At 37.3% G+C, this 223,609-nt stretch overlaps 8 protein-coding genes across 11 annotated transcripts; 2 read left to right on the top strand and 6 right to left on the bottom strand.

Moving 5' to 3' along the window:
* Positions 1-7,097: 7,097 nt before the first annotated feature.
* On the bottom strand, positions 7,098-13,552 carry LOC306846973 (proline-rich transmembrane protein 1-like; the record flags this gene model as incomplete). Its single annotated transcript, XM_079380702.1, has 4 exons — positions 7,098-8,165; positions 9,709-9,900; positions 10,820-11,178; positions 13,534-13,552. 4 exons carry the CDS (start codon positions 13,550-13,552, stop codon positions 7,989-7,991), a joined length of 747 nt encoding a protein of 248 aa, XP_079236828.1. The 3' UTR covers positions 7,098-7,988.
* A 784-nt stretch (positions 13,553-14,336) lies between these two features.
* Positions 14,337-42,132, bottom strand: LOC306846974 (superkiller complex protein 2-like). Its single transcript, XM_079380703.1, has 29 exons — positions 42,055-42,132; positions 41,694-41,815; positions 41,482-41,603; positions 41,253-41,370; positions 40,438-40,552; positions 40,280-40,354; positions 40,132-40,185; positions 39,723-39,877; positions 39,446-39,616; positions 39,179-39,324; positions 32,049-32,195; positions 31,872-31,956; positions 31,680-31,786; positions 31,440-31,586; positions 30,979-31,078; positions 30,646-30,858; positions 29,441-29,551; positions 28,157-28,268; positions 26,641-26,759; positions 23,435-23,566; positions 23,126-23,263; positions 22,328-22,432; positions 21,244-21,379; positions 20,954-21,080; positions 20,667-20,877; positions 19,197-19,307; positions 17,244-17,462; positions 15,460-15,600; positions 14,337-15,216 (listed from the first exon to the last, which is right to left on the bottom strand). The coding sequence occupies exons 1-29, from the start codon at positions 42,065-42,067 to the stop codon at positions 15,016-15,018; spliced, it is 3,753 nt and encodes a 1,250-aa protein (XP_079236829.1). The 5' UTR covers positions 42,068-42,132; the 3' UTR covers positions 14,337-15,015.
* Positions 42,133-42,283: 151 nt separating this feature from the next.
* Positions 42,284-46,687, top strand: LOC306847003 (negative elongation factor E-like). Its single transcript, XM_079380737.1, has 11 exons — positions 42,284-42,359; positions 42,536-42,620; positions 42,939-43,008; positions 43,111-43,256; positions 43,354-43,428; positions 43,819-43,856; positions 43,932-44,197; positions 44,374-44,518; positions 44,799-44,853; positions 46,184-46,286; positions 46,410-46,687. The coding sequence occupies exons 2-11, from the start codon at positions 42,546-42,548 to the stop codon at positions 46,487-46,489; spliced, it is 1,053 nt and encodes a 350-aa protein (XP_079236863.1). The 5' UTR covers positions 42,284-42,359; positions 42,536-42,545; the 3' UTR covers positions 46,490-46,687.
* A 2,083-nt stretch (positions 46,688-48,770) lies between these two features.
* Positions 48,771-53,003, bottom strand: LOC306846907 (uncharacterized protein). 3 transcript variants are annotated; one of them, XM_079380600.1, is made up of 5 exons: positions 52,346-53,003; positions 51,877-52,005; positions 51,509-51,725; positions 50,516-50,785; positions 48,771-50,091 (listed from the first exon to the last, which is right to left on the bottom strand). In XM_079380600.1, the coding sequence occupies exons 3-5, from the start codon at positions 51,716-51,718 to the stop codon at positions 49,063-49,065; spliced, it is 1,509 nt and encodes a 502-aa protein (XP_079236726.1). In that variant the 5' UTR covers positions 51,719-51,725; positions 51,877-52,005; positions 52,346-53,003; the 3' UTR covers positions 48,771-49,062. The 3 variants fall into 3 exon arrangements, with proteins under 3 accessions (XP_079236726.1, XP_079236727.1, XP_079236725.1); XM_079380601.1 differs by having other exon boundaries at positions 51,846-52,005; positions 52,346-52,718; XM_079380599.1 differs by having other exon boundaries at positions 50,516-50,788; positions 52,346-52,716.
* A 2,480-nt stretch (positions 53,004-55,483) lies between these two features.
* On the bottom strand, positions 55,484-65,129 carry LOC306846934 (zinc finger and BTB domain-containing protein 6-like). Of its 2 annotated transcripts, XM_079380642.1 has the most exons (5): positions 64,825-65,129; positions 64,205-64,421; positions 62,147-62,341; positions 58,540-58,731; positions 55,484-58,163 (listed from the first exon to the last, which is right to left on the bottom strand). In XM_079380642.1, exons 2-5 carry the CDS (start codon positions 64,412-64,414, stop codon positions 57,150-57,152), a joined length of 1,611 nt encoding a protein of 536 aa, XP_079236768.1. In that variant the 5' UTR covers positions 64,415-64,421; positions 64,825-65,129; the 3' UTR covers positions 55,484-57,149. The 2 variants fall into 2 exon arrangements, with proteins under 2 accessions (XP_079236768.1, XP_079236769.1); XM_079380643.1 differs by lacking the exon at positions 58,540-58,731 and having other exon boundaries at positions 55,490-58,163; positions 64,825-65,067.
* Positions 65,130-66,797: 1,668 nt separating this feature from the next.
* Positions 66,798-82,966, bottom strand: LOC306847222 (phosphatidylinositol-3-phosphatase SAC1-A). Its single transcript, XM_079381053.1, has 20 exons — positions 82,908-82,966; positions 80,256-80,353; positions 78,642-78,716; positions 78,409-78,536; positions 75,068-75,217; positions 74,506-74,565; positions 74,392-74,425; positions 74,048-74,149; positions 73,883-73,968; positions 73,689-73,775; positions 73,490-73,558; positions 73,324-73,403; positions 72,070-72,168; positions 71,833-71,971; positions 71,485-71,554; positions 71,314-71,386; positions 71,144-71,237; positions 70,976-71,068; positions 70,725-70,782; positions 66,798-69,055 (listed from the first exon to the last, which is right to left on the bottom strand). Exons 1-20 carry the CDS (start codon positions 82,934-82,936, stop codon positions 68,919-68,921), a joined length of 1,761 nt encoding a protein of 586 aa, XP_079237179.1. The 5' UTR covers positions 82,937-82,966; the 3' UTR covers positions 66,798-68,918.
* A 5,531-nt stretch (positions 82,967-88,497) lies between these two features.
* On the top strand, positions 88,498-91,132 carry LOC306846805 (tumor necrosis factor-like). Its single transcript, XM_079380427.1, has 4 exons — positions 88,498-88,825; positions 88,935-88,962; positions 89,076-89,147; positions 90,109-91,132. The coding sequence occupies exons 1-4, from the start codon at positions 88,652-88,654 to the stop codon at positions 90,546-90,548; spliced, it is 714 nt and encodes a 237-aa protein (XP_079236553.1). The 5' UTR covers positions 88,498-88,651; the 3' UTR covers positions 90,549-91,132.
* A 5,674-nt stretch (positions 91,133-96,806) lies between these two features.
* LOC306846965 (gamma-aminobutyric acid type B receptor subunit 1-like) lies at positions 96,807-178,489 on the bottom strand. The gene is made up of 22 exons (XM_079380696.1): positions 178,430-178,489; positions 177,662-177,800; positions 172,713-172,898; positions 172,588-172,605; positions 152,767-152,927; positions 148,154-148,288; positions 144,976-145,146; positions 140,606-140,707; positions 137,777-137,842; positions 137,449-137,640; positions 133,308-133,553; positions 132,464-132,527; positions 121,642-121,719; positions 113,786-113,936; positions 111,560-111,692; positions 110,685-110,801; positions 107,687-107,797; positions 107,464-107,560; positions 104,024-104,151; positions 100,772-100,900; positions 99,556-99,699; positions 96,807-97,871 (listed from the first exon to the last, which is right to left on the bottom strand). Exons 5-22 carry the CDS (start codon positions 152,890-152,892, stop codon positions 97,587-97,589), a joined length of 2,475 nt encoding a protein of 824 aa, XP_079236822.1. The 5' UTR covers positions 152,893-152,927; positions 172,588-172,605; positions 172,713-172,898; positions 177,662-177,800; positions 178,430-178,489; the 3' UTR covers positions 96,807-97,586.
* Positions 178,490-223,609: the final 45,120 nt, after the last annotated feature.

A 223,609-nucleotide genomic window follows, 5' to 3' on the forward strand; every position in this document is an offset into this window, starting at 1 on the left:
TTGTTTAGAACAGTTTGGACTGTTTTTTCTTTGTAAATGTTTTTTGATCTGTGCATATTTCTCTCCTGATTCAGTTGAAATGACTTTTTTTCACTGGAGAAACCAATTTTATGGATAGAGGACGTGTATTTTAGCTGGAAGCAATAGTTTGAAGTTAAAAATGTCTTGGACTGGAGTGGTGTGGATTACTTGTGGATTATTATGATGTTTTTATCAGCTGTTTAGACTCTCATTCTGACGGCACCCATTCAATGTAGAGGATCCATTGGTGAGCAAGTGATGCAATTCTCCAAATCTATTCCCATGAATACATTCCCATTTCCTGAAGGTGGGTGAACTATTATTTTAATGTTACTTAATGAACTAGCTAATGTTAACTAATATGACCTTATTGTAAAGTGTTACCATTTTATTGGAAGGAAATTGATTGGATAGTGAAAAGTGTCTCTATATACAAAGTAGTTGGAGGGTCGGAGCTAAAAAATTAGAGGGACTGATAATGTCAGCCAAATAGGAAAGTTGTTTAAGAGGCGAAGAAAGTTATTTACATGTTGATGAAAAAGTTTTGCTTTGTTTGGAAGAATGTGCACTGATGAATCATTCACAAAATGACCAAGAGCATGTTTTAAAATAAAGGTCAGTTTTGATTTGTTATCTTAATTTGTGGTGAGCACAAGCCGTTTTTAAATATGAAATATGTGATTTTGTTGCTGGAAACTTGTCGTGTCTAGTTAGGACACTGTGTAAAGCGCGGGTCTTACATAAGTCTGGTGAGGGGAGGACAGTGCAGGGAGAGCGGAGAGATAGGAAATGACAGTAAGGGTGTCAACATGAATCAAGCAGCGAGTCAGTGAATCTACACTGCACTGCTCAAAGCTTGGCACAAATAGCACTTGGGTATGCATTAGCCAACCGAGCACAGAACGGCTCCAAACAGCACTGCGCCGTGAGGGATGTGTACACCAGATGTAGCCGACCAACACAGGTTGTTAATCAGCCTTGATGGAGCTGTGGAGGTGATTGGTGGGTGAGTACATGGGCGCAGTATGGGCAACATAACACTTGGCGTGAGGGTCAGAGCAGAAGAGACAAAACTGTGTGGAGGAAGACGGCAGGCCTGCGGTGTTAAATGATTACTGAAACGATGGGTCTCTTTGGGAGGCTAAACGACCATCTGTGATCCTACTGACACAGTCTGTCCTGCTTCCTTCTTCTAACTGCATTCATCTCTCTTCTCTCTCACCACTTTGCATTTTGAATGAAACTCACAAAATCTGTCAAGAACACGTCTGGGTCATATTTCCCCAAAATCAAAGAGAGCAGTTTTATTTTAGTATTACAATATTTATTTGTAGTAGTAGTATTAGTATTTATACATTATAATAGTATTTATTTCCCTCCAATATGTTTAAATTCGTGAAACATGCATCCAGTGACCACCGTTTAATGCACAAATCAAATCACAAATAAAAATGCACTAGATATTACAATTATGGTAGCCTAAAACGTTACAATAAATTTCAGAATAAGGATAATGAACAGCACTATATTATTATATTTAATAACATAAGTTTAATATTAATTTTAGTATTTGAATTTTTTTTTCTAATATTTTAGGTTTACTTGCAATTAATTTCAGCTTTATTTCAATTAACGGAATCTATTTTAATTGTTCTAGTTTTGATGATCAACATTAACGCTTTTTTTCAGAACCATTGTGAAATACAAGCTGCAACAACCCCCCCCCCCCCCCCCCAAAAAAACACTGCATTACAATAAATGTTTTATGTAATACAATGACTATAATTTAGAATCTATATCCATTAGACTATCTAATGAGAATCGTATTTTAAGAATAAAAACAATTAAAATTACAGAAACAAATCATGGTAATAAAATTTGCTTACAACACAGAACAAAATATGATCATAAATATTTTCTCATTTTACTACTAAATAAATGAATAGTTTAAAACATATAAAGTAACAGGAGATGAAGACACACATTACTAACATAATACCACTCACTTTTTCTCTGTAACCCATCTTCTATTGCACACTCTCACTAATCAAATAAATGAATCCTGAATCATAACTTTCTGCAAAAAGTGCATTTTTTCTGTCCTGTGCAGCCAGGCACGGTCATGCCGATGCTTTCTAATAGCTATCTTCACTCGCTCACTGTGATGGCCGAGCATCATATTGAATTTGAGCCACAGAGCGACAGATGCCTTCACAGACTGAGAAGAGCTGCAGGCCCTGGGCAATTACTGTACACCACGTAATTGATACAATATGTAAATGAGAGGATTTTAAGAAGCACTGGCGCCCTCCTATCAGTTTATCAGTTATGTGATGTGGAGATACACTAGCTCCAGTGACACAAGGGAAAAAGATTCAGAGATGGAGAGGAAAAAAACAGGGCAACTATAAATAGCACCTCTGAGACAAAGAGAAAGGCCAAACGCGAGAGAGAAGCAGAGAATACGCAACACAATCGATTCTTGCACAACCAGGTATTTCTCTTTAATTCAAATCACTGGATTCATACACAGCAAACCAATGCTTGGTCTCATTAAGAGATCAAATCTCACAAAAAAAATATCTTGAGTTGCAATTCAAATTCAAAATCAAAGGAAATAAAAATTCATTCATTTCTGAATAAAGAAAATGAAGCCTTTTTGACAAACACTCATGTCTGAAATGCATCAGGATGTTTTACTCTTCTGAGAAATTATCATTGGATTTGCATTACGATAAAAAATATTGTTGTTTTTTTTAATGGGAAAAATGTTTAATTGCAATCAAATTTATGCAAAAAATAATAACAGTCCTTAAATAAGTTTAATTTGATTTAAATATAACTTTATATTTCTTTCTACTGACTTTAGATGGAATATGTTCTTCACAGGTTTTTGTGAGATTCAGCTCAGAATAAACCTCTAAAAGCACACAAACACAAGGGAGCTTGCGGCTTTTTGAATAAACCTGCATTTACAAGCTTAGTAGACAAACCGTGTGCAGTAACTATAGGCAATCAGATCTCAGTGGCCATGTTTATAACAATAAAGCATTTGCTTTATATCACAACTGTGTGAAAAAGCATATTGCTGGGCTAATTCTAAACAGGAGCTAGGTTCACATCAGCTGTACAGCGTTTGCACAACTTTAAAACACCAAAATAAAATGTATCGGACAAGCTTGTCTTATTAACAGACAGGATTTCTTTTGAAACTGCTCTCTTAGTTAGAAAATGAGGGTCATATTTGTAGACGTAGCCCATGTGCAATCACACCTCTTAACAGGTATAAACGATACATCAGAAGTCATTCAACATACAGTTCAGCGAAACACTTGCAATATGCTGCAAGTCATTTGTTCAAAAATAGACCATACTAGAAATCGATTAAAGAGAGCAGGAAAAGAACGATATGACGCAGTTCAAATTACACAAGCAAAATAAATACTTAAAATTGAGTGACATGGCAGAAGAGGACAGAAAGTAAGCGCTCAAAATGAATGCAAAAGATGATTTTCTCCCGTCTTTCACATTTGGACACTTGTTTATCAAAATTGGCCGTTCTCTTTCAAGTATTTCACTGAAACAATGAAGCTTATTTTACTCTCGGCGCGACTGTCAAGCCTGAAATGTAGAAATCGTAAAGCTTTATACATAAATGAAAAGATAATCCACTGAATCAATCCAAAAATGAAAATTCTGGCATTACTTTTATTTCCATGTTGTTCAAAACCTTTATGACTTTCTTTCTTTCATGGAACGCAACATATAGCAGATTCAGGCTGGTGTTTTACAATGAAAGTAAATGGGGTAAAATCAAATCAATTTTGGGCACTATATTACAAATCTTGTTAAAGTCAAATAATATATTTGACTTCATTTTTTAAACAATGTTTTTGGTCATTTTTGGAGTTCAACGGCCTCGGATTATGGAATAATCAACATTTTGGTCTATTTCTCCTTTTATGCTCCATAGAAGAATGAAAGTCATAAAGGTTTTTGGACTGTTATGAGGGTGAGTAAATGACAGACTTTGAATTTTTGGGTGAACTCTAGTTTGAAAACAAAGAGTTTTACAGATTATACAGTCAGCGAATGGCACAAATGGATGCATTTTTTAAAGCAGTAAGAGATTAATTCACATACTGGAGTCCTAAAAGAAAAATCTAAAACATTGCATCCATGTTTCAGTACAATATATATATATATATATATATGTAGGACCACTCTAGGATTGTTTGATTCTTTTCATTCAACCAAACCATTGTGCTAAATGCGTTTACCTAACAAACTACAGCTAACTGACAGCAGCATGTGAGAAGTTTCAATGAGGTCAGAACTTGAAGCAAGCTACTTGCTTACTGAGCATAAAAGTGCATATTATCACATGCGTCATCAAAATATGCCAGCCGAGCAATCATCTGTGATGACTGACTGTTATCAAACCAAATATTTCAGCACAACAGTTAGACCTATGATTACACATTTAATAAATATAGAAGTATCAATTTAATACACAAATGAATAATTTAGTGTTTAAACAATAAATAATACACTAGTTCACAACACACAAATCTCATGTGTTCCTTCAATGAATAGCCAATTTACAATAGTCAGTAATGAAGTAATAATTTCACCCTAGAATACATTCTTTCAACACCTCTGAACTGGATTGATTCAAGACAGGTTTGCAAACAAGATACTTGGGAACACTTAGGCCCAAGACATACACTACGCAAGTACATGAACACAAATGCTTTCACTTTTATATTGCTATACATTAGTTTAAATTGTCTTCTTCTGGGGTCAGTTTACTGTCACGGTAGAGTAACAGTTTAGAGGATCCTGCTGAGCTAGTTAAAGCTGGTTAAACTCATGATTTTTATAGTCAGCTACTACAATAAAGGTGAGGGGATTCACATTCAGACAGAATGGGATCTTGTGATTAACATTGGGGCAAAAATAAAGTCATTTTAAAATATGTAAACAACAAATACGGTTTTGTGGCTCTTTAATTTGTCGTGACAGATCGATGTAACGCCTCAGTTCAAGCAGCATGTGAACCAACTGTATTTTCATATTTGCTTAAAGCATGAAATAAACATGAATGAACATCAGAAGGTATTTTAATTCAACCGTGGAAAGATGTCAATAACTCATTAAGTCACCGATGTTAATTTGCTCTCCTGTCTGTTGTTTGTCGGACAAAATAGTGGATTCTTCATTATGATTGGTCAGATCACCTGCCAATCAAACCCCCTGCGAAGGGTCAATTGCGTCACTAGTACTGCAAAAATTGAACATGTAATTAAACTAGTGCTGTCAAACGATTAATCACGATTAATCGCATCCAAAATAAAACAAATTGTTCACATGATATATGTTTACTGAGTATATTTATAATGTATATATAAATACACACGCATGTATATATTTAAGAAAAATATGTTGTTTATATATTTTTATATATAATATAAATTATATGAATATAAATATATATATGTAGATACATTAAAAATATTTTCAAAATATATATTGTATGTGTTTGTATTTCTATATACATAATAAATACACACAGAACACACTCATATATTATTTAAACAAAAACTTTTATTTTGGATGCGATTAATCACGATTAATCGTTTGACAGCACTAAATTAAACTAAATGTTCAAAAGACTGTTGACTGTGTCAGTGTCTATTTTGTGTATAAGATGCAACAGACAAACAGGTAAACCAAAAATGATGCTAAAGTAGCAAAATGAAAAATTTGTTCAATTAAAATATCACGAGGAGGCATGTTACTGAAGACCTTTATTATGCCTGGCTTATTATCTACTGTATGAACACCAGTACCACCGCTCCATATACGTAGAGTACACAGCTTGCATAGGGCTTCAACTCCCAGGGGGGCACCATCCCAAGTTGCTAAAAAAAAATATATATATACTTTCGCTCATATATATATATATATATATATATATATATATATATATATATTATAAAAAATGAATTTTACGGTGAACGCAGTAGGCTTACACGCGATGCGCCATTCCCGCATCCGCGTCTGCGCCCGCCCTCACCTCATGTTTGCGGCTGACTGCAAATGATCATATTTGATGGACAACTATGCCTGGGAAAAGACATCAGCAGTCCGACGCAGAGAAAAAAATAAAAAAGCCCAAGATGAAGCCCGTGCATTTAGGTAGGCCTACGTTACATTCGTAATACTGTGAAACTTTTTTGATTGTTGACGTTAATAACGTGTTTTAATGTCAGTAATAATTTTACCACCACCAACGCGTCTGCCTTAATATTCTAATAAAGTCCATGTTCCCTTACGAAAATTAACCATGGTTTTACTACGAATAAAACCAGAAAGTCATGGTTCTTTTAGCCATGCATTTACATTTACATTTACATTTATGCATTTAGCAGACGCTTTTATCCAAAGCGACTTACATTGCATTCAAGTTACAGTTTTTACATTTGATCAGCCCATGCAACCACAAATTAACCGCGGTTTAGTTACATCAAATAATAATTTACAAAAAAGTATTCAAATAATATTTTTTGTGGTAATAAAAACAGACCTACGCGAACAACAGCCTTTAAAATGACTTAAAATGCATTGAATAAAAACAATGAGGCAATAATGATTGGTTAATTAATAAAACTGTTAAAATACAAAATGTAATACAAAATAAACAATTTATGTACATTACATATTATTACAAATACATATTATAATTGCTGTTGTTACACTTACGATCAGATCCTTGTTTAATATCGACCAAACAATTAATTCAAATATCCGCTTAATCTTTCATTTTTGGCCACCTTTTTGCAATAGAAATGCATCATCAAAACATCACAACCCTTACAAAAATGAACCATGGTTTTATCGTAGTAAAACTGCTTAATTGTCTTTTGAGTGATTTCTGAATGCTTGAGACTAAACTCAATCAGACAACTGTCAGCTGCAACTTGTCATTTTTAAATTATACCATTTAATTACAATGTATTCATTTACTTTTATATTTCATTAAAGTTCTATTTTGACCCCAATATGTTTTTTTTAACTTCCATAAAATTTGGGGGAGGGGGCACAACAATACAATTCTGCTTAGGGCTCCCATTTGGCCAGCAGCGGCCCTGATGAACGCAACACCCTGAATAACATACAGAGTTGAAACACCCAAATGCCAAGCATTTGCATCTGTGTTTGTGTACTGCGTAGAGTAGACTTCTGGCTTTGGCTTTCAGAAAAGAAACCACTGAGTAATCAATACTGATATACACTCTTCAACCACACAACAGACGTTCTTTAGGTGAAATCCCAGTTCTACTATATTGAAACTTATTTCAATAATCTATTAGTCTTTTGACTTAATACATTGTTACACTTTTCAATAATTAGCGTATAGAAAACACAATTTATCCACACTTTCAGTTACTAAATTTGTCAGTTTATCCTGCAAAGAAATATATGACCTTTCTAAACAGATAAATGGCACAACTAATAGATGGAATGTTTTGAACATCAAAAAACACAAATTATGTTCTTGTAATACTTGTGTGTTTCTTTTAAAAAGTCATATTTTTGGCAAATTTCAAGAGCAACACACCTGACCTGACTCAAGTCTTTAGTACGCTGTTTCTAACTACTGATCTAGCACAGGCTTTTGTTTAGGAGAAACAGGAAGTGTTCAGGTAGGTTAATGTGAGTGTGAGCGTACACCGCTTACGAGATGGTAGATGCGCTGTGTTCCCCACGCTCGGATTTACCATACCGTCAAACTATTTTGTAACTAATACATGGGCAATTGGCTGTAAAAGCGTATTTTAGACTGCAGATTAGGATGTGGTGGCTTGAGCGTCAGAACTGTGCTGTGTGAGAGAAAAAGCAGAATACCGACTGGAATGATGGCCTGGGGTCAGGATGGGGAGGTGCGTCCTGCGCTGGGCTCTCTAGGGCTCCCAGTCGTCATCGTGGTGCTGCGAGGCGATGATGACCACAACGGTGAGTATGGTGCAGAGCACGATGGAGGCGATTCCCACCGCCAGACTGATGAAGGAGAAGTTACGTGCCTCACGCGAGGCGATCTCTGCTGTAACCATATCGCCTCGAGCCACAGCGGTACGCACCTGAACAAAGAGATTCTATTTAATAGATATCTAGATAAATACCTGTTCACACCAAATCTGAAATTATTATATTAAATTCAGTTAAATTGTTTGATGCTGAGAAAAACCCTAATTGGACAGAATTCGGTTTAAAAATCATTGTAAACTTAGATAATAAAATGTCACACTGAAATGCAGCCACTAGACAAAAAATATCCTATTACTAGAATAAAGCGATAAAATTCCTGTTCACACTAAGTCTGAAATTCAATTTAAATCATTAAATTAAACTGATGTAATTCAATTCAATTTCATGTCTGAAATTGTATTATTAAATAAAATTAACTTTAACAAATTGAACCAGATTTTGTGTAAATTGTTTGTAAATTTAGACATTTAAGGATTGCAATTTACGAAATGTAACCACTAAACAAATGACAAATAATCCTATTGTGTATATTTCTAAAAAGAAAAAAATAGATAAAATACCTGTTCATGCCAAGTCTGACATTAAATAAAATTATGAACTTGTTTGATGTTAAAAAACCCATAACTGAACAAAATTGTGTGAATCGTTTGTCACCTTGAAATGTAACCACTAAACACATATCACATAAAAATCCTATTTAGTAAATATCTAGAAAAAAATCAATAAAAATAAAATGCCTGTTCAAAGCAAGTGTGAAATTAAATGAGTACATTAAATTAAGTTGTTTGATGTCAAAACAACCAAACTGAATGGAATTCTGTGTAAATTATTTACAAACATCCACTAAAATAATATGTGACCCTGAACCACAAAACCAGTCATAAGGGTAAATTTTTCGAAATTGAGATTTATATATCACCTGAAAGCTGAATAAATAAGCTTTCCATTGGTGTATGGTTTGTTAGGATAGGATAATATTTGGCCGAGATACAAGTATTTGAAAATCTGGACTCTGAAGGTGCAAAAAAATCTAAATATTGAAAAAAATCGCCTTTAAAATTGTCCAAATGGAATTCTTAGCAATGCATATTACGAATCAAAAATTAAGTTTTGCTATATTTACAGTAGGAAATTTACAAAATATCCTCATGGAACAAGATCTTTACCTAATGTCCAACTGATTTTTGGCATAATAAAAAATCTATAATTTTGACCCATACAATGTATTTTTGGCTATTGCTACAAATATACCCGTGCTACTGATGACTGGATTTGTGGTCCAGGGTCACATATGACAAAAAATGTTTTGGTAAAAATCTAGAAAAAGTATATAAAGTCTGAAACTGAAATTAAATTAATTTTTTTATTTAAATCAAATTAAATTAAAACAAAAAATGTAACTAAATTAACTTTGTTTGATGTAAAAAGTCGAATTGTGTATAAATCATTTGTAAATATAGTTAATATTCCAGACTTAAATGCAACCATTTACCTAATGGTTTTATGAACGTGTTTAGTTCTTAGTAGTTCACTTGTGTGAACAGCCAGCATGAAACAGAAATGATATCCATGAGCTGATTCATATCTCAGCCCTGCTGGCATCAGAGCATCAGAGCTCTGTCTGGGCTCAATTACCTGCACGGCTTTGATGATGGCGATTATTCCTGTTGGCCAGAAACAGCAGACAGTGGTCAGGACGGCGATGGGCAGGTAGTCGTGAGGAGGACGACGAGACTCCATCAGAGCAATGCCATTTGGCATATGCATGGCCATCTGGCCAGGGGCAACACCTGGATGAGGTGCACCGTTGGGCATGTAAGGCTGTGCCTGAGGAAAAGAAGCACACAAGAAAGGCCATTTCAGAAACTGGTGCATAATTTCTATATTTTTATTGTGCATGACATTATTACACTGGACAGGCATTATTTCCTTGAAAATGTGAAAATTCCTGAAATTTTTGACAATGACAATTTTTGTTTATCTTCTTTAACAGCACAGGAACTGAAATAGGGCTGCACAATCAATCGAAATCAAATCAAATCATGACGCACCTTAGTGCAATTATCAAATCAATTGTGATTAAATACTATGGATTTATCATGTATGCCAGTTCAATTTATTTTCGCATAATTATCAATATTTTTGAGGAAAGAAGTTTTCAGCCTTTTACAAGATTTGAATGAGAATGAGAAACCTTTCTAATGCTGTCTACACCAGTTTTCCACCAAAATTAAAGCCTGAAATGCAGCCCTAATCTTAAATAATTTATTTGGAGATGAACTAGTTTTTGCTATGGTACAAAAGTTGGTACCAAGAACAATGAAATTTGACTGGTATCTAAATCTAAAGAAAATATCTATTCAACATTTACTTTTTCAGGTTTTACTAATACATTTTCAAAATGTACAAATATTTTGCAGATAAAAGTTATATTCTGGACATGTCATTCACATATTCTCCACTGGTATATTTCCAACTTGGAAAGGTATTTGTCCTCCAGGGATGGACAGGAGTCACATCACATTTCACATACTCTTTTAAGCATAAGATAATCTGTTTATTCTATTTAAAGACCTATGGCTATTAAAATAACACACACAAAAAAACATAAAAATACATACTGTTAACAGAACCATTCATCTCCCTATGTTTAACTACTGTAGTATGTTTTATCCCGCTCTCACTCTATATACACCTGGATTATCCTGAGCAGTTTAAACACCTTCTGAAATGAATCCTCACTCACCCCTGTGCCTATGGGATAGACGGGCACATAGGCCGTGCAAGGCTGCAGCTGGAGGGGGTATCCTGTATGTAAATAGCCCACTGGGGGATGAGGGACGGTGCCCACTGGTCCGTGCGTCTGCACCGGGTATCCGTTCGGAGCTCCCTGGGGCCCGAGGGTGCCGCAGTGGAACTGGGTTTCCTGCAGGTACCCCTCTGATCCAGGAGGAGGAGGAGGAGGGGGGTAATTGGGCTGCGGGGCACAGCCGGGTGGAGGAGGATGCGGGGGCATGTTGGGGTCCTGGGTGGGGAGATATGGAGGCGGAGCCATCTGCATCATCGGCTGAGACATGGACTGTCTTCCCGCTGCCTCCTCCAATCCTGAGCCGTGACACAAACACAGTCATACACCACAAATATTTATAAGAGCAATGGCCCATTCACACCAAGGACGATAAGCATAAGAGAAGCTGCATATTTGATTTAAATAGCCAGCCTATAACCATAAAGTTCTAATTCTATGAAAATAGGGAAGTTTACACGACCGTTATAACGATAACAACACAGATGAACAATACCGTTTTCAGGATGATTTTTTCAAGTTGATGAACAATCAGAATCCATCTGACTTTAAAAATCTCAAACATTTAAAGTGGTAGGTAACAAATCTGCAGCTGGTGCTTAAAAGTAACATAACGTTTTTGGTGGTGTGACGCTAATACACTTACAGTTACAGTTATAGTTATCTTCTTATTCGTGTTTAGTATTGAGAAACAGTGTGTGTGTTCATGATGGTGATATTAGTTCAAATTGTTCCGCCATTAGATGGTGACAAGAGACTGTATTTACAAGTCAGCAGTAAAAACTTTTATATTGGAAAAATAAATGCTGTAACGGAAGCTATTTTTACTTTCAACAACAGCTTGTATGCAGCCAACAAATGCACTGAGTAGCGCTGTCATCGGAAATCACCCTTAACAGATGAAAGGATAGTACAAGACTATCGGACATTGTTTTATTGTGAATATGAGATTGATCTGAAGAATGAATGCTGGATCAGATGCAGGTAATCACACTCGCTCTGTCAATTTCTCTCTCACAATACACTGATTTTACTACAGTAATACAACATTCATCATTCCTTCGTTACTCTAAAGTGACGTTTCGGAATTAGTAACGGAGGCTTGGGCTCAGCTGTTAAACTGTCCGTGGCGGAAGGAAGTAGTTCTGCACAAAAGAGGGCTTTTAAAGACACTCCGTTGTTGTATTTGCCATTGAACTGTTGAGTAAAAGCAATATCACTCGTAGACGTGAGATATGGCTGTATATCGGCACGCGGCGATTACCTACGGCCGAATCACAGCCATTATGTGTATTATGAGAGCTTCCCTGAAGAAATATTTTGGTGTGATTTGCTCACTCTCTGATTGGTGGAATTTTTTAGACTTGTGGGAAAAGTAGTTTTTCAGCAGGAATTTTGCTTTTAAACCCAGTCTTTAAAAATAAGTTCAAATAATAACTGATGGTCTCAACTAAAGCATATAACATTGATTAACAACCTCAGAGAGTGTGGCAGTTAAGATCAGTTTCCTACGGAGAAAATGAATGGATTTTTAACCCGACCAATGCATTCTATCATTTAGACAATAAACTATTCCTTAACTTGTTTTCAACCTTGAATATTCCTTTACAATAAAGATTTAATGTCAGTGTGTTTTATGTGTACTGTAAACGATTATGTAATCCTTCACAATGTCAGCAGCATATATAGAGTTGGTATGGGGGGGGGGGGGGGGGGGGGGGGGGGGGGGTTCAGGCACTGCGATTCATATTTAATTACTGTAGTTTTAAGGGGGGGGGGGTTATACATATTTAATGCATCATTTTCTTAGCATATTTAAATAATCTTGTCTGTGTCCTCTTCTCTTAGGTATATTAAATTATAAAATATAAATTATTAATATACTTTAATTCTTTGTCTATAGGTTGACAAAGAGATGAGGTGGATGTACTGTAGAGATTGCAAGACATTGACTCATTACACTGAAATATTTTTTTTCATAAGAAAGATTAATGATAGGCTAATCCAAGAGATTCTTATATGTAAACCATATCTGCGTTATTGCAGAAAATCACGTTACAGCTTCAAGTGATTTAGGGCCCTCAATCACGGACCCAAGGGACCTCATGCCTGAAATAGGGCCTCATACAACACCCTTTAAACCACATACTGCTATGTACACATTTAATGAAACTCCACACAGCCGTTTCTAATGTAGCCAATGTGTTCAACCCGACACTACCGGAGAGAAATACGGACACGACGGCTGTGTCTCAAATGCTAGCGAGCTGCCTACACAAACAGCGTTTATGGGGATCATCTGCTAGTTTTATTTTTTTTCGAAAGGCACATATGATGCCCAAACTGCGCAGTATATTAGATTATACACGCAAAACTGCAGCACGCGACTATAGACATTAGGCTACGCGCTGATTTTGATGCCTAGATAGGCAGCTCACTAGGATTTGACACACAGCCTAAATATGACTATATATAGATGAAATAAGGATGAACAATGAAAAAGGGGGGAAAAAAGATTAACAACAATATTCATGAATGGTCGTATAATAGCGTATTAAAATGACATTTTATAATTTGATTTAAATGAGTCGTCCAGCTGCATGAACTGATTTAATTAGCTGTGATATGACCAAATACAAAATAGACATTTTTACCGTGTTTTTCCGACGACATCGCGTTTATTTATCCGTTTCGACGATTGTCCCTCAGTTATAAAAACCCAAATCCAACCAGTACGTGTCTTTTGTGTCAGATCACAACAGACGATGCTGATGATTTCTCCAGGCTAATTATAACGCATCTTCAGATGGTAATCCTGATGTATGCTGTGTAAAGCCTGGGTTATCTGTGTGTAAAAGCGACTGGATGTCTGTTGCTGCTTTTTTCCACGGTCACACTGCAACATCCACAGCATCAGCAGCAGCAGCAGAAAACAGGTTTCAACTAACGCATCGAGTTACACTGAATTAACCAGAGCGTCTTAAAGAGACAGTAACACCACACTACAGCACATATCATCACGTTAATATGATGAATGTACAAATACTAAAACTAATCGTGTATTTACAACAAGAGACAGACATTTAAAACTGAAAAAGAAATTAAGTGTTGTTACCATGGTAACTAGTTTCCTATAAACTACCATCGTATTACAATAAACTGTGGAAACTTGGCATTAGCTAAAATTGACATTAAAATATTATAATCACACATTGTTTTAAGAAGATATTCAATATTTATGATGGTTTTACAATATAATATCTGTAACTGTAGTATTGTACTTTCGGTTGTATGCAGCTTTAAATATTTTCAAGTAAATCTAAAAATCAAATCTGATTCAAAATATTTTCTGAAATTAGACCTGGACTAACAAAAAAATGTTTTATTAATATGAAAAGTGGGCCTATATTGACTGCTAGTCACAATAGAGATGTATTTGTAAAATATTCATATGGCTCTATTATAAACTGTTTATTTATTGAAAGCAGAATAATACTAAAGTTGATATAAAATTCTTGAGATACTGTCAAATATTCAGAACTGGGAAGAACAAATGTACAACTTAAAGAATACTACATTTAAAAAACATATGATCGCTTGCCGTATCTGAAAATAGTTTCATCCTAAATGATATGGTTACAGTCCTGATTGATCTGAGGACTAATTTATGAACTATATTTAATGTTAAAAAGTGGGTGCAGAGGGTTAAGAGAAAGCAAAAATGCAGTGCAACCAGAATAAAGAAACGTCCCTCATGACAAAAGTAAAATAATAAATAATAATAATAAAAAATGACAGCAAATGTGAGAATAGCAATGATATCGACACACAATCATAAAAGAAAGCACCGCTGCGGTTCTCATTAAAATGCTCACAATGCAAAAAAAAAGTTTTTCTGACAATATGGATGAAACCAGTGTTCCACATACAGCTCATTTTATTGCTGTACATTTTATATTGAGATCACATCTTTGGTCAGGTATGAGGAGTGAATTACTCCTTCACTCGCACATGCAAACTCAACTCAATGTAAACATGCACTCAGTAATTCAAGTAGTTTCTCAGGTCCATATTCTGTACGCTCTATTTTGTATCCAAATCAACACGCAAACACATTCTGCCTCTTGCTCTCTCTTTCAGTGTGTGTAGAGCGAGGCGGTGAACACAATGTCTCTGCGTATGGCCAGTGAGGCTTTTTCCATCTTGCTGCCCAGGACGGAGTCGCCCACAATGCGCGCAGCCTGTCTCACTTCCTTCAGGACCTCGTCCAGCCTCTGGATGCAGCGTACGATCGTCCCCTCTTGCACATCCGTCAGCTGGGCAATCTCAGAAAACGGCTACCAAACACAAAAACACAAAGTCATTATCCCAATAAGGTCCTATTTTGAAAATGATTTTACAAAGAAGAATATAGTATAGTGACTTTAATATCATAGCATTACAAGAATATGAATATTTGTGCAAAGTGCTATTATTAGAGAAGCTACATTTAAGATAGATAGATAGATGTGAACTAAATGAGCACCATAATAAGGCCGCTGTGATGGTTGGATGATTTGTGTTTTAAGGTCAGTGCTCACCATGCCTCTTGCCCAGCAGTATACAACCTCAGTCAGGCCAAACTTGAACTGGGCCACAAAGTCTTCAGCAGTCTGAGCTATCCCACAATCCCTCTGCAGCTCACCAATACGCTGTGCCACATTAAGCACTTGATTGATGCCCTACAAAAGCAAGAGAATGGAAAAATTATTTATAATTGTGTAACATATACATATACATACATACATATATATATACACACACACACACGTACACGTATTATATGTATATATAATCTAAATTATATGTATAAATTATGAAAAGCTTGGGATCAGTAATTTTTTAAAAGAAATGAATACTTTTATTCAGCATGAACACATTAAATGTATCAAAACAGACAGTAAAGATATTTATAATGTTACAAAAAATATAATTTCAAATGTTTCTTTAGTAGCAAATCAGCATATTAGAATGATTTCTGAAGGATCATGTGACACTGAAGACTGGAGTAATGATGCTGAAAATACAGCTTCGCATCACAGGAATAATTACATTTTGAAATATTATATATATATATATATATATATATATATATATATATATATATATATATATATATATATATATATATATATATATATATATATATATATATGTGTATATATATATATATATATATATATATGGATTTACATTTTATAGTAATGTGCTTGAGTAAAATGTAATTTTTGTTATATTCTGTAAACTACTGATGACATTTCTACCATATTTTAAATAAAACTTCCGACATGTTTATATTCATGTTTAGACGACAAACAATACCAATTTTTAACTTCAGAAGAGTTAAGAAATCAATATTTGGTGGAATAACCCTGATTTTCAATCACAACAAATGAAAACATTTATTTTGATCAATTGTCATTTTCTAAATTTTATTTGAAATTTGGAAGAAATGTTATCAGACCTTTATAGAATAAAACAAATATGAACATTTTGCTCAAACCCATACCTAGTAAATCCAGAGAAACTAAGGATTTTCAAGTGGTCTCTTAAGTTTTTTCCATAGCTGTATATGCATTGTATAATATTAATTATTTACTCATCATTTAATATAAAGTTTTATCTTCAATTAAAGTTATTGTTATATGTGACATATGTGTTATATGTGATTAATTCAATTAATTAAGTGGCATCTTGTGTAATTAATTAAATTAGATGTATAGATTTACAGATTAATCACAATGAGATCTCTTAGCACAGCGCTGCGTCAGTTTCTTTTGTCCTGTGCTCCACTCTTGTCTCCAACTGCTGTCTAAGTGCTTACGCAACTAGAGCAAGGCAGGCAATGTAGTCATGCAGTCAAACTGCAGCTACATTATCTGTACGCCCTCACCTCGCAGCGTTTGAACAGCAAGGGCTTTTTCACATTGGTCTACGAGCCTCTGTGAACTATATAACTCTTGTGTGTCATGACTTATTCACGGTCCCTTTAAAGCAATTCCATGTTTCTGGGCTGTTTGACAACACACACCTACATATTCGTGTGCAACTGCATCCTTTGCTAAAGGCATAAAGCTAAGCTCCCAGGCCACATCCACTACATTCTTATGAACATCTCTTGGGTGTTGAGATCAGAGAGCCGTATAAATTCACATCCATCCATAACCATGACGACAAGAGTATCTGATGCTTTATATTCTAATGGCTGTGGGCTCGAATAAAATGCTTGTTGTTTTTTCAGATGGGCATAATGTATTAGCATGTGTAATTCATAGGATTTCCTCATCTTTTAATCTTCGGCGGTTGTGAGAATATGCTGCATTACCTCCTGTAGCGTGTTGGTGATGTGCGGGTCTATCTGGGTGTTTTGCGTGAAGATGAGGCAGGACAGCAGGGCGGCGCTCTCCTCAGGTGCAAGAGGACTCAGTGTGTTCTCAAACAGGAGTTCAGTCAGCAGCAGCTCATGACTGCTGATCTGACACGCCACACGACCCTTCAGCTGAACCGCCCCAGTGCTGTCCACATACTGCAGTGCTTCCAACACCTGCGAATACAGCACTATACTGTTAGCACTGACTGTGGTTATAACATCTGTGACATTAGCAAACATTTAATGTTAAACAAAGCATAGCACAAAATTTTAATGACTGATGCACAAAATATCAGCCGCTGTATCAGTATTGGCCAGTATTAACATTTTAAATGATTAATTCTGGTCTGATTAAGAATGTTGGAAGCAAATAATATTAGGTATTTTTTTTCCATAATTAGAACAGTTTATTTGCTAAAAATTTACTCAACCTCAGGCCATTTAAGATATTTATGAGTTTGTTTCTTCATCAGAACAGATTTAAAGAAATTAAATCACCCATTCACTGCATCACTCTGCAGTGAATGGGTGCCGTCAGAATGAGAGTCTAAACAACTGATAAAAACATCACAATAATCCCCAAGTAATCCACACATGACTCCAGTCCATCAGTTAACGAGCATCGCTTCTGTCCAAAATATGAGCGTATAATCCATAATGATGTTTTCTCCAGTGAAAAAGTCCATCTCCCGATGTTCTCTCATATCAATATCCATTGACATATTTGTTTAGAACTGTTTTGGCTTGTAAATGGTGCTGGATCTGTGCACATTTCTCTCCTGATTAAGACAAGACGACCTTTTCACTGGATAGAGGACTTTATTTTAGCTGGATTTAAGTTAAAATTATGGATTTGTTTCTTACAAATACGTAGCTATTTGCTTCACAAGACATTAATTGATGGACTGGAGTGGTTTGGATTACTTGTGAATTATTGCGATGTTTTTATCAGCTGTTTGGACTCTCATTCTGACGGCACCCATTCACTGCAGTGGATTCATTGGTGAGCAAGTGATGTAATGCTAAATTTCTCCAAATCTGTTCCAATGAAGAAACAAACTCATCTACATATTGGAAGGCCTGAGGGGGAGTAAATTGTCCCATTGACAGTTCTGTTGTTGTTGTTTATTTACTCAGCTTCTCTTATTCACACATAAACATTGATCAAAGCACATATATAGAGCACAACATTATATGTGAATAAAAGCCTAAATTAAATACAACATGAAAATTTGGTCATTAATTACTTGTCTGAATTATACAGGTTATTGGCAGCAGGCCCACATATAATTAATTGACGCTAATATCTATATCTATATTTATATATATATATATATATATATATATATATATATATATATATATATATATATATATATATATATATATATATATATATATATATACACACACATACATGTATGAACAGTATCTCACAGAAGTGAGTACACCCCTAACATTTTTGTAAATATTTTATTATATCTTTTCATGTGACAACACTGAAGAAATGACACTTTGCTACAATGTAAAGTAGTGAGTGTACAGCTTGTATAACAGTGGAAGTTTGCTGTCCCCTAAAAATAACTCAACACACAGTCATTAATGTCTAAACCGCTGGCCACAAAAGTGAGTACACCCTGAGTGAAAATGTCCATCAAGGATCAAAACCTTTCATCAAAGTTGTCCTAAAACCTAAAAGCGTTCTTGTCTTAGGACAACTTTAATGAACTTTTTTGATCCACTTCAAATGTTGACTATTGTTTATACACACACACAAACACACGTTTATATACAAAACTCTTGTTGTTATTCATTTCATGACTGCATCTCAAAGAACATATTACTGTGCTATGAAATATATATCCATCTATAACGTGGACATGCAGCAGAATGAGTAGATGGACTGACCTTGATTCTCTGATGGTAGTCAGGCAGCAGTGTCAATGACTGATCTGACACCAGGAACAGAAGCTTGTCAAGCTCTTCCTGTACACTCATCCTCTCCTGCACACGTGCAAACTGAGCAAGATATTCACACAGAGAGAGAATATGAAAATGACAGTGAGAGAGAGCGAGTTTATCACTCTACTCCATCAGCGCACTGCAGAAGGTGAAGGCTGGAAGTGATTACTGAGAGCTAATGAGACACATCCTTATTCCTCCCTGCCACTGTCACACTCAATAAATGAGAGTCTGTGCACGTGGGAGAGTTACTGTGCCAAATTACTAAATATGCATGAGAAAATACAGGATACATTTAGATTAGAAATGACTTTTTTTTCCCTTTTGTCTGCACAGTGGATTTGGACAACAGAAGGAAAAACACTACCAATCAAAAGTTTGGGGTCGGTAAGTTTTTTTGTTTTTGAAAGAAGTGTCTTACTCTATACTAGTAATATTGTGAAATAGTATTACAGTCTAAAACAACCGTTTTCTCTTTGACAGGGTTTCTGCAAGCTTTTTGAAGACAAATTTAAGCCTTTTTAGAACCAAGTAAAAAACTTTAAGAAATAAATTGAATAGAACACAATACATATGGAACACATTACAATATGGTCTGTAAATGTCTTGTATTAGCAATGCTTCGAAGTATAAAAATTAGCGCTGTCAAACGATTCATTGAGATTAATCGCATCCAAAATAAAAGGTTTTGTTCACATAGTATGTGTGTGTACTGTGTATATTTATTATGTATATATAAATACACACCCAAGCATGTATATATATATATATTTTTTTTTTAAAGTTATGTTTATATATAAAATATATTTATATATTATATAAATTCTATGAATATAAATATATACATGTAAATATTTTCAAAATATATACTGCATGTGTGTGTGTCTATTTATATATACATAAATATACACAGTACACACAGATATATTATGTAAATAAAAACATTTATTTTGGATGCGATTAATCGTTTGACAACACTAATAAAAATACAACTTCCAACAGATCTAGAGTAAAAAAATAAGAAAAAAGTAAATGTCTAAAGATTCTTAAATCAAAATACATTTACTTGAAAAGCAAAAACACATCAAATGAGAAATTGATCAAAATTACAATCAAGAACAAATATCTTCCAAAAGGCTTAGAAAAATCTATTTAATTCAAAGGGAAAACATGTTGAGAACAAATTTGCTGCTTAATATTTTTGCGGAAATGTTATAATTTTTTTATGTTTTGTTTATTTTTTGATGAATAAAAGGTTCAAAAGACCAGCATTTATCTGAAATATAAATATTTTTGTAACATGTCACTTTTGCTCCACTTAATTCATCCTTGCTGAATAAAATTATTAATTTCTTAAAAAAACAATCTTACTGGCCACAAACTTTTGAATGTGACACATGAATATAATAAACAGACCTGTTCAGTGAAGGTGGGCGAGTGGATGCAGTGGAAGTCTTTCAGACAGTCCTGTAACACTCGTTGCCTCATCACTCCCTCCACCACATCCATACCCTTCAAGTGCAGGTCATTCACAGGGTCAAGGGTCGTAATGCCATTTGGATTGGCCTCAGCCAATCGCAGGAGCTCCTGAGTTGCTGTAGAAATAGCCTGACCTGGTGGATCCAGTCTAGGAAGGGAAGTTTATTTATTATCAGTACCACAGTTCAACTAATGCAAAACAATCGAGATGAGCACATACACACCTGAAGCGTGGCTGCTGTCTTTTATTGTAATTGTCGATGATTCTCTCTGGAATGACCTTGAGGGTTTTGATTGTGATGGCAGAGATGTCCTGCAACTTCAGTTTCTGCACCGTATGACTGCAGGGTCCTACACACACAGTCACACTGTAATGACACTTTAACAACAAAAGAAGCTGTAGAAGTAGGTGTGAGGTACATGGCGACAAGCTAACCGGTGGTGATTTACTGTGTGGGCAGGTAAGATTTGGGGGTGGATGTGATGCTGTGTGTGTGTGTACATGTCTGCTCACCCTCTGGAATAAACAGTGAAGTGCTGTAGATGGGATGTAAGACATTATTAGACTGATCATCACCCGCCGCCTCCTCATTACCCTTCTCACAGATAATGAGCGCGGTGAAAGTGCGATTTACTGCATCGTTGGACACCTGTGGGAGGAGATGATGGGAAAGAGAGAGAGGAAAACAAATAGGGGAGAGTGAGCTAAGCTGTGAAACTTTCTACTTAAGTTGTCCTCTGGGAAATACACTACTGTTTAAAAGTTCATTAAGATTTTTAAAGAAATTAAACGCATTAAATTGAACAGTATAGTTACAGAATATTTCTATTTCAAATAAAATATGTTCTTTTGAATTTTATATTTATCCTTGAACCTATACTTGAAAAAATGCATCATGGTTTCCTCAAAAATATGAAGCAGCTGTTTTCAACACTGAAAATAATCAGAAATGCTTCATGAGCAGCAAATCGTCATATTAGAATGATTTCTGAAGGATCATGTGACACTGAAAACTGGAGGAATGGTGAAAATTCAGCTTTGCGTGATGGGAATAAATTATATTCAAATAGAAATCAGCTCTTTTAAGTTGTAATAATATTTCACAATATTACTGTTTTTAATCACATACAGTAAATGCAGCCTTGTTGAACAAAACTTCTTACAAAAACATTAGAAATCACAAACTTTTGAAAACTTTAGTGAAACTATTAAAGTATAATACTATACCTAATCATATTAAAGGTTGTCTGCTATACACTCAAATTAGAAGAAAACATCCTTGATATACAGCCACAGAAATATGACTTTAAATAAAAACCGATCCAGTGACACAGCTAAGGCTAACTGTGTAATGAACCATAAGGAATACAAAAATAACTTACATTCAAATAAAATTATAAACACATAAGTAAAACAACTAATGCACATTTCAAACTATTTTGTAATAGCATCTGTTTAGTGGATTAAGTGGTGGTGCATCTTACCTCACTTTCCCCAAATGAATATGTGACAGTCTCAATGGTCATTGCTGCAGATGTGTTTATGGTTAGAGGAGGAGAAGATGACAGTAAAATGTGTTCATTACTCAGTCACACACCTGTAGAATGACTCCCAGGGCGTTGTGATGCTGGCCGTTGTTCACTATTAACACCCTCCCCACAGACAGAGCTTTGAGTCCATTCATTGACTCCAGCATAGCTCGCTGCCACACACATACACATTACTATAAAAATATAATGCAATTTATATATGTATATATTTTTTAAATGTTATATAGAAATAAAAATCTACAAAAAAGGATATATATAAACTAGCTAAATGTTATCATAATGACTATGTTGTTTTATTTAATTAAGAAGAAACTGTCATTTTGCTCATGTCTTTGGTGTTATATCACCTGTTATAATAACAACACAGAATTGTAAATATTTTACCAATTCAAATCACATCAGTGTTATTTTAGTATTCATTTCATTGAAATACTAGAATAATTTTTTATAACATTTAATTAGTTTTTGTTTTTATATTTTTTGTTTATTATATTTGTATATTTCATTTTTTAATTAATTTTTAAGTATTTTTTTTTTACTTGGCAACTAGTTGAAATAAGTTTTTTTTATTCATCTTAGTTCAGTTAAACTTTTTTTGAAGTAACATTTTTTTTTATGGTTTTAGTTTTTGTTCAGTAACCCTGAATAAAATTTAAAATCAAGATAATTCTTTTTTTAATTTGATTAATTAAATTCTGTCATTTAATCTGAAATCAACTGTCCAAGTTTTTTTTTAGCTGGTTTGTAACTGAGTATAATTGCTCAAATGCTGTGAATCGAGTGTACAGCTCTGTGATAGTGCTCACTATGCTCATATAAATGTGTGTGTGTGTGTGTGTGTGTACCTGCAGGGTCTCTGTGGTGATGCGCAGCTCTGTGATGGTGTGGTAATATGACAGTATATCAGATAACTGCCCCTCCGTGTCCAGCGGAGGGAGAGAGGAGAGTGTGTTTCTCAGTTCACTTATTCTCTTCTCATGAGCCTGAGCAACACAAAGACAGAAATGATTTGGCTAAGCGAAAGGGTTTCATAACATTTCATCACATATTTCTGCCTTTTGCAAGATTGAATTACCGAGGCAGTTACTGGGGCATGCAAACCCCACAGACATTTCAGCGTCACCCAGGGGCTGCTGGGAAATGAGGCCGTTTACCTGCGTATCCCTGTGGTTCTCAGAAAAGCTCCTCTTCATCATGTCGGTGACCCTCAGGGCCTCCACACGCAGCAGATTCAGGATCATGGCGTAGGTCAGTCTGAACTGAGACTGCAGGACTGTCGGCTTCCCCTGACACAGAGAGAAACGCCACACATTAACACCATCTCTCTCTGCTCTTGCATATTTAACTCCATTTCATTTAAAGGTGACATAGCACAGACTTTTTCCGTGTTTAAGTGCTATAAGGGGAAGTCGTGGCCTAATGGTTAGAGAGTCGGACTCGTAATCCAAAGGTTGCGGGTTCGAGTCTCGGGCCGGCAGGGATTGTAGGTGGGGGGAGTGAATGTCCAGCGCTCTCTCCACCCTCAATACCACGACTGAGGTGCCCTTGAGCAAGGCACCGAACCCCCAACTGCTCCCCGGGCGCCGCAGCATAAATGGCTGCCCACCGCTCCGGGTGTGTGTTCACGGTGTGTGTGTGTTCACTGCTGTGTGTGTGCACGATGGATGGGTTAAATGCAGAGCATGAATTCCGAGTATGGGTCACCATACTTGGCAGTATGTCACTTCATAATTGGGTCTCCAGTGTATCTACCAACGCAGAAAATGTGAAAAAGAACAACCTTGTAACTTTGTTTTGGTAAGCCTTCCTCTGCAAGCTTGTGGACAAAGAGCCACTCAGATTTCCCCGTGACGTATAAAGGGGATCTTATTATTATATTACCGTCCCTTAATCTGCAAGTTTCCACCCACGGCGCCGCCATTGTGTTTTTGCAAACATTGTACCAGTTCTAATGCCATGGCGAAAGTTTGAGCAATGCTTGCTAACTGTTCTGTCTTTGGCTGCACAGACAAGCACAGAACACTATTTAGAATCCCAGCCTCAGAGGACACAAGAGAGCAGTGGATTTAGTGATTTATTTACTGTATATTACTGTAATCATTACGTTTATGATTTCTTTCCCAGCTGTTTACCTTCACAGACATAACCGACTGTTTTTGTAACTCATGTGTTTTTAACATAAACTTGCATATATTTGACAGTTTAAGCGCAATAAGACATAAAAGAGAGCTTATTTTGTTACTCACATGCAGTATGCGCGTGCTTCGGATGTGTGCGTTCAGAAAACCGTATATCAGACGTTTAAACTAATATGGCTTTAAAACATGATAATCAAAACCAAACAGATGATTTTTAGCAGAGTATCTGAGGTACAAGCTGTAAAGGCACTATTCTGGAAAAGGGGGCGGGGGCAGCAGCTCATTTGCATTTAAAGAGGCATGCACAAAAAATCCACTCAAAATAGGCATTTTCAAAATGATATAATAAATGATCTGCAGGGTATTTTGAGCTGAAACTTCAGACACATTCTGGGGACACCTGAGACTTATATTACATATTGTAAAAAAGGGATATAGTAGGTCTCCTTTAAATCATTCATTTATTGATTGCCAATATTTGAGCTAAGACTATGGTGTACAGACAAATACAATAACAAATTGGCTTCAAACCATGAAAATAATAACATGAGGACACAATGTAAGGATGTGTGTATCATGATTCTCATTGTGCTCATCCAGGGTAATTAGAGTGGGGAAATGGAGTTGACATACAGTGGAGATCCAATCACACAGCGGCCCTTGACAACACACTGTGCGTTATTACAGCATCAGCTGCTGTTGCCATGACGTCCATGACATGGAGCTGATCAGCACACAGATTACTGTGCCATTTGAAAAAAAATGCATCCCGCATGGACTGGGTCAAACTCATCAGCAGCTCAAATGGATAATGGAATTCAAATGTTTCATGCTCTTTTCAAAACAGTAAGGAAATTACTCGTAAAACTAACTATATCATTACATTTTCTGAGGATCTGTCTGTGGAAAACTCGCCACCATGATGCTAGGGGTTGTGGGAGATTGCCAGGATATTGCTATGCATTTGCAAACATGTCAGAGTATTTTAAACATATCAATGAGGTGGTTTCTGACTGGTCCAATTCAAAAGAGCCCAGGTCTCTATGTAACAGATATTCTGGCCTCTGAAAATGAATTTGCAATTAAATTAATAATTGCCTCTTCAGTGCAAGTCTATGGGATTTATTTATTTTATTTAAACTATTAAAAACCATTTTTGTTAACTCAAATAAAGCTGAAATAAAATAAAACTGAATTATTAGATGCAATACTTAACAAAAACATCAGCTAACTGAAATAACAACATACACTAAGTATTCATAGTGTATGTTGTAATCCATTATATCTTTCCATAAATGATTGTAACCACAGTTAAAATGCATTATAATTTTGGGAGATTTGTCTGATGTTTTAATGCGTTATACTTTCTAAAGGTGTAACAATGAATAGATAAGTATTATAATGTATTATGACTGTGGTTCCAATCATACAATGCATTATAAGGCATAATTACTGCATTAAAACTACTTTCATGATGCATTATATATAAAGGCTTTAAGTAAACTGTTAATATTTTATATTATATATAGAATATCAAACAAAGTGTAGTATATTACATATTTATATGTATGTTTAAAAAGCATTAAAATGTCAAAAGTACATAAAAACAAACTAAAATTAAAACAAAATATTAAAGGTAATTAAAAATATTAATATTAATAGTATAGTATAAAATAACACTGATTCACTAACACTAATAACACTCAAAATCAGCCCTCACGGCTGTGGATTCTGGTATGTGCGATGTGAAGAGCACTAGTGAATGCTGGAGAATTTTATGCAGGAATAGCAGTGTATGCGGTCAGGGAATCAGGGACAGGGTTAATTGACTGAACAGCTGTGATGTGAAACAATGAGAGGTTAAAACAGCTCCAGCACGCTGGACACTTTAATGAAGAGGAGCCCATTCACCCACACTCCATCCACAAGAGGAGGACAGAGGTGCACTCACATGCTCATGACTCTAAAAAAAGACCAGCAGCATTTGTATTTGTCTCCAGATTAAACAATCAGGCTGTGATTTACAAAGAGGAGATTGCTACAGAGAGTGCTACAGTAATGGTCGTAAAAATGGAGGACTTCACTAATCATGTCCAATTTGGGCTCTTTTTTTTCCGTTTCTGTGTTTTAGTCATCCTGAGGAGAATCATCAGCAGTGAGGCATCAGGCCTGACCTTAGGTGAGAGATGTAGGTGTTTAACACATACTGCTGCAGTACTGACCAGCATCATAGCGTGGAGGTCTCCCATATCATGAACTCCAGCCTTACAGAGGATGATAACCGTCCCTGTAGCATCCAAACCTCTTCTGCCTGCACGGCCCGCCATCTGTATGTACTCACCTACACACACACACACACAGTTTAGTACTATGATACTCTTGATCAACATCAGACTAAACCAAAAAAATTGTATACATTTACATATATTAAACAACAACACTGAGCTTTTTTTTTTACCATTTGAGGCCATTAAGATTTTTTGGCATTGTGATTTCATTATTATTTAATTATTCAGGGGGGGGGGGGGGGGGGGGGGGGGGTCTGTGAATTTTATTTTAGATTAAAATAATCATAAATTTAGTACAGAAAATATTACCATGATAGTATCATTTAAAGGTTTGGAATCAGTAAGATTTAAATTAATTAAAAGTGTCAGTAAATACATAAATATTTCTAATAAAATCTCAAATAAATGCTGCTATTTTCAACAGTTTGGACAAAAATATTAAGCAGCACAACTGTTTTTAACATTGAGAATAATAAGAAATGCTTCTTGAGCAAATAAAAATACATTAAAATAAAAAATATAAAAGAATATTTCACAATATTACTGTTCTTAGTGTATCTTTGATCAAATTTTAAAACATTAAGAAATGCTAAACTTTTGAATGGTAGTATATACTTAGAATTATCTTTCACTATAATTTTAATTATAGTATTTTTTTCCATTATAGTAGATTACTGAGAGAGAGTTTAATTGTGTTTGTCATAAAAATCACATGAAAAATGTTCCTGACATGGGTTTCATTTTCTTAATTTTTTTTATTTTAATTTTAGTCAAATGTATAATTGTCTTAAAAATTTAAAATAATAATTGATAATTTTTCTTTATTTTGATTTCAGGGGTGAAACATGACCCAGACACACTTTTGATATGTATAGTCACATTTATCCAAATGTTTTATGAATATCTATTTTGTCTGTCTTGTGTACTTTAGGCAACATGCAAAATGCTTTCGACGCAATGCATAAAACAGAGTCATCTACACTCAAACGTGTGCTGCATCTTTAAAAGCGGCCAGCTATACTCTCTCCCTCTCCCCTTTTTCCATAAACACTATTATTAGAAGAAAAATAGACTGAAGCATACTCAAGCATCTCTCTCACATACACACATCAAAGGCCTCCTGCTGTCTTCCCCCAGTCTGACTGCAGTCCAGTCACATGTGCACAAACATCTGCACTACTCCAGCATAATTAATCTGCTCATTCATTAGAGATGGCTAATTCATCAAACACCTGGCCATCAGCAGCGTCTGTCTGCCTGTAGCGCCTCCGCCAACAAGTATCTGACAGCTTCTTAGAATTTCTATTCTTATGATAATACAAATCAATTATCATTTTAAATGAGAATACCTGCAACAGGTGTGCTTAAGAGATGCAAGTCAGGATATGTTTGGACAAAACAGGCATTTCGTTGTTTGTAATGCAAGACAGCAAAGGAGCTGAGTTTTTACCAGGCAGCAGGTTTCTGAAACCCGTGCCGTCATGTTTGCGGATGCTGTCGAACACGACAGTTCTGGCAGGCATGTTCACACCCATGGCAAACGTCTCTGTAGCAAACAGCACCTGAAAGAGAGAAAGATTGTACGTCATCAACTTTTTTTTTGTCTTTAATCAAATATGCAGTTGTGCTCTTAAGTTTACATACCCCTTGCAGAATGTGCAAAATGTTAATATAATAAAAATAATAACTGAATTTATAAAAATGACCCCATTCAAAAGTTTACATACTCTTGAATCTTAATACTACGTGTCATTTTCTGGATGATCCATGGCTGTTTTTATATTTTCTGAGTCCCTTGTTGGTCCCGAGCAGTCAGAAAAACCCTCCAGCTCCTGCACATTCTTTGGTTTTCCAGCATCTCCTGCATATTTAAACCCTTTCCAAAAATGACTGTCTGATTTTGAGATCCATATTTTCACCCTGAGGTCAACTGAGGGACTCATACACAGCTATTACAAATGCTGAAAACATTTACTGATGCTCAAGAAGGCAACACAATACATTAAGAGCCAGAGGGTGTAAACTTTTGAACAGGATGAAGATATGAACATTTTTCTTATTTTGTTAAAAGATCATATATTTTTTCATTTGGTACTGCACTTAAGAAGCTACATAAATACTTAAATGTTTCCCAGAAGACAAAATAAGTACAATTTACCCTGATCATCCAATTCAAAAAGTTTACACCCCCAGCTCTTAATGCATTGTGTTGTCTTCTTGAGCATCAGTAAATATTTTCACCTTATATAATAGTTATGTATGAGTCCCCCAGTTGTCCTCCATGTGAAAAGATGGATCTCAAAATCATACATTCACTGTTGGAAAGGGATCAAATGTGCAGAAAATGTTGGAAAACCAAAGAATGTGCAGGAGCTGGAGGATTTTTCTGAAGAACAGTAGACAAGGGTTTCATGAACAACTATCACAAAACAGAAAGACATCGTGGATCATCCAGGAAACAACACACAGTATTAAGATTCAAGGGGATGTAAACTTTTGAACGGGGTCATATTTATAAATTAGTTATTATTTTGTCTTGTGGAGAATATTTAAGCATGTGTTATGTGAAATCGCTTATTCAGGACAGTATTAAATTAAAAAAATAACATGCAAAATGATTAACATTTTCCATATTCTGAAAGGGATATGTAAACTTATGAGCACAACTGTAGCTATAAATTTAGCTTTTGGCTATTCATATATTGCTTGTACAAAACAAGTCCATAAGACAAACCTTTACTAAACCTCTGGAGAAGAGCATCTCAATAATCTCCTTCAGAATTGGCAGGATGCCGCTGTGGTGAACACCAATCCCTCTCTTCAGCAAATCACGCATCGACAGGATCTGTGGTTAAAAAACAATGCTGATAAACACCATAACTCTATTAAACTGACTTTTAAAAGGTGAACATTGACCAGGCTAATTAATCAACAAATATACTGCAATTCTGAACCTAATGCAACCAATTTGTTTTTAAATTCATTACAAATTTTGTAAAAGGATAATGCATATCTTTGGTTTTCACATATGTTTTTTAAAATATATTCAAATAGAAAACAGCTTTAATATTTCACAATTAGAGATTTAACTGTATTTTTGGTCATATAGTCACAGCCTTGGTGAGCATAATAGACTTCCGGTAACTTTACTTTGCTTAATTTTACTTAAAGCCATTATGCATAATGCATTATAAAGGTATTCATAATGTACTCCGCAATGCATTATATCTTTTAATAAGCAATTGTAAGCAAAATTTAAATGCATTATAATATTTGCAAATTCATTGTTACATCTGATATTGGTCATTTTCATGTGTTTTTATACATTACACTTTCTAAAAATGTAGCTATGAAAAGATAATTGCTATAATGTACAATAACATTCATAGGATCATAAGATGCATTACAAGGCATAATTAATGCATTAAAGATACTTTTATAATGCATTTACATATAAAGGCTTTAAGTAAAGTGTTACCAGTCTTCTTTCAAAAACATTAAAAAAAAGCAGTGAACAGCAGTGTATATTTAAAATTGTTTAAAAATTAAATAATGCATTTTCTTTTATTGCATTACAGTAGTAATTATTCTTTTACATTACAGGAGGTTAACTGTATTTAACTGTCATTAACCTACTGTCATGTTAAAAAACAAAACATTATTTACTATTGTAATGCAAAAAAAAAGTAAAGACAACTCGAAGTATACGCTACTATTTAGTATACACTAAATAACTTATGACAGTTCAACAGTGCAAAACATCTTAAAGTCCTAAAAATAGCCTTAAAGTAATTATTACCTTTTTTTTACTTTTTCAGTTATCATTAAAGTGAGTTTGCAGTCTGTAATTTTGTATAAGGTATAATTTATCCTTGTTTTCCAGATATCAGAATCAGGCAATGAAAAACCAGTTGGACACTGGAGCCAAATCTCATGTACCTGCGGTAACTGCCGATCGCCTCCTCTCAGCCTGGTCAGGCTCTTCTGCAGGAAGGAGTGGATCTCGCTCTTCTCTATGGAGCTGGTGAGGTCCAGAGAGGTCAAAGAGCGGGCGTTTTCATCACAGCGTGTCCGAGAGAAGGTGAACGCCACCACTGGAGTCTGCTGCCTCTGAGACAGATAGTTCAGCAGCGTCTGCCACACGGCTCGATCCTGGGGGAGCACAACGAGGATGAAGACAACACCGTAAAAACACTGCAGCTGTTAGAAATAAAGACCTGCTATGTTATATAGCCTGTTTAAAAAGAAATGATGAGAGGTTCAGACGCTGACCTGACTGGCTGTTGTGTTGTGCTGCGATACGTTCTTTGTGCCGAAAGACTGTGCATGTTTACTGGTGCGTTCCTTCTTGGCTTCTACTGCAGCATAGTAGCTGTAAAACAAAAGGTTTATTCAATTTGAAAGCCCTTTTCTATATCTTTGAAAACCTCTTCTAAAGTCCATTTACATTGTTAGTCGAAATATGTTAATCAAAGCTTTTTTTGTGTAAATGTAGTTTTATACACCACTTTCAACCCTTTTCTGGCACTTATCTACTAAATAAATTCTAGTTCTGCCTGACAAACGATTAATTGCATCCAAAATAAGAGTTTTAAATTGTAATAATATTTCATAATTTGATCAAATAAATGCAGCCTTTTTAAGCATAGTTATTTAACAAATATTTGAAAACAGTAGACATCTTGAACATCTTGAATAAATCTGAAATGCACCATCTGTGACATAATCTGTACCCTTTAGTAAGGAAGTTTCCAGTGGAGTCCAGTAACAGGAAGAGCTCTTTCTGAGTCTTGGTGCTGTTGCCGGTATACAGATAGTGCTCTAGAGGAACAGGCCTTTTAATTGTGCTGATCACATAGATGGGCCGCTTCTTGATACGCCTGGGGACAGACAAAGCACAGTAAAACCGTATGAGCCACACAGTCTACATAGAGCAGGATAAAATCTGGTTTCATGGCTTTGATAATACACACCCGATCCATTCACTGAACTCCACTGCGTTTGGCACTGTGGCACTCAGCAGGATGATGCTAACATGCTCCGGCAACATGATGAGCACTTCCTCCCACACCACTCCCCTCTGACAAACAACAACATCATATGAGATCTGAATGCAGTAAAGAGAAAAGCATAACTGAACTAGATTTTTGAACTGAAACCATCACCTCTGCATCATTGATATAGTGAACCTCATCAAAAATGACCCATTCCAGATCTCGAATGACCTCGGACCCGTTATAGAGCATAGATCTGTTAGGAGGAAGACATATTGATGAACGACGATTGTAAGAAAATGATGAATTATGAGTAACTGACATGAAGGCCTGCTATTGGATAATCACCTCAAGATCTCAGTGGTCATGATGAGACACGAGGATTCAGGGCTCAGCTGGACATCTCCAGTCAAAAGTCCCACATCACTGAACGTGTTCTTGAAATCTCGGAACTTCTGATTGGACAAGGCCTTAATGGGGGACGTGTAAATGGTCCTGTCAGGAGAAACAGTGACATTAGTGTGAGCCATACATCTAATGTCACAGTAAGGAAAGATAAGTTTACTTATTTGGCATATTTCACACACAATGGCAATTCAAAGTGCTTTACATTTATGCTTTTAACACAGTTTAAAAAAGATCACCAAAATTGCAATTACATTTTTTTAAATACCTAATATTCAAATGTTTGTAAGATTTATTATTATTTTTTTAATCAGCAAGCATGCATTTTTTTTTTTAAGTGACGATAAAGCAGTGTTATTTTTGTATATTTTTTTTTATTTGATTTTATACTTTCTACTTTCACTTTCATTAGGGCCCAAGCCAGTAAGGCGCAGGGCCCTATTGTTCTTCTAAGGATTATTATTTAGGGCCCAAGCCAGTAAGGCGCAGGGCCCTATTGTTCTTCTAAGGATTATTATTTTTTTTTTTTTTTTTTTTTTTTTATTTTTTTTATTTCAATCATCCGGGCACTTTTGGGGGCCTTAACGTGCCCGAAAACTCTCGAAAATTGGCACGCACATTGGAACCTGCGGCCATTAGGACGCCGCTGAGGCTGGGACCCGGGCGTGGCACAGGGGCTCTACGGCGCCCCCTGGAAAATTGTCAGAAAACTTGATGTATAGCTCACACATACTTGCACGTATTCATATGAAACTCGGTACACATATAGAACTCATTGAGCTGAACAACTTTCACGCAGCATGTCTTAGGCTCCGCCCAACAGGAAGTCGGCTATTCAGGGCTGTTTAAAAAGCGCATGCTCTGGAATTTGATATACTCCTCTGAGGATTTCCATACGATTGCCACCAAACTCGGTGAACATGATCTCAGGACATTGGGGACGCTAAATTGCGAAGATATTTTTGATATGTCGAACGGTTTGCCCGTGGCGAGGCGATGAAGTTATGGCGAAAAATGAGACCCAGGAAATGCCTAATAACGTCCACATACATTGTATGATGTAGATCAAACTTCAGAGATTTGTTCGTTGTATGATGCCGATCGGATAGATGTGACTATTATGACTGAAAGTTATAGCGCCACCAACTGGCTGCAGGAAGTGTGTCGTTTTCAAAATGCTTTGAATTCAGCATCTTATTTTTACTCGATTTGCTTCAAACTTCACCAGAATAATGTCAAAACACGGCCGATGTAAAACTGTGAAGGGAAGATTGATATCTAAAATTATGTTGCCATGGCAACGTGTCAAAGTTGAAAATTCGTTTCTGGTGATTTTGAGGCAGATAACATGTTTAGAATGTCATGAAACTCAACACACATATGAGTATTAATGATAGTTAGACACTGGAAAAAGCTCATATACGGGCGTGGAAGAGGCACTCTATAGCGCCACCTTTTGTCAAAAATGAGGGGGTTAGTTTTAGCTACAGACCCCAAACTCGGTACATAAATTGTTCTAATTAATCCGGACAACTTTCTAATTTACAGTCATTAGCTACGACCAACAGGAAGTCGGCTATATTTATTTTAATGTGGGTTTTTTTTAAAAACGGGCTGTAAACAAATTAATACTCCTCCAAGCAGAAACACAGAAATCACACCAAACATTTTTTATCATGATGCCAAAATACTGAAGATGCTAAATTGCGGACGGATTTAGGATATCTTGAACGATGATTTAATGGCAATTTATTAAAGTTACAGTAAAAAAGATCATTTCTTTTTTTTTTTTATCTTTTAAGAGCAGCTTCCAAACACTTCATAAAAAATTACATACACAGAACAATACAGTCTGAGGATATGTGATTAATTTTATGAATTTACAATACACTATGCAGAGGAGAAAATTTGAAAACTATCAGAGAGTTAGACTTAGACTGCTTCTGAGTGAGAGATCCCTGTCAGCCTGCAGCTGAGTGAGGGGTGGGGGTGGGGTGGGGTGTGAGTGACTGTGTGAGTGACTGTGTGGATTGAGCCAGTGGGTGAGAGAGAGAAAGAGAGAGAGAGGGTCTGTTTTTTTAAATCTTTAAAAAATGCTTATAAATCATTAAAGATTTTGATAACACTTTATAATAAGGTCTCAATTCTTAACATTAGGAAATGCATTAATTAACGTGAACTAACAATGAAAAATATATTTTTACAGCATGTTAATTTTTCCATGATAGTATGAACTAACAAAGAACAATTTTTTTAAAGCATTTATTAATCTTTTTAATGTTAGAAAATTAGTCATGTTCAAAAGATAAACTTTAAAATGTAATAATATATAAACACATTTTGGAATTAATATTGATCAACATTAAATGGTATATAATTATTAATGATTATATATATATATATATATATATATATATATATAATGATAGCTACAGACACCAAACTCGGTACATAAATTGTTCTTATTAATCCGGACAACTTTCTAATTTACAGTCATTAGCTACGACCAACAGGAAATCGGCTATTTTTTTTTTTTATGTGTTTTTTTTTTTTTTAAACGGGCTGTAAACAAATTCATACTCCTTCAAGCAGAAACCAAAAATTCACACCAAACATTTTTTCACATGCTTCCAAGATACTGAAGATGCTACATTGCGGACTGATTTAGGATATCTTGAACGGTGATTTAATGGCAATTTATTAAAGTTACAGTAAAAAAGAACACTTTTTTTTTTTATCTTTAAAGAGCAGCTTCCAAACACTTCATAAAAAATTACATACACAGAACAAGACAGTCTGAGATATGTGATTAATTTCATGAATTTACAATACACTATGGAGAGCAGAAAATTAAAACTATCAGAGTTCTCCTGTCTCTGTGCTTCTAATGTTTGCGGTGGGTGACTGGGTGGGTGACTGACTGTGTGAGTTCAGTGAGTGTGGAGGGGGAGAGAGAGAGAGAGAGGGTCTGTTTAAACTTCTCAATAAAATCCTTAAAAAATGCTTATAAAGCATTAAAGGTTTTGATAACACTTTATAATTAAGTCTCTTTTGTTAACAGTAGGGAATGCATTAATTAACATGAACTAACAATGAAAAATATATATTTTACAGCATGTTAATTCTTCATTGATAGTATGAACTTACAATGAACTTACAATGAACAAAATATTTTTAATATTAGAAAAATAGTCATGTTCAAAAGATAAAACTTTAAAATGTAATAATATATTAACACATTTTGGAATTGATTTTGATAAACATTAAATGGTATATATTTATTAATGATGTAAATTAACAACAGTTAAATAATGTTGTTTTTAACATTGGTTAATTCACAAATAACATTAAATATTAACAATATATGTTTTACTTTATTCATTTGTGTTAGAATAAATTATTCATGTTAGTTAATGGAAAAATAAATCATTAAAAAATGCTTATAAATCATTAAAACCTTTGGTAACTATAATAATTTCTCATTTGTTAGCATTAGTAAATGCATTAACTAACATCAACTACCAATGAAAAATATATTTTCACAGAATTTAAAGTTTTATATGTTGTTCTGTGTGTGTGTGTTTCACAGAGTTGATGGTTTGGAATAACCCTTTAATTGCCGTATCCCTTAAAACCAAACTGCCAGAGGGTTACTGTAATGTGTGTGCTCGCTGGGCACCGTTTTATCGATGCCACCGGGATGGCGTATGCTGACGGCTTGGGCCCGTCATCGCTGCTCGCAGCTATATTTTTTATTTTTTTTTTATTTTTTATTTCAATCATCCGGGCACTTTTGGGGGCCTTAACGTGCCCGAAAACTCTCGAAAATTGGCACGCACGTTGGAACCTGCGGCCATTAGGACGCCGCTGAGGCTGGGACCCGGGCGTGGCACAGGGGCTCTACGGCGCCCCCTGGAAAATTGTCAGAAAGCTTGATGTATAGCTCACACATACTTGCACGTATTCATATGAAACTCGGTACACATATAGAACTCATTGAGCTGAACAACTTTCACGCTGCATGTCTTAGGCTCCGCCCAACAGGAAGTCGGCTATTCAGGGCTGTTTAAAAAGCGCATGCTCTGGAATTTGATATACTCCTCTGAGGATTTCCATACGATTACCACCAAACTCGGTGAACATGATCTCAAGACATTGGGGACGCTAAATTGCGAAGATATTTTTGATATGTCGAACGGTTTGCCCGTGGCGAGGCGATGAAGTTATGGCGAAAAATGAGACCCAGGAAATGCCTAATAACGTCCACATACATTGTATGATGTAGATCAAACTCCAGTGGTTTGTTCGTTGTATGATGCCGATCGGATAGATGTGACTATTATGACTGAAAGTTATAGCGCCACCAACTGGCTGCAGGAAGTGTGTCGTTTTCAAAATGATTTGAATTCAGCATCTTATTTTTACTCGATTTGCTTCAAACTTCACCAGAATAATGTCAAAACACGGCCGATGTAAAACTGTGAAGGGAATATTGATATCTAAAATTATGTTGCCATGGCAACGTGTCAAAGTTGAAAATTCGTTTCTGGTGATTTTGAGGCAGATAACATGTTTAGAATGTCATGAAACTCAACACACATATGAGTATTAATGATAGTTAGACACTGGAAAAAGCTCATAAACGGGCGTGGAAGAGGCACTCTATAGCGCCACCTTTTGTCAAAAATGGGGGGGTTAGTTTTAGCTACAGACACCAAACTCGGTACATAAATTGTTCTTATTAATCCGGACAACTTTCTAATTTACAGTCATTAGCTACGACCAACAGGACATCGGCTATATTTATTTTAATGTGGGTTTTTTTTTTAAACGGGCTGTAAACAAATTCATACTCCTCAAAGCAGAAACACGTAAATCACACCAAACATTTTTTCTCATGATGCCAAAATACTGAAGATGCTAAATTGCGGACGGATTTAGGATATCTTGAACGATGATTTAATGGCAATTTATTAAAGTTACAGTAAAAAATAGATTTTTTTTTTTTTTTTTATCTTTTAAGAGCAGCTTCCAAACACTTCATAAAAAATTACATACACAGAACAATACAGTCTGACGATATGTGATTAATTTCATGAATTTACAATACACTATGCAGAGGAGAAAATTTTAAAACTATCAGACAGTTGTTACAATGCTTCAATGAGTGAGAGTTCCCTGTCAGCCTGCAGCTGAGTGAGGGGGTGGGGGTGGGGTGGGGTGTGAGTGACTGTGTGGATTGAGGAGCTGGGTGAGAGAGAGAAAGAGAGAGAGGGTCTGTTTTTTTTAAATCTTTAAAAAATGCTTATAAAGCATTAAAGGTTTTCATAACACTTTATAATTAAGTCTCATTTGTTAACAGTAGGGAATGCATTAATTAACATGAACTAACAATGAAAAATATAATTTTTTACAGCATGTTAATTCTTCATTGATAGTATGAACTTACAATGAACTAACAATGAACAAAATATTTTTAATGTTAGAAAAATAGTCATGTTCAAAAGAGAAACTTTAAAATTTAATAATATATTAACACATTTTGGAATTAATATTGATCAACATTAAATGGAATATAATTATTAATGATTATATATATATATAATGATAGCTACAGACACCAAACTTGGTACATAAATTGTTCACATTAAGCCGGACAACTTTCTAATTTACAGACATTAGCTACGACCAACAGGAAGTCGGCTTTTTTTTTTTATGTGTTTTTTTTTTTCAAAACGGGCTGTAAACAAATTCATACACCTCCAAGCAGAAACCACAAATTCACACCAAACACAGAACAAGACAGTCTGAGGATATGTGATTAATTCCATGAATTTACAGTACACTATGGCGAGAAGAAAATTTTAAAACTTATCAGAGATATCCTGTCACTGTGCTTCTAATGTGTGCGGTAGGTGACTGGGTGAGTGACTGACTGTGTGAGTTCAGTGAGTGTGGAGGGGGAGAGAGAGAGAGAGGGAGACAGAGAGAGAGAGAGAGGGAGACAGAGAGAGAGAGAGAGAGAGAGAAAGAGAGAGAGAGAGAGAGAGAGTCTGTTTAAACTTCTCAATAAAATCCTTAAAAAATGCTTATAAAGCATTAAAGGTTTTGATAACACTTTATAATTGAGTCTCATTTGTTAACAGTAGGGAATGCATTAATTAACATGAACTAACAATGAAAAATATATTTTTTAAAGCATGTTAATTCTTCATTGATAGTATGAACTTACAATGAACTAACAATGAACAAAATATTTTTAATATTAGAAAAATAGTCATGTTCAAAAGATAAAACTTTAAAATTTAATATTTAATATATTAACACATTTTGGAATTGATTTTAAACATTAAAACATTGATTTCAACATTAAATGGTATATATTTATTAATGATGTAAATTAACAACAGTTAAATAATGTTGTTTTTTAACATTGGTTAATTCACAAATAACATTAAATATTAACAATATATTTTTTACTTTATTAATTTGTGTTAGAAAAAATTATTCATTTTAGTTAATGGAAAAATAAATCATTAAAAAATGCTTATAAATCATTAAAAGCTTTGGTAACTATAATAATTTCTCATTTGTTAGCATTAGTAAATGCATTAACTAACATCAACTACCAATGAAAAATATATTTTCACAGAATTTAAAGTTTTATATGTTGTTCTGTGTGTGTGTGTTTCACAGAGTTGATGGTTTGGATTAACCCTTTAATTGCCGTATCCCTTAAAACCAAACTGCCAGAGGGTTACTGTGATGCTTGTGCTCGCTGGGCACCGTTTTATCGATGCCACCGGGGTGGCGTATGCTGACGGCTTGGGCCCGTCATCGCTGCTCGCAGCTATATTTTTAATTAAAGTTTTAGGAATTTTGTTGTTTTTTATTTTAAATGTTTTCATATAGTTTTTATTGATTTGTATTATTGGTTTTAGTTTATTTATCTTTTGATGTCTGATCTTTTAGTTTATTTATCCTCCAAATCTTTTGAATGGCAGTGTATTAAAAAGAAAAGAACAAATAACTAAAATGAAGGAATCAGTTGACAATGGGTCTCACATACACACCTGGTCATGTGTTTCTGGGAAAGTGCAATTGCGTATTCAGCCACCACAGTCTTGCCAGCAGATGTGTGAGCCGCGACAAACACCGAGTCATGAGCTTCCAGTTGGAGAATAGCCTGCTTCTGAAACACATCCAGCTCGAAGGGATACTGAGGGAAGAGAAAAAAAACAACCCAAACCTTTATTTTAGCAAACTCACAAAAACCACGTGCATTATAGCAGCTTTGCACTTAAACATAACAAAACGATGAACATATAGTGAGTTCTGACCTTGAAGGCTGGATCAGGGATACGCTTGTAGAAGTCTTTACAGGGTGAGCTGATGTCCACAGGAACAGCCCATTTTTTATGGTCTCCCTTGTCTTCTTGCTGCAGTTTCTTCTTTTGCTCACTCAGACCTACTGTGTTCGCTGAAGGCTGAGAAGGAGAGTTGCCTGAATCCTGAGGAGTACATGTGGTTAAGAAGAACATATTTTGAAAATTATAAAACAAACACTAATGTTGGGTAAATAAACAAATGAGAATTCGTTCTAAAAATTGAACACACTTTAATTCCCAGGTCCTCCAGGCTGTTCGTTCTGGGAAGTTTAGCAGTCTCCTCTTTTTGTGAAATGCCCTCTTTCTCCTCAGGTTGAGCGTCAATGGCATCCTCAAAGGTCGACAGGAGGGACAGCAGGTTCACCTCACTCTTCGTGGTTTTGGCTTATAAAGGCATTAAAGAGATGAATTAAATCCTGTTATCATTTACTTATCCTCATGTCGCTCCAAGCCTCTAAAACTTTCTTTCTTCGGCAGAGTTTTAGAGACTAAAGATCTTATGTGTTCTGCTGAAGAAAGAAAGTCATACAAGTTTGGAAAGTAATTGATGATAGTTTTTTTATTGTTGGATAATAATGCACAACTTAAAGTGGGATTATAACATGTCATATATGCAGAGAGCAATAATGAAATCCAACCTTTGTCACTTAAGTCCATACCAGCCTTCAGCCCAGGAGGAACCGTCAACAAATCTAAGGCAAGAAACAAACTGTCACAGTTTCTTTTTCTCTCTCACACACTCACAAAGTATTGTTCACTACCGACAAAACAAAACAGACCACCAACCTTTCTCAAAGTCAATATCTTCTTCCAGCTCTGACTTTTTCTTAATCTGCTCTAACGTCAGTTCTTCCATTCCACCTATACGAGGACAGCAGAATTTAAAAACTGGATCATTTTTAAACTCAATTATGAGAAATGTATCTAAATATGAATTACTGAACCTGGCAGGAATGGATAGTTTGTGTTACTCCCTCTTAGGCTCTCTGATGGGGGTCCAGGCTGTCTTTGTAACGAGAGAGAATTTTTGGCAGACAATCCCGTGTCCTCTAATAACACCTGACATAAGAAAAAACAATGTTATATTCATTATAAAAATACATTATATTTTAAAGAACATTTACTGTGGTTTCCTTGTCCACATTTAAAAAAAATGAATTTTAATTTAAAGATGAAGAGCATATTTTAGGCAACACTACTGGTAGCAACTGAACTGCAAAATAATGACTGTTTCCAAACAGATTTCCATTGGCTGGGCAAGCAGATAGTCTGACTCAAACTAACCCTTGGTTGAGTTGAAAGATGAAATATTTGGGTTGTTCAAATAAACAAAGCAATATTTTTATGAATCACAGCTTTTACATTCTTCCAGAAATCAGCCTATTATGTTCATTATTGTTTTAAATAAGCTTTTATTTGCAGTTTTCATTTTAATTTTACTTTAGGTTTTTGTAATTTGTGCTTTTGTACTTTTTTTTTTATTATTAGTTTTTGTCTGTATTTAAATATTTATATTTAATTGATTTTTATTTTAGTTTCAGTAATTAATTGTAATACTTTAACTATTTCAACTACCAATTTTAATTAGTTGCCAAGGCAGGTTTTTATATTACATCTAATTTAATTTCAATTAACATTTTTTTTTAATAGTTTTAGGTAACAATAACAACACTGCATCTATCTTTGAAGATAAAAATGGAATAAGTAAACAAAATGTAAGATCAGCAAACAGAATGTAGTAAATGTTTTCCAGTGTTACCTCAGTGAAATCCAGCAGCATACCGGTGGTGGGATCTCTGACCACAGACAGACCAGAGTGCAGTGGAGACAGCGAGCAGTGCAGGAGTGAGTCCAGCTCTTTGTCTCGCGTACTTATCCTAAAGGACACATTTGCAATAGACAAAACTGAGTAAATATATAATATATACATATATATATATATATATATATTGCAAAGACAAGCACTATGTTCTGCATGTGTCTCATACTTAAGGAACTTGTGGAAGGCATCATCTACATCGTGTACCGGAAGCCAAGCAGGGTCTCGGAGAAAACGCTTTTCTACCTCTGTTTTTAGATCCAGACAAGTAGGAGGGAGCCCATGGGGAAGCTAAAGAGAGTAAGAATGTACCATAGAATATAAAGGATTGGCTTACACAAATGAATCCCACTGTTATTTTAGTACTATTAAATGACTAACCGTGCTGTGTGGAGGCAGGGGTTTGTTTTTGGGCAGTGGGTGTGTGATGAGCTCAAATCTCCCCGAGCAGCCCATCTCCAGCAGAGACAGGGGCAAATCATCAGCACCCAATGGGGGCAAATCTACACACAGAAGAAAACAGCAGTTCAACAGTAGCACTGTAACTACAGGCAAATACAAAGAGTGACACCAAAATACTCATAAAACCCATTCAGATGCAGTTTGGCTGTCATAGGAGCGAATTATGACACAAATCAGCTAAATCCTAAACTGGCTGCTAACCATATTATTACACCACACCAGGTAAACACGCAGAATTACAAATTCCAAATAAAATAAACTACTACTATATTTTTCATACCTATTTTGTCCATGTCACTGCAGTTCTTCAGTGTCAATAAAGTATCAGTCCAGCAGGAAGCTACGCAGAACTAAAGGGACGGAAGGTTTTTTTATTATTATTATTTTTGTTTCGTTTACAGCATAATGTTATGTGTGTGTGTGTGATCTAAAATAAATTTACGTTTTTAATATACTTCAGCAAATTATAAAATAAAATCAACTATTTTGTTTGAGCTGGTTCTGCGGATGACAACAGATTACGTCATAATTGTGCGCCGAGTGAGGGATTATTTCGGACGCTTATTCTCATTTTCTGAATTTAAGGTAATTTCATATGAAGTCCTGTCTTTTATGCAGTTTGCATTTGTTTAAAAAAAGAAAACTGATCGTTGTTAAAAGCCATCTGTAACGGAGACATCGATAACGTTAATATGGCGATGCATTGATTGGAAAAGATTCAGGGCATTGGCTCAAACATTGCTGTTGTTTTTTCCCTTGAGATCCACCAAAATGGCAATATTTCCCAGCTCACTAACAGAAGAGGAGGAAGCACTGCAGAAGAAATATGCTAAACTAAAGAAAAAGGTGAAAATATAATAGGTTTTCTAAGGCTGCATTAAAAAAGCACTATAATATTTTAAAAAGTAAAGTCTTATTTAAATTGATAAATAAATGTATATGCTTTATACAATACAGATAATAATAATAATAAACAGGAAAAATAATGTTGTCTTAATGTTCCAAAATTCATTAATTATGAAACTGTAAAGCAGCTCAATGTTGATTCAATTATACATTAACTGTATTTGAAGCCCCAGCTGCCAAAGGTGAAAAAGACACATATATGCATATATACAATCCTTTTGACATGTAGTGTTATCTACTTTCACATCCATCATGTAGAAAAAGGCCCTAATGGCTCTGAAGAAACAGAGCTCCACCAATCAGACGAGTCAGACAGGACTCAAGCGCAGTAAGTCAATTTATGGATTTCTAAACTTTCCAGATGCTCCTGAAATAAGTTTTGCATGAAATCTGTGATCTTCAAATGATCTCTCTGGCTGTCTCTGTTAAGCTTTGTCAGATCAGCCGGTGGTGGACACAGCGACTGCAACAGAGCAGGCCAAAATGCTGATCAAGTCTGGAGCGATCAGTGCCATCAAATCAGAGAACAAGAACTCAGGCTTCAAGCGCTCCAGGACACTTGAGGGGAAACTGAAAGTAAGAGACGTTTTCACCTCATTAATGGCAAGGCAACATGCATTTGATTTGTTTATTTTTCATACAAAGCTAATAATGGATTTTCTTTGTATCTCAGGATCCTGAGAAAGGTTCTGCCCCAGCATTCCTGCCATTTCAAAGGAGCGTCTCTACAGATGAGGAGCCTCCTGATGTAATGCTGTTTTACACTATAGAAATGATCCACTCAAGGATGCGTTTATTTGATCAAAAATACAGCAAAACAGAAAATACAGAAAAAACATTTTTCAGCATCATTACTCCAGTTTTCAGTGTCAAATGATCCAGTGAAATACAGAAAAACAGTAATATTTTGAAATATGATTTAAATTTAAAATAGCTGCTTTCTGTTTGAATATGTAATTTATTTCTGTGATCAAAGCTGACTTTTCAGCATCATTACTCCAGTCTTCAGTGTCACATGATCCTTCAGAAATCATTCTAATAAAGTGTGAATGTATGTTATATGTAAATAGGTCTGTTGAGTATATTAAATATTGTCAGTAGACTTGACTTTACACCATGTTGTTTTTTCTTGCTGTAGTCTGCTAAACGAGTCCATAGGAAATCATTGTATGAGAGGTGAGACTCATAATCTAATACCTTCATAGAAACAGTACTGCAGTCAAATTTAAAGCTGTTTTCTTTTACCTATAGTTTTGTTCCTGGCGATCGATCTCGTGATGATGAGGGAGGAATGTCGAGTCGAGATTCTGAGCGTGATCGGGAACGAGAGATGGACTGGGAGAGAGATCGAGAAAGAGACCGAGACCGGGACAGAGAGAGGGACCATGAAAGAGGCAGGGAGAGAGAACAGGATCGTGAACATGATCGGGACCGGAGCCGGGATAGAGACAGGGAAAGAGACCGGGACAGAGAACGAGATCGAGAAAGAGACAGAGAGCGGGACGGACCCTACAGACGTAAGTGAATCTGTGCAAAAGTAAATCACTTCACGGTCAGTGTTCATGTTGTGGCATTACAGTGTTTGTAAACAACTGAGAATATTTCATGCATTTGCCTTTTCTATAATCACTGATAATAAGCGTTGTTCTGTTGGAAATCTGAACGTCTAATAATCGTCTCTAATGTTGTTCAGGGTCAGACTCGTATCCAGAGCGCAGAGGTGTGCGCAAAGGAAACACTGTGTATGTATACGGCACAGGTTTAGTGGAAGACAGTTTGCGCTTGGCCTTCGCACCGCATGGAAACATAATCGACCTTTCGATGGACTCACCACGCAAGTAAGATTGTTTTCTGTTTCTTTTGGGCACAAGAAACCTCATTATTATCCATGTTCAAAACAGTTGTTCTGCTTCATATTTTTGTGAAAATCGTGATATATTTTTTTCAAAATATAAATCTTTTGTAACATTGTAAATGTCTTTACTGTCACCTTTGATCAATCTAATGCAGCCTTGCTAATTAAAAGTGATCTTTAATCTTGGTTCCTTCTTTTGAATTGAGAAATGTCTGAGAAAACACAAAATATTTAACCCATTTTTGCCCTCTGTCTCTTACTAGTTGTGCTTTTGTCACCTTTGAGAAGATTGAATCAGCAGACCAGGCTGTGGCAGAGGTCAGTAGTCCATTTAACGAGCCACTTTCCACACTTTTGTATTGTTATATTTTCATACTTTATACTTCCTCTCTGTACCTTTAAGAATTCTATATATCAATGACCTCAGTTCACTTCACATGTAATTTGCATGCATATATATATATATATATATAATGTATGTGTGTGTATATATACAGTTGAAGTCAAATGTTTACACCCCCCTTTCAGAATCTGCAAAATGTTAATTATTTTACCAAAATAAGAGGGATCATACAAAATGCATGTTATGGTTTATTTAGGATTCAATTCAATTCAACTATTATTTTCTCTTGTGGACTATATGTAAACATCTTTTATGTGAAATATCTTATTCAGGTCAGTCCTAAATAAACATTAACATGCATTTTGTATGATCCCTCTAATTTTTGTCAAATAATTAACATTTTGCAGATTCTGAAAGGAGGGTGTAAACATTTGACCTCAACTGTATATGCGTAGTTGACGTATCAATGTGTCCTATGGTGTGAATATATAAATGTCTATATATATATATATATAAAATCATAAGTGGTGAATAAATACTAGTCGTGATCCATATTTGTTTTAGTAAATTATACTTGATTCTATATTTGCCTTATACAAGGCCATAGCAGCAGAATAATTTGTCTATCCAAACTGTGTCCTTGCACAATATTAACTTGTACAGTAAAATGATTTATGCTAAAAATGAGAATAAAGTAAAACTTGAGCAGTTTGCATTCACAAAGTATATCAATGTTAAGTATTATTTAGATACCAATATTGTATTTAATTTTTATTATAGTTTAAGATTTAGAAATGTTATGCGCTTTTGTCATTTTAAATAGTTTTATAGTATAAGTTTAGTTTTTTTATATTTTATTTCAGTTTTAGTAATTCTAGTATTCAACTTGCACTTATTTCAGTTGAAGTTGTTTTATTTGATACTATTTCAGGTATATAGAAAACTGTTCTAGATAGTTCTGGTACACTAAAAGCCAACCACACAAGTGATCTGAGAACCCACCGACTACTTTTATGGACAGTCATACAAGCTCTAGTGGCCATGTGTGAATGAGCTCATGGTTCTGACATCAATACCATGTCTATTTCTGATGTTTTGTAGCTTTACATCCATAAATAGTCTATTGTGGACTGTAGAGTTTTTGTACTGTGTATATTTAAGCTTGTCTGCATTGCATGTTAACACTCCAGCATTACAAATGCACAAAAAGAAATCTGTTTTCTGTGACAGGACCCTGTGTCAGTATTTAACAAATCTTTATTTACTGTAAGAAAACCCTGTTTTTAAACTATTTCTGTCTCTCAGCTGAATGGCACTACTGTGGGTGACGTCAACATCAAAGTCAGCATTGCCAGGAAGCAACCCATGCTTGATGCTGCCACAGGGAAATCTGTCTGGGCTTCTCTTGGTAAATAAAGACATTTCACAGGGGGGGAAAAAAACTGTCAAGCAGGTTGAGTGTTGCACACTTGACTAACCCATTTCTATTTCTGTCTTCTTTTCTTGCTCCTGCTTTTTTCGTCCTTCACAGCTGTGCAGAACAGTGCCAAGGGCTCGTACAGAGACAAACGGAGCCAGGTCGTCTACGCTGACGATTTTTTAAAACAGTAATTTAGCATTTGTTCAACTTGTAAAAAGGTCCAGCATTCGATTTTGTCTACATACAGCAGACACTTTGTTTTAAAAAAAAAAAATCGGTTACTTTTCTGTCATTTAATTAGCAGCGTTTACTGCTCAGTGTTTCTGGACATTTAACTCAGTCGTGGATTATGTCACTGTGTTCAATAATCAATAAACATTTCCATCAGCATGCCTGGGTTGACTTCATAATATGGGTTAACTATAAAACCGTTACCTCAATGAAACATCTATACAGTGCATCTTCAGAGATAGACAGGCAGAAACTATAAGCCTGTTGAGTTTTTAGCTGTGACATCAAGCAAATCTGAGCTTTGTATAATGGGTTTGTGTATGAATAATAACTGATTTACTGTGTGGAACAAGCCTTCCCCCGCAACAGTTCACAACATTAGGTGGTATTGATGAAATGAGCTCCAGTTCAGACCTTCCAGTGCTCTTTTTGCCTAAAGGGAAACAGAATACTGAGAACACAAATACAGAGGCATGCGCTGTTATATAAACTCTCTGCATACTAAAGAGTAACATATCAGATTTAATGGGAAACACTTAACTTTTCTTTTTTTAAAGAAAGATATACAACATTACGCACATGAATATGGGGAAAATATCAAAACAAACATTTTTTTAAACAAATTGAGAAACTGCAACTCTCAATATGACAAGTAATAATAGTGTAAAAAAACAAGTAAATAGTGATTTTAAGATCTTTCCCAGTTGCTCATTCAAGTATGTAAAAGCTGTGACTATAAAACTCTTCCTATATGTCTCAGCGCAAGTCAGTTGTTAGATTAGGATTTGTGCAAAATCATACATTTACATAATGGTGGATACATTGTGGAATGGTGGAAACCAAGCTTAACATGTTTAATCTAGCTGTTTATAAAGAATGCATAGGTAGACTCAGTAAAACAATAGGTAGGAAGAGTTGCCTGAAGGTTCTGGGTGGAAGAGAGGAGATACTCCAGCTGGTGAAAGATGAAGCTTGCAAACAGACGAGCAAGAGGAGGAGAGTCTGAAGATATTATGAGATATGCGAATAAGGGGTAGGTTAGCAGTATTGAGGGCATCAGTGAGAATGCAAGAGCAGAGAAAAGGAACGAGCACAAGAGGGAGTTGTTTAGTTTGCAATGCATCTACTGGAAGAAAAAGGAGTGGTGACCTATGGAGGGTGATGGCTTTATATCTAAGGAACAGGAATCCACTAACATCACTCATTTTCAAGTATTGAATTTTTAGGGGAAGATTTTCTTTTCGGTGATAACAGGAAGAATGTCTGGTTAGGAGGTCAGAGACACAAGCTTTCCTGGGTTTGTAGAACATGCATTGATGATATGGGAGCAGATCTAGACTGCCAAGAAGGTCAAGAAAGACCTCTTCTGGCTAGACTTGGCAAATGCTTATGGGTCAGTTTCACACCAGCCTGTTGGCTTTTCACTAGAGTTGCTTTATTTACTAATTTAGAATGTATTAGGACCTTGGTCTTTCAAGCTTACTCCTTTATTTCCAACCTGCTTCAGCTCACCTGGCCTGTGTCTTTTCAAGTGATCCTAAAGACCCTGCTATCCTTCATTGTGGAGGGGAAAAGAATCCCAGTGCTGGTAGAGCAGCCACCTCAAAGCTAAGAGAGTCTAGACTCTAGAGTGGTGACTGAAGTAACTACGATGAAAGAAGAAGGGTATCTTGATTAGAGTGGTAAACCAGAAGCAGAATGAATGTTGGAGGTTACATCTGACAAAGCTGTAGGCTGGTGGACGTGTGGTAGGTGCCCCAGGCTAGGATAAGATTTTTAATAAGATCTGGCTGACTGATTGCAAGATCGCCTTGGTGCAGGGATGGTGTAGATGGTGATATAATCAGGTTCTGCATAAGTTGGCAGACATGTTTCAGATGTATATAAAGGCAAACAAAAGCACCCCTGCCTCACAAAGGCAGTTCATAAAATTTGTGAAAATGGGAGGGCTTTGCCAAGTCTTGCCCAGAGGGAACCAAATCAAAAATAATTGTTGAATAAAGTCACACAAAAAGTATTCTCGTAGCTCCATTAAATTATGATTGAACCACTTATGTCACATGGACTATTTAAATTATGTCCTTACTACCTTTCTGGGCCTTGAATGTAGGTGAACTATCCCTTTAATGGGGCAAAATATCTAAGAAAGACCGCAGCTGGACCAAAGGCACTGACAGAGATGCAGCATGCAGTAATTCCCAACAGGTACCTGTATATGTAACAGTGGAGTCACTATTGTTTGGACCCTTTTGATTTTTATTGTACGGACAAAAAACTGTTAAAGATATTATTTTGTGTTCAACAGAAGAAAGTCAAAGGAGAAAATCACAGGTTTGACAACATTAGATTGAATAAATCATGGCAGAATTTTTATTTTTAGGCAAACTTTAACTGAATAATTCATTCACTCCATGCTATAGAGCTCAAATGCATAGTAGTTACTTATCGATTTCAAAGACATTTTCATGGCTGTGCAAAGTAAAAATAGAGAAGTGTATAATGAAAAAACAGAATTTTCATTATAACACCTACTTTACCTATTCAAATATGACTTAAACCCTAGCCCAACACCACCCTCATTGTTTTGCTGCATCTCCATGTGGTTTTGGGGCATGGTCTTTCCGTGTTGCTCCATCAGGTGACGGCGCAGAGCAGACTTGTGGGCAAAGCTGACGTGGCAGTACGCACACACATACGGCCGCTCCCCACTGTGCACATTCATGTGGTCATACAGTGTTGACTTCTGAGTGAAGGTCTTGTGGCACAGGGGGCAACAGTGGAGCTTGGAAACTCCACGGTGGACGATCATGTGGCGGTTGAGGATATTAAAGTGGCTGAAGTGTTTCCCGCAGCATGGACACACGTACAGCCGGTGTGTTGACAGGGAATGCATGGCTAAGTCCTGCAATGAGGAAACCGCTAGTCCGCACTGCTCGCACACCACTGGTCCCGCTACGCAGGACGTGGATCCCACCACTGCCACGGACTCATCAGCAGCTCCATGTTCATTTGTATGTCTCCCAACTTCCCCACTGGAAGCTTCCACACCAAAGTGTGCAGGACCTCCATCAGAGCCAATCTCTTCTCCTTGTCCCTCTCCAGGCCTGTACTCAATGCAGATGGTGCCGTCTGCGAGATTCTGATTGGACTTGTAATCAGCCTGAAAGTCCGCTCCAAAATTATCCACTGTCTCATCTGGCGTCGGAAGGTGCTCCTGATAATCCTGATAGTTACCCAAGAGCTTGGGGTCTTTGAATATGTACCGCTTCCTGTGTTTAAAGCCTCTTCCTCTGCCTCCCCTGTGCTCTCCGTGCCGTCGTCTCCAAATGCGACCTGCTCCTCTGATGCCGTTGCCTTCGGCTCGCCCTTCCATATTGGGCTCCTCTATACCTGCGTCCAGCAGACCTTGGTCATCCAACACAACAACAGCTTCTCTGTCTTCCTCCTCAGCACCAGAGGTCTTCTCTGGGTCTTGATGTTCATCGTTGATCTGCACCCGAATGATGTCACTCTCAGGCCTGTCTTCTCCCACGAATTGGCCAGATGCATCTGATCCTCTGACCTGTTATGGTAAAAACATAAATTAGTAAACCACAACCAAGCAAACTACCACACTAAGAGCTGATCTAATCCTTTCGGGTGTTCAGATTGGTAGAGATTTACACCAACATAGAAATCAGAAGTCGATTTGATGCATGACTGTTGTTGGTGATGGGTCTTTTTGTAAAATGAAAATCATCTGTGCTGCAAGGGAAACCCATTAAGGTTGGATGATATATTGAATATTCATGATTTGCAATGATTCCACTGGTGGTATTGTGAATGTTAAAATTATTCTAATGAAATGTTTCCAAAAGAGCATTATACAAATTTCCAGATCCTTCATTGTCTCAAAACATTGTCTCTGTGAGCATTATTAGCATCTGAAGCAAATCCAACACAGATTTACATGGATGTTGAAGAGATCCCAATGAATGAGTGCTTACACTGACAATCACAGGCATAGACTGATAGTCGTCTGATTTCACAGTCTGAATAGACTTGTTTGAGGTTGAGACATTCACAGCTGGGCTGCAGCTCTGGGGCTGCATGTACTGGCTCAGGGCTCCTCTGCATTTCTCCACCACATGCTCCATCTGCAGGTAGCTGGCTGCAGTCAGGTAGTTCACGATCTCTTTGGCACTGAACTGCAGCATCCCTGTGTAACAGGACTGGAGGAGCTCACATACCACCGCTGAGCTGTGCAACATTGACACCTGCTGGATAGAGAGAGCATTTGTTGACAGAATCAAAACTGTTGATATAAAAATAAAATAAAAAATAATCATGTCCATCTAGAAAAAGTACGCTCTAATTTTTTAAGCAACACCAAACAGAACTGCATAAATTCAAACAACAAATACCAAAGGTCCATTCACACCAAGAAAAATAACTATACGGTTAAATATATTTGTGTCCACACCAATGCACGACAACATTCTGTATAATATAATCACGTGCTGCACTTATGTTGTCTGCCACTTTATATGCTCAACCTCTTTAAAGTTGGAAAGAATTTAATTGCCTGTCAATGTCTTATTGTTCATCGGCTAGAAAACAAAATCACTCTGAAAATTATTCCAATGATACTTGTTCCATATTCTCATAAAAATGTACATTTTTATTTTAAAATTATTTAAATTTTTTCATTAATGTCCCTTAAAATCAAGTGCCACCAAGCCATATCTAAAACATTTAAGAGATAATGAGGTTACTTAAAATAGTTCAAATGAAAATGTATATCAACATTTTTGCATGATTTTAAGGGATGGGTTCATCTAAAATCAATGAAACAAAAACTGATGTGCATCAAAAGCTGTTATTACTTCAGGCTGTCCAGATGTTATTAGATTTAACCTTATACATAAAAAATAAGATGCACCAAAGTAACACTAATCATACAGAAGATTTCACAAGAACTTGACAACAAATGGCTTTACCTGTAGCTCTGATGAGGGGTTCATGAGAAACTGGTCCCTGAGAAAAACAGAGCAAGCAGCCAGAACGACCTTGTGACCCCTGAACATGCGCCTGCCTCCCGCCACGATGGTAACATCACAGAAGTGCTGCTGTGTCCGCAGGAAGTTCATGTTACTCAGGGCGGTGTCTCCATGCCCAGGCAAACGGAAACTCACTACATCCACTTCCATGTTTTCACTACAGGAAGCAAAAAATATATATATATTTTTACTATTTGGAATATTTCATATGAATGCCAACAAAACAAATATCTGCACTTAAAAATAACCAAGTTACTGTTACTACAATAGTTCATACCTTTATTTTAATAGTTCATAAGTTTACACACCCCTAGCTCTTAATGAAATGGGTTGCCTTCTTGAGCATCAATGACTGTTTGCAGCTTTGGATCTCAAAAACATACAGTCACTGCTGGAAAGAGCTGGAAGATGCTGGAAATCCAAACAATATGCAGGACCTGGAGAATATTTATGAAGAACAGTGGGCTGTTTGACTGCTCAGGGCTGCTTTTCCAAAAGCATCGTCAGACTATATAGATCGTAAAAACCATTGCCACCAATGGTCTCTATGATGCTCTTGAGAAACACAGCCCAGGACTCATGAACAACTATCACAACACAGCTGTAGATTAATAACAACACACAGTATTAACAATTAAACATACATTTTGTTTAGTTATAAATATATTGAGTTATTAAATACATTGTTCAAGGCAGTACTAAACTCGTTTGTGCTCCGTGTGTTTTAAAACAATTACGGCTAAGAATCGCAGAAAGAAATGAAGTCATGAAACTCACCAAGAAATCATGAATATGAAAGATGAATTTCAGAATAAAAGCCCCCTTTGGCCAACAATAAGCCTGGGTTTCGGGACCCCCGGGGGTCTCAAAGCGGTAGGAAGGGGTCGTGGGAAAAATGTTAATTTTGAACGAGTGTACTTGCCTAATGGCCCCATCTACCGACGAAATTATATAAAGTTTAATAAATTGAAAGCGTTACTGGTTGACATGGCAACCGCGATGGCTCAGAAAATTCATTTGTATCAACTTTGTAAAGTAAAAAAAAATAATCCTATTCATAGAAAGGCCATTGATTCATATTACATCGAGATAGAGGCGGAGAGATGAGGATCACGTGTTCCTTAATAACAATCACATTACAGCCTTGTGCGACACACAGTCGCCGTTTACGGATCCCATAGGAATGAATGGGAAGAGCCGTAAACTGAATCCCACCTGTCGCAAAAAGTCGGTGACTTCTCTTATAATACGGCATTTTTTCCGTGGTAAATTCTAAAAATAGTTCAATCCAAAAGTATTTTTTAGTGTAAAACATGTTGAAGATTAGCGCACAGGCTGTCGATTCATTAAATGATGAGCTGTTTCCTCAAAAAAGCTGTTTATTCAGCGTAGTGAAGCCTCTCCTCCATTGACATCCATTTAAAAAATCGGTCTCTGGTCTCTCTTTTTTTAAACAAATAACATTCACAGGGGATACAGTCAAAGTAAAAAAATACATACACAATCAGAATACAAAACAGTAATTACCTGAATTAAAGTAGTAACAAAAAAAAAAAGAAATATAAGAAAAACTAAATAAATAATAGTTACTATAAACATTTTAAAATAAATAATTTATAGAAAAATTAAAATAAACTATAACTAAAATGAAAAATTACACATAAAATGTCAACTTCAAGAAATACTCAGGAGGTAATCCTTACAACAAAGTAATAATTTTTTCCATCAATACAGTTGTTTTAACAGCTTTCTTATTAAGTGATGAGCAGAGGGATTCATAAAATAATTTCAAATCAATACAAAAAATCCTAAAATTAGGCATACAATCAGTAACTTTAGATTTATGAAGATGAAATAGGCCACAAAGAGTTAAGAATTTTAACAGATCATCCAGCTTCCCAAAACTAAAACAGTTGACAGAGGTCAGTTATGAATCATTGGTAATTCACATTTTTTAAGATTTAATTTTAATCCAGATGCCCTTGAGAAAAACTCTATGGTTTGGAGAATTTTTGGAATTTGGTCAATGTTGAATGAATATGGTTGTGTCATCTGCCAATTGGCTGATGACTAACTGTTTGTCAAATACGGTCAATTTTTCAAAATCAGAATTTTTTATAAGAATGGAGAGCATTTGCGCTACAGCAATAAAGAGCAGGGGAGAGAACAAGGGCAACCTTGTTTGATTCCTTTGTCAATTGAGAATCTTGGAGACATGCCATGTGGTAATATAACGGTGATATTCGTGTCTTTATAAATTAATTTAACTAGATCAACAACATTTTCTCCAAAACCAAATAATTCTAAAGTACGAAACATAAATGTGTTCGATCATAAGCTTTAAAAAAGTCTAGAAATAAAATGAAACCATCTTCAATTAAATACTTATGATCCAGTAAATCAAGCACAAGTCTTATATTAATGTGAATTGAGCGGCCTTTTATAAAACCGGACTGTCTCTCTGAAATTATCTGCGAAACTCTGGTTTTTAACCTGTTGGCATAAATATAGATTTTATAGTCATTATTAAGCAGGGTCATGGGCCTGAGATTGTCTATTAACTTATCTTTTCCAGGTTTGGGATGAGAGTGATGATTCCTTGCTCATAGTACTTGGAAGAATATGGGATTCAGATATTTCTTTTAACATGAATAACAAGGTCTTTAATATATTTCCAAAAACGCCTATAGAAGTTACTCGTTAATCCATCTGAACCAGGCGATTTGTCTAATGAGAAACAATTCTCTTTATAAAGATATTCTCTAAATACATTCAAGAACTGTCCTAAATGATACATCAGTCAGTTTTATATGGGCCCCAGCACATATAGGAATAAAGGGAAATGAAGAAGTGGATAAATGAGCAAAACAAGCATTACAGAGAGAAACAATAGAGATACAAGTGCCACTAAATCAGAGATTAAGGTTTTAATCTGGAATAAAGAATGGCAAGTTAAGGGAGCAATGGGGAAAAGGGTAGATTCCTTTATAGTTTAATAAATAAACCAAAATATAAAGTGTATAGGAAAGTCAAGGAAAGAGGAGCTCATCTATAACAGAATATTATTAGGGCACTCAAATTTAAATAATAGAGAAACATCCAAATGGATTATGTGAATACTGTAATGTTGAAGAAACAATACCTCATGTATTTATTGAATGTAGGAGAACAAGAAAGAGGAAAAATGACAGAAGAATTAAGGAAAAATGGAATTCAGGATCTAAATTTGAAGGTTTTAATAAAATGGTCAAGTGAAGTAAATAATAAAGCCTTCTATGATTTTATTAGAGACGGGATTGATAAATAGAGTATAAACTCTGTTCCACACAGAAGGTGGAGGTAATGCATCTATTTACGTTGGTTGCCAGCCGCCGATAAAAAAACAAGAAAACAAAATGACTAGCATGTAACCGTTAAAAGATTTACAAAAACTAAGAATAGACGATAAAGTTCAATTATTATCAATCATTTCTTTTTTTAACCTTGCCTTATACACAGAGGCACTGTCATGTCAGACTAGAAAAGGGCTCTGTCCAAACAATAAAATTAGAAGCACACAATTCCCTAGAATATCATTATATGCTTTAACATTAAGATGTGTACTCATGGAAATGACTAAAGTAGTCAAACCTGTTCATTAGAAGGGGGTGACCCAATACTTTTAGACTTTTCCATCACCTATTTTTTGGTCATTTGCAGCCACCCTCTGCTCCAGCCTGGCCCCCCCATTTAGCATATGCTGCATCGGCCGCATACAAATTATGTCGGGATCCAGTCTTTTCTGTGAGGGTGTTACTTTTCTTCATTACAGTGTCCTGACCATCCTGTTATGTGTATTGCTTGACCAAATTGATTTTTGTGTGTTTTCAGTTGCAATGTCCTGGCAATGTAATATTAATTCACAACAAGAAAATTACAGTTGGGACAAAATCTTTTTAATACGGCTTTGTTGAATTAGTAACATACGGACACTAAAATTGCACTACAATAAAAATGACAAACATGTTTTCTTACTTTCCTCATCCCGCCACAGTACTAATTCATGAACATGTTTTGTTTGTATTAACATTAATCACTCTTAAAAGCCATAGATATGCTAGACCTTCACTTGGCATTATTGTCTGCTCGCGTGTAGTAAAAGACTTTTAACCTGTAAAGAAAAACAGAAAACTGTAGTGTTTGTGCTTTTATGTGGTATAAAGAGGGAAAACTCTGTCATCTTTACAAATGAAGATGTTTTGAAGAGCGCTGATGTTTTTAACAACATCATTAACCGCTTTCCACTGTCAGGTTGAATGGTTCTAAGAACAGTAAGGAATGGTTAGTTAGATTTCCACTTGAGCCGAACAGTGCTGGTAGAATGAGTGCAGTGACGTCGCCACTCAGGATGGGTCACTTGTTTGTTGTCTGATTCTGGCTGCTAGTTTCCATCTGTAGCTGGTCAAGCACACTATTTGAGTGAAGCAAAAGGAAATATCTGATCATCCTCCATAACAGTCGTATCTATCTCATACCGCATGTAAACACTTGCATTACCAAGGCAATGACTGACACGTTTGCATTACGAGCTCTATTGTCAGGCCCACAGTGGAAAATGAAACCATATCTTTACCGGCTGGGCCAGATCAGCATGGAATGAAATGGTTCGGCCCGACGAAAAAAAAAAAAAAAAAAAAGCGCACACTGACTTGAATGGAGAATTCAGACAAAAAAAATTCATATCTTGTTTTGTTTCACAGAAAAAATTAAATTAATCATAGAGGTTTGAAATGACACGAGGATGAGAAAATTAAGCCCAGTTTAGACTACACAATTTTTTTTGGCGTTACGACCAGATTACACGATTTTGACTCTAAAATCTTGTTGTGTCGTGACCAAGAAACATGTCAGACTACATGTTTCTACCCGAAAACTACTTAAGAAAACATCATAAATACAAGAGTATTATTGCCATAGCTCCACGAACATTTCCTCCATTGTAAAATTACACCTAGGACGACTGATATTGTGCTCTCTTTTGTTTTGGCATGTTTGAAAGCATGTACGAAGGCGCTTCTGTGCTCCTATTGGCCTGTGTCGGAACTTGTCGTGGACGACAGAAAAAAAAAATTCAACATGCTTGACTTTGTGTTGATGTTGTGAAGCGTCGCAAACATGGCATCGGCTGTCGTGCACTATGACACACTACATGAGAAAAAAACGATTGAATCTTGCATCCTGACGCCCATTGTCGTATACGAATCCCCACAACACCCTTGGTCAAGCAAATCGTGCCAAAATCGGTCTAAAATTGTGTAGTCTGAATGGGGCTTATAGAATTTTCATTATTGGATGAACTGTTGCTATGAGAGAGTATGAAGTTATTCATTCTCTCCAGGCTCAAATGCTTTGGCAGTATTCGGCCTGCACATTGACAATTCTGAACAATTCTGAAGCAACGATACGGTTATTACATACTGTTTACAAAGACGTACATTTTTACCTAATGTGCACTGATAAATTGTGCACAGTAAACCTATAAATGTGTATTAAGAAAGTAAATAGGGTTAATTCTGATTTCATTAACACATTTAAATGTGATCTAAACCCCATCCCCAGCACCACCCTCATTGTTTCGCTGCATTTCCAGATAATTTTGGGCCGTGGTTCTTCCGTGTTGCTCCTTCAGGTGGCGGCGTAGAGCAGGCTTGTGGGCAAAGCTGACGTGGCAGTACGCACACACATGCGGGCGCTCTCCACTGTGCAGGTTCATGTGGTCGCACAGTGTTGACTTCTGAGTGAAGGTCTTGTGGCACAGGGGGCAGCAGTGGAGCTTGGAAACTCCACGGTGGACGATCATGTGGCGATTGAGGTTACTGGAGTGGCTAAAGTGCTTCCCGCAGCATGGACACACGTATAGCCGGTGTGTTGACAGGGAATGCATGGCTAAATCCTGTGTTGAGGAAAACGCTAGTCCGCACTGCTCGCACACCACTGGTCCCGCTACGCAGGACGTGGATCCCACCACTGCCACGGACTCATCAGCAGCTCCATGTTCATTTGTATGTGTCCCGACTCCCATTCCCTCTTCCCCACTGGAAGCTTCCACACCAAAGTGTGCAGGACCTCCATCAGAGCCAATCTCTTCTCCTTGTCCCTCTCCAGGCCTGTACTCAATGCGGATGGTGCCGTCTGCGAGATGCTGATTGGACAGGTAATCAGCCCCAAAGTCTGCTCCAAAATTGCCCATGATCTCATCAGGGGTCGGGAACCGCCAAGCCTCCTGATAGTTACCTAAGAGCTTGCGATCCTTGTAAGTGTATCGCTTCCTGTGTTTAAAGCCTCTGCCTCCCCTGTGCTCTCCGTGCCGTCGTCTCCAAATGCGACCTGCTCCTCTGATGCCGTTGCCTTTGGCTCGCCCTTCCATATTGGGCTCCTCTATACCTGCGTCCAGCAGACCTTGGTCATCCAACACAACAACAGCTTCTCTGTCTTCCTCCTCAGCACCAGAGGTCTTCTCTGGGTCTTGATGTTCATCGTTGATCTGCACCTGAAAGACATCACTCTCAGGCCCGTCCTCTCCCTCGAAATGACAAGATGCATCGGATCCTTTAATCTGTTATGGTGAAAACATAAATTAGTAAACCACAACTGAGCAAACTACCAAATTAAGTGCTGATATGACCCTCTTTGATTTAGGACTGCCAGCAATACGCAGTAATATAGCAACCATGTTTGATTTTGCTAGCAAATATCGCAATAATTTTAATGCAGTTTGCATTTAGCTATTAAATTTCCAGAAGACCATTTTTAAAAATTCTCAGACCCTTCTCCCTCGTCTCAAAACCAGCAATTATGCTAACAATGTGAAATATTTTAATAGTGTCCTTTTATAAACTTCAGTTGCAAAAACAGTTAGCTTGAGAGTTTGAATGTTAAAGTTACATCTTTTGTCACTGTTAGCATATGCGGCAAATCCAACAGATATTTACATGGTGCATGGTCAAATCGCTGTCATCTTTGTGAGGGATGTTGGAGAGTTCGGCATCGGCAGCCTGGAGCTCCTTTCCTGAACTATGAGGATGCAGTGACGCGGTATCAGAAGGGGAAGAAATGGATCCCAATGAATGGGTACTTCCACTGACAATCACTGGCATAGACTGAGGGTCTTCTGATTTCACAGTCTGAATAATTAATGAGAGAAACAGAGAGAGGAGGACAAACATAATGCAAGTAAGAATTGTACGGTTAAACTACATTTTTTGCTTTATACTACTTTTTATAGGTACAGTTCATCCAAAAATAAATATTCCGTCGTCATCTATGTGCATATTAAAGTGCCTTTTTTTACTAAAATGAATTAAACAATCAGCATAGGTTGTCAAGCCCCAGCAAATACCAAAAGAGCCATTGTCACAAAACAATATTATGTCTTAAGACAATTTGGAATGCAAATCTCTGATCACATGGACCCCTTTTACGGTGTTTTTCAGTGTTGTCTACTTGTCTTTTTTTGAAGCATGGCACTATGATTTTGAGAGGCATTCTGTCTCTCAGAGTGAACAGTAGCTGTAGTGGGCCTTTGAATATAATCTACAATGCGCTAGCATGCCTGGTCTTCAATCAGCCAAAGAGGACTCCTGATCTCAGTCCACTAGCTAACTCAGAGCGACTTTTATTTTGAAATCGCGATGTAGAACAAATCGCATGTTTAGAAATATGTTGATGTATTCTCCTGTGTTGGCATAGATTTGTAAATGATTTACATTACAAATCTACACAGATAGATTTGTAATGGTAAAATCACTCTGGACCCCTCACATCCAGCACACTCCCTCTTTGAACTGTTACCGTCTGGTCGACGTTACAGAGCTCTGTGCACCAGAACGACCAGACACAGGAACAGTTTCTTCCCTCAGGCTATCCATCTCATCAACACTCAACAATAAACGTGGAACACACAACTAATACACTATCCATTCACCACACTCACTTATTTTATTTTTATTTTCTCATTTCTAATTTGCACATACTTGACCTGTACATACATAGTTGTCTATATTATATATTGTGTTTTTGCTGCTTTGTACATTGCCTATTTGGTCATTTGTATATTATTCTTTTATTATCTGTGTCCTGTCCTGTTACTGTCTTTCTGTTGCATTGTGGAGCTTCTGTCACTACAACAAATTCCTTGTATGTGTAAACATTCTTGGCAATAAAGCTCATTCTGATTCTGATTCTGAGATAACACACACCGTTTTCCCAGATGAACGTTAAGCAACCCAAACTCCAGCATATGCTGAGCTGCAGACGCATTTCACGCTTGTAAATTAAAACAGTGCAACACAAAGCACGTCAGACTTTATATGCGTTCCCAAATTAAACTCAAACGAACAGCACATGCAATAAAAGACCGAGCAATATAATGCAAGCTGAAATACCGCGAGATCTCGTGCGCTCCCAAAAGCCAGGAGAAATGGTAATAATTAACACACGCAGCATTGTTAATTTTGCGTGAACATATTGTTTTTTATCAAAAACTAATATGAACACTAATTTCATGTATACTGCCTTTTAAAATTTCAAGTACCTTTTCATAAATATGGCTGTTTTCAAGGGTTTTCCAGGACTTAAATTTCAAAAAGTCAAAATCCAGTACTTCAAGCACTTTAAGCACCTTGTACGACCCTGGTTTATTGTAGGAGCTAGACGACGTATGATTACGTGTTACGGTATAGTAGTGGTGTCCCAATTCTTAGAGGAATATTTTCACCCCTACCCCTTGCCACTCTGTTTCAAGGGACGAGGGGAAGGGATAGGCATCTCCCATTATTTGCATTAACCCTTTTTCGCACAGTCAAAAACCACCTAAAGCGAGCATAAAAACCTTTTTGCAAATTAAGGGATTTCTTTTCGAAATTTGGCATTTCCATCACTTGTTTCTGATGCGATACTTCAAAATGTCCAAACCTTCACCCCTCCTTGCTCCTCTTTGATGGAATGAGCTATCAACCTCCTCCCAAACTGCTGAGATCAGGGGTGAACAGCTTTGGTCCCCCACAGTCCTGCAATTGGTGTATTTCCACTGCATGGTACCGCAAGGTACGGTTCAGTATGACTCACTTTTGGGGGATTTTCCACTGGGTACAGTACCTAGTACTTTTTTTTTTAATACCACCTCAGCCTAGGTTCCAAGCGAACCGTACCGTTACCAAAATGTGACGTGTAAACTCTGCTGATCACTGATTGGCCGGAGAAAATCATCACTGCCTGCGTCGCAGAACTTGGGGCACGAGACACAACAGATCCGCTAGATTTAAATCAGCACAGCCAGCGAAGGGTCGAACGCAAATATTTTGAATGAGCGCACCTTTCTTTTAACAACCAAAAAATGGCTGTTTCGTGGTCTGCTGTTCCTCAGATGTTCCTCTGTGGATCCAGCGAGAGCTTGATGGAGCGATGTGGAATGAAAAAGTTTTTCAGGAGTCACAGCAGTACAGGCAGCGCAACTATAACGACACGTGAATAATCCCGCCCTACTCTAAAGCGGTACTAAACTGCAGTGGAAACACAAAGCCGAACTGAGCCGTGCTGAACCGTACCGAGCAGAGTCGTAACACGCAGTGGAAAAACGCCAAATGTTTTGCTCCAACCCTAATCAAACACACCTGAACAAGCTAATCAGGGTCAAAGGGTTACAAAAGCTGCGGGTGCGTCTCAATCAGCTCCCTTGTTCAGTAGTCAGGGCACTGATCAGGGAGTTGGCCATTTTAAGGGCTGTCTCAATCACGAAATCCTTCCAGTGCACTGGAACATTCGCTCCCTGAAAAATCCCACAATGCAACGCAAAAACTAGGAAGCATCGGCGCTCACTATGCTCCATTAACGGAAATTTCTGAAGCGCAAAAACAAACCACACGAGCCAGCTCGATAAATAATGACATGTGATAGAAGATTTGAAGAGACAGACCGGATTTAGCATATTTCAACATAAAAACACATAGCTAGACAGGCGATGATCATTTATTTAATATTTATAATTAAAATTCGGCTGAAATGTTGTTAAGAACATGTAACAGAACGATGTGTTTAAAGAGAATACAAAATAATATCAAAAAGAGATCGGTCCTGCCTGTCGTTTATTAATTTAAGCGGTGACGTTCTACAATGTTGTCCATTGACGCTGTACGTAGTCATGCCACTGGAATTCAAGCGATCACTGTCCCAACGTGCAGAGAGTCAAGGAACTTACCAGTGACCGAATTCATGTACACGATCTACTGATTCACGAGCTCGGGAGCTGATTGAGACGCACCCTGTGTTCCACTTAGCTTTTAGACACACACTCGCAAACTTCCCCAAACACTTCCCCCGGAGGAATCCTCACCACCATTTTGATCATTTTTCCATTTCATGAAGTGGATGAGGGAAGTTTATATGGACAGGGTCTTGACCCCTCAGTTTTGAACGAGGGAGTTAGTCTACTTTTTTTGTACATTTCAGGCAGCTCCATAGACCACAATAGACCACAATGCAACATGATTATGACATTACTTCACATCATGTTTGACAAGTGTTTGAGGTTGGGATACTCACAATGGGGCTGCGACTCCGGGGCTGCATGTACTGGCTCAGGGCTCCTCTGCATTTCTCCACCACATGCTCCATCTGCAGGTAGCTGGCTGCAGTCAGGTAGTTCACAATCTCTTTGGCACTGAACTGCAGCATCCCTGTGTAACAGGACTGGAGGAGCTCACATACCACCGCTGAGCTGTGCAACATTGACACCTGCTGGATAGACAAATTATTTGTTGACAATCAAAGCAACAATTGATTTTCAAATTTAAAGTTGCAGTGAAATGGAAGTAGCAACAGATCTTCCATGTTGTGATGTATATCAGAGTGGAACTGATTATTGAAGCAAGAAGAAAAACGTAGGGTGGGGCCTTGGCTTTAAACATTGATTGCTGATTGGAATTTTCATTTTTGGGTGAACTAACCCTTTAGTGGGTGTAATGGTTTTTATACTGACCGAGCCAGTAACTGATTACATGTAATCTGGATGACGTAATCAGATTACATAAATTAAGTACTAGTAATTAAATGAAATTACATTTGAAAATACTTATAATCAGACTGCAGTTACTTTTTCATGGATTACACAATTACATATTTACACAATAGTAATAATAACAATAATTTATTGATTTTCCCTAATTTCTCTTTTTCCTCTTTTAAATGTTCATTTCTAAAATACCCTACAAGCTTATATACACTCAGAAAGTCTTCCAGTTTTGTGGACATTCACACAGATCAGTTTTTAGTCAGGTGGCTGCACAGCATTTGACCACTGGATTTAGAAAAATCATTTCAGGTTTAAGAAGTGTTTCAACATTGCATCAACTACTGATGAACACATTCAATTTTATTTGAATTACCAATCAGGTGGTTATTTTACCATAATCACACATTAAAATGCACAAATTCACCAACTTTTGTCAGATGACCCTCTTTCACTGAATATATTTTTATTTGAAGTACCCTGAGATTTTAAAATAATAATTTTAATAATGAAGTATAACATTAGCATGTTCACAGTTCTCAGACGGTGTTTTATGGTCACATGACATGCAGGTAAACAAATAAAATATTCATTTTTTTCAGTAAGTTTTTATATGATTGATTTTGAAATTTGTTTTAATTTGACATTTTTATGATTTAATTATTAGCTTTTTATTAAACTAATAAACCCTCTCCATTTCCTTCACAAGCTCCAGTTTGGGAAACCTTGATGTAACAATGTTTAATGCACTTCATGTTGTTGATAACAACGAACAGAATATATTTTCTGACTTTGTATTTTTATATCAATATGGTACAAGATTATACTATTTAAATCAATGTGATAAACAAATTAGGACAAAAGTAATCTAAAAGTAATCTGATTATATTACCTGAAACGTGTAATGTAATGGATTACATTACTAACTACAATTTTTGTCATGTAACTTGGAATCAGTAACGGATTACAATTAGCAAATAATCTACCCAGCTCTGCGAGCAAATTATATTTTCTATTCCCCTAACCCCAACACAAAACATAACCATCACACAAAAAAAACTTTAATATGCTTTTAAGTCATTTGGTTCACAGACTGTTTATGTTGTAATACACAAGCACACACATTTTAGCTTCACAATGACCCACCTTTAAGCTAAATCCAAAAAAACAACACAATTTTAGCTTTAGAATAACCCAAGAAGTCCGTAAACATGGACATGGATTTCTACACACCTTAAAGAAATAAATAGCAGTGAGGTCTTTCTGGACATTTTATATTTAGAGAGGAGTGTGTCGTTGAATGGGCCGGTGGTGGAGCTTATTTGTAACTACATTGTCTTACTTTCTCAATTTATGCATAAGGTCTAGTTTATGAACCACTACAGTTTATAATTTTTTTATTTTAGGATAAAATAAAATCTGAAATCACTAACACAAATAATAGAAAATGTGAAGTTTAATGCAATATCTTCAGGGTGTTTGTGACACTATTTATTAGCGTTCATCCACTAATACAGACCACAGCAGGTCAAATGGTTTGCTTCTGATGTTGCTGTAACATAGTGACTCTGATAGCATGAGAAGCCCCTCACCTGTAGCTCTGATGATGGGTTCAGAAGAAACTGGTCCCTGAGAAATGCAGAGCAAGCAGCCAGAACGACCTTGTGACCCCTGAACATGCGCCTGCCTCCCGCCACGATGGTAACATCACAGAAGTGCTGCTGTGTCCGCAGGAAGTTCATGTTACTCAGGGCGGTGTCTCCATGCCCAGGCAAACGGAAACTCACCACACTCACATCCATGGTTTTACTACACATAAAACAAACAACAACAACAAAACACCTATTTATTTGATATATGAATAAAAACTTATATCTACACTTAAACACATAATGGAGTTTGTTACTCTTAATTTCTGAACAGTAAAAAACCTTGAATATTTCAGTTATTGTTGTTATATGGAAATTGCATATTAACATATGCCCATGAATATTCTCATAACGCCTTAAATTCACATTTAGAAGAAATAAGAGGCATAACAGTCCATTATATGAGTTCTGTATGATTATTGTCATGGTATGTTTAACGTTACATCGGTGTTTAGCTAAAGTAACGTTAGCTCACACTAGCGTCTTTTGTTTCAGACTGTTTAACACACTGTCCTCAATACAATACAAACACTTCACCGATCTGATAAACAACATGAACTTACTTGAATAATTTATTGAGGAGAAATCAATAATCCTAAAGAAAACACACGAATTTATCACATTTATAACGTCTAGAGATCAATCCAGCTCCATCCACAACCCTGGACGAACTAAAACACTCGCGTTGATCTCGTTTACAGTAGTCTGCTGTCTTTATGTGTCTGTTTTCGGTCATTCCTACTATACATTTTCTGTAGTGGTCCGTGTGTTTTAAAACAATTACAGCTAAAATTCGTAGAATGAAATGAAGTAAGAAAAGTTAAAAGGAAATTTCGAATCCGAAAGATGGTTTTCAAAATAAAAGTCCCGTCTAGACAACATCTACTGTTCACAAGAGCCAGTCGCCTGTTTGTTTACTATACAACGCGCTTGCGTATTAGCAAAACAGTTTATTCGGTTAAACACGATTATAAATAATAATAATAATAATAATGAAATGATGCGGACTGATGCTTCTAAAAAAACATATACCATCGATTAATGATTAGCACACATTTTTTAAAAATCAGTTTATGGATAAAATGACTGTTCGATTGCATTTGATCACTTATAGATTTTGTAATTTTAAAATTTAGATTGTCTCGGAGTTTAAACATCTTTAGAGTGTCAAAAAGCCTTTTTTTTTTTGCTTACATGATAATTTGTATCCAGCAGATAACCACGTGGTGGCGCTGTGAATTCAGAATTGGCCTCCAATAAAATAAATAATTTGCAAACTGATACAGAGAGAAAAATTAAGGTGACTGGAACATGAAAAAGATGAGACATATGCCGAAGCCCCAACTCGAGTAGGCCTACTGACTCTTGCATTTGGTGTAACATACATTTCCAAGTGCTTTGATGGTTGACAATTTTAAAAGAGATAAAATATGAACCTTCAGCAAAATGGCCCACGATAATGTAATTAATCTAATACACTTACCTTGTCTTATGCCCTCAGGAAGGCCTGGCATCTCACAACATGTTAATATAATTCTTAATATCATTGATTACATTTATGTTACTACATGGCGTAACACTTTTTGACACTGATTGAAGACTATACATACACTGATCAGCCACAACATTAAAACCACCTGCCTAATATTGTGTAGGTTCCTCTCATGCAGCCAAAACAGCTCTGATGCACTGAGGCATGGATTTCACAAGAGCTCTGAACATGTTCTGTGGTCTCTGGCACCAAGACATTAGCAGAATATCCTAGACGTTATGAGGTGGGATTGGATTTGTGGGTCCAGCACTTCCTATAGATGCTCAATCGAATTGAGATCTGGGAAATATGGAGGCCAAAGAAAGCGCTTCAACTCTGTCATGTTCCTCAAAACATTCCTGAATAATTTCTGCAGTGCGGCACGAGCATTATCCACTGCCATCAGGGAACAAACATTATTGCCATAAAGAGATCTATGTGGTCTGCAACGATCATTAGGTAGGGGGTACATGTCAAAGTAACATCCACATGTGTGCAGGACCAAAGGTATCCCAGCAGAACACTACAAACACATCCGCTGGCCTGCCTTCTTCCCATAGTGCATCCTGCTGCAAGCATTTTCCCATGTAAACAATACACATGCACCTGGCCATCCACATGATCTAAAAGAAAATGTGATTTATTAGACCAGGTAACCTTCTTCCATTTCTCCAAGGTCCAGTTCAGACACAGATGCCCATTGTAGCCACTTTCAGTGATGGACAGGGGTCAAGTTGTCCTTTGCACCACTTTTGGTAGGTACCATTCAAAATGGCAAGTCTTGTGGGGAAACATCCCCACAAGATGTGCCATTTTGGAGATGCTCTGACTGGTGCCATTGTAACGATATAATCAATGTTATTCACTTCACCTATCAGTGGTTTTTAATGTTGTGGCTGATCAGCGTAAACCATAGAACCATTTTAACCAACTCCGATCTAATTTTGTCCATTTGTGTTTCAGCCCTGTTAACAGCCTTTGCATCAGTAAGAAGCGGGACAAGTTGCATTTTATTGGTAGAATTTATTAAACATGATTTCATCAAGAAACCATCAGTTACAGTGATTGAAATGTCTTTTAAAATGTATTAAATGACACCTCAATGATCAAAACCAAACAATACCTAGATTATGAGCAATAGTCTCAATGTGGTTTTCATCAGAACGGTAGAGGTTCGAGACTGATAGACTACTAAAGACAGCTGATGTTTCATAAACTATTCCCTTGAACTCATAGGTGAGTACTGAATACTTCTGAATGAGCACAGTAATCAGAAATGCAACTAATGTGGAGGTATATAGTCTCTTAATCAAACAAGACGAGAGAGAAGGTTAAACGGGATTTAAAACAGTCAGGATCAAGTCCAAAAACACAATTAATATTGATAATATATCATTTAACACACTTCAATCCGAGTGCACCCTGGAAATACAATGATGCGGTTCATAATCTAGGGTATAATGAAAGCCATATTCATCAAGCCCTGTGATGGAAGAATGTGATCAGTAACATCACTTTGTATATATATGTGTCATTGTAATCATTAACTGTACAGTGTAGTTTATAACAACATAGCTTTAGCACTTTCCGCTTGATATATATATATATTTATACATTCTCTTAATTTCTTTCCAACGTACAGTTTACACATCAGATTTATACAGGTAAACATCAAACATACAGGACTCAATTATCAGTGTTCTGTTTCCATCCATTCATTTTAATTCCAAGTTGTACTGCATATTCTCTTGATCTTTGCACACAAAGAAAATCAATCTCCTGTTGAGATGTGTCCAATATGACTGTGTTACTGCAGCTTGCATTATCATTTGCAGATGACTACAAAACACACATATAAAGGCATCAAAATCTACATTCTCTGTCAACATTAAACCAAACCGATGAGCATTCAGTTCTAAAGGTAGTAATGAGTTCAAAAGCAAGACCTAAAGTAATTAATTTATCAGTGTCCACTCCCAATCCCAAAAACACCTTGCTAAACGTGTCAAAATGAAAAGAAATTGGTGGGTTAAAGGTAAGGCATTTTGAAATGCACCATTATACAAGTGAATATCAATAAAACAGGCATTTTTTCTGCTATATGACATTCTTGAAAACCACTTGTCAACATAATTTAATTAAAAGCGAATGCTTTCTGAATTGTCAGTATAGTTTAAGGGAATTCAATTAAAAGTGTGAGTCAATTTGACAGGTATTCTGAAGTCTATTTCCGTCTAATGAACTGCCACGGAATTGGTAACGTTGAAGAGAAGTGCAGTCGAAGAGCCATTAAAGAGCGATTTTATACCATATCTGTTAGTGTTCATTGGTCCTCTAAGAGACATAAAGAAGTTACACAGGAAAAGTGCTGTTCATATTTTTCTGTAAACTCATAAAGAAACAGTGCTTAATACCACTCTCTCCCCCAGTGCGTCCCACAGCTGTCTAATTTCATCATTTATGAAAAACACAAACCCATAAATATGCTGGAAGAACAAAAGGAAACCACATTAAAACCCAAACTGCCATTGCAAAGAACAACTGAAAATAAAACGGAGGCATGAGGCTGATTTCAGCACAGATTCGAAAGGACAGAAATGGAAATAACCAAGGGCTGAGCCACTGATACATCATGCAATGTTCCCTTGTGCAACAATCTAATTACAATAGACCTTCATTGATCTGTCAACCCATAGACTGGGCCAATGGGCACACGCTTGGTGTCTAATACCATAAAGCAGAAGCTCTAGAGCCAAAACAATAACTCTAATTTCACAATGGGTCAATTTATATCGATCGCCAAACTGTTACAACGCAACAGCCTTTAAAGTAAGATGCAATGTCCACAATGCACTTACAGGCTGGGGATGTTGTGCAACCTATGTGAAATTCTATTATGCAAGTTTTATTGTTAAGGAAATTTTGTGACGTTTGGACACCATGTTTCCATGATTCAAAGGAAATTTGAAGTAACATGTGAAATGATATGGTAATATGCTCCATCTATGGGAGCAGAAAACAGGGATGCTTGCTTTGCTTAAGTTTAAGGACAGTGTGGAGAGCAGGTCAGTATTGGAGGAAAATAAAGAAGAAACAAAGAGAACAGAAGGAAGGTGGTCTCGATATTCAATCCATCTTCTCTTTTTGGACCAGTTTCGGTGCGTCAACAAACTCCCGTCCATTGACCACGATGACAGCAGCCGTAAGAGCACTGGCCATTCCCCAGAACAACACATATGCCAGGGTCTCCGTCCAAGTGTCACCTGACAGAGAGTACCAGATCCATTATTATTCACAAACTAAATACACTATGTACATTTTCCAAAAAAGCAACAGTAATGGAACCATATAATGATTAAAATCATTGTAACGCACATCTCTTGTGGGTCAATGACATATAATGGTAAATAAAGTAAAGGAAAACATATTTTACAAAATAAAGTTTAAAACAAGTCAAGTCATTAATGTATTTTTTGTATTCATGTTGGTTCCATTTAAATGTAATGACTCATGGATTAAACCATGTGATGTAATATTAAAAGTAACATTTTCTTTACACATTCAATACATGTGAATGCACTTAATCATTATTTAAAAAATTATTTCAAAGACATGCATATTTAATTTTTTTCGACAAATCTTATTAATTCATAAATATCAAGCATTAATTATTAATAAATCATTAATAAAATAAAGTGAAAGTGAAATATAATTCAGAAATTAAAACCATTGTTTTTTTAAATCACTGCATATATGAATTCCATTTTTATTAAATAAATAAATAGATATTAGTCAGGGTAGCACCATATTTAATTCTTGTCAGGAGACGTACAGTGCGTTCAATGTTCAGCTGATGAAACAGCTTTCCAAAAAAAGGTTAGACAAAAACTCTCTGAAACTAAATTGTGAAAATAAAGTGATCTAGAACCTTTGTCTGCCATTGTAAAGACTGTAAATCTATCCCTCACTGCATAGTTTTCATCAGTGTTAAAGGGGTCTTCGGATGCCCATTTTACACAAGTTGATATGACTCTTTAGGGTCTTAATTAAAGTCTATAACATACTTTGGTTAAAATTTCTTAATGGTAGTGTAAAAAAAACACCTTTTTTACCATGTCAAAGTAAGCTGTTTTTAGCAAGCCGTTTTAGTCCATGTTGCTTTAAATGCTAATGAGCTCTGCTGACCCCGCTCCTCTCTTCCGTGGGGTGACGAGCGGTACTGTTTACTTTAGCCGCGAAACTGGCTAACTAGCATATTATTATGAAAGGCGATTTGCAAAGCATCAAAAAACCCTCATACTCACTTCTTCTGTAGATGAAGCTGGATCACGAATGATTCGCGAGAACATAGACACATTTAGACAGATTGGGGATCGGCGCATTCCCTTCAAAGCGAAAGTAACGTTAATCCTCTGCATCTTCAGCAGCTCAGATATCGGGAGTAAATGACGACTTCTATATTCATGATTACATCCAACAACAAACACCTCAATTCATTTAATCTGAGACATCTTGTCTTCCCCTGCACCGGAGCTGACACAATGGCGGTCGGACTGTTTACAGCTCACTCAGGGCGGGCAAGCTAAGACGGCCCTGTCAATCAACTGTCATGGGAGGGGCCTGTACAGAACTAGTTCATTCTGACAGGAATCTCAGAACGGCCTTATTTGAGAAAGGGGATTTTAAAATAGGGATTTAAAAAAAAAAAAAAAAACACTGGGTGGATTTGTATAATTATAGGATGGATGTGTACACACACTTCCAACACACATTTATGTTCAAACAACTTGAAAAGTGAATTCTGCATCCGATTACCCCTTTAAATTCATTCTGGCGTCTAACCTGACTAAGGTCTATAGATTTGGACAAAAATGTGTCATGTTATTGACCCTATTGATTTATTTCATGTTGTGTTATAATGCCAGACCTTACCAGCCATTAGGAGACAGATGATGCACATGGAGAAGGCCACCACCATAATAACAGGAAGCTGTAGAAGAAATTACAGAGATTTATGAATATAAAATAAGCAGGGAATGACCAGCAGCTGGTGTTGTTGAATTATAAATGTTAAGACTGCATGAAGCAGCTTGGAGTAAATTTCTCTTTTTTATTCGTCATAGTAATGACCTCTTTTAATTTGGATTCTCTCTTACAACAAGCAGTATAGGAAAAGCACTGACCAAGAGGAACTTCCAGTCCTTCAGCATGTGCAGAGGTGTCAAGCCATCAGTTTCATCTACTGTATAGTTTCCGAGGAAAAGATCGATGGAGTCCTGTGGGCAAAGTCAGCTACTTAAAATTCAATGCAGTCTGATTGAAAGACATAAAGACGAAGAATTCATACGCACTTGTCTGAACCCGTCTGAGAAATTGTTCTTGTAGTAACGGATCATTGAGTTCCAGCCGTCCATTACCAATCCCCAGTGAGTCCTCTTCCCGGTTCTGAGGTCAAAGGTGAAGGTTACAGCAGTGGACGCACACAACTGCACATATTCTGAAAGGAGTCTGGGATGAATACCTGGTGAAGTCGGTTTTCAATGCTCCGGTTCCTGCGTACTGTTTAGCACAAGCATTGGCATTGTCTGCCCACGCTGAGAGAAAAAGAAAATAATGAGGTTTCTTGCTTTATTTACAGTCCCTAACAAGAGAATTGTGTCTAGTAAGGGAATTTCTAGCAAAACAAACACACCGTTCTTATAAATCTTCTCAAAATCAGCCTGTTCCTCAATTTTCTGGCCTACGTGGAGGACACCCATCCTCTGAAATGAAAGACAGCTCAAGGTGATGACACATCATTATTTAACCACATTATTAATCCATATAGCTGATTTCTCAATGTCTCCAAGCAATCATGACCACATAAAAGAGTTTTACACTTCCTAAGAAATCATGATGCATCAAGTTTCAAGTAAGTGGCCCTAACTGACAGAAAAGCCACAGTATTACAGCCAGTCAGCTTTCTCTAGTTCGTAGTGTCCTCAATTGCATCACACCTAGTTAGGATGCATCAGACATGCTATTTGTGATGTGGCGTCACCTGTAGCTGGCTCTGTAGGGAGCGTCTGGCCAGCAGGCTCTGAATGACGTTGGTACGGTCCAGACAGTCCATACAGTTACTGCGGAAGGTTCCAGACTGCTCGGATGTCACCTTCCCGTCTGAGCTCACCATGAAATACCTGCAGAATCAGCGTTCAAGAACCAGATCAAAGTGAATCAGTGACAGCATCAGAGACCACAGTCTTTCCTATAGAAATGTACAGAGATGAATACAAACCCAAACTCTTCTTGCATGTCAGAAACAGCATCAACGAGAATCTGGAGGCGATGCCATCTCATCTTACTGCATTCTTTGTGAAAGTCAAAAGCGATGTACCTCAAAAGAGATGCAAGAGTCACCACACAGCAATACACGAGTAGCAGATAGTTTTTTCAACATTGATAATAATAATAAATGTTTCTTGAGTAGCATATTAGCAAATCAGATTTTTGATTTCTGAAGGATCATGTGACACTGAAGACTGGAGTAATGATGCTGAAAATTCAGCTTTGACATCACAGGAATAAATTACATTTTAAAACAATTTAAATAGAAAACAGTTATTTTAAACTGTAATATTTAACAATATTACCGTTTTTACTTTTTTGATCTATTAAATGCTTTGGTGAAAGAAAGCCCACACTTTTAAAGTCTGATCACTCTGAATACTTAGAAAAGTAACACCACACTTCTCTTTAATAAACTGCAAGGTTTGAGGCATTATTATGTCTGTAGCACAAATGGTATAGGATGAGTTATGTGACACAAATTAATTCTTAGTCTTAAAGGGATAGTTCACCCAAAAATGAAGATTCTGTCATTAATTACTCGCCTTCATGTCGTTCCAAACCCGCAATACCTTCATTCATCTTCAGAACACAAATAAAGATTTTTTTGATGAAATCCGAGAGCTTTCTGACTCTGCATAGACAGCAACGCAGCTAAGGTAGTTCAAGACACAAAAAGGTAGTAAAGACATCGTTAAAAAGTCCATGTGATATCAGTGGCTCAACCTTATTTTAATTAAGCTATGAGAATACTTTTTGTGTGCAAAGAAATAAAAATAACGACTTCAGCAATTTCTTCTCTTCATTTCAGTCTTCGACGTGCCTTCATGAGAGTACCACAGTGCATGCAAATATTCTTATAGCTTCATTAAAATAAGGTTGAAGCACTGATGTCACATGGACTATTGTAAGAATGTCCTTACCACGTTTTTGTGTCTTCAACATATTAGTTGTGTTTCTGTCTATGCAGGGTCAGAAAGCTCTCGGATTTCAACAAAAAAACCTTTATTTGTGTTCAGAAGATGAACAAAGGTCTTACGGGTTTGGAACAACATGAGGGAGAATAATTAATAATATAATTTTTGGGTGAACTATCCCTTTAAGGGTCTGTTCAAAGTATATTCCTAGAATGAGCAATAGTAATTGCCTTAGCAAAAACCACAAAAATGCCTCTGTAGGAATTAAAAGAAACTGCATTAAGTACTTGATGGGTCCGTTCTCCATGCCATTGACCATTTTGGCGAAAGCCTGTTCAAGAGGCAATTCAGATCCTTTCTGATTCACCTGCAGATAAAGCAATTATCTTCAACTATTTGACCAATTACAATCAACTATAATTTTCTGGAGGTGGTTTAAAAGATTGCACTCACCAAATTTAGAATGACTTGTTTGCCATAAATAAGAACCTGCGACTCAAAATGCCTCCTGAATCCATCCATCTGCAAGGATAGATAGATAGATAGATAGAACGATAGATAGATATTTTCATCATCTGATAGTTGGGAAAAAAAAAATAAAAAAAAATAAAATAAAAAAAATAATTTGCTGTAGCATCATAAGTGGTCTTACGTGATTGGTGTCAGTGCTTATCTGTGGCTTGGGCTTGTACCTCAGGTTGGGTCTTTGAGACCAGAAAAAGGGCATGGAGCCCCGAGTCTGTGTAAGAGGGGAGTGAAAGTGCACACATTAAATCTCTAAGGTGAATTCTGGGTGGTCACAAACAAATATTCTTGTAATAGAGGCCAACAGTAGTTTCCATCAACCTGCACAAAGGACGCCCGGGCATTACTGTACTGGACTATCTGTTCTGTCTCAACGAAGTTAGCAGCATGTCCTTCAGAGTCAATGCCTGAGGTACAGGGGAAAATTGTAATATCTGCAGCAAAGACCACTGTGTGAATATGTATATATGCTTAAACATATCTCACCTCTGACATAATATCGGACCCCCGCTCTGAAACAGCTCCGTCTAGAGATGAGGATCCACTCAAACACCTTCCCATTGATGCAGCACGGCTTCATCACAATAACTGAAGCAGTGGGTTAAGCCTCAATATCACACACATTTTCCAACTACTACTTATTTCTTCAATTTCATCCCAAGCAATTTATAGTGCAAATGTGTTTTTAGATTATATTATCAACTAATCATGACCAGTTACATAATGTCATCTTTAACAGAAACAGTTCATAATTTGCTTCCTCCAGACAGTCAAGGCTAAATCAATTGAGCAACTTAACTACAAACAACATGACATCTATCAAAGGATACATCCGTGGATGACAGGAAATGCAAATTTATGGAGCTGAAAAGGGGAATCGGTGACTTATTATGTGCAATTGTCTCATATGTTTAATGGTTTCTGAATTAGGTTTATTTTTATACCTCAGGCTGTGCAGTTATTTCTCTTAAAAGGTTTCCATTCCACATGAATCTCTGGTCTGCCTGTGTGGAGAAATGATAGAAGACAGGAATCATCTGAGAAGTTATGGTTGTTTTGAAGGGTCTAATACACAAACAGTGTAACCAAATGAACTCAAGAAGTTTGAAGTTGAACTTTATGAAAAGGGATAGACAACTGCAAAAATCACAGACTGTGTCAAAAGCCAGACACAAATGCAGAGAACAAACTCTCTCTTGAAACCATAAAAACAAAATATGAGCGAAATCGCAGTGTGTGTCCGCATGTCAGAAAATGTGCTTGTAAAACAAGGGCTTTGCAAATCTAGTTTACAAAGAGACAGGCAGCGCATCTCCTGTGACGGCCCTTTATTGTAAATGAGGGATGCAGTTTGAGACAATGAGATGACCGGCCTTCTGTATGTGATACTGATGAAAACCTGCACCCTGCTGTGCTCTGCTTCTCTCTCTGCCACTGAAACTTCAAACAGCTCTCTGTCTCTCTCTTCTACCATCATTATCATCCCTAAGTCTTTGCTCTGCTCACCCTCTCCAGCAGGCTCATCTCCTGGAAGTCCGGGCTGGTGTTGGACAGCCGCTGCTGGGTGTGGGTCAGGTCATAGTCCGTGCAGAAGTAGAAACCGTCTGTGTTGAGTACATTGCTAAGCATAGACAGAAACGTCTTGTTGTCCTGCATCTGTGAGAAGGTAACAGTCAGTAAATAAGATTATTATCAATAAATGATGTGAACAGAAAGAAGACTAGGGTTATTGATTTAATTATTAATTTATTTGGGGCATATCCATTTTTATGGCATAAAAGTAAAGTAATAACAGGACTATAGAGAGAAGATGGAGAGATGGGATGAGGTTCAGCAATATTACTTTGATATTAAAACCTGGCAGTAGATATTCATATATTTCACAATATATAGATTTTTATGAAAATGTATTTAAAATTAATTACTGAAAAAAAGTCCCTTTGGTAGTGTCCACATTATTGAAATAAAGGTATACATTTAATTATAATTGACTTGAAATTTGACTTTTCATGTTTTAATATATTTTATAACATACATGTGTGTGTATATATATATATATATATATATATATATATATATATATATATCAGATGAAGATAAAGAAAATACGCAAGTATTATCATCAACATTGCACTATGTAAAAACAATAACAACAATAATATATTAAATATATTTGACTTATTTTTAATTATTATTGTTTATTAATAATTATTCATACTACTAATAATTATGCTACTAATAACAACAACAATAATACATTAATTTGATTGCATTAATTATTTTAATATATTTCAATATTTAAATTATTGTATTATTCTTAATTATACAGTCATGGCCAAAAATATCAGCACCCTTGGTAAATTTGATCAAAGGCAGCTGTGAAAATTAATCTGCATTGTTAATACTTTTGATCTTTTATTTAAAAAGAAAATCACAAAAATCTAACCTTTCATTGGCTAATAAGAATTTAAAATGGGGGGGGGGGGGGAATATAATTATGAAATAAATGTTTTTCTCAAATACACGGACACAATTATTGGCACCACTAGAAGTTATGAGTAAAATATCTCTGAAGTATATTCCCATTCATATTCACAATTTTGAGCACTCCAGGGTGATTACGAACATGAAATTATCCAGGCATGGCTTCCTGTTTCACAGAAATATAAATAGGAGGGAAAACAAAGCCCAAATTCCCTTAATCATCCATCACAATGAGAAAAACCAAATAATATATTTCTGATGTGCAGCAAAAGATAATTGAGCTACACAAATTAGTGAAGTGGCTTTAAGAAAAGAGCTAGAGCAGTGAAAATTCCCATTTCCACCATCAGGGCAATAATTAAGAATTTCCAATCAACAGAAAATTCTACGAAACTGCCTGGAAGAGCACATGTCTATATCGTCCTAATGCACGGTGAGAAGGAGAGTTTGAGTGGCTATAGACTTTCCAAGGACCACAGCTGGAGAATTGCTGAAGATAGTTGAGTCTCGGGGTTGTCAAACAGCACCTACATCACCATATGTTGTTTGGGAGGGTTTCAAGAAAAATTCTCCTAGCTCATCCAAAAACAAACTCCAGCATATTCTGTTATCAGACACGACTGGAACTTCAAATGAGACTGGCTTCTATGGTCAGATAAAAAAAAAAAAAGCTTTTTAGCAGCAAACACTCAAGATGGGTTTGGTGAACACAGCGATAAAAAGTACCCCATGTGTACAATGAATTATACTGCTGTATTTTTGATGTGCTGTTAAACTGGCAACTGGAGGTTTCAAAAAGTATTGAATAAATTTGTGCCGTTAATTGTGGCCAATGTGTATTAGAGAAAAACATTTATTTCATAATGATATTTCCCCCCATTTTAAATTCTTATTCTCCAATGAAAGGTTAGATTTTTGTGAATTTTTTAAATAAAAGATCAAAAGGATTAATAGTGCAGATTCATTTTCACAGCCTTCTTTGACCATATTTACCAAGGGTGCCGATACTTTTGGCCATGACTGCAATTGTTTATTAAAAATTATGCTACAAATAATAAACTTTGTCTGCATTAATAATATAACATTATTTAATGATAATACTATTTTGTCTCTCTTTTTAATAAAAAAAACCTCTTTAAATTTAATTTAAATTTATAATTGACAAATTTGGATTGCAATATTCTAAAATCTGAACTTGTATCTCTCTCATGAACACAATGCATCTGTAGCATAACTAAGTGCTAAGCCATGATTTTGACAAAAGGAAGCAGTTTTAGATGTTCAAAAAAGGCTGTTTAAAGTGCATATCATGCATTCAAAACAAGCATGTTCATGACTTAATCTGCTCCAGTGCATCACACAACACTCTTACTTTAGTACAACTCATTCATTCTTACTGAAAACAAGCTTTGCTCCACGTGCAGGGGCCAAAACTAAGCTCTCAACCAATGCCAGGCCTTTTAATCTCAACATATCCTTTCTGCAGTAACAGGATCACTATCCACTAAGCACTGGCTCTGGGAATGGAACAGGAACGACCTGAATTGATTCCTCCTCCTCCAAACTCGTCTCTCACTGCAGTTATTCCCTTCTTCTCAATTTAGAGCTTATAATTACATGCAATTCATTATGAAAATGTCACAATATTCAACACAAAAATTATGTAGACAGTTCATGCAAGGAATCATCACCTTCTCAAAAAGGTGTGGCACTTCATCCAGACCAGAAACATAGTTTAGACAAGTATGCAAACATTGCTGAGAATGCAAAACGCACTTGCATTTTGTTATTAATTTGTTTTCTGACACATTCCGGAATGAAACTAACCATGCTAGTGTAGCTAGATGCATTCACTGCAGACCTCATGTGCTTACATTGAACCTTCTGACAAGAGTAGAGATGTTTGGAGTGCTTTAATGGTCTAGTTGTTTGCAGTCAAGCCTCCCGTGTACTTGTTTCAACTCAAAACACTTCCCATGTCCAATACTGGTCTACTCACAGGCTGCATCCAAGTACATTTCAGCCGAAGTCTTATCTCGCTAAATAATGCAGCAAGTATACAACACTGTAATGAGATATCACTGCGCTCGGAGCATGGGCTCAAATTAAACATTTACTGTATGAGTACACCCGATTTCACAAGCCGAGGGTGAATCTGCTGCGTTGTTCTTACAGCACTTCTGAGTAACTAAATGGAAAATCGTGAAAGGCAAAAAGGTCAGAGCAGGAAACCTTTCGGTTATGATTTAGAGACGCACTGGGCAACTGATCAAACAACGAATGACATTTATTGCTCACTTTCTACTCAAGGTGTCACAAACATCAGCATTAAACTGAAAGTTGAGGTTAGGGACTTTGATGACCTGAATATCTGTGAGGTGCAAAATGGTCTTCTTATAAGAAATCACATCAAACTCCACCGCTTTCCACACAGTGTGGCCAAACAGGTCGCCCACCTTCCTTTTACGGATGATGACTATGAGGTACATCCCTGCAGAACCAAAAAACATGCGTCATGGTAATCAAAAATATGTCATACAATCAACATTCCGAATTCTATGGAAATATCGGAACATCATAATAATATAGAACCTACCAGCCACCAGGCGAATAGTCCCCATGATTCCACAAATGGGCCTGGTTACGCCTGATGGGGGGATATCCTTAATTCCTTGAAGAAGAAAAAACAATGCACCATTCAAATCACAGTAAGCAATTTTGCAGATTGCGCATTTAATACACTTCTCTGCTTTGACAAGAGGAAGTAACAGACCTGTGCTGTGCTATTCCTGGAATAAACCTTTAACAACAGACCACAGCAACTACCTCAAATGTAAAATGTCACGATGACAATACTGATGAAATGTCACTTAGCAAGGAGGTCACCATTAAAACAGAGAACTACAACAAAGCCCAAATAGCTGCCGTAACTTTTCATCGATACCTGTGTACTTTGAAAGGTCTGATTCCCTCATAAGTTGTAGCCGTTCATAAATGTCAGATCACAGCTGCCCAAACTATAAATCTTTCACTGTACTTTTTCCACATGGTCAGAGAAATGAGCTGCTTAACCTTCAGAAAATGTTCATCGCCAACCTCAGAAAGACAAACTATATTTTAAATGAGCTGTTTTATTATTCTATTCCCTTTTGGTATCCATGTTACTGTAATTTGGGACATAATAAAATATAGTTTAAAGGGTTAGTTCACCCAAAAATGACAATTCTGTCATTAATTACTCACCCTCATGTCGTTTCAAACCCGTAAGACCTCCGTTCATCTTCGTTCGGAACACAAATTAAGATTTGTTTTTTTTATAAAATCCGAGAGCTTTCTGACCCTGCATAGACAGCAACACAACTGAAATGTTCCCAGATCCAGAAACGTAGTAAGGACATCAATAAAACAGCCCATGTGACATCAGTGGCCCAACTTCAATTTTGTGAAGCTACGAGAATGCTTTCAGTGCTCAAACAAAACAAAAATCTAAATTTATTCAACAATTCTTCTCCCCGAGTTAAGGTCTTACGACATTTTGGTGAGTCCCACGAAGAATGTGCGCACTTTTCCCCAGAATGTAATCAACATAATCAGCGCTGTTTACAATCAGGACAAAGCACATGCAACGCAAACGTCCTTATTACGTTTCTGGGACTATGAACATTTGCTGTGGTCAGAAAGCTCTCAGATTTCATCAAAAATATCTTAATTTGTGTTCCGAAGATGAACGAAGGTCTTACGGGTTTGGAACGACATGAGGGTGAGTAATTAATGACAGAATTTTCAAGGGTGAACTATCCCTTTAAACATTGTAGTTTTGCAATAGACAATAAATAAACATTAGACTTAGACATAATTTTTATATTATGTAAAACATAAAATACCCCTTCCACGTAAAGCGCTTTGAGTACCCAGAAAAGTGCCATATAAATGTAATGAATTATTATTATTATTATCAATTTTGAAAATGGTTGTACTGCTTCATATTATGCTTGTGAAAACTACGATACATGTTTTCAGGACTCTTTGATCGTTCAAAAGAACAGCACTTATTTGATATAGAAATCTTCTGTAAAATTTTTGTCAATTTTCAAGTAAAAAATAACATCTTTCTAACTTGCAATCATAAAATGGGCTATTTGCATTAAAGATGAAATGTAAAACAACATATTTGAACTGGTTTCCATTCTTACTCGTAGTCAGACCGTACCTGCGAGGGTCATCTCGGCGGACACCCTATCAATAACCAGCACGTCATTAGCTCCATCGTCACAGGCCTCAACGTAGAACTTCTCAGGTGTTGCATGCCTATGGAAAAAAAGCAGAAAAGAACGTTTTATTTTCAACAAATAAACCTAACTCTTTCTGATTAAACAGACCAGTAAGTCTATTCTGACACTTTTCGTATTGTGCTGCTAAACACACACAGGTTTTTCCAGTATAAAACAAGAGCTGAGGGTTTGGCTGGTTAGCATTTGACAGTTAGCTGCATTATGCAAACGCCTGCAATACAACCAGCTTTTGAGTGGTGATGATATCAATAAGACAAAACAGCGTCAGAAACATAATAGCTTGAAATTCATTTTCATCTCAGACCATCTGGAGAGAGCAGATATTCAGCAACGTCATAAATCAGAACTGCTTTTCAGTTTCAGTCATGCATATTTTTAAGTAAAGTTTAGAGAAAATTACAGATTAGACATGGTCTTATAATGTAAGTTTCGAATATACAATGTGAGGAGTTTGAGAGTCTGTTTCAGTAACAACATCGTACATGCTTGTCCCACTTTAATGGCTGGAGTCTTCCTTCCTTACCGAAATGCTGAGCAGCCACTTTCTGTGCACCGCTTGATGAGTTTGGAACGAGGGAAGGATGCAGCGTTTGCATGGTTAACCTCTACCCCATTAACCACGATTACATAATAGGTCTATGGAATCTGGTAAAAATGTATTTGATGGCTCTGTTTGGTTTCATGACACATAGATGCAACTTCAATTCTCAGAGCCTTTTAATTAGGTCACGCAAGTAAAAACAGCACAGATGTTCAACTTTAGCCTGCAATTTTGTTTTCTTGCTACAGTGGTGGCAAATTTGCTTCCCTTATAGATCTAGTGTATGTATATGACAAATCACAGCCATTATGAATTATGTGCACCGTCTCAACAAACACACAGTGGAGCAAGGGTTTCTGGCTTATTGTAAACTATGTCATTATATAGACAAGCCTTTCTCAGCTGTAATACCATTGGCAATGTTCTGTTTATTGTGCAACAGGCCATTCATAAAACTGAAGGGCCTACTGTAAAAAAATAAATAAAATGACAAAACAGGCTAATTACATAATTAAAGTAAGATGCAAACAATCATTTATAATTTGGTATTTAGTAATTAAATTAGTGAATCTCAAAAAGACTAATATAAAAATGAATTCTTATTAAATAAGAAAAAACTTAATAAGCATCATTTGTTATTAGCCTACTGTACTGCAAAAAATAACTAATTCTAAAAGTAATTAAAAAGATACATTATTAAAATTGTGAAACGTGTAAACAAATCTACATCATAGTATTTCTTATTGTAGGTTTTTGAAAGTGAAAAGACTCTGAGGCCAAATGATGTCAGTTTCTGGCATACCGATTAAAAGAAATGTGATGCACCAAAATATTGGCAACCAAAAATATTCAGCAGAAATATGAATAAACATCTGGTTGAAAGAGAAAAATACAACTTATATAAACATGTAATCATTGTTTCAACTGAAGGATGGCATCAATAAAACAACCTGTAAACAATATGGCATGTAACATCACATTTATCTTGGGAAAGCTATTCGATGTCCATAAACTCACCAGTTAGCTAGAAATAATAATTCTAGAGGGGAGCATTTAGCTAAATATATAAACTATGTAACATATTAATTATATTTTTACTTAACCTGTTAGTAAGTCTAAATGTATTTTCGAAAAAAAAAAGTTAAGCGTCACTGCTTTAAATCTTTAATTACAATAAATTAATACATCATAAAAAGTCAGCAGAAAAACATACATGCAATCTAATTTTTAATTTGAGGGTTGATTATTAAATACATTTGAATTGATTAACAAGTGAACTTCAGTTTCCATTTTATTTTAAACAAAAAAACAGTTTTGGTGCATCACTAGTGTCAAACTTTCTTTTCCTTCCATTCAGTTATGATGATAATTAATGTCTGTGCAAAACCAGTGACTCAGAAAGCACACCACTGTAACTCATATCAGTCTCCGGGCGTCTGATAACTCAGTATCATGTTGACGTCTGGTGTGGGCTGGAGATACTCCATCAGGTTCCCCTGCCTCTCACAGGTTCAACTACACTTTCACAATTGGTCAAATAATCAGATATCAATTGTGCATCTTTGTACAGTATGCCATATCGTTTTATACATACATAGCTGGAATAACACTTGACTAAACATAATATTGGCACTGTTTAACATCATCTTTACACTGATGCCTCTACAAAACTGCAGCATCCCTAATAAACATCCTAGTCCACTACTTACTAAAGCATGAGATAGATGCTGTCCACACTCAAATCAATGCATCATAACCCAGTGAGCTGCATAGACAGCACTTGGTAAGTTTTGTTGTCGTAATGCAGTATACAGATTCTGCTCTCGCGTTTAAATGATGTCTAGATGTGCAGCTCACTGGGTTTTGAAACACAGCCAATCTAAACAGTGTCTGAACGGCTGAAGCCACAACATAAACTGGCCAGTACTGGCAACAACAATTCAAAAAAGAGCTGAGCTTCATTAAAGCAAAACTAGTCGCCGTGCGTGTTTCTATCTGTCCTTGCGCTCGAATAAAAGTTTCAACTTACAGGTTGAACCTCTCGTAGGCGGTCGCCATCTTCACTTCCGGGTTCGGTCAGTCTGCCGTGACGTATATGTGGGAGTGGCGATTGGAAGGCGTGGCTTCCGGTTGAGACGTCACGGGGCAGGTTACCTCATTTGCACCTAAAAAAATGTTATATGAATCCTAATTTTGAGTTTATTTATAGAAATGTTATTTTTGGCTTTCATGATTGTGAAAAAAAGGTGATACTTATTTCATAAACGTTTTTTTTTTTTAAGCTAAATATCATATTCATAAAAGTAAATTTTAATAATAATAAAAAAAAACCTTAAAAAAAAATTACACTACTGAACGTTTCCTTCTGAAACTTCCCTGATGGTTAAACCTTTTAAATTAATTGATAACAATAAGAATACGTTTCTTAAGAATTATCATCAATTTTAAAGATCCTAAACAGTTCTTTGACTACAGTTTGTTTATTGATTTTCTCATTTAATGTACTATTAGGTCTGCCTATGAAAGATATAGCGATTTATTTAGCTACTTTTCAAGCATTAACAAAGCTTTTGAGCTTATTGGTAACCTTCATATTTTGTGAATGTTTCATATTCAAGACTCAGGAAGTCTTTTTATGTCTAATTCTCATAGACTAAGGCCTCATGGTAAAAATCAGGCTTTTGTAACTCACAATTATGAAATACTAAGTCATAATTACTGTATGAGATAAAAAGTCAAAATTATGACAAAAACATCATAATTATGACAACGCAAAAATTATTGTATAAACATCATATCTGTGACAAAGGAAAAGAAATTGCGACATAAAAAGTCGAAATTATGTCATACTGTGTCATAATCAAGGGACAAAAAGTTGTGTCGTTATAATTATGACATAAATATATAGTATATATATTAAGTTAATATATAACTTGTCATGTCAGAATTAATTAGTATTAATTAAACTAAAATTATTTTCTTATGTGACAGAAATTGGCTTCTATATACATATAATCTCAATAAGAACTACACATTTCTAAGGCATCATGATCTCATTTTACGGTTTGTTTTATTTCATATGTACTATTGTCCTCTGTTTTAATGCAGTGATCACAGTTATTTGTTTAAATAAATAAATAAAAAAATACCAACTGAACCTAACTTTCAATAACCACAAATGTTTAAATGTTATATGTGGGGGGGGGGGGGGGGGGGGGGGACTCAAATAAAAACAGTGGCTCCCATAAGTAAATATACAGATTTATAGACAGTATGTTGCAACAACTTTGAGAGTTCTTGCAGAGCTGTAGGAAACTGTGGTCTGCACAGGATTACGACACCGGCAGCACATTTCTATTCAGTGTGCTGGAGGGTTGTTGGAAGGTCACCTTTGTATGTATGCGTGTGTGTGTTTTCCACAGCTATTCAAATTGAACAATCATTAAATTTCCCAGACCTTGAAGTATTTAGGGAGTGTGATTAGTCCCCCACCCACACACCCAACCCCAAGATGAGTCAGGGCAAGGTAAAGCCCCCAACTCAGAAAGGTGAGTGTAGGAGAAAGAAGAAAACGAGTTTCACCTGTGAGACCAGACGCCCACAAAGGATGTTCCCCTGAACCGGATAACTGTGAACACCACCGCATCCACTGACTTGTAGCACAACAGCATTTGTATACGTGATGTCTTGATCCAACCATAGAATCATATGCATAGAATGTATACTGTTCAAAAGTCTGGGCCAATAAGGTTGTTTTTGAAAGAAACGAATACTTTTATTCAGCAAGGAAGCATTAATGTGACAGTAAAGACGTTTATAATGTTACATAAGATGTATAATTTTGAACTTTGTCCATATCAAAGAATCCTTAGAAAAAATAAAATATATAAGAAAAAAAGTGTATTGATTTCCATAAAAATATGAATCAGCAGAACTGTTTTAACATTGATAATAATACATTTTTCTTTAGTAGCAAATCAGCATATTAGAATGATTTGTGAAGGATCATGTGAATAAATTAAATTTGAACATATAATCAAACAGAAAACAATCATTTTAAGTTGTAATAATATTTTACAATATTACTCTTTTTACTGTAGTTTTAGTCAAATAAATGCAGTTTTGGTAAATACTTTGAAAACTATAAAAACTCTTCCCAACCCCAAACTTTGAACGGTAGTGTAACTAATATTAGTATAAAAGCACCTGGACACTTAAAAATGATTGAATGTCAGAGCATTAGATAATATCTGACTAAATGACTTTATTATGAACAGTATATCATTTCAAAACCAGTGTGCTTGTGCAATGTTTCTTTACAAAAAACGGCACTTGGTATAATATTGGTTTATTAATATTAATTGTAATATTTAATTACAAGGACACATACATGTGTCAGTCCAACGAGCGAATGATTTTTCCACCAATACCTGTCAGATTAGCATGCAGTCTCTGACAGAGAGGAAGTTTTTTTATTGTAAAAGATGATGATGAGATTAGTCAGACGAGTGTTAGATTACTCAGACGTCTGAATTCCCCTCATCTCTCAACACCTCAATCACTGTCAGACTCTGCCAACAAATATGTGGGAGTCAGTTTATCCCATGATGCTGCACATGGAAGAAGCCGGGGGTCATATTGCGTTGTCATATACACCAAACATGGCCAGTTTCATGAACGCTGCTGTAATGTCCTTATTCCAGGGAAGAGCACGAGCTTGTTGTGTATACCTCTGAAAACGGCATGACCAATGTTTTTGAGCTGTGTTTTTAATTGCCCTTCTGTTTCACTTCCTTTGGGGAGCCTGACAATATTTTAAAGAAGTTATGTCATAATTTGGGAGAAGGATGAATAAATAGTTTAATCATTTCAGGGGAATCTTTCTGTCAATGTTTACAATGACTGATTCAAAAGTATGTTGTGGTAAATACACTATAGCCTGAGATACAATATCTAAACAAAAAGATGACGTTTTATGCATATCTACAGTTCTATAATAAAGTCACAGATCAAATGAAGGGCTGCAAGAGAGCTCTGTGTTTTTCACTTCAGTATTTGCACTGAAATGTGACCACAGAGATTCAGTACACTATTTTTACATGTCCTACTTTTGATTTTTCCAGATTCAGTAGAAGCCTACGTATCTTTCACATCTCTACGCGGTATGCTGAAAATTTGCATCATTTGGCCCATGCACTGGAAATTAAATCAAAACGTTTTTTGACACAGTGCTGTTGGTATAGTGGAGTAATTAAATCTTAGCAAAAACCATTTGTTATTGACTGAATCATGTACAGTATAAAGAAGTCAAACATGACATTTTAAAGAAGTCAACAGTCAGACCTTTTCAGTGTTGGGGAGTTGCACAATTTAATTACGCAAAAGGGTAACACTTTATTTTAAAGTGTCCATAATACAGAGTAATTAACTAGTTAAGTACTTAGTAGTAGCCTTAGTAGTAATATTTTCACCCACATACAGATTTGATTGAGTTCTTTCCCAAACAATATTGACTGCTCTAAAATATGAGACATCAATGTAGGAGTTTATGACACAGAATAGGACACATGCTGATTAGATAACTGTTTTATTCCCTATTTGGGTTTATGTATATGCCTTGTTTTCCTATCATAGCTACGCAAAGATTTGATTTGATCAAAAACAGTATCATTGATATGAAAATGTATCTAGTTATGATTTGAAATCTGTTTTTAACCTCAGAATCATCTCAAAGTAAGTCTGATTTGATGGTGGCTTTGCTTTAAAATAAAATTATTATAACCTTATTTCAAGTTATGGAGGATTTCGAAAGTCTGACAGTAATCAGTGTTGAATAATACTGTAATACGTGGTTAACCCAGCCTGCTTTACTTGTTTTAAAATGATTAACAGTTGAAAACATTCATTAAAAAATGAAGAAATGTAATGAAAAAGTAATCAAATGTAATCAGTTACATTACTTTAATAAAGTAATCGAAATAGTTACACTACTTATTACATTTTAAATAGGGTAACTTGTAATCTGTAACATGTTACATTTCCAAACTTCCCAGGACTATTTAAAGCCTTAGCTGTGTTTGATATTTCATGCTGTTCATGAAGTTTTGTCAAAGTTCGTCGCTTTGTTTTGTGGCATTTTATGACACTCTGATCAAAGAAATGTGGAGTTTTTCTGTAAGAGTTTGACATTACATAATCACACATTTAGCTGATATGAAAAGATCAAAATCCTCCACTTTTCAACAAAGTTGTCATTTTGGTACAATATATGTAATAATCATACAGAAATGTATACTGGCACATTTATAAATATCTCTCGTCCTCTCAGTAATCAGTCTGACAATCTCATTAATTTATCCAACAACATGTCTTCCCACACCTAAATATATTATTAAATATAGGCTACAAAAATGTACATAAATATATTATCTACCAGTTTTTACTATTTTCTGTATATTTTTCTAAATATATTTTAAAAGCATTTAAACAGCATTTAAAAATATATTTTGCCCTCCATATTTCAGTCCAAGAAAATACAAATACATCTGAAGTGTCACATTTGAAGTAGAACTTTGTTGTCTAACGTGTGAACATATATATATATACATATATGTATATTCATACAGTGGAGAGCAAAATTTAGCAACAAACTGAGAAAATTCACAACTTTTTGATTTATTCTTAGTACGAAGAGGAAAAGCCTCTCTCCACTGTCATCTGATATTTTTCAGAATATGTGAAATAAACATTATTATAAATGTGATTATTTTTAATGATTTATTACAAAAGGGTGCCATTAATATAAAATACTAAATTTTCTATATAAATTTGTGCACTGTATAATTTGGTTGCATACTTACAGAGAAATCAAACAGAATACCAGTGATCTTGATTATATTCTGAATTACATAATTCTATCAATTACATATTTGTTATTGATTCTTAATTTAAGGGATCGTTGAAATATGATACACTGTAAATTAAGATTTAATGATTTTACTCACTTGACCTATATGAATAATGATGTTTGAAATATCATTCTTGGAAATATTGTGCAATATTATGCAATACCTTAATGAATTATAATAATTATTCAATTAAATAATAAAAACACATGTAACAACATTACATTTGACTAATTACTATATAGAATTAACAAAATTCGACCTATATAAAAATGTATACTTAAATTATAAAAATGCATACATCACTGATATCCAAAATAAATTAAATAGGGTTCCAAAAGAGTGTTTTCGCAGTGATGCCATAGAACCTCAAAGAATCTTCCAGTGAACAGTTCTTAAAAGAAGCATTTTTTCTTATAGTAAAGAACATTAAAGAACCCTTTGTGCAGTGAAAAAGTCACAGATGCCAATAAAGAACCTTTATTTTTAGAGGGATACGATATCGCAAAACTATAAACAATGGTCCATACAACAATTGGCTTATTTTTGTGATTGTAATTCTCTTTTGTGAGTGTAAGTGGGTGAGAATGTCTGTGTGGGTGTATCTCATGGTCCCTCTACTGCTCATTTTTTCTCCACACGATGACATCACTGGAGTTTCCCTGGTCTTGCAGTTTCTATATGTTTTAAAAAGAATGAAGAAGCAGCTTTTCTGAGCACAACGCTGACAGACCAACCAAGCAAAACACTGAAGTGATAAACTACTCTGAGCAGACTTTACAAGACCATTTAAAAGTGTACTGACACTCTGCAGTTTCTTATATTTGGACATAGTTTAACTTGAGCTTTCGGCGGACTAACAGACACAATGATGATGGATCTTGAGAGTCAGTTTCTTGAAGAAGGACTGCTGCCCTTACCACAGGTGATGGTATCGAGGAGGAAGGTCGGCTCCTCAAAGTCAGGTGTCTGGCGGGTGTGTGGGGTCCTGCTGACTGTGGCCCTGTGTGCCGCTGCTGCTGTCTGCTTCACACTCAACAAGGTGACTATTCTGACCCAAACACATCATGCATGTCATTGTAAACATGCCGATTCAGGCACATATCAGTGCATTATTGTTTACTTATTGTTGTGTTTCTTGTTCATTCTAGTCTCAGAACAATCAGGAAGGTGGAAATGGTGAGTTCAGACCCTCAGTTTCATATCCCCTTGTTCCCATTTACATCAGATTATTTGATTTTCTGTTAAACTAAATCATCTTATATGAGTTATTTTGTGTTTTTCCCCATCAGAGCTCAGGCTCACATTAAGAGATCATCTTTCAAAGGAAAATGTCACTTCCAAGGTTGCTATCCACTTAACAGGTAAGCTTGATTCAAAAGTGCTATAAGTGGTAAATGAGCTGTAAATAAACACTAAACATCACCTCAGAATGTATTAAAAGTTGAAGCAGCGTTGCACTGCATTATACATTTTAAATATATTGCAAGAGTCCAAATACTTTTAGGGGTGATTGTATGAAGTCTAAAAGTTGACTGGACTATAAACTTGAATAATTTGCTTATGTATCCAAAAATGTAGGATAAACAAATATATGTCAGATTTCACTCCGATAGAAGTACTGTTTTAAAATGGGTCTGTTTGTTAGTAAAAGGCCAAAGTTACTCTATAGCAGTCAAATTCTACTATAATTTAACACAAATTAATCTGTCAATTAGAAATGAATCAATGGCAGTCACCAATATGAACAGGTTGCATGACATGCTCTCATCCTTGAAAATTATACAAACTATCCAAATTAAGAGAAACCATGTCTCTGATTACAGTAGATACAGTTTCACTTACAGCGAGGATAAACATAGTTTTGATGTTTTGTATGGCACCTGCCAAAACTATGAAATATTGACATTTATAGAAATTAAAATCCATTTAAAGAACATTTGTGATTATTTTGTTAACATTAATGTATTAAGTATGTAATGTGTCCGTCACTGAATGGACAACTATTTTTACAGCATTCATTAATCTAGGTTAGTGTTACCGTATATACATAACCTATAGGGTACTATTGTTCATTATTAATTCATGTTTGTTCATAATCTATAAATTAATGTTAATTTAGGCAACTTTAAATGTAAAAATGTATTATTTAGCCTACTTGTATATTTATGAATTGCATTCACCAAGGCTTCAAAATAAGCCATTACGGTAGGCCTACAGTTTTTAAGGTTGTCACTTGATGTCCAAAGTAAAATCTACATCCTGCAGCAAAAACCTATTGAGAAGCACCGACTTAGGCCATGTTTTTGTTGTATTCTCTTCTAGGTGCATATGACCCTGAAGTGTGTAAGGACAGACTAGACTGGAAACAGAACCAGGACCAGGCTTTCGTTTCAGGCGGCTTGGAATTGGTGGACAGAGAGATCATCATTCCTATCGACGGCATTTACTTCGTCTACAGCCAGGTGTCTTTCCACATCAGCTGCAAGCATGACATGACTGAGGACCACGACATCGTGCATATGAGCCACGCAGTGTGGCGCCACTCCGAGTCCTACGGCAGCTACAAGCCACTTTTCAGTGCAATCCGCTCTGCCTGTGAGCATGCGTCTGACACTGAAGATCTGTGGTACAACACCATTTACCTCGGTGCGGCCTTCAACCTGCGAGCTGGAGACAAACTGCGCACCAATACCACCACAAAACTCCTGCCCCGCGTCGAAAACGAAAACGGAAAGACCTTTTTTGGGGTGTTTGCTTTATGATATGCGCTCTAAAAATCCATAACAAGAGGAACAATGTCCTGTAGGCCTACCTTTTTATATAGAGGAACTTTTTCCGTTTTTATTTATTTATTTATTTATTACAGGTTTTATCTGTATTTTGCACTGCATTGCGTTGTTTTTATAGCCTACTTGTACGTAAAATTAATGGATAATGTCCTTGTAGGAAATTACCAGTACATTTATTTTTTATTTTTTTACAGTGTAGCTGGACGTCAAGCTAAAAGTAAGGAAAGAATGGAAACCTGTGGGGAGAAAAGCAGTTTGCTGAACTTGTATACAGACTGAAATGACTCCTTGTCGATGTTTTATATTAAAACAGATCAAAATCTATAACTCTTATGGATCAGATCCAGGGATCCAGATATCAGTGGGGGGAATCTAATCCTAAATTAAACCAATCAAAGTTATTTATTTATGTAATGCTAATATTAATATTGTGTGTATTTATTTGTAGCCTATTTATTGATCTATTTATTTTAACTATTTATTAAAAGAATGAAAAACTATGGCACTGCTACTGTAATGAAATTCAAATATGTAATAAATCTTTCTATTTAATTCTGATGTGTAATTTGCATTTTCTCTGCAATTTTCAACTTTTCTTTTAATCAGCGTTTGTTTTTGGTTCTGATATTAGGCTACTACATTGGTTGTGCAGAGATTACTGCAGAGGAAACATTAGTTGTGATGAAATATCTCTCTGCAAAAACTATAGTCCTCTCAGCCATCAAGACATTTGTTTTTAAAATTAGAAAGCAGGGTACTAGGGAAATTGCATTTCTGTCATGCATTTGCAAACCCCTCCATGTGCATGTTTCTGCTGACACTGTTTCCTCATCAGAGAAATTGTGTGGTTTTGGTGAGGGGAAATTCCCTTACATGCACCACCATGTAAAGCTCCAGGGTGCACTCACGTAGAGAGGGCATTTTTGTGGTTACTTCAGGGAAGGCCTATCTGTTACTGATGTTAATCAACTACGGTTGAGGAGCAATAAAATCAGTGGGTTTTGTGACATAATACAGTGGAAAAACTCGTGTTTGAGGCATTGAGGGATAATGTGTAGGCTACATTATGGGTGTCATTTTAATTTGCTTACAACTATAATCTGCCATCGAATATCAATTGGAGTCCATATTCATCTTATGGTAATGCTATGTCTTTATAGGTATGTGCTAAAAGAGAGTTAACTGTCAATGCTGCTTTTTAACTAAAAGTTTGAATTGTCTACTCCATACAAGAGTATTTTCTCAAGAGTAAGAGTATAGAGTAAGAGTAAATCTCAGGGCAAGACACTTTGTGCAAATTATGAGAGTAAATTCTGTGTAACTGTAAACCATTAGCAACTGCCATTGAACTAGTTTAAAGATTGAATTCAATAAGAATTTTCAAAACCGGGATTCAATAGACCGCTGCAGGGATGATGCATTTTTGCAGGCCAAAACAGCATTTTAGCACTTCTGGTTGAAATCAGTGGGTTTTTTGGTGAAGTGCCTGAAATAAGGACTGTGGTGAACACAAGCTCAAGCTATTTTCACACTTTATTCAACCACATAAACTACATCAGTAAAACCCCTTTATGACTTTTTTATAGCTTTTACTCTTCTTGAAAAAGGCAATTGCTAACAAGTCATTAAATGGCACTGCAGAGGTTGTTGGGGACGCTAAACATCATCACACCGAACAGGTAAATGCCACCGTGGTGTAGTTCGTTTACAGCTTGTTTATCTTTTTACATGATTGTATTTAGGCATAAACTGTAGTTGGTAACAGTTCTTTTTTCCACCTAATAATCCAAAATGGAAAAATCCTTCTGGGTTTTTATTCGAGGGGACCAGGCTGATAATAACAAAATGACGTCATCCCTTTAGCAGTTCTCCTCATCCATCCAACATCTGAAAGGAAACTTAAAAGTGTGAAAGTATTAACAAATTACTTTCAGCAGACAACCCCTGCAGCAATATTACAGACATGCAAAGTAGTAGTAACACACGGAAGTGAACAATTATGTAACATAAATGTATGTTGCATTGACCAAAAATGTTTAATTATTGGAACATTGATGGAAGCGCTTTCCCTCATTTTGACAGACAACAAATGATGCTTTTACCTGTTTTAGAAACATTCCAGTAAACCCTGCTAATAAGGATTAGAAGTAAAAAAGGGAAACATGCTGTTTAAAAGCATGTGTGAGAGTGAGGATTTGGGAGAAAAATGAGAGATTCTTAGAGCATTGTAGTGAATTATTCATGGGATATCATTCATTAAAAAGTGTAGTGTCTGTTGTCTTCTTGTCTGTATATTGTCGCAAACAAACAAACAAAAAAGCCCGCCCATCACAAATCTTCTTGTGATACCAATGTGACAAATAATTTGTTTTTTGAGGAATTAAAATAGAGCATGACAGAAAATGTACAGCTCAAACTGATGTACACTGATTATTTGTAGTGCAACATTATTACTTGGAATTATTGGTTTCAGTTCTTCTGAATGGCAGTTACCAAAACTAGAAATGCCACCCATATTTTAAAATGCAGGAGACTTGTTTGGAAAACAGAATAAGCATCAAACTGCTCTAAATATACCTCAAAAGTGTAAATGAAAATGGCATACCCTCTGGAGGTCCCCTTTGATTGTGACTTCCACTGAAATGCCATCAGATGCCACATTATATTCTTTTATTATGTCAGTTTTCTCATATTCACACAGTCAGTGCTGAAGGTGACTGAAGTGCTTCAAGATCATGAACTGGCAAGTCTTATACTGTACCTGAGGGGAAATAAAGCAATTCCAATTATAGCTTCTGTGAGTGCAACGTGACTCAAACATAAAAACCACTAAAGAGATGAAGAGTTTTTAAAAAATGTAGCAAAAACTACATTTATTTCACCTTAGACACCAGTCCAATAGCATTGTACAGAATCTATCATAGTACAAATACAAATATATTTTCAATACCACATACAAATACCTTTGACTTTATATACTTCATACTTTGTGCAAGAGAATACATTTATCATGTACATTTAGCATTTACACAATTAACATTTGTGCATATCATTGTCTGCATGAACATCACTATCATGATTATTATTGAACCACCATTTGACAAGAAATGATGAATAAAATATTACAGTAGGCCGAAAATAAACACCATGGTGGGGTTTGTTCTCATGGTCACGACATCCTCCCCAGGATTCATGGAGAGTCATCTTGTATCAGCGTTTGTGTAAATCACCAGAGCACCATTTAGCCAATCACAAGTGCTTATGTTATGACACACAAATTCGATGACATCATGATGCAGTTGAATCTCCATCTGTGTTTGGAATGGAATACTAGTATACTGTAGCATAGTATAGTACTATACTGCCAGTATATGTGGGTGGTGATGACGCAGTGGATAAGACACATGCCTTTGGTGTGAGAGACCCGGGTTCGAATCCACTGTGAGACACCAATGTGTCCCTGAGCAAGACACTTAACCCCTAGTTGCTCCAGAGGTGTGCGACCTCTGACATATATAGCAATTGTAAGTCGCTTTGGATAAAAGTGTCAGCTAAATGAATAAATGTAAATATATACTGTCTCTCAAACCCAATTTGCAAACCCAAATGTTTCACTCTATTGCAAGTTGAGAGATTTCATTGTGGGATATGGTACCCAGCCACATACTGTACCCACTATACATACTATATACTAAACTAAGGGTAGTACACCAGCATGCTATTCCAAACACAGCCGATATATGTTTGACAAAACCAGCAGCAACATTCCAAATATTATGAGGTATTAACAGTTCTCAAAAATAATGAGCAATGTGCTATTGTCACAAACACTTATGACTAGACAAATGACTCATAGTTCCTGTAGGGATTTTTTTTTTTCTGTACATCCCGTCCCTCCAAATGAGAGAGAGTCTTTGCCGCCGCAAAGAAGAAAATGAGGCAGACAAGACAAACCATTTATAGTCCAGCTGAAACCGAGGAAACTTTGCTGTACAGGCCTGCTGATGAATCCAAGCCACACACACCGAGATAAAGCAAGAGTTTACGAGGGTCAAACAGATGCACAGCTGTGGAGAAAAGCTGCCATTGAAGACTGTTATTTAGGGGCTCTGCAGACAGGAAACTGGCGTTTTATTCATGATGAGGTGACCAAGAATTACAGTTCCTCTATACCAGGGATCCTCAAATCTGGCCCACAAGATCAGTTTAGCTGTAACCCTAATCAAACACACCTGAGCATGCTAATCAATGTCTTCAGGATCATTAGAAAATCACAGAAAGATGAGTTTGTTCAGGGTTGGCGCTAAACTCTGCAGTGGATTGGCCCTCCAGCGTAGGATTTGAGGAATCCTGCTCTATACTGTGTTTAGAAATCATGTACTGTGCTGTACAGTAGGGTTTCAGTTTTTTATTAAATCAGGAACGTAGCGTGGTTTGAGTGACTCAAAGCAACTGATGAGTGTGTGAATGTGCGTATCCAAGTAAAGTACCGTATTGCACGCTCAACTAATGAACTAATTCCTCTTTTCAAAAATCTTTTTCATTGCTGTGTACCAAACACACAACAAAGATGGTTGCACAATGCACTTTTAATGTTATCTGCATTGCAAAGTAGCAGCATCCTGTGACGCTTTCAATATGGCAGGTGCCATTTAGAAGCCAACTGCATTACAAAACAGGGAGATTCAATCTGCAGCTTTCAGCGACAAGGGGGATCTAATAAAAACAAAACCACCAAATCTGTGATGAAATTACGTCTCCTCTGTACAAAGACTTCAAGCGCCTTCAATAGCTTGTGACTGTTAATATATTATCCCAGCATGCTCTGGGAGAAAAGCTGACTATAAGCAAACCAACACCATTTCATTACATCATTGCAGCTTATTGCGAAGCTAGACTATTTTTGATAAAGAAATTATGAGTGACTTTTGTCCATGCAAAAATCACATTCAATTGGCAGGATGTTGCTATGAAGTTGCTAAGGTATTCTGGTGGGTTTCTTACAAAAATGTCCTTCCTTTAATGTAGATTTATTGGATTTTTACACCTGCCTGGTGAAAATCATAAGTCTGATCACTTAGAAAAGCAATATCACACCTCTCTTCAACAAACTACACGATTTGAGGTATCATGACTGTGATGCAAGATAGGAATCCCTAAAAAGTGAGCTAATAAAACAGGAAATTATAAAGTCTGTTCTTGGTCACAAGACATTTCGTAATACTGTCAGCTATAAAAGAATGTTTATGAGGTCATGTTGAAATTGGAAAATTGGTAGATTAACAACAGGATATGAAGTAGTCAGAAGTCAAACGCAGTTCAAGTATGATGCCAGCAACACTAAGATCAAGGATTCGACTCCCAGGGAACACATACTGATAAAATGTAAACTTTAGATGTACGGTAAAATGCACTGGATAAAAGCGTCTGCCAAATGAATAAATGTAAATGTAAAAAATGTTCCATGTTGTTACCACACTGACTCACGATTGCATATTAAGCACTTGGCAGACTAATGAAAACGGCAACATCTTCGCTATATGATACATATCGCAATACATATATTGTAATTCAATGTCATGATATCAAAATGTAATCACGATTGACACTGCACCAAATGTGTGTGTCTCTATAATGCAGATTCAGAGTTCAAATTTAATGAAAAATTTAATTCTGTCATTAATTACTCACCCTCACGTCATTCCGAACCCATAAGACCTTCGTTCATCTTCGGAACACAAATTAAAGATATTTTTGATTAAATCTGAGAGCTTTCTGATCATCTATAGACAGCAACGCAACTACCACGTTCAAGGCCCAGAAAGGCAGTAAGGTAGTAACATTATTAAAACACGAAGGTCTTACAGGTTTTGAATGACATGAAGGTGAGTAATTAATGACATAAATGAATGAATTTTCATTTTTGGGCAAACTATCCCTTTAAGGCCTTGACACACCAAACCAAACTAGCAGCAACGAAAGCTGACTCAAACGCTGAAAGCTTGCCTCACGTTCACGCATATGGCCTAAACGTTGCGCTTGAACATACTGCGACGGCTACAGCCAATGGCCAACTAGCAGGTACATTCTGTGCCTACATGAGAGAAAATAACTGCATGTATCAATAGTCTGTATTTGTCATTCAGAAAGGGAAACCAGAACTAAGACTGCATGTATACGATCCGTAAACAAAGCAATTTTAAATATGAATAATGTTTTTTTTTTTTTATTCCAGATGAAAAATTTGGATGTTCAGGTCAGATGACAAAAAATTAGAACAGCCTTCTGTCTGTGCCATCTTGACTTCTTTGCTTGCATTCATGACTTTTGCTTTTATTCTCATGTACTTCTTTGTTAAACCAAACAGCCAATCAGAGTTCTCTCTCAATGGATGTCGATCCAACATGCTCAATAGGCCAAAAAGCCACTGATTGGGTCTGACTAGTGCCAGTGGTGCTGAACACACCACAAAAACTAATCTGACCGATGCTCTACGATGGCCTGACGTTGGGCAATGGTCAGCTTGGTGTGTCATGGCTTCAGACAACCTGATTGAACTGTAGGAACTGTAGAAAATATGAACAAAAAAAACAAAGCTTACCGAAAAATTGTGGTATTACAAAATTCATAAAGTCCTAAATATTAGTATTTTAAGGGAATAATGGGAATGATGTTTTTGCGAGGATGTTTTTAGCATGTCATCATTCGTCCACAATTTTCAGAGTCAAAATCAGCTGAGGGTTACTCATTTAAACAATGAAATGGTTCATAGCATGTGTGGTTTTCAAATACGGTGACACATCAAATGATGCAATAAAAACCAGATTCTCAAGCCTCCTGTTTATAACTTCCCATGAATCACAGCAAGTGTCGGAAACAAAAGAAACAAACAAGGCCGTCTGCTGGGCGGAGATGGGGAAAATTGTGGGCCGCGAATCGAGGAAGCTTGTTTTTCTCCCCTCTTTCAGTTCGCCGTGTCCCCGCTTGAATTTCATCCCAGTTCCTCTAGGCTCACTTGTAGAGGAGCTGCAGTCGGCTGGCGTGGCAGTTGTTCCGGTTGATCTTGCCATCGGGCTGGTAGAGGGTGGAGGAGTTGGAGAAGGTGGGAGGGAGGGAGTGGTTGTCGGAGGCAGGGAGGGGGTATCCTGGTGGCGGGAGGAGAGATTTGGGATTGTTCTGAGGAGTGGGGAGAGATGGAGAGCTGTGGTTCTGATTGGAGGAGGTGGGTCGTTTCCTGGAGCGCAGGGCCTGTCGCTCTGACAGCTGGTTTCTCAGCTCTGATACACGTTCCTCTTTCTGTTGGGAGAAAATATGAGGCGAAATTAGAAACTAGTTTCTGTTGAGCCTAAAAATATTATCTGTGAAGATATTAAAACCACTGAGAATAGGAAGATGAAAGTAAACATGACAATCTGCCACAGCTCTCATGACATTTTCAGTATGAGACAGGCAAATTGAGAATTTAAGAATGAGCTCCTTTTGAAGATGAATTCGAATTGAACTGGCCACACGACCCGCAGGATGCTGAACTGGAATGACAGGAAGAGGATTTTGCTAAATCATAATTCAAAGAAATTACAGTCATGCAAAAGGGGAATTTCCTTTCAGTGTTGTTATTGTTAACTAAAACTATTGCATTCAATTCTTTTAATTTATTACATTAAATATTAGATGAGAACTTATAGAGGGAGACTAACTGAATTAAAATACACTTAAACTAACAGCAAAATTACTAAAACTGACCAAAATTACAAAAAGTATTAAAAATTAAACTAAAATTAAAATGAAAACTACTGAAAATATTCAGAACATTAGGAACAATATTAAGACATTTTTCTCATCAGGTTTCTTTAAAACAAGCTCATTACTGTCAAAACAACACCAAAAAATATCTACTTCATTGTTTTCAGATCACTTAAAAAATTATTTTTGACATTCAATTTGGAATCTATATAATCTATTGATCTTTTACAGCTCAAGTCGACTGATAATAAACTACAAATTCCATAGTCCTTTATTTCTAGTAATATTTTTTTTCGCATGGTGAAATGGCAATTCTATATTAGTAATATTAGCTTAATTTTCATGAAAATTAAATAAATATTAGTGCTGTCAAATGATTAATCGCGATTAATCGCATCTAAAATAAAAGTTTTTGTTTGCATAATATATGTGTATACTTATTATGTATATATAAATACAAACATATATAAATACAAACATATGCATGTATATATTTAAGAAAACATTTGTTTATATATTAAATATATTTAGATATAATATAAAATATAATAATATGAATATATAAATGTATAAACATAAATATTTTCAAAATATATTATGAATGTGTGTTAAATACAGTACACATACATATGTAAACAAAAACTTCTATTTTGGATGCGATTAATCGTTTGACAGCACATAAAATATATTATGTACTGTAATGAATATATAGTGAAAACAATATATTTGGAGAAACCATATGTTAAAATGTTGATGATTGTCACCAGATCTTAAGGTTTTCCACCCACAAAATCCGATTTATCTGATTATTATGTGCATTACCCTGTCTAAGAGCTCAGTGTTCAATTTCTGAGGCAGAGACAATCATTGAAAACTGTGTTTGGTGTCTTTACTTTCAGACCAGGAATGAAAGTGGCATACATTATACCACTGATCTTTTCAAGAGCATCAGTTATGTACATGGAAAATGAAGTGATTTTCCACCATGGTCCATAAAATTACAATGAATTATAAATAAAATGAAATGTAATGTATTATTGAAGACTACACTTACAGCACATAAACGTTTCCTTGAATTCTTGTTCCTTTAATAACAAGTACAATTCTGCATTGTTTCTACCCCAATACACATTCTAAACACAATTGAATGCATTCTCAATTCAGTTCTGAAATGTGCTCAGTGTGGTGTTTATCAGACATCCTCAATAATGTGCTGGAGAAAGTGAAGGTGACACACCTCCTGGATGATCTTCTGCAGCTCTTTGTTCTCTCTCTCCAGCTGGCGGGATTTCTCTTCATCGTTGTTGTTTGTGGATGAGCCGGTCTTCATGGTCTCCTGCTGGTCTGACTGCCACTCACCACGAGTGATAAGCCTCCGCATCTGCACCAAACACACAAACACACCACACCAGGTATAACTACAGACGAGACTCATGTTGACAGAATATACCAGAATATATAGTCTTCTATATACTACTTTTTAAAAATAGTATGTGAAAGGTAAGCAGCAGGCAACAATAGAAATAATAAAAGTAAATAACAGAAATAAAACAGTGAGCAATTATGAGTTCAAATAAAATTAGACTATATTTATTGAGTTATCTTAGAAATGAAAACTGTTATTTAAAATTGTCATTTAATTTTGAATGTGAGAGCCTTTTAGCAGCCAATTAAAGAATAATTCAAAGAGATCAGGTTAAAAATGGTGACTGATATTGCTTGGATTGCTCAATTCATTCTTCAGACTGAAAACGGATGGGTAAAGTGCATTGTGGGATACATTGTTCCACACAGGTGATCAGGGTGCAACATAAAGAAAACACTATGCATACAGCAAAAAAGGTCTGGAGCAGGGCTATTATTAATTAAAACTATTACTCTTAAAAAAATTTTGTTAATGGAAATAAAGCCGAAACAAAATATAAATATTAGACGAAAAACTTAAATTAAACGAAAATTGGAAATGTTGTTTTGGCAACTAATTGAAATAATATGTAAAAAAAAAAAGAAAAAAAAAAAAGACAAAATTACTAAAAATTCAACTAAATTTAAATATAATAATAAAAGCTAATTCAAAATATTTATAAAAACTTTAATTAATAATACTAAAACAACACTGGTCTGGGTGTACATAACATGTCTTCTCTCTCTGTGTACATAGCAGCTCTTATTGGCACAAAAGTACTTTATGTCTTTACTTTCATCTCTTTCATATTCTCCTGAGATGTGTTATAACACCTGTCTCCTGCTGACACTGATTACACCACATCTCCATAACATCGTCACTCAGCGCGCTTTAAGATTTCACGAGCAGACCGCTGAGAGAGATGCATATGTCACACATTGATCACTCCTTCCCCTGCTCTAGTTATCCATCATTAATATTCATCACTGTAATGCAATATTTACATTAGTGCTGCTTCTTGTTTAGAGAAAATGATCTTCTGTTGTACCTTAGGGACGAAGAGAACAACCAGAGTGATGTAGACGGAGAAGATGATGGCCAGCGAGGCGAAGGCGAACGAGGCGTCCTGCTTAGACGACAGAATCATGGTGACGGGAGCCGTTATCATACACAACACCTGAAAGAGAGACAAAGAATCACAGATACAAGCGTCTTTAACTATGGATGTTTACATAACACTTTTCACCCCCTCATTTCTTCAACTTGCCTACTGACAAAGTCCAACAGCGTTGTTACTGTTATATTGTTTCCAATAATTGAAATAATAAAATAAAATAATAAAATGAAAGAAAATAACAACAAAAAAAAAAGTTAAAAAACCTGAACTTAAACAAAAATTAATTTGAAGTACTAAAATTAAAAACTGAAATTAAAATAATGAATTAAAGCAATGTAAAAATAAAAAAAATAAAAAAATTAATAAAAACATTACAAAACACATAACATGAATATATATATATATATATATATTCATGTTATGTGTATTATATACGGAGAGAGAGAGAGAGAGAGAGAGAGAGAGAAAGCTAATCTAATCAAATAATAAATACTATAATATTATATAAATAACACTAAAATAACAAATATGAAAAGAGGGTTTTGTCATGTAATGCATGATCAATTTTATTTTTTACATTTTTGGAATAAAATTACTAATTCCATAGCTAGCATTTTATATATACTAAATACATACAATTAATATTTTCACACTTTTTGCATAATTTTACAGATATTGTGATTATGCCAAATACAAATTTCTCAAATGATATTTACTACAAATGACTTTTCCTTAATGTTTAGACAATAAATATTAAAATGGTTTCTAATTATTTCAGTTTGTTTATAATGGATTTTCACAATTTATGATTGCAAGTCTGGGTATGGGACAACATTTAGCAATTAAGTTGATATATAAAGTAAAAAAAAAAGTATGTGCATAAATTATTCATTTAACATTTAGTAATAAAGTATATGCATGAACGACTATTGAAAAGCATGATAATATATTTACAAGATCATTTATAATGTTCATTTGACAAAATATTTCAGAGGCAGAGGAGAGGAAAACAGAAGCCAGGAGAGAAAGAAGCATGAATCAATAAAGATTGATCATCAGTCAGTCATTTCTCACAAAACCAGTAAAATCTTATCCAGGCTAACAAAAAGAAAATGTTGTCTGGCATCAACAGAGGTGATCTTTTTTTGCAGGGTCATTAGTTATTTGGGCAAAAAGTGCAAAACAGTCTCTCTAAATCCAAGCGGTTTACAGCTGGACTCACAGCAGAAGCCTACGGCTTTCACAGAGCCCATTTGAATCACACCGTGACAGAGCAGTAATGATGTATGAAAACCTGCACGCTTTTAGCTTAAAATGCACGGCCATGCTAAATAATGCAAGCAGTAAGTGAATCCTGAATGGAAAAGAGCAGCAAGCCGATCTTTCAAATATTTTCTTTCTTCTTCCAAAGAAGAATGACAGTCATATGGCTTTGAAACAACACAAGGGTGAGTAAATAATGACGGGATTTGCAGTATGTCATTATTTAGTCATGCTCAAACCCATATGACTGTCAATTCTTCTGTGGAACACCAAAGAAGAAATGTTAAATAATTCATATATATTGGCAGTTAAAGGGATAAATCCTGTTATTATTTACTCCGTATGAGTTTATTTCTTCTGTTAAACACAGAAGACAATATTTTAAGTGTGGGTAATTGAACAGCTGCTGATCTCAACTGACTTTATAGTATGGAAAAAATAAATAATATGGAAGTCAATGGTGACCAGAAACTGGTTTCCCATAATCTTCAAAATATCTTCTTTTGTGTTCAACTGAAATAAATGACAGCTTGAGGATGAGTAAATGACAGAATTTTCATTTTTGGGTGAATTATCTTTAAAAATACCATAAATGCATGATAAAAGTTAACATTCTAGCTTTGAGTGAGGAAAAAAACTAAATTGAAGCTGTTCTTCACTGTTTATTTCATCAGGTTTATTGTCGGGTGCACTATTCTTTTAAACTCATATGTTTATTATGAGCATATAAGTACATTAAATTATTTATGACTTATGTACAACATATTGTATGCTTCATGCAGAAATTGTTCTATGTTATTTTACTGAGAGGAGGTTATTAATGGTGATGGTAATGCATTCTGTTTCTTGATTCAGGTGTCAAACTAGTCCTCAGAATACGAGTTCAATAAATCGTATCAGTTTGCTGTGAACTGCAGCGCTCTTGTCTTTATTATTGTCCTCGTAGCAGCTGAAATTCTAAAAAGTGATGGAATTCGTAATGGCATGGCAGATGGCATCTGAAATCATTTCTTTAGCAGAATGGGCATTTGCTAAGGGCCAGGAGTCGGCCAGCGACTTAGAAAAAAGAGAGCGAGAGAGAAAAGATTAAAATGCAAAATTCGGCCCCTTGCTGATCTAAAGTCTCTCCCTCAATTTGAGCTTAAATTGGGTTCAGTGTAAATGGATAATCCTCAGAGGCCGAGATGAAGAGAGACACACTGCTTCAAATTAAAAGCTTACTATGAAAAAGCTGATGGACAAAAGCTTTGTGCTTTATTTCCAATCGACCTTCGCCATAGAAAACAGACCAGAAGTCTTTATGGCAAATTAAAGTGTATTTACCCTCCACACTGTGTGCGTTATCAGCTTGGTACGCGCTGCTTTCCTGACTTGTGAGCTGTGGGGCGGCACTGAAATGCTAAAGCGGAACAGACGAGATGATGCAAAAACAAACAACTTTCAACATTACTGAGGGACCACTTTACTTGAGTTTTCTAACTACTTTAGAGCTCCAGTCCCGTCAAACTGACATGCACGCTTATTCCCGGTGATGAGGGGAAGCTCTTTCCCCCCCTTTCCCTGTCCTCTGGAAAGCTCTGCGTCCCTGGACAGCATTCGAGATGGCAGGTTCAGACACTTCACTTCCATCAAATCTAGCAGAGCCACACTGAAGAGCTCCAGGCATGTTCTTCCTGCTTATGAGTGTGTTGTGACACAACAGCTCCAGACGGACGCTGCGTCCAATTCACACGCCAACTCCCAACTAAGCTTAAGCAACAAAAGGAAAAAAACCCAACACGGTGCTATTTCAGTCACGTCAGCCGAATAGTTCCACCTTTTAATTGGACAATATTTGGGTGACGACTGACATTTCAAATGTCACCCAAGGCGCTCTTAAAATGTCCAGAGGGATAAGTATAAAAAGACGAACAGACTCACAGAGACGTTGTAGATGGCCATCCCAACAGCTCGATGATCGTTTATTTTTTCAGTGGACACAGATTTGGTTTCATAAGCCAGAAAAATACCCAGAAGCAGCAGTAAACCCTTATAGCCATAAACGACACCTAAAGGACAAAACGGAGAGAAAAATAATAAACAGGTTTCCAAACATCCTTATCGTCCTTATCACTGTTCCCTCCCAAATCACTTCAGCTCTCACTATTGATGCGCCGGTTTTGCTTTTTTCGGCCATACAAACAAATAAAGCACAGATGATGTATTTTTTCTAGTTTATAATATACCAAAATAACTAGATATTGTATATTTTGTTTATTTACACTACTGTTCAGAGGTCTTTTGTTCATTTCGTTGTAAAGCACATTGGACAACCTGGGTTGTAATTAATGGTGACAATTGCTGTTAAATTATAAAGGTCTTTAATGTCATTTTTTGTGAATTACTGATAATGTTATAATAAATATATATTTCAAATAAATACTGTTCTTTTAAGCTTTCTATTAATCAAAAATCCATCACAGTTTTCACATTGCTTTTAAACTGTCCTCTTCATTGATAATATTAAGAAATATTTACTGAGCATCAAATATAGATCAGAATTAGATTTCTGAAGGATCATGTGACTGAAGACTGGAGTAATGATGCTGAAAATTCAGCTTTGCATCACAGGAATAAATTATATTTTAGAATATATTACAATAGAACAGTTATTTGCAGTTAAATGCAGCTTTGGAGAACATCTTTCAAAATCTCAAACGTTTGGAATGATAGTGTAAATTACTGTAATATTTATTAAATCAAGCCAAATCAAAGTCTCATCAAGTTTATGGGTTTTAAATATCTCTACAGTGCTTCAAAAACAATATACAACAATAGCATGCATATTTCATTGAGCTTTTATTTGTTACTACTGGCTGTTGCTCGTCTATTATTTATTATCACCTTCTTGTCTGACCATTAAATCCTCGGTCAACACCGCTGGTGTAATGAAGGTCGCAGACAGGGGGTGCAGATTTAATTTAACTGAGTGTTTGCTGAAAACCAGCTCACTCTCAGATGATCATTTCAAGTCATTTGGCTCTGGATGTGATAAAAAATGGTGCTACCTGAGTGGGTCAGCTGTTTACTATAGAAGTAGTCCATCCATTTCCACCAGTTTGATGTATTCAGGCCAATGCAAACATGATAGGTGGACATTATCACACTGACAGGGTAATCAGTCAGTCGCAGGTGCTGTCTGCTCCCATGACTTTTGTCTGCATCTAACCATTCATCCCTCACATCCACACCACACTTTATGATCTCACTGAGAAGTCTGCTATATTTGGTTTGTTTTAGTTCTGTGTGTGCGATCAATTATTTTCTCATCCAGATGTTGTGAAAGGACACTGCCGTCCATGCGTCCTTGGACCAAATGCCCTAAATGGTTTATGCAGAGAAACTGTTATGACAAAGTATTTGTGTGACAGGTCTGTTTACGGGCAGCTGTGCTCATTTCTCAAGGACTTTGCCTGAAGAATACACTGAAGGCTCATTTTACTGACCGTAACTGGAAGAGCAAGGCCGGTCCAATTTGTCTCATAAAGGTAGCAATTAATTTGTTTAATTAGTTAAACACTTACAAGTAGGAAACACCTGAGGAGAGAGGCTGAAGGTCGAAACCACTGGGGCTCCTTCATTAAATCACTCACTCACAGGCTTATAGGCTTTTTCAGAGAGCAACTTTTTTGTGTGTGTCCAACACCATGACAAGATCATAACGAAAAAGAGCTATTAGTCTTGTTTATTTGCATGCACCGTCTGTGTTGTTTTAGTATCTGATTTAATTTAGGAATTATAATAATATAGGACGCAAACATGGTCAAAAAGTAAAGCTGACCACAATTTGCATGCTATCTTGTCTTGTGGGTCAGTTCTGAGCATTAGGTCATTAAGGACGCAGCAGACTAACTTAAACCTTGTGAAAAAGAATTAGACTTTTGCATACTTTAAAAAATATAGCTGTAACTAATACTCAAGTGCGAAATGACTGTAATGCATGTCTATTACATGCAATTACATGAAAATGTATTATGGTTTAAATTTATATTAAATGCAATTAGCTGAACTTTAGAGTGCTTTTTTAAATCACTTAAGTGAGCCTTAAGTACATCTGTACTGTGTATGTAATTTCACAATTACTTCTAGTGTTTTTGAAATGTGGTTAAAATACTGCTGAATGTACTGACAAACATTTATAGCAAACTAATACTTATAAACTAATGTCATCTCTACTGAAACGTCTGTGACATTTTAATATATTTGTAATTACACATTTGTAATGAAGTTGCAATTTAATACATTTAAAATATAAAAACTTTCATTGTTATACTGAATAACACAGTTCCAGTTATATCAAATACTTCTGTGCTTTAGTATGTTAGTCAACACTCATAATAAGTGTACTTTAAAAAACAAGATTTCTAAAAGATAGTAATTTAAATTTACATTATTACAAAGAGTACTTTTTAAAAGTGTGAGTGTGTTAAGAAACAGTCATGAAAGTGTACTCTTTTTAAGTACACTTAAGTGGTCGTTTAATGTTATATATTTTTGCACAGTTTTTTATTTCAAATATACTTTATATGTATAAATATAAATATATTTAAACTATACTTACAAATATTTACTTAAAAATACTTTAAAGTATTTAAAGTACACTATAAGTGCACACTGAAAATAATTAAGCTCACTTAACATCGTACGTTACTGGAAAGATGCAGCATCACTCCTCCACTGTGTTCCAGACAGCTCAGTCGGCTCTTTTACACTGTGCATCTGGATATACACCACTTATAACATAGCATTTAATCATCGTTTGATGAATCACTACCAGCATGATCGCTAGAAAATATACACAAACATCTCTTTGAAAGAAAATTCTGTTTACCGCCTGTTTTCTACAAAACCGACTTAATTGAAATATGCCTGCCGCAGCCCTAAATCAGCACAGATAGTGTCGGGTTAGACTGGACTACGAGTGGTTGGTAAATAAAAAGCAGGTTTTTGAATGGAAATACAGCACACTAAAGTCTGGAAATGCATGAACTGATAAAATGTATAAAATGCAACTCTACACTATTAAAAGTAAAGGTTTCAAAATATTTTTTTTGTCTGAAGTGATGCCATAGAAGACCCATTTTGGGTTCTCCAAAGAACCTTTCAGAGAACAGTACTTAAAATGACCTTTTTTTCTTAGTGTAAAGAACAAATCTAAAGAACTTTTTTTCCACTATAAAGATCCTTTTGTAGAATGGAAAGGTTCCATTGATGTTAAAGGTTCTTCATGGAACCATCACGCCAATATGGAACCTTTATTTTTAAATCAGAGCTGGATGCAATGTGAACAAATACAGAGTCAAACCCAGAGAAGTTCTTACCAAGCCATGTGTTCATCTTCTCTGAACTGCAGTGCTGCAGCAGAGGCTCGATCAGCTGATCCACGTCTCCTTTAGGAGCTTCTTTAGTGAACTTCTGCTCAGATGGAAAGAGAAACAGAACAGCAGCTCATTCAACATTTTGCTTATATGCACCTTGAGGCCAAACATAATAAATCCAACTGTGCCTTATTCAAAAAAACACAAAAACTGAGCGCTGCCATACCTCCACTGTGATGTGCAGGGGATCCACAATCTGCCAAATCATAAGGGACAGGATGTCGATAACCAGCAGGGCTCCAACGGTGGCATAGAGCTTCCAGGGCTCCAGGTGCTGCTGGGATATAAAAAGACCAGTGAATCAACTTTCTATCCAGGACAGTGAAAGACACAGCTTGCGCCATGATTCATGACATCATATAGAGCGTAAGTGCAGAGAGCTTGAAGGGGAAACAATGACCCATTATCAGGATGCCAATTCAATCCGCCACACGGGGCTGCGCTTTATGGTTTAAGTAAGGAAAGTGTCTTTAATGGATTTCGGCTGAGACCATAACACTACAACAAAATCAATAGTCGTTCTTTTTTTGTAGCGGGGATGGCGTTTGTGAGCAATTAAACATAAAAAGCATTTATTTAAAGAGCAACATAAAAAGCATTTATGTTCTCGGTGACTCGTTTTGTTTATCGTCACTTTTGAGAGCTCATAAACCTCAAGCACACCTTCACAACGGCGAGGATGAAAGAACTCACGCATAGCCAGACAACTGACTCGAGAAATTTTCTGGGTTCAAAACAAGTTATGCTCTATATATGGCCTGCTATGATAACCAGAGAACTTTGACTCATGCCTCTGTTTGAGAAAATTAACAGGAATGTACTAGAAATGGACATTTAGGGGGTTTACAAGCAAAAATGTAAAGCTTGCATTTTTGTTCAAGTGCTTATATTAAGCTCTAAAGGTGCTTCAATCAACCTTTCAGTGGTGGAACAATTTTTCTAGGTGGATGAGCTTCTGGTTTTGCATTACTGTAATTTGTGGATGTGTTTTTCTCTAGGTAAACAGACCCTATCTGGTGTTTATACTACATGAATCTTACAGGCTTTACTGCTTGGACAGTTTTAGTTATGAGCAACATAATCATAACAGAAATTGAAATATTCAGAATAATTTTGCACAGACAAGATTAGCAATAATTACATTAGTCTGTTAACACATCTACTATACTCAAAGGTTTGAGGGCTGATTTGCTGTCAAAAACATTTTATATTATCAAAATGGTTGAAAATGGTTGTGCTGCTTAATATTTTTCTGGAATCCGTCATTCTTTTTTCCCAACGCTCTCAGAAAAAAGGTACAAAATCTGTCACTTTGGCAGTACCTTTTACACTTTTGTAGCTTGTAGGTACCAATATTTACACTTTAGGTACTAATATGTACCTTTAAAGTACCAATATGTACCATTTAGGTACAAAGGTGTCCCTTTTGAAAAGGTACCGCCCCATGACAGCTTTTGTACCTTTATTTCTGAAAGTGAAGACTCTTTGATTCTTTGCTAGAAAGCTCAAAATACCACCGTTTCACATAAAAATATTTTGTAACAATGTAGAGTAAATGTTTTAACTGTAATTTTTATCAATTTAATGTGTTAATGCTAAATAAAAGTATTAATTTCTTTAAAAAAAAGAAAAAAAAAAGATTGGTCTCGTGGCTCTACTTTCACAATAGACAGTTTCCCCATAGGCTTTCATCTTAAGTACGTCTTTACAAACTGAGAGACAAGTCTTAAGTTATTTTCTGTTCTGTTTTTTGGAATTTCATGAGATATTATTTGAGGTATTTAACTTGTTTTGAATGTGTATTATAAAATCCCCATCACGAGTTCCTCTGTACTTAAAATAGAAAGTTTGTCCCAAATATTTCTATCTGTCTTATGGTCTATAATAAATTCTGAAACTATTCTTTATTCCAAAATTGCCCTTGTGTATCCCTGACAATGACTTTTCTTTTTAACATAAAAAAATCTCAATAGTGACGCTCCAGTCAAAAGAAGCATATTTGAAAATGACTAAGCTGTTAATTTGTTGCCCCACTGCACATCACAGATCATTTCTCTATCTCTGAATTCTTTCTGTGTGTAGAGGAAGATAGAACGAGAGAGAAAGAGAAAGAGAAAGAGAAAGAAAGAGAGAGAGAGAGAGCGAGAGCTCTCCACAGGGACTCATGACAAGCTCCTCTCCACCACAAGACGGACGTACATGAATGCTCAATAATAGGCATTATGTACTTATCCTGAGAATACCTTTATCCTCTGTCTTTTCCTTATTTTAGTTATTATGGCTGCTGTGCATTTGTGTGATTGGTGATGTGAGGGCTGCACTTCAAAACATAACTTTCTTAATATTTTTGTTTAGTCTTTCCGTAAAATATTGAAACATTTAATTGAGAAAACAAATTAAGATGACAACACTTTTTGTTAAGCATAATCCATCACAATTTAGTGAAGTATATGTACAGAATCATAAAAAATGTAAGAAAAATAACCTTTTAAGATACTCTACATTAGTTAACATGAACTAACAATGATTGTATTTACTAGCGTTACCCATGATTAATGAATGCTGCAAAAATATCTTGCTCATTGTTAACTGGTGTTAACTAATACATCAACAAATGGGACCGTATTGTAAAGTGTTACAAAAAAGCCAAACATAACGAATGTAAACTATCTTTTGCAGTGTGTTTGTGGTGATGGAGTGACTGCTGGTTCATGGGGCTGTATGGAGGGCTCATCGAGCTGTGCTGTATGATAAATGTGCTGTTTAAGGATGCTCAAGGACAACGGGGGACCCATCTCTATGAGATCAGACAGAGAGACAGTGGCTAGGCCAGAGAGGCAGTGGAAGTGAGATGGAGATCTAACGATGATAACATAGAGAGGAACGAGATATATACTTTATAAAGAACAATAATTCCACTATGATATATTGATCAGTCCAGCAGCATACTGAAAGTCCTTGACACGACAAGTGAAGAGTAAATACAGATAGTTTGTCTTGAAACACTTCAAATTAACCTCACAGTCTTATTTTAGTACCTCTTAGATATTATTATATGTTTTTAGTAATAATTTTAATTATTTTTTTCAGTGTTTAATTTTAGTTTTGGAAATCAACTAAGATTTTAGTTGTGTTAGGAATAATAACACTGGTTCTCTACTCACCTTTCTCTTGTCTTTCTTCTCATCCTTCTTTGTGAACACCGTGTGAACCCACCAGATCTTCGTGAACATACTTCCATAAGCCAAACTGAAGCCAAGTCCAAGCAGCCACAAACGGAACTAGAAAAACAATTTAAAAAATGCCAATATTTCAGTGTTTAACTTTAAAAGACTTCAAATTACAACTACTAAAATATAATAAGGATGCGCCAATATTAAAATTATTGCCAGTATCGATCAGCTTATAATTATTCTAATGTTATGGGAGATAAACAATCAATGGCCAATATTCAAATCCTAAAATTCGAATTTTATTGTATTCCGTTTTGTTGCATCACAACATTCTAATGTACAACATGAAAAATTAAATGTTATTAAATTAGTTTTAGTTGTTTTAAAAATTAAGTTTAAGTGAGTGCTATATGTCACCAAAGGTGAATTAAATGTAAAAATAGGAGAAAAGTTTAATAAAACTAAAACTTTATTAAAATTAAGCTGCAAAAACAGCTCGTTCTGATCTTCGGGCTTTGCTAAGATGCTGTTACTGAAGAAAGGGATGGTGCAAACTAAACTGAACCTGACGGCAAGTCTGTGACCTATGAGTAAGTGTAAGCGAAGAGATGTCTGAAAGCAAGGCAGCGAAACAAGTCTTAAGGGTCTGAGAGAGGGTGAAAAATGGTTATGAAAAACTAAATAATTCATATTTTTTTGATGCAAGAAACCTTGACTAAATGAAGAAAAATACTCACAGATACGTCTACTTAAAGCCCTTCTGAACAAGAGTGTTCAGGGAGGTTTTACAAACTCAATTACTAGTACTATAAATAACATCAATATAAATGACAAAACGACGTTACCCAGAATGCCTGAGCGCTTACCTGACAGACCACAGGAAACTGAGAGTTGCGTACATGCAGTCCGTCAATTCCCAGAGGAAAAACGGCAGCCAGAGCCATCATACAGCCCACTGCTGTCATGTTATTCAGGTACGGCTGGGAGTTTTGAATGTACCTTTACAAATAGACATACATACTGCTGAATTTGCAAAAAGAAAACAGGTTCATACATTGAACAGATGCTAATGTAGTGCCTGCCATATACTGTGGCCAAAAATATTGGCGCCCTTGGTAAATATGATCAAAGAAGGCTGTGAAAATGAATCTGCATTGTTAATCCTTTTGATATTTTATCAAAGAAATTCACAAAAATCTAACCTTTCATTGGATAATAACAATTTAAAATGGGGGGAAATATCATTATGAAATAAATGTTTTTCTCAAATACACGTTGGACACAATTATTGGCACCCCTGGAAATTCTTATGAGTAAAATATCTCTGAAGTATATTCCCATTCATATTCACAATTTTGAGCACTCTAGGGTGATTATGAACATGAAATTATCCAGGCATGGCTTCCTGTTTCACAGAAATATAAATAGGAGGGAAAACTAAGCCCAAATTCCCTTAATCATCCATCACAATAAGAAAAACCAAAGAATATATTTCTGATGTGCAGCAAAAGATAATTGAGCTTCAAAAATTAGTGAAGTGGCTTTAAGAAAAGAGCTAGAGCAGTGAAAATTCTCGAGTGGCTAAAGACTCTCCAAGGACCACAGCTGGAGAATTGCAGAAAATAGTTGAGTCTCGGGGTCAGAAAACCTTAAAAAAAAAATAGTCAAACAGCACCTACATGTTGTCTGGGAGGGTTTCAAGAAAAATTCTCCTAGCTCATCCAAAAACAAACTCCAGCATATTCAGTTATCAGACACGACTGGAACTTCAAATGGGACTGGCTTCTATGGTCAGATGAAGTAAAAAAAATAGCTTTTTAGCAGCAAACACTCAAGATGGGTTTGGTGAACACAGGGATAAAAAGTACCCCATGTGTACAATGAAATATACTGCTGTATTTTTGATGTTGTGGGCCTATATTTCTGCTGGAGACACATGGCATCTTGTTTAGACACATGGCATCATGGATTCTATCAAATACCAACAGATAAAAAATCAATAAGTGACTGATTCTGTTAGAAATCTTGTAATGGGCCATGTTTGGATCTTCCAACCGTACAATAATCCAAACACAAACCTCAAAAACAACACAAAAATGGGTCACTGAGCACAAAACCAAGCTTCTGCTATGGCCATGAACCCTGTAGAAAATGAGTGAGGTGAACTGAAGACAAGAAGCACCATCATGGAGCTGTGAATCTGAAGGATCTGGAGAGATTCTGGATGAAGGAATGGTCTCTGATCTCTTGTCAAGTGTCTCTAACCTCATCAGGCATTATAGGAGAAAACTTATAGCTGTTAAACTGGCAACTGGAGGTTTCAAAACGTATTGAATAAAAGGGTGCCGTTAATTGTGGCCAATGTGTATTAGAGAAAAACATTTATTTCATAATGATATTTTCCCCCATTTTAAATTCTTATTATCCAATGAAAGGTTAGATTTTTGTGATTTTTTTTAATAAAAGATCAAAAGGATTAACAATGCAGATTAATTTTCACAGCCTTCTTTGATCATATTTACCAAGGGTGTCAATGATTTTTGGCCATGACTGTATAGCTTCGAATGATTACCACATGCATATTTGATATAATATGGTGTTTGGTCATTTTTGTTAGCATAGTGAACTCTGATTCAGCTCATTTAGTTAATCTCTCACAGTGGAATAGGACTTACACTCCTCTGTCTTTTTATCCCACAAAGATTCATAGACGTGCTCACACATTTACTCACATGCATGATAAGATTTGTAAGTGTTCAGGGTATTAGCTTAAGCTGTCTGCTGAGAAAATCTTGTTGAAAGTCTAAGTGTCTCTAAGATAAAAAGACTGACACACCAAACATTAGTCTGAATGTGTCGGTGGAGTTTGAATATGTGTGAAATGTTTTCGCTATTCGTAAAGCATTAGCCGGTTTGAAACCTGTGTGCGCACACAGAATGCTTAAATATGTGAATGTGACCCTTGGAAGCACCAGCTAATTGTATTCATGTATCACTCTGTCCTCTGCACTGAACTCACACGCGAGTATGCAATATAAATGAACACACGCCCGCAGGTTGAAGCATATATTCCCATCCACAACTAAACATACCTGACGTTGCTGTTGTAGATGTTAAAGGTGAGGCAAACGATGCCCATTAAAATGCCCAAGCCAGCGAAAACAGACACCGAGACGAAGAGTTTTTGTGACAGATATCTGAACTTCTGAATCACCACCGTCTGGTCAGCAGGTGGACCAGAGCCTGGAGAAAGAAATGAGGATTTTTAGTATTAGATTATTTTATACAGTATTACATTGAAATAATAGGGCAATACTTTCATTAATAACATTAAAAACATTATTAGAGGTTCTAGCTATTTAGTCTTTAAAATTAAGCGCTTTTGGAAGAAATTATTAGGGAAAGAGGGAGGGGGAAGGGGACTAAAGCCTGGATATAAAATAAAATTATAAAATATAATTTTATATTTTATAGATATAAAGATATAAAATAAAATTGTTAAAAACTATTAAAAATAACAATAACACATAACAACATTACAAAAAACCAAACTACATTGTAAACTGAAAATATAAAAAAGCTTATTTCAAATAATAAATACTAAAAAAGCATGTATAGGAACTGCTAAGATCAGTGTTGTTATGGTTAACTAAAATGAAAACAATTTTAAATAATTTTTATTAATTTAAATAAAGCTAAAATAAAATATAAAAATAACATGAAAAAGCAAAAGAAAAAAAATTATGAAATGTTGCCTAAGCCACTAACCAAAATAAAATAATTTTAAGTTGAAGTAAAATTACTACAGCTAAAAATGATATAGAAATAATAAATTAAAATAAATTAAAGCTAAAGTGAATATTAATAATTATCGGGGTTCAAGTACTTTAAGGCATTTAAACAAATAAGAAAAAATACATTACATATTATTTAGCAAGCCTCTAACCACCTAAATCAATTATTTAAAAAAGCATTTTTGGAAAATCCACGTAACATCATACAAATATAATTTTTTTTTATGTTTATGACTGTTATAGCACCACCTATGGTCCGATCTCCATAAAACTTTTGTAGAATATCAGAGACTGATTCAGACAAATTTTACATGCATCAGAACATTGAAACCTGAGGAGCTGGAATTCAGAGAGGCCCCAAGGAAACAGGACAATGTCATAAATTAGTCTGAAGCAAGCAAACTAACCAACTTTTTCACAGAACAGCTTACAACCTTGAGACAAAAGAACACTTATTGATAATTCCAATTCAGGAAGGAGACTGTCAAATTTGTTGCAAATAATCAAGACTGATGGTCAAAGAGATGGCCATCACGTGTTCCACGATTGAATTCACAAGCTTCCTTAGACTGACTTCTCCCCCACATAGAAGACAGACCAAACCAAAATTCCTCTGTCTAAAGAACATGCCTTCGTTCTCCATAGAACTACACAAAGACTTTCTTTTTCATATGCACATAAAATCATCCTAAAAGGACATTTCTATGCAGAACCCCATATTATGTTTGTAACCCACATATTAGACTATCACGTTTTAATCAAATATTATGTATTTTTAATCATTATCTTTTTAATCATTATTGAATAGCTGAAGGATTCAGATGCGTGTTTGGTATGTATGAGTTTGAAAAATCATGCTTTAAATGTTTCTTCCAATCAATTCTTTGTCAAATGTATCATATTCTGGTTATAGAAATCACATCCAAAATTATACTTTGCAAGAGTGTGTAAAATTCGGACCATGTGACTGATAACATGCTGATTTATGATGGAAGGAATCTAACTGGTCAAGACATCAGAGGGGATGTGTCCAGAAGCCGAGTTTAAAAACTCAGGACACCATCAAACTCTCTCTTAGTCACCCTTCGCTCTTCTTCTTAAAAAAATCCTCTTCTTCTTAAAAATGCTCTCTTGGTCCTTTCCCCATTCTCGTCTTCTTCTCTTTTGCCACCGCGTCTTGACGCTGCTCTTTGAGCGCGCTCTGGCCCACGTGCCAGCTGCTACAATAATGAGAAGAAAACGAACCTAGTCTTTACATCCTTTTATTCTTTTACTTTATCTTCTTTTCTGTTGTGAGTTTCGTGTACTCGGTTAAGTTTTGCCGCCACGCCTCGTCTCCGAGTTCGAATGGAGTCTGTGACCGCCTCAAAACTTCTACCAGCCACAACTCCATTGGCTTCCCAAGACGTCACTTCACGACTACTGAACTCTCAAATAATCAGACACTTCCGGGAACCCCCTTTCTGCGACGACGACGACACAAAGGAAACCCCTTAACACAGGCATAGCAAGCAAGTAACACCTCCAAGTTCTAACTGAATCAGGTGCAGTTAATATAAATTTTAGCCTCATTGAGAAACTCAAAGCGAGGGTTAAATAAATGATTGATGGTTGTTAAGGTCTATGCAATTGAACATATTGCTATAAACTTGGGATTTCACATTTCCATTCTCTTAAACTCATCCTTTCCTTACTTTCTCTCTTTCTGCAACGTGTGAATGTGTGAATGCTTGTATATTCATGTGTTAGATTAGTTTACATGTCTTAGGTTTATATAAATAAAATCTTATTTATATTGAAAAGAGAAGTATCATGTGTTTTGTGCTCACAAGTTAATGTCTTAAACTGCCGATCTTGTTACTGTGCTATTAAATAGTGTTTTCACCATATTTTAGATTTTAATATCCAGTGCAGAGTTTGTTATACGGCTCGTTCAGTGAATCGTCGTAACAGTGAGTCTGTTCAAATTCCTTATAAAATCATAAATGATTCACTTTGAGCTAAATTAAACTATTTCTTTAAATTACATATTAATATTACGTTTTTTATTATGTTACACTTTGCATGCTTGTTGAAAATCATCGGTCGCATGTGCTCACCAAGTTTCCTGAAGTTTTGAGTTTTTGTTTAGGATTTTTAGGCTTTTGGGTATATTTAGACACTCCCCCTTTTAGAAACGACCCCGTTATAGCTACCCAAAAGGTAAAGTTCAACATTTTTTGCATAATTATTAACCTAGAGAGTCCAGAGAATTGTGCTGCAGTGCTTATACTGAGGTTGAGTGACAAACCTAGGACTATTTTTAACTTAGTCCGATACTTAGTAGCGGTATCGGCTCCGATACTGACATTTTCTGCCGGATCGGGTATCGGTCAGACGAGATGATGAAACAACAATACAAAGAGCAATTTGTAACATTTTACCAGATTTAGCCCTAAAATATTCACTTTTATTTGTTCCACCACTAAATAATGTTATTTCGCTAAATGTTTAGATTTGATAAAATTGTGCACTCATGATTTTTCTAGAATAACTTTTGCTGCTAAATTATCCACTAACCTAATTTTTAATAGGGTAATAGTTTATTTTAAGGTGTCCTTGTTACACATGTTACATGTACTTACTATTATAATAACAATAAATTATGCATAACTACATGCAAGTAACCTTAAACCAAACCCTAATCCTAACCATATAGTAAGTACATGTAGTTAATTAGTATTACTCAGTACTTGATGTATAAGTACACTGTAACAAGGACACCTTAAAATAAAGTGTAAACTATAATAGTATTTTTGCAATAGATTATGATTATATATTTTTCCATTTGTTATTTTTCATTCACAAAAGAGTGTTGATCAGGTCAACACAGAAGTACAGAAATTCTACACTGATTTAAAAAAAAAAAAAAAACTGCGCTGGTATCAGATCGGATCTGAAAAAATGGTAACGTTGCATCCCTACTGCGCACCTTATGAACATTTTGGCGCGTCCCATTGTGACTGAGTTTAAAGTTCAACTTTTTTCGAAAATTATTGATATTCACTCTCCAAAGAATATTTTGGCACTGGTTTGGTTTCGATTGGGTGAAACACCTAGGACTAGTTTGCAAATGTAAGGTTTTTCAAAAAATCCAAAATACTCGAAAATTTTGCCCGGGTGACGATCAAATCTGAAGCATACTGTACATTTTGCACATAAAGTACACAAACAATTCTTTAGTAAAAACACAAGTAGTACAGTAAAAACACAAACAATAGTATATAAAAAATACTTTAAAAATGGTTAAACTTACATAGCATGTTTACTTTTTTTTTTATTTTACTTATTTATGCAATAATCATGTATGAAACAATTGAACAAAAGAAAGAAAAGGAGAGCAGCACTGAACCTCTGTTTTCAGAGCCATAAATGAGTCACTTTATCTCCTTCTCTGCCTCTCTTTCTCTCTCTAGTTAAACTAGCTGCATTTCAGAGTCTGCAGAGAGAGCGATAGCTATCGAATTTCACCTCACTGCCATTTGACTAAAGCTTCTCCCCCCTGGTCTCTGTGAAGCGATACCATCGCAGACTGTTTCACTGCCTCCAGATGGGTAATCGGCTGGCCATTTGGCAACAACAAAGGACAACAGGGTGCATTGTGGTCAGCTTCCTTCAATGGGAAAGCACCACACAAGACGTGCACTGGTGTCACATTCTTTTGCAAGTGACAAATAGGCTGGGGACTACACGGCTTGTTACATCTATCTCTAGAGCTGATCGTTTTATAAAGCCCAGCTCCAGGACTCTTGCCCATGCGGTCCCACCGGAACCTCTCACCAGAGCATCTGATAAGCGCAGCGTGGATCTCGCTGATATTGATTTAAGGAGAGTGGGAGATCCAACCGAACGCGACCGCTCAGGGCACAAGACGGCCAACAGATGGATCCTGGGATGCTGGGAAACAGCGTGGAGCTGCGCTGATGCTGGAATAATCTTAACAGACAGACCCAGGATGTCATATGGCACAACACATGAGTTTAAGTGGTTTGTGGAAATAGAAAGTGGTTGCTATGGTGTTTCAGGTCAGAATGTTAACGTTGCAGTGTTGCTATGGTGTTAAAATTAACTCGCAATCCATGTGGAGCTGCAATCCTTGAGGAACTGAGTGAACGCATTTACTAGGATAACACAATTCATAGACATTAGCAGTCGGTCGGGTGTCGATTATACATAAAATGGGGTTGGAAACCCATTTACTTCCATAAAGTGAAATATTTCTGAGTGAAATTTGATTTGGATCTAATTTGGAATTGATTCGATTGTAAAACATAGCCAGGGATGGTGATGTCAACCAAAAAGTGAAGTCATTTCAGAGACTGTGCACTATTATTATGATGAAAATTTGTTTACATGCACTGATAAGACAAGTAATGTGCATTAAAGGGAAGTCGTGGCCTAATGGTTAGAGAGTCGGACTCGTAATCCAAAGGTTGGGAGTTCAAGTCTCGGGTCCGGCAGGAATTGTAGGTGGGGGGAGTGAATGTACAGCGCTTTCTACACCCTCAATACCACGACTGAGGTGCCCTTGAGCAAGGCACCGAACCCCCAACTGCTCCTTGGGCGCCGCAGCATAAATGGCTGCCCACTGCTCCGGGTGTGTGTGTGTGTGTTCACTGCTGTGTGTGTGCACTTTGGATGGGTTAAATGCAGAACACGAATGGGTCACCATACTTGGCCGTTTGTCACTTCACTTTATTTCACTGTATGTCACTTCACTTCACCTAAAGATGAAAATTCTGTCATTAATTACTCATTTAATGAAATCTGAGAGCTTTCTGACCCTGCATAAACAGCAACGTATACCACGTTCAAGGCACAGAAAGGTAGTGAGGACATTGTTAAAATAGTCCATGTGACATCAGTGGTTCAACTTTAATTTTATGAAGCTACGAGAATACTTGTTGTATAATACTCTCAGATTTCATCAAAGATATCTTAATTTGTGTTCTGAAGATGAACGAAGGTCTTACAGGTTTGGAACGACATGAGGGTGTGTAATTAATGACAGAATTTTCATTTTTAGGCATAGTTCACCCAAAAATGAAAATTCTGTCATCATTTACTCATCCTCAAGTTGTTCCCAACCTGTATGAGTTTCTTTCTTCTGTTGAATATATAAAAGAAGGATATTCTGAAGAATATGGGCCACTAAACAGTTGACGGTAGCTATTGATTCCATTGTATTTTTTCCCCTACTATCTCTTTGCTACTACGGCTAACTTTAACTGTTTGGTGACCATCATTCTTTAAAATATGTGTTCTTCCTTTGTTCAAAAGAAGAAAGAAACTCATACAGGTTTGGAACAACAACAACTGGAACAACTATCCCTTTAACAAAGTAAATACAGTAAAATATTGATTTCAAGGTGTCTCTAATGCAATTCAGGTCCACAATGAACGTGGTTGTAAATGTGTGTGCATCCATCGGGCCAAAGAGCTCCTGCTGTTTAATACCTCTCCCTGTCCTTGATGGTGGAATCGGGACAGTGTGTTGCCATGACGACCAAGACCCAGCGATGAGAGAACAAGGCGCAGATGCAGTGGTTGTCAGGGCGACCGGGGAGAGCGAGAGAGAAAGAGCGAGGCCAGTGAAGTGGATGGTACCAGCGAGAAACAATTGAACATAAAGATTCAAACAAAAACGTTCCCACTCAGCTGGGAGATGAAGGGACGTAACCTTCACTTTGCAGTGGGTATGAAGGAGAGGGAGAATATCCTAACGAGCGATGACTGGTCAACATGTGCCATCCAATCTGGAGCAAAGTCACCCTCTCCTTCAAGAGGCCTTTATTTCAGCACTGATTATTTTTAGCTTTACACGCTGCCGTCTTTCTGGAATACGCCATCCGGGAGCGTCAGTGACCATTGCGGCAAGGTGAAAAGTTGGGTGGTGATGGGCAGCACTTGCGCCTTAAGAGTCATCTGTCTAACATCTTCTATTTCTGATGATCTCGGATTCCTGTTCACCTCGTCACGATCAAACAGCGACCTTTCGCCTCACCAGCAGACTCGCTGCAATCCGCAGTCTGGCACAGTCAAGGGTTGCTGTTAAAGCGATGACCTCCAAAGAGATCTATGATCGACAACTAATGCAAAAGTTAAAGGTGCCAGACTCTGCAAGCCACCTGGGGTATACAACAATGCTGTGGGCACTATTCCCAGTTGCAAGCTGGGTAAATAAATGAAAAACAGGTTCCCCTGGAACGGATGGTGAAAAACGCAATTAGCGCATTTCGCAATGCCTATGTGCTACAGTTGCCATGGAGCTCGCTGCTTCTCTGAGTTTTTAATAAGCTAATAAACAAGTTCAAAACAGCATAAGTCCATCGAGAGCACATCTAGGGAAATGTCTAGGCATAGAAATGGTCACATAATGACAACGGTGATGTGGCGTCGCACCGCCAATATTATAAACCAACAAACCCAAGCTGCTATCACAAAGCTCAAGGATGTTATTCAAAACCGCAAGCTCTGTTCGGAGCCTGTGAGGGTTTAAATAACAGGCAATGACAATCAGCTGAGGCACGTCGTGATGTCTGTGCTGATTGGACGATTTGTGCTCGTCCAGTCAAGGTTAGCACGTGCTGGGAGGCAGCTGGGGCACAGCCCGGGCTGATTCTGATTTGTGTTGTTTTCAGCTGTCAGTTGGCATCTTCTCAGTGCACCATCAGCAACACTGAGTGTAAGCTGGTCATCAAATACAATTAAAAAGATTAAATGAAACCATCACTCATTGTATATTGCACGCAATTTTTATCAGTGCGCTTGCTCAATTTATGATTGGAATTAACTCCTGGCGGTTTTCTAATGGCATTCATTTGTCTTTTTTTGTTGAGCCGTGCAGAGCTCCCGCAGCGCGGCTACCCTCACGGACAGAATGCTAAACAGAATTTGACTGACTGATTGATTAACGCCCCGTAGCAGCCTGTCGTCCGCGGTTCTCTTCGTTTTGGGGGCGGGGCTTAGAACGTGCGGCTGTGACACTGGGAGAGATGCAGATGAGTGGCGAGAGCAATAATGTGAGTGATTGTTTGAGAGGAGGTTTAAAAGTGCTTGAGACAGTGATAAACAAGAGCATATATGGGAGATGAGAGAGACGAATGTGTCCTCACCTATCCACCTGTCATTCCCATACCAAGAGAGATTGCCTTTAGTCATATCGTAGTATCCAATCTTCTTGTAACTTCCTCCTGCCGAGAGAAAGGGAGAGAAGTGCGATTCAGAAATATCAACATCAAATGGCATTCGCAAAACATTTTTCCTCTATAATGTGACATGTTTTTGTACGGAGCCCCTTAGAGCTCATGGTGGTGGAAAGATTTCGGGGTGGGTGAAAAAAATCCGGGGTGGGAGGAAAAAATATTTTTCACATCTTTTGCGTTCCCTCGCAAAACTTTTGCGTTCTCTAGTTTTGCGAGGGAACGCAAAAGTTTTGCGAGAAAACGCAAAAGATTTGAAAAATATTTTTTCCTCCCACCCCGAAATCTTTCCACCACCATGAGCTCTAAGGGGCTCCGTATTTTTGAGACAGGATATTTAAGGAGGGAAAAAATGTTACTGACTTATCCACTGGGAATTCAGCTTTATGCAAATTAGCAGAGATGCAAAGTGGTGACTACCAGTGGGAGTGCAGGGTGACCCCGTTAACACGCACTTAAGAAAAAGCTTTATTTCGGCATTCCGAAACATCACGCAAACATGAACATTTTCCTTGCGTTGCCTAGTTCACCCTAAAATGAACATTTTCTCATCATTCAAAACCTGTAAGACTTTAATAACATTAATATTCAGAACACAAATAAAGAGATTTTTAATATTGTGTCAATAATTGATAGTCCATCCAACCAAAACATTAAAATTGCAAACAAAATCCATATGAATTAAGTGTTCTGAAGAGACGCAATCACTTTATATTGGGGTTTGTTCTCAAGCGTCAACCAAGCACATCTGTACAGGGATATGGTAATGGAAAAAAAAATTAGATGGGAGGAAAAAATTGATTTGAGTGTGTTTATGTTCCTTGAAATGTAGTGTGTTCCCCGAAAAGCTTTAAGTTCTCTCGCAAAAGCTCTGAAATACAGTTTTCTGGAGGGAAGGTAATACTCTACATTTGAGCTTCTCTTTACCCTATTTGATGTGCTCTATGTTTGAATGTTTATATGTAAATAAAAACCTAAACTCAATCTGTTCATCATATAAAGCAATCGTGTCTATATAGAAGACTTGGATTAAACCACATAATTGATATGAATTACTGTTATGACCTCTTTATGAGCATTTAGAAGCTTGACAATTTTAGTTGCATGGACTTTCAATGACTGGATAAGAATGATAATATAATAATAATAATATCTTAATTTGTGTTTTGAAGATGAATGAAAGTCTTATGGGTTTGGAATGACATGAGGATGATTAAATGAAAACTGAAAAGTCATCATGACCATGCTATCAATGAAAAGAGGGCTTCCCTGTTCCAGGCCCGGAGCCAGAAGGACATCCCCGTGCCCCCCCTCCGGATCGAGGCGGACGGCAACACTATAGTTTAGCGTGTATAATAGTCTAACTCATAGTGTAAAATTGTCTAACTGATTGCTTTTAGATGGAAAAGCTACCCATAACTCCTAGTCTAGGATTTGTTTTCTTCGTAATAATAGCATAACGAAATAGATTTGGCAAACAATCCAGTGTATCTTCTGCTTTGGAAAGCATCAAATGATTTTACAATGCATTTTCGCAGAGGGGAACAGAGTAGCCAATCAAGACATGTTTGTTGATTCAGACTACACTGGTTGTGCTGAATGTTTGTTGTTGCATGCAACTCAATAGAAAGCTGTTAATTCATTGTCTTTATTTATTGCTTCTCTTTTATTATTTTTATAAATTGAAAATTCAACAAACGTTATAAAAATCATAAATTTTTTGGTTAAAAAATCTGAAAAAGAATCAGTTGTTGATTCCCAATTCCACCCACTTCTGAAGAGGCTGTGGGTCAAGATCTGTAGATCTATAGTCAAGATCACTGACTATTATTGCTGTAACTTTTTCTAACATTGAAAGTAATGAGCATTAAATCAGCAAGGTTTTATAAAAGCTAGGTTGCCAGTAGCCTAAAGTAATGACTAAATTCTTTGGCTGTTGGTTAACATTAACTAGTCTGCGCTGCTTAGGTGAACTAAGAAAATCATTCTGAAGTGGAAAAGATTATATATTTTAAATCATTTACAAAAATACCAGGAATATGTTTTACAAAAGTAAACGGTAAATTTTGATTTCATATTGACTTTCATAGATGCAGGGAAGTGGAAAACAGGTAAAAGGAGAGTTTTAAGGGAGGAACAAAGGAAAGAGAAATGTCTTCACATTGCTGTAAATCAATACAGTGAGGCTGGATCAGATTTAGGGCAGCCTTTAGAGACCAAACAGCATTTGGATTAGACAAACAGACTGAAAACAGATCTATCATCAATCCTTATTTTCCAGCAGACGTATCAACAGAGCTTTTGATGAGAATGCACAATAGGGTCACTCTCCCTTAAAATCAGCTTTATAGAGAGCGCTGTAATTGCGTACCACCGTATCAGCAGTGCTCGAGCGAGGACCACAAGACAGAGGAATTTATCTTCTGTTACGTTCTCTCCCTCCTGCTCCAATTCTGTTTTCTTTCATGCACGCCCTCCCTCTCTTTCTCAAACACACACACTGGCGGGCATCAGAGATCTGTGCAGGGCTCTGAGGGCCTCCACCCCCAAAGACAACGAGAAATTAGCTTAAGTGAGAACCATTATAATTATCAGGTGATCATTAAGCATAATTACTCCAGTCAGCTTGGGCTTCCTCCTGGGAGACTTGAAAAAGAGGCAAAAGAGATAAAGGCTCCGGAAGCGCTGTATGATCCAGGCATGAGAAGAAACACCTAAAAGACTGTAATTTCCACCATTTAGATCAGGGGTCGGCAACCTACGGCACACGTGCCAACAGTGGCACGCAGAGGGATAATCGCTGGCACGCGAGCAATAGGGAAAACTGCATACTGGTGTACATTTTTACGCAATAACTTCTCATAGTCCTACAGCCTGTTAGGAGCTATAAATACTATTAAAGTGTGAGAATTAACTTGCACTAGTCCACAGATGTGCGCGCGACCGCTGCACATACATGTTCTGATTCTATTCGATTCCGATTCGCAAGCTCTCCATTTGATTTGATTCTCAATTTTTTGATTACATTCAGTGAATATAGTGTTAATACAAATGCTATTGATATTTCTAAAAAATTAACAGTAAACATCAGTTTAAAAATGGTGAATTAATAAAAAGAGATTAAGAACCACAGACCTGTATTTTAAACCTATATATTTTTTTCTACAGTTCTATTTTTTAAAACTATAAGAGGGCCCTAGAAAATGTTTTCTTAATTTTTCTGGTAATCAAATGACGGCATAAAACATTAATTGAATTTATCCTAATCAAATGAAAATTAAACCCTTTTATTTCTTGACAATCATTCAGCCGATCTCCGGGTCTGGCGGTAGCACTTTTAGCTTAGCATAGATCATTGAATCGGATTAGAGCATTAGCATCTCGCTCAAAAATATTTTTCCTATTTAAAACTTGACTCTTCTGTATTACATTGTGTACTAAGACTAACGGAAAATGAAAAGTTGCGATTTTCTAAGCCGATATGGCTAGGAACTATACTCTCATTCCGGCGTAATAATCAAGGAACTTTGCTGCCGTACCATGAATGCAATGATATTACGCAGCGCCTGAAAGTATTCCCCAGCTAGGTAACTAGTTATGACATAGCTGGGAACTACTTTCAGGCACTGCGTAATATGGTACACGATGTAACTACAGAAGAGTCAAGTTTTAAATAGGAAAAATATCAAAAGTCTTTGGTCATTTTTGAGCAAGATGCTAATGGTCTAATCTGATTCAATGATCTATGCTAAACTAAGCTAAAAGTGCTACCGCCAGACCCGGAGATCGGCTGAATGGATTCGAAAACAGTAAAACTCAACTGTTTAACTCTTGGGCAGTTGGAAAATGAGCCTATTTCCAAAAAAAAGTGGAGTTTTCCTTTAAGACTGCACAATAGTAATATATTTTTGTCACAGTTTCTTCATGTTAAACAAAACTTTTATTTTGACGGGTAACCGTGAAGAACTTGCAGCTGCTGTGAATTTGATATGACAGTAGTTTTCTCAAATTAAACAGTAAAATCCTAATAAAGTGACTCTCAGAGCAGCTGGAGATGATATTCATGTTTTCATATTGTCATATAGACCTTTTTCTGAACGTGGAAGTCTCGCCTGACTAGAACGGTGCTTTACATTTCCGGTTTCTAGTCACATTTAAATATTTTCTGAGCCAATAATATAACATGAAAACTATGAAAATGATGTAAAAAAAAATCATGTGGCACCATTGTTTCATCACTTTACAGTGTCGCAGTGACCGTCTTTTTGCAGTAAACCTGTCATAGTTTAATGAGTGGGAAGATGACATGAAGCGATGCGAGGTTAGCTGCATTGAAAACAGATGAGCGCACATACAGCTCCCGTTCGGGGCGAAGATCACGGAATTTTGTCCACAGAATGATAAGAGCAAACACTATTTTAACATATTTTATTATTTCACACTCAGTATTTAACTTAAACGCTGCAAGCCATGCATACAGCGCCAGACATGACAGATTTTCTGGTACGCAAAATAAGTACTTTAAAGGAATTTCTTAGCTTATTACTGTTACTGTGGCAGCCAACAACAGCACAGCTTAACCCTCCGCACATTTTTATATTTTATTGAAAAAGTTTCAATTCAGCCCATCTTTTTTTACCCCGTCTTAACGGATTTCTATGGAGACTGGAACATGAGAGCACCCAAACGGAAGTTAGAATCTGTCATGGCGCCGCTCATCGGGTTACTCAGGAAAAAAGTCTCTTGACTCCACAACACCGAAAACACAGCGAGCATCGTCCGCGCTTTAGTATGTGTGTAGTAAACAAAACAATACCTCGCGCCATCCGCCATTCATTTACTGCGGAAATCATGGTGTCAAATGCTTCCGCAGATTTGTAGTATTACTATAGCATTTCACCTGAGCATTGCAAATCACGCACATTGCTTTGTTCTTGGTTCTTGTCAACATATCTCTGCCATGATAAGCACTGAATAAATGACAATGTTTCCGTTGTAACATCGTGCAAGGTAGTGGGGAAGACTAATGATAAGATTCACGTTAATCTGATCTTGTGTTAAATGTTTGCTGAAATAAATATCAGAAAAGATTGATTCGCAGCTTTTGAGAATCAATATTGAATCGACATCATTTAAAAAAACGATAAATCAAAAATATTTTTTTGTCCAGTCCTACCAGCTACATTAGCATTATGCAGGTGACTTCCGCATGAGCAAGCTTTATTTTCATTTTGATGAAATATTTTAATTTGAGTTGACTTTTGCATGAACAAGCATCAATTACTATCACTAACACTGACTTTTGAACTTACTTTATGGTGGGCTTTAAAAAAAAAAATATTGGAACAGAGAATAAGTCAAGTCAAGTCACTATTATTTGTATAGCGCTTTTAACAATGCAAATTGTGTCAAAGCAGCTTTACATCAGCTTGATATAAAGCTGGGTGGCTTTATATCAGTTTTACAGTATTTAGACGGGGAAATATTTTGTCGAAATAGAGTCATTCTCCTCTGGCCAGACAAAATATGCAGTTTAAATCTAGGCTAAAGCAGAGTCAGAATAACCACCTAGCAACCACCTAGAAACAGCACAACAACACCCTGGGAACTTCCTACATTAACCTAGCACTCTGGAAGTAATTTTTGCATGGGCAAGCATCTCTCACAATTTTGGTGGACTCTTTCTACTTGGACTAGTATACAACAACACATCAATGCTCCAGCAAACACCTAGCAAAAACATAACACCCTGAACATTGTAAAGGGCAAACATTACATCAAAAGTCTTACATTATGGTGGTCCATGAAGAAACCACCTAGAAATCACACAAAACACCCTAGCAACTGCACAACAACACCTTAGCAGTCACACTTTTAATGACTACTACAACACTGGCAGAATGGCAGGGAGTTCTGGAGGGGCAACTATTCATATTTTCTTCAGAAAATGTTAAAAAATAGTTCTATTTTTTTGTGTGTCAAACAAAAAGGGATTGACGTAGGATCTGGGCACCGGTAGAGACACAAAGAAATGTGACAGATTGAACAGGGGAACACAGGCACACTGATCAAAAAGACAGCTTCTGAAACGACGCCAATACAAAGACTGAAAACAAACGACAGGAGAGAGAAAAGGATCCAATCTGTGTGCGACAGCTAAAGTTGCAGTCACAATGCACTCATCACTCGAGGAGGTTAATAAGCAAATGAAGGGAGAGATGCCCCTGTCACCATGTCTGGAAGTTCAAATGGAATACTTAAGTCTGGAAATAAGCCTGCATGGAATATGTGGCTTCCATTGGTATTCCAGATGCTGGTTGTATAAACGTTTCTTTCCAAAAGATGGTTTTGAAATTGACCCGTTATTCTTACGATGCTTACTCTGTTAGACTTTCAATCCCACAACACTGACATCTTCAAAGAAGCTCTAAACATCTGTGATGAGGCCTTGGATTCTTGTTAACCTTTGCCAGACTAGGCCAAAACTGCCATATTCATAAAGAGTTGTAGCAGTCTCAGAACCTTTCATTGAGCAATAATAGAGGTCACTGTGCTCCTGTTAACCTTTAATACCATCAATGTTTTACACTGGCATCAACATTTATACACTGACACAACTCTATCAGAGGTTTATGGAGAGATATTTGAACCTGATGCAGGTTTTGCTCCGTCACGCACTGTAAACTCTGGGATTTTATATAGACTTTATATGTACAAAGTACTGCCCAGTTTAATGCATGAGGGCACGTCCTAAGGAAACTGGTTTCATACAGGCACCATGATGTCATTTAATGCTTTTAGGGAAACACTTTAGAATAGGGAACACATATTCACTATTAACTAAGAGTTTTCTCTCAATAAATGAGGAGAGAATTCTCACAATTTTGACCTTCAACCTGTTGGTCTCTGTTAAAGACCACTATATGAAGAAAATCCTGGAATATTTTTCTTAAAAACCTTAATTTCTTTTCGACTGAAGAAAGAAAGATGTGAACATCTTGGATGACATGGTAGAGCCCTGCATTATGGCCCAGGCCTGACGGGCCCCGACTTTTTTACATCCCTACGGCTGGGCTTCAGGCCAATTTTCACATCATAGTTCAGATTTGTGCCAGGTCTCGGGCCTGTTTTAAGCTTCTCCTTATTTTTATATTTTAGACATCCATCAATTAGTGATGAAAAACAAATTGCCAAGCTGGTGGAAACAATGCGAGTTCGACGGTGTTTAGTGTCCTGTTAGCCATCTCCTCATTAGACGCACCTTTAGAGAGAAGTGCATCTTCACGGATTATGAATATTATGAAAGAGTTTTTTTTAGATTTGATTTATTTCATTAAGTAGTAATTTAATTATTCTACAGATATATTTATCATGTCTGTGAGGCTTGTATTCGCTGAGTTTCGGTTCATTTTTTGAAGCACTTCATTGCTTTCTTTATTTTATAAAAGCACAATGTTTTGTTGATATTGTGAGTGCACACAAATAAAAGTAGACCCTTTACAGTTCCGAATGATGTATTACTCTTACCTTTATGAGCAAAAAGTACGGCGTATTTTAAGTTGTTTCCATTGAACAAAAATTGTAATTGATTGCTCTGGTGCCTCCATGTGCTGCGCTTTAGCTTCCACTCTCCGCACAAACTACTGGATGCAGCGCACATTTATCTAGGTTTAACGTTTAAACATTGTTATATGCTTGAACTGTTTTAGTATATCTATAGATTTTATTTTAGGCAAGTCGTGATGATTTGAGAAGGCTAAATTGATCAAGCATAAGCTATGATCAGCCTGCGGGTCTGCGCTGGCCGTTACTTTAAGAAAGAAAAAACTTATTTAACGAACAAAAAATGCTCCAAACATTTTTCTAAATTAACTTAAAAAAAGTAAACAAAATATAATCACTTTGCCATTACATACAAAACTGAACTATTTTAATAGCTGAAACACGAGTTGTTTTGAGAGAAAGGGGGAAAAAAAGACGGGCTCTGGTCGGACTTGGGCCAGGGCTAGGGCCTAAATTTGAGGCCCATGCAGGGCTCTATGACATGGGGGGTGAGTAAATTACCAGGAAATTTTTAATCTGGAAATGAACTAATACTTTAATAGTTAGCAAGGTAGTTGCTAAGTTGAGGGATATTAAATATAGCCAAAGTGCTAGTAAAATGCATGCTAATAAGCAACTAGTTAATAGTGAGAACTGGTCCTTAACATAAAGTGTTACCACTTTTAGTGCTCATGTTTCGGTATAACAATCATATGTTCAAATGTATGAATTAATTTACTTCTTTTAACCTCACCATCAGACCTGCACACACAGGAATGCGATAAATCGCAACCTAAAAAATGCTGCCTACACGGAGGTAAGAAGTCAGCCAGGCACATCTGAATCAAATTTTTGCATAACATCCCATCTACTAAGATGCTTTCATCTAGTTGGCTTTTAAAGGCAGAATATATGTATTCCTTCTTTGATATCCCATATCTGTGCATGAGGCTTGGCGGTTGGTGGAAAGAATAAAAATGGCATCATAAGGCATCATAATTATTTATAAATTCCCAATGTTTCAACTTGACGCAATTTCAATTTAGAAACACACATTTGTTTGGATTAAATATTTTCTTGTGAAAGTGACATGACATACAGCCAAGCATGGTGACCCATACTCGGAATGTGCTCTGCATTTTAACCCATCCAACGTGCACACACACAGCAGTGAACACACACACACCGTGAACACACACCCGGAGCAGTGGGCAGCCATTTATGCTGCAGCGCCCGGGGAGCAGTTGGGGGTTCGGTGCCTTGCTCAAGGGCACCTCAGTCGTGGTATTGAGGGTGGAGAGAGCGCTGGACATTCACTCCCCCCACCTACAATCCCTGCCGGCCCGAGACTCGAACCCGCAACCTTTGGATTACGAGTCCAACTCTCTAACCATTAGGCCACGACTTCCCCATAAAAAGGCAGCCTTCAGCAAAAAGAGGGCTGCAGGATGACTTAAAATTAGTCATATTATTATTAACGTTTATTATTAATAATATAATTAATATATTAAAACAATCTAACTTTATTAAAAACATATAAAGAAGATGTAAACTGAAAACAATTTTTTAAGGTGCCTTGGAAGCTGGAGGCAGTTTCCTCAGGAACTCAATTTTAATGTCATAGAAAAGGTCCTGATTACTTATGCAGGTAAGCAATTTTCATTTTTAACTTTTTAATACAGGTCTACAAACAGTTATGAATCAGAACTATAAGAACAATATATCCTAGACAGATGAGACAGGTAGAGCCGATTGGTCACAATGCCAGACATGTGGAGACCAAAAAGTGCTTTGACTGCTTTGATAAAAAAGACCCTCGCAGCAACTGTAAGGCGTGCTGGTGGAAGCTTTATTGGTTTGGGGTTACTTTCTGCCTCAGGCCCTGTCAGCTTGGCATCATAGGGTAAACCATGAATCCCACATTGTACCAGAGGACAAAACCACGTGAGACAGTCTGTCAAAAAGCTAAAGCTGAAACGTAGATATGTACAAAGCAGACCTTGCAATAAATAACTCAAAACCCTCAAGCAAAACCACAAAAATAGTCTCAAAAAAGACAAAATGCTGGGCTATCGATTGAAATCCAAGATCTCAACCTCGCAGAAGTGGTGTGGGGGGACTTGAAACAGACTGTACATGCAGAAAAGCACACAGTCAAGAGTTCTGCATGGAATATAAAGCAAAGATGTGCTAATGTAGGGCACGGATACACTTAAAACACCTACAAGCAGCGACTTCTGCCAGAAGTACATTGAAGCAGGTATCTTTCCACAGAAGACTATTGCATCTCACATCTTTTTACTCTGTTTTGAATTCTTATTTTGTTCAGGGTGAACTAAGTGTGAATTTCTCTACTTTAAAAAGTTTTATACCCAAAGAAATATATGGTTCTTTTGAAAAGTATAATCAAAATGATACAGGCTCCAACAAGATGAAGTGACCTAGAAACAGTTTTAAAGAGTTGTGCCATGTTAAGATAACATTAACAACTGAATACTATTCACTATATCACAGTGTACCCCATCATTTGACTTTTTCTTTTGTCTAGCACTGCATCTGGTATCTGTATAAAGTCCAAAATCAATGTTGTATAGGCCAATGAATAAAAAAGAAAATAAAAATATACTAAGTGCAACATTACGCATAGATATCTATACATAAATGTCTTTTTTTTTTAAACCTATGACACAAAATGATGGATCTTAAAAAGAAAAATGGACAAAAATTAATGGGTTTAAAAAAATTCTGATTTAGTATGGATACGAGAGTGGCTTCTTCTGAACCACCATGTCTACTAAAATATTCAGTGAATTGTATTAAGTTTTCATGCACATGTAATTTTTTTTCTCTTCAATCATTTTTTAAGAGTGCATGAGAGCTGTGAAAAAATATATTCTGAGCTAAACAAAACAAAACAATTAAAGAGTAATTTTTCTGGCTTTGGCAAAATGATTACAGCTCTGGAGCTTTTGAACCCAGAAAAAACTGTGTTTTACCTGACACCTGTGCTACTCTCCAAATGGAGCGAGAACACTGATCGCAGAGTCGTTCATCATTTTAGAATTGAGCAGAAGCAACCATGCATACGGGCTACACCTGCTGTCCACGCTCACTCTCATTTACACTTTATTATATCTGTACCTTACAGTTTTCAGGGGGAAATAAATCATAAAATTACTTTTGTTTTGCTCACCTTGCAGCTGTTCGATGAGGGTCCATGCCATTCTGGAACCCTGGGCGTCAAACACCACATGACCCTGAGAGAGAACAGGAACATTTTTATACTGCTGTGTTTATCGCTCTCTTAAATTTTATTATACTATTATTTATATGCTATTGTGGTATTCATCAATATTTTAAATTCATTTTCTTTTTTTATATTTTCAGTTTACATTTTAATTTCCTGCAAATATGAAACCCTGTAAATATTTAGATTCAACCTAACAGGATTTTCTAAAAATGATGTATGGATAATCATGTAAACATAAGTCTAGGAAGTGTTCATCTTGAAATGTATTTTATGAAAATCTGTAGAGATGCATGTACACATGTACAGCAGAAGATTGAGTGCAACAAGTATTTCAGCAAAGTTTTAATCATTCATTTAGAAGTTTAGGTATTTAATAAGATACAGTATTGAGTTAAGTTAAAGTAAGTTTGTTATATCAAATTTTTGTAATATGTCTATTTTATTATTTTATTTTTACAATATTTGTATTTATCTTTTTTATTTATTTTAATTTCAGTTTTAGTAATTTTACTACACAAACTTCTTATTTCAGTTAGTTGCGAAGATAACATTTCTAATTTTTAAAAACAATTTGAGTTAAAGTTTTTCAACTAAAATTAATTTTATTTCATTTCAGCTTTATTTCAATTAACTAAAATGTTTTTGTTTTAGATTTAATTTACAATAACAACATTAGTAAGCATATTAGTTTTACTGTGGTATCACAATTGTGTATCACTGAGTATGATTTAAATGTATTGGTACTGACTACTGAATCTTTGTTTATGTAGCCAAAGCTGTCACTCACCGAAACCCCCTCAAATGAGCTGGTGTTGAGGGCTCGGTAGATCTCTGCAGTAATGTCCTTGTTATTGTAATTAAAATCTTCCAATCTCCGTCCTTTTGCCTTCAAAGGCCCCACTGTCTTATTGAGAGCCAGAGCCAGAGCCCAAACCGCATCATACGCCAGAGGAGCTTCCTGAAACCCTCCGGTTTCTTCTGGATTCTTCCCACCCAGCTTGGACATCAGCTGTGCTAGGAACTCCTGCGAGGTCTGGATCAAAACAGAGGGCATACGGTATCATCTGACATGCATATGAAAGCATACGCACACAGAATAAACTCAGTGCACTAACAAGAGCTTATGCATGATGGATTTTAAGAATGACTTCACTGTCGCTACAAAAGCACCTAACTGAAAAAAAGCGCCAGACTTCTGACGGCGAGAAAGCGAGAGAGGGGTCAAGGTAAGTTACAGTACAGTTCATCACCGTGGGAGTGCATCATATAGATGAAGGTACTTTTCTCCTGGGTGTGAAATCTTCATTCACACACACCAGGACCTGGAGCGCCAAAAATAAACTCCCGCTTTCACACGTTCTCTGAAGATGTTCCATGTCATTAAGGGGGTACGGGGAAAAGAAATAGAGTTGGCGCGCTCTTATCACAGCGGCATATGAAAACCGTTTTCCTTGACATTTTTCACACCTTATAGAAACAGCTGAGGCACCTTCCTCGCTTCAAACAGGTGTATTTTAGGAAATGATCCAAGCTTCAGATGGGCATCTGGTGATTGCTTGATGCAAATGGACAGCAGAGAACATGTGTGGATAGAAATTGTGCGTCAAGAAGCATTTAGACTCTCTTAAAATTACACCTTCAAAGTGAAGGACGGTAAAGTGAGGATGAGGGGAACAAATTATGGTGATGTTGAGCCAATTTAGCATGGCCATCTTATCACAAATTGGCCTGTCCAACATGAGTTTTTTTTTACGTCAGATGTGAAGCATAGGTGTCTGGATACGTGCCCAGATTGCTCCGGATCCAGGAAAACAGCAGGGACATATGTGTCAAGCCAATTCCCAGCACAGAGCACCGGAGTTGGGTGAGCTCCATACAGCACCCCCTGGGGCTCACACCTGTCCATTCAGCTCTCCCAGGGGGACAGCAGTTGGACCCGAGTGCTCTGACCCCTACGGGACTCTTTGGATTTTCAGATCTGAGAATAGCGCGTGCACAGCTAAAGATATGACGGTAGGTTATGAGCCATTCCCAGTGGGGAAACGGAGTTAGTTATCTAAACAGAATGAAGCTTGTGTATGGCGCGCTAATCTGAGGATGATGTCATTGTAAAGCGTGCAGCATATGGGAAGACATGGGAGACTGGTGGACAGTCATTATGGGTTTTTCAATGACCGACGAGGACATGTGGAGAGCAGCGTGGCTGAAGGCCAGCAGATACAGAACATACAGTAATTCACTAAAGCCAAATTAAAGAAAATACAGAAAAAAATGATCGCTTATTCTACACAATATTAACTAATAAAGATTTTTGCTAAGGTTGCTAAGGTGTTTTTAGTGGTTGTTAATGTGTTATGTAATTTTCGAAATGTAAAAGCAAATATGCAGTAATTTGCATTTCCCAGCTGCTATGTGGTTGATAGGGGGTTCTAAGTGATTGCTAATGTGTTGCTATGCAGCTGCTATGAGCTTCTTAGTGGTTGCTTGTGTGTTGTTTTGTGGTTGCTAAGTTGTTCTAAGACGTTGCTAGTCTGTTACTATGTGGTTTCTATGGTATTTTCAGAATGTATATGTAATTTGCAGTCTTTATATGAGGTTCGATACAAAAAATTATTATCAAAATTCAGTTGCTAGGTGGTTGCTAGGGTGTTCAATATAAAAGCTTTACATACATATATAAGTCTCTTGAGAATACAGTTTACTACAGTTTACTATGTGTATATTATGGAAATATGTGTATTGTATACTGTGTACAATTGCCCATTGTTTATTGTATATTGTGCAAATGTGTATATTGTGTTAAGTGTGTATATTGTTGTATATAAAAAAAACAAAAAAACAAAAAAATACAAACAAACTGCACTGTTCAACAACCTGTCTGCACTCCTCACTCACAATGTTTTTTATTTCCTGCTATTTGCACATTCCTGATATTTGCACATTCCCTTGCACATTTCTACCTCCGGATGCCGTGAAGGTCATTGGCCATACATATGCTACTTACATACCTCTCTTTATAATGCACCTTCTGTTTATATTTCCTTGCAACCTAAATCGTATGTGCAGTCATTTGCACTGAGCTAGTCTCTCCCCATCTACCTCATAACTTGCACTATATGTCATAAAACAATGTATATACACATTTTTTTTATATCTATTTATAAACCTGTTATTTGCACTTCTGGTTAGATGCTAACTGCATTTCATTGGCTCTGTACTTGTACTCTGCACAGTGACAATAAAGTTGAATCTAATCTAATCTAAATCTAATATATGTTGTTTATGTATATTGTAATTTTTTCATATCTTGTTGCTTGTACTGCCATGGCACAGAGTCTTGTACCAAAGAATTTCACCATCGGTACACTTGTGTACATGATGTGTGACAATAAAGAGATTTGATTTGATTTGATTTTGTTCTGTGTGGTTGCTTACTATCTCAAGTCAAAAAAGCCCACCCAACTGTTATGATATTTCAAAGTCCCTTTAAACATCAAATTCTCCAAAACTGGTCGCCAAGATTACAATTAAATTTCATATTTGAAATCACTAATGCAATCTGACAACATAGTTTCATAAATGTTGTTTCTTTTGCTCAAATAGCATTAAAAAAATAGACCAGACAGTGCGCATGCGTGGTCCTAAACGCATGTTTCTGAACGCTGACTGTTTCTATAGCAACCGGGACTTCTAACGGCAGCTGCAGTGACGCACTGACTTTACCGATTAGCGATTGGCTCTATTATTCAGAAGGCGGGGCTTCCTTCAATAGAGCGGCCATATTGAGCGTTGCATTTTTCCATTCAAAACTATAAGAGTGACACATCTTGGGTTTTCTATAGTCTTTGGATATAAGTCTCTACAATATTCTGATCTCTAGATAAGGCTTATGCTCCTATAGAAGCCCGGTTCTGCAACAGTTTATATAGCACACTTCTGAGAAAAGTCCACTGCAAAATAAAAACTCAGAATTTTGACTTTTTTATCACAATCAGTGGGGATTTCTTTAAGACTGCAAGGGAAGCTCGGCTTCCCCTATAATGTCAAAAAATTTATGGTCAAATATGTACTAATGTGTTAAAATTTTATTGACTAAAATGCGTTAGAATACGTTCATCTCAAAGACGAGTTCGTTCAGAATCAGCTACATATAGCAGGTCGGCTGACTAGATTTCTTTCTCATACATTCCCGTAGCGTCACAGTGTATTTCCCTGTTGAAGCCTAGCATCCATTGACTTCAATGGGGCTGCTTTGAACAGTTTTTTTCAGTGCTTCGAAACTAGATGGTCATTGGATAAATGCTGCGATTATGTCACGCCCCCGGACGCTCAGCATCTCTGGGGGTGAATGGAGGAGTGGGCTGGCCTGGACTCCGGGCTTCTGCGTGATGATTGGAGGGTCTGTCGAAAGACTGCTTCTCCTTTTGATTGACAGCGATTTTGTAGTATAAAAAGTCGCTGACGCTGAAGCTATTCAAGCTCAGTCCCATAGTCCCGGATTTTGCAAGTATAGTCGAAAGACAAACAACATTTTTTACTACTGTTAGTTTATATCTCACAATTCCAGTTTATAAGTTTATTTGCACATATATAATACAAACTTGCAATTCTGACTCAGAATTCTCTCAGAATCGTGAGTTCCCAATTCTGACTTTATATGAGTTTATATCTTGCAATTCTGACTTTATAAAGTCATTTAATTATGAGATTAAATGTTGCAATTACTTTTTTTATTTTTTATTCAGTGGCGGAAATGAGCTTCCATATGTTCAATATGTTCCTCCTTCAGGCAAAAAAACAAAAACATTCAAGATACCATTCAAGTCCACAGCACAAATGTGGCACAGTCTGAGCCTAGCCACGGGACACAAACTGAGCAATTCTTATAATTAGGAATCAGAAAATAAAGATTATTCAGGCCCACTCACCAGGTTAGAGGCCCCTCGCACCGTCTCCGGATTGAGCATGACAATCTCAGTGGTCACATGACCCTCCACAGCTTCTGTCATCTGCTCCACAGTGCAGTTGATGGATGGATCTTTGATCTTGAACCAGTTGTCAGCATACCAGCCAATCAGAAACCACACATACTTTTTCCCATACAGCTTCTCCTTATAGACCTGCAGTTGGGTTGTTTGAAACAGGTCGGGTTAGGGAACGACTTGAGCCAAGATTGAAAAATGAACAGAAACACCATGTTTCCCCTTTGACATTGACTAAGATTAATAATGCTCAGCTGGATGGTTGATTACCGACCTCACAAAACACTTTCCTGGCTTCCGTTTCATAAAACAGGCCCACAATGATGCGAGCATCTTGCCGCTGTAGGAGCAGAGCGAGAATTGAGAATTAGAACAAAGCAATGAATGCAACAATTTGCAAAAGTCAGTGAATTAGCATCAGAGGGAGGTTTGAGAGTGCTACTATGCATAATGCTGCAGTAATTTTGGTTTGGACAAGCAGTCCAATCAGTGCTACTTTCCCCTCTCAGAAGTGTGCTATATTCCAGGTTACCATGGTTCCTCTGGTGGTACTCTATTAATCTTGTGCACCAAAACTAGGGCGGCACACAAGGCCGGCCTTTGCTAAACAAGCAGCCAGGGGCCCAGCCGTCACTGAAGAGAGCAGGATGGGGGAGGCGAGAGGACTGGGGGGAAACAGATCATCTGACCTGTGTTCCAATTAAAATGATTCTCCTCAAGAATGAGATCAGATCCCCACAATGTTGTATTTTACTCCCGGGCTTCAATGATGTCCTTTAGCGTGACAGACCCAGAGATAGCAATAAAGGTGTTTGTGTCTGTTTTTTGGGGAATCTTCAAGGCACCAAAAACCAAAATAAATACATAAATAAATATTTTGCTTAAAGAAAATCCATTTTTGTACTGTGACATTATATTCACTACAGTTTCCTAAACACATTTCCCCCAAATCTTCATTACCAGGGACTACAGCTGCAATTTAGGGTATAAGGTACAAATCTCGCTATTAAAAAACCATTATGACTTTTGCGTCAATAAACTCCTAATTTGCTGCTTATTAATAGTTAGTAAGGTAGTTGTTAAGCGTAGTTATTGGGTAGGTTTAGGGATGTAGAATATGGTCATGCAGAATATGTGCTTTATAAATACTAATACACAGACAATATGTTAATAATAGGCATTATAATAAGTAACTAGTTAGTAGACAGTTTCAACGGCAACAACTTAAACGTTACTGCGCATGCGTGCTTTTGTGGCCCTAACTTAACTTCCACAGAGAATAACAACAGCTAAGTCCCTCTCGAGTAGAGTTATTTTTGATAACAAGCAAAATATGTTTGCTGCGTACATCAGATGGACTTACTGTGAAAATGCAAATTCCTTCTCTGCCAGCAGGAGGTGCTTTAAAGCGGGAGAAATAAGAGGTTTCCCCGGTAACGGCTGTACACAAATGCTGCTTTATCGGGCATATATGAAGTCCCTTTCAAGGACTTTTGTATTTCTATAGTCTTTCGCATATAAGATGCAAGATTAAATGAAAATGACATAGACAGACATAGTCTTCCTTCAGAAATACAGTGATATAAAAACACCCGCACATCATTTTGATTTTAAAATGTGTAGTGCGTGCTCATGTTTATTCAACGAAGCCTTTTGTAAAATCAGTCAGTTTTGATATCGTGGCGGGTCGCCACAAATAAATAAATGTATGGGAAACACATCCCACAGCACAACCACCTGAGCCCAACTTCATTACTCATCACTTTAACTTTAACTGTGTTTGTAGTCAGCGTCACTAGCCAGACGACAAACAAACACAGACCGGAAGTGAACTTCGGGCCAGGCCCGTGCGCCCAGTGAAATAGTGAGAATTGGTCCCTAAACTAAAGTGTTACCCAATTTTTGACTAAGGGCCAGTTTTACTAACAGTTTGCACCAGTCTTTTGGCGTTAAAATAGTACTGTCAGGTTTTACTAAAGATGCGCAGTGACGAATTAGCGCTGAGCTTATTGAATATGCATTTGTAGGAGTTACCCTTTCAGAACCAAAATTTATGGGAGGAGAGTATTCAAATGAATCACGCAACGCGTTTTACTAACATTTGCGCTAAACAAATTACTGCCATTATTGTTGCTAGAGGAGGCACCGCAGAGAACAGAGAGTGCGTTATAGAAGGGAGATGGTTTTTCCTCACGTTTTAATTGATTTGTAATGCCAGATCATCACATTATCCGAACATATAGTATATGCCAGACCATGTTATATTTAATTTGCGTCAGGAAATAAAAGACGACTTGGAACCCTCAATTAGGAGTCACGCAATACCAGGTCTATCAAAACATCTGGCAAACCTTCATTTTTTGTCCTCTGGTTCTTTTTAACGTACTGTGGCTTCTTTATTTCTTTATTCTTTATTTGCGACTACGCTAATTTGCGCTGCGCTTGGTAATTGCGTTGGTTGATATGTAAATGAAATGTTGCGTCTGTGTTCTTTAATTTGCGCATTGTTAGTAAATCACCCACAGAAATTTCCCCTCCCATCAGCGCCGTTTTGGAATTGTGCTCTCGTGCTAATTTGCCCTGCTTAGTAAAACTAGCCCTAAGACTGTTAAATAAATAAATAAATACATTGAATTGTCCCTGTACAAAAAAACAAACAAACAAAAAAAACATATAATATAAAAATATTAAAAATTAGTTTTTGTGAGATTGCATCTAGTATGAAACAAGTTTAATTCAATGACAAGAGGCTCTACTGAAGACAGTAGGGAAGGTTTGATGTTGATTCAATTCAGTTCAATAACAGTATCAATGCTGCAATATTCAATTAAAACAAAATAACAAATTCAATTCAGATATGAAGCAGAAGACAACAGTGTCAACATTTGTTCTCATCCAGCAGTCTAAGTGCCCTCAAACTGATGATATTACTGAATATTAAGTGTCTTTCAGACACACTATTTGTATTTGGCATCTATTTGAGAATCGTGAGATGCTGTTGAGAACGGTGCTATTCTGATTTCTCTAACGCGGCACTGACAGCAACACCTGTACATCACCATGCCAGCGAGGTCATAAATGAAATGAGTGAAAGTGAAAGCACCTTGAGGTTCTTGACGGCCACAGCAGGGTCCGTGAGGAAACTTTGCCTCACGCTGATCTCAATGCCTGCCTCCTTCACCCTCTGCTCTAGATCATCCAGAGTCTGAGAGAAAGAGAGAGAGAGAGAGAGAGAGAGAGAGATTAAAGGAGAACAGAGAAATAGAGGGAGGCAAACTAAAGAGCATGGAGACATCGGCAGATAGACGGGAGGTGATGTCGGGTAGGAAAGGAATATTATTGCGGCAGAAAGGCAGAGATAAGACAGGCATGGAGAACGAAAATGAGGGAAGAAAGACAATTAGAAAGAGACTGGCAGATTTAATTTCTTTTGCTGGGACTTGTTTACTGTTTACCATCCTGCGTGTACCAATAAAACAAGCATGTCAATTTTAAAACCTGTATAACCTCAGGCTGCAGGGAGCAGGAGGAAACAAAGGAACAGAGCCAAGCTTACATCAGCTACAGCCCACAATCCCAGATCCCAGATGTTGTCTTGTACAGCACACGGATACATTTCACCTACAAAGCACACAAAACAACATGCTATACCCTGAAGTAAAGCATGTGCTTCTCAAACCCTCAGTTACGTAAAACACAGCCTGAGTTTCACGATTCAGATATCTGGCATCAGGCACTCAGTGCATAGTGTTTTACAAGGACTGTGTGTGTCCACACTAGAAGAAAAAATGCTGTGTGTAATGCAATACAATCTAGCCAAGATGTTCACCTAAATCAAAATAGATCCTTTCTCGTAAAACAAAAAAAAATACTATTATCAAAAAGTAGCTAAAAGTAGGGTGGGTTTTAGATGGGTTTCAATTTGATTCATAAAGTGTTTTTTGCTCATTCAGAATGATTTAATTTGCTTAGATACACCATTTCATTGATCTGAATCAATCACAAAAATATTTGGTTCATTTAACAACCATTAAATTCTGTATTTGTTTATATGCATGTATAAGATTCTTTAAAGACCCTCTGTGATCTTTAAAAAATTTAGTTTCTTGTTCAAACAGTGTAGCAGGTCCGAGCTGATGTGACTACATGGAGGCGGGGATTTGCATGTTCATATTTATTCGCCTATACTAAATGAGGAAAGCATGTAGAGTTTCATTGAAGCCATTTAAAGGCACGAATAAACTATTTTAACTAGAAAATGTTTATATACAGTGCCCTACAAAAGTATTGGAACAGTAAAGACAAAATTGCTCTGTTGGCTGTGGAGTCAAGACATTTACAAATATGATTAAAAGATGAATATGAGACAAAACTACAGAATGTCACATTTTATTATTGGGTGATTCAACACATATGTTTTACCAGCTAAGAAGTTCAGCACTTTTAGAGCTTCATCCCTCTATCTGATGTGAGCATAAGTATTGGAACAGTTGCCTCACAGGTCTTTCTAAGTGATCAGCTGTGTCCTGTTGCATTAATTCTTCAGATATTAAAAGCAGGGAATGTGTTGTATCAGTTCTATCCATTAATTCTGTATTCTGAATCTTGCATTCGATGATGACACACGAACTAGGATGAAGATGAGGGAGCTGACTCTGAGAAAAAAGCAAGCCATTTGGATGCTAAAAGAAAAGAGGAAGTCAATTAAAGCTCTAGCAAAAACAAAGGGCATGGAGAAATCAAGAGTTTGGAAACCACCAGCGACACCAGCAACCAACAATTACCTGATCGGCTGAGAAAACAACAGTAGTTGATGACAGACAACTCATAAAAGCTGTGAAAATGAATCCTAAAAGACGTGTCTGTAAAATCACCAACAACTTCCAGAAAGCTGGGGTGATGCTCTGGCTATCTACTGTCCTCAGGAGACTTTGACACAGAATTACAGATGCTACACAGCAAGATGCAAACCTCTGACCAGCACCAAAAATAGAAAGGCAAGATTAGAGTTTGCAAAAAAGCACAAAGGTGAGCCAGAAGAGTTTTGGAACTGTGTTTATGGACCGATGAGACAAAGATGAACCTTTATCTAAGTGATGGGAAAGCATAAATGTGGAGAAAAAAAGGGAACTGCAATGATCCCAAGCACACAGCCTCATCTGTAAAGCATGGTGGAGGTGGTGTCATGGCAGGGGCATGCATGGCTGCCTCTGGAACAGGCCCCTCTCAACTTTACTGATGACTTAATGTATGATGACAGTAGCAGAATGAATTTGAAAGGGTACAAAACCATCTTGCCTACCAATATTCAAGAAAATGCCACCGGATTCATTGGGAAGTGCTTCATATTGCATCAGGACAATGACCCAAAACACCCTGCCAGTTCAGTCAAGGAATTTATAAGAGCAAAGAAATGGAAAGTCTTAGATTGGCCAAGTCAATCTCCAGATTTAAATCTTTCACCAGCTGAAGAGGAGAGTAAAGGCAGAAACTCCCCAAAACAAGCAACAATTGGAATTGGCTGCATTAAAGGCTGGGAAAAGTATTTCAAAGGATGAGACCAAGAGTCTGGTGATGTCTATGGGTCACAGACTCACTGCTGTGATTGTGTGCAAGGGATCTGCAACTAAATAATAGCTTTTAATCTTTTATACCTGTTCAACTGTCCTTATGCTCACATCAATGAGTGGGATGAACTCTAAAAGTGTTGTTGTTTTTATTTGGGGAAACATGTATGTGTTGAAGCGGCTAATAATAAAATGTGACATTCTGTAGTTTTGTCTCATATTCATCTTTTAATCATATTTGCAAATGTCTTGACTCCACAGCCAACAGAGCAATTTTGTCTTTACTGTTCCAATACTTATGGAGGGCACTGTGTGTTATTTATGTTTAAAAAATGTATTTTGATTATCAAAGATGAGTTTTAAGGGGTAAAATTTGTAAGTCATTACATCATTACCTCATCTGTAAGTAACTTTGGATAAAAGCAACTTCTAACCCTAGTGAAAAATAAATATAGTAAAAACGTTTGAAATACATTTATTTAATGTTAAGTATACTAAAAATACATTGACATATTTATGTACTTAATAAAAATACCCTGCAACTGTACTTTTGGTGTACTAAACTATATACTTAAAGTCTGGTAATTTTGTACTTAATGCACTTTAATTGTGCGGAAGTAGCACAACTAAAGATATACTGAAGTATATTTGATTGTGCTAAAGTGGAATTATTGCAAGTATACTTCAGGTATACTTTAAATATTGTGCATTTAATGACCAATATTAGTCAGAAATCATGCAATCCTTATCAATAGTAACAATAAAACACATTCTATGCTTAATATTTGAAAAATTGTTCATTGTGCGCACAAGTAGTAATCTAAATAAAGTTTAATTATAATTTTTATATCAGTAAGTCTCGAGCGATATGTCAGTAAATACGTTAAAATATTTAAACTAAGTATGAAATAAATATATTACTATGGAAATGATTAAATATAAATGGCTCAATGCCACATACTGTATAATTATAAAAACAGAAGCAATATCAACTAGATGACTTTAAACTTAAATGTTTTCTGCACAAAAAGACACAAACGGAACAATGATACAAGTAAAATGTTTTAACTTATAGAAAATAATGCAGATGTTTTCATGCAAAGAAAGCATTTTATTTCAGTTGAGGTCATGTAAATAAGGTGGCAGCTGTGAAATCCGATCAGAAGCCTTGAAAATCTGTTTGGAAAAAGTTTCAGGAAGTTATGGATGAAACAGAGAGCGAATGCACTCATAAAATAACGTGCTAATTTTACATATTGTACTGTACTACTTTAATACATTATGATTCATAAAACTGTTTTAGCATTTTAAATTGATTACTGGCCAACTAAAACAAATCAAGATTTAAAAGTCATATTTTAGGTCAAGGTCGATGCAAATGGATTTTGCAATAAGAGACGGGGTGAATTGTTTCCAAAGAAGAAAATGTTTTCATAATGTTACATCAAAATGTAATAATCCAGCTCTGAAACAATTTTCTTTTTTACTGACATCATAAAGGCTACTTATTTTTTCAACCACACTTCTAAGTGCAAAATGCCGAAATGACATAATCCAGTTAATTTGCACTGGATGAAATCAAGTCCTGCCCTACATTTTGTCCTCAATGAATACACTGGCTCACTTGGAAATACACTTACATTTCTAATTAGTTACATTATAGAAGTGAATTGGGTTTTGAATGTCAGTTCATGCTAATAACACTTTTCATAACTATGCTGAGCAGGACTTTGGACCAATGGCATTTGAGAGTGGGCGGGGCTACCCAGCACAAGGTACAATAACCATGTAACCAACACAAGATTCAAATGATAATGAATCTCTACTGGGTGTGCAAAAGTCTGCAGGCTTTTCATTGCATGATTATTGCTTTTAAAACATCTGTACATGTAAACAGCTCACTCACAGAGGTGAAGACTTCGGTGGTCTGCTGGATTGTGGCAATTTTGGTCCACTTCCACTTCTGGAAGAGCTGCACGCGGGTGGGGTTGTGTAATGTGGCTGAGGGATGCGTGCGGAAGAAGGTGGGGAAACGCTGACGGTTGGAGAGTGCTGGTGAACTGGATCCATAGGACAACTGCGAGCACATATCAATGGTCATGAGAAAAACGAGCAATAGGAATACATTCACACATCTCCACTGTTCAGACACTGAGACCTTCGGAGGAAAATTAGAAACAAGCTAGTGAAGAAAAATGTGCGATAAAATCACCCGCAGGAAAACCAGTACCCAAGGGGCTAAATTATCTCCTGCTGGGTTGATCACAGTTCACTCGCAACAGCTTTATTTAACATCTGAGAATGTAGTGTGTGAGACAAGCGTACAAAGCTGTGATAAAAAGTTAAAATCCAAAACACAGGTGTAAAATGAAAGAAAATAGAGGTTTACATTTCAACATTTTCTGTTCTGGGTTAATCAGGCAGTCAAATAAGATGACAGCAGAGGGTTTTTTAGCTATTTTGCCAATAACTCAAAGTCATTCCCAGATGCGGTGAGATGTCGTTGAGTGACAGGTCTGCTGAGGGGGTGGAAAAAGGGAGGGTTTCAAGGCCAGCGGGGGGATATATAGGTCAAAATTCATATGTGAAGAGAAAAAGCTCTCAACAGATACAAAAATAGAGCAGGGCATGAAAAATAAAGAGACTGATTTTCAAAAAAAAAAAAAGAAGTAAGATGAGGCAGTGGGAGTGCACTTCAAAGATGAGCCAAAAGTGAAATAAAATGACATAAATATCTGATCCAAAATGTCTGGAAGCCATTTCACTGATTTCGGGTATGCAATGGGAAATGGGAATGCATTTGGGAAGCTCATCTTCACTGTGATATAACGTTTTCAGTGATGAGACCTGTTGGAGAGTTCGGTTTGGGATGTACTGAATTATACAGAAGCCATAAAAACCAAATGTCAGTGACTACAGTTATGTTCACCTCCTTTAATATTTTTTTTAATCTGTCCCTAGTAAAAAAAACAAAAAACATTTAAAATACATTTAATTGATGTATGATCTTTGAATAATATAGGTCTTTAAATGCAAGATATTATATTATAGTATACTTGCAATAGTTAGTTGCAAAATTAGTTGTTCCAAATTCCAAAAGTACAATTGCAGGGTATTTTTATTGAGTACATAAATATGTAAATGTATTTATAGTATTCTTAGCATGAAATAAATGTATTTCTAATACATTTTAGTATATTTATTTTTCATTAGGGGTTTAATTTTGCATGATTAACCATAAACACGTAATATGATTTGTTTTAAAGTAATGTAATTAATCCTGCCCTCTGATGAGTACATACAATTCAGTGTTAATTTTGTTGACGAAGACGACGACGAAAAATATTCGTCAACGAACCTTTTTTCTGTGACTAAGACGAGACGTTGACGAGCTAAAACTAATATCTGATGATAAAAACTATGACGAAATTTATGCGCGTCTTCATTAACAAGACGGGACGGGACTAAAATGTTATTTGAGGACTACCGGACATTCAAAATACATCATATAGGCTAAATTAACTGTCTTGTCTTTCAAAATGTGCGTCTCTGTCATTGGAAAAGGGGCGTTTGCATGGCAGCCGCAGTGGACAGATAGGCTACCAAAACGCGAACTAGCGATCTGAAACAATGGCCTCAGCACCCGAGGGGTTAAGGAGTGGGTGACCAGACGTCCCGTTTTTCCCGGGAGTCACAATTAATTGTCGATTAACTTAAAGTCAGTGAAGGTGCGATAGGCGGAAACGCCCTGATAGAAGTGCTCTCTCGCGGCACGCTCCACTTCTTCAGTTCTCATACAGCGCGCGATCAGTTCTCAGCGCTCAAATACACACACAGCAGTCGAAATGTCTCTCATGTAGAGTATCTCACGGAAATACAGTCCGTTATGGTTTAAGTGATCTTAAACAGGTGGGTGAAAACTGAATGTATGTCAGTAGGCTATTACATGCATACCTTCCGTCTTAAATGGACAGCATTCCTAATTATCTGTCATAAATGTTAACCAACAAAAGATGTTAAATAAATGTATACTTGTTAAGTAAACCTACTGTATCTGAAAAATTTGTTTAATTTATATCTCTACCAAAAAATGAAAATTTATTCCGGTTTTTCCAAATTCAATCCTTGATTCAAATTTCTCATAACTAAGCTTAATTGATTTGGTCTAAAGAGAGAAGAATTGATGACTATTTTTGTTAGAATACTACATATAAAATAGCTACCAAAATAAATGTTGGTAACTGCAGTTTGACTAAAAGTAATGACTAAAAGTTGACAAAAATGCAATGACTTTTCGTCGACTAAAACTAGACTAAAACTATGAAAGACTCAAATTACTAAAATGTGACTAAGACTATTAAGCATTTTCGTCTCAAGATAAAGACTAAGACTAAATCAAAAATGCCTGCCAAAATTAACACTGATACAATTCATACACATCCTGTCTGATTGACCTCTTTAACACAGACAGACTGACAAACTCAACTTATTGAATCACTGTGGACCTTAAATCAGTGATTGGCTTATGTTCAATAATATGAAATAAAAAAAACAATAAATTAACTTGTTAATGTTTTCATCTTCCACAATAATGCATTTTTTCAAGAAAAAAAAAAAAATCTTACTGACCCAAAACTTTTGAACAGTAGTGTATATTCTCAGGTCTATTTTTATGCATTTATGCGTGCATTCACATACTCTCTAACAGTTTCAATAATGAGGAAACACATATTCTAAATAAAAAGAAAGTATGAAACTCGCTTTTCCCAAAATTATCAGAAGTGAGACAACTTTCTGGTTGCAAACTGAGGTGTTAATTTCATAACTGTATTTTCTCTACATCCTTACAGCAAACAATCCCTGTACAAATCTGTGCATTCACATCCTTTTATACTCATCTTTTGGGATTAAACCTATAACTTGAACCCTGATATTTAACTGCTAGGCTGAATCACCTCATTTCTACAGTAATTACATGCATTGTAACAATGTCAAGTAAAATTGTTTTTTCTCAACATCCTTGCATCGATATCTCATCTGTAAACATTCAAAGCGAATGAGATCTGATGAAGAGGAGAACGCACCACTATGAGGTTCCACATGCGCGCGGCTTCGGCCACCAGTGTGGACACAGAGCTGCAGCCTGGCATCAGGACGATCTTTATAGGCTCCGTGTACAGCAGGTCATACAGCAGCTTCGTGGCCTCACCAGGATCACACTGAAAGCAGAGAGAAAAACACTTTTGAATATATAATCTATATTCAGATTTGAAGCACAGCTGTCACTATTCATGAGGTATCCTGTCACTCCATGCTCAAAACTGCATACTTCAACAAAAAAAGCACACATTTCACACTGTATATACATTCGCCACTTCACTATAAGGAACGCCATAGGAAGAGAGACTTCATTTCATACTGAATCACATAAGTAGAGATAAATATGCATGGGAAAGCAGAACAGAAAGGAGCAGAGACAGATAAAGCAGTAAATACATACAGAGGACAGCTGGAGTCCTCCAAGGACACATGCATTTACTCATATATATATATACACCAAAAAACAATGTTTGTTTGCTAGACATGTACTCTCATCAGTCTTTAACCCGACGCTGACAATCAGCATATTTTTTTTTTCCTCCATTTGTCTTAAAATAACTGTCAATGAGAAATCAATATCTCATTTAAATGATAATAGTGGGTTAAAGCCACAATTGATCTTGTGTTGAGAGTTGCAGCCAGTAGCCTTGAGCACAGCCAGCATTTCTAATGCTGGGCTTTTGTTGCGTTTCTGTTATTTTAGGAACAAAGAAAAGCTTAAACAGGGGCAAAACCTAAAAAGAATAAAAAACAAACATGAAATTAAAATGATTCAAGGTTTGATTGGTGCAATCACGTAAATTCAATTGGCAGAACCCTGTGGCGGCTGAGTGCTCTTTACTTACTGGCGTCTAATCTTGCTTCCTTATCCTGACACATCTCTATTTATGTCGCTCCCGATGCTTTTAATTTCTTCTAAATATCCTGCTAAATTACTCCAATTATTTCAATCGCAACAAAAGAAGCATTTTATTGCGAAACTGCTTTTCTTTTCAGAATTACAATGATTTCCTGTGAAAAGCATGAAATTATTGTGACACTCCACACAGTTATGGGAGAGAGTTTCTTCAGCTGTCTCTATTGTGGACACATGCCTACACATTCTTTTTAATAAAGTAAATAATATGAGCAAGATTGTACACAATGCGTTCAGGCACACGGTATGTCCTCCAGAGTCTTGAGCAGACTCTCTCCAGACTCCCTGGAGGTCGTCAGCAGAATCATATCCCCAGAACGGAGACTTTGTTTGGGCTCTAAATCTCCTCCCTGTCCTGACTTTCCAACCCTGAGGGAAGCCATGCGTGAGCTTCACTCTTTTAAAGCACCTGGGTCCCACCGAATCAAAACAACTACAAAAACTGAATTCTAATTTTTTTGAAAACACAGAATGCAGATTATCCTGAAGATAGGAGGAACATTTCTTTATTTGATGACTGATTTACCACTCATGTAAGGTTCTAACTACACAGAAAAATACACATTTTTAAAATACTATTTGTTACTAGAAAACTATTTTGTGATCTTTAAATTACACTACTTATAATTTATCAACTAATTACTCAAAAGTGGCAGTAAAGACATTTATAACATTACAAAAGGTTTCAATTTCAAATAAATGCTGTTCTTTTAAACTTTATATTCATCAAAGAATCCTGAAAAATGCACCAGTTCCTGCAAAAACATTGAGCAGCACAACAGTTTTCAACATTGATAATAGTTACAAAGTTACAAACCTGATGCTTTTAAACAGTAGTGCATAATTATTAATTAACATTATACAAACATCCAATTAGCAAGTGAGTCAAATGTTAACTGCTCTGATGGATTCAGCAGATTCAGTTCACTAGATTGATGCAAATGTGTATCTGATTTCATGATTCTGATTTTGACCGATTGATTAAAAGAAGTGACTTAAAAGAGTCATTTGTTTTTTTTTTAAATCGTACCACACTGACTGGTCTGTTTGTTTCTGCATGCAGTCACAGTGAAGACAACACAATGGAAAGACATTCTCGCAGCCAGCTAAAACATTTCTCTTTTCCATGGTGCTGTAGATTAGAAGCGCAACTAGTTTAATGACACACTCTTTAGCAAACTTAATTGCCTAATTAAAAGTGCATAAAACGATCAGGATACTTGGTATTTGCATAAAATTAAACAATATATTGTTTTTGCAGCTCAAACAGTAGCACAAGGTCATGGGTTTGATTGCCAGGTAATGGATGAACTAGATGTCAAGAATTTAATTCCCCTTATAATCGATTTATTTATTTTCTCTAAAAAGGACACATTTTCTGCCCAGGGTTGACAACCATACACATGCTCGCTCTCTCTCTCTCTCTCTCTCTCTCTCTCTCTCTCTCTACACTGTGGGAAAAGCGCTGATCAGCTGAAAACCTCGACAAAAAGTTGGAGTTTTGCAATCTACATTGAGATGTTCTGCTCATATTAAAGTGTCATACAGCCAGTTTGTGTTACATGGTAATTTGAACTGTTTGTTGCGTAAATCTGCCATTAAACCTTCTTAGTGTCAAACTGTAATAAATCCAAACTAGATGCATCTTGACTAGATTGTGGTTGCTAAATAAATGCACTTACGCAACCCCTGTGCCACAATACAATGTTTTGTTGTTGTGTTATTAGAAAAACTAGAATATCATTAAGAATTATTGGAGTTAATATTAGGATTTTCACTCTTTTATCTTTTGAGTTTGACCTGTTTTCATAATGTTGATGTTAAATGACAACAATCATGATAATCACTATTATAATTGTGAGCAAAATAATTGTGATTATCGGTTTAATCATTATGCAGCATGACTAAAAAAAAATATTTTAATCGACTAAAACTAGACTAAATTTCCCAGACTTTTAGGTCAACTAAAACTTGACTAAACAAAAACAGTATAGGCTGACTACATATAATAAAAACTGAAAAAGGCATGTGAGACGGGGCAAAGACAGGGCTTTTTCTTCTTTCTTACTTTTGGAGCGAAAGGGAATGCAAAAATTATATTTGTTTTTATATTTGTTGTAGTTTCTGTTCACTACTCTACAAATTTACCCAACTATGATGACTTCCACTTCTGAGAACCCTGGAAATGAGGAAAGAGTCCACTTTTAAATACTGACTCTACAGCACTGAAAACACATAGAACAAGATTTCAAAGTCTCTTCCATCATTCAAATCAGTGGACAAACAAACCCCAAAAGCACACTAACGACGCCACGGTGCCAGTGTTAAGGCCAAGTGATCTCACACCGGGGCTCAGGGGAAATCAGGCACAGGTCCAGTCCATACTAATAAGCCTGCCCCCCTCGTACCATCCCTATCGCCCCACGGAGAGCACCGTCCTCCGCTCCAATCAGAACGGACCAGATCTTTCTGTGGCTCAGGAGGGAACATTTGGGTCTGAATACCTAAAACCCCACTCAGATGAAATGTTCCTGCCCGCTTTATACCTCCTGATGACACAGCGCTTTCCTGCTCTCTAAATGTAGCTGTCCGTGGTGCTGAATCCTAATCAGACGCAGCTCTCTGCATGAGCGTGTTTCTGTGTGCATGTATTCATTCGGATCCGCAGGGGTCCCGAGTACATCCACCTACCGCTGGGGATCAGAAACGATGCTCTCAATATGTCCGAGTGCAGACGGAAGAACGGCACTTTTTACGGCTATAGTCTCACACCAGCCAGCTAATTTCTCCCATTTATCCATCTGCCTCTGTTTATGCAATAATCATAAAGGGCCCTGCTTTTTTCTCTCTTTTGTCAGAGCAATCTGTGGCCTTATGTGTTTGTTTGAACAGCAGTGGTCTTGGTAACTGTTGTCATGCCAACCTCCACCCCCAGTCTTTCCTCCTTCTCCTGTATCTTTGAAGCGGGGTTCCAATGCAGACCCGTTCCGACCAATCACGGTGAAGCTCTTAGCAACACCGAACAGTCACAAGGAATTAACTGTTTGCACTCTGTATGTTTCTGTATGTCTTTTCTGTCTAAAACTCTAGCTTGCACTTTGCATATGTGTGTGTGTGTGTGTGTGTGAGTGAGAGAGAGAGAGAGAGAGAGAGGCAGTATGCATTGGCATCTCTTGTGCGGGGGAGGAGGGACGCAGGTGGGAAAGATGGAGAAAAGTAGAGAGAGAGAGTGAAGCAAATGGAAAGATACGAACAGGGAAAGTGGAAGGTATATTGAGCTGCTATGAATAGATTTTTGCCAGCAAACCTCTGGTGACAGCATAACCAATGAATGATATGATGCTGTCAAAACATTCCTCTGTGCAGCTTTAATGAAGTCATGCTGAATCAAGTACAAATTCCCATTTAAAGAACATTATGTTCATTAGCGTCCACCAAACCCCTATTAGCATACTACAGCTGACCTAATATGCTGTAGTAAAATGTAAAGTTGCTCAGAAATCTCCTGTGAACACAAATCTTCAGCAAGCCACTGATAATGACACTGTTTGAATAAATAACATCAACAGCAAGTAAACACTCTTATGGAATGACTAGTTCAGTGCACACTCAATTACATGCTATCAAACAGTTGATATAATGGAAAGTAATTAAAGAGGCTCACATGCAGTGCTCACTTACCATACTGTCATAGTAGATTAATTCAAGCTCATAATCTGGAAGAATATCCGTTCTCTTGTTCACCAGATCCAGGGCCATTTGGGCAGAAGGGAGACAAGCCTGGCCACCCGGCCATCCGCCGCTCATCGGGAACAGGGCTCCGATGTAGAGCTTCTTCTTGCCTAGAACGGGGCAGGACCAGGACAACAGTAAAGTAAGAGTGGCCAAAATAAAGTAGGAAGTTGATATCAAGCGTTGTCCTCTGCTGTGATGCTGCCAGGATAGTTTGGCCATAGTGGGCATGAGTGTGTGCCAACACAGTTTATGTTCTTGATGTTATTTTACATGAAAGGCAAGGCTGTAGGTTTTTGCCAAGAATTTTACTTTCGCAAAAAATATTTTCAGTCTCCTTCAATGCTAAAATTATTCAATTATGCACTGTCGATTATCCTGAACTCCAATAGATCTCTAATATCCTTTTAGACGCACTAAAATACACCTTTACATTTTCAACTTGGATGCTACAACAACATCGATGGCGATTCAAAGGCATGTGGTTTTGATTCCCAATTAACGTAATAAATCTGCGGAAATTGTAACTATATAATTGCGCTAATAATGTCCGTGCATTGAACTAGCCAGTGTTTACACGAACGGTTATAAAACGTTCTAAGTTTCAAAGGTTCACCAAAGTTTTAAATAGTCGAAATCAAGTCAGCTGACGTTACAAACCGTCTAAAGTCGCGGTTTAAATGTAACAAGACGCGAAATAACGTTATCGAGCGCGAGCGCTAAAAACAATAACAATGTGTCGTTGTCTCGAGAGTTTGTCGTGCTGTAGTCTTATACTCACGCTTCTCCTGAACGCGTAACGAATAGAGCGCAGAAATAAACGTTACATGTTTGTTTATAGAGAGCGCAGTTTTACAGACGATCCGCTGGAATCTGCTGTGCGCGTCTTTAGACGAAACGAGACGCTGAATTCGGAGTGAAACCCGATTAGAAAAACGGAAGGTGTCTTTGTGGCTGTTTGGTATATAATCCAGTACGTAAACAAAAGAAGCGATAAACGAAGTCACAGCAGTGAGTGAGTGTGTTGTGTTCGTTGGATGCAGCAGGAGACTGAGAGAGAGAGAGAATGTGCTCGTTTATAGAGAGAGAGAGACTGAGAGAGAAAGAGAGATAGAAGGGAGTGTGTGTGAGAGAGAGAGAGAGAGAGAGAGAGAGTCGTAGATGTGTGGGGCTCATTTTCCTTCTCCGTTTCACTGAGCACTTTGAATTTTCAATCCCTTAACACAACCACTCTGGTTTATTACCCACCCATCTCCCCACCTCTTTTTCCGCCAACTACACCCAAGCCATCCACCTCGGATCCACATTTTTCTTTCTCTCACTCACTGTCTATTCCTCAGAACTTAATTATAGCACCCAATTGCATCCTTGCATTTTCAGTCACAGTTTAGTCTGTTTTCATGTCACTCACTTTTTGTTGTTGTTTTCCAATCACTATAAGGAAGCATTTTAGACAGAACCTATATGCACTACATTATGAATCACATGCTTCGTTCCTCTCTCCCACACACCTTCATCTCCACTGCACCATCTATTTCCAAACTCCCAGCCACCGCCAAACTAATCCTGCACCTTACAGCAGATACATCGTGGTAAACAGGATCCATAGAGGACTGACTACGTGTGACCGACTGTAGTCTTCAATAATGTATCAACAAACTGATGGGCTGACACCGATCCTTCGCTTCCTCTAACTCTCTTCCTCACCTTCCCCCGAACCCAATGTTTTTCCTCTGAGCTGAGTGCTGTTTTTCTACACGTTCAGTGGCTTTGGTAACACATTCGCCCTCTCACTAATCCTGGGAGTTGATGAGAATCGCTGCAGTGATCTATCTGTTTTCTCCTGCTCCGTTTATTCCCAGCACTGATCTTGCAACTTCTCTTTCTGCAAAAACACAGCGCAAGCCCGGTTACATCACATAGATACTCCAAGTTAGGGGTGACATGGGCCATGATCAAGCAGACCTCGAAATGAATAACAAAATTCCAGCCAGAAACACGAGATATGGCTTTCAGTAGATGCCTTGGGAAATTCAGATTGTTAGGGTGATATATTTTCACTGACATTCTGGCGCAAAGCTGATTAGCGATTCTGGAATATGCATGTTTTAAAACAACAAGAGTAATTTTTTTGGTAAGCGAAGCACTTCAGACTCAACCGAGATGGAATAGCTGCAGAGGTTTCAGGCCACATTTCTGTTTCTCTCTCTCACAAACCATTTAAATTTTCACATTCTCTCCAACATTAAAACCCAGAGGCGCTGGTTATATATCAGAGAACTGGTATTAGCTTAGCAGCTGCTGCAAGTGCCCTGGGGTTGTGCCACAGATGAAATACACCCCTGTATGTGTGGCGCATGCAGAGTGACGATTAGCCTCCAGGGTGGCGCTAGCACTCAATTCTAGACCAGTTTACCCAAAAGCATGTTGCAACTTGTAAGAGAAACCTTAGAACTTCACAAAATTAGGTAAGCAAATGCAACTTGTAATTCTAAACAAGCACACAAATTTTTATGTAGATTGGCCTATAGGTGGCACTATAATGGGTAAGGTAATAGTTATTATATAGTATATATAGTATTTCTATGGTAAATTACATGACATTGGTAAAATGGTGTTTTTCATCTCTGGAACATGGTAGAATTTTAGTACTCTTGCTGAGATCTAAGGCAAAATGACTCTGCCTGAATGGTCAAATGTGGCAGTGATCAATACAAAAAATGCACAAAAGTAGGGGTGTGCGATAACGACAAAAAAATATATCTCGATAGCAATGATCAGATGATATTTTTCTGAGCATGTTATTGTGCTGGTATTTTATTCAATCTGAAATGATTTGAGGAAAAAAGGGAAAATATACTGTAAATATATACCTAAAATCCCCAGTAGGTGGCAGCAAATCACTGCATGAGTGAGTCATTCATTCAGCTGATTCATTCAAACGGCTGATTGATTCAGAAACGAAACACCGTTGTGTGTTGCTCAGAGATGCAAAACAGTTCTCTTGTGGCTTTGTTTGTTTCCGTCATTAAAAGAATTAAAGCATATTGAATTTTTTGCAAAAACTACTTTTATGAAATATTGTCCTAGGGTTCTTGCCCGATCGGAAACAAACCAGTGCTCCAGAGTTCACTACAGGCAAAATATAAATAATAAAAAAACTTTGAACTTTTGAATCATCAATACAATAGTACAGCAAAACGCTTGAAGTTTACTTAAGACTATAGAGTGAATGAGTCAGTGATAGTCTGGAAACACAGTCCATATGTTATTAACTCGCCTCTTTTTAGCCAATTAACACTTTGATGATTCATTTATTATTTAAATTATTCACACTTGTTATCATGAAAGGGATTCTGATCTAATTGGTATGCTAATATTAATGCTGCTGCCTCTGGCTGAGCTTCAGTTGCCAACCATCCAGGCGGGCCAGTGATTTTATCTGGAAAAAAAAATCTCTTAGATAGAATAGCTAAATACATAAATATGCCATGAACAATTTTGGCCTATTTTCCATTGATTTCCTCTTTGATGTACGTCAGGGGTGTCCAATATGTCTGGAGGGCCACCTTCCCCTGGAGACCCTGGAAGTCTGTAGCAATCCTGAAGACCTTGATAAACTGATCGGGAAGGAGATATTGGCATGCTCATAACCCAGGCTTTCTTACTTTTACCAACATGTTGAAAGGCCATTTTTGCTCCTGCACACTATTATTTCTGAAGTATATAGTATATATATACTGCCGGCACTCATTAACACTTGCACAACTACAGTAAGAAAAATATAAATCCATTTCATGATTTAAGAGCCTTCCAAAACTGAACCGGACACTAGTAAAATATCTATTATACCACAATTGCTTGCAAAACTTCGTCATAACTTTGTCAGATCACAGGTAGGCTAAACATACATATTAAGCTCACGTACCCATTAAGCACACTTCCATTTTTGAGATCAGATTATAAAAAGAAAAAATAATTTATTATCCTACTTGATGTCTTAACCAATTGATATGTTTGCTGTCCTTTTACTGTCCTTCTATTGCTGTGTCTGTGCATTTGCATTAAGAGGACTGAGTAGCGTGTCCCAGGATGCTCAGAGTAGGATCACAACACAGCAGACTGGATGTCACCAGAATTAGTATGGATATCCACACATGCTTTTTGAGAAGAACGTCAAGGTTGAAGGTGACTGGGGGAATATGAGGCAAAACTGCCTCTCGAGAGAAATCGCGCCGCTGTCGTGCACAGCCCCGCAAAGCTGTAGCATGTGGAGGTCAGCAGCTCTACCCCACACTCCCTCTGCATACACAAAGAGCTGGCAGCAGGCTGCCGACGTCCCTGTGGGCCACCTTTCACTGTGTCTGCCAGTAATTCAGACACCTGATGCACTCCATTGCTGCCTTAATGGGACCAATTAAATCACTCTCTTTAGATCTAAAGGCACAGATCAATTTAAGATACAGCCATATCCACACTGTCTACTGGTTGGTGGGGAGTCAAATGGGATTGATGCTGAGATAACAGTGCAATTCGGCATCTAATTCGAGTATAAATGGACCTGCAGCCAGATCTCCTGTGTTTGATGGGCTCACACTCACAGTTGGAGGAATGATCTAAATCTCTGTCATTGTGTTCCTGTTCTCTGAACCTTAAAACTGCAGATGGGAATTGTAATGAATGAAATGTTTCTGGTTACGCTTCTGATTCCAAAATGGTTCCATTAATGATTCGTTTAATACTTTAATGAATGAATATTTTTGGGGAAAACTGACATTCCATTTCCAATTGTTGCCAAATTTAAAACAATTCTTGTGAAGGATCTTTATGACTTTTTAATGTCTTGTTAAAGGCGAATGCAATCCAATAACTGGTTTGCTATATGTTAAACAACAATACTAAACAAACAAAAATGTGGTATTATTTGTAAAACACTACTGATGCACTGCATTATGAGTATCACATTACCTACCAGTCAGTAGCTACACTGATGCAAGTCTCTCAGTAAGCTGTAAGCTGTTTTTGATGTGAAACTGTGTTTGATTCACTAAACAAAACTAACTCGGAGTCATTTCAGGAATCGATCCACACTGGTTGTGCTTTAGGTTTTAGATCCGCTACAAAGAATTGTTCAGAAGTCTGGCAACACTGGTTGAGATGTATGTTTTAGATTGTCTAAAATCAACGACTTATAAGATTCATTAGTTCGGGAGCCATTTGTTTGAGACTTCACTGTTTGCGCTGTATGGTTTTGATTCACCAAAAAGAACTGACTTATAAGAGTCATTTGTTCAGAAATCAGACTACACTGATTGTGCTGCATGTTTTTGATTAATAACTGGCTCATAAGCGTCATTTGTTTAAGAATTGATCTACACTCGTTTACGCTGTGCCTTTATGTTTTTTATTCACTTACAAGAATTTACTAAATAGAATTACTCATTAGACAATTACACCACACCAGACTGTTGAATTTTGACTACACTGATTGGGTTGAGTATTTTGTTTGGGAATTGGACTACACAGGTTGCACTGTAGGTTTTTATAAATGGCTGATTAGAATCATTCATTCAGGAATTTGACTTTACATTGTATGTTTTTAATTCACTAAAAAGAACTGACTCATACAAAACATCCATTAGACAATTAGACTGCCGGTTGTCCTGTATTCTTTTGAATCAGCGAAAAGAACCTGCTCATTTGTCCATGAATAATATTACATTGACTCTTATGAGCCAACCCTTATTGGTGAATCTAAAACTAAAAGCAAAACCAATAGTTCAAGAGTTGGATAATTCTGGTTGAGCTGTAAGTTGTAGATTCATTAAAACAAAAAGACCTATTGGAGCCATTTGTTCGATAGTTGACACTAGATTTGCTGTATGGTTTTGATTAAAAAGAACTGGCTCATGAAAGTCATTCATTATGTAATCAGACTACCTTAGTAATTTCTTTTTTTTTCAAAATGGAGTAAGAACCAGTTCTCGATACTCAACTCTACTTAAAACCCACGGATGCAGTAACATCCATGTGTTCATTCCAGGTGCTGAGGTGAATCTGGCTTCTCTTACAAGAGAAATCTGACACCATTCCTTAAGTGAAGGGCAGCAGCTCCACAACCATTTAACTGGCATTACTAATATGCCTGGGGCTTGGAATTACAACCTAGCCTTAATTGCAGGATTGAGTTGCAGGGTCTTAATGGAAGAGCCTGGTTTGCATTATTTCTTACTAGGCCATAAAGTTGGGGAATGTGCTCATTATGGGATACAGCACACAAATTCTAGAATACGATTGTACAAGAGTGTTTATTATTATCTTGTCCACAAAACACCTAAAATCAACTGTCAGGGTATATTTGGTCATTAAATTGTGACGAAATGTCAGAATGTACCACAAGGTCCTGGTTCAGAAGCAGACAAATCAGCTGAGCTGTAACCCACCATCAAGACACATCTTGTCGAAGAAAATGACACCCCATCAAATTCGTAAGAGAGACTATCATTTTACGAAGAAAGACATCCTCTGCAATTACAATCGATTCTTTGACCTCTACAGACAAGCAGATATAAGCGAAGTGACAGGTGGTCGCTGGCTAATGATCATGGTTTGCTCAAGTCGCCTTGCCATGCCACGGCTGCAAGGTCACAGCGGGACACTGTGATTGGCTGTTCTGGTTGCCAGGTCACAGCTGGGCAGCTTGATTGGTTCTTGAGGTTGCCAGGTCACCAACCACATGAAAGCAGGCAGGCAGTTGTATGGCATCACTGATATGCATCACGTTCTCTGAAGCGCACAAGGAAGAACAAAGGTGTCTGCTGTTATTTTTCAAAAGGCATAATTCAATAACGAAAGAGGTCGACTCAATATGCGGAGGAGAATCAAAACCAGACAAGCAAATAACGCATGACTTTGAGTAAATAAATACCCAACCCCCTACAGACGGTCTGGGGTGCGATCACAGCATCCATCCAAAGACTTCCCTTTCATCACCCCAGTAATCCTTTTATTTGCTCGCCATGGAGTGCGTTCTCCAAACAGATTTGTTAGATTTGACACCAAATTTCATTTACTGCTAAATGCCAAAGCTCAGAATTGCATCGTGGCCCGTTCCCCAGGCCTCCCAGAAGTAAATGAATCGGAGAATATAAGGAGACAGATCACTCAGCCGTCATAATGACTGAGGAGCCAAGGCATGATCAAACATGGAGAAAAAAAGCACCACTCACCACGCTCTTCCACGACAGAGAAGTTTTAAACCGTGTCTGTGTTGGATACTTTAATAACAAAGCAACGGAAGAATCTATCTGTGCCGGGATTGCGGCACAGTGGGCGAGCCGCAACCGCATCTCCTGGCTGCTCTGCTGAATTGGAGTGTGAAATATGACCAGGCGCTGCTTAATAACACACCTGCTGTTTTGAACGTCTGTCCCTCTAAATCCTCCGCTAGCCCACTGATGGTTAACGCTCCTGGCTAAAAAGCGGCGTGCTCTAAAGCGTGCGGTTCTTATAAATTACTGTTGAGCTCAGTCTGTTCGGTGCATTCAAACACATGCAGTTGCACAATCAGAGTGTAATTATGCAGTTCCATCATTTGCGTCGGGAACACGCTACATGGCGGACAGCAGGTAACGGCAATTTCCAAAGACGTCTTCGAAGTTTTGCTGAGAAAATATTCCAGTGCTTCATTGCTGTCAGCTGTCATGGCCATCGACTTTGTTGCGCTGAACGCCGTGGTTGCAGTGGAGCTATTTTGCATTCTTTTTCTACACTCACTCTGTAATGAGACGAATGACAATAAAACTACTTGACGTGCATGCCTGCTAGATTAAACTATGTGGTTTACAAAATTGGGTTGATCTCCAAACTGTCTCTAGTAACTGCCTAATCCACCTCCTCCCTCTGGTTTTGGATTTGGCTGTATTTACATGGCAAGGCCTAATACACAATGTCTGTTTACATTCACTTTGGACATTATAGACTAATAAATAATACCATAAATTGATGAAATCCCACCAAATTGATCTATACCAGGCTATATATTGATATTGGTCTATGTGGTTCAATGTGGTTTAAAGAGGATGGTCATCAATCACACAGTCTTGCAAGTAATATTATTATTTTTATATATAAATGTACAGCAATTTACTGCATGCCTGTTGGTGACATTGCTTCAACTTAAGAGCTCCCACTCACATTTCTGTCATTCGATCCTTAATTTTACCAAAAAATACACATTATTACACATTATTACACAGTGCAACTTGAAAAGCACGACTTTTGTATTCATTCCTGTGTTTAAATTCACACATGTGTATTTGGATGGGAATTGAGCTTCCACACATCCCTGTTTGTCAAAAAACAGTAAGCAATTAAAATTTTCTCGTGGGTAGCAACACAAAAGCAGACATTTCCAATTTGACTAATCTAATGCCTGTAAATGCCGAAATGACCTCAATGAATAGAGCTAATAAACAAAGAACGAAAAGAAGAAATCAAACTCAGTTGCATGTAGGTCAGTGTAATCAGATGTCAGATATACACTAGCATTCAAAAGGTTTTTTTTTTTATTAAAGAAATTAATACTTTAAAGAAATTATATATTAAAAAAAAAACGAATACTTTAATAGCAAAGATGCATTAAATTGAATCATATGTTACAGTAAAGACATTTATAATGTTACAAAAGATTTATATTTGAAATAAATGCTGTTTTTTATTTATATATTAATCAAAGAATCCAGTTTCTATAAAAATATGAAGCAGCACAACTGTTTTCAACACTGATAATAATAAGAAACGTTTCTTGAGCAGCGAAACAGCATATTATTATGATTTCCGAAGGATCATGTGAAACTGAAGACTGGAGTGATGATGCTGAAAATTCAGCTTTGCATCACAAGAATAAATTATATTTTAAAATATATCTAAATAGAAAACTAAATAATAAATTGCAATAATATTTCTGTTTTTACTGTATTTTCATTCAAATAAACAGAGCCTTGGTGAGCATAAGAGACTTCTTTGAAAAATACAACCAACCAACCCCAAAATTTGAATATATCAGATTTAAAATCACACATGAAGTGGCCCAATCAGTTTCCCAAAATTCTGATCTCATAAGTGCTTTTGTCATTGCTGCCATTTCCATCTCTCAAAAGTTTCACCTCTACAGCCATCATTTATGCCTATACTTTCACCCTACCTGCCCCTTTATCTCCTTCTCCCGCTTCTCATTTGGCCGGATGTAGCGTTAATGTGATCCGCCATGCTTCAGTAAAACACACTCTAATCTCCCTGGCTCTATGGGTAGAGTTGGACCCTCTCTGCTATTCCTGGCTCCGCCATCCCTCATGTTTATGGTCCATCTCTTATGATGCGCTTATCATTGGAGCGTTCGTTTCATTGTTCGAGAACCCTTGTGTTTTTGCACCTTCGATGAATAGGCAGAAAGGGAATAAGCGGGATTTATGCCGAGGTATTTTCAGGGTCTCCAAAGGGAAAGCGAGAATCCGAGGGAGGGAAGACATTGATAAACCATGTAACAAGTTAGATGTGATTGCATCAGCATCTTCTCCTCGCAAGCATTTGCAGTGGATGCGTGAAGCGTGTTATGAAGTGGCTTGTAAAGAAAGTCCTCTCATTGGTTCTATTACACACATGCGGCAGGGATAATTGGGAAAGGAAATGCACATAAATTACATCGTAAACCTGCTTACGCCACGTTTAATGCAATCTTTTCACTTGCGACCGCGATCAGCAAGGTACAACTCATTATTTTCAAATAGCCTTCAGTGGCAGAGAATACTTGTATTCAAATCAATGGTCACATTATTAAACGTACACAAGAGCTAGACAAGGTAATAGAGAAATTGTGAGTGGGATACGTAGAGAAGGAAGGAGGAAGGAGGGGGGAGAGCCGGCGGCTGAGCTGGTCTGGAGGATTAGGATGCTATGTGGATCATTTCTCTCAAATGCTGTCCATAGGTGAGCCACTTAACCTAGGTGGTGCCGATGATCAGCTGGATGATAGAGGTCAACGGAGAAATCAAAGAGCTGATGACGCCGGCTTCACCACACCACTTTCAGGCCACTGCTGCCTTTCCAACTCGCAATCCGTGATCATCACTGACTGACATGTGGAGGTGAGTGGATCTGATTTCAGGATTTCTGTGCTATGCTTAACCCTGGGTATTATTGGACCTCAGGTTTTAACTCTGGGTTAGCCAGCAATTCACACTAATTGGTGGTTATAATTGTTTTAACCCCAGTGTGCAGCATGAAATAACACTTCTAGAATGTTACTGTAGGGTTGTTTAGCGACAGACAGTTGACTGTGTTTAGATTCAGCAATGAATAGCACTGAAAATGTTATCTAAGGATTTATCAGGGATTAAGAACTATTATATAAAGTGGGGTCAAAACGAGACCACTCAAAGTGGAAAATGCTTCTATTCTGCCTTTTTTCACTATAAATTCAGTATAACAATTTGAGAGAAAAGTTATCTTAAATATCTCATTCATTTAAGAAAAAAAAACATTTTAAATCCTAAAGTGTTGTTTATTTCCAGGTTTGAACTGAATTATAATTTCTAGATTTTCAATGTGGACTGTTCAAATATGATATGATTTTTAAAATGTTTTTAATATAGCTTTTTTTATGCTCAACAACAGCATTTATTTGATCAAGCATACAGTAAAATAATATATGTATATGATACAGATAAAGTACAGTATGTTGTAAATTATTATTACAATTTAAAATATCTGTTTTCTTTGTAATATATTTTAAAATGTAATTTATTCCTGTGATGCAAAGCTACATTTTCAACATCATTACTCCAGTCTTCAGTGTCACATGATCCTTCAGAAATCATTCTAATATCCAGATTTGCTGCTCTTTTTTTTTCTTTTTATCAATGATGAAAACAGTTATTGTCAGGGAACTGTTGTGTGTCTGTCATGTGTTCCTGCCCCTTGTGCCCATATTTGGTTTGTTTCCTGTCCTTGTTAAATGTAATCATTAGTTTATTCGTGTCTAGCCGTGTCTGTTAATTTACCTGTGTATATTAGTCCTGTCTGTTCAGTTAAACTTTGTCTGGTCTACTCGTTAACCCCGGTGTGTGATGTCCGTGTCTGCCTTGCCTTGTCCTGCCATGTCCTGATGTCTTAAGTAAAGTCTGTTCTTTGAGTTTATATCCTCGTCTGCGTGTTCCTGGTTCCTCCCTCGTGTGTGCACCGTGACAGAAGACCAGACCTAAACAGTAAGCGGCGCCCCTTCACCTCGTTTTGTTTTCAGTTTTTGAAAAGTCTTTTGTTTGTTCCTGTTTTGTCTGTCTCTCGCGGCATGGAAGTCGCCACTCGACATCCCGCCTTAGCCCACTGCAAGTCGGCGTGGGAGTTCGGCAGGATTACCGCGAGTGCCGCGAGTCCGCTGGCCGCGATCCCTCCAGTCTGCCGATCGCGGGAGAAGTTCGCCGTTGTCCGCGGCTCATCCAACCCGCCGATCGTGGGAGATATCCGCCGCCGTCCGCGGCTCCCAACCTCGCCGCTCACCCCGAGCCCGCCGTTCGCGGGAGTTCACGCCGCCGTCCGCGGCACACCGAGCCCGCCGTTCGCGGGAGTTCACGCCGCCACCTGCGGTTCACCCAAGTCCGCCGTCCGTGGGGAAAGCCAACCCACCGTCGGCGGCTTCACCGTGCCCGCCGTTCGCGGGAGATCAACGCTGCCGTCCGCGGGGAAAGCCAACCCGCCGTCGGCGGCTCCCCCTGTTCACGCCGCCGTCCGCGGCTCCCCTGTGCAATGCCCGCCGGTCCGCCGCTGACTCAAGCCCACCGGATTGCCGCTGACTCAAGCCTGCCGGCCGCCGCCTCTAACCCTCTCCGTGGATCAAGTCCACATGTCTCGGCCAGGAGAGCCGTGTTTGTTTGTTTGTTGTGCCCACAGGAACATTTTAAAAAAAACCATGTCATGTCTTGTCCATGGAGACTCGTCTGGGGCAGGCGGCTTCTTGGGTTGTGGCCATGGAGGCCAGTCGCAGCCGCTTGCCCCCCCTGTCGCAGAAGTGGAGGAGGTTGCTGAGGGACCCTGTGAGGGCCCCTGACTCCTCGTCATGCCCAGAGGAAGCCTCAGCTTCCTAGCCAGCCCAGGAGGGCTTCTGGTTCCTGTGGGATGTCCGGTCCTGTTTGTCTGACCCTGGAGGGTTTCTGTCGTGTTTTGTCTGTCTAGCCCCGGAGGGCTCCTGATACCCCCTGGATTCCCCATGGAAATTTTGGGGGGGGGTAGTAGAGCTCTGGGTGGAGTGGGTGGGCCGAAGAAGGATGCCATGGCCACAGTTACCACCTGCCATGGCCTCCTGAGCTCCCTGCTCCGCCATGGGTCCTGTCTGTCTGTTCCGCTCTGGAGGTCCCCGTCCTGTGGTCCGTGTCTGTCCTGAGAGGCCTCCAGAGCGCCCACCCCCCCTCCCCGATGGAACTGTTAAGGCTCGGGACGAGCCTTTCGGGAGGGGGGAGTTATGTCAGGGAACTGTTGTGTGTCTGTCATGTGTTCCTGCCCCTTGTGCCCATATTTGGTTTGTTTCCTGTCCTTGTTAAATGTAATCATTAGTTTATTCGTGTCTAGCCGTGTCTGTTAATTTACCTGTGTATATTAGTCCTGTCTGTTCAGTTAAACTTTGTCTGGTCTACTCGTTAACCCCGGTGTGTGATGTCCGTGTCTGCCTTGCCTTGTCCTGCCATGTCCTGATGTCTTAAGTAAAGTCTGTTCTTTGAGTTTATATCCTCGTCTGCGTGTTCCTGGTTCCTCCCTCGTGTGTGCACCGTGACAGTTATGCTGCTTAATATTTTTTAGGAAGCCATAATACTTTTTTTTTTGTGCATGTGAGTGTGTGTGTGTGTGTGTGTGTGTGTGTATATATATATATATATATATGTCTGTCTGTCTTTGCACTTTTTCAGTAAATTAACATATAGATTTATTATGGTATATTATTAATATATTATTAATATATTAATACCAGTAGAGGGAAGGAAGCATTTTAACATCCAAAAATCACCCATTTCAGCTTCAATTACTAACCCAAGGCTTGAACAGTGTACAACATGGAACATGATTTAAAAATCCAATATGGTATACGAGATACTGAGTGTGCTGTCCTAGGGGAAGCAGCTGTGATGAGCGTTGCATCGTGTTAGACGTCACCCGTTAGGTGTTACAGATGTGTCATTTTCTGGAAGTCAACGTGTCAGGTGTCTTAGCGTATGTGACAAGTCAGTAGCTGTGGTTGTGTTGTATTTTGGTGATGTGTGCGGTGGCAGGTGCAGGGACTGGGTAACATGGACAAGAAAATAGCAAACAGGAGGTTTTCTGACACGCTGTGCTGTAGGTGCCTGCCGTTTCTTCCAGGTTGTAACATTTTGTGATTGCTCCTGAATAATTTATCGACACTTTTAAATAAAATGCGGCTCCGAAAATGAGGAGAGCTCAAGCTAACCCTTGTTTATTCTCTACGGTCTCATTCTCCCGGCCGACTGCACACGGATTTCATAGACTTCTGTTGAGAATGAGATTAGGTCCATGGATGCAGAAACCGGTTCCAGGTTTGAGTGGACACTACGAATGTCATGTAAATGCCATTGTGGAAATCGATCCAAAGGGAGACCTTTTTCTCGGCTACCCGTGAAATTATCGCACACAGAGAGAAACGCAGCACAAAACAGACATTCAAAGGTGCATATAAACACATACGTAGGATGAATTAAAACCAACTCTGACAAGCACAGTGCTTTCATTCACAAGGACACTAATGCTTTCATGTGATGACCTTTTACATGCTGTGAGTTCCATCGATAGGTGGAGAAAGAGAGAGAGAGAGCAAGACTGCACCGGCGCTGTGTGCATCCTCTCTTAATTAAAATCCTCTAATGCGGCATGCTGAACGTTGAGAGTGGACCAATCACAGAGCTTCATTCTCAACATCAATATTGAATGGCAGCATCTCCTAAAGTCCTCACTCTGGAGGGCAGCAGTGTGCTTGTCTAATGACTAAAAGCCATAACAAATACCAAGCCTTCATTACACTCATTCTTAGCCACCTATTTCATCAATCAATAGGCTATACCACATCATCCTGTCTCACCCACTAAAGCCTAATGATATACACAGACAGCGCCTGTTCCTTTTAAATGACCAGACAGTGCATTCAATCCCAGAACTTTCAATACTTCCTCTAGTCTGATGCAGTACATTGTCATTGTTCGATCTATAAGTGGCTTGTTAGTCGCGCTTGTAAAGGCAAGCATCGCTATAATTATTGCTCATACTTAGGGTTAGTGATTTGAACAAACACCTAACCTAAATATTAAGCTTCAATGTTTAACTCATCCTGCTGTTAAATTCTGCTAAATGATACCTCAAATTAAGCGACTAGCTGGGGAGAGGCTATTACTTTTCTAAAGGAGAAGACTTCGATTTTTGCTTTGTGGATGATGAAGATGAAAAAGGCTTGCATTGAAAAAGGGGCCGAAGCCTTAACTAGATACTTAAATATTATAGAGGAGATGGACTTATCTGCTTTGGGCTAGAAAGCAACCAATTAGCAACCACTCACATCACCCTCGCAACCACTGAGCCACACCCTAGCAACCACACAGAACCCTTAGCAACCACATAGCATCCACATTTATTTTTTACGTTTGTATCTGTATCTATGTGATATCAAAGTAAAAATATATGGAGATTATATTTGCCTGACTGAATGCTATAGATGTTGAGGCTGGTTGCTAGGCATTTATTTATACATTTACATTTATTCATTTACATTTATTCATTTAGCTGACGCTTTTATCCAAAGCGACTTACAATTGCTATATATGTCAGAGGTCGCACGCCTCTGGAGCAACTAGGGGGTTAAGTGTCTTGCTCAGGGACACATTGGTGTCTCACAGTGGATTCGAACCCGGGTCTCTCACACCAAAGGTATGTGTCTTATCCACTCCGCCATCACCACCCCCATTTAGGTGTTGCTAGGGTGTTCTGGCTAGTTGCTAGATACATCTAGGGTGATATGTTGTTGCTATGAGTGTCTAAGGTGTTGTGGCGGGTTGCTAGATGTATCTAGGGTGACAGATTGTTGCTATGCGTTGCTAGGGTGTTCTAGCTGGTTGCTAGGCATTTATTTATATGTTAAGGTGTTGCAAGGGTGTTGTGGCTGGTTGCTAGACATATCTAGGGGGATATATGGTTGCTATGAGTGTCTAAGGTGTTGTGGATGGTTGCTAGGCATTTATTTATACATTTAGGTGTTTCTAGGATGTTCTAGCTGGCTGTTAGGGTGTTTTGGTTGTTCTAGGATGGTCTGTCTATCTGCTAGGAGTGGCTTGGGTGTTTTGGCTGGTTGCTAGGTGTATCTAGGGTTATATCTCATTGCTATGAGTGCCTAAGGTGTCCTGGATAGGCATTTATATATACATTTAGGTGTTTTTAGGGTGTTCTGGCTGATCGCTAGATGTATCTAGGACAATCTGTCTCATTGTTATGAGAGGCTAGGGATTTTTGTCTGATTGCTAGGCATTGTTAGGGTACTCTGACGGGTTGTTAGGTGTTGCTAGGTTGCTTTAGGTATTAGGCTGTTCTGATTTGTTGCTAGGGTGTTCTGAGTGGTTTCTAGGAGTATCTATAGTGATCCGTCTTCTTGAAGGGATTGTCTTGGGTTTTTGGCTGGTTGTTAGGCATGTATTTTTACATTTAAGTCTTGTTAGGGTGTTCTGACTGTTTTCTAGGTCTATCTTAGGTGATCTGTTTTGCTTGGAGTGGCTAGGATTGTTTGACTGGTTGTTAGGTGTTGCTCTAGATTAGGTGTCACCAAACTTGTTCCTAGAGGGCCGGTGTCCTGCAGAGTTTAGCTCCAACCCTAATCAAACACACCTGAACCAGCTAATCAAGGTCAGCTAATTAAACTCTGCAGGACCCTCTGCCCTCCAGGACCGAGTGTGGTGATCTGCTCTAGATGTAACTAAGCTGTTTTGGCTGAACTAGGAACTAGGCTAGGGTGATCTGGCTGGTTGATTGGTGTATCTAGTGTAATGTGTGTCTTGTTGCTAGGAGTGTCTGGGTTTTTTGGCTGTTTGCTAGGCATTTCTTTAAACATTTAGGTTTTGCTAGGGTGTTCTGGCTGGTGTCTAGGAGTATCTATGGTGATATGTCTTGTTGCTATGAGTGATGCTGTTGCTATGATCTGTCTTGTTGCTATGTAGGGTGTTCTGAAGCCCTATTCACACCAAGAATGACAACTATAAAGATAACAATATAGCATCCACACCAGTGAACGATATCGTCTGTTTATTGTCAGCGCATGCTCGTCTGTCACTTTAAATCCTCAAGCTCATTATAGCAGGATAGATTCTGATTGGGTGTCACCTGTCAATGTTTTTATTGTTCAGCAGCAGGAAAGAAATCATTCTGAAAGTGATTCCAACTATATTGTTTCTCTGTGCCTTTATCGTTATAGCTGCGGGGTGGACTCTGCTATTCTTTAATATTGAGAGCTATGTTTTGATCTATATCTTTATTGTTATCTTTATAGTTTTCGCCCTTTGTGTGAACAGGCCTTAACTGGTTTCTAGGAAATTTATTTATACATTTAGGTGTTTCTAGGCTGTTTAAGGTAGGTTGCTAGGGTCCTCTGGCGGTTTAATAGTTGTATATAAGGTCTGACTGGTTGTTAGGTGTTGCTAAGTTGCTATAGATGTAACTAGGCTGTTTTGGCTGAACTAGGCTAGGGTGTTCTGGCTGGTTGCTTGGTGTATCTAAGGTGGACTGTCTTGTTGCTAGGAGTGTCCGGGGGTTTTGGCTGGTTGCTAGGCATTTAATTATATATTATGGTGTTGCTAAGGTGTTCTAGCTGGTTGCTAGGGTCTTCTGACTGTTTTCTAGATATATCTCAGATGACATGATTGTTGCTAGAAATGTCTAGGGTTTTTTGCTGGTTGCTAACCATTTCATTATACATTACTGTGTTGATAAGGTGTTCTAGCTGGTTGCTAGGATGTTGTAGCCAGTAGACATATACAGTGTTTTGTCTTGTTGCTAACTGAGCAATTCCCATCAGCATCATTAGCAATTTATGTCATGTGACTCATTGTTTGCAACTGAATGATTTCCATCTGTAGCCAAAGCAGTTTTAAGCATTGACACACAGTATGGATTAGACAGTACAAATGTGATCTGTTACACTTAAAGGTACATATAGATCAGTATAGCCACTGCTGTGCAGGTTATCATGGCTGCTGGCAGGAGCAGGAGGCGGCAAAAAATATGAGATAACCTGGGAGTGAATTTCCAGCCAGGTAAAAACTGTGTGAAAACACCATTTACTAAGTAGATGTAGCACATAAATCATCTACTCTTCCCATCCCTCCTAAAGTGCTTTTTCTCTACCATGCTATCTCTCTTTTCCCACAACCCCCCCCTACTTTTGTGCCCCCTCTTCCTTTTCCGCTCTCTCTCTCTCCATCTCATTTCCCCTCCTTCATTTTCATCCTCCTCTCCTCTCTTATTTCCTGCCGGCCGGCCTTCAATCACCCTCTCTCTCAGTGTGCAGACATCACTGCCATATTGGGACAGTGACACCTCCATTAATCAATTTAGCAAACACCATGGGCTGATCTGCACAGAGTGTCACGCACACGCGCACATGCCAAAACATCCAGGATGGGTAGCTACAATTCATTCACCTCGATCTGGCCCTGTGGAAGTCAAGGTCATGCAGTCCCTTGGGGAAACCATACGTCATGTAATCTCAGGCTTTGACATGTGGGATTATGCATATCTGTACGATATAATCTCGCTACCCTATGGTGTTATTACATTTTTTTTATATATTTAGCATATGCATAGCATACAGGGGCTCTCATCGGTGAGTGCTGTATGACAGACAGTCTCATTTACAGGATGTACAGCTCGTTGTGCACTCAATACTGCCATCTTCTGATATGATTTTAGTTTTGCATTACCAATATTAATTTGTCTAATGCTGCCCCCTTCAGGTTAGTAAAAGAATTTACTGACTACTAAATGAAATGCTGCCCCCTTTTGACAGGAGAGTAGATTTTTAGCTTACTCTTTAATTTGATTGGGGAACTTCACAGTACTTTACACTCAACAGTGCCACTGCCAGGTAGGGATGAACACCATACATTTCTTGGAAAAATAAACGATTTCAACCATGGTGCTCATTTAAGATTCAAAACAGAGGAATTTTCAGTCCAAGAAATAAAAAATAATTAACATTATCAACGTTGTCAATTTGCACAATTCCTACTTCCTATGCAAAGGAAGACATAGCACTGAATATAACCGAATGTAATTCAGCAATAAACTGAATGTTAATTCCAATTAAACAAAAAATATATTATAGTTTAAATTTATATGAAAGTGAAAGTGACGTGATATACAGCAAAGTATGGTGACCCATACTCGGAATTCGTGCTCTGCATTTAACCCATCCATTGTTTTTTTATTTTGTACTGTTCTCTGAGGTCCACTTATAATGCTATCAAGATTTTTACATAAAAAACTTCATTTAGAAGTAATAGGCTATTTTCTGTCCTGTTTTAACCCCCCTCATCAGAACCCTCTGTTTGAATAGTCATGGCGGATTGGAGATTTGAAAGTAAACGCCCTCTGCTATGATTGGCTAATAGTTGTGTATGTTTGACAGCTTATGTCCTTCACAGATGCCATGTGTAGCAGTGGTACAGCAGATGTGGAGCAGGTTGCTAAGCCATCTTCTGAATCAAGTGCGCATCAATGATCATTATTTAGATAAAAAATACTTTCTTTGCACTCAGACTCTGATTTCTGCAATAGAACACAATTTAGGCAGAATTTTCACAGCCAAACAATCTTTGCTGTCATTAACACATACAGTATGTCTATTCTAAAAGCAGTGCATCCATATTTATGCTTTAAATGTATAGAACTGTTAACTTTTGGATAATTATTTAATGTAATTTGTGTGCTTAGCTCATTCATACATTCATTAGAGTAGTATATTTAATCTAAATGTGCAAATATAAAGCATTCTGTTTATTTAATCTCGATCAATAAATGCATATGGTCCAGAGTGAGTGGTGTTGTACATAATTACATTGGATATTGCTTATAAATCCTGATATGTGGCGTGCTAAGGTTTATAGATGAGGCCTGACTATCACAAATGTATTTTGTTACATCAATGAATTAAATTATGAAGAACGAGATGCTTTTACTTTGCTTTATAAGCCTTCTGCATGACTATTTTTTCAATGGTTTTCAAAAAGCAGTAAGGACATGTCCCACCTGTCCTAGCTGCCTATTACGTCTATGCTAAAAAGCGGATGAAATGCAAATCTGCCAGCTTTTATATGAAAATGGAAATGATAAACAAGTGATCCAATGTATCTATTACTTGATTAGAAATGTTGAAGATCACATAACCTATACACAGATAACACTACCTATATATCCATCCAAGTAACTGATTTAATTTATGTGAGAGAAAAAAGGAGGGTTTCAATCCAATGTGTGCAACAAAACTGAAAATGTCTTCACTTCTACGGATTTTGGCATAACATGGAAATACAATTGTAGCCTAGTTGTGGGATTCTTCTGTTTGGAAACTTCTGATAATTATTCCTTTTATAAAGTTCCAGTTTATTGCAAAGTAACGATCTCTCCTCAGTAATTACAATACTGGTTTTATCATACATAAGAATACAAAAGCATTCTTACCTGTATAATGTCTGTCATCTACATTAGAAGCAGAACACAGGAGAAAGAGAATAACAGAATTATTAGGAATGAATAAATATAAAATTGGCCTGAGTTTGAAAGAACACGAATACACTAGCACTCACAGTGGCAGACAGGTTTGGGTGAGTCCCACTTGCCCAGCTTAGTGCACTGAGTGCTGTTTCTGCCCACCAGGATGAAACCCTCCAGACAGCTGTAGTGCAGTATCGTGCCCTCCACCGCTGGGCCTGGAGGGTGGACTGTCACACGGCCGTTCTCCAGAGACGTCCACACCCGTGCACACGGCAGCACTGACGAAAACACACACCACAGCAGAGGGTCAGTTATACAAATAATGCCATTCAAAACCTCAAAACTGTTGTGTTGACGTGATGCTAAAAGGTGGTTTATATTCATTTAGGATCTATGTTTCACGTGAGCAGTCTGGATTGGAAGTTTCCCTTACAGGATTAATTAGTTTTTACCTTGTATCACCTTACTTTACCTTTATAAAGCATGCAGTCTTACCATTCATTTTCTATCTTGTCAGCAATGAAAAGATGGCAAGAACAGAACGTATCGCCCTGAGAGACCAATTATATAATCCACAATATGCTCAACGGCCATCTGTAGTACTTCATATTTGCGTCAGGCAGTGATTACGTCAAATGCATCAGGGCTTTTGTGTCAACACCATTTTAAAACAGCACAGGACAGTTTAAAGGTTTGAATTGACAGCTGTTTTGGTATGGTTGTGTGTGTGTGTGTGTGTGTGTGTACATGTACTTGACCTAGCTTACTTTTGGGGACAAAATTGCTGATAAACTTATCCAGACGTTAGCTAAATCTGTCAAAACCTCAATTTTAAGAATGTCCTCAAAATAATAAAATGGTTCAGGTCTGTTCAGAAGCATACTACTCTTGCTTGTTCTTCAGTATCTTCAGTGTACACTAACGTTCAAAAGTTTAGTTCAGGGCTGTCCAAACTCGGTCCTGGAGGGCCGGTGTCCTACAGAGTTTAGCTCCAACTTGCCTCAACACACCTGCATGGAAGTTTCTAGTATGCCTATTAAGAGCTTGATTAGCTGCTTCAGGTGTGTTTAATTAGGGTTGGAGCTAAACTCTGCAGGACACCGGCCCTACAGGACCGAGTTTGGACAGCCCTGGTTTAGGGTCAATGAGATATTCAGTTTGGATGCATCAAATCAAAAGGGTGACAGTAAAGATCATTATAATGCTACAAAATATTTATTTTAATTAAATGCTGTTCTTCTGAACTTTCCATTCATCAAAGAATCCTGACAAAAAATGTATCACGATTTCCATAAAAATATGAAGCAGCACAACTGTTTTCGACATTATTAGCAAGATATGTTTCTTGAGCATCAAATCAGCATATTAGAATGATTTCTGAAGGATCATGTGACACTGAAGACTGGAGTAATGATACTGAAAATACAGCTTTGTATCACATGAATAAATTACATTTTAAAATATAAAAATAGGCTAGTAATAATATTTCACAATATTAACATTTTTACTGTATTTTTGATTAAATAAATTCAGACTTGGTGAGCATAAGAGTCTTCTTTCAAAAACATTCAAAAACCTTACTGACCCCAAGCTTTTGAACATTAGTGTATCATGCAAATTATGTACACTGGAAATAGAAGGTTAAGACAAGCAGCATTGTATTATGGGATATAGTATTCCACGAATCCCAGGTATTTACCTGGATGACCTACTGTCCTCCATCTGCCAATATGTGCATCAGACAGCAAAGCACACTTCATGGCATACCATATCCCACAATGCAATGCTGCTTGACCTTCCTGTTGATATATGTCTGTGGTTTTCTGTGTGACCTAGTTTTCCCCATTCTGTTTAATTAGTCATTCAGTACACCTGTTGTCTTATGGCGCTTTTCCACTGTGTGGTACTACTCGGCTTGGCACGGCTCATTTCGGCTCGGTTTGTGTTTCCACTGCAGTTAAGTACTTTAGAGTGGGCGGGATTATTCACGTGTCTTTATAGCAGCGCCGCCTCTACTGCCGTGACTCCTTGAAAACTTTTGAACTCTGACACTATGAGACCCCCACACCCCCAGGGCCTGCCCCCCCTCCTCACTAACTTAAAAAACTGTGACCAGCACCTGTCACTTGTGCAGCATTGGACTGATCACTACCTCATCCAGCATTGACTGCAAACTACCTCTAGTCTGATATAAGAACTGTTCTCCCTACTGACAAGCTCTTCTTGCACTAGACATACATCTACACAGTTTTGTTTTATTTAACTGGTTTGCACTCTATCTATTCTGCCATGTGCCTTATGCCACTTTATCTCTTTTTTTTATTTTTCTACAGTGTCCTCAGATTGATTGATAAGCTCTTTTTGCACTACAAATATATCTGCACAGTTTTGTTTTTATTTAACTGGTTTGCACTCTATCTATTCTGCCATGTGCCTTATGCCACTTTATCTATTTCTTTATTTTTCTACAATGTCCTCATTTGTATAGCTGTATAGTTGTATGTACATATGTTTAAACTGCATTATCTGTATTTGAACGTGTTTAATGTTAACTGTATGCACCAAGGGTCTGAGAGTAACGCAGTTTCAATTCTCTGTATGTATGTGCCGTACATGTGGAAGAACTGACAATAAAGCAGACTTGACTTGACATGACTAATTATGCGTTGCTCCATTAAGCTCTTGCTGGATCCGCTCCTCGGCTATCAACGATCTGTTGTCTCTCGTACCACAAGTTGAATGACGCAGGCAGTGACGATTTTCTCCGGCCAATCCATGATCAGCAGAGTTTACACATCACGTTTTGGTAACGGTACAGCTTGCTTGAAACCTCGGCCGAGGTGGTACTAAACAACGTAACAGGTACCAGGTACTGTACCCAGTGGAAAACCCCCCCAAAAGTGAGCTGTACTGAACCATACCATGTTGTACCATGCAGTGGAAAAGCGCCATTAATTATCTCATTAGTTCCCTTTGTTTGGTTCATGCTTTAGAAGTCCTCAGTTCTCCCTTAGTCTTGGTCCGTTCTCGTCTGTTATGTTGGTTTACTTACCTGTCTCCTGGATTTGCTAATTAAAATACCTTTTTGTTTATCTCTGTTGTCTTCGTGCTATTGTGCCTCACCAACCCGTGACAGCAGTGTAGCATATACTGTCTGAAATGCTTCTCACTGTGTTCTGCATATTGTTTTTAATTCCTCACAATAGCAGATACTGAACAGTGTATACAGCACATCATGCACTAATCTAGGGGTTTTCAATCTCTTATATGCCACGGACACCCAATTATGATCATTTTCATACGAGAGACCACTACCCTAAAGTTTAAAAGCCAGCTCTATATGAATAGGAGAATGGATATTATAATTGTAAACAGTGTAAAACATTATTTGGTGAATTTCATCTCTATTGTGCATATATTTTCTAATAACTATAGTGTTGTATTTTTAGATGCATTGTGTACTTATTTATTTGAATATATTTTTTATTATTTACCTGATTTATTTACTGGTTTAACTTTTTTTTTTTTTTTTTTATACTGTTTTTCTTCTTGCGGCCCCCTGGAGTCAGTTTGAAAATGGCTGCACTAAGCCTTATGCTGATATTCCATTTGAAACATCACCATAATCACTAATCACTTCATTCTGAGGTACTGTTAGTGTAAGGTAATTTAAATAAGATTAATTTAAGAACACATGTCAAGTTATGATTTATACGGTAGGTAAATATACACTGTGTGACTTACTACGAAAAAATCTGACACATTTGTTGACATTTTAAAACATGACTGCTGATCTAGCAAATCAGATCTATCTGGTTTCCTGATAAACGGTTTTCCTACTGTTCGTGACAAAACACCTCCATCACTTATGCATTTATCACCCAGCATGACAAGACTGTAGGCTTTGGTGACATATTTGTGTGATCTATTACACATTCTGCTTTTAAACGCTCTGCTCTTCAACATCTCTTCCAAATTAAAGCACAGATGTATTCTGAATGATAATGAATTCGACAAATAATGAGATACAGTACATTACACCTAATTCTTACTGGATGAGCTGTATTAGTATTAAAAGCTGCAGTAAAATTGCCAGAGCCGCTACAGCAGTAACTAAATTAACTAAATACTGTCAACATTAATAGTCTCCTCTACAGTATGTAGAAACTATGCCATGTGCTCAGTACAGGTTCACGTAGATCCAGACTAAAACAATGGGCAGGAAAAACCCATAATCAGTTATTACTGACAGTCACAGTCTTGAAAATATATGCGCTGGTACCTGATGAACATACTGTAAATGCACTGAATGTCCGGATAGTATGGATATAAACAATGAACTGTGAGACATTTGTGAATTGCAGCAAAAGTCTATGGCAGATAGATAAGAAAAGGCTGAAATAAAGTTAAATATAAATATTAAATGAAAACTTTAACTTAAAAAAGCTTACAGAAAAAAGAAATGTTGCCTTGGTTAAAGTTAAAGTTGAAATACTAAAATTACATCAAACAGAAATGAAAATGAAAGCTACAAATAAATAAATACATGAATAAAAAATGACAAAATGCACACAGCATAATTACTCAAACTTAAGCTAAACTACAATTAAAATGAACACTGCAAATATAAAAATAAAAATATAAAAATCTCTAACTCACATTTCACATTTACAAGTCAAAAATGAGTTAATTTAGACCTCATTTAGTACATTTGCAGCTCATCATGACTAAAATCTTTCCTCTTTTTTAGTGCACACAGGACATGATGCTCCCAGCTGAACGTTTATGGCATCACATCACTGACCTAAAGCAATGTTTTAATTATTTTTATTTGTGAAGATGGATGAACTTGACTTGATTAAACAGGCTCTCAAGTAAAGTTACTGTATAGAAAATAAATAAATAACAAAAAAATGTCAAAATATCACAGTCAAAAGCTAAAAAAAAAATACATGTGGAGACAATACACTTTCACTCAAGTCTGTTATATATGCACATTTTAGACCTTTGCAGATAGGGAGTAGGGAAAAGTTGAACATACAGCATTTGCTGCGCTGGTTCAGGTCAGTCCATGTACCGTCAGGGAGACACTTCCTGACCTTTGGTCCCACGATCACTCTGTTCCCTCTGCAGATATACTCGATTTCATAATCCACCGGCAGCACCTGAACACTGCGGATCTGCATTCAGACACAGAGAACACAGTTACAACTAATTATACGCTAATGCATACACAACCATCCAAAAGATAGATGTGAGTAAGATTATTTATTAATTTTAAAGAAGGAATTTCATACTTTATATTAAATTGAATACTAACTTTAATATCAAACTGATCAGAAGTGACAATAAAGACATTTATAATGTTACAAACGATTTGCGCTGAATGCTGACCTTTTTATTCATCAAAGAATCCTGAATAAATCTAACAGTCTCCACAAAAAATGTAAGCAGCACAACTATATTTTTAATAGTCAGAAATGTTTCTTGAGCAGCAAATCAGCATATTAAAATGATTTCTGAAACAATCATGTGACACTGAAGACTAGAGTAATGATGCTGAAAATTCAGCTTTGCATCACAGGAATAAAACCTTTTTATTATTTTATTATTATTATTTTAATAATATTTCACAATAATACTGTTTTTACTGAATTTTAATTCAAATAAATGCAGACTTGGTGAGCTTAAGAAACTTCTTTTAAAAACATTAAAAAAATCGTACTGACCTCATTGTTCAGCAGCAGTGAAACCTACACAGATATACATGTTTAATACAATAAATGACTAATAAATTAAATCTTCACACCTGTTCCTGTGTCAGACCCCTGTATCTGATTCCTCCATCTCTTGGTGGGCGAATGATAGCACAACCTGATGAAACAGATATGTAGATGATCAAAGATAATCATGCTTTCTAAAGGATTTCTTTCACATAATACACTGTAAAAAAAATAAAAAAAAAATAAAAAAAAAGTTAAGCCAACTTCAAATTTGAAGGCAACCAGCTTCAGCACATTTTTGAGTTTTGTTGTTTTACGTTTATACAACAAAAAGTTGAGAATCTCCTACAAAAATAATTTAAAATTTTAAGTTGGCTCGACTTTTCTTTTTTTCTTTTTTTCACAGTGTACTAACACATTCACAGAAATGCTATAAGCATTTATCACAAACCGCAACGCTCATGTTGTCCATTAGATAGCGCCCTCTCCTTTCTGAACATGTTGCTCTGCAATGTCGACAGCCATGATGGAAGCTCTTGTGTTGTGTGTGAGTCCTTTAATTGTAGCTACAACTCGCCAATCCTGCTATAGTGAAACTGGATGGCTTTATATATATTCACAAAAAAATTAATTGAACTACATTCACAGTGGCTTCACTAGCAGAGCACATTATAATCACAAACTACAAATGTGGCCCTATATAGTACTAGTAAACTCGAGCGCTAATTTTCCATTATATTTTAGTCATTCATGCCTCTAATCTGTGTAAATGTCTGGGTGTCCCCTGGGCTCACGGCTCTGCCGGAGATTTGCTGTCAGAATGAAAGAGCGGAGTAGCTGCAGCCTGTTATTACAGCCTGGTTCACCTACAGTGTCAGCAGCTAATTACAGTCATCGCCAAACCCAGGGCCCTGGGGCACGACAGACCAGCACGACTGCATGAGCTTGTGTGTTCACACGTGCATGTGTGTGTTACAGTCATTTTGTGTGTGAGGGTATTTTTAGGGACAAAAACATGAGCGGCATTATCAAAATCAAATGCTGCCACTGGCTTGCTGTTTGCAGCTTTGAGGAGACTCGAGAGTCGTTTGAAATGCCAAGCCTATACTGTCTGCACACAACATGTATTCTGGCATTTTGTGTGACTGACTGCACCTGTATTCAAGAAGACCACGTACACATTGATGCTAAATATGGCTGTCACTCCTCGACTGAATGCTTCATCCGGTTCTGTATGTGGAACAGGTCAGGATGGTCAACTATCTTCAACAACGGCGCTTTTAAGGTTTGATGGTTTTTTTAGTGTGATTTAAATGGAATGAATTTTGAGATGTGACTTCTCTTATTAACTGAAAGTATTAAAGCTAAAATAAAATAAAACAGAAAAACTCTTAAAACGGTTAAAAAAACATTTTTTATAAATTACAAAAATGAAATGCCTTTGCAAACAACTGAAACAAGTTTAAATAGTTTTTATTAAATTACTAACAAGAAGTAAATAAAAACTACTATCTGCAAAATAAATAATTTATATATCTATACATATAAAAAGCTAATAAAGTGCATACTGTAACAAAATAAAAAATAAAAAATTATGAAAGCTAATAAAAATGAATAGCATATACTGTAAAAATACTCAAATTAAAACTGAAACAAGCTCATTCAAAATATCAATAAAAACTGTATATAAATGTATCACATGTATATATAATAGATGTATACAAATGTCTCCGGCATATAAATATCAGCATATGCACCAAATTGCCTTTTTTTTTGCTCATATCGGGCTTCTGAATAAAAGCTTTTTTTAAAGCGCCAATAAACTTTCAACAAACATCTGACTGTTATTTCATGTCAGATTTTACAGGGTTAAAGTGCCAATGCAACATCTCACATTTGTATCACATTTCAAAACAATTACTATCAAACACCAATATTTGGTAACACTTTATTTTAGCAACGGAGAGAGAAACTAAAGAGAGAGGAGAGTGAAAATGCCCACAAACCACATATCATATGTCTGAGGATATAACATAGTGTCCTTGTTACACAGTACTTACTATATGTATAGTGAAGCCAGGAAATGATGCATAATTCAAAGGAACTAACCCTAAACCTATAGGAAGTCCACATATTTAATATATATACTCAGCATGTATTTGTGTAATTACACCATAGTGAGTTTGGTTACTGTAGACAACTGCATTATACAACTGAATTTCCTCCTAAACAAATGAGGAAGTAACAATCAAAATGTCATGAAATCTGTGAAATTAGTGATTTAAGTGCATAAACAAAACATGATACCTCTGTAGACTAATATGCCTCCATCGGTAGTCTTAATGTCATCAAAAATAATTAACACCAATCAGGTTAAACTGCTGACTCCCATGTTTATTTTTTACTACCTCTAGACACAAAACATTGCCAATAGCTATTGCCTTGTTCAGTTATCTAAACGTTGCAGTGTATATGTGCCTGACTTATAATGACAGATCAGGAGATATACTGTGACAAGGGATATTCCACAGGCTCTTATAGCTGTTCAACAGGCCATAGAACAGGACAATTATGCATGGGAGGATTATATACGTGAGGATTTATGTACTTATTATAGCTGTCAGACATCTAATAGTGTTGATATTGTGTTTCATTAGTCGTTCAGCTCAGGCAAAACAGACCAGCTAAGCCTGTAATATCTGAGATAGGAAGGATGCAATTAGAGCTGGATGGAGGAGACGTGAGAAAAAATTCAATTCTAGATGCTGACTGATGTGACCAGTGAATAAGACCTTTTTACACACCCGGAATATCAACACAATGCCAAGCAAACACAAACAAATAAAAACAAAGAGATGCACATAGAAACTGACACACAAATGCTCACACACACAATTAAAGTTGTGTGTTCTTTTCCAAAACAGTGCCGTCAACTAAAACGAAAACTATTAAATGTCATTCTCATTCATGGAAATAAAGCTGAAATAAAAGTAAATGTAAATATTCGATGAAAAACAAAATTTTTTTTTTTTACTGAAATAAGTAAAATAAAAAATAATAATTGAAGCTAAATAGAAATAAAACAAATAAAAATGTCCAAAGCATAAAAAAAGACTCATTATAATGGAAACATTAAAATTAAAGCTAATTTTAATTTAATCTATTAATAGATGTTATAGTACACTAAAATAACACTTATTTAGAACTGTTTTCACTTTATAAAAATACTGGAAACACTGCACTGAAATGTATAAAATGAGATAAGTCATACTGAATGTCGCATCTATTGTAAATCAATAGTGAAATTATGTTTTGCCTGAGTTTGCAGTTTGTTAATGTGAATGAGAGAAAAACTGCCTGCCACACAATCCTTCAAAAACAGTAAATAGACAATACATCTTACTATCTATTGTCCTTGCAGGCTGCATGCGACAACAAACATACAGCACGAGCAGTGTAGTCTGTTTGCGAACAAATAACCTGCTGGTTTAGGTTATTTTTAATAAATCAGTCAAAAACACTGAATCAGTCTCAAGACTTTTCAGTTTGAACCTAAAACTAAAGCTATTTAAAATTATTTTCAGCAATTGAAATAAGGTTAACAAAAACATTTTTTAAAAATTTAACTTAAAAACACAAACTCAGTTGAAGTAAAATGACTAAAACAGGGAAAAAAGAAGCTAAAAATATGGGAGTAACTTCCATTAAACTGTAAACAATCAGCAAAAGATTCGCTCTTCAAATGTAACAATTACAGCATCAGTGAGAAAACAAACCAAGAGACGTGAGGATTTCCAATTAATTATTCAAGGTTTATATAATTAATTAAATAAGGAAAGCAGACCACAAATGCGCAGTATATGTTGTATTTTTTCATGCTGTTACAGAAAGAAAAAATAATCAGGAGGAAAAGAATGCAACAGTGAAAAGCGCTCTTGCCATAGACATTCTTGTTATATCATGTCACATTAAAATACCAAGCATTACATTATTCTCCTGCCGTCTGAAAAATAGAACGTGAAGGAAAATTCAGTCAAACCGATGGATAAGGATGACTTGTAGTGCAACTTTATGATTTTAAATGATTTATTTCAGTCTTTTTAAGTGGGAACTTCCTCAAATTGAATAATGTAAAACAGAGTAGGCTGTAATATAAAAATTAATAGCAGTTTCAAAAATAAAAATGACAAAAGTACATAACAAAATGACTAATATGTAAACTTTTCAAATTCAAATATTAACAAATGCTACAATATGTAACCAATAAATAATATATAAACAATACTAAATAAATAATACTGAGATGAAGTCATATCAGTAGCGTAATAAAAGCTGTTTTATTTTACATGGAGAGGGTCACTTTATGGATGCCATTTTGAAACCACATGATCAAACTAAATAAATAGCTGTATTTCAATTTATTATTTGCAGTAACAGCTGACTGCAAATTTTAACAGTGACCAAACCAAAAACATATGCTTTTAGTGATGCATCCACATCACTAGGTGTCTGTATATGTTGGGCTGGAATTGGACTACTTTTATACTGCTGCCACAGAGTTTATTCTAACCGTGGGTTGAAGCGAAGTAAATGGAGAATTTGGAATGACAGAAAGCGAATTTGGAATGATTTTAATGCAAGTTGTATAGCCATTTCCCCCTGGAATGTGATTGGGCTAGTTTTGAGTACCAATTAGGCTGGTTTTGTTGCATTCACCTGGCAACCCTGAAAGGAAGCTGAGTGGACTTTTAATAATGAATATATATGTGACCCTGGACCACAAAACCAGTCATAAGTAACACGAGTATATTTGTAGCAATAGCTAACAATACATTGTATGGGTCAAAATGATACATTTTTCTTGTATGCCAAAAATCATTAGGATATTAAGTAAAGATCATGTTTCATGAAGACATTTTGTAAATTTCCTTCCGTAAATATATCAAAATTTAATTTTTCATTAGTAATATGCATTGCTAAGAACTTCATTTGGACAACTTTTACAAATGAAAACTATTAATGCACATGAAACAAGCATTGATTAAAAGTTACATAAATCCACATATTATAAGAGCACACACATACAGTACACACCAAAGCTCTCACACACAGACTTCAGCTCTCTCCATTACCTGCGGTCATATTACATGAGGCCACGGCAAGGGAAGAAAACCCGAGGAGAAGTGACCGAATAAACGAGAGGGCCATTCTTCCACCTGCAGATTGAGAGAAAGAGAGAGGCATTATCAGAGGAGGAATTGAGTGAGTGTGAAAATAGAGGGTGGAGAGTGATTGTTTAAGGGTGTGAGAGGGGTTCCTGAAGGAGGAGAGGATAGGAGGAAATACAGCAGGAGAAAGGAAAGGGGTGGGGGTTGAGAGAAGAAGGCATGGGGTGAGGAGAGAAGCAGAAGGGCGGCGAGGAACAGATCAGAAACAGCACTTGTGGACAGACGGCCCTTTTGAAATCTCTGAACAGCTGATCTCCTCTTCGAGATTCACAGTTAGTCTACCACGACCGACCAAATGAGTCACTCGCAGCAGGGTGCCTTCCCTTACTCAGCCTACAGATCTGCTTAATATCTGCATCAAGGTGCGAGCACTGCCCAGCCTTCCCCATCAATATTCCCTTTCCGCCTAGCTGCTTTCTGACTCAGACACGCCAACAAGCGCCACGGTCTGTGTAGATGGGGGAGGACAAGATGAATGATAGCTGTTGTTTCAGTCAATGGGCATTATGTATTTATTGGTGTTGTTTGATGACAAGGGTCCCATTTTACTTGTAGCAGTATATATATAGCAAATGAGATATATATATACAGTATATGCTTGAGCCGTGAATTTGATTGGCTAAGCGGCATTTCTAACATTATGGAATATTTTAACTGTACTGTACATTTTTTTTTTTTGTGACACATTGAACAACACTGATTTATTCTGGAATTAAAACGTGACTAGGTGCATCCCAAATCACATATTTATGCACTATTCTATGACTTTTAGTATAAATAGTGCGTGCGTTCAAATTTCCAAAAAGAAAAAGTGCACTTTAAATATCTGGATGATGCACTTAAATAACCAAGCAAAAAAACTAAATGTCACTTCTTCCGGGTCCAAACGCTCTATCAGACGCTACAAGAAAACAACAAATGGTACTAATATACACTGAGAATATGATATAATACTACCAAAAAATTATAATCCTAACCTTTATCTCCATACCAAAGTCCCATGTGGCCAGACAGTGATTAATTTTTTTTTATAAATCGTTAAAATATTTCTGTTTGGGACGCCGTGAGCACAGAGACTGTAGTGTAAACTTTAAGTTTTTAAATGTTTAGCTTAATTGTGTAATATGAATAAATAGTGCTTATAAACGGCTGTTAAGATGGTAATCTCAAGTGAAACGAGTAGAGGCTTGAACCCGGAAACAGCATTCCTTATGTTATGACTTAAAGGGTTAGTTCACCCTAAAATGAAAATTCTGTCATTAATTACTCACCCTCATGTCGTTCCAAACCCGTAAGACTTTCATTCATCTTCGTAACACAAATTAAGATGTTTTTGATTAAATCAGAGAGCTATCTGACCCTCCATAGACAGCCACGCAACTGAAATGTTCCCAGGTCCAGAAACGTAGTAAATACATCGGTAAAACAGTCCATGTGACATCAGTGGCTCAACTCGCTACGAGAATACTTTTTTTGCGCAAAGAAAACAAAAATAACAATTTACTCAACCATTCTTCTCCCCAGAGTTACATCTTCCGCCATTTTAGAGAGTATCACAACGCATACGCGCGCTTTCCCCTAAGCGTAAACAACGCATATTACATTCATGCGCGCGCTTTCCCCCGAACGTAAACAACGCTGATTACATCAAATATGTTCTTAGGTATTGTCCAAAATGGCGGAAGATGTAACTCGGGGGAGAAGAATGGTTGAGTAAATTGTTATTTTTGTTTTCTTTGCGCAAAAAAAAAAAAACGCATTCTTGTAGCATCGCAAAACTGAAGTTGAGCCACTGTTGTCACATGGACTGTTTTACCGATGTATTTACTACTTTTCTGGACCAGGGAACATTTCATTTGCGGTGCTGTCTATGGAGGGTCAGAAAACTCTCGGATTTCATCAAAAACATCTTAATTTGTGTTCTGATGATGAACGAAGGTCTTACGGGTTTAGAACGACATGAGGGTGAGTAATTAATGACAGAATTTTCATTTTGGGGTGAACTGACCCTTTAACAAGTGGATTACATCGCGAAGGGGGAGAGGCTATCAGATTCAGATTATTAATGACAAAATATAAAATTCAAAAACTACATGGTTGAGTACATACTGCATAAGTACATAGTGTATAAGTGCATATAGTTTATAGTGCGTCATTTGGAATGCAGTTATTGTCTTCATGAGTCAATGAATCAAGTGACTCATTTACCTTATTCTGAAATTAAAAAAGTGTCTGTCTTTGAGAGTGAGTCAGTGAATCATTCACTTAATTGATTTGTTCAAAAACACAGACTCATTCAGGAACTAAGCGACTGCCTTTATAAGTGAGTCAATGAATCACTGACTCAAGTGACTCATAAAAAACCAGATTCATTCAGGAACAAAAACCCCACTGCCGTGCTCGGATATGCATGACGGTTGATTCTGATTTCCATTCAACAAAAAAGACAAAATAACTTGACATACTGTGTCTGAAATGTGGGTGAATTAAGAAAATCTTCTAGCAATGAAATAGTAATTTTGTGTTAATTTATATTAACATATATAACAACTGGCGAGTAACTCATTCAAACTGAATGTTTCGTGCAGTTGGAGCTTGGTGTTAATTTTGAACCCTGTTGACAACACTGAAGGGAACATTGAAAGCAAGATGTAATAGCAGGGCATGTTCATAAACCCCTATAATGAGTGTGGAATTGCAGCGAAGTGAAAGAGAAATGTGCTTCAAAGAGCTGAAAAACCACAGAGAGACAAATCTGGGACAGAGAGCACGTAAACCACCGGCTTCGTACGAGGAACTGGAGCCAGCGCACACACGTTCACATTCACTCACACACAATCTGATTAGACAGCCAACAATCAACCAGGTCTAATCTACATAAATTAATTTCACCCAAATGATATGCTAATTTGAAATACAGGTAGCAAAGCAGGAAGACTCAATTCCACCATAACGCTTAATATTTTCTGCGCTGTAATCACAATGGAAGCAATTTCTAGAGATTATTCACGGCTTCTAACTGTTCTCAAAGGAGTATGAACGAGTATATGAGCCATAACACATTTCATCCCACACTATAAAAGCAGACGAGGCTTTCCGTCGTGGGAGCGCAGAGCACTGTAAAGACGGTCTTTGCATGAAAGGCAGGTTAGGATTAACTTTAGCGGGTTCAGGCAACACAAGGAAAGATTTTCATGAATGCACTGAACATATGGAGTTGACAGAAAAAAGCTAGCGTGCTGCCTTGTTGTCTACTGCTTACATTGGCAGCTGTCTTCTGAAGGGCTGTGCACACAGGACATGTTCTCGTGTTTTGTCTGCACTAATTGTTGGTCTGTGATAAATATAGAATAGACAAACATTTTTGTCCATTACAGCACGTCTCACACCATGAGCATGTCATTTTTAAGATGCTATGTCAAGTTAAAAATAGTTTATGACATGCAGCACTATAAATCAATGTCGGTTTTAAAACAATGGCCCAATCGGATGAACCTTAACACTGCTTATTTACATACACATATGCATATATGGGTATTTGATGCATGTCCATGAAATTGTTTAAATGAAATCAGTATTTTAGGTTAAAATGTGCACAAAAGTGCATGGAAAATGTAAGTTTAAGAAGCTACTTATTATGATTTTTAAACACTTTTTTCCCTAAATGGCTTAATTTTAAATGGTCCTGCAGTGTGATAAATTAACATTTTAAAAACACAAATATTTCATGTACTCTTTCAAATTATATCAGCTCATTAAAACCGCACGCATAATTAGCAAAATGCCAGAACAATAAATTCCCAAAAGTATTTGATGTCAAGTAGGTTACCCATTAGCAAAGGTGTATGGGTATTAATGCCGCTATAAAAGTGCCTTCTGTCCAATTCTGTCACGCTCCGTCTAGCTGTTTTTAATGCTAGGATGTGTACTGTGTGAATGGGCCCTAAGGCATCATCCTAACAGAAATGTAACCACATAAGATGATTTAGAACGCTGTACATAAACCTGTGCGACACACACAATGTATAAAGAGTTCCTCACGTGAAGCACACAAGAGACTTGAAGGGTTTGATGTTAGCATGTTGCTAAGCTAACAATGCGATACTACAAATATTAAAAGCACAAAATATTAGGTAAAAGAGTACACTTTCCATTTTATTTACTTTTATTAACAAGTGTTTTTTTTTCTTGACTCATCCACCATCTTAGATTTTCTTGGAGGTTGTTGCAATGCATTCTGAAATAGATTTTTCAGGGAAGGATACATGTAATTCTGTTTTAGAATTTGCCCAAAATGAGGCATAATATTGCTGCCTACATTTTGAAACAACTGTCATGCCTGTAGTGCACCTATGATGCCTAAGTAGACAGCTTGCTAGGTTTTGGACAGCTGTTGACAGAGAGGGGCTCTGATGCTAGTTATAGTGGAGAGGAGATTGTGACTGCTGCTTTGTTATGTGAAAATGAAGCTAATGAAAAACGCTTGCAGTGCAGGGTGAATGTACACACACACACACACACAATCTGAAGACAGGGCTCCACCTGAGGCGTAAAACTGACCGCTTGGTAGCAAGCACTTTCTCATCTCTCTCCTCCTCTTTCTAACATATTCTCTCTCTCTCTGGCTTGCTTTTTTTCCAGGCTAGCATTGTTTCTTTTATTGCATCCTTCCAAAATCACTGTTGTCTTTCTCCTTCCTCCTTATTCAGTCTTCTTTTATCTCTCTACAGAGCAATTACTCTCAATCTTTTTCCCCTCCATCTTTCTAACTTAGCTTGTCTCATGAAAACAACAAATCTTTCACTCAAACGGTTTCTCACACATACACTCATTACGCAGCCTGATTGCAATACACTGCACTGAAATCACAGCCATTACCCTACACATTTTTATTTACACCATCTTACAAATACCTAAATTTTCAAGACCGGGTAGGTACCATTTTAGGTATCGGTCATTGTGAAAGACATACTGTTTGCCAACTAATTTAAAAACTGGGGAAACATCCCCCTGCTTTGATTATGGTGGATGCAGCCCTGGCGCACACACATTCATGCACATTCGCTTGGTAAATGACAGGTGACAATCTCTATATGGGCACTGAAAGCAAAGCACGTCTCTTTCTGACTGGAAACCAAAGCTGAAAACTGCCTAAATCTGTTGCCAGGCAACCATTCATGTACCCTCCTTCCGTTTGCTCTTTGACTGCTGTCAGACTTTCTTGATGTTTTAACCCCCGGTGACACGCTGTCTCCCCCACGCCTCTGTAAACGAACCCTCTCAGCCATCTGACTGCAGAGGTGATGAGTGAACTCGACGGTTTCGCCGCAGTGTCTCATCAGCGCCTCGTCTAGCGTGAATGTGTGGATTAGCAGTTTGCACCTGTGCAGCTAATATTACACACCATAGAAATAGTATAAGCATTTAAATTAGCATGAAATGTGGGACCTAAAAAGGGCAGGGCTTACACTGTCAGAAATAATTGTACCTTTTGTGGATACAACAGATTATCACTGGGTCAGTACCATTAAAAGACAACTTTGTACCTTTTAAAGGTGCATAGTAGTATCTGAGAGCAGTAATATTCATACTTAAAGGGAGAGTTCACCCACAGCCATTGACTTTCATACTGAGGAAAAAAACACCATGGAAGTCAATGGGTACCATCAACTGTTTGGCTTTTAACATTCTTCGAAATATCTTCTTTGATGTTCAGCAGAAGAAAGAAACTCATACAGGTTTAGAACAACTTGAGGGTGCGTAAATGATGAACTATCCCTTTAAAGCACTATTATGAACATTTAAGGTACAACATTGCCCTTCTAAGCTGAACTCCTAAAGGTACTTTTTTTGCACATTTTGTGTGTAGCAGCATTGACACTGGCTCTAATTATTCAGTGTGATCAGATTAAAGTATTTTTTAGTGCTATCACGATTAATCCCACCTAACATTAAAGTTTTTAAATAGACCTACACTTTTATATTGCAATATTTCACATGCAATCTTTAAATTAATGTAGAAACAACATAGACAGTATATTTTTCATATTTGTTTCATGGCATCTTTTTTATGACTGAAGGCAAGTATCACTGATACCAGTGTCTCTTAAGATATTGTTATTTTTTTCCTAATATTTAACCATTGCCTACAGCCAGTCAACATTTCAGCATAATTGAGAGCTATCAATTTGAACATTTATTAGACTTTAAAAAAAATAACAACTTCTAATTTAAGTGAACTTAAATCAATCTTCACATATAATAAATATCACATTTACCTGTGCCCTTCGTAGGAAATATACAGAAATTTAATAAAGTCATCAAACACTAAATTCTAAATTAAATATAGATGAATCCTTAAAGCTACAAAAGTTATTGATTTTTTTTTTTTTTGTTCTTTTATTAACAGATATCACAGCAGCTGGGTTATTAGGTTATTTGGCTAATATTACTTTAAGAGTTATAATATAAGATTTACTATAGGAGTTTAATATTACTTTAATTCAGCCGCTGTTGAATGTGACGTGGATCTGACATGCATCATATTTTCTCACAACTGGTTATCATCATGCTTGGGTGTAGCTTTTCTGTAGCTAAAGTCTTCTGAGTGTTTTCAAATTACAAGGGGTTTCTAGGTGGTATCTAGGACATTTTGGGTGGTTTGTAGGTGGAACCACTTCCTGATCCAGGTTAAAAGAGTCCACCCTAAAGTATACTTCCCTTATTCGTGTTCCAATCTGTGGGACGTAATTTTCGCCTTCAGCACATTCTGCTGATGTCCATGCACACATCTGTGTACAGCCTGATTTTTGTGTCCAGTGTCCTGACATCTTATCCTACCCGTCAAGATTTTCCTACCAGGGCTTCACAATATTACATCATATACATCAATATTGTGTCCTTTTTCTCACGCTGAACAACAATATTTAATGTATCTGCATTACTGTAAGGGTAGGTTTAGGGTTGGGGTAGGTGTAGACGTTATTAAAAAATCTAATAGGTAGAAAGAATTATTTATTGTTGGTTTCCGATAGCTGTATCCCTTCTAGCCACAATCACGAATATAACACATAATTACTGTATTTGGTTGTGGTAGGTGTAGACATTAATAAATCATAATTTGACAGGTAGCATTTTTCGTTGTCGAATTGTACTACCTACTGTTTTAATGGGAAGCAAAATCTGACAGGGTAGCACAAATCGACAGAACACCGGACTTGTGCCAACAGTAGTGAATGTGCGAGTGATTTGACCACTTTAAAACAAAGGTCCACTAGTGCGCACCGGTGTATCCACGCTCTCTCAGTCAATGGAGTATGCTTTGAAAGGCTTGTGTGCTCAGCTGTGTGCGAGACAGAGCGGAACGTGGAAAATGAAGTACACCTGGGCCTTTAGGTCTGTGATGTTCTGGTCTCTAGATAACTTGCTGAACAAAGAAAAACCTAAGCTGGTTTGCTGTTGTTTGCAGGTCCCAGCCTGGCCAGGCAGGTGTTTAGCTGGGTGAATAATATAGCTGAAAAGTGCCCACAACTGCTCTGAAACCAGCCAACAGACTAAATACAAATGAGTTTGGATTAAGGTGCTTTTTCAGCAGGTTATGGTTTGGGTCTCTCCCTTAATCTACTTGAAACTGGTCTTACTCGCACTGCTCTGAGCAGGATTCAAACCAGCATCGACCGACATGGGAAAAATCTAACAAGGATGCTAAAGACCACAGCCTCTAGCATCTAGTGTGCCTCTTGAGTGCAAGGGAAATATATTTTTCTGTATGGCTCTCACCAGCTGGTCTACAATACACTCACCTCTCTAAACTTCACTCCCTGGGTCACAACACCAATATAGCTGGCGAGTAAGAAGCATGATTTCTTCCCAAAACAGTTACATGCAAACCCCGCCTTAAAAGTTCAGACATCGATTCTGTTCAGAGTTCAGAATATCATGAATGCAGAGGCGTCATGCCAATTCAAAGTGAGGGGGCACGTGCCCCCTCAGATTTTTGAGCCAAGTGGATTTTGAATGCAGCTTCCAAAAGACAAAAAACAGCCAAATAATATTTTCTATATTTGATACAATATTTAATGCGTTTGGGAATGTTTTGAATAAAAAGGAAAAAAATAAAATAAAACATAAGTGCTGTTGTTGCTGCTGTGTGTCACATGACGACAACTTTAAGGGTGTATTCACACCAGGAAAGTCCGCCAGTTCACTTGCTTTGGTCCGAATCAAATACAATGTTGATTTTTTTTTGTTTGGTGCAGTTCGCTTTCACAATGCTCTTTTTGCAAGTGAGCCAGAAATTGTAAACAAACAACACATGTGCTAAGGTCATCGATTCACTGGTTCATCCATTCAACTGTACCAGAGTTCGTTTGGAACCGGAACGAGACCACCTCTTCAGCTGGGTGCCGGTATGGTTGTTTGGTCCGCACCTGAGTGCGATTGTTGTATTCATACCTACCCAAAAGATCTGCACCAAAGCGAACTTGAGTTCGATTCAGTTGAACTAAACGAGACGTGTGAATACACCCTAAGTAACTTTTCAAGTACATGTCAACTTATTCTATGAACCCTAAACCTAACCTAACAGTCTCAAGTTCAAGTTCAAGTTTAAGTTGAGCTTTATTGTCATTCCGCTACATATGGGGACATATAGTGGAACGAAATGTCGTGTCTCGCAGGACCACGGTGCTACATAAATACAGACATACAACAATGAAGTAAAAAACACTATAAACCTATACACTACTGACAGATTTAACTATAAGTATACTATAAGTATTTACCCTATACAAACTAAAAGAATAAAGGATAAAAAATACAACTATACGAATGCTTCACATAAATATTACCCTATACAAACTAAAAAATAGAAGATAAAAAATACAAACTATACGAATGCTTCACAAATACTGTACATGTGCAAAGAGACACATTTAAGTCAGCAGCTGGTTGGGGAACAGTGCAGGATGATTTGTAGTGCATGAGCATGTAAACATACATATATTGCTGAGTCTTTTGTGAGATTGTGCACACGCAGCAGTGTGTGTAAGTGTCCATAGTGCACATAGTGTAAAGTGTAAGTGTACATAGTGTAAAGTGTCCATAGTGCACATAGAGGAGAGTGTCCATAGTGTAAAGTGTCCATAGTGCACATAGAGGAGAGTGTGTTACTACAGGTGGTTTGTACAGGCCCACTCACCTGTGTGTAGAACACTTGAATTGCACAAAAAATAAAAATAAAATAAATTTAAAAAAATTTAAGTTCCATACAGTTTTTTCTTTGGTGTGGTAAGGCTTGGGGTGGGGGGTGGTCCATGTTCAGGAGGTAGGGGTTTGCATGGGGTTTCAGAGGGGGGTGGGGTGGTTTGAGTTCAGGGATCTCACAGCCTGGGGGAAAAAGCTGTTGAGCAGTCTGGTGGAGCGGGCTCTGATGCTCCGGTACCGTCTTCCTGATGGTAGGAGCTGGAAGAGACTGTGGGAGGGATGGGTGGAGTCCTTCACGATGCTGTTGGTTTTGCTGGAGCATCGTGTAAGGAAGATGTCCAGGATGGAGGGGAGAGGGGCACCGATGATCTTTGCAGCTGTGTTCCCGTACCAGACAGTGATGCAGCTGGTCAGCACACTCTCAATGGTGCCTCTGTAGAATGTGGTGAGGATGGGTGCTCTTGCTCTTTTCAGCCGGCGGAGAAAGTGTAGGCGCTGTTGTGCCTTTTTGGAGAGTGACATGGTGTTGGTGGTCCAGGTGAGATCCTCTGTGATGTGCACCCCCAGGAATTTAGTGCTGCTGACTCCCTCCACAGTCGAGCTGTCGATGGTCAGTGGGGGGTGGTCAACGGAGTTTCTCCTGAAGTCCATCACAACCTCCTTTGTCTTCTCCACATTGAGGGACAGATTGTTTGTGCCACACCATTCAGCCAGCTGTGCCACTTCCTCTCTGTAGTGCGTTTCATCGTTGTTGCTGATGAGACCTACCACTGTTGTGTCATCAGCAAACTTGATGATGTGGTTGGAGCTGAACTTGGCAGTGCAGTCGTGGGTCAGCAGTGTGAAGAGCAGCGGGCTGAGCACACAGCCTTGTGGGGCACCTGTGCTCAGTGTTGTAGTGCTCGAGGTGTTGTTGCCGACACGGACTGACTGAGGTCTTCCAGTTAGAAAGTCCAGGATCCAGTTACAAAGGGAATTGTTAAGGCCCAGCAGGTTTAGTTTATTTATGAGCTGTTGTGGGATTATTGTGTTGAATGCCGAGCTGAAGTCAATGAACAGCATTCAGTGTACAGTCTAACTGTACACAGCTAACAGTCTACTAATACTGTAATGAGAGTTAGTTGACATGCAGTTGTTAAGTTGTTTATAGTTAGTAGAATGTCTAAACCGGACTATCAAAAAGTGTTACCCAATGCAGTGTTGGGAGTTTTTTTCAAGTAACTTGTAAAGTACAGATTAATTTTCAATTTACAACAAAATATCTGAGTTATGTTTTCATATAAGTAAAGCAAGTTAGTTTTTTTCCTTTTATTCACTGACACAATGAAATCTCCACAACACAACGGAAACAAGCTGCAACACTTCGAAATTAGCACAACACATCGAAAACATGCCACAACACAACAAATTTAGCACAACATGATGGAAACAAGCCACAACACAACAAAAACAAGTTGCAACAAAATGTAATTAGCACAACATATCAAAAACAAGCCACAAAACAACAAAAACAAGTTGCAACAAAATGAAATTAGCACAACATATCAAAAACAAGCCACAAAACAACAGAAACAAGTTGCAACACAACAAAATTAGCACAGTACAACAAAATTAATCCTATGTGTTGTGTTGTGGCGATTTCATTATGTTTTACACTACTGGGCCACTGTAGAAAGGGCCTTACAGTTGCCAAAAACATCATCTTCAGGTTTTTTGTTGTTAAAAACAAATGGCAAGCCCAGCCTGGGTGACAAAAAGTATCACAAAAGTAACGTAATGCATTAATTTCCATATAAAGTAACTAAGTAAGGCAATTAGTTACTTTTTTATGGAATAGGGGAAAGTGGGGTGAGTTGTGCCAGTTTTTACTCAAAGTGACTTTAAAGGGAGGTCATGACAGTAATACCTTCAACTTAAGAATGTACATATATTTCAGGATGTGGTGCATCCCTGAGAACAACAACTTTGGATCTGAAATAAATTGTTTCAGAAATATAGCTTTTGGGGAAAAAGTGGTCTTGTGGCACAACTTGACCCTGGTGCGGGGTAAGTTGTGCCTTTGGGGAGAATACGTTGGGGTAAATTGTGCCAGTGATTTCTGAAGTAAAACAGAACATTTTAATGTTATGAACTGTAATGCTATATGAAAGCAAGACAAACTCAATACAAAATTACTTATTTAAGGTTTATTTAGATATTGTCAACCTATTAAACTGTTGGAATAAGTAATATTTTGTAGTTTTTGGGAAAACACAAAAAACAAATACATATTACTATACAAATACTATAAACACAAATATTTGTGAATCATTTCAGGCAAAAAGGCTTTGGCAATAGATGCCTGTTGACATACATAGAACGCTGTCTGTCAATTATGTAACATATAAGAATAAAGTGACTAGGCTAATTTCTAAACATCCTATTGTGACTTAAGCCACTTAAAAACTGAATAAAACTTCTCTTTAATAACAGTGCAAACTCAAAAATGAAATCAGTGTTAGCTAAATTAAACAAATGGCAGGTAAGTCAAACACTGATGAGGCATGCACATCTCCTCACTTCTCCAGATTATCCCCTGTGGGTATGTAGGTCTAGGTGGTCTGGATCTGGCCTACTACTTAACATCCCACTTGTCAATGCTGCAGGGAATATAAACTTCTGCTCCCTTCTGGCTGTACCACCAAGTTTTTGGGGTGTGGGTAGTTTCTTGAGCACATCACCTCTAGGGATGACTGGCACAACTTAACCCAGGCCCTTTGGCACAAATCACCCCAGACCAACAAGTTTGAAAAACTAGCATGATCCAGCAGTTAAGAACTAACATCATGCCAACTCTATAGACTCATTGTGTAGCCTGCTAAAGCACTAAAACATGTGTGAAATGTTTTCAAACTTATCTATAATTGTTCAGACACTACAATCAAAAAACCTTGATCATAGAAATTTTACTTTGAAAGGAAAAAAACAGTTTTTTGCGCTAAAATGTGTTTACGTCTCATGCCATGTGTCTCTCTTCTTTGGAGGATGAGTAAAATGGATGGCTTTTCAAAATTATGTGGTCACATGACCAATTTCTTCTATGGTTTTCCAGAAACAAGGGGTGGAACTACTTCCCCCCTGGCACAAATCACCCCACTCTCCCCTAACGCAATATTGTAATACATTCCTTTCAAAGGTAACTTTCCCCAACACTGGTTACACTGAGGTTAGGGGTTAGACTTTATTTCAACATGACAATGAAATCTACAGAATCTGCTGGAAGCTGGGTTAGCGCTGAACTGGTTCATCTATGACAAATAGTATTGATGTATTATTTGAAATTAATATTGATGACTGCCTTAGAAAGCACCAATTACACTTTGTAGAGTACAAAGGTCTCCAATAAAACAAATAGGGGATCATCAAATGCCTCTCATGGGGACGACCCTTTTGGAAACAGATATTAGTTAGCGACAGTCGCTCCCCAGTGTTTGCTGCAGCACAGACACTGCTGTCACTTCCTGTGAAATGCACAATGAATGATGGAAAACTGTCACTGAACTCCTCCTCGCCATCGACCTGTTCGCTAACTGATAAGGGCGATGAAGGCCTGACAACATGACTGATGTAAATCTGGGTGGGAGGAGCACGGACCGCCAGGAAGTGAGTGTGTGTGCACCTCTTAACAAAGGAAACATATTCTCCGGGGCAATTCTGCTATGTATGGTCATATTCATTTAGGAAAACCAAACGGAAATGAGGTAAACTCTTTATTCCATGATGCATCTCAGCGGAAGCCGCCTTCCTCCTTTGTAAATGCATCTAAATCTGCAGGATTCAAAGGGAAGTTCAAAGATGTCAATTCTAATTCCTCCAAAATCACAGGAGATATCTGAGTTTGGAAGCTCGGCTGGTGGAGTACGTGACCAGACGTTGAGAGATGTAATTCAAGCAGGCAGAACGTGAAGCCAATAAGCCATAGCACATAACACAGTCAATAATTATTGGGTGAGAGAGAAGCCTTGCTGATCCATCCTGAACCTGGATCTATAGCACATGTGCAAATAGATTGTGATGACCTCACAACCCCACTGTACACACACAAAAACAAATGCTCTGGTAAGTACTCGTCTAAATATTTTTGTATGATCTTACAGTACAGAGACCATATGTGCCTGCTGTAAAAAAAAAAAAAAAAAAAAAAAAAAAGACTGGCTTAGTAGGACACAAGTGAATGCTGGGCATCAGACACTGGCCCACAGGATGGGTTTCTAGTCTTCGTCAGGTTTCTTAAGGGATATTTCACCCCAAAAATGAAAATTGTCATTATTTATTCACATTCATGCAGTAAAAAATTGTATCACTTTCTTCTATGGAACAAAAAAGGAGATGGAAATAAAAGCAAAGGCCAAGCTCCAAAAAATGCCATATGCAGTCACAAATATATTTAAATATAACACATGCACCAGGTTTGACACAATAATGATGCCAAAGCCCACTGGTTCCAGGATTGTTATTGTTTAACTAAAATTAAAATGATTAAAAATCATTGAAATAAAACTGAAAACAAATAAAATACAAATGTACAATGAAAATAAGAAATTAAACAAGTTTACTTTGAAGTACTAAAATTACTAAAACTGGAATAAAAATAGAAATAGAAAAAATATTTCATATATTTTGTAACTAAATTTTCAATATAATTTCACATAAATTCCAGACTGTTCCTCTCTAATAATGTTATTTAGAATATGGACTCTGATTCATTTTATATAATATTATATAAAATTAATATATAATATTCAAATAAATTTTGTGTGTGTGTGTGTGTGAATTACTTTCATTTAAACAGTGTATTCAGGAAATGTTTTTAATCACATTCATAACTAAACCATATGAATGTCTAACAATTACTTTTACATTTAGATTTTCAGACAATTCTGACCGAGTGCTGTTTGAGCTCAAGCCTCCTGCCATTTGTTTTCTGTATGGAATATATGATGAGAGCACATTATTAAAGTTAATAATATACTATCACAAATCTATAGAATGCAGGCTTATTTTTAGAAACCTCCTGACTGAGTCATCATAAAATTGAAAGTACTGACTAAGATGGTGGGGGGAAATCTGCTTCAAGACACATGGTCCAGCTCACATAGTGCCAAAAAAGGAAAAAAAACTTGCTTGGAGAGACATGAAGTACAAAGACACTCTAGGAAACAGTGAGACACAAACATACACTGACTCCCATTGATTCGCACGAGTGAAACGCAACAGGACACATGCAAACCCATGCTGTGATACACGCCCACAGAGATCATAGATGCAGGCCACCGGCAGCAAAGAGAGAGAGAGAAGATGTAATTCCTCAATCAATGCCATGAGGCATGAGTGTGAGGTGTAACAGACGGCTTATTGACAGAGTGTCTCATAAAAGACTAAAGCCTGGAGCCTCACAACAACACACACATATTAACACAGGGGCGTGACAGTGTCCTGGTTTCCTTCTACATCTCTCTGACATTTCTGGTAATTCATATATTCAACAAGAACTGCACACTGCAATTTCAACAGGAGTTTCTATAATGTGCTACCATGCACAGAAAACACCATCTACACTGCTGTCTACTGTCTACATAAGCAGCTTCCTTCTAAGGCATCCTAACTGTCATTTACAGTAGCTTTGTGATTGACTGGACTGAATGTTCTACATAGACAACTCGACACGTGCGCCATGAGAAATAGCGATCGTCATGTGAAGCACATGAGAGGGTCGATCCATGTTTACTCAGCGGCCATCTTGGTGACACCTCTTAAATGCTATTTTCTGTGCATGTGAATACACAGCTTACCTACTTAAATGTCAAGATTGTGTTTCAATCATTTGCTTCAAAAATTGCAACAACCCTTGTGAAAAATAAGTGTACTTAATTTTAATGAATGTGCATTTGTAGCATACTTCACTTTTTAAAATTATATTAAAAAAACGCAGATAATATTATATTAATGAAATAAAAGGCCACTTAAGTGAACTTAAAGCACACTTTTATGACTGTTTCTTAACACACTTAAGTAGTTTTACTTTAAAGTACATTTTTCTAATAATTCTAAAAGAAATTCTAAAATCTATTAATTTACTGATATATTGCTCAAGACTTACTGATATAAAATGTATAAATAAACTTTATTTCTGTTACGGTATTGTGGCTGTAGAGACGCGCACAACAATGGAGTAACACTAATAGTCCTTTAATTCTAACTTCAAACACATAAGACAGGAGAATCACCAGGGGAGAATGCAGCCACACACACTACACTTAGATCAATCAATGACAAAGGCCAGACAGAGACTGAGGGAATATATACACAAGCAAAACAAAGGAGCAGACGAGATGATTAACGATACACAGGTGAACAGAATGACATAATCAAGACAACTAAGGAAAAATAACAAAACAAAGCAGGAGAGCTGAAACACAAAAAAACGACACAAAAAAACATACAAATATCCATAACTGTAACAATTTGGAGTAAGCCTACTAGTTGTGTGCAATGCATATTTCTTATTTGCTAAAATGTGTTTTAATGTCACTATTGATGAGGATTGTATGATCTTTGAATAATATCGGTCTTTAAATGCAAGATTTTAAAAGTTTTCGTCAAGGAAAATAGTTTCAAACAGTCACAGCTGAGCCGCTGCGCATCTCCATTCAGTCACAGCGGTGTTTTATTTATGAATGAACCTGCGTTTTTAAATGAATGTAAGTGAGTCGGTGATTCAATTACCATTCATAGGCTTTGAACAAAAAATCCCACATTTGCGGTCATGGCCACTTGAGAGCGCGTCCGTGCGACAGGAACTGTGCAAGACTGTCCCAGGTATTAAAAATGGCAAAGTGCAGTGCCCTTACCACACACTAAATCCTCCGGAGCGGTATCCGAGGCTAAGTGTGTCCCATCATGCATCATGTTCTGGAAATAATTCGTGAGACTTTTTGCCGAGATCTCGAGAGAGGTCACGGAAACCTTTCCAATGTAAGTTAAACATTAATAATAATTAGATAATACAAATAATTTGCTAGAAAAACTGTGTTTTTACGTTTTATTGGTGCAAAGATGAGTAGTGGTGATATTTATTTTGTACAACATTTGCAACTGCTTTTTATCATTTAATTAGAAGCACCACAAATTAAAATTATGTCAGGTTATAGGGACTACTGAACAGACATTTAGAAGTTGATTTTAAAATGAAAATAAAGCTGTGTAAACACTTGCATTTTTACAACACTATAAGTGTATCCCATCAGGTAATGAAAAGTTCGACACACTTGTGGTCTTCATCCTCACTTGAACACTTGGTCCAAACACAGGAAATACGTCATATAAGTTGTCAAGTGGTCAAGTGTAAAGACCACAAGTGTAGGTATTTGGACAAAGCCATAAAGACAGTCACTTGCTTCGTTCCTGAATGAATCAGCCGTTCAAACGAATCAATTGAATGAATGATTCCGTGAAAAAAATCAGTGACTTGCCGCCACCTGCTGGCAGTTTTATTTTTATGTTTAAAGTGTCATTTCAGTTATTTCAATAATTTCAATCAAACAATAGTTCTATATTCAAAATGTTATATTTAAAACATTAATCTCACAACATTGTTATGAATTTAAAACATCCATGTCACCTCTGATCCTCTGTAAATGCCTGTACTGGAAACTAATTTTGTTAATATTGATTTATTTTGATTAGTAACTTATTCTTCTTATTCTACCTGTTCTTATTCTATTTTTATTAGAAATTTTGGAAAAGCTTATAAATATAGATTTTTGAATTTGACCTACTTTTAATAAAATTAGAATGGCATTAGAAAAAATGCCTCTGTAAATCACTTTAAGGAGTTAAATATTACCTTGTAATGGGAAGGCTAATTTTTGTTATTAATCAGAAGGTGCTCCTGAATTTTTGAGGGGGACACTTCAAATGTGGTCACCCTAGGGCACTACACTGTGTTAATCTGGGCCTGGTAGGGCCTAATTTTTTAAGAAACTGTTTTCAGGCCCAAAAAAAATCCTCATGCTTGCTACAGAGTAAACAAACAGTCAGAGTTGCTATCAAAAAGATTATTTGCATTTTAAAGATGGGATTTCCATTCCTACTGTTGACATATTCAGCATTATGATGTCTCCAATTTAAATTTTTCTGTGATTTGTCTGTGTTCTTCCCTCTATAGTGTATCTTTTCTAAAAGAGTCTGATGTTAGCATATTGCTAAGCTAATGATCCAGTGCAGTACTAAGCATAAACATAGATAAAACACAAATATATATAGGGATTTTAAATAGAAATGCAAGTACAGTACATGAGCCAACATTTCTGTCTACTTGTCCAGCATCTTGTATGATTTTTTTTTTTTTCATTGAGATAATCACAATGGGATTGACTTGACGATGAATGACACATGCAATGTTGCCTTAAAAAGGCCAAAATGAAGTGTCTTACAATTCTTTGCATCAGAAGAGCCTGAAAATACCGTCAAGGTTGGCAGTCAAACGTTCATGCTGTAGTAGAATGGATGTGATGAACAGATGGTTATTCTGGTTATTCTTCATTTAGTCTCAGGCTCAGACGACACGCCCACAGTTTGCTCAATGACTGTCTGATGCACACTGCACACAAAACTGGCAAGTGCTGGCTCAATCTGATTAGACGGTATCTATGCTACTTCCGGGAGTAAACACACACAATTTTTTAAAACCATTTGGATACAGAGATGTGTTGAGACTGAGAAGGCACTTTCAATCATTTAAGGAAAACGATAATCCATCAATTTGCCTGGTTAAATGTATCCGATCTTTTAAAAATAACCAGAGTGGTCAATAATCTAGATATCCACAGAACTGTACTGTATATATCAATTTATTTGTGTTAAATAATCGGTACTTGTGGATGGACAACATGACTGATCACCAAGTCCATCTGTCTTTCTGTCAGGCGGTCTCTTCTTGTCTAAGTGGGCGGTTCTTGGCCAGAAAAACCTGCAAACTGGACCAGACTTTATACCACAATTCAAAAGTCTTTGCAAGAGACTTCTTCATCTGAAAGGATGCAGTGAACGGATACAATTTCAGTCTGTTTCTCACACAAAGCTATCATATGGCTTTAGAAGACTAGGACTATAGCACACAAGTCATAAAGGCCACTTTTATGATACTTCTATGGTGCTTTAGAGCTCCATTCATTGTGACTGCACAGAAAAGAGCAATGGGTCATGAGGGAATTAAGAATGTGAAACACTGCGCCCACTGATAATATTGTTTATATGCATGTGCTGCATTGTTTTGCCACCCGATTTACTAAAGGAATTATGCAAATGCAACAAACACACCCACAAAATAAGAGCTGATCGCAGTTTGGACCGGACATTTGCGCCCTATGAATGGGAATACACCAAGACGATGGCTGAATGGTAAAGTTTTTCACTCCAAGAGTTGAGGTTCTTATACAGGACATTTAAAAGACTTTTAAAAAAAAAACTTTTCCTGGCTACTATTACTGCTGCCATGATTACTAGAAAAATCTACACAAACATCCCTTCCAAAAAGCCCCCATTTACAGGAAAATAGTGCTGATGTTTGTGAATCAGGCACATTCTATAATGAGCCTCATTTGCATCGAAAGGAAGGATGTTTGCCAAGAAAAGAATGACAAAGACTTAATTTAAATGTACAGGCTGCTATACCAGAGTATACCTGGTTAAGTTTGAACTGAGGTCAGTGTATATATGAATAATATGCCTTTTTGGGTGCATAAAAGAGGGTTTGTCTCAGTCTCCAAACACACAATGTCCCACATTTCATGTTATAAATAGTTTGGATAATAATGGTATAAATGCTTGAGGGTTTACTGGAGTTCTTTTGAGAAAACAGAACTATTTTATTAGTTGGTGATTTTTTTTTTCTGAATTGATAAACCTAAACATCCATGGAACATAAGCAGATTTTATGAAAATTTGCAAACAAGATATTCTAAATTAAATTCATACGAATTTGCCAACAAGTCACCAAAATATAAAATAGTTATGAATTGTCATGACACTCTGTTGGTACAATGGCTTGACAAACAAGCGGTTGTCGACTCGGGCTGCCTTCAAACAGCATGTACACCCTGAACCACTGAAAATTTTGGATAGTCAGTTTGGTCACAGAATATGACTGTCACTCCATTTCACAGCTGAAAATCTCCCAGTCCGTCAAACTTTGTGCTTGGGCTGTGTGTCATCACCTGCGGCTCTGCATATCCTTATGAAGGACATTAGCACCAGGAAAGTGCGGCTGAAGTTTTCTTTTAACAAGATAGTGATCATTTCAATGTGACCTTTACAGTTTCAGCGGCACATTTCGGCTTGGATTGTTTTATTATCCTGCCACAATGATGCATGCTTTGCAAAGAGGGTGCTATGGGGGAGTTAACATCTACATAGGACTTGACAGCTAACCCACAGCTCAACTGAAGCTCTATTGCTCAATTCACATGCGAAGGAGGCATTTCTTAAAGATAAAAAAATAGCCTGTTTGATACAAGGGTGGCCAATTCCTTATACTGCAGAGTTCAGCTTCAGGCCTAATTAAACACACCTGAAACCAGGTAATCAAGGGCTGCGTCACACAAAGTTGGAAAATCTTCAGGAATTTCAAAGTCGTCATCTGATTGGTTGAATTATACAGGATTTCCAAGAGATTTGTGTGCCACATTCTTTAATGTTATGCCTGGAAATGAAGATGCCGTGGCGCCAAACTCCCTCATGGAAGAATAATGCCGCCGTGTTTACAGCTGTCATGATGAGCACTTATCAGGATCGACTAAACATTAGATTTTTAAAAGTATGTGAAATATGTAAAGTTCGCAGCATAGACTCTTTAAAATACGCCCAAGAGTTTTACAGACTTGTCTGTTATTGTGGCAACATTTCCACGCCCATAAACATGAGGCGGCACAAAACAAAACGTGATTGGTTGCTTTACCTGTCAGTTATATGGCCTCTCGGGCAGGCCTTGGCATTCAAAGCAGCCAAGGTTCCCAGACCTTCTGCTGTCTGACTGAAGGTCTGGCTATGCGAAGATACATAGCATTGCAACAAAGGCTGTCCCAATTCAAAGGCCCCTTCAAATGCCTTGAAATACATTGTTTGTTTCCCAATTAAGGATACAACGAATGGATCCTTTGCAGCCCAGACTACCCAACGATTCATTGTGCACCCATGATGGCAGGTTTTTGTTTTTTGAGAAAAATGCTGTTTTACGTTACACTTGTAAACTTGGTTCGACCTTTACTGCGTTCAAAGTTGTGGCCTTTGATGTCAACAACCTCCAATGATGCAGCCCCTGAATTGGGTTACAGTTTACAGGATAGAGTAGGTGCTTCTTTTTAATAAGTAATTACTTCACAACCATTAAATAAGTACGTTATATGTAGTATGAATGTGTACAGCATGAATATTATCCAGATACAACATTCGCAATGTTGTCATTGTCATGTGGCCTACAGCATCAGTTGCGTCGCTTCACTGCCATTCACAAACCTTCTCCCATGGCCTCAGGGGACAGTAATGTGTACCCACTGGATGTTCACTTCAGAATCTAACTGGAAATAGCAGGTCATCCATGGACATCCTTTTTGCCTACTGTTTAGGAATACTGTGAATTTGGACTCTTTTCACACACTGTTTTTTGCCGACTATATAGCGATTTTAGATCCAGCCTAGGTCATTAGTATTACTAGAAACTTCCAGACAGGTGTGTTGAGACAAGTTGGAAATAAACTCTGCAAGAACGTGGCCCTCAATAAGCAGGACAGGACACCCTTGAAAAAGTATCACATTAACATTGACAATAAGGGCTCCTGGGTCTCCTTGACTTGTCTTTGAGAGTTTTCAGTTACATGGTGTCGACAGAGATTTTGGTTGTGCATGAAGAGCCTCATTTCTGACCCTTCTCTTCACTCCACCAGTCCTTCATCTAGCCGAGTGAGTCTGAATAAAAGCAACAGTCCTCTTCACTTCTCTCTCCAGCAGGTGGCAAGTCCTTCAAGGAGGCCTTTGAAGGAACTCCACAATCCACCCGAGCCCCTGTTGCCTGATTTAAGAGTCCTGAAGCCAGATGTGAGGAAGACTTCATCTCCTCCACCACTGGGCTTTAAAAGGCCACCTGGAATGTATTGTTCTTCAACTCCATCCCATGAGGGCCAGAAAGGCTTTGGGCAGGCAGTACTGTATTCATATCGCTGCAGCGGAAAGCGCGCCGATGCACAAATGCGGCAGCTCCAGTCAGCTTTAAACACCGCAGCTATGCCATCAGGGCTATTGTGTGTGATGAAAATGACGAGCGGGAGCCACTCAAATGCACGGAGAGAACGGTGGCATGCGGAGATGCGGAGACTTTGTGATAACCAATGCACACATTTTTTGTGTACAAACAAACATGAGCCAACAAACAAAACCTGTGTTAAGGGGAAAAGTACACACTCAAAGCAAACAGCAAACTGGGGCTAATGCATTCTGGGTCAAATTAGGCCTCCAGCCAATGATAATAAGAATTTGGAGAGTGCATCATATGCGGTCTTCAATGAATTACTAATGCATGAAATGTCCCAACCTGACAGACATGACTGAAATAGGTGTTCTGGGAAATTGCAACAACATAAATGCTAAAATATACACATTTTTGAAAGCATATCTACAAAACTATAACATTAACAAGAAGTGATAAAATAGCTTACTAATGCTGCAAAGGCATGCAAAAAACACTGTTTATATAACTAGAAGTGTATCTGCCTAAATCAGTAGTCCCAAAATAAATAAAAAATTAAAAAAATATTATTTAGACAACTTCAAAGCTCAAACAACACATTTTTGTATAGAGAAATTAATATAATTACTTTAATTAAAAAAGAAAAAAAAGAACCTTACCTTTGTACTTTGGAATCAGTTGTTATTGTTAACTAAAACTATTAGGAATATTTCCTTTTAGCTCAAATAAAGCTAAAGTAAAATAAAATCAAACATAAATATTAGATGGAAAACTTAAACTAAAATGAAAACTAAAAATGCTGCTTTACTGAAATAAAGGTTAAGTATTAAAATGACTAAACGAAAACTGTAATACAAATAAAACTAACCAGATATGCTTAAAAAATACAAATGAAAAACACATAACAAAATGACTAAAATGAAAACTGAAAATATAAAAGTAAAAGCTCATTCAAAACAAAAACATCATACTATACTATTATATACTATAATAGTGAAATATCAGATAAATAATACCAAATAATGCTGTTATTGCCTCATAGATGTCTGAGGGATGAATCAAAATGATAGCATGTCACAGATATCGTTGATAGAATCTGTTTTTGAATCGTAATAATTTCATGAAATCAAAACTGGCAAATTATTGTTGTTTCTGTTGGTTCTGAACACTGAAAACGGCTGCAAAGCTTCTATAGTTTTTAACACCAGGCTAATAAATCTCCCTATTAACTCAGCGGCTGATTTGCTCAGTGCTGGATTTATTAGCTTAGTCACTTCCTCCCTCACTTCCTCCTTTTCTTACCCTCAGCTGGTCTATCACACCCACAGTCATTTCAAGCCAACTATTGGAACAATTAAATAGCAAGTTCATTCAGACTACAAAGTACCTAACATATGAGGTCATTGCCACAATCTATATTCTCTAACTTTACGGTTGGTCAATACTTGGGTGAAAGAAATATAAAGTAAAATACTTTAGTCAGCAGTGTTTAAGGTGTCCCTTTTGTCTAAGCTTGACCAAACCTGTTAGTTATTCCCTCTTTCATGCACACATGCATTTTTCTTTGACTTTATTTTGGCCTTTGCTTTAATATTTATCAAGACTAAGTCAGATTTTTTACTTTTAAAGAAATGATTACTTTTATTCATCAAGGATTCATTTGATTAGTCACGAATAACAGTAAAGACATTTATAATGTAAAAAAGATTTATATTTCTAATAAATTCTGATCTTTTGAACATTCTATTCTTAAAAAAGTCACATTTTCTACAAAGAGTGGAATAATGACTGCTGAAAATTTAGCTTTGGCATCACAGAAATAAATTACATTAAAAACAATATTAAAACAGACAATGGTTATTTTAAATGGCAATATTTCACAATATTACTGTTTTACTGTATTTTTAAATAAATAAATGCTGCCTTGGTGAGCATAAGAAACTTCTTTCAAAAACATAAAAAATAATTATATATTTACACCAAGCCAAATGCTCACGCAAACTTTTTGCATTTTTACATAAGACAATGTTTTAAAAAAATGTATAAGCCGTTTTCTGGCACTACACAATTGTCTGTTAACCACGGGTGATTTCAGGTTATACTATCCTTTACTACTGAATGTAGGCTAAATCTGGGCCTTGTGATTCCTGAGTTTCTCTCTCTCTCTCTCTCTCTCCTGCTGCTTCTTATCTCCATCTGGTCTTGGGTTTCCTGTCAATTGCCAGCTCGCTCTCTCTCATTCTCTCTCTCCTTCCCTCTTGTGCAAATCTGGCTTAGGACACAAACACCATTATCTTTGCAAAACGCGCCCACATCTAAAGCTTCAAAACCGTAATGTTAGCATAATGTTGGAGAAAACCTGGCCACAGAGTCAACGTCCAATGCAACAGCTGGCCATTAATCATACTGTAGTTTTACAAAACACACAGCGAAGCCTATTATCTGCCATTTTAAAGGAATAATGCTGAACAAACGTTAGAGTCCCTGTGTAAGGGCCTGATAAGAGAGCACATCACCACACTACGTGTCTCACAGGCTAGGCATACTAATGAAAGACACCAAACAGGCGGCAAAACCCTCGTAATATGTCATTAGCCTTGTCTAGTAAGGAAAGCATCACTATTATTATGGTTAATACATAGTGTTAGGAATGTAAACAAACCCCTACGCCACAAAACAGTTTTCTTAATTAGTATTTTTGTCTTGTTCTCCAGTAAAAGCATTCTTATAATAAGATGGGTTAACCTGAGGTGCTGAAAATGATAAATCATTGATATTAATAAAAGATCAAACATAAATTATATATATAAATGTTTAATACAATATAAAAATACTTGTTTACAGACATTTATTTTCTTACCCCATTGGAGTTTTCCCCCTTGATTTAAGTATAAAGCCAAATTTACTCTAAATTTATATGATTAAATGTATTTGCAGAAAAGGGGGGACATACTAAAAACACTGCATAGCAACATAGCAATATCTCAACAACCTCCCACAGCACACTAGAAACAACCATAAAAACCACAAAAACATTTATAATACACATAGCAACTGCATAACAGCCTAATAATGTCTTAGCAACCGCATAGCAGTGCACAAAAGCATTCATATGTTAGCAACTGCATAGAACATTATAATGTCTTCACAAAATAGCAACAACCTAGCAACCACCCAAAACACCTAGCAACCTCATGGCAGTGCCTTGGCAACCAACCAGAGCACACTAATAATGCCCTAGCAACCAAACAAAAAAAATCATAATATAGTTAGCAACTGCATAGTAACATAATGTCTTGACAAAACCCAGAACACAATAGCAACACCCTGACAACCACATAGAACACCTTAACAACTGCACAGCAACAGGGCAATGCTTGGCAACCAACCAGAACACCCTAGCAACCCCAAAAACATTTATAATACACATAGCAACTGCATAACAGCATAATAATGTCATAGCAACCACATATTCATATGTTAGCATCTGTATAGAACATCATAATGTCTTGACAAAACATAGAATACACTAGCAACACCCTAGCAACCACAAAAACATTCATATATTAGCAACTGCATAGTGACATAATAATGTTTTGACAAAAGCCAGAACACAATAGCAACACCCTAACAACCACCTAGAACACCCTAACAACTGCACAGCAACAGGGCAATGGCTTGGCAACTAACCAGAACACACTAGTAACCGCATAACAATACACAAAACATGGTAATGTCTTGACAACCCCCAAAGCACATTAGCAACATCTTAGCAACCATGCAGAACACCTTAACAACTGCACAGCAACATGGCAATACCTTTGCAACCAACCATAACACCCGAGCAAGCGCATAGCAATGCACAAAAACATTCATAATACATTAGCAACGGAATAGTAATATAATGTCTTGGCAACCTGCCAAATCCCTATCAACAAGGGTTAGGTATCGTTTGGGTTTTTTCCGATATTGGTGCCAAATCGATTCTTTTAAAACGGTACCGGTGCCTAAATGGTACATAGCAACATAGCAAAACACCATAGCAACTACAAAGCAACATGGAAATGCATTGACAACCAAACAGAACGCACTGATGACACCCTAGTAGTGATGTCACAAGTACCGACCGCGATACCATTCAGTACTGAAATTTTAAAAGCGATCATTTCCCGCTTTGACCACTATTGAACAGATTCTTAAACAGCGCTGACTGGCCATTGTGTTCACGCACTCAACAGATACGTCTGTGATTGGCTTAAATTATGATCGCTTCATGCTCTGTTGAGCACGTGAACATAATGGCCAATCAGTGCTGTTTAATAATCTGCTCAGTCTTACCGGGAAATTGACGTTTTTAAAATTTCAGTACCAAATGGTATCACGGTCGGTACTTTTGAAAACACTACACCCTAGCAACTGCAAAAACATTCACAATACAGTGAACAACTGCATGTCTTTACAACCCCCTAAAACACACTAGAAACACCCCAACAACCATGCACAAAAAATCATAATACGTTAGCAACTACATAGCAACATTATGATGTCTTGACAAAACCCAGAACACACTAGTAACACACTAACAACCAAGCAGAACACCTTAACAACTGCACAGCAACACGGTAATGGCTTAGAAACCAACCATAATGCCCTAGCAAACACTCAGAATGTCATAGTAACTGCATAGCAATGAACAATGTCTTGACAACTTCCTAAAACACACTAGCAACACCCAGAACAACTTAACAACTGCACAACAACATGCCAATGCCTTGCAAATCAACAAGAACACACTAAAAGCACCCTAGCAACCAAAAACGCATGCATAATACAGCAACTGCATAGTAAAATAATAACGTCTTGACAAAACCCAGAACAACTAGCAACACCCAAACAACAACTGCACAGCAACAGGGCAATTCCGGGGCAACCAACCAGAACACCCTAGCAACCACCCAGGACACCCTAGCAACCACACAACAATTCACAAAAACATTCATAGTATGTTAACAGCTGCATAGAACTCCCAGAACACAAAAGAAACACCTTGACAACCACTTAGCATTGCCCTGGCAAGCACTCAAAACAGCATCATGGCAGTGAATTTTGTATGGGCAAGAACAACTCAAAACTTCCTCAGAATATATAAAAATGTAGTTTTACTGTGATTGCATTGAAAGTGTGATCTAAAATGTGTTGTTGTAGACTACAGAGGAACTTTGTGTTTGATCAACTGCTGATGTGACAAAGTGTTCTCACTCTGGCAGTTACTAGACCGCTGCTAGAGTAAAGGTTCAGTGCTGATGGACGGTTTCCTAACAACATCCTCTTCTCCACTCTCAGAGGACGGCCAAAATTGAGCTGAAATGGCTTTCTCTGACCTGTGCACCAGAAACGGCTCCATCCCTTTAAACTGCATCCAAGCACTGAATACAGTTGATAGACTCCAATCAATTCTGCCACTAAAGCTGTTCCTTGCCATTGATTTTTGAATTTAATATTATAGAGTGCTCACTTTCCTCTTATTTATAACATATTTGGATGCTTTTCTAGTCCAAAACCAGAAAATAATTCTTCCCCCATATATTAAAGCCAAAATCCACAGGCTTGTGTAAAGAGTCTGCTTATCTTTTACAGAAAAGCTTGATCAAGCATACAGACAGAGCACTGCTTTCATGTGCTCACACTGTCCGTCTTGAAAAAAATTAAAAATCAATATGCCACATTGAAATAGACTATTTTTGCAGTCACTATCTACAAATCCCAGACGCTAGGTCTGGAGAAAGACATGGAGAGGAAGGAAACGGCAACTGGAATCGGGAAATGAGAGATAGTGGAAGAGGAAACAGAGACGGAAGACGATGAGGGATGGGATTAGAGCATTAATATGAATCATATTAGCGTCTCAATAGAGTGTTCGAGCCGAGCTCGCAATACAAATTACCGCTGGGAAAGGCTAAGAATGGGCTTCAGTAGTTGACCCTCCGGATTTCAAAGCACCATTGATGCATTAAGTTGCTCCTCCTCCCTGCGGCAGGCAGGTTCAGTGCTGGTGCGATAGTGAGAGCAGTTTATCGCCAGTGTCAAGCCTCCAAACATCACACTGAGATTGAGAGCTCACACAGAATAACAGGAAAACAAATGCAGCATGGGTTGCATTAACTGCATTCTCCTGTAGGGCTTCCTCAAAGCACGTCTAGTGATATAAGGAGTGTCGATGAGGCCTGTTGGACATCTGTCCGAACAGATGCAACCCTGGAGGTATCAGTCAATCTGAATGTGATATAACAGAGAAAGAAATCGAAATTGAGAAAGCACATGAGGATGAGGCATTACAGTCTATGTCAGTGAAATCAGAGTGGGAGGGCGAGAAAGTACAAAGGTATAGAACTCATCGCAGCACTGTCTGTTCCTCATCCTCTCAGGACTCATTGTCCTGACCTCGCGTGTCACTCAAGGAAGTGCATTTACCTGCCGGCTGCGTGCGGCAGCCCATAACGTGGTTCAATCTGTCAAGACTCCAGCAATTTGAACGCTTGCCGCACCGCTCTGCAACAGTTACAAACCTCAAACCAAATAGGTGAGGAACAAGTTAATTACCCTGTCCATCAGCGAGGCTTTCTTCACGTTAAAGCGCCGCTGTAATGGCCATGTTAACCGAAGCGGCTCTTGATCCGGGGAGTTTACTTCACCTGGCTTTAGTCAGCAATCACACAGGGTGGATGGCCTGGTGAAGTGTCCTCTTCCAGTGATCCGTCTTGTCAGTCAGCACTAGCTCCCAGTCTCCCGCAGGAGTCGGCCAATCGTTCAGTGTGTAAATCTGCATATAAGTCAAGAGCGCCGCGTCACTTTAAGTAGTATCTATGCTGAAGTCTATGCTTGGAATACTACTTTCTTGAAGCAGTTCTACGTGATTTATTTGAAATATCAGGAAGGAAATGTCATTGTTTGACTGATCTCAGTGAATTAGGGGTCTGGAAATATCACTCAGACAGCCTTAGTCTCTACAAAAATGTGTGGATGGAATCTTTGTTTAGCCAGTCAGAAGACTTTGAGGTGCTTTCTGTCTGTCAGTCATTCATGACATAGCTTTTGACAACTTCTGCAAAAATGAGAAGATGTGCTACTGCTATCTGACTTTAATGGTCTCAACGGCTTGAGAAAGAGGGAGCATGTCTAATTCAGTGGCTAAACGTTTTGTTCACACCAAAGATGATAATGGTAACTATAAGGTTTTAATAGTTATTCTAATTCTACGAGAATAGCAGATGAAATCCTTGGAATCATTTTTAGAACTATTTTTTTTACAGCTCATGAACGCTAAAAATATTGACAGCCAATCATAATTGACTTTAGACTGGTGGAACTTTTTTGAATGGCAATCAGCACCAACACCAACTTTAATGGACACTTCTGGACTTATTATGAAGATTGTTTGCCTTTGTAATGTTTATTAAAAATGTAATATCTTGCTCCACCTTTGAAATGACTTCCCATTTCATCTGATATCTTAAAGGCGGTGTGGGCATGGAAAACATACATGGAAGTGTTCTACAACACAATATTAAAACTAGGGTCGGCAGTAAAGGCCTGTTCAAACCAAGAATGAAAATGACAACAATAACTATAATGATATTTATATTTGCGTCCACACCAGATAATGATAACTGTCTGTTTATTCCGAGCTTGTGAGCTGCAGTTTTAAAATAACGAAGGTGGATGTATTTGACCTGCTGCTGCTTTACGTTTTGCAAAGACACCAAAGGAAAAACAGATGCTTTTTTTACTACAGCTTATAAAGAGGCAAGAAAATATTGTTGAAACTAGCGCTGGATACCTGAGGTAATTTTGCGTTTTATGTTTTCACCGTTTGCTGTATAGCCTCTGCAATTTCATCTGCTTTTTTAAATGCCCAAGTTCCAATTAATTCTGATTAGCTTTCAGTGTTTTATCATTCATCAGCTGGAAATAAAATGATTCTGAAAGTGATCCCAATGATATTGTTCCTATATATCATTATCGTTTACAGCAGACATAGTGCAAACGCTACTATTCTTTTAAATTTAGAACAATTTTAAGAACTTTATCTTTATTCATATAGTTATCATTCTTGGTGTGAGGGAGCCTTAAAAGAGGGCAGCTTGTCCTGGGAATCAATCGTGGGGGGGGGGGGGCTGTACTGGACCGCAGAGGCCTGGAAAATGATTCAACTGAGCGAAACTAGTGTAGCAAACTTAGAAGGTGAGCGGGAGCATATTCAGATATTTACCAACTAAAACCTTTTGACTAACACATTAACCTAGTTGCTGCCCCGCTGGCTTGAATGTTTGCACTTTGAATTATAGTGAATTTTTGAGAGGTCACGGTTGTGTTGGTGGCATTTCACTCACGAATGCTTCCAAAATTTGAGGCAATACAAAATGGGGTTTGCTGAAGCAATGTGCTTTAAGTCAACACAAAATCCAAATGGACACTATTTACTTTTTAATGCACATTCTTGGTTGTATTGTGCATGATTCGCTGGTGCACATTATTCATAATAAAAAAATAGTTTGCCTTTCAAACTTCTATCAATATGTAATAACATGCTCGTCTGCCCCTGAATCTGAAACGACTTTCCTTTTCAGAGATACTATGAATCCCTCTTAAATTCAACCCTTCGCCTCCAACCACCAGGCTCCTTATGCACACATTTGCACACAATGATCCAGCCAATAAAATAAAATAAATTCCCATCTGAAAACGGTGCGGTTTGCGACCACTGTTTCACGTTCACGTTAATAGCAGACACTGTGTACATGCTTCGACAGGCCATGATCTTTTCCACAAACTATCCGACAATCCAAACCAAATGTTTGACCATCGGACAAATACATTGTGGACACTTCAAACAATTACAGTAATTAACATGCGGGGCAGCATCTTCTTGTTTAAACAGATCGTAGAATGAACCACATAAGCATTCAGTGTTTGTCCAAATCAATGTCTGTTTCTATCTATCTATCTATTTGTCTGTCTGTCTGTCCGTCCGTCCGTCTGTCTATCTTTTTATCTGTCTATCTATCTAATGCAAGTTTAATATCTGTATCTATTCTTCTCTAACTGAATATTTATTGCTGTGAGTCTCTTGTTCTAGATGCATAAATATAGCATTCCATCAGCAGATCCACATGGACATGATAAAAAAAACAACTTTATTATTCATCATTCCTCTAATTAAGAGAGTTCGTTAACGCACTCTCTGGCCCCAGGGGGGTTTATTTTGCTGATGAACACATAAGTAGTACGCAACGGAAATGCCAATTAACCCCATTTACGCTTCCAGACATTCTACACCTGCATAAAGACAGACTGCTATAAAAATACCTCGACTGAGAGATAAAATCCTCATATTACCAGAACGATACACCATCCAAACACAAATGTGAGTAAAGAATTAACTCTCATGCACACATATATGCATGAAATGTGCAGTAGCCCACACATTCTGGGCGAAATAGATACAAACATGGCCATTTAACACTGAAAACCTAAATGGAGCTATAAAGGTGAGTCACATACTAGGCTGATTGTCACTCTGCAGTATGTGTCAGCTATAAAGGAGATCTGACTGTTAGCATTTTGATATGTGAGCCTTTAAAGCAATGCCAGGCACATAACATAGTGCCAGCGAGGCTGAATAACCTAAGCTTAAATTACAGGTGCATCAGTCACAAAGCTATCAAGTGACTTAAAATGTCAAGGAAAACATCTCAGAAATAACAATATGCCAGACATGCACCAACGGCATCAGTGAAATGGAATAGCGGCTGAAAGTTGGCACTTACCGATAGAGACAGCCTTCACAGCATAATTGCTAAATGCCACAGAAGTATGGCTTAAATAAAACTCACAGAATTGAATCGGCACCTCTTTGACCCAGAAGAATATACAAAGCTATGCTTCACAAAGGAGGATTTTACACAGCTTAACTCCAAAAATGTGTGTAAAGCCAGAATATGAGGAGCACAAAACCTGCAAAGGTAATGTGGTGTGATGAGTGACCTTTCACCCTATTACCTACATCCAGACAAGCTTATGTTGGAGAAAACCAAACCCACTTGGTTGTGGATCTCTAATTGTATGAGATACTAGATCTTATGAAGGTCATTAGGTCTCATGATTCTACAGGATTGTTGTATAACAGCCCAGGAATATTAGATTTTACAGGACCATCAGTGTTGCAGATATCTTTCGCAATTTCACACTGCACACAGTTCAGGATGTGTTCAACAGCCATCCAAGAAGAAATGAAGCTGTTGCCAAGCCAAAGAACGGTCCTGCCCTTTATAAGGACCTTGATGTTTCTGTTACTTAGCCCTATAATAAACAAATCACTTCACAATATATTAATGATTCATTAAATGTAAGAGTTTTCTATACTTGCAAGAATACATACAAAAATTCAACAAAACTCCACTTTTAAAAATAAAGGTTCCAAAAGGATGTTTTCATTTATTTATTTTTTTATTAGTTTTTTTTTTGAGGGATGCCATTTTTTCAAAGAAACTTTCGATGAGCATTCTAAAAGAAGATAAATATTTTTCCTCAGATTTTTAAACAACCTTTTTCCACTATAAAGACCCTTTTGTGGAATGGAAATGTTCCATGGATGTTAAAGGTTCTTTATGGAACCATCAATGCCAATAAAGAATCTTTATTTTTAACAGTGTGGCATTTAAATTCAGAATTGCCCACCTAAACAACACTGTAAAAATGTTCTGTAAAAATGTTATGCTGAAGATGTGCCTTGCGTTGTAGTATCTAAATCAAATGGTCTAATTCAAGTCAAAAAATATTATTTAATATGACTAAATATTAAGGTCAGATCAGGTAAAAAATGTTTCTTTAGGTAACAACTGCACATTGTCACTCTTTACAATGCATGAAACACAGACTGACACTCGTGCATAACATACAATTCAATCAAATATACAACAACTGTAGCACAATACCCCAGATTCTGTTTCACGTCAATATTTACAACAAAAACAACAATCAAAACCACTCAACCCCCACCCTCTCCTCTTCTCTTTTTTTTCAGTGTTCCTCAGCCATTTTTTTCCAGGGTTCCTTCTGCAGGACCCTCAACACACTCCTTTATTTGACACACTCATTTCACTTCATAGAGCATTTTACAGATGAACCGATCAATGAAAACAGGCATTTTATCCAAACCGTGTATGTTTGGATCAAGAAATACTGAACTATAAGTGCTTCTCAACACTGTTCCTGAAAAATACACATTTTGGATGGCTTTCATGTCTCCCTTATCCTAATCTCAACATAAAGAAATACAGCAAGGAAGGCTGATTCATTACTTTATGTCATTTTAGGGTCTACACAATTTGCGTTTCCTAATTTTATGTTGTTAAATTATATAATGTTAACACACCAACATATTTAAGCTGCAAAATGTACTGACAACAACACAATGGAAGCGCAATAATCACTCACACTGTAAAAACTACTTTTTAAGTTGTAAATACTCATTGGAGTGTGTTTTTAAAAGAAAATGCTATTTCAGTCTTTACTTCCAAATTTCACATTTAATTCAATGTGTTACTTTTCCTGATACTTTGTAATTATTTGTGATATTTACTATTAATTACTGTTAACTAAACATCATAAATATTTAAATAATACTAATAATTAAAACAAAAATAATAAAAATACATTTTCGATGGATCACACAGGGATTTTTTTTTTTTTTTTTTTTTAAATATTTCACTGCAAAATAGCCTATGCATGATGTCTTAAATGTAATTTTAAAAAAAACTGTTTAAATCACAAGGTAATTAAGACTCATTAATAAACTTTACAATATTTTACAGTGGAAAAAAAGAATGTCCACGCCAAAATACTTAAAGGAGTTAGTACATAAAAATGACTTTGGTGCATGAGACCCAAAATACAATTCCAAAGCTCAACAAGGAGAGGAGCTTGCACACATAATGGTAGCAGATTTCTTTCAAGAAATATATTATTTAGAAGCCAAAAATGTGAAAAAAGCGCATAGAGCTCAGTGCAAAAACAAAACGTTTTCAATTCACATCATCATCAGTTTTTGCTTTCTAGCAGTAAAATTATATGGATTGTCTTTTAAATAAGCAATGTATTTGCAGAATATAATAAGGTACCTTTTTTTTTTTTTTTTTTTTACAAATATTGTTCTCATTTTAGGTCTTGGAGCATTCATCCAAAAATGTGCAGTGCTGGGGTTCCTCCAGGACCCGGATCGAGAAGCACTGCTCTACATCAGCCTTCATCTGTTTCAGCACCGCGGACAGCGACCATTCAAACACAAGACTGAGAACACAAGCGCTCAAAAACACTCCAGGTCAACCTGCCTACTGTCTACTATGCTGCAGGGCCCATTGAAACGATGTTTTAGTGGGATTTCTACACTACAGCAGCTGAGCTGGTGTTTCTGAGCACAGCGTGTGTGTGGTGCCTCAAAACTGCCAAGAAACCTCACAATGACACATACAATTAAATTGTTTCACTGTAAGGTAGACGAGACCCCTGACGAGAACAATTACTGCACACAATTATATTACTTACTGCGTCGTGCAGGCTCTTTTGGGAACGGTCTGTGGAGGTGGTCCTTGAGGGATGCTTGATATAGCCAACGTGCGTGTGCGTGTGTACGTGTGCGTACTAGTAAGACGACAGGTAAATAAATATGCTCTTTTAATTGCTCGCGTTAGGCGTTCATTACGCACAGCTTCGTATTAAACTTCAACCCCAACTGCCTCCGTGCGCGCGAAATTGCTCTTGTACGATTAATATTGCGTGCGAGATTAACCTTGCACAATTGCTTTTATATATATTCGTGTGATTAAATAACAGTCGAATGTTTTAAAAAGTAATTAGAGAACAAGATATAGAGTTGTGCTTCGCGTAAATGTATTGCTCGATTACAACGACTGACAACAAATCCAATAAAGCGCAAACGCAAAAAGAAAGAAAGAAGCTGTGTTAGACGTAAACGTTCACACACTGTTTACAAACGTCGTTTTTCGCAAATCGTACGAACATCAGACGCTAGCGGACTTGCCATGATTCCGTCGCCTAAAAGACATGCAGACAAAAAATAAATACCAAATATCGATGGGAATTAAACGGCTCATGAGAGTATCCTCTGTGGAAGCCAGTCAGGACTGAATATATATATGATGTAATATCGGCAAAAAAATAAACACGGTAGCTACACACAGACGACGAACGACGACGGCGCGCGGAGCCTCCCTCTCCTTCCTCGCGGTCTCCGGTAACGTTACTGTCCCTCTCTCGCTCGCTCGTCACAGGGCAGTGCTCCTCTCTCTCATCTGCAGTCTGTAGTGTGCAGTCCGCTCACTACATGAAGACACCGCCGGTGAATAGAGTGGGAATTAAAGCGCTCATTGGCTGACGGAAAGACAGATGGCGCGCTCATATCCCAGATAAATAGTGCAGACCTCCTCCCTGCGCAGGGTGGAGGAGCCAATGGAAGCCCGTGGTCTCCAGATCGCCTCTTCTAGTGAAGTGTCACTTTGATGTATGAAGTCATTCTGTCACTGCATTATATTTATTCGTCGACTGGAGCATCTTGATTCTTTTGTGAGGAACGAAGCTGATTTGCTGGCTTAGTCTTTTGGCTGGTTTTATAGCACTTTTTTTGAACACCATGGCTTGTCCAGGTCAGGAGACCATAAACCAGTTGTGACTAGCAAACCATTTTAGGCTGGCTTAAGCTGGGTTGGTGCTTCAACTCACTTTCTGGATGACTACTCAGTGCTTTCAAGGCAGCTACTGGAAAAAACAGCTCAAGCTGGTATTAACTGGCAGCAGTTATGTGCTGCTTAGTTTATTTAAAATATAATTTACAAATTCACTCATTGACTTTTTATTTTGTTAAATACCATAACTGTTACGGGTGTGGTGCGGAGCAAGGAGCGCACGACGAGGATAAACAATTAACTTCTCTTTTAATCAGAGGTCCAGGAGCAGATACAGACACAGGAGTGCACACACATCATAATAGAAACAATAACCGACAGTGAGACTGACAAACACAGGAACTTATAAAGGGGCAGGTAATTGGGAAGGACAGGTGTACACAATGACTAATTAAACTGAACTAGGACACAGGGGAAAACAGAAAACCCGACATGGAACAGTCACAGAAAACCCAACATGTAACATATCGCCCCCTCCCGGCAAGGCGTGGCCTCACGCCGTAACGTAACAACTGAGGAGGGCGGGTGGGGGATCTGGAGGAGGATGTGGAACCGGAGGGTGGCAGGGAATAAACATCAGAGAGTCCAAACAATAAGTCCATGGGGGAGTGGAGGGTGGGAGGAGCCAAGGGGGAGCCAGGAACAGGAGGAGCCAGATGACGACCCAGGCCACAGTCCAGATGGTGGCCCACGGGGGAGCCGACGGAGGGAGGAGCCATGGCGGAGGAGGGACCGCCGACTCCATGGGGCCGACCAACGGCGGCGGAGCAGGTGGAGGTGGAGCCCGAGGTGGAGACGGAGAGCCGAAGAGCCAGGGTGACGCCGAAGATCCGGAGGTCCAAGGCGGAGCAGATGTCTTCGGCGACCTCGGCGCAGGCGGAGATCCGGAAGGCCGCGGCGGAGCCGGAGCGACAGAGGACATGGGTGGAGCAGGAGGGAAGGAGGAGCCCAACAGAGCCGGAGGGACGAAGGGACGGGGCGCAGCCCAAGGAGAGTAGTCCTGAGGTGCAGGTAGGGGGACGACTGACCAATGCGGAGCCGGAAGGACGAGGGAGCCCGGTGGAGCTGGTGGACAGACGGGATCCGGTGGAGCCGAGGGAGCTTGAAGGCATGGTGGAGCCGCAGGGTCGCCGGACTGAGGCGGAGTCTGGGTCTCGGAGGCTGAGGGCGGAGACGAGGGATCCTCCAGACTCAACGCCAACAGAGCTGGAGATCGGCAGACCAGCGGCGAGCCCACACCACAGATGGTGAGCTGAGGGTGAGCAGAGGGGCTGACGAACTCCAGTGATGAGGGTGTTGGAGTAGGAACCAGATCAATGAGAGGCGGTGGGAGAGGGAGGTCGGGTGGGATAATTTCCCAGAAGTTCAATACAGGAGCTGGCTTAAGGATGATCGTGTCAGAGTGGAAGTCAATGAGGTTACCCAGGTCCAGTTCATGCTCACCCTCAGCGGTGGCGCCGTGGGCGGGGCGCTCCATAGTCCCCGCGATCTCCACAACTTTCTCCACCGTCGGATGCACTGCCGGCTCTCGCACCTGGTCAGACGTTTGGGGCTCGGGCTCCGGGACGATCGGCAGCTCTGTCGCTCCTGATGGCGATGGCTCAACGACCGCGGCAGGCTCTGGCTCTCCGTCTGCGGTGGGCTCGGGCAGCTCCGCGCTGCGGGGTGGTAGTGGACTGGGCGCTGGGTCCCGAGTGGGGCTGGTGTCATTCTCTGCGAGGTCCACGGTGAGTTGCGATTTGCAAGACACCAGCACCCACTCGATAAAGGCGGCGAGGCTCTCTCGAGGACCGTCCCCGGACAACTGCCCACGTGTGGTGTTGTTCAGTCCAGCTTTGTAGAACGAGCAGAGGCAGTAGTCCGGGAAGTGTGTTAAATTGGCCAGGAACAAAAAATCCTCTGTGTGGTCCTCGAGAGAGCGGTCCCCCTGCTCCAGCAGGATGACGAGGACAGCGGGATCCATAATAACAAATAAAAAACTTGACAAAAAACGGGAAACAAAACGGGGGAAAAACACGCCGCAATCTTACTGTTTCGGTCGGTTATTATGTTACGGGTGTGGTGCGGAGCAAGGAGCGCACGACGAGGATAAACAATTAACTTCTCTTTTAATCAGAGGTCCAGGAGCAGATACAGACACAGGAGTGCACACACATCATAATAGAAACAATAACCGACAGTGAGACTGACAAACACAGGAACTTATAAAGGGGCAGGTAATTGGGAAGGACAGGTGTACACAATGACTAATTAAACTGAACTAGGACACAGGGGAAAACAGAAAATCCGACATGGAACAGTCACAGAAAACCCAACATGTAACAATAACATTTCCCCTGTTCCGGCCTTTAGCTATTGCTCCACATTTTTAGCCTCCACTTTTGAAGCAATTTATGAACAAATAGAAGACATTTTAGCACAACCATCTATTCTTGCACTCAATAATTTGACATTGGAGGATATATATTAAATTATTTTAAATATCTATATATTTTTGAATTAGTGCACTCATTCACTCAAGCAATGAACTTGTACAAATTTACCATCTACAAATCCACAGATTCATTAGCCGATTATTAAGATAAATATATTTATTATTACATTTTGCAGATAATTGAAGTTGATATTGAAGTATTCTGTTTTACTTCTGCTGCTGCTGCATGATTTTAAAGCTCAAACTGTTTTATTAAATCTATTGAATACATTTATTAAAATTAAATATATAATATTATATATATATATATATATATATATATTTACACACACAGTTTGGTGTAGAAACTATTTTTATTCAGAAATGGTACATTTCTAAATGTCACACACAATTACAAAGAAACAAGCAACAACACATTGAATCAAACATTAAATTTTGAAATAGAAAAACATGAAATTAGTAAAATGTAATTCAATAATCGGTTTTATTTCCATTTTTAACAGTGTGCATATGTATATTTGCATGGAGATTTGCACTGGTCTACTTTCATTAATGTATTTGCACAATGACTTATACAATTGATTATTTCTGCCAAGGCTGTGTTGTGTGACAACAGCAAAGCATCAAAATCGAAGCCTATACCTACAAATAAAGCTGTTCAGTTTGTTGTCCTACTACCCAGTTGGAAATGAGCATTTTGAGCCATGGATTCTCTAAGGAATTGTCAGTGGGTTTTGAGAATGGAAATGTACAATTTATAAATAAAATTATGGCTGTGGCTTATATTGTTTTGAAGAGATGTTTTGTTCTACAACATAAATTCCATATTAGCATAAAGAAGACACTGTTTTCTTAAACCAAGTCTTTTTGCAGCAAATGCTTCAAAATAAAATAAAAAAGAAACTAATTCAAAGTCTTTTCAACAGACCTTTTTTACTTCTAATCCTAAAACTATTCTTAAAAACCTATAAGAAATTCCCAAGGGAACCAGTGGTGAATTAGCCTTCCGGATTGGCCTACAAATCAACGTAATGACCAAACAGCTATGCTCTTTTTGTTTTTCCTTGAAGAAATAAAAAGTTAGTTCCCAGTTTCTTGTTTCGAGCTTGGGAATGGAAGAGTTCCTCTGTGAGAGTGCTGCTCTAAATCCTGTCTCTGTTCTTGGCAGTGGAAGCCAAGAGGATGAGTCATGCTGGTTGAAAATGATATCTCACTATTTGATGAGAACAGCATTTATCATATGAGTGAGGGTGCAGGCAAACATTTAATTATAGACCTAGTCCATTAGGATGTCAACACCTCAGCAGTCTCTTTCCCACAAAGTCAATAATGACTTTTAAAACTTCCTGATTTGCCAGGAAGAAATGCGACGCAATTTTCATGTTTGCAACCACTGATGGTGCACCAGAGTAATCGAATGGATGCCCATACATAAAGCCAAAGCACTGCCACATCTCATTTCATCAGAGGATAACTCTCAAACTCTTCTGAGCATTAGTTCTGTGCTCTCCCATTAGATGGAAGGGAAATTGGACAGTGTGCAGTAGGCTGCAGTAATTACTCATACAGACACTGTCATACTCATGACAATAGATTGTCCTTGCTGAGCGCAAACAGAGGAGTACAGTAGGATAGGGAGCACTTCATTATTCCCCGCTGCAAATGTTTTTGTGCAGCCACTTTCAAGGAGCTCTCATTTACATATACAATGGCATGCGGTGGAGGCAAATCATTTACATCAGTCCATAAGCACTATAGTTTCACTGTAGGGGATGTGCATTTGCACAAGAGGTGCTGTTTCCACACACCAATAGGCCTATTACCATTCAACTGGAAGAGCAAAATGTATCTCTCTGTGCAGTATTGGTTTACGTGGCTATGAATAATTTGAAGTATTAATTTGAAGCAATTATTATTAGTGGTGCTTGCTGTAACAAGCTTAATTCATCCTGTATGCGCTACAGATATGAATCATATCTCAAATTGTGCGGCTTGATGTGAGCGATTACTTTTCTAAGAGGTTAGATTTATACAATTTTGACCAGTGGATGAAAAAATTGAGTGTGGGGTTGAGGGGAAAACTGATTTACAGATTTACACTGGAAGAGCCATATCTGGGGACAAGAATATGAAAAGAATAACATTCAGAATGTTAAAAATCTGCAACTAAATAATAGCTTTTAATCTTTAATATCTGCCTTATGTTTAACTGTCCCAATACTTATGCTCACATCAATGAGTGGGATGAACTCTAAAAGTGCTGTTGTTTTTATTTGGTGAAACATATATGTGTTGAAACGGCTAATAATAAAATGTGACATTCTGTAGTTTTGTCTCATATTCATCTTTTAATCATATTT

This window comes from Barbus barbus (genome assembly GCF_936440315.1).
Source record: "Barbus barbus genome assembly, chromosome: 27".
Lineage (NCBI taxonomy): Eukaryota > Metazoa > Chordata > Actinopteri > Cypriniformes > Cyprinidae > Barbus > Barbus barbus.

Coding starts and splice junctions, on each gene's coding strand:
- LOC306846974 (XM_079380703.1), bottom strand. Junction 31,787..31,871: donor ACTATATCAATGATGCAGAG/GTGATGGTTTCA, acceptor GTTGTTTGTCAG/AGGGGAGTGGTGTGGGAGGA. Junction 21,380..22,327: donor CCCTGGGAGTCATTCTACAG/GTGTGTGACTGA, acceptor CTCCTCCCACAG/GTGTCCAACGATGCAGTAAA.
- LOC306847003 (XM_079380737.1), top strand. CDS start 42,546: ATGGCAATATTTCCCAGCTCACTAACAGAAGAGGAGGAAGCACTGCAG. Junction 44,519..44,798: donor TCGATGGACTCACCACGCAA/GTAAGATTGTTT, acceptor GTCTCTTACTAG/TTGTGCTTTTGTCACCTTTG. Junction 44,854..46,183: donor CAGACCAGGCTGTGGCAGAG/GTCAGTAGTCCA, acceptor TCTGTCTCTCAG/CTGAATGGCACTACTGTGGG.
- LOC306846907 (XM_079380599.1), bottom strand. CDS start 51,718: ATGGAAGTGGATGTAGTGAGTTTCCGTTTGCCTGGGCATGGAGACACC. Junction 50,789..51,508: donor ACCCCTCATCAGAGCTACAG/GTAAAGCCATTT, acceptor CTCTCTATCCAG/CAGGTGTCAATGTTGCACAG. Junction 50,092..50,515: donor CTATGCCTGTGATTGTCAGT/GTAAGCACTCAT, acceptor TTACCATAACAG/GTCAGAGGATCAGATGCATC.
- LOC306846934 (XM_079380642.1), bottom strand. CDS start 64,414: ATGGATGTGAGTGTGGTGAGTTTCCGTTTGCCTGGGCATGGAGACACC. Junction 58,732..62,146: donor CCCGGAGTCGCAGCCCCATT/GTGAGTATCCCA, acceptor TTAATTATTCAG/ACTGTGAAATCAGAAGACCC. Junction 58,164..58,539: donor GCGATTTGACCATGCACCAT/GTAAATATCTGT, acceptor TCACCATAACAG/ATTAAAGGATCCGATGCATC.
- LOC306847222 (XM_079381053.1), bottom strand. CDS start 82,936: ATGGCGACCGCCTACGAGAGGTTCAACCT. Junction 73,559..73,688: donor TAAGCACTGACACCAATCAC/GTAAGACCACTT, acceptor CTATCCTTGCAG/ATGGATGGATTCAGGAGGCA. Junction 69,056..70,724: donor CATCTGTCTCCTAATGGCTG/GTAAGGTCTGGC, acceptor ACTCTCTGTCAG/GTGACACTTGGACGGAGACC.
- LOC306846805 (XM_079380427.1), top strand. CDS start 88,652: ATGATGATGGATCTTGAGAGTCAGTTTCTTGAAGAAGGACTGCTGCCC. Junction 88,963..89,075: donor CAATCAGGAAGGTGGAAATG/GTGAGTTCAGAC, acceptor TTTCCCCATCAG/AGCTCAGGCTCACATTAAGA. Junction 89,148..90,108: donor GGTTGCTATCCACTTAACAG/GTAAGCTTGATT, acceptor ATTCTCTTCTAG/GTGCATATGACCCTGAAGTG.
- LOC306846965 (XM_079380696.1), bottom strand. CDS start 152,892: ATGAGCGGCGGATGGCCGGGTGGCCAGGCTTGTCTCCCTTCTGCCCAA. Junction 111,693..113,785: donor ATCTACAACAGCAACGTCAG/GTATGTTTAGTT, acceptor CTATTTGTAAAG/GTACATTCAAAACTCCCAGC. Junction 97,872..99,555: donor TGCAGAAGATCATCCAGGAG/GTGTGTCACCTT, acceptor TTCTCCCAACAG/AAAGAGGAACGTGTATCAGA.